The sequence below is a fragment of the Lemur catta genome, chromosome 9 (genome assembly GCF_020740605.2).
Source record: "Lemur catta isolate mLemCat1 chromosome 9, mLemCat1.pri, whole genome shotgun sequence".
NCBI lineage: Eukaryota > Metazoa > Chordata > Mammalia > Primates > Lemuridae > Lemur > Lemur catta.
The window spans coordinates 17,834,883-18,123,240 of NC_059136.1; the positions used below are offsets into that span (position 1 = coordinate 17,834,883).

The 288,358-nt window shown below is 42.8% G+C and overlaps 5 protein-coding genes, 4 long non-coding RNA genes and 1 pseudogene across 18 annotated transcripts; 3 read left to right on the top strand and 7 right to left on the bottom strand.

Annotated features, from left to right (window-relative positions):
* Positions 1–3,228: 3,228 nt before the first annotated feature.
* Positions 3,229–16,624, bottom strand: MCEE (methylmalonyl-CoA epimerase). Of its 2 annotated transcripts, none has more exons than XM_045560645.1 (3): positions 16,311–16,624; positions 11,858–12,033; positions 3,229–3,562 (listed from the first exon to the last, which is right to left on the bottom strand). In XM_045560645.1, the coding sequence occupies exons 1-3, from the start codon at positions 16,348–16,350 to the stop codon at positions 3,410–3,412; spliced, it is 369 nt and encodes a 122-aa protein (XP_045416601.1). In that variant the 5' UTR covers positions 16,351–16,624; the 3' UTR covers positions 3,229–3,409. The 2 variants fall into 2 exon arrangements, with proteins under 2 accessions (XP_045416601.1, XP_045416600.1); XM_045560644.1 differs by having other exon boundaries at positions 11,696–12,033; positions 16,311–16,614.
* Positions 16,522–32,802, top strand: MPHOSPH10 (M-phase phosphoprotein 10). Its single transcript, XM_045560643.1, has 11 exons — positions 16,522–16,915; positions 18,545–19,220; positions 19,566–19,723; positions 20,343–20,514; positions 22,562–22,703; positions 23,575–23,642; positions 24,959–25,096; positions 28,150–28,260; positions 30,672–30,779; positions 31,898–32,128; positions 32,567–32,802. The coding sequence occupies exons 1-11, from the start codon at positions 16,827–16,829 to the stop codon at positions 32,714–32,716; spliced, it is 2,043 nt and encodes a 680-aa protein (XP_045416599.1). The 5' UTR covers positions 16,522–16,826; the 3' UTR covers positions 32,717–32,802.
* A 3,282-nt stretch (positions 32,803–36,084) lies between these two features.
* Positions 36,085–69,529, top strand: FAN1 (FANCD2 and FANCI associated nuclease 1). 3 transcript variants are annotated; one of them, XM_045561836.1, is made up of 14 exons: positions 36,085–38,024; positions 39,758–39,898; positions 42,046–42,247; positions 43,233–43,466; positions 47,681–47,812; positions 49,085–49,193; positions 50,351–50,470; positions 53,343–53,507; positions 53,966–54,116; positions 56,662–56,765; positions 57,444–57,638; positions 58,245–58,373; positions 65,513–65,687; positions 69,415–69,529. In XM_045561836.1, exons 1-13 carry the CDS (start codon positions 36,773–36,775, stop codon positions 65,648–65,650), a joined length of 3,072 nt encoding a protein of 1,023 aa, XP_045417792.1. In that variant the 5' UTR covers positions 36,085–36,772; the 3' UTR covers positions 65,651–65,687; positions 69,415–69,529. The 3 variants fall into 3 exon arrangements, with proteins under 3 accessions (XP_045417792.1, XP_045417793.1, XP_045417794.1); XM_045561837.1 differs by lacking the exon at positions 39,758–39,898; XM_045561838.1 differs by lacking the exons at positions 56,662–56,765; positions 57,444–57,638; positions 58,245–58,373; positions 65,513–65,687; positions 69,415–69,529 and adding an exon at positions 54,828–54,902.
* MTMR10 (myotubularin related protein 10) lies at positions 66,713–113,385 on the bottom strand. 2 transcript variants are annotated; one of them, XM_045561839.1, is made up of 16 exons: positions 113,152–113,385; positions 112,510–112,570; positions 99,501–99,637; positions 97,829–97,901; positions 97,202–97,344; positions 90,855–90,945; positions 83,856–84,036; positions 82,045–82,132; positions 81,874–81,962; positions 79,590–79,720; positions 78,370–78,439; positions 77,133–77,203; positions 73,540–73,709; positions 72,380–72,550; positions 70,495–70,677; positions 66,713–69,915 (listed from the first exon to the last, which is right to left on the bottom strand). In XM_045561839.1, exons 1-16 carry the CDS (start codon positions 113,209–113,211, stop codon positions 69,319–69,321), a joined length of 2,316 nt encoding a protein of 771 aa, XP_045417795.1. In that variant the 5' UTR covers positions 113,212–113,385; the 3' UTR covers positions 66,713–69,318. The 2 variants fall into 2 exon arrangements, with proteins under 2 accessions (XP_045417795.1, XP_045417796.1); XM_045561840.1 differs by lacking the exon at positions 112,510–112,570 and having other exon boundaries at positions 113,152–113,228.
* Positions 113,386–120,908: 7,523 nt separating this feature from the next.
* On the bottom strand, positions 120,909–185,379 carry TRPM1 (transient receptor potential cation channel subfamily M member 1). Its single transcript, XM_045560842.1, has 27 exons — positions 185,291–185,379; positions 180,886–180,965; positions 174,863–175,058; positions 173,031–173,244; positions 172,235–172,359; positions 171,281–171,452; positions 168,691–168,865; positions 168,126–168,249; positions 167,305–167,377; positions 166,291–166,391; positions 164,563–164,736; positions 163,331–163,465; positions 162,452–162,502; positions 160,001–160,141; positions 159,082–159,111; positions 154,964–155,256; positions 152,582–152,810; positions 150,244–150,366; positions 149,910–150,041; positions 147,749–147,877; positions 145,025–145,276; positions 143,376–143,550; positions 141,451–141,471; positions 140,546–140,690; positions 139,145–139,347; positions 138,359–138,491; positions 120,909–122,731 (listed from the first exon to the last, which is right to left on the bottom strand). The coding sequence occupies exons 1-27, from the start codon at positions 185,291–185,293 to the stop codon at positions 121,483–121,485; spliced, it is 4,878 nt and encodes a 1,625-aa protein (XP_045416798.1). The 5' UTR covers positions 185,294–185,379; the 3' UTR covers positions 120,909–121,482.
* Positions 128,625–129,077, bottom strand: LOC123645027 (annotated as a pseudogene).
* On the top strand, positions 153,645–168,036 carry LOC123644629. Its single transcript, XR_006737192.1, has 3 exons — positions 153,645–153,892; positions 161,788–161,949; positions 167,840–168,036. It is a non-coding gene; the product is annotated as an uncharacterized LOC123644629 (long non-coding RNA).
* A 2,609-nt stretch (positions 185,380–187,988) lies between the features above and the next one.
* On the bottom strand, positions 187,989–189,423 carry LOC123645023. Its single transcript, XR_006737369.1, has 3 exons — positions 189,365–189,423; positions 188,789–188,849; positions 187,989–188,086 (listed from the first exon to the last, which is right to left on the bottom strand). It is a non-coding gene; the product is annotated as an uncharacterized LOC123645023 (long non-coding RNA).
* Positions 189,424–271,954: 82,531 nt separating this feature from the next.
* Positions 271,955–274,839, bottom strand: LOC123644982. 2 transcript variants are annotated; one of them, XR_006737349.1, is made up of 4 exons: positions 274,805–274,839; positions 274,287–274,514; positions 274,103–274,178; positions 271,955–272,068 (listed from the first exon to the last, which is right to left on the bottom strand). It is a non-coding gene; the product is annotated as an uncharacterized LOC123644982 (long non-coding RNA). The 2 variants fall into 2 exon arrangements; XR_006737348.1 differs by lacking the exon at positions 274,805–274,839 and having other exon boundaries at positions 274,287–274,638.
* A 25-nt stretch (positions 274,840–274,864) lies between these two features.
* Positions 274,865–277,841, bottom strand: LOC123644983. Of its 5 annotated transcripts, XR_006737351.1 has the most exons (5): positions 277,335–277,841; positions 276,995–277,065; positions 276,469–276,758; positions 276,215–276,350; positions 274,865–275,214 (listed from the first exon to the last, which is right to left on the bottom strand). It is a non-coding gene; the product is annotated as an uncharacterized LOC123644983 (long non-coding RNA). The 5 variants fall into 5 exon arrangements; XR_006737354.1 differs by lacking the exon at positions 276,215–276,350; XR_006737350.1 differs by lacking the exon at positions 276,215–276,350 and having other exon boundaries at positions 274,865–275,228.
* Between the last annotated feature and the right edge of the window lie 10,517 nt (positions 277,842–288,358).

The following is a 288,358-nucleotide window of genomic DNA, read 5'->3' on the forward strand; positions in this document are numbered from 1 at the left end:
AAAATGAAGTACTTATGAATCTAACAAAATATTACACAATCTATATGATGAAAACTAAAAAGCTCTGATGAAAACAGTAAGAACTAAATAAATGGAGAGATAGTCCATGCTCATGGATAAGAAGACTCAATATTGTCAAGATGTCAATTCTTCCCAACTTGATCTACAGATTCAATGTAATCTCAATCAAAATCCCAGCATGTTATTTTGCGGATATCGACAAACTAATTCTAAAGTTTATATGGAAAGGCAAAAGATCCAGAACAGCCAACTCAATATTGAAGGGGAACAAAGTGAGATGACTGACGTCACCCAACTTCACAATTCCTATAAAGCTACAGTAATCAAGGCTGTGGGCTGGGTGTGGTGGCTCACTCCTGTAATCCTAGCACTCTTGGAGGCCAAGGTGGGAGGATTGCTTGAGCTCAGGAGTTCGTCACCAGTCTAAGGAAGAGCAAGAACTCGTCTCTACTAAAAATGGGAAAAAACAGCTGGGCATCGTGGCTCGTGCCTGTAGTCCCAGCTATTTAGGAGTTTGAGGCAGAAGGATCACTTGAGCCCAGGAGTTTGAAGTTGCAGTGAGCTATGATGACGCCACTGCACTGCACTCTAGCTTGGGTGACAGAGTGAGACCCTGTCTCAAAAAAAAAAAAAAAAAAAAACAAATCCCCAAAAAAACACCAAAATATGTAAGTGTACTGGATAATTGTTATTTTTATTTTTTAGAAATTTTATTAGTGAAAATAGTTTCTTAGTTTTAAAAAGCCCACCAACGTAAGAAAATCAACCAGTTATTCAATAATAAATGTATTTTTAAACAATCTCATTGAAAACAGTGTTTTCTATCTATTCTGCCAACCAGGATCATTATCCTAAGGGTGAGTTTGTTTGTTTTTTCATAGTCATTGGATAGTTGCTAGTAGCAACCAGACCTATTTCCTTGTTCTACTCTGGTGGGTGAGGCTGACTTCTCATACACCTAGAAGCAAGAAAGAACATTTCTAGAAAGCTCTATGAAACATTTCTTTATGCTCTTTTTCCAGATATGAATTACATAACCTTGAACCCATTTTTGGCAAGAGTGATGGAATTTAAGTCTAACGGAGCTTTTCCTGAGGTTTTATCTGTGTGGGAGAGGTAAGTTTGGAGACCTAACGAAGTCAGAATTCTATTACGGAAGAAATAGTGGATGGTTGCTAGGAGGCTAACTCCACTACCCACTACACGTACTATTTTGCATGTATTGCTACCAAATTTCATTGTCATGAAAGCAAAATTTTATTAAATTATCAATTTATGGATTAATTTATGAATTTTATAAAAAATGATTGTTGTATTCCCATTTTCAGTCAGCTCAATATGTACTTTACTTCCCTTGAGACGTCCTCTTTGATAATTTACAAGTTTGGACAATTTTCCTATTATGTTATGGATTTCTAGTTTGATTCAGTTATGATCACAGAGCATATTTTATATGGCTTCACTTACTTCAATGTGTTAAGGTTTGTTTTATAACCCAAGATATGGTCTTTTTTGGTGAATGTCCCATATATTTTCAAAGAGAATGTGCATTTTGTATTGGCTATTACTGTTCAGTTTTTATATAGTTGTTAATTTTTTGTCTAGTGGGTGTATCCATTACTAAAAGAGCGGTGTTGAAGTCCTCAACTATAACTGTGAATGTCTTTTTTTTTTTTATTTTAGTTGTATAAAACAACAGCTGTATTGTTTGGAGCAGATACAGCTATTGTCTTCTTGTGATCTGACCCTTTCATTATGATATTCATTATGTAATGCACTTCTTTGTCCCTGGCAATTTTCTTTTGTGTTGAAGTCTACTTTGTCTGATATTAACACAGCCACTCCAGCTTTCTTTGGACTAGTGTTTGCAAAGTATATCTTCTTCTATCCTTTTAGTGTTAACCTATCAATACCATTATATTTTAAGGGAGTTTCTTGTAGATAGCATTTGGTCGGGTCATGTTTTTTAATCCATTCTCCCAATTTTTACTTGATGTGTTTAGACCATTCAAATTGAATGTAATTATTGATATGTTAAGATGTAGGTCTGTCACTTTATTGTCTTCTGGTTTGTTCTTCCCATTTTCTCTTAGCTGTCTTCAAGTGGGTTATTTGGGCATTCTTTAGTATTCCATTTTGATTTATCTATGTTTTTGAGTGTATCTCTTTATACAATTTTTCAGTGGTTACCGTAGGTATTGCAATACACATATGCAGTCTACTGTAGTCTACTAGTATCAACACTTACCCCTTCAAGTGGAATGTGGATATTTAACCACCATTTAAGTCCCTTTTACTGCTCCCCCCATGATACTGCTGTCTTTAATATGACCTCTACATACACTGAGTAACACATCAGACAATGCTGTAATTTTTGCTTTTAACTTTCAAATAACTTTTAAATTAACTTTTAAAATCCAATTTTAAAATTGGATACTATACTTGCCTTCCATAATAATAAACTCACTGTCTACACATCTACTCATTTACTCAACATCCAATCATCCATGAACTTAAGTTTACCACTTTCCCATCCATTATGCATTCCATGCATCTATCCAACTGTGATCCTTGAAATTTACCTGATACTTGTTTCTAATGTATTTGAGAGTCTGACCAAAAATCTGATATATCTCTAAGCTCATCCTCTGAGACCTATATTCTCTTTCCTTTCCTTTTTAATTTATTCATATGTCATTTTGTAAGTATTTACATTTGTTTCACGTAGTACTTTTCCCAACTGACCCATAAGCTTCTTGACAGTGGGTTTTTATTCATTTTGTATATTTCCCTAGGACTTGTTGTGTTCTAGCATTTAAGTGATACATAACTCTACAAATTACTACTGATTAAAAAAATTCATCTATCTATGCACCCAATAGATCATGCACAAAGATTTCCACAAAACTTCTTATTTATATATCTAGCACTAGAATCCAAGACACCTCACCCCTAAGGAACTTGTGACCATGAGTTATTCCTGAAGACAAAAATTTGAGACCAAACTCCCTGACCTTAAACAGTTTACCCTAAAAAGCTTGTTCCGAAATATCTTTAAAAAGTTTTGTCCTAAATATGTAGGCATGCAAGTGTCGAGTGTATTTTCATAACTCCTTTGTGTCTGCATCCCACCTCACACACACACATACAAACATGCACACAGACACCCCCTTTTACACAGCTAACATATTGTACTCAATCACCCCATTTTAGAATAGAACAATTTATTTCTATGAATATGATTTTAATAATGTTCCTTAAGTATTTCATAATCAAGGTTTTCTCCAAATCACTTTTAAGTGATGAAAGCAGTGAAGGCTTTCGTACATTTTGACAGTGTTTGATAGGCTTTTTCAGGTCAATTAACTTAGTTTCTTGCAGATACAAATCAAGCTTGTTCCAGTTCCACAAGGACTCCCCCACAGTCTTTAGGATGGAGAAAAATCACTGGTTTTCCATGTGCTCCTATTTTGGCCTCTTTGCTTAGGCTACGGATGTTCTTTTTTTTCAAATCCATCCCAGCTGCATTTATATTATCCACCTTAAGAAAAGGACATAAACAAGAACACATTTGAGATCATAAAAATGCCAAATTACAGTGCTTTAAGACCTAGAAAAAACTTTGAGAACTCATGCAGGACCATGTACCTGTGCCTTTAGGCTGGACCATTCTTAAACCATCATAAAAAAAGTCTAAAATTTCCAGAAAAGTTAAAGAAGTTGCTAAATCTTTCAAGGTGACCAATCTTAATGCTTAAGAATTTTCACCATTAGTAAATGTTTCATAAATCATGTGTTACACTTTATTAGTTTCTTCTGGCAGTACTGTTGGTGGTATTGAGCAAATTGTTTTTTCCTAAGACCCTTGGGTTCCTCATCTGTAACAGGGAAATAAGGCCTACTATATAAATTGACTACAGATTAAAATGAGATAACAGATAAAAGCTCTTAGTACAGTTTATGGCACATAGTCGGTACTTAGCAAACATGAGTGTTTCCTTTATCCCCAAACCTCCCCCTGCCAAACCTCCTAGTTATTACCATTGAGATTAAAACTTGATACACATGAAAATCACATTAAACTGCCATCAAAATGTATTCTCCATTCAAAAAAATTCAAACTTTTATAATTTTGCAACTCTCTAATTTCTTCATACTTATGGGCAGTCTAGGAAAGGAGCATATTTGATGGAGGAATGATCCTCTTCTATCTTGGAAAGTCAGCCTCTTATACTGGGAGCCTTGTGAATGGATAAAGAGGTATGAGTGCCCATATTCCTAGGCAGTCATATCACCCTAGAGTTTAATGATCTACTAGCATTCCAAACATAAAGCACAGAGAATAGTACAACACCCATGTTCCCACCATACAGATCTAACTAAACTTAATATTTATACAATCTTATTTCAACAGAGCCAAGAGTTATATATTTGATTCTAAAACTTGTCAAACAACTGATCAGGATACTAAATGTTACCATAAATAAACTATGATTTCTTCCTATGGTATATATTCTACTTGTATTCCTGATAATATTTCTTTTTAAACCTCATGGATATATCAAAGTCACGCCCAGTTCATTTCATGCTATCTTGTACCATAGCTGGTCTATTCTCATCTTTTTCAGAAGAGAAAATGCACCACAAGCTCGAGTGGCCCTGCCCACCGAATCATCCTTAGTGAGGTAAATTAGTCCTCACTAATGTCAGACATTGTCAGTTTTATTTTTTCCCTACCAATATTCTTGAGCTTTGTTCTGCTTTGTGAGGTGGTACTGGAACACTAATTTTCCTCACTACTAAGGCAAGGCCCTCCTGGGTCCTCTATCCAATGTCCCATGAATTACAAGGTTTTCCCACTATGACTGGTAAGAACTATTCCCATTTCTGTGTGAGGACTGTTCCCTCTAATTCTTTCAAGATGTTCCACTCCAGCCTCAGGGAGCTTCCCACCATGAATGCACTACTCAATACCCAGATGGAGACACGAGAGCTACTGCAGGTCTCTGGAGCATACTCTGCGCAGCTCTCCCCTTTCCAGGACTTCAGTGAACTCTCACCACGGCCTCCTCAGACTCCCCACTCCTATCTCAGCTCAGGGAGACTGCTAAGCCCCACATGGATTCCCCCACCTTCACTTCTGCCTGGTAACTGTTCAGCTGTAAACTGGGAAATTGTAGGGCTCATCTTTGTTTATTTCCCCTCTCTCAGCAACAATGTCCAGGGCTGCCTGATGTACAATGCCAGAAAACTACTGTTTCAAAATTTTGTCTAGATTGTTTGCTTCAGGCAGGAGGATAAATTGGTCTCTGTTATACCATCTTGCCTGGAATTAGAATTCTAAATTTGCAGGGTGGTTTTTTTGTTTTTTGGTCAGCACCTAAAAAAGAGTCATTACATTGTCATTCTGTAATTACCATGCCTTTTTTTCTCTGATTGCCTTTAAGATTTTCTCTTCATCTTTGGTTTTCCACTTGTCTATGGTGTGCTGAGGTGTGGTTTTACTTCTCTTTGCTCTAGTTGGCATTGCTGAGCGTCTTAAATCTATATATTGATATCTTATACCAGATTGGTAATGTCCTTGTCAACTATTTTTTCAATTATTGACTGTGTTCTATTTTGTGTCTCTTCCCTTTCTGGGACTCCAGCTATATACTCTGCTAGAACTTTTGATCATGTCTTACAGCTCTCTTATGCTCTGCTCTGTTTTCTTCTTCTCTCATATTTTTTATCTCTTGATTTTTGGACTTCTAGCCTCTAGAACTGTGAGAAGGTATATTTCTGTTGCTTTAAGCCAGGAAGTTTGTGGTAATTTATTAAAGCAGCCCTATGAAACTAATACAACCGCTACACTGACATACTGAGATTGAAAAATTAAGTAAATGGATGGTTGGAGCAAAGTTTCTCACTGTTGAAATGAGGAGGTGTATGGACAAGCAAGGGAGAAGGCTAGAGTGGTCCATGTGGTAATGAATTAGAGTTGGAGACATCAGTATGAACTCATGCATTTATGAGTATGACATCTCATTAACTCTACGTGGTGACATATGGAAATATTTATAGATGTATGTATACACAGTTAGTAAACACACACATATCTCTATGCTGTATGAGCTCAGTGGGCCTAGAACCAATGACATCCCAGTAGCAATAAGCACACCGAGAGCCCAGATCTTGGTTTCTAATACCATTCTCTAATAACTGGAACCAGGATCATTGAAGAAATGACTAGTTCCATGGCTGGGACAAGGACTATAGCAGATGAGCCTGGAGCAACTTGCAGAGCCAGAAAGTAAGGAAGTGGTCAAAAAAAAAAAATTATGGGGGAATGTCAAAGGGACATATTAACAACTGAACAAGTTCCTAATGGCCAAAGCTAGAACAATCTGTGTAACAAAATAAAGTAGTATTTAGCTTATAGGCCAAGGTATAAAATAAATATCCACAAGTCCATACTACTATAACTTGCTATTCCCTAAGTGTGGGCCTCAAATAATGACTTTCTTCCAAAGAGTACAGTATGGAGAAGGAGGAAAAAACAGTAACTTTATAGTGAAGAAACCTGACAACACCTCCTCAGCTAGGGGATCAAGGTTAATATCAACAATAATAAGTCATGTTGATAGTATGTATTTTTGATAAGAGCTTTGTGGTCTTCCTCCCCAAAATCAATAGCCCTAGTCTAATGATGAGAAAAATATCAGATAAATCTCTATTTTCAGTTTACAAAATAACTAGTAATTCTCAAAAGTGTCAAGGTCATCTAAAACAAGGAAAGTCTGAGAAACAAGCCAGAGGAGCCTAAGGAGCTATGATGACTACATGTAATGTGAAATCCTGGATGTGGGATACTGGAACAGAAAAAGGACATTGGATAAAAACAAAGGAAATCTGAATTAAGTATAGACTTTAGCTAATAACAATGAATCAATAATGGTTCATTAATTGTGATAAATGTACTGTACGCTACTAATGTTAATGATTTTTTAAAAAAGAGTCTTAAGAGATTAACCACAATTTGCAATGAATGGACCTTATTTGGGTCCTGATTAGAACAAATCAACTATAAAAAGATATCTGTAAATCAATCTGGGAAATCTTGTTTATGAACTGTGCATAGATGGTACCAAAAAATTTACCTTTAATTTTGGTTGATATGATAATATAATTGTGATTATTTATTTCATAGAGACATAAACTGAATAGAGTAAAATCACATGTTGTGAATTACTTTAAAATAGTTTAACAAAGGGGAAAAAAGAAGAAAGAAAAATGAAGCAAGGGTGTCAAGATCTTAAAAACTGTTGAACCTGGGTGATGGGAGTTTATGAAATGATTTTTTCCTACTTCTCATATGTTTTAACATTTTCATAATATGACCTTTTTCATATTACCCTTTTGATAACTCCCTATTCTCCATATGATCACGAATATTTTCATTTACGGAACATTCTATCCCAGTACAAATATCTACAATTCTGATGTTGCATCCCAATATTTAGTATCCCTTAATCCAAGAAATACTTCTAAGCCAAGAAACACTTGCAAAATTTAATAGATCAGACTTTGAAAAATGCCTAATTGACATTGTACTAGCATCTATTTCTGTTACTATTTCTATCACTTAACTTTGATTTTAATGATCTTGTACCATGTTCATCCTTCTGTTAGTGTTGCTATAAAATTTACAATTCTTTAGGAGTACTCCTAATGTTTTGTTTGGCAGTAATAAAAAGAATGAAATAAAAATGTCCAAATTTTCTGAATTGAAAGTAGATGAAATAGTTGTAAGAAATGCAAAGCAATTTGATTTGGGAAATTAAGCCTGTCCTTCTAAGTAACAGAAATAACACAGTTGATAATAACCAATCTAAAAAAATGGGTTTTTATGGTCTTTCAAAACTGCTTTTATAGTCTTTCAAACAACTATAGTCATGCATGATATAGCTCTGTAAGACGTTGAATACCATTAGTGAAAATATGGGCTGTTCACTTTCCACTTCAACTTTTTACTAGCTTTTTATTTTTTGATGTGTATCTGTGTCTGAGAGTTTATGTTCATTTCTCTCTGTCATTTGTAAATTAAGAGTGACAGTGATCCAAATAAATGTTTTGATTGTCACAATCAGAATCCAGAATCTTCAGGTAAATCTTATGTCCTCTTTGGTCCTCAGCTGCCTCATCTGAAATGGCAATGCCATCTTGTTTGTTTGAAGGCAAAGAGTTGGGCTAAATAACATCTTTTAATTTTAAGGTGTGTAATTGTCAGTGAGCAGATTTTATGAAGACGCAATATAGTACTCCTTTTAATGGTGCCTGGCATTTTGGATGATGTAACAAACATAGGCTTTTATGTTATATAAAATTGTAATGATGTTGATATCAATAATAAATGAATTCAATCCTTAAATTGTTGTAAATGAAAGTAAAAATGAAACGTCTGAATTAAATATTCAAATGCTAATTTGAGTGTGATGTCATGATTCTCAAAGTCAGTGAAACTTTCATTGTATTCTCCAATTAGTACATCTATAACAGCTGTGTATTCTTCAAATGATTCCCACATATCATCCTGCTCATCAATGACCTTTGCTAACTAGGTAAAATGTTCATCTGAAATTTCCTTTTGCTTGGATTTTTTTTTTGCCACATATCATATATAGACTTAGTTTTACCTTGCAAAGAAATATTCAAGTCGTTTTGATTTGACATATCACACAGAAATACTGTATTCCTATAGAAATCTTTCAATAATTCACATTTCTGAGTCTGTTCTTCATAAAATTTAACTATCTGTTCTTACAGAAATAAAATTTTTGCTAACACCTGTCCCTGTGATAGCCAACACACTTTAGAATGATACAGCAAATTCACACTGAATACCTTATTGTTCAACTTTAGCATTTTACAAAATTGATGATGCTGTGTTGCATTTGCAGGAATATAGTTAACAATACTTATAACTTGTTGCAAAGTGTCACTTAAAATAGTGACACTTTGACACAGAGATTTTGCTGATGCAAGATACAATGAAAAAGAAATGAGACCATCCGGATCTGTTAATACATTTTTTTAGCTGTGCAATAAACTCTTTATGTTTTCCTGTCATGGAAGGTGCACTGTCTGTACATAAACTCACTAAATTTATCAAATTCAGTCCAACTTCACAACATTTATCTTGAAAGTTGTTGAAGATATCTATTCCCGGTGTTTTGTTCGCAACAGTGACCAGAGCAAGTAATTCTTTGTTGCAAAGAAAATCTTCTGTTATGACCCAAATTAAGTATAAAACTTGTGCCGAGTCAGTAGTATCAGTTGATTATCCAAAGCTGATAACAGACTGGCATACTGGACCCCCATAAACTCACGCCAACCAGCCTCATGTGGTAGTGGCAACAGTCAGGCAGGGGAAGTTAGAACTAAATCATGAGCGTAGCAGCTGTCAAATTAGCCCTTACGGCTTACTAAAGTTCTTATTGTGCCAGTCAACCTGGGAGGATTATTTCATTGAAACTTATTTTATTCTTTGATATTTTAAACACATTCATTTTAAAAATAATATGAAAATATAAAAGACAAACACAAATGTATTAATAAAAATTTGTTCTGTAAAATGTGGATTCAGTCAAAAGGCCACACTTAAGGACCTAGAAGGCCACATGTGGCCTTAGGGCCACAGGTTCTCCACCCCTGGTCTAGATCATCTCCTTAAAGGCACTTGCCCTGTATTCTCTCTCCACCTTCCCTTCCCTCTGGCCAGTAAATGGTGATGCCTGGAGCTACCCTTTAAGTCGTGTTATGGGTGGCAGAGCTGCCACAACAGCCTGGGACAGAAAACCAAAATCTTGCTATTAAGCCACTTGATTTTTTGTGAGTGCAGGAAATAATGATTGGGGGTGTCATACTAAATACTAAAATAGCAACTAACTAACTAACCTTTATTCATAATTTCTCTTGTTACCTACCTTCATTTTATACTCACATACATTGCATTTCCCCCTTTTAATCTCTACCTTTGAATTAGCCATTGTATTACTGAACTTCCACTATTCATTACTTAACTGAACTTCTAACTCACATAGCTGGCTTCCTTTGAAGGCATGGGCTCTCTTGATGTAGAATAGACAGTGCAGGGTGGGAGAGAAAAGAGTAGATTCAAAGGGCCTCATTCTGGGGGGGGGTGGGTGGCTGTTAGACAAACCGTCAGTTCCACTGATAAAGACCTGCAGCTAAGTAACCTCCTAAACATGGAATAAAGGCTAATAGTAGGCCTTGTTTATGTCCCTGCTTAATTTCTTGTAGCTCTCCCACCTCAAATTTTAAACTCACTTAATATAATCAAGGCAATTAGTGTCATGACTAAGAGTGCAGACCCCAGAATCAGAACAAATCTGGGTTTCAATCCCAGCCTTGCCACCTATTACTATATCAATGTGGCTGTGCACAAGTTAACTACTATGTCTTAGTTTCCTTATCTGTCAAATGGGATTAACAGCACCCTCAGAAGATAGCTATGGGAATTAAAGAAAATAATGTGTGTTGAGTACTTTGTATAACAACTGCTGGAGGACTAAATAAGTGTTAGTTATTATGGTAACTCTATGCCTTTCCACATGCTATTATATTTCTTCTGTCTGGAATACCTTTCTTCTCTTGTTCACCTGGGGCATTCCTTCACATTCATTGTAGCTCATGCTCTGTGAGGCCATCCCAGCAACTCGACTTGCCAGAAGCCATCAATCTCTCCCTCATTTGTGCTGAGAAGACACATATATCAATTCCACTTATTACAGTATACTCTACTTGCCTATATCTGCCCCTCCTCCTCACTGTGGACATGGTCCATGTCTTATTCATTGCTGAATTCCAAGTACTTAGTAGAGTACACATTGTGGGTTAGGAGACATATTTGCAAAAACAAACTAAATAGGTTCTTGAATTCACTCTAGAATCAACTCACTTCTCTTTTGGATTAGGAATTTGGCCTAACAATTATGTCATTCCTAATATCAAAAGAACTGTCTTATCAAATTAATTTAAATTGAAGCTTAATTGTCATTGCTGATAATCTAAAAGTCAGTTATCTGAACATGAACATCTATAGATAAATGCTCTCAAAAGAGAATGTTCCTGTCTAACATTTCTTCATGTTTTGGGGTAATTATTAGCAGATGTAATACAGAAGATCTTAAAAACCACAGCTAGTAACTGAAAATGTATTGCTTTTGTAATAAGGAACAAGTTATTAGAATTTTAAGGAGAAAAATAATTATAAGAATACTTAGCATACATATGGAAATTCTTACTTTATAAAGTCTTTTCACTTGTTTCTACTAATTGCTTGTGATAGTGAAAGCAATTGTACTCCTATTACATGTGAGGTCACATATGATCAATAAATCCTAGAACAAAGCTCTCAATTATGTTTTGGCTAACTTTGGTGGCCTTTATAGTGGCTGTTATATCCAGACTTCAGTAAAATATATTATTTTTTACAGTTTTCTAGAAGGAAAGATAATATATCTATGGATCCAACTTTCAGCAGGACTAAATATCATTCCCCTTAAAAAACTTAAAAGTTTCTGATGACAGTGACCATATGTAGTCTTAAAAAGTACAAGACATTTTGTAAAAGAGAGATATAAAATACCAAGCATTAAAATAATTAAAATACCTCAATGCAGATATGATGCATTCCTCCAGTCTTGTTTTTCTGCAGAAAACCTGCAATTGGACTGTCAATTCCCAATGGATGAAGCAGTTCGATCTTGGTGTTTCCCAGGTTGACAAAAACAACAGATACTCCATGTTCGGGAAGAGGGACCGCCTCACTTACCTGGGCCCCCAGTACATTCTTATAAAATGTTGCAGCCTTTTCCAAATCTGGCACTGCTATGGCTACATGATTGAGTCTACCCAAGTTCCACACAGGATCTGCCACTTGATGCAAGGGTTGAGATGTGAAAAAAGCTCTTAGTGTTGGAACTGAACTTTGGAGTCCGGAAAAAAGCCCTGAAAAATTGAACAGCCATTAATATCCTTCTTTCAAGAATTAATGCACTTCTAAATTGAATTTTAAAAATGAAACAAATAATACACACAAAAATTCATTATTTATATACCTATCCTTTTTAATTATTGAAATTAAATTGGGAGATAAATAGCAAAACTTGTCACAATTACTCACTCTACTCTGCCCATTTAAATAACTGTCTGAAATTAAACAGATAATTCTGAGCTTCAACTAGATTTAGAAGAATGACATTTTCATAGTAATTTATATTTACAAGTAACACTTACAGGATAGCTGCATATCATGAATTACTTGCTATTCTCTGCATTTCACAGGGGAAAGTTTGAATGTGATAGTGAAACAACAAACATTTAATGATAGGAGCAAGCAATTTTCTTCCCTCCCTATACTTAATTTTTATCTTATATTCTGTAGTAAGTTCATTAAAGGCATAACCATACAGTACTTTTTAACTCATATTTTGTTTGAATGATTATGAACTATGGAAAACATCTAATTGTTGGGAGAAAAACAAGCAAAGATCAAGAGGTATTTAACTTAGGAGGATTTCCGGAGACCAGATTTTTTTGTTTCTTTTTATAGTTTTGAAGCCTTAGAGACAGAACTGCTTCTGAATGTGAAGAAATCCCCTTTCATTCAGCAACTGAAGGTTGCAAGGTCTTCTCTCCATGTATTACTCTGTTCCCCCATTCCCCAAAACACTGTACTTGAAGAGCCAGATTCCTCCCAGAAGGAAAATTATATACATGGATGAGGCATAAACATAATCTTATAAAACCACATCATTTAATAAAAAGGTAAGAAATAGCAAAATGAAGAGCACATATTTTATTTTCAGAGACAGGGTCTTTGTCACCCAGGCTGGAGTCCAGTGGTGCAATCATAGTTCACTGCAGCCTTGAACTCCTGGGCTCAATCAATCCTCTACCTCAGCCTTCCAAGTAGCCAGGACTACAGGAGTATGTTTCCATGCCTGCTAATTTTTTAAATTTTTTGTAGAGATGGGGCCTCTCCATGTTGCCCAGGCCGGTCCTGAACTCCTGGCCTCAAGCAATCTTTCCACTTCAGTCTCCTAAAGTGCTGGGATTACAGGCATGAGCCACTGTGACCAGCCCAAGAACATATATTTTAAACAGTAAGCTGTTAGTTAGCTCTGAATGAAAAACACTTCAAACAGTATTTAGAATTACAGACCTTCAGCTAACAAAAAAATAATTCCTCTAACTGAAATTTTTAATAACAAGGAAATAAAAGTAACACTATTTTAAGGCCATAAACCTGATGTTCAGAAGGAAAAATTCAGCATAAGATAGTCTTCTGCTCTGCCCCAGTCCATATCATTGATTACTGAAATACCCAAAGGTTCTTATTACTAGTAGATTAATATAGCCCAATTCTATGGATTCATCATATTATGAAATCTAAGTGTATTCCAACCCAGTACACATGTACATAAATGTAAAACTGAAACTAAATTTCATAATACTTAATCCTTACTAGATGTAATATGCTCTGATATTTTCTATTCTATTTCAATTTTTTAAAAATACTGTTACTACTCACTAAATATCTAACTTGATATTTTGTTGTAAAGATTATATAGTTGGTGTAAAAAACATAAAACAATGCCAGACATAAATAGTAGGTGCACAATAAATTCAATCATTCTTATTGTTGATGACATACGATTGCTTGCTAGATAAATGGCATGCAGGGTTATCTGTGGTGACCAAGAAACTATCTCATGAGGATATGGTGATAGCGAATTATAAAAACGCTAACAAACAACAAAATCATTGATTAAGCTGCTCTTTCCTTCTTTCTTTGCCTGTCTATTGCAAGTACTATTTGCAATGAAAGTTCAATACAGAATGTATTTATATCAAAGAATAATATAAATAGGGTCATTGAATGCTAGGGTAATATGTACATGAAGAAGCTGTTTTGTCAGTGAAATTTTAAGAGTATGTCAAATATTAAGTTCAGGTGTTTCTGAATTCTTTCTGCCAGGGTTACTTCTACAAGAGATGGGACAGGTAGAGGTGCCCTGACAGGTGTCCTGGTAACAGCAAAGGGACATATAGAAATTGTCAAAAAGCAAATTACAGGATATCTAAGTGAAGATGAAGTTTTATATCTCATGTCAGTTTTAGGGATATTTCAAAACCTCTATCACTTAAAAGAAAGGCCAAGAAACTCATGTTATAGGAAGCTTCACTGTAGTCTATCTCTCTCCATAATATACTTATCATTTGGTTCTAAGTGTGAGAAGAGGAAACAGGTTACTAGAATGAATGGTTCTTTTTCCTTTTAATAGAAAACAAAATCTCTTTCATATGTTAAAAAGATAGATAACAGCATTTTTTATATATTGTAAAAATTAAGACTTTGAGGTTATACATGTTTATCTTATCTCTTGAGATGTGAACTGTCTTGAGAAAGGAAATGTCACTTTTATTGGATTTATTTGGTCCCTGAAGCATACATTCTAGGAATAGGGTACAAAAAAATACAGTGATAGCAGTGAGAATTCAATAATTCTGCTTCTTTAAAATGAAGGGATAAGGACATAAAAATGGCCAACAACCACATATTATAAGATACTCAACATCTTACAACAATCATTAGAAAAAAGCAAATCAAAACCACAGTGAGATACTTCGCACCCACCAAGATGGCCATAACTGTGAAAATAAAAACTAGCAAGAGTTGATGAGGATGTGGAGAAACTGGAACACTTGTACATTGCTGCTGAGAATGTAAAATGGTGCAGCTACCATGGAGCAATTCAGCAGTTTCTCAAAAAGTTAAACACAGAATTATAATTTAACCCAGCAATTCCCCTCCTAAGGACCCAAATAATCGAAAATAGAATTCCAACAAAAACTTATACACTAATGTTCATAGCAGCAGTATTTCTAATAGCCAAACAATGAAATATTATTCACATCTATACAACAGAATATTATCTGGATAAGAAGTACTGATATGCTACAACATGGATGAACACTGAAAACATTATGCTAAGTGACAGAAACCAGATATAACAAGTCATACATTGTATGATGCCATTTATATAAAATATCTAGAATAGGTAAATCCATAGAGACAGAAAGCAGAATAATGGTTGCCAGGAGATAGAGGGAATAGAGGTTGCCAGGAATTAGAGGTTTTCTTTTGGGGTGAAGAAAATGTTTTGAACTAGATAAAGGAGATGGTTGCAAAATACAATGTAATAAATGCTGCTAAATCATACATTTTTAAAGGGTTATTTTGTTATGTGAATTTTACCTCAAAAAATAAATAAAGGGATGATCCTAGCAGTAAAAATCAGTGGGTAATATTCTGCAGACCAAGCAAATTGGGTGGGGAACATGAAATAAAGGGGTTAAAATGAGACAGATATTTACACTTAATAAAAATATGTGTTTCTGAAAAGTTGGCTGTGAATTGAACTCTTATATTTTATCCCTTGACTTTTAGCAACTTTTAAGAGATATTTTTCCAGCTTTGAGATATGATGACAAATAGAAATCGTATATATTTAAGGTGTACAATGTGATGTGTTGATATACATATAAATTATGAAATGATTACCACAATCAAGCTAACTTTTTAAAGACTTTTTATTTCCGATTGTCCTCTAATTGGCAGGAACTCACAACTCCAGTTTTAGGATTCTCTGCCTCTCATTTCAGAAAGATGCAGCAGAATTGAATTACTCTGAACCCTGTAATGTGTAATTTGTGATTATTCCAGTAAAGGTTGCAGGTTTTGGCATTCTTTAAACCATTGACCTTCAGGCGTTCTCAACAGGATACTGGACATGCTTGGAGATCAGCTTAAGTCTCTTTTACAGCACTTGCTCTCCTTTCTAGTTTCTCCCCAGTCTCTCTCAAGGTGCGAGGTAAAATAACGTTACTTCATTTACTTCTGTCCCTGCCCCCTGCCTTGCTTGACACGCTGGGCAAGTTCCCTCGCCTCTGGCACACATTAAAAGGTAGCAACGTCACCCACGCACAGCGCCTGGGGTAGCAGCGAGACTGGCGAACAATCGGGCAATCCCGGCGCTGAGCGGAGGCGTTCGTGGAAGGTACCTTCTGCCCAGTTGCTGACCGCGGCTGCGGAACGCGACTTCGGGGACAGAACTCATTAGATCTAGGTGCTCTGGCCACCCCAAGGCCTCCTCCGCCCCCTGGCTTCCAGTCCCAGGCGCCCCGCCCCACGACGACCTTCGACGGCGCAAGGTATTCACCTGCGACTCCCGCAGCCGCCGCCTTCAGCACGTGCGCCATCTTGGGAAGCAACCGGCTAAATCCCGACCGGCCGCAGGAGCCGCTAGGAGAGCGGCCCAGGGGCGGGGCGTCCTGGCCAGGGGGCGGGGCCAGAAGCGGCTAGGGGCCGTGGCGAATGTAGCGACGTTCCTGTTACAGTACGACGTTGTGGAAGCCATTTACTTTAAAGCAGAAACTTAAAGCCAGGACGCGTCACTCTTTATGGGCCCCGCAAGCATACAAAACAGAAAGTTTGGAGAACGTTCAAAAGCGCTTAGGGTGACCGGCGGCGCTTTTCAGTTTCCCGCCCCGCCCCTCTGCGCAAGCCCAGTGAAAGCTCTCGCGTTGCCATTGGCTCCGGCTGGGGTGGGTCCGGAACCTGTGTGCAGCGGAACTTTGGCTCCGACCTCCGAGTTGCGCGAGTCGCGTCTTTATTGCGCGGTTTCCGGGCGACTCGTCTCTTACATGCGGCGCTGCGTCCGGAGTTGCTGGCAGCCATGGCCCCGCGGGTCTGGCGTCCACGGACCCTGGAGCGGTGTCTGAAGGAGGTCGGTAAAGCCACCGGCCGGCCCGAGTGCTTCCTCACGTAAGTGCACAGATCCCGGGCTCGGGGTGCGGCCTGGGTCTCGGGTGGGCTCGAGTTACCATCTGCATTCGGGGGGGCGGGAGGAGGGGAGATAAGGGGAAGTGTAGGTCGCTTTTCCCCAAATGTGAGTTTACCCTCCGCTAGAATTTTAAAAATTATTAAAATATGTACGGTGTGGATCTCCCAGTTGTGTGGTTTTGAAATCGAACTAAGCTCAGTTATTAACGTTCAGAGGCCTCCCTTGAAGTTTGTGCATCCCCCATTCCTCTACACTTTGCAAACTATGTTGGTTGCTGTTTCTTCCTATGTGCCCCTAAAGCACCCTGTGCTTACCTGTCATCACACTTTATTGAAAGTATGAACTTGTCGCTTGTCTGGCCACCCCCACGACTAAGCTTCTTGAGAATTACAACTGCTTTTCATCTCTCTTCCCAGCACAAGCGATTCATACGTATTTTGTTGAAGAACTTCAAATATGATAAAATTACGACTGAGATTTATATTTCAAACTTCGATCTCACCCTTGAGCTCCAGGCTCACAGCAACTACTACTGAGTTTACTTTGGTTTCAATAGTGTGCAACTGGGAGATCCACAATATGCAGCTTTTAACAATTTGAAAAATCTCGATACTCTCAGCATCTCAAATTCACTGTGTCCAAAATAGAATTGTTTCTACTTACCCACCTGTACTCTCCGCCCTCGCTGAAGTCGTTTCCTATGCTCCACCACCGAAGCCTTCCTCAGTAAATGGCACTTCTGTCTTTCCAGTTGCATAGACATCCAGCTAGGCTGCTTACTTGATGTCTTCATTTTTTTGCTTAGCAACCTTGTCAGGTGTATCTCCAGGTCTCTCTATATTTTGAATCCCTTGCTACTCACCATATTCACTGCTCTTCATAAATCACCATCATCCTTTGCCTGGAATGCTGCATCAGTTTCCTAATCATCCCACCTTCAATCTTCTTCTATAGGCCGTATTTCCAAAGTGTAAATCATCATTTCATTGTTTCTCATTACTCTTAAAATGACAAACTCTTTCCCCTGAGCCCTGCATGATTTGGCTCCCAGCAGCCTCTCCAGTCTCCCCTTCTGCCTCCTCCACACTCGAGCCATGCTGACTTTTCTGTTCTTCAATTTCACCAATCTCTTTTTCGTTTTCGAGAATTTGTTCTTCTGCCAGGAACACATGTTTCCACATCTTTGTAAGACTGTCCCCTTATCTGGAGATCTTATCTCAGACGTCAATTCTAAGAGAGGTTTTCCTTGACCACTCTAGCCAAAGCAAATATTGACCATTGACTGACTGAATGAAAGGAGTGGTATATAATGTTAGCAGAGTTGAGAATTTAAGGCTGATTCACTATATAGCTCTAAGCAAATAGATCTGTAATGGTTTTCCTACCTAAAATCTGTACAGTAGATTCAGATACTTAGCTGACAGTTTCATGTATCAATGTGGCTCATCAGCAAAATAATACATTGTTGGGGGCCAGAATCTGTACTTGAAATTGGCACTTCTTTCAAATTTGATTTTACACAAGAATTGGGCTTTTTATTTTTCTTTTAATTCAGAGTACTATAAAATTATTACCCATAATTCTAAATCTCATTTAATTCCCCCCAATAGGATTCAAGATGGATTAGCATCAAAATTTACTTCTTTAACAAAAGTACTTTATGACTTTAATAAAATACTAGAGAAAGGTAGGATCCATGGGAGTCCTTTACAGAAACTTATGATAGACAATTTTGATGATGAGCAAATCTGGCAACAACTGGAATTGCAAAATGAACCGATTTTACAGTACTTCCAGAATGCAGTTAGTGAAGCAATTAAAGACAAAGACATAAGTCTTCTCCCAGAGAGTGAAGAACAAGAGTGTGAAGAGGATGGTTCAGAGATGGAGGCTGATGGCCAGGAGGACCTAGAACAATTTTTGGAGCAGGAAGAAGTGTCAGACATGGATGCTGATGGTCCTAAATTGGATGAGAGAGCTAAAAACTCAAGTAAATTTGATCTGAGGAAAAGCCCAGTTTTCAGTGATGAGGATTCTGACCTTGACTTTGATATCAGCAAATTAGAACAGCAGAGCAAAGTACAAAGCAAAATGCCTAAGAAACCAAGAGAAAAATCCATAGTAGATGATAAATTTTTCAAACTATCTGAAATGGAGGCCTTTTTAGAAAACATAGAAAAAGAAGAGGAACAAAAAAATGAGGAGGAGGACGAAGATATTGATTTTTTTGAAGATGTTGATTCTGATGAAGATGAAGGAGGACTATTTGGAAGTCAAAAACCTAAGGTAAAGTTTTGAGGGAGGAGAAAGTATACTTTCTTGCTTCTCAAATTAGATTTTGTTCTGTTGTTCTAGGAGAGATTTAATTGTAGTTAGAAGATTCAGAGATTTGGAATATTGTGCTCTATTTTATCAGTTATAAATGAATCTATACTTAAATTCGGTTTATGTTCCAGTTGTTATAATTTTATGGTAGTGTTATTGGTTGCCAATTTTCCATAATAATGGTTTTTGGTTTGTAGTGTTGAAGTTGGAAAATAATGTATATATACAATACACATAAAAATAGGTGCATGTTTTAATGTATTTTTCTATCTTTAATTAAAATTTAAAAAAACATTTTTATTTTAGTCAAATAAAAGTTCCAGAAACCTGAAATACAAAGATTTCTTTGATCCAGTTGAAAGTGATGAAGACATAGCTAGTGCTCATGATGAAGAGCTGGGTTCAGACAAAGATGAGGAAGAAATTGCTGACGAAGAAGCAGAAGAACTAAGCATTTCTGAAACGTGAGTATCTTGCATCGTCCTTTACATTGTAAGCTGGAATTGCGCATTGACAAGTGTGTGCTGATATTTGTCAATGTGTTTGTCTTAAGAAATTAGGTTCTCTAAGATCAAAAAGTAGATTTTTCTTTCTTTCTTTCTTTTTTTTTTGAAACAGGATTTTGCTCTGTCACCCAAGTTGAAGAGCAGTGGCGCAACCATAGTTCATTGTAACCTCGAACTCCTGGGCTCAAGTGATCCTCCTGCCTTAGCCTCCTGAGTAGCTGGGACTATACGTGCATGCCACCATGCCTAATTTTTTTTTCTTTTTTATAGAGAGGATCTTGCTGTGTTGCCCAGGCTGGTCTCAAACTCCTGGACTCAAATAATTCTCCTGCCTTGGCCTCCCAAAGTGCTAAGATTATAGGCATGAGCCACTTTGGCTGGCCTACTCTATTACTTACATAGCATTTCACCTAAATAATTCCTTCTGTTGTTCCTTAACTGAGTGACTTTGGAAGTTCTGAATATTTGGTTGCATTAGGTATACAAAAGAAGAACTTTGTTAATGGAAAATTTGTTTCCTTTTGTTTTTCTAATGAAAATTAGTATATTTCCTTTTATAAGTATTTTAATATTGTAGGGATGAAGATAATGACCTTGAAGAAAATGAAGATGGCAAACAACATAAAGAAAGTTTGAAAAGAGTGACCTTTGCTTTGCCAGATGATGAGGAAACTGAGGATACAAATGTTTTGAATGTAAAGAAAAATTCTGATGAAGTTAAATCCTCTTTTGAAAAAAGACAGGAAAAGGTAATTATTAGGAATTTAGGGATTTTTTTATATGCTTAACATGACTGTGGAACTCAGACTATTAACCAATCTACTCAGTTTTTCTTGTTGGAACTATTAACATTTTTTTCTCTCCCACCTGTTTTTTGTGAGAGGCTATTAACCGTCTTTTAAAAACAAAAATCTTGCTGCTACTTTCTGTAAAGCGCACTGTATAGAGATGCCTTGTGGAAAACATCTAATTTGCAAAAATCAGTGCCTGTATCTCCCAAGTATGGCTTTCAATTTGGGGCCTGTGTATAAAACAGTTGTTTCTTTTCTCTGTCCCTAATGTCTTCATATGTATGGCATGTGTCTCCTAGTAAGCTGTGAGCCTTCTTGTAACTGTTTCAGCTGCTCGGGAGTACACTGCGTATCTGTTTAAGGTGCTTCACAAATGATTTTTGTGAGTGCCACATAGCCTGAATTTTAATTAATACCATCTCAAACACATCTTCCAAAGTTGATAAAAATTATTTCTCTATGACGTGATTTGAGACAAATGAAATGCCACTTAATTTTAATAGATGTAGTCTGTCCCCAATCATTTGGCTCTGTCATTTATCCACCTTAAAATTGTATCACACAATTAGAAAAGAGAATAAGCAGATAACAAAAGATACCAAGTATATCAAAAGAATTATTTAAAAAATGAGAATCTATATTAAAGCCATGATTATCAGATTGTCCCCAGAAGATAAAGTCTAAAGAAATAAAGCACCATAAAAAAAAGTAAATTTGTCAGCAAGTGAGTGTCCTCTCATCTCATTCCTCCCACCCTCCTCACCCAAAAAAGAATGGTTTAATTTTACTGTGGGATTGTATCAAACCTTCAAGAAACAGATAATTGATTACAAACTTTTTTCTTGTGAAATTTTTATAACATGAAAACCGAAACCTGACAAAGGTAGCATTAAAATACACACACAGAGTCTCACATATGAATAGTGATGCAAAACTCCTAAATAACACAACGAAAAAATAATGCCACACACCCAGGTAGGCCTCATTCTCTTGATTCAGTAATAGAAAATTGACTAATACAATTCTTGGTTTTAAGAGCTTAAAGATAAAAACCATATGGTTACCTCTATATATGTCAGAAAGGCATTCGATTAAATGCAATATCCATTTCTAATTTTTTTTAACTCCTTGTATTAATAGAATATAAATACATGTAGCCAATAGCCACCATCATGCTTAATGGTGAAATTCTAGAAACATCTCTTTAAAATCCCAAATAAAACAAAATGTTCACTAGGATAATTACCACTGTTATTTAACATTCTATTAGAAGTGTTAGCCAGTGCAACTACAATAGAAAAAGATAAAAGGTAAGGAAAACTAAAACAAAAGCATTAACATTTGGGGAGAATACTGAAAAGCTATTAGGAAAATAAGAGAGTTCTGTAAGATAGCTGAAAAAGCTGGCATTTTATACACTGAGGTCATGATTGTTGTCTAGAAGTTAGAGATAATTAGGAGTAAAGGGTAGAGTAAAAAGGGTCAGGCTCCATCAGATACTAATATTCTAATCAAAAAATTTCTTAACTTTACGATGCTCTAATAATTAAAATTGATAGTAGCTTATGAATAGATAAATTATTTGAATAAAACTGGGTTTAGTGGCACACACCTGTGGTCCCAGCTACTTGGGAGGCTGAGGAAGGAGGATTGCTTGAGGCCAGGAGTTTGAGGTCTCAGTGAGCTATGATCACACCACTGCACTCCAGCATGGAGGAAAGTGGGAAACCACCCTGTCTCTTTAAATAAAAAAGAAAGAAAGAAAAAGAATAGAGCCCAGAAATAAACCCAAATGTTTCTGGGGGAATTTAGTGTATTATAAACATGGCAATTCAAATCAATGGGGAAAAGAGGTCATCTGCAGCTCACCCTGCCTCAGACAACAGGAATAGGAAGTCATTAGCATAATAAACAGATGGGAGGAACAAAACAATTATATTGAGGAACAATACATTTCTTGCTTTCCTACTTTTTAAAATATTTGCTTAACTCTTTTGTTTCTTAGATGAATGAAAAAATTGCATCTTTAGAAAAAGAGTTGTTGGAAAAAAAGCCTTGGCAGCTTCAAGGGGAAGTGACAGCACAGAAGCGACCAGAAAACAGCCTTCTAGAGGAGACCCTGCACTTTGACCATGCCGTCCGAATGGGTATGGTGCCTGCTGGGTTTCTGTGTAGTCTTCATTTCTGTGCTTTTTCTGTGGTTCCATTTCATAGAATGATTTAGTATGATGTTTCTTTTCCCCCAACCCTTTATTTTAAAAACCTGTAAACATACAGAGAAGTTGAAAAAATAGTATAGTGATCATCTATATGCCATTCAACTGGATTCACCAATTGTTAACATTTTGCCATGTTTGCTTTCTCTCCCCCATGTATGTATGATTGTGTATGTGCCCTTTTTTCCCCTAAATCATTTCAAAGTAAGCTGCCAATATCATGACACTTCATTTTTATGTACTTTTGCATGTATCGTCTAAGAATGATGACATTCTCCTATATAACCACAATAGCATTAATGCAGCTAGGAAGTTTAGCATGGATATACTAATGATACATGACGTATAGTCCATAATCAAATTTCTTGTAGTGATCTGTTTACAAGGCTTGCGTGCTGTCACTGTCCACTGATTAAATTGTGGACTGCAACCGACAACCCTGCTCATCTCATTGAACTCTTTCTTGTGCATTAAGTCAAAGTGAGTTTTCATTCTGTTTCCGTGGAAGAGAAAATGGAAAAGAGGGGAAGAGTCCCCAGGTACATGGGATAAGAATATTAGAACTTACTACCATATATATTCTAGTTTTGTGGTTCTCAAACTTGAGGGAGCATCAGAAGGCTTATTAAAACACAGATAGCTATCCACCTTCCCACTTTCTGATTCAGTAGGGTTGGTGCAAGAATTTGCATTTCTAACAAGTTCCCAGGTGTTGCTGATGCTGCAGTTCCAAGGACCACAGTTTGAGAATCAGCGGTCTAGTGTATATCCACCTAATGAATACATGTTGTATTTCCTTTAGCACCTGTGATTACAGAGGAAACCACCCTTCAACTAGAAGACATCATTAAACAGAGGATAAGAGATCAGGTCAGTAAGAATTAAATTTAACTTAATTTAAATGTCACTGAAATTTTTAGAAATAATATGAGATTGTTTTGGGAGTAGGACCACTGCTGTCTTTATTTTCACTTAGTGTTCTTCACTTAATAGCCTTAAGTCTAGGCTAAGAGTATCTTCATATTTTGTTGTGTGAGGTGCTTCTCTTCACTAATACCAGGAAAGATAGGCATTGTGCCCAAGGAGAGAGGGAGAGCCAGAAGCCATTGCCAGTATCCTCCCCCCTGTGTCTTGCCAACCTTTTGGGTGGTGTGATGAAGCTGGTGACTGACTTGCCACAGTCATACACGGAACCCTTGGTTTTAGGCACAGTATCTCCTGTGGCAAATCACATAGTATGTGTGTCTTAGTCTGTTTTCTGGTGCATGTAAGAGAATATCTGAAACTAGGTAATTTATAAAGAAAAGGAATACCATTGTGGAGGCTGAGAAGTCCAAGATCGACAGGCCATATTTGGTGAGGGCCTTCTTGATTGTGGAGACTCCCTGCAAAGTTCTGAGGTGGTACAAGATATCCCATGGAGGGGAGCTGAGTGTGCTAATATGCTAGCCCAGGTTTCTCTTTCTCTTCTTAAAAAGCTACCAGTTCCCCTCCCATGATAACATATTAATCCATAAATGGACTAATCCATTCATAGTGGCAGGCCCCATGATTTAATCACCTCTCAAAGGCCCCACCTTTCCATACTGCCATATTGGGGATTAAGTTTCAATATGAGTTTTGGAGGGGACATTGAAATCCTAGCAATGTGGTAGTAGTACAGTTTTAAAAACATTTCTCAAGGGTGTATCCTGTCAAATGTTGAAAACCTAGCAAAGAGTTTTGTTGAAGAATGGGTCTGATTTTGTATATGGCATGGATGGTAAGAGATGGCTTTATAACATGTGTATGTAATATTTGTCCACACTTCTGTGTCTCAGATAGAAAGGGTTTGAAGTTTGGGTACTATCTGCAGTGTATCTTACAATTTGGAATGAAACAAGGTAAACATAAGGCTTGACTTTTAAACAAACTGATGGGAAAATGTGGGATTAAAGTTGGTAACCGAAGAAAGACTCATTTAACACAAAAACAGAAAAGGATATCTGTGTAATGCCCTCTTTCTATTCATAGTGCTTATTGTTTGTGACTTGAATAGTCATTTCAGCGATTGAAATAATTACTTTCTTTTTGCTATAATTTGCCTACTCTGAAATAATAAATATTCCAGAGGAAGATTCTTAAGTGAACCTAGAAATAAAAGTAGATTTTGTTAACTTATATTCTACCTGCCCTTTATATTTCAGGCTTGGGACGATGTAGTACGTAAAGAAAAGCCTAAAGAGGATGCATATGAATATAAAAAGCGTTTAACATTAGACCACGAGAAGAGTAAATTGAGCCTTGCTGAAATTTATGAACAGGAATACATCAAACTCAACCAGGTAAGGAAACCTCTAAGACAAAACCATTATTACTAAAGAAATAGAAGTAGAGAACTAGGCTTTTCTTGACTATTGAAATCATGAAACAGAAATCTTGAGCTCTTTGGTCACTTCATTAACTATGAGACAGAGCATATTACAAGAGAGGGTTTATAATATACCCCTGAGTGTGAGGGGGTGAGGAGGTGTTACTTTGCAATTAGACATTGATCACCTGATACTTTTACAACTGGTTAATAACTTTCTAGCAATTATGGTAGTGTTATAATTTAAAAATCATTCCTCATTAATATTTTGAACTTCTTGATATATTTTATATGGTTATGGATTCATTCTGATTTTTAGGTCTGTTTTTTCTTCTACTTAAATTCTAACAGAAATCTCTGCTTAAATATCAGGACAAGGTCATATTCCCAAGAATATTATATTCCAGTATAATAACAGAATTGTTCCTTTGCATTTGATTTATTGGGAATGTGGTCAGGATGAGATGGCACTTTTATTTTGTAAAAGCCATTTAAGATTCCTGCCAGATCTTGTTAATGAATCTTACTGAGGCAGCAACAGCAAACAATGCCCTGAGGCCATGGTGATGCTGAAGAACTGAAAAGATCTGAAGTAAAATTTTTTTTCCTGGCTGCTTTAAACAACTTAAGGTGGTAGCTGAAGGTCGATGTGTCCAGCTTCGTTTGATGTCTGTTGAACATCTCCTGGCTACTTTGAGGGGATTTAGTAGATTTGCAAAATATTTAGCAACCATGAGAGTTAAAAATTATTAATAAATATATAAGGTGACAGCTTGTGCTAGCTCTGTAAACGTTAGTGTTGTTTCTCTCTCAGAAGTCAACAGCCAGTTCAGGAGTTTTTGCGTTTGGACTTGGAGTTCTAGTATATTAGTTAGCTAGGCTAATTCTGAAGTGAGATGATGGTAGACAGCCCGTGAAGGAGCATTTAGTCATAGTTGTGCATGTAATGTGGATCAGAGAAATACCGTGTATCAGATAGTTGATTTCATGGGTATAATTACCTAGAATGAAGTGAAAGGACATGTAAAAGAGTCCTTACAATCCAAGTGGATATTTGGATAATTTTGTGATGTCTATATTAACACTTTAGTTCTTTCTGTATTTTCTTTCTTATTGGTGTGAGATTTACATAACGTAAAATTAACCATTTTTAAATGAATAAATCAGAAATATTTATCTAGAACAGTGTTGTGCAACCACTACCTCTAGTTCCAAAACATTTTATCGCCCCACAATAAAACCCCATACCCGTTAAGCAGTTGCTCCCCAACATTCCCTTGCCCCAGCCCCTAACAATCAGCAATCTGCATTCTATCTCTATGCATTTGCCTATTCTGGATAATTCATATAAATGGAATCATACAATATATGTGACCTGTTTTTTTGTTTGTTTTGTTTTGAGACAGAGTCTCACTTTGTCACATGGGCATGAGGAGTAGGGGTCTGATTTTAACTCACTGCAACCTCAAACTCGTGAGCCTCGAGTGATCCTCCTGCCTCAGCCTTCTGAGTAGCTGGGACTATTGGCACGCACCACTATGACCTGCTAATTCTTAAATTTTTTGTAAAAACAGGGTCTAGCTATGTTGCTCAGGCTGGCCTGGAACTCCTGACCTTAAGCAGTCCTCCCAAAGTGCTTGGACTACAGGTGTGAGCCACTGTGTCCTGCCTAATATGTGACCTTTTGTGTCTTACTTCTTTCACTTAGCATAATGTTTTCAAGATTGTGACATGAGTCAGTATTTCATTTCCTTTTCATGGTTAAACTATATTTCATTGTATGTATATACCACATTTTGTTTATCCATCCGTCAGTGGGCATTTGGGCTGTTTCTGTCTTTTGGCTACTGCGAATATTGCTGCGTACATGTATTTGTTTGAGTACCTGTTTTTAATTCTCTTAGGTGTCTGCCTAGGACTAGAATTGCTGGGTCATATGTTAATTCTCTGTTTAACTGTTTGAGGAACTGCCAATAGCTGCCACTGTGGCTGCATCATTTTACATTCTTACCAACAATGCACAAGGGTTCCAGTTCCTCCACATCTGCTTTTTGTTTTTTGTTTTTTATTTTTATTTCAGCATATTACAGGGGTACAAATGTTTAGATTACGTATATTGCCTTTGCTCCACCTGAGTCAGAACTTCAAGCGTGTCCATCCCCCAGATGGTGTGCACTGTACCCATTAAGTGTGAATATACCCAACCCCGCCCACCTGCCCAACACCTGATGAATGTTACTACTATATGTGCACTTAAGTGTTGGTCATTTAAGTCAGTTAATACCAATTTGATGGTGAGTACATATGGTGCCTGTTTTTCCATTCTTGTGATACTTCACTTAGTAGAATGAACTCTAGCTCTATCCAGGATAATAAAGAGGTTCTAGATCTCCATTGTTTTTTGTGGTTGAGTAGAACTCCATGGTATACATATACCACATTTTATTAATCCACTCATGGATTGATGGGCACTTGGGTTGTTTGCACATCTTTGCAATTGTAAATTGTGCTGCTATAGATGCTAGTGCAGATGTCTTTTTTTATAGAATATCTTTTGTTCCTTTGAGTTGATGCCCAGTAATGGGATTGCTGGATCAAATGGTAGTTCTTCTTGTAGCTCTTTGAGGTATCTTCATATTACTTTCCACAGAGGTTGTACTAGTTCTCAGTCCTATGCACCAATGCGTTTTATCATTCACTATTTTCCTTTTTTTTTTTTTCTTATAGCCATCCTAATGGGGATGGCTTAGTTCTTGACAGAAGTAAATATCAAAGGAATTAAATTTTTAAGTTCTAAGTGTTAGAGATAATGATTGCTGTAGTTCCTAAAATGCACGTCACGTTTTTTCTTTGGCAGGTGCTGGTACCATTGTGGTACTGATACCATTGATTTTGCCTTTGCATTGTTTATTTATAGCTGAAGGCTTGGTGATGAGAAGTTGGGAATACCCTCATTGGCTTTTAGTGTTTTGTCCTGTGATATATATTAAGCTGTTTAGTTTGATGTTGTTGAACTTACTTCCTAAGCAAAAAACAGCAGAAGAAGAAAATCCAGAGCATGTAGAAATTCAGAAGATGATGGATTCCCTCTTCTTAAAATTGGATGCCCTCTCACACTTCCACTTCATCCCTAAACCGGTAAGTGTGTTGCCAGTTCAGTGTGTAGATAAGAACAGATGTGACCTTAATAATTCGTTGAGCTTTTGTGAGACTAGCTCTTTATTTGTTTTCAGGATACAAACCTGCAGAAATTCCTTGTAAATTACAGGCAGTGTCTCCGTGAGGAAGGCTCACTTCTGGTCCCCTGACAATTCTTGTTCTCCCCTGCTGATCCAACCTGATATCCACTGGGCCCCTGCTAGACCCTCAGCCACAGAGACTCCTTTCCTCTCCCTCTCAGTCTTCTGTTGCATTTCCATTGCGTCATGGGTTTGGAGACATGGGGGTGTCTATACCTGGCATTTACTGAGTACCTACTATGTGCCATATTAAGTCGTTTACGTACATTAACTCTTAATGCACAAAAACACTGGCAGATATTACTATTTACATTTTGCAGGTGAGGAAACTGAAGTTTAGGAGGTCAGAGATTAAGAACTAACTCTGGGCCATGCTCTCTCCATTGCATGATGTTCCGTTGGCCAGGCCCATGTTCTCAAATACTCTCCACCTCTGTCTGTTGGCCGTCAGCCAGAAATGGCTCAGTACCTGCCCACTCCTTGGAGCTTCATCTCCTACTCACCACCTTCTGTGAATGCATAAACCTTGCTTGCACCGTCTTTTAGTACTTGCTCACTTCTTGCCCTTTGGTGTCTGTGTTGTTGTCTAAAATAGAATTTCATGAATTAAGGACTAGTCTAAAAGTCAGAACCCGAATCTAATTCTGCTCCTAACTAGCTTTATGATGTAGGCAGATTGTTTTACATTTTATCTGTGCAGAAGGGATCTCCAAGGTACTTTCTGATTAGCTGATGGTTAGGTGATTTTTCCAATGTATTTGTTTTCTTAAACAGACAATAACCTTCTATCACCTGTTTCCTATTTTTCGGGGTTTGTTTGTTTGTTTTTTGAGATGGGGTCTCACCGTGTTGCCCAGGCTGGAGTGCAGTGGCTTTTTTTTTTAGAGACGGGAGTCTCATTATATTGCCTAGGCTGGTCTCGAACTGGTCTCAAGTGATCCTCTCACCTCAGCCCCCCAAAGTGCCGGGATTATAGGCGTGAGCCACTACACCTAGTCTGTGTTGTGTGTGTGTGTGTGTGTGTGTGTGTGTGTGTGTGTGTGTGTGTGTGTGTGTGTGTTAATCGAGTTGTAATTACATGAGAGTAAGTTTTGATGATAGAATCATCTTTACATTCCCAAAGTGCCTAATGTGGGCTGTGTAAAATAAACAGATGAAGAGATGCATGGAATTTCTCACCTCCTCTTGGCCAGCAGGTCTTGCTGTGAGAAAGTCTTACTCATGTGAAGGACACAAGCCCTGCCCAGGCCTTACCAGGCCCTGTGTGATCTGGCTTTTCTCTCCCTTTTGATCCCCCTGGCTTGCTCCTCCCAGCCACACCGATCTTCTGATTCCTTCAGTGGGCTAAGTCCCTTCCTCATACCTTGCTGTGTTCTTGCTCTGGCCCAAAAGGCTATACTTTGTTCATGGCTGGCTCCTTAGCACTCAGACTAGATACCTCCTCAATCCTCACAGACATTCCCTGGCCCTTCACCAAGGGTGGCCTGCCCCTTCCCTCCTCCCTGCATGTGTCACTGCTTGGCTCCTTTTCTTCATAGCAGCATAGCACATTTGCAGTTATTGGCTGGTTGTTCATTGCTCTCTAGTTGTCTTCAAGTGGCACAAAACGTGTGTGCTCTTCCACTCTGTTCCTCACACTAGCCTGGAGCCTGACATGGGGAAACCCTCAGACATTCCTTGGAATCTTGGGAAGTGAAGGAGTGAATGTGTTTGTTTCTACATTCCAAAATTTAAAAGCCTTTCTTTTTTCCTCTTAAGAAATGTAGAATTGCTAGCATAGGTTCCCGTTGCTATTACTTTTTTCATATTCGGGTTGGTATTTCACACACCATTTGTGTAGACTCTATTCCCTAATCATCAGCCATCCTTTTTTGTGTTTTGGACTGTCTCCATTTTCTCCATATTTCTCTTTAAATTGTAGAATGGAACACAATGTTCCTAATAAATAAACGGTAGATTGTTTGAGAATATCCACATACATGGCAAATATGAATAGTATAGGAAGAGATAAAAGAACTGGGGTTTGAATATGGCAGAAATGTTATGTAGAAGTGTAGAAATAAGTGCTTTTGGAATAGTTTTGAGACAAAAGACCCTAAAATATCCGGGTCTCATAGATTCCTGAGGCAGCCTGTGCTGCCCACCAACACTGCCATCATTCCAGTCAGCTGAAGACTGGCTGTCAACACATCTAGTGTTTTAATTAATCAACAAAGTATTTTATATATTATACGTTAATAGGCTCACAATTAACGTATTTTATGTTAGGACTTCTTCTGACTTCTATTAAATGTGTTGTCTCTTTTCTAGCCTGTACCAGAGATTAAGGTTGTGTCAAATCTGCCAGCCGTAACCATGGAGGAAGTGGCCCCAGTGAGTGTTAGCGATGCGACTCTCTTGGCCCCGGAGGAAATCAAGGTAAGAGGCCAGTGTTGAAACATTAGGTGTCTGTTTACAAGTTAGTTGATTATAGCCAGGTCCCTATTTATTTAATGTCATTTTCCTTGAGTTTGTAGTTTTTATTCTAATGTATCTCAGCAGTTTCTAAGTATAATCAAACTAATAATGTTATAATATTTGAACACCAGTCTCCTATAATCAGGTATAATTGTGAGGTATAGGTTTGAGAGTTATTATAAGAGCAGTTTTTAAATATCCAGTGTCAGTATCTTGTTATAATCCAGTCTGAATACTAGCAGTGATGTTAGGTTTAAAACAAATTGCTTCTATTACATATATACTAGCAATAACTTAATGTCAGCATTTCCCCCCCAATTTTATCCATGCAATGCTTATCAATAATGGAATCTGGGTCTAGAATAGAGCATTTGGATCTTGGAAGAAGTTGGATATATCCAATGTGGACAGTCCCCTGCCTCATGATTGAAGCTCATGCCTTGCACAGTGATGATGGTTTCTGCCAGGCTCCGGTCTCCTGCCTGGCTTAGCACCAGGGCCCTGTTTTTCCCTCCTCACTTGCTTTGCACTATATCTACACCCACCCCTTCCATCAGAGCCTCTGCCCTCTCCGTGCAGGTGACAGCCCTGGCAGGATAGGCTGGTAGCTGAGGAAAAAAGAGAAAATTGATTCTCACTGGAGAGATGTTTCCCTTCCCTCCCTGTGTTCGTTGGTCTCTGGGACCCCTGTCCTCAGCCCAGGGGCTGCCTCAGACATGTCCCTGAAGCCCATGCTGGTGTCTAAATGCTGTAGAGAGCTTGCTTCTCTGGTGCTGTTAGCTTGAGGACCCAGCTTTCCATGCTGCCATTATAAATTAGTTTGGGAATTGAATCATTGCTATAAGAGTCTGTGCTGTCAAAAACGCATTCCAGGTTGTGAAGAGCTGAGTTACCAAAGCTCTTTGGAACACAGGTGGGGATTGTTCTGCTTCTTCACACACTAGGCCGGAGACATACAGTCCATTGGCTGCCTGCGGTGCAATTTCTTCTGTTCCAGTTTCCTGAATTGAAGTTAAACTAGATTAACTATGTACTTAATCTAGTTAACACTAGTATCTTGGTGGTTATTTTTTTAATAGGAGAAAAATAAAGCTGGAGATATAAAAACAGCTGCTGAGAAAACAGCTACAGACAAGAAACGAGAACGGAGGAAAAAGAAATATCAAAAGCATATGAAAATAAAGGAAAAGGAGAAGCGGAGGAAACTGCTTGAGAAAAGCAACCCAGAACAAGCAGGGAAATACTCCAAAGCAGTAGCTTCGGAGAAGTTAAAACAGCTAACCAAAGCTGGCAAGGCTTCCTTAATGAAGGTAAGGACAAGGGAAAGAAAACTGCTGAAGGGGGGACCTTTGCGGAAGGGGATGGCAAGTTTGGGCACCGTCTTCTAAGCTGAAATGTCTGGGCCAGCTGACAGCCCACCTGCTGGATTTAGAGGCCCGCTGCGGACTGGCTGGAATTGCAGCCTTGAACCCCCTTAAGTTTTCCATGCAGGGTCCTCACAGTAACCTGGGTCCGGGCTGCAGTTTGTCTTCCACTTCCTTCTCCCTTAAATTACAAGAACATTGTAGCAGTATAGGATGTATAGAATACCTCTATGCTAACTGATTGAGTTTTCTGTAATTCTGATCCTTTTTCATAGTTCGGCCCCACTTTTATACATTGTTGTAATAATAACATACTATTATATTTTTGGCTTTTTACTTACAAGCAGATTTTATAGCATGAGCATGTTTTGTTTTTAATTGCAGGATGAAGGTAAAGACAAGGCCTTAAAGTCATCCCAAGCATTCTTTTCTAAATTACAAGATCAAGTAAAAATGCAAATCAATGATGCAAAGAAAACAGAAAAGAAAAAGAAGAAAAGACAAGATATTTCTGTTCATAAATTAAAGCTGTAATATATTTTGAAAGTAATGTAAATATTAATGTGTAAGCTTATGTTTTGTCATTGTTCTGTTTTATAATAAAAATTCTTGAGAGCCTTTCTTTGCATCGATGGCAGATATTTAAGAATTCCATGGTGTGAAAAGAAAAACTCCAGTCTGTTGAGAAAACCCATCTGATTTTCACTGGGCTCTCCAGGCCCTTCTTGTACAGACACTGCCTGAGCTGATTCTGCTGTGTTTTCACCTTGGCCAGGGCCTGTGGGAAGGCCAGGCCAGCTTATGCGAGTGGGCCTGTGAGCAAGTGCTGGGCTGAGGGCTGAGAAGGGCACAGAGCCAGCTGCACTGCTCACAACCGGCTGCACAGGAGAGGTCCTTGTTCTTTGGGGTCTTGATTGTCTTCTCCCACTGCCCTGTCATCATTTCATAGAACAGTAGCACTTTCATGCAAGTGCCTTACTTTTTTCCCCTTTGAGAATTGATCTCATGTTACGTGAGCAAAGGCTTAGTGTAGGTTATACAGTGCCATCTATAGTCAGCTGCAGAGAGGACAGGTATGATCTAGAAGTGAATCTAGAAGCAATAGAAGCTCAGTGCAGTCAGGGAGGTAGACTGGCATCTGCAGTCTTTTCTAACACCAGGTGCTCATTGTTTCAACCTCCCCATCTAGAGAAAATTGCCCTTTTTTGTCTGATAGGATCTCTGCTTTGAAGGAAATGCATTAAGCCTTATTCCAGATGGGTAGAGAATGAGGACTAAAAATCAGCCAAAGCAACAAGGGAAGCCCTGTTTTTTAATCTCCAGGGGCCAATCACAGTGGCCAAGAAGAGCCTAGGGATTTGCACTCTGCATTCCTGTTTGCTAGTGTAGAGGCTGGCTCTGTCTTCTAAATACATCCAGAATATGGCCATTTATTATCAATTGCAACACTAGCACCCTGATTCATGCCATTATTATCTCTCCCTGGATTCCTGCATCAGCCTTCTGTTTTCCCTCTTCCCTCTCTTGCTTCCATCCGTGTGCATTTTTTTTTTTTTTTTTTTTTTTTTTTTTGAGACAGAGTCTCGCTGTGTTGCCCGGGCTAGAGTGAGTGCCCCATGGCATCAGCCTAGCTCACAGCAACCTCAAACTCCTGGGCTTAAGCGATCCTACTGCCTCACCCTCCTGAGTAGCTGGGACTACAGGCATGCGCCACCATGCCCGGCTAATTTTTTCTATGTATATTTTTAGTTGGCCAGATAATTTCCTTCTATTTTTAGTAGAGATGGGGGGGGGGGTCTCGCTCTTGCTCAGGCTGGTCTCGAACTCCTGACCTCAAGCAATCTACCTGCCTCAGCCTCCCAGAGTGCTAGGATTACAGGCATGAGCCACCGCGCCCAGCCAATCTGTTCTTAATATGACACACAGAATGGCCCTTTTGGAGCTAGTGCTCAAAATCTTTGCATCCCCCCCTCTTCCCATCTCACTCAAAGTCAATGTTAAAATCCACACAGTGACCTGCAAGGCCCTATATCACATGCTGGCAAAGCACAAGCCATAGCTGGATGGCAAATCAGCCACTTGTTTTTGTAAATAAATTTTATTGGAGCAAAACTGTAGGGGCTGGGCCTGGAAAGAAAGGATGGATGGATGGAAAGAACGTGAGCAAGGTGAATGAAGGGTCAGGTGAAAACACCTGCCCAAAGTTGCTTGTTTGCTGTGTGCAAAGGTCAGCTGTTGACCTGTATGGAAGTTGTTGAATTAGCAAACAGGCCTGACCCTTTGCACGTGTCCTTGGAGATAAATACGGGAGGAACTTAACTGAAGAGGCCATTTTCTCCTTTAGATTTTGGTCTTTTCTCTTCTCTTTAAACACTATGTGTTTCGAGTAATTATTCATTCCTTCACTACCAAGCTCAGGAGCAAAAGAGCAGCGGCAACACACAACCACTCGTTTTTTACATACTGTCTATGGCTGCTTTCACACTGCATCAGTAGTGTTGCTTAGTTTTGCCAGAGACCACAGGGTCTGCATAAGCCTCAAATATTTACTACCTGGCCCTTTACAGAATGCTGACCCTTATCCTATAGGATCTGGTCCTGTGCTAGCCCTCTCACTCCATTTCTGCCCATTTCTGCTCCAGTCTTCTGGCCTCCTTGAAGTTCTTAGACCCGCCCCCCCCCACGCAAGCTTCTACCTGAGGGCTTTTATTAAACATGGAATTTTGCAGTTTCCCTGCCTGCAAGTGTCTTCTCTCAACATCCACACCCTTACCTCCCTCATGCCTGCTCAAATGTCACCTTTTCAGTGAGACCTTTCCTTACCACTCTTTCAAGTTGTAATTCCTTCCCTCTGCCCATCCTGCAAGATGTTTCTGGCTTTATTTCTCTTCTACTTCACTAGATACTTATTTTTTGTATTTTCTTTATCTCCCTCTGCTAGAATGCATCCTTCATGGAAACAGGGATTTCCTCCACCACCAATTGCTCATTCTGTTCTTTTCCATGGATCTTCAGCATCTAGAACAGTACCCAGAATGAGGTAGGCACTCAATATATACTTGTTGTTGAATTTCCTATGCATGTCTTTGCTCTCTTTGGTTTGTTCATTTATTAATATTTGTTCATTGACATGCATCCATTCAATGCATATTTATGAATAATTACACAGTGCTAGCCACTGCTGCAGGCAACAGTGATATTACGGTAAAAGATAATAAACACAGAGTGCCTGATCTCAAGAAGGTTACTTTCTAGGTCATCCATGGGTAGGCCAGAACCAGCTGGTATCAGTGCTCCAGAGCTGATTGCTAATTTCCCATTATTAAAAGTTAAATTATATAACCTGACAAATAAGATATATTAAAAACAAAAGTAATAAATACTCAAGACCCATCACACCCTAATTACTACATATTATTATTTGCTCTTGATGTCATTTACATGGATGTATCAGATAACCGGTGATCAATCAGTACAGTCTTTTGGAAAGCGCAGCACAACACTGAGCCGTCCCTCTTGCTGATTCGCAAGACTTTGCTTAAATAGAGTCCACGTTATCCTCTTGTTGGTTATAGAAGTTGCCTATGTCTTCTCCCAGGAGGCGGTTTTGCTCCTCCACCAAACAGGTTTAGATTGCTCAGCCTTGCCACCGACTGGGAAAGGGGTCCCGTGGGAGTACACAGCCGCAGAGAAGGCGTGCAGGGGCGCGCAGGGCTGCCCGCCGCTCCAGGTGTGAAAAGATGGAGGTCCTCGGGTGTCCTCGGGGCTCAGCCCACTTAGCCACCAGCATGGAAGCCTTTAACGTGAAAAGGCACGGAGATCGATTACTCGAATCTCTAGTTGCCAAGCCTGTGGAATCGAGACGCGAGGATCGGCTGCGAATGCCTGGAGGCGCCGGCGCGCGGAGCCAGGTGGGAGGCGCGGGCTGCCGGGTTGGGATCGCGGCGGCCGGGCACCGAGGGAGGGAGCGGGGAGGCCCGGGCTTGGCCGCGTGCTCGCCCGGGCCTCTGGGGTTCGGAGCGGAAGCCGCGGTGGTGGCAGCCAGGCTTGTGCACAGATTCACGTGGCTTGGGCCTTTCGTCTGTGCAGGCCTGTGGGGCAAGAATCACCTTGGGATACGCGCGGATAGTCATCATCTCACGCGGAAAAAGTTACCGATGCAGTGGTCTGGAATAGTCAAATTGTCTCTTTTTAAAAACGGATAGTTTTAGCTCTTAAAGATATCTTAGAAATCACTCTTACAAGTCCAGCTTCTTCATTTTGTGATAAGGGACACGCTAAGATTTCGTGCAGAGCTGATCGTGCAGCCTTGGTCTCCTGTCTCAAGCCCAGGGTTGTCTCTTCATCCCGGGAGATACTGCCTTTCTGTGTTTTAGAATTTTTTCTCCCTTCTTGAATTTATAAAATGTTTTTAATCCACATGTGTTTCATGTTGTAGAAAGAAGAAGCTGTCTAAACGAATAACATGAGGCCAAATAGAATCTCACTTTTGGTTATTGCAAGTCAAGGAAATAGAAGTAAACCATTGCTATCTTTGACTTGAGGTATCCTGTGTTTTATTATTTGGAACACCCAGTTTTTCTTATACTCATGATGTCGGAAGGGAAATCTCCTGACAAAAAAAGGCCTCGTAGAAGCTTATCCATCAGCAAGACTAAAAAAAAATCATCTAATTCTATAATTTCATTTTTTAACAATGCACCACCTGCTAAACTTGCATGCCCCATTTGTAGTAAAATGGTGCCAAGATATGAGTTAAACCGACACCTTGATGAAATGTGTGCTAACAACGATGACGTTCAAGTTGATCCAGTGCAGGTTGGCTTAAAGAATTCAAATATGTCTACAGTAGATTTAACCAATATTGTTTTAGAAGATGTAACACCAAAGAAGTCATCACCACGAAAGACAGATTTAATCCCTGGCCAAAGGGATTCAGTAAAAATGGGCATAAAACAGCAGACCAGTCCCTACTTTAAAAGTACTTGTGGCCTGGTGTGCAAGAATCAAGATGAGCTGAGAAATCACAGTGTGAAAATCATTTCTTTGGGAAGCCTGTCATCCAAATTGTCCAGAAAATACACAAAGGCCAGAAAATCAATAGATAAGAATGAGGAATTTGCCAGTCCTAGTCCACAGAGTTATGACTCCACAGTTGTTAAGAGCCTGGTTGATAACTGTTCAGAAACTGAGGACAACGATCAAATTTTGGAAAACAGTTCTCAGAAGGAAAACATGTTTACATGTGATTCTCCAAAGGAAGAGAGTGTTCCCGAACACATAGTAAGAGGCAGTAAAATAAAGGAAGCTGAAAGCCAAAAGGAATGTGGGAAATCAGCCCTCACCCCTGGCTTCTCAGATAATGCTCCCATGTTATTTGCACCAGATTTAACTCTTGGGAATAAATTAAAGTGTACTTCAGAAGACAGTCTTGTAAGGCAAGAGAGTATCAAAGGTGTGGATGGTAAAGGTGTTGAAAAACATGAGGCATGTAGTTGTGAAGAAGTAAAAATGACTGTTGCTTCAGAAGCTGAAACACGGTTGCCCCATTCAGAGGTGAACTCTCATAGTTCTACAAATGATGCTTCTAAATGGAGTAACATCCAAGAGCTTCCTCTGAAAGGTGACAGTAATTTAAAGAATGAAATCACTTGCAGTATTCCTCTGTTGCAAGAGTCAAGCTGTGATGGTCCTGGTCAAACAACTCAAATGCCACCGAGTCATCCCTACTATCTTCGGAGCTTCCTTGTGGTGCTGAAAGCTGTACTTGAGAATGAAGATGATCTGATGCTCTTTGATGAACAGGAGAAGGGAATTGTAACTAAATTTTATCAGTTGTCAGGTATTGTAAGCCTATTTGCTTTTGAGTTTTTGTTTCTCCTTTGCTGTCCTGATTTGGGTGTGATGTGATGGGCCATAATCTGATGACCACCAGGAGTCACTGTGGTTTTGCGAGTCCTCTGTGGGAGTGCTCAGGGGAATCTGAGCTACTACAAGGTTTGTGTTGAGAAGAATATGCACAGAAAAAAGATGAGATTTTGTTTCTGGTGATGTCTGCTGCTGCGTGCTGTACTTTGGTTAAAATGGAAGCAGCTGTTTTTCCTTTATAGCTATATTTGATGATTATAAAACAACCTTTTCCAGATTAAAAAAATACAGTGTGACTTAGAAAAGTATACTTTGGATTTTGAGAACATAATTAAGCTTACTGTTAGGTTGTTTTGTTATTTTCACACACCATTTCCTCAAAAAAAAAAAAAAAAGTAAAATAAAATGCAAGAAAAAACAAACCAACCTGAGGCATATTTTCTTTACTCGAACATTTTCAATTCATGGACTGTGCCTTTTAAGGACAGGGTGTGGAGGAAATGGAAACTTTCAAGTAAATTGGTTCATTTAAAAGTGTTAGTCTATGCCTCAAGTCCTTGGCAGCCAGTGGTGGCTCTAAGCCAGTAGTGCAGGTTTGGAGCAAAAGCCACCCTTGTGTCACTGTACTGTTAATCCAGAGGGCCATGGTGGCTCTGTGGAACTGACTCTGTGCAAGGTAGGAAAAGCTTACTTGGTGGTCACACTGTCCTCTAGTAAAATGTAACCTTGCATGACCCCTCAGTAGATTACAAAAAAAGAAAAGTCTTGAATATTACTACTGATGTTTAAGATAAGGATTTTTGTTTGATAGTCATAGAGTGGAATTACCGTATTTCCTGGATTACTTTTTAACATGTGAGCGATATTTCTCTGGGTGCAGTTATGTAAAGTATCTGCATAGCTTCTATCTCTACTTGTGCTGTTCTCACCAGAAGATGGACATAATGCTATCACATTGGCTTTTCTATTCAGAGTAGTCACAGATCTCTACTGATGGCATTCATACAAGTATTTGTTTGAGTGCTTGGTGGCTCTATGCTTCCATATAATTGAGAAATAGGAACAGTTTCCCTAGTGCAGGTTCTGTATATTCTTGTGTCTTACTCTCTCCACAGAGAATCAGGTACACTATGTCTGTGTGGAAAAATAACTATTGCTTATTGGTTTTGCCTTTTTAAAGAAAAATAATTTCAAATAAATGTTAAACATTTTAAAAATACAATTACACCATTTTAGATTTGGCTGAAATTTAAAGATAATATGAGTAATAGGGAAACTGAGACCAAATAGGTTAATGAAGAAGCTTGGCCAAGATCACTGTCCTACCAAAGCTAGATTTTTTTTTTTTTTTTGAAAATTCTTTTCAGATTATTTTTGACCAAAAATAGAATAATACATATTAAACTAAAGAAGCAGAGAACAAAATAACTAGAATTCTGGATAGGGCTTTTCTGAGGGAGTAGAAAGGTTGGTGGCTAGAAAATGGGGGAACTTGATTTTAGGAGTTTTAAAATGAGCAATAATCATTACCAAATTAGAACTTTTTTAATGGTCTATACCATAAAATGACACCATTATACTTATGTTAAACACATATATTTCTAATAGAGTGTTTATTAACCTCAAGTTTAAAAAGTAAATGATATTTGTATGTTCTTTTTAGAAAGAAGGTAGTGTTTTTCACCGTTTTTCTTAACTTTATTGCAGCTAATGGTCAGAAGTTATATGTAAGGCTCTTCCAACGTAAATTAAGCTGGATTAAGATGAATAAAATAGAATATGAAGAGATTGCCCCAGACTTAACACCTGTAATTGAAGAATTGAAACATACAGGCTTTCTACAGACAGGTATGATTAGTAGAAGGAAATGTGAAACGAAAATATGATCTGAAGAATTAAGTTTCTGCAGAATGGCAGTAATATTGTATGGTGCCCTCTCCTGGTTGGTGCCTGGTACATAGTAATTAGTTTTTTTTAATTGAATTTTAATTTTAGGACAACAGATTATTCATGAGTTGCTAAAGCCATTCTTAGCCTGAATTAAGAATCTTAGCATAATGAAAGATTGTCTCCTGTTGCTTTCTTGACTGTTGCAGGTTTACGACCAAAGTCTCTCTCCTAGGGATAGACATGTGGGTGTGTGCCACAGATGAAATACAAAGCTCTTTAGCACTCTCCTTCCAGCGAGAACTTGACTAATCTCATTCAGAGTCCTCATCTTTTTGATAGAATAAAGCTGGTTTGTTTGAAACCAGTATTGCCTCCAAAACTTCATCTGCTCCCACATGCATGCACGTACAGCTCTTATTATAAGTTGATTGCCTGAAGAACTGTGGAAGTGCTTTATGCCTATGTGAACACTGAAGGAGAGTCTATCTTCTTTTGCAGTGATACCCTTGGTTGTCTTGTCAGTAGCATTCATTAAGTACCTACCCATGTTGAATACAATATTGAGTACAGTATTTCCTGAGGTATAAAGAAAATGAAAGATGTGAGCCTTCAGTTCAAGTTCCTGACATTTGAGACCAAAATAAGCAAGTCAAGCCAGATGGCTTCTTTGGGGCAGAGTTTATAGTGGGGAGCAGTGAGTAAGGATGAAGTTAGGGTGATGGTTAGGGTGTGAGTGCGGCTGGGTGGGATGAGATGGGGAAAGTTGGGGGAGAGGCATGAAAGCTCAGTGAAGGAGCTTGGATGTGCATGGTTAGGTGGTGGGACGTGGGGCCAGTGCCAATAGGGTCACCTGGGAGATTGAGTCTCAGTCCCTACCTGACTCAGAAGAGCTGGTACAGAGTCCATAAACTGACAGGTCTGACAGGCATGCCAGTGAGTGCTGCAGGTGAGCCTTGACTTACCTTTAAATGACCTTAAGCAACCAAACCATAACCCTGGGGTTACCGTGGCACTTAGTCAAGTTTAAGTCCTACCTAGGCTTCACACAGCTCCATGGAGCCTGGCTCTGGCTGTTCCTCTGACCTCATCTTCTGTCCCATCCCTCTTGCTCCCTCTGCTGAGGCCACATAGCGCTCAGTGTTCTTCACCAGGCAGAGTGCACGCTTGCTACGGAGTTGAGGGCTGGGGAACCTGCGGCCTCAAGGCCACCTGTAGCCCTCCAGATCCCCAAGTATGGCCCCTCGAACAAATCCAAACTTCACTTTATTTAAAGGATTTGTTCGGTAAAATCTGGATTCAGTCAAAAGGCTGCACTCAAGGATCTAGTGGCCACATAGCTTATCTGTCATTTCATTCACCTCTGCTCTGTGTCACCTCTGCAGGGTTGCCTGACCACCATGTGTCAAAATACAGCCAGCCTGCCTGTCATGTTCAGTTTGAACCAGTTTTGTTTTTCTTTATAGCATTTATTACCACCTGACTTATATACCTGTTTGTTTAGTTGTGATGTTAGGAGGTAAGCTCCTGTGGACAAAGACTTTGCTAATTGCAGCACACACAAGGCCTTAGAATGTTACCGGGCATGCAGGGCGCACTCAGTAAGTATTTGTTGAATGGAGGAAGAAGGTGCTGTCCTAAACTGAATGCCTTAAAGGCAGAGACCAGCTAGGTCTGATTCAGGTGAACCCCTAGGCCTGGAATGGTGTTTGGGGCCCACAGTAGCAGGATGTGTTCATGGATGCTGAGAGGCCCATGGGATGAGGAGGACTGATGATGAGGTCACTCTGTGACCTGGTGTGAGCAGTGCCACTGGAGACTTTGATGAGAAAGTGAATATGTATTCCAGAAGCTTTTAAGTGCAATGCCCAAACCATGTCGCTATCCGTCTTTATTTTAGTAACATTTTCCTTTACTTATTAGTGAGAAATTCTATTATTTGGTAACTTTTAAGAGACATATATTTTCCACATTCTTTAGTAATTAGTTTGGCAAACTAAAGTTTCTACAGTAGAATTTCATTTAATTGTATCTGACTAAAATAAATAAAGCTAGAAAATGTTAAAATTCTTTAAAACGATATAAAAAAATTTTTTTAATCATTTCAGAATCTGAGTTGCAAGAACTCTCTGAAGTGCTTGAGCTCCTTTCTGCTCCTGAACTAAAATCCCTGGCCAAGACCTTCCACCTGGTGAATCCCACTGGGCAGAAACAGCAGCTGATGGACGCCTTTCTCAAATTGGCCAAACAGCGTTCAGTCTTCACGTGGGGCAAGAATCAGCCTGGAATTGGTGCAGTGATTTTAAAAAGGTTTTGTTGGCTACTGTTACAGTAAAAACATTTAAAATGTTGACAGCATATATTAACTTATTATAATAGATTGTATACTTTTACTTTTTTGAATTGTAATTGCTTATTTCAGTTGCAATTAGACTGTGAAGGCTTGGAGAACCTTATTTATAATAGTCTGAATTCTTTCTTGGCTTATTATTCAGAATTCTTGTAATACTGTCCTGACTTCCAGGACCAAGAAAAATTGGTAGGCAGTAGGCCTTTGGTGAATTCTAGTATTTTATTATTCAAGAAAAATAGTTTTAACTGTGATTCTTATAGGATTTTAGGATAAACTATTCAGTCAGATTTTTATTTTAGTAAATTTTTGGTTTACTAAAAATAGTGTAATCAGGCAATCTTAATCTGCAACTTTTCTTGAGTGTAAACATAGCAATTTACCACAGACTGCACATGGTTTCTTTATCCTTGGGAAGCCTTTGAACTCTTTGAGGGCTTCAAAGAGCCCATCTCCATTGTGGGGAGATGCCCCTGGACCACGTTGTACCTTAGGGAACAGCACCAAACCTTGTACCTACATGTACTACTTCCTGGTACACAAAATCTTTACCAAGAGCCTTTGATAGTGACGTTTTAAATAAATACCTCTTGTTTAATCTATTAATATATCATTACTTGAATCAAAAATCAAGAATTGCTAATGTCAAATAAGGCATACTTTCATGAACGTTTTCCTGGCATTTGAAGTGTTGCTCACTAGGGTAAACTCCATCCTACTCTGCGTCTGGATAAGGAAGCACTTTTATTGAGCCAAACCATGTGGAGATGTAGGTTCATTTATCCTCTGTATCCCTCGGAGGGCTCTGAGCCCCAGAGAGGTCGAGGAACACTCCAGTGTTTAGAATAGTGAATGCCATTTCTCTTTATTTTAGATGAAAATAATTTGTAAAATCTGGTATCGAAATACTTAAAAAATCAAAAGACTATATTTTACATTTTTCAGAGCTAAAGACATGGCTGGACAGTCACTAAGACTCTGTAAAGGCCCGAGGGCTGTGTTTTCCCGGATCTTGCTGCTGTTTTCACTGACTGACTCGACAGAAGATGAAGACGCTGCCTGTGGGGGTCAGGGACAGCTTTCCACGGTGCTGTTGGTCAACCTCGGCCGAGTGGCATTTCCTAGTTACACCATCAGTCGGAAAACCCAGATCTTCCAAGACAGAGAAGATCTTATCAGGTAAGATCATGTTAGCGCACTATCATGTCTGTCTGCATATTTCAAAATTTAGTAAAACATTATTTTTTCACCAGCCAAACTAGAAACATTAAGTCCATAGCCAAAACAGTTTTGAAGTTTATTTTTTGTATCTTTTTTGCCTCACTTGTGTACACTTCTAAGACATAGGGAGAATACAGAAATGTGCTTAGATTAAGGTTTCCAAAAACTAAGGAATTTTGAGTTAGAGCTATAAAAATTTTCCCTGGCGTATGTTCCCAGAGTGCTTTGGCAGGGAGTATTTTTTTAATACAGACATTTTAACAAGCCTGCCTTATGAATATGTTGTTGTCCTGAGCAAGGCTGAAGATGAATGTTTTTCTAGTCATAACACTTCGGATAAGGTTGCTTGTGTACTGTATATTAGAATCATATACATCAGAAATTTTCACTAATTTATATTGGTATACGGATTAAGTGAAAATTTAGTGGGACCAGCAAAAGTAGGTTTTCAACTAAAAATAAAACTACCATATGATCAAGCAATCCCACTACTGGTATATATCCAAAACAAAGGAAATCAGTATATTGAAGAGATATCTATACTCTCATGTTTATTACAGCACTATTCACAATAGCTAAAATATGGAATTGACCTAAGCGTCCCTCAACAGATGAATGGATAAAGAAAATGTGCAGCTGGGCTCAGTGGCTCATGCCTGTAATCCCAGCACTTTGGGAGGCTGAGGTGCAAGGATGGCTTAAGGTGAGGATTTGAAGACCAGCCTGGACAACATAGTGAGACCCCACATCTAAAAAAAAATTTAAAAATTAGCTGAGCATGGTGGTACATGCCTGTAGTTCCAGTTACTTGGGAGGCTGAGGCAGGAGGATTGCTTGAGGCCAGGAGCTTGGGTCTGCAGTGAGCTATGAATGTGCCACTGTGCTCCAGCCTGGGTGACAGAGTGAGACCTTGTCCCTATAAAAACAAAGAGAAACAAAATGTGGTGTGTGCACGTGTATATATATAGTATATAGTAAAGTGTAGTATGTATATGCACAATAGAATACTATTTAACCATAAAAAAGAACAAAATTCTGTTGTTCATGACAATATGGATGAGCTCACAGGACATTATGTTAAGTGAAATAAGCCAGGCACAGAAAGATAAATACCGCATGTTCTCACTCCTGTGGAAGCTAAAAAAAAGCTGGTCTCATAGAAGTAGAGAGTGTGAGGCTGGGAAGGTTGGGGGCCGGTGGGTAACCAAAGTTTGGTTAACGAATATAAAAGTGCAGCTAGATACGAAAAAGTTCTAGTGTTCTATAGCATCATAGGGTGATTATAATTAACAATTTATTGTATATTTTCAAATAGCTACAAAAGTGGATTTTGAATGTTCCCAACACAAAGAAATGATAAAAGTTTGAGATGATGATATGCTAATTGCCTGATTTGGTTATTACACATTGTATACATATAAATATCATACTGCTTGTACTGTACCCCATAAATATAAGTATGTGGCAATTAAAAATAATAATAGAAGCACAACAAATAAGCAAAAAATAGGATTACTGATTTAAAAAATAGATTTTGATAAGAAAGAATAGTGTAGGTCTCACAGGAAAAAATAATTGAATTTCCTAAAAAAGAAAAACACTTTCTATAAGAAAAATTAATTTGGATTTCCTAAAATGTCACTTTTGATTCTTGCTCTAAGACTTCAGACTCAAATTTAACTGAAATAAATTCTGATATTTGCTTTTTGGGAAGTCCTTTAAGTGTTTCTAGAAAAGTCATGTGCTTTAAAAAGTAAGTTATTGAAATTATATAATTAACTGAGTTTTAGCCCATTTTGCCTTAGCTATCAGGAAGGTCAGTATCTCACTAATGTTTAACTGGAATAACTTTTTTAGTCAGATCTTCTAATCGGACTATTTCCTCTTACCTTGTTTTTAGTTGTCTCATGTCTTTTTACCTTTTTTGTTTTTAATGGCTTTATGTTTTTCTAGTTTGTGAGCATGTGTACCCTGAAGCCAAGTTGCAGTCTCTTTATACTAATGATTTGTGAAGCCACATTATGCCTCAGTTTCCTCATCTATAAAATGGGGAGAATAATAGTATATTCTTATACATATGTGTTAGTGCATGTGAAATGCTTATAGCCTGGCCTGGGGGGCAGTGCCTAGATTAGGTTAATTACTATTATAATTGTCATTATTACTGTTATATCTAAGGGGGATTACTTCCTAGTTCTATGACAAAACCATGGTTGACAAGTTATTATAAAAAGTGGGGAGGGGAGGCTAGGGAGAAAAAATAAACCATCTTTCTAGAAAGTAAGTATGCTGTAAGTAGTAAAAATAATTAAAACCCCCTTTGTTATGCAAAGGGCCTTAACATGTAAATGAAATTGGATTTAATTGACTTCCAGAAGGGTAATATTATGTAATATCTGATAATATGATACCTGGCCTGTCTACCTCTGTACTTGAGATAATTTGTCCCTTTCTTTTCTTTTTTCTCATTTATTCAAGAAAAATGAGTGTTGAGTACCTATTATGTGGCAGGGTAGTGGGGCAGCAGCGAGCAAGATAGGGCTTTGGCCAGTGTGGGGTTATGTTTCACTGGAGAGGTAGAAAATAAAGAGAGTAATTAGAGTCTGTGAAAAGTGCTGTGGTAATCGAGGGGCAGGAAGGAGAAGTTCTGCTTGAAAGAGTGTCAGGGAGAGTGGCCCTGGAGAAGTAGGACTTGAGAGTGAGAAGGAGGTAGCCACCTCAGGGTCTGGGTGCCTGCGTCCAGGCAACGGGGTGAGTGTGTACATAGGCCCTGCGGCAGGAAAGAGCTTGCTGAGTTGGAGAAGTTGAGGAGACCTCTGTGGCTAAAGCTCCATGGGGCAGTAGGGCAAGGGCAAGTTAGCCAGGAACATGGGGATCGGAGGCTGCTCAGCCTCAGAGCCCTGGTGAGCAGACCAAAGCTGTTCTCTTAGGAATGGGAAGCCATTAAAAAGATTTAGGCAAGTGAGTGATCCATTTCATGTTTTTACAAAAGCATCTCGTGGACAGGGGTTAGAGGGGAACAAGAGAAGCTGTAGGAAGGTTGGTGTGATCTTAGTGGTGGTCTGATTGGAGACCCTGGAGGTGGTGTGGACTGGGCTGGTGGTGGAGGCAGTGGAGAGAAGTGAATACACATATGATAGTTTGGAAGCAGAAGAGACTTGGTCCTGATTAGATGTAGGGGAGGAGGAAGGAGTGGAGCAAGGGCGGCTCTGGTGCTTCACCTTGGGTGGTGGTACTGTCCAGTGAGGGGTGGGCAGAGGAGCAGCGGGGGTGTTGGTTCTGTGGGGGTCAGTGTGTGGGCTGCCCTTGAGCCGCCCACTCTGAGCTGTCCTGTGTGGCATTGGAAATGCTGTCAGGGGCACAGGGAATGGGTCTAGCCTGGAGAGAGAGAAAATTTTGAGAGTCACTGGCACATGGATGGTGTTTGAAGCCATGGAGTTGAACGAACAGCATATTATAAAAGAATTAGATTTAAGAGTTTGTAAGGAAATTTTTACATTTGGAGGCAATTTATTTTAGTCTTATTTTACAGTGTTTATACATACTGATACTGTATGCTTTTAGATGTGAGTCCAAAATACAATGAATGTGCACTCCAAATGTCACAGAATCTGTTGGTCAAATGTCTTTGGTTCTAATATTTAAAAAAGCAATGAGAAGTCTTTCTTCAGCTAAGTGATGATATTTCAAAGCATTGCCATCTCTGAAAGGGTGTCTCTTGAAGTATTTTTGAAATATCCTAAGTAATTCTTTTAGCTTGGTCAGTATCCCTCTGGCTATAAATGATTAAATTATCAGATCTGCACCTTACTACAGTTCTGAAGTCAGTTATGTGTTTACATGGTTGCTGCCATATTGTTGAATGAATGAGTGAATGAGTGCTTAAAATCAGGAATGTTGAGCTGACCATTATCACATTTAGATAATGAAACATGTTGTATAATAGTACAGTTTTTTATCTTTTTAGTTGGGCAGCCTGTATCAGTTCTTCTAGGCCACTCCAGTAGGGTATTTATGTTAAATTATTACTGAATAAAGTTTAAACGACCCTCATATTTTCAAAGCCACACTTTTACCCTTCAGAATTAGATCTAGTGGCTAGGATGTGGTAATTTTATGGAAAAACTCATTCATATTTAAAAAGTTGGATGACATCTCCCCCTGACCCCCAGATATGCAGCAGCTGTGCACATGCTGAATGACATTTCTACCGCAATGGCCAATGGGAACTGGGAAGAGGCTAAGGAGCTCTCTCAATGTGCAAAAAAAGATTGGAACAAACTGAAAAACCACCCTTCTCTGAGGTGAGATCTTTTTTTAGGTACCTACCAAAATTTACACATTGACCAAGTTGTTCCAGCTACTGAAGGTAACTTTCTTCATGAAGAATATACTCCTTTTGCTCTGTGGTTAAACCAGCTGTGGAACTGAATTTTTTACTGGCTTTGCATAGAGTCAAAGTGGTGTGTGAAATAGAAGGAAATGTTTGAAAGTTTAAAGTGAATTTTATAATATGTAACTCAGATCCCTGTGCAACAGACATTCACGTGAACAAATACTGTATTCAGCTTGCCATCTTTTGGTGTGCTGGCTTCTCTAGGCACTGCTGAGCTGAATTCAGATGCGAGGGAAACCAGCAGCAGGACAGATGTGGGCGGTGCACTAGGTGTGTTCTTCCAGTGGAACCTCAAGAAGATGTTATTCAGTTACAGACAGCTCAGCCAAACGAGCTTTTTACTCTAAACGTTCCAAGAACACAGCACAAGATCTTTCATTGTTTTGATTGAAAAATGTTAAACATCTTTGGTATTTTGTTGAGAAATTTTTTGCTTTGTTGTTAAATTGTGATGAGAAAAATTAGCATTATCAAGTGCCTCTTTCAAAAAAATATTCAGGATGGACATCTTATAAAGAAATAACATCAACTTAAAAATCATAGCCAGGAAATTAGAGTCCTATAGAACAGAGGTTGATAAAAATTCTCTGTAAAAGGCCAGATTGTCAATATTTTTGGCTTTGCAGGCCATGTGGTCTCTGTGGCAGTGACCTCACTCTGTTTTGTTGGGCAAAAGCAGCCACAGGCGGTACATAAATAAATGAGCATGGCTGTGTTCCAACAAACTTTGTTTACGGACACCAGAATTTGAGTTCCATGTAATTTTTTTGTTTACGGACACCAAGATTTGAGTTCCATGTAATTTTCACATGCCACAGAGTATTTTTGTCCTTTTGATTTATTTTAACTATTTAAAAAGGTAAAAACCATTCTTAGTTTGCAGGACTTAGAAAATAAGGGCCCTGGGTTTGGCCTGTGGGCTGGAGTTTGCTGACCCTGGTTTAGAGTATTTGTAGAGTATTTAGAATAGTTGTTCTCATTTTACTCCACTGAGTGAATGTCCTAGGACTTGACAGCTTGCTGTGGAAATGTAGGTTTATGGTGTAGAAAACTGTGCACAACCAAAAGTATTTAACATATATCTTAAAAGATAGGACTTCATTCTGCTTTGTTACTTCTTATAATGTCTTACAACAAATAAACCAAATCACTAAACTACTGGTGTAAATCTTCATTTTAGATACCATGAGGACTTACCACTCTTTCTGCGGTGTTTTACTGTTGGGTGGATTTACACGAGGATTTTGTCTCGAACTGTTGAAATACTGCAGAGAATTCACATGTACGAGGTTAGAGCGCAAATCCCTGCCCCACCTTTTACAGAGGTGACAGCAGTAAACTGTGGAGGAAAACCTACCGGGCTGGCAGCATTTCCCACATACTTGGTCAGGACACAGTAATAGGATGAAGGCATATTTAATGTAGGCAGCCTGCTGTCTCTGGTGTTAGTAGAGAGAGGACAACTGGAGACAAACAACTGCTTTGTTTGCTTGTGAGTTGCTGAGTCCGTGTTCCAGGATGGCTGCGGGTGGTGGGTGGAGGCTGTAGGAGCCCCGCACAGGTCTCTGCAGCCTGAGCCTGTGTCTCTCTGAGACCTCGGTGTGAGGCTTGGGAGCACCCCACAGTCTCTCGGGTGCAAATCTCCCATCTCATTATGCTTCCCTCTCAGCTGTCACGGATTGTCTGGAGAAAATTTATAATCACAAATCAGAAATTTGGTCATATCCTGATATTAAACATTGTGAAGTTGCTAGAGTTCACTTTTGTTGTGTTTGAAATTTCTGCATTGAAAAGTGGTATCTTACAAAGAATATATATGCTCAGCTGGTTCTTGACCTGGGGCTGTGAATCCCAAGAGGACTCATGGATGGGCTTCAGGGAAGTCTGCAGACCCTAAAATTGTATGTGTATGGGGGTTTAGGCATTTTTCTGGGGTAAATCATTACATGTTTCGAAGAGATCCATAAACCATTTAACACACAGAATGACCAGTCTGTACATAAATCTAGACCAGAGGGTTTTCCTGTTGCGATGGGGTGCTTGGATGAGGACACTCTTCTTTACTGTCCTGCCTACTCCAAATCCTTCTGGCTGTTGGTCCCGTGACCGGCTGGGTTCCCAGAAGCATGTGGGAACCCAGCCCTGTCCGTCGCTCAGTTGCCTGGAGTTTGATTCTTGTGGCTCTGGCCTGGTTGACTTGGTTTGCAGAGAACATTGTGTGTGGTGCTCACAGACCTCCATAAGCTCAGTGCCAGCCGGCCAGGGACCTGGGTGAACTCAAATGCATCTCAAAGTCCCTGACCTGTCAGTCCAGGGTCCTTGGCCTTATTACAGAATGGAAAAATATGCATCATAAATATACTTTAGCAATCCTATGGGCTTATAAATATAATTACAGCTGACTTTTTGTGAGTCTAATAAGCTTTCTTTGTTATTGTTGCAATAGGAAGCTGTCAAGGAACTTGAAAGCCTTTTGTCTCAGAGAATTTATTGTCCTGACAGCAGAGGCCGATGGTGGGATCGACTCGCGCTTAACTTACACCAGCACCTGAAGCGCCTGGAGCCGGTACTCAGTAGCAAATCATTCCTGAAGCTCTTTTTACTTCTGAGTGAATTTTTCAAATATGGCAGACATTTAAATACTTTAAAATCTAAGTGTAATTAGAACATGTATTTCTTTTGTTAACATTCTTCTTTTGTCTGTGTACTTCAAACCCCAAAAGAGGTATGAAGGCAGCATGAAAATGAAGACTGCCGACTTGTCCTCTCTCTGCTGATTTGGGAGATGGGTTGGCTGTGGACTCTGTGTTGGGATTTAGGAATCAGGATCTGGGAATTAAGGGTGAGGGAGAGTCAGACATCTCAGCCCTCAGCAGGTGCCTTTAAGAAAGGTGTTTTTATTATTTTGGAGATGGTGATTTTATTCATGTGTTGCACATGGTCTCTAGGTAGAAGGATTGATGAAAAATGTTCCTTTCCTTACCTTACTGCAGGTGCTTTGTGAGTAACTCTTTGTGCTTCTGCGAGGTATTTTGCTCTGCCGTCGGGAGGTGTGTGGTCTGGCTAATGCTGAGCAGGCTGGCTTTTCTGGGCACCGATGCTCCCTGTGGTGGGGATCCTGGGGACTTGGAAGTAGGAGGATACTGTGGCCACCTTGGCCCAGGAGGGTGGGGCTGGCGGCAACAGTGGCTCTTTGTGTGGCTGCCTGCAGGTGCCCCTCCCAAGTCTCCGTTCCAGCCTCACATTCGAGTTGAATGGAAGGGACTGTGCCTCTGTGGGCTTTTGTTTTTTCCAAATGGCATATTAAATGAATCGGGGTGATGTATGGATGGAAAAAATTGACCATGGAATATGGAAATATGACATCCTGTTTTTACTGCCTTAAACTGAAAAAGTGCTTGTTACCTAAAGTGCCAGGGAAAAAGCCAGTGAAAGCTATTTTCTCTCCTGGAGGTGGGCGTGGTGCTTCCTTACCTCTCAGTGTTTATTGAGGCTAAACTAGCAAGAGAAAGCATCTGTTAGCCCAGAACCAAATTTAGAATGAAGAGAGCTTGTGTTTATGTTGACTCTTTCAGTGAAATAGAGGTTCAGAAGATTTTACAGGTTTCCCCTTCGTTCACAGTTCTGCTAAAAGCATTCACTCATTTTCACTGGGGTGGACAAACCACTGAGCTTATTTTTGAGATTGATGCTAAGAAAATCCTAGTTCCTTTTAACCTTTTCCCAAAGATCTTACCAGCCACACTCATGACCTTCATTATTTTGTAACTGTTCTTTTCTTGCTTTACCTCAGTTTCCTGGGAAGGAATCTACTGGCTGAGTGATTCCTGCAAAGTGCTCTGTAGCTGGCCCAGGCCTGGCCAGGTGGAGGCAGAGGTGGCCTAGCCCTCCCTCCCTGTGGCCAGGCTGCCACCTGGCACTGCCTTCTGCCAGTTCACAGAGTGCACCTCAATGTCTTATTCTCCCCTCTTGATTCCTGTTGGCCACTCAACTCCTGATGGCCTGAGCCTTCATTGATTTTCAGTTTTGTAGTTTTTTTTTCTTTTTCTATTATGCTAAAATAAATATACCATTAGATAGAATTTGCCATTTTAGCAATTTTTAGGTATACAATTCTGTGGCATTAATTATACTCACGATGTTGTGTAACCATCTCTATTATCACTCCAAACAGAACCTCTGTAACCATTAAGCAACTGCTCCCGTTTTCCCCTTCCCCCAGGTCCTGGTAACCTCTAATCTACTTTCTATCTTTATGAATGTGCCTATTTTAGATATGTCATATGAGTGGAATCATACAATATTTGTCCATTTATGTCTAGCTTATTTTGCTTAGCATGGTGTCTCCAAGCTTCATCCACATGTCAGGACTTCTTTCATTTTTAAGCCTGAATAATCTCCCATCATGGTTTTTACCACATTTTGTTTATCCATTCATCCACAGGTGGACACGTGGGTTGCTTCCACCTTTTGGCTATTTTGGATAGTGCTGCACTGCATGTCTGTTTGATTCCCTGTTTTCAATTCTTTTGGTATATGCCCAGGAGTGGAATTGCTGGGTCATATGGTAATTCTGTGTTTAGCTTTTTGAGGAACTGCTGACTTGTTCTTCACAGTGTTTGCACCATTTTTACATTCTCGCCAGCAGTGCACAAGTATTCTGATTTTTCCACATCTTCGCCAACACTTGTTATTTTCCATTTTTCAGATTATAGCCATCCTAGTAGGTGTGAAGTGGTATCTTATTGTGGTTTTTTTTTTTTTTTTTGTATTTCTGTTTATTTGTCTGACTCTGAATAGCCTTAGGAATGCATTTAACTCCTCCAAGCTGTAGGTTCCTGTCCCTATAAATAAGGAATGTGGACTGGCTCTGTGGTTTCTGACTGCACGTGAGATTCACCTGGGAGTGTTGACATGGCCACGTGCCTGGGCTCCCGCTCTGGACAGTTTCATCCTGTGGATCAGGGCTGGGACACGTGTTTTCTTCCAGAGCTGCCCAGGTGATGGATGTCCTGAGGACCACCGTGGTGGGGATCTTGGGGACTTGGAAGTAGGAGGATACTGTGGCCACCTTGGCCCAGGAGGGTAGGGCTCAGAACCACTGAGCCAAGTTTTCCTCTAAAGTCTCCTCCACCCATGGTGCAGGGGTGGCCCCAAGGCTCAGGCATCGTGAAGGGCAGCCTCTAGGATCCGCTGTTGACTCGGATGCCAGGCTGGTTGTGCTCCAGCACATCTGCAGTGAAGAGTATGGTTGCTCTGTGTATTAAAAACATCAGCATAAGATTAAGGAAATAGCCTGTATCTCTAGAAGTGCAGTTTGCTCATTTGCTAATTAGCAAAATTGAATAATTAACAGTGGGCTTTCCTATCAGACTGAATGAATGGAAGCTGCTGTGGGGTCTTTCACAATCCTGACTTGTGGCCCTGTTATTTGCTAGGCTATCAAGTGCATCCTAGAAGGGCTGGCAGATCCGGAAGTCAGAACAGGACACCGTCTTTCACTTTACCAGAGAGCCGTGCGCCTGCGGGAGTCTCCAAGCTGTAAAAAGTACAAGCACCTTTTCCATCAGCTACCAGAAATAACTGTGGAAGATGTTAGGCATGTAAGTAAATATGCTCTGGGCGCTTGGGACTTAAACACATTTGTCTGCTTTTTTCTGGCTGGAAGCAAACTAAGAACAGTTTTTAATGTGTATTTTCTTTTAGACTTAGAATAGTCTAATGCTCATTTTGGATGGTGATGTGGCCATTGCTCCCATTTTCACTCTAATGTCCACCTTCCTGATGAGACCAGGCTGGCTGGTTTGGTCACACCCTGGGTTGAGTGACAAAACTCCTGGGTGGGAACTAGCATCTGCCAGTCTCGCCTGCTAGTCAGGGGGCCTGAGGGGCAGTTCCAGTGGTCAAGGCTCTCCCAGGCTGGGCCAGCCCCCTGTGGCATCCCCGCAGGCCTGCGAGTGTGGGTCAGATGCCACGTGTTCTGCTGAGTGCATGGCTGCAGGGGCAGGAAGGGACCTTCGCTGACACGAGGCTAATGGTCGTTCTTCTGTTGCCATCTCAGGTGACCATCACGGGCAGGCTGTGCCCGCAGCGTGGGATGGGAAAGTCTGTGTTTGTGATGGAGGCCGGGGCTGCTGCTGCCCCCGCCACAGTCCTGTGCTCCGTGGAGGAGCTGGCGCTGGCCTATTACAGACGCTGTGGCTTTGACCAGGGTAACTGAGCAACATTCCTCCTGTCCCACCTAGTTACCGTGGGGGTGAACAGCTTGATGGTTTGTCACTGGTGGTTCGCGGTCGTCCCTCTGTCCTCCACCCGCAGTAGAAGATGCTGCTGACCGGGGGGTGTGGAAAAGAATTTTACTAACTATAGTTTTTAAAGGCAGTCTCTTCTCCTTCTGCCGCTTATCAAAGATAGGTAGTAGGGCAGGCCAGCTGCCCTGAAGGCACCCACACGGCCTGGCTCTCCTCTTTTTTCTTGGTAAAAGACTTTTTGTTATGAAAGATACTGCACGTGCCTTTGTGCAGAAGGGGAGAGGACAGAATGTAAACCCCATGCACCTCCTCAGTTCCGTTCAGTCTCCTTCTGTCCTCTCCCCTTGCTTCCCCTGGATTTTGGAAGCAGATTCCAGACATCATCTCTGGGTCCGTGCTGTGCGGCTCACGTGGGTCACTCCTGGGGGATGCCCACCAAGTCCTTCTGTCCTCACATCTAGGCAGGACTCTCCCTGTGCCTGGGCTGTAGGGTTACTAGAGTTAAAAAACACTCTGATATCTTCAAACATGTGAAAATCAAGACATCATTTCAGTATCACCTGAGCGTTCAAAAGATTCGTGAGCACGATAGAAAGACAACTGTGAGATAGGATTTTTCAAAACATGGATGAGTGTTAAGATTCATCTGTGCAATATCTTTATTACTTACAGGGAAGGGTGATGCCACTGGGGAAGAAGTGCAGACACCAGTGAAGACAGAGACACAGTAGACCTGGAAAGGTTAGAAGGAAAAGAAAAGACTGAGCAGCCGAGGCCCCAGATGTGTGGCAGGAGCTGTGGAGGCCGGGCCGTGGCTGGAGGAGGGACAGGCCTCAGGCCGTGTGCTGGGCAGTGGGGCTGCCACCTGAGCACCTGGTGTGCTGCTTCTAGTTGAGCTGTGAGCCTGAAAATCAGATGGGCCATTCCTTTTCCAGAATAGAAAATATTTTTTATATGAAATATTTTTCATTTGTTAAAATTGATACCGTGAAATTAAGCTGAACCTGTGCTGCCTGGCTTTATCCAAGGGGGGATTTTGTGTGAGGGCATCTCAAACAGCCTTCAGGGAAGGTTATTTCTGAATTACCCAGAAGGACCTCACCAAAAATGACTTCGCTTACAACACAAATGCAGAGCGTAGGCTGCTCAGTTGTTCAGGGATGATCTGACCTCCACGTTCCAGACTGAACAGTGTACACACCAGGATGAAAGCTGACCGGTAATCAAGTCCCAGCTTTGTTTCTGGCTGGGCAAGAGAGATGGGAGGACTTGGCTTCAGCCGGGAGGCCTGAGTGAGTCCTGCTGTTCCTGGGGCTCTTCTTTGGAATTCTGGGACAGACTGCAGGGATGAGGGGCTAGAACTGAGAGGGGACAGAACGGAGGGCTCAGCATGGGCTCAGGAACGCAGGGTGGAGGGAACCTGGCCACATGCCACTCCTGACGGAGGCTCAGGCCACTGTCCCAAGTGTGCCTGTGTGTGGGCACATGGTGAGCCAGAAGCCCAGCGTGCCGGGCTCCCAAGCAGACAGGCTGGGGCTGCCTGGTCTGTTTTTGCTCCCTCTTCTCACTGTGGCCTCATCTGGATGGGCGAGGGCCCATACTTGTCAGGGTCGGACTGGCCAGAGGAGCTTTCTGCAGTGTGGCATGTGGGGACAGGGGTCTGGTGATAGCACCTCTTCTGACCAAGACAGTCACGTGGGGAGAAGCGTCCATGCAGCTGCCTTCCCTGCTCACATGTGCTGGTGTGCAGACAAGCACCGGCTTGGGGATGGCTGGGCCAGCTGGGACTTGCTTGGGGACACAGGTCTGGATGCTGTGCCAAGGCCAAGCTCTTCATTCTGCACCAGACCCCGCCTGTGACTCTCTGTGTGACCTTGACACCTGATTTCTCTCTGAGGATGTCTGCTGTTTAGTAAAATACGTGTGTGACGTGAGGCAGGGAGTCTGAACTAGATGGTCTTTTAGCCAAAGGTTTCTGTAAACGCCTTGAGTATTGGAAATGCCGGGCCCAGTGTAGCTTAATGCTTGCAGGGGTGAGGTGAATCGAAACAGCACCTGCTAAGTCCAAGACACACGGGTGCATCCGCTACCAGGGAAGAGCCTCTCCAGGGCTGGCCCAGGGACCACCTGCACCAGGGCCACTGCAGATTCTGCCCCCACCCTGCCCTGCTAAATCAGAACCTCCAAAGCCTGAGGCCAGCATCGGCTTTTTTTTTTCTTTTTCAAACGTGTTTACTCACTAAAGTGTGAGAACCAGTGCTTTGTGGCTTTGAAATGTTCATTTGAATTTTTCTATGATTACTAAGATTTTTGCCCTTAAACGGGGCTTGTATATATAAAAAATATAGTGTAAAAAGTGAGCTAGGAATGGCATGAAAACAGCATTTGCTTCTGAATCTAAAATATTTCTATTACTTCCTTGAAATTGAGTATGCAGACGTTATGGTGGTGTGCTTGAAAAAACAGATAAAAGTGATTTTTCCTCTGTGTGTGTTTAATTTTTCAGGGATTCATGGGGAAGGGTCCACCTTCTGCACCCTGTATGGCCTCCTCCTGTGGGACATAATCTTCATGGATGGGATACCAGATGTCTTCAGAAATGCCTGCCAGGTAACCCAGTAACCTTGTCCCAGGAGGAGACTCTGCTGCACACATTTGTGACTCAGGCCCACCTGTGCACGGCCTGTCTGCAGCCATCAGAAACCTGTCTCTTTGATAGGGTTTTTTGGATCATCCGTATATCATTGTGGTAATTCTACTGAAAGAATAACTTATTTTTAAAATATGAATAATAGAATTTAAAATTTAAGTATATTAAGTTTTAAACTTTAAGTCTACCTTACCTATAACATTGTATTTTAAACTTTAGCTTCATTCTTTCCTGAGCACCTGTCACAGGCCAGGCACTGTGCCAGTGGCTCTCACATCATTGTCACACATGCCTGCTAAGAGGGCTACCAAAATACACCAGCCAAACAACCAGCCCCCACCCAAAACAGTAATTAAAAAAAAAATACCAGCTTGTTGAAGTGGGAAAATAAAAGAGAAAAAAAAAAAGTTCTACCAATTTAAGCTAAAAGCTCTTTTTGCAAATTATTACTCTAAAAAACCATTGTAATAAATTACTTTTATATCAGATTACATATATCAGAGAGTTTTTGCACGTCTTTTGAGAGAAAGAATGAATCGACCAGTTGGCCAGTTTCCAAATTTTGTAGGTACTGAGTAGTCCCCGATCAACGCGGCTCTCCGGGCACGGTGTGAGAGCTTGCTTTCCCCGCGTCACAGGCATTCCCGCTGGACTTGTGCACAGACAGCTTCTTCACAAGCAGGGGGCCGGCCCTCGAGGCCAGGTTGCAGCTGATTCATGATGCTTCTGCGGAGAGCCTGCGAGCCTGGGTGGCAGCTGCGTGGCAGGCCCAAGAGGGCAGAATGGCTTCCCTTGTCAGCTGGGATCGCTTCGCTTCTCTTGAGCAAGCTCAGGTAATAGTTCACCTGCACAGCAGGATTTAGTCAGAAAGTAATGCCTCTCCAGTGCTGGGTGTCTTTCTGGCACCTGTGTCAAAATACACACATACACACACCCAGATGTGTGTGTGTACATATTTATATTTATATATAGATATGTTTGTGTGTGTATGATAATACCCTGTGCCCCCAGCCCAGATGCCACTGTTAGAGATGGAAACCTGTTAGGGTGTTAACAAAGCCCCAGTTATGCCTTTTCCACCCCCAAGTTGGCAGCTTCTTTTTGCTTGACCAGTGGCAGGAAGGATAACTTCTCTGTCGCTACAACTCTTGGCCTCTGCGAGGCTTTACTGACATATTCCTGGGTGCTTATTCCAATCTCCTCTTCCTTAGCAGCCTCCCAGGGTGTCCATCAGTCTGATAACTGACCAGAGGAGACCCGATTTCCCAGAGCTGGCCAGTGGAGCCCTGGTACAAGCAGCAAAGTAGCATGTGGTACACCTGGAATCCATTTGTGTTGAATTACACACCGAAGTTTGTCTCTATCTCATAAACCCTGGAGCCTATTTCAGGGTGTCTGTCACGGGGAAGTGGCTAACTGTCCACACATTTTTCATTCAGGATCTTGTCTCCTGCTTGGGGGGCCCTGTCCTCAGTGGCGTGTGCAGGCGCCTGGCTGCTGACTTTCGACACTGCCGAGGGGGCCTCCCCGACCTGGTGGTGTGGAACTCCCAGAGCCATCGCTTTAAGGTCAGTTGAGCCAGCATGGAAAGTCATATATGCATTAATTTTATTAGTAACTGAACAGAGGCCATGATGGGGGCCTTTTCTGTGTGGTTTTTGGCCAGATTGAATTCCTTGAGAGCTTTTGGGCTGAGGGCTGTGGGCCTTTCCAGGGGGCAGCTCAGCATGAGGCAGCTCAGTTCTCCGGAGCTGGAGAGTGAGAAGAGCCAGAGTGTGAGCAAGAGGGAAGTCACTGTCACTTATCATGTGATGGTGGAAGTGATGTTCCTTCACTTCTGTATCCTGTTGTTAGAAACAAGTCACCAGCCCAGCTGACACTCAAAAGGAGGAGGTCACAGAGTGTGGACACCAAAAGCTATTTTAGAAGCTCCCAAGAGTGAGCGCCTCCTTAAAACATTGTCTGCTAGGCCTGGCCCTGCTGTCACTCACTAGTGCTTTTTTCTGAGTATTGAGTTTTGAAATTAAAAAAGAAAATTATATATTTTGGATATTTCGTATCTGAGAGTTATATTTTATCCCAGTCTGTGGCTTGTCTCTTTTTTTTAATGGCATTTACTTTTATTTTTTACTTTTTTATTTTTAATTGTTATGGGTACATAATAGTTACATATCTTCGTAGGGTACACATGATGTTTTGATACTGGCATTCAATGTGAGTTAGTCAAATCAGGGTAATTGGGGTGTCTGTCACCTTAGACATTTAACATTTCTTTATGTTAGGAACATTCTAATTCCACTCTTTTAGTTATTTTAAAGTATACCCTAATATAGTTAGATAGTTAGATAGATAGATAGATAGAATGAAGAATATTTGACAGCACAACAAAGTGAATGGTATTTACTTTTAAATTTCCCTAATGCCTATCCTTAAATTCATCCCTCTCCAGTATGTGAATCAATGTACTTATTGAGTATCCATTCACCAGACGTATATTCAGCACTAACAATGTACCAGGGGCCATATTAGACTGTTGGGTTACCAAGATGTATAAAACATCATTTGTAACTGCAGTTAATTAAAAGAGGCAGATATAATAGGATGCAATGTTATGGATCACTAGCTCTGTGCTGATTTGTCTCTTAATAGTATCTTTTGAAGAGCAGAAGTTTTGCATTTTGACAAAGTCCAACTTATCTGTTCTTTAATGGTTCATGCTTTTGGTGTCAGAAATACTTGCCTAATCCAAGGTCACAAAGAGTTTCTCCTCTTTGTTTTGTCCGAGAAGTTTTGTAGTTTTAGGTTCTACATTTAGTTCTATGATTCAATTTGAAATACTTTTTGTATATAGTGTGGGGCATGGACTGAAGTTCTTTTTTTTGGTGTATGGATATCTACTTGTTTCAGCACCATTTGTTAAAAGGACTGTGCTTCTTCCACTGAATTGCCTTTGCATCTTGGCCAAAAATCAGCAATCCATATATTTGTGGGTTCATTTATGGACTGTCTTCAGTTCCATTGATCGTTTTATCTGTTTTACTTGATTATTTGTAGCTTTACTTAAGTCTTGCAGGCAGGTAGTATAAGTCCTCTAACTTTGTTTTTTTTCAGAGTTGTTTTGGATCTTCTTTTTTTTCATTTTTTCCATTTTGACTTTAGAAGGCTGTCTTTTGCATTTTTATTTGAATTATAAAGCCACCCTCTCAATTTCTGCTGGGATTTTAATTGGGATTGCTTTGAATCTGTAGACCAATATGAAAAGAATTGATATCTTAACAGTATTAAGTCTTTTGATCAATGAGCATGGTATTAATATATATTTCCTTTATATTTTTCTTTAATTTCCCTTAGCAATACTTTTAGTGTACAGGCCTTGCATATCTTTTGTCATATTGATCCCTAAGTATTTCATATTTTTGATGCTATTTAAATGGTATTGTTTTTTTAAATTTCAATTTCCAGTTGTTGCTGCCACTATATAGAAATACAGTTGATTATTGCACATTGATCTTGTATTCTGCAAACTTGGTACACTCACTTATTAGTTCTAGGACCTTTTTTGTACATTTCGTTGGATTTTCTACATTGACAATCAGATTATCTGCTAATAATGACATACTTCTTCCCTTCCGGTCTTGAAGCCTTTCTTTTCTCTTTCTGGCCTGATTGCACCTTGCGGAAAATGCACGTTATAAATGGACTGGACATCCTTGCCTTGTGTCTGATCTTGGGGGAAAGCACTTAGTCTTTCATTATCGATGATCGTGTTAAGTGCAGGTGTTTTGCAAGTACCTTTAATCAGATTAAGGAATTTCCCTTTACATCCAAGTTTTCTGAGAGTTTTTTAAAATCAGGCATTGATGTTAGATTTTGTTAAATTCTTTTTAAAAAAATCTGTTGACATTATTATGCAGTTTTTCTCTTTAGTATGTTTACAATGTGATTTGCATTGGTTTTTGAATCTTAAACCTACCTTTCACTTCTCAGATAAACCTCACTTCATCGAGATGTATTATCCTTTTTATATAATGTTGGAGTTGACTTTGTAAAATGTTAAGAGTTTTTGCATATGTGTGCATGAAAGATATTGAGCTGTGGTTTTCTTGTCATGTTAATATCTTTGTTGGGTTTTGGTTCCAGAGTAATATTGGCCTTATAGAATGGGATGGGAAGTATCCTTTTCAGCTTTCTGGAATAGTTTGTGTGCAATCAGTATTAGTCCACGAATCTCTGGTAGAATTTACCAGTGAAGCCATATGGGCTTGGAGTTTTCTTTTTTGGGAGAGTTTAAAACTATAAATTAAATTTCTTTGTTTTTGGGACAGAGTCTTGCTTCGTCACCCCAGGTAGAGTGGTAGAGTGCAGTGGTGTCATCGTTGCTCACTGCAACCTCAGACTCCTGGGCTCAAGTGATCCTCTTGCCTCAGCTTTCCCAGTAGCTGGGACTATAGGCACGCACCACGACACCTGGGTAATTTTTCTATTTTTTGTAGAGACGGGGTCTCACTCTCGCTCAGGTTGGTCTTGAACTCCTGAGCTGAAGCAGTCCTCCAGCCTTGGCCTGCCAGAGTGCTAGGATAAAAGGTGTGAGCCACTGCGCCTGGCCTGAATTTCTTCTTAATCAACATAGAGCTTATTCATGTTATCTGTTTCTTCTTGATTGAGCTTTGGTAGTTTGTGTCTTTCAAGGAATTTTCCCATTTCATGTAAGTTGCTGAATTTATTTGTAAATATTCATATTTTTTCCTTATTGTCATTTTAATATCTGTAGAATCTTTATTTCTATGATACTTTTATTCCTGATAATGGTAATTTGTATCTTTTCTCTTTTTTTCTCTGATCATTCTGGCTGGAGATTTATCAATTTTATTGATTTTCTTGAAGAACCAGCTTTTGGTTTCATTGATTTTTGTGCTCTGTTCTTTGTTATTTCCTTTCTTCTGCTTACTTTTGATCTAATTTGTTCTTTTTTTTTCTAGTTTCTTAAGGTGGAAGCTGTGGTCATTGCTTTGAGACCATCTTTTCTAAAGGTGTTTAGTGCTATAAATTTCCTTCTAAGTGTTGCTTTATCTGAATCTCACAAATTTGATGTTTCCATTTTCATTCAGTTCAAAATACTTTCTTATTTGACTTTTGATTTCTTTCTTGATCCTTGACTTAATTTGAATTGAGTCATTTAGTTTCCAATACTTAGATATTTTCCAGTTGTTTTTTTGCTATTGATTTGTAATTTAATTCCATTTTAGTCAGTGGACATATTTTGTATGATTTGAATCCTATTAAATTTATTGAGACTTGTTTTATAGCCTAGAATATGGTTTGCCTTAGTGAATATTCTGTTTGTACTTAGAAAGAATGTGTTCAGCTTTTGTTGGGGGGAGTACTTAAAAATGTAAGGTCAAGTTGGTTGATAGTGCTTATGTCCTCACTGATTTTTATTTACTTGTTTGATAGATCGAGAGAAAAATATTGACATCTTTAACTAAAATTGGGGATTTGTGTAGTCTCTGTGCATTTCTATTAATATTTGCTTCCTGTATTTTAAAGCTCTAGTTTTGGGTGCTTACACTTTTAAGATTATCAGGTCCTCTTGAAACCATCCTTTTGTCATTATGAAATGACCATCCTTTATTCCTGGTAATGTTCTCTGCTCTGAAACCAACTTTGTCTGATATTATTAATATGTAGCCTCTCCAGCTTTCTTTTGGTTGGTGTTAACATGATACATGTTTCTCTGTTCTCTTACTTTTAACCTATTTTATCTTTATATTTAATGTGGGTTTCTTGTAGGCATCATATAGTTGAGTACTTTTGACTCTACTCCACCTTAACAACCTCTACCTTTTATTATAATTGAGGTGTTTGAAACATTTACATTTACTTGATTATTGATAGACTTGGCTTTAAATCTTGATACTTATTTTCTATTTGTCTTAGCTCTCTTTTGTTCCCCTTTTTCCTCTTTTTCTGCCTTTTTTTTTAAAGATTGCATTTTATACCTTCATTGGCTTATTAGCTGTAACTCTTCATTGTGCTTTTTTAAGTAGTTGTATGAGGGCATACAGTGTATATCTTAAACTTGTCTACCTTCAAGTGATACATACTTTCAATTTCATGTATAGTATAAAGAATCGTACAACAGTATATTTTTATATCTTTCCCCTAGCTTTTGTTTTCATACATTTTACTTCAACATGTTACAGATTCTATGACACATTATTTTTGCTTTCTACAGTTGATTAATGAGAGCCTTTATATCTACTCATGTAGATACCAATTCCCATGTATTCCTTTGTATAGGTTCAGACTCCCCTGGGTTCCATTGTCCTTCTGCTTGAAGAATTTCCTGTAACATTTCTTGAAGTGCAGGTCTGCTAGTGATGAGTTACAGTCAGCCCTCCGTATCCACGGGTTCTGCATCCGTGGATTCAACCAACCATGGGTTGAATATTTGAAATAAAAACAATAGAAAATAACCACAAGAATTAAAAAATACAAATAAGATATACAATATAACTATATAGTATTTACATTGTATTTGGTATTATAAGGAATCTAGAGATGATTTAAAGTATACAAGAAGATGTGCATAGGTTATTTGCAAATACTGTGTCTTTTTATATAAGGGACTTGGGGATCTGTGGATTTTGGTATCTGTATGGGTCCTGGAACCAATCCCCCTGGGATATTGAGGAATGACTATTTAGGTTCTGTGTGTCTTAAAAAGTCTTTACTTCACCTTTGTTTTTAAAAGATATTTTCTCTGGGCAAAGAATTCTATGTTGACAGATTTTTTTTCTTTCAATACTTTAAAAATATTAGTCCATTATTTTCTAGGTAGCATTGTTTCCAATGAGAAATCTGTGGGATTTTTTATTTTCTTTATTTTTTAATTTTTTTAATTTTTCATTTTTTTGAGACAGAGCCTCGCTCTGTTGCCTGGGCTGGAGTGCCGTGGCATCAGCCTAGCTCACAGCAACCTCAAACTCCTGGGCATAGGCCATCCTCCTGCCTCAGCCTCCGAAGTAGCTGGGACTACAGGCACATGCCACCATGCCTGGCTAATTTTTTATTTTTTTAGTAGACATGGGGTCTCAATCTTGCTCATATTGGTCTTGAGAGTTCCTGAGCCCAAATGATCCTCCCGCCTTGGCCTCCCAGAGTGCTAGGATTACAGGTGTGAGCCACTGCACTTGGCCTTGTATTTTTTTTAAAGGCAGGGTCTTGCCATGTTGCTTAGGCTGGCCTTGAACTCCTGGCTTAAATGATCCTTCTGCCTTAGCCTCAGCTGGGACTATAGGCTGGTGCCACAGCGTCCAGCTACAATCTGTTTTCTCCTCTGGCTTTTTAAAATTCTGGCTGCTTTTAAGAGATTCCCTTTATTGCTGATTACACAATTTAATTATATTTCTTAGTGTGGTAGTAAGTTTCTGTGCTTGGGGTTCATTGAATTTGGTTCATTGGGTTTATAGTTTTCATAAAATTTGGAAAAATTTTGGCCATTATTTATTCAAATATTTTTCTTTCCTCTTTGGGGATGCTGACTAAACATCTGTTAGGCTGCTGAATGTTGTTTATTAAAAAAATTATTTTACACTTCATGTAGGATAGTTTTTATTACTGTATCTTCAAGTTCAGTGATGTGTAGTGAACAAAGCTGACACAATTCATGCCTTCATGGCAATGACAGTAATAAACGTTATCTTGTAATAAATGCCATGAAAGAGGTGTATAGGAAGGATTCTACTGATTGTTACGGTGGACCTCTCTGAGAGGAGTGTAAGCTGAATGTTGAAAGGTAAGAAGTCAGGCATGTGAAGAACAAGGAGAAAGTCCTAGGTAGAAGGAACAAGTGTGAAGTGAGCGCCCTTGGGTGGGGAAGTGGCTGGTCTCTTCCAGGAAGCTGAAAAGGGGGCCTTTGGAACGGTTGGCAGGGGCCAGACCCTACAGTTTTGTTGATCATGCATGGCAAGAAGTTTAGATTTAATTGCAAATATAGCAGTAATTGGAGGGTTTAACAATCCATTGTATGCTTTAAAACAACTTTCCCATTGCTATGCTAAATCAATTTGCTAATTCTCTGTGAAGAACTATCTAGTTTCTATAGAATAGAAACATTTCTCAAGGAATTTCGTAGCTACATACAGATGTTCCTCGACTTCTGTTGGGGTTATGTCCTGATAAACCCATCGTAAGTTGAAAATATTTTAAGTTGCAAATGCATTTAATACACCTAATCTACCAAACATCACAGCTTAACCTTGTCTACCTTAAACCTGCTCAGAACACTTACATTAGCCTCCAGTTGGGTGCAATCACGTGGCAACTCAGTATACCGTAGAGTATCAGTTGTTTACCCTTGTGATCATGTGGCTAATTCGGAGCTGCAGCTTGCTGCGTGTGCCACCGCCCAGCATCGTGAGCGTATGGTACCACCGCTCACTAGCCTGGGGAAACATCAAAATTCAAAATTCGAAGTACAGTTTCTATTGAATACATATAGCTTTCCTACCATCTTAAACTTGAAAAATCTTAAGTTGAACCATTGTAAGTCAAGGACTGTTTGTATACATATTTGTTCTATATATAAAGACAGTGGTATAGAAGAAGCCATTTAAATGTTTGTTAGTGAAAACTACTATAACTTATTTGGATGGTTATTCAGTTTCAGTAAGATACTAATAATTTTTAAAAATTTATCTTCCAGCTGGTGGAAGTTAAAGGCCCCAATGATCGTCTTTCGCATAAGCAAATGATCTGGTTGGATGAACTGCAGAAGTTGGGGGCTGAAGTAGAAGTCTGCCATGTGGTTGCAGTTGGAGCTAAGAGCAAAGGCCTTAGCTAAATGCTAAGGAATTGGGGATAGCTGGTCATACAATGACGTAAGATTTTCAAAAGCATAAAGCATTATTACATTTAATTTTGATTTTTTTATTGTCTGTTATAAACCTGATAGTTTAATGACTCATCATCGTACTGTGCTTTTATATATCACAATGCTTGGTGTTTGCCTGAACCATTCATTCATTGATGCCACACAGTAGAAATGAACTTTTTAAAAGGGCAAAACCTTGGTGGTTTTAGGAGCTGAATGCATGTTATTAGACATGCAGAAAAGGTGGAAAAAAACAAATGATGAGTCACATCTTTAAGACTTTTATAAAAGTAGCATAAACAATATTTCCTTCTAATAGGTATATTGGAACTGAGATTCTTGAATTTATGTTTACTGCTTTATATATTTAACTGTTGAGCATTCTCATTTTATGATTATATAAGAAGGGCAAAACCAGTTGAAATTCCAATTTCTTTAGGAATCAAAAAAGCAAATTTTTATGAAGTTATTTAACTTATGACATCTGAAATGCTTGCTTTTACCAATTGGGCCTGGATCACTAGAAGAATGAACAGTCTTTATAAGAGGCAGTTGTCCCTTCTTGTCCTTCTCCTTAGGAACATCCCTAGTAAATAGATTAGGGATGTTTTCTCTGTTGACAGTACAATTAAAACAGGGCTGCTCACCACCACTGGAAGGGCCTCAGGCTGAGGAAGGGTATGGTAGAAAGGTGACTAACCCAAACACAAGGCCCAGGAGTCAGGGACCAGGAACCCAGTCTCTCATTGACTTGTTCTGAGACCTTCTTGGGGGAAATGTTACTCCCTAGTTTTTGTAGTTATTGAATGGAAGGACCAGTTTGGGCATGATCCATTGACACTCACATGGCCTTAATTACACAGCCAGTTCTTCATAGGTGTTAAAAAAAATGTTACTGATAACTACCTGGTTTTAGAAGGTGAGCAAAAAAGTCACATGGATGACACAGAAATATGAGTGGGAGAAGATGCCTTCTTGTCTTCTATCACTCTGTTCTTGTAAGTGATTTCATTGATAACTACAACAAACAACTGCTGTGAAAATTTTATTTAGCAGTCAAAATTTCCTTCACATTCATTACTGTTGAACAACAAGATCTCATATCTTCCTGCTCATACCACTTGAACTCAAGTCATCAGTTTTAGGCACAAAGGTTTTAGTTTTCTCTCAAAATCAAGTTTTAACTACTTGAGGTTACTGCTACAGCAAGCAGATTTTGTTGAAGGATATGAACAGTTTTCACCCTCTGTTAGTACAAATTAATATCCTTTCCTTAAATAAAGTTAGACATTTTTGGCTTTAAACTTGGCTTCCATCATAAAATAACAGTAAGACACTGTACATCTTTATGTTCAATGCTAGAAAGTCCAGCGCTGTCGGGCATTGGCACGGCGTTCTGTGAGCACAGGCTCCACGCGCAGGGCGGTGGGAACGGTGAGTGCTGAGCTGTCTTTGGTGCAACGCGCACAACCACACCGCTTCTGCCACCAGGGTCCCTTCTGCTAGCAGAGGTGCCAAGCAGCTTGGCAATGGCCTGACTTAAGGCTGTTAAAGTTGTTTTTCATATTATGCACGATAAACATATAACATATGCACAATAATCATATAACAACTGTCCAGCAAAGAAACCACAAAAAACATTTTACTACATTTGATTATCATACAAAAATATGCATTTTTCTATTTTAAAATAGTATTAATAGTACCTAATCCTTTTTAAACTTGTAAATTAACAAAAAATTACTAAAGGAAGTTGAAATAAATGTTTGAGGGAAGAAAATTATATAGGGAAAAATGCTCAATCCAAAAAAACAACAATTTGTGATGATAAAAAGCAGCTTAATGAAAAAGGGAGAATTATTAAACTTTCACTGGCAGGATATGCTGTGGTGTTTTAAGGGGAGCAGGGCTAGTTTCCAATCAAGACTATAAAATGTTAATGTAATAGTTCTCTTTATATAAACTGAAAATAGCCCTTATTTTCTAGGCAACAAGTTGGCAAAAACATTGGATTTATCCACAAGATGAATTTCTGTTATATCCAGAGATATAATTTTTAAAAGGCAAATAATTCAAATAGGAACAGCTATTTAGTACCTGTAAAGGTAAAAGATATTATCTTGAAAAAACTTGTTTTAGAAAAAGAAATACGCTAACTAGACCCTTTACTATAAAAAATTTCAAAACCTTAAGATGGTAGTTTAAGAAACTCCTAACAAATTTGAAAACATCCATGTTTTAAACAGGGAATGGGGTGTGTGTTGGGGGTGCTAAATGTCACTGCCATAAGAAACTTAAGCTTTGACGCCTACAGCTTGGCTAGGCTCTTGTCACACAGATTGGAAATCAGGGAGTTTCAGCTCAAGAAAACACCTTTGTCTGCCTCTCAGTCCCCTCTTAACGTTGCTGTCAAAAGCCGGGGGCAGGAGGAGCACTTCTGTCCCTATTTATTAAAATGGCAGTATTTTGAGAGAAGTCCAGTTTTATTTCTCCTATTCTATTCCTAAGCGTTAAGAACTTTGAGAGCAGAAGGACTTCTGTGCTGGTGCCCAACTTATGACCTCATTAATTATTTCCAAGGGGGAAGCACTAACAGTAGTTTACCACACTGGAAATGCGGACAGGAAAGCCCACGATGCCTCCTAGCAAGCCCTGTCTCTGAGGGTGGGTTTTGGTGTAGACGGCTCTCTCCTGTCTACAGCACTGACCTGCCAGAGCTGGGGCTGCACCTCTGCTGCAAGGGTGGCCTGAGGAGTACCCCATCTAGGCCCCTGTGTCCTCAGTGGCTTTCAGAGGAACAGGAATGTGGCTTTGGGGACTCCTGGCTATGAAGCTTAGTATGAAAAACTTATTTCCAATATGCAGTGGAATTTTAACACCCTAATTTTAAAAAGTGAAATTATATTTTCCTCTGTGATATTCATACCTTAATATTAATATGAAAGGCACTTCTAAGTTTAATTATATTATCTACAGCAAATGCTTTAAAGTTAATAGTGCATATCATTTTAAAGTTAGTCCCATGAAGTTAAAAGCAAACTCAGGATTTCAAAACACAGTGATCTAAGGTCCCAAACAAGGTGATCTAAAATAATAAATTCTGGCCTCAGAACACTGAACCTTCATCAGGTGAGTTCAATTAGAGATGACAGAAAGTGACCAGAAAAATACATAAATATCTACCTACTAAAGCCTGTTGAGGGTTTTAGCAGATGTTTCTAGAAATATACTAAACACTAATTTCTTAACTTTCCTGTTGTCTGCTCCTTTGGGTTGCTAATCTGGCCAAGCATCAGGTAACCTTTAGAAGTAGGAAAAATGGATGCAGACAAAATAAATGTAGCAGACAAAACCTGATTAGTTTGATCACAGTTATAAGAATGGGGGAATGTTTGCCTGCAAATCACCTAAAAATGAGCCAGATCTAGAATAAAAGAAAGGGACATATAAAAAATTTACATCTTTCTCCTAAAATAAGTGTGAAGGAAGCATGATTCAACAAGTTTTTAAATATTAGTGCAAATTTCAACTATTGTTACATATAAAGTTATTAGAGCTTCAAATGCCTATGTTAACAGTTTTCATTCCAAAGAAAAAAATTTACAGCTTCCCTCAAAATGTTCAGAAAATACTACATTTTAGTCTTCGTTTGCTAGTGTCTCAGTAGATAACCATATTTTGGCCCCACTTAAAAATTTGCTTAATGGTGTTCCTAAAATGCTTCGTCTGCATAGATTCCCTACAGGAGAAAACGGAAATGAGGAGGAGAGAAAGTCTGGTGTCCCCGAGGTGTCGTGTGGGCCGCTGGCTCTGAAGTACATCCTGCTCTGGCCCAGCTCCGCGTAGCAGGCTTCCAGAGGGCCGCTCCACTGCTGCCGCAGCATCCTGCTAAGCACGTCGACCTCGTCAGCCAGGAGGGACAGCTTGTGAAAGGCAGTGATGAAGCCACCCAGATTGATCTGAGCCTCGGGAACCCAGCGGAAATAGCACAGTTTCCACAGTTTTATGTGTGTTCCAGAGAGACGTGGCAGAATAACCCCATGCAGGTCGACTGGTTTGGAAAACCACTCTCGAAAATATTGCTCCATGTCACTGTTCTGGCTGTCAGTTTGCTGAAGAGGCTCTGGCTTCAGTTTTAATATTAGTGAATTTCTCCTAGGAAGTAATTCTTGGTCACTGATGATTCCATTCTTTAAGGAAGATGGCATTCCTCTTAGTGTGGAGCTGTAGCTTTTCTGTACAATAGAGAGATTTCAGCATTACTTTCCTGGAGCATCCCTTTTTAGAAAGACTAAAGGTATAATGGCAAATATAAACTCAGTATCATGAAAAACTGATGGCATTTCATCCTCAAAGAACATTTTCATCCTTTCCCTCGTAGTACTTATTCTAATCCTCCTCCCCTGGAATGCCACTTTTTTAGGTGTTGACTCTACAGTAGGCCCGAGTTGGGGTAGGGAGGTAAGTACATCCCATCCATTAATTTGCTTAAGGGAAAATTTCTAAGACTACTGGGTTAGGAAAAAAAGCTCTAGGCCTGGCTGATTCTAGAAAGAAAAATGAGCACATTAGATGGGCTTCAGGAAATGGGGCGTGTTCACAGGCTCAGAGCTACAACCTGCCAACTCTCAGGTACTTGATCAGGGCTTTGTGGTCCTCAGATACCATGAAGAAAAGTGAAAATACAGTCCCTCAAAAATCTGCATTAGCAGTGTTATTGTGGGAAGTGACTCTCCTTTTAATGCCCTGTGTTCTGAAAACGATGTGTTTGGTTCTGTGTGAGCCAACATCAGGTTTTGTTAGTTGTAATTTACCTTTGTTCGTTTAAAAGACTTCACAGAGCCGTTCTGTACACAAGGCGAGCTCTTTCCAATGTAGAAGGGGTTATGGAAAAGCGTGCGGTCCTTTGCTGTAAATTGCAGAGACCAGTCCCAAACCGAGGGGAATTTTAAGCCCTTCTCATCACCCAATTGGATATTTTTACTTATAGCAAATTCCTGCAAAAGAAAATATGTGAACATTGGTGAAAAGATGCAAAACTAAAAAGTTCCTTTCTCATGAGTTCCTTTTTTTAGATAAGCCATTCACCATGATACAGGTTAAATGTTCTGAACTAGAGCACTCAAAACCCACGAGAGTGGTACTTCCACTTCAAGAGAGGAGAGACGCTCCTGGCCTCTGTGCTCACAGAGCACTTGCTGTTCTGCATGAACAGGGCGTGTGCGGCTCAGTGCGCTCTCCGCCTCAGGGCCCCAAGGAAGCTTCACCCTCTGGGCAATGAAAATGCTATTAAGAGAAGTAAAATTTCACTAACATGATAGCATAAAGTCTTAAACGTGTTGAAGTTATTTCTATACTTGTAGCACTTTACCTTTTACATATATTTAAGCACTTACCTGCTGGTAAGTGGATTAATAGACTCTTTGGATGGCGATCACTACTATAGATTATATACCCTGTCTTCTAAATGGAGAGCCACACTTCACTTAACCAGTGGACTCAAATATATGGAGCACAGCCTTGGAGCAGGGAGGAAGGAATCAACTCCCCTGCGGTCCTAGCATGCAGCTCAGGTCACAGAGCCCATGTACCAAGCCTGGGCCCCTTATTCACAGGGGTTCACCACTGGCCCTCACTCTGGGCTGGTGCAGACTGGTGATTTGGCCTCTCACCACAGCAAGCTGAGGCAACACATGGCTATGGGATGACAGCCCACCACCTCACTGGGGAGGAGGACACACTGCTATCCTGGAAGGCAGCCCAGACCATCTCTATGTAGTCACATTTTGCAAGATGGAGAAAGGGCCCTCATCTTAGCTGGATGACAACAGAAGGCTACCACAGCAGTTTATACAGAACAGCTCCCTGGAATAGTTCCTAGAAATATCCCCAAATACTGAGTCTCTGGATGGTGGGAAATGATTCTTATTTCCATTCTGCACCTTTCAGTATTTTCCAAATTTTTGATAATAAAAGCAAGAATTTCTTTGGAAACTAGGAAAAAGGCAAAGGATGAATGTTATTAGGAAAAAAAGTATAGCAGTCAGGAGGCCACCACTATGTCATAGCCAGGTGTTATTCCCCACCACGAGGGTAGCTTGGAGTCATCAAGAAATAGATAAGGTGTGTAATAGCACTGGACACTTTTAAAAGTTTCACAAAAGTTTCTATTTCAAATAAGTAAAAATTCATTAAGTACCAAATACAGGTATACTTAAAACATTTTTTAATTATCTGAAATTTCAGCATATATAAAAAAATAACTCTTTTGCTTTAGAAAATGGTATCGTTAATAAGTGAAATATAATAAACTATAAACCCAACCTGTTTTAATGGCCATCAAAAAGTCATCTTTTTAAAATGTGGTAACTAAAAATATTTATCTCTAAGAAAGATCAGATTTTCCACAAACAGTACCCGACCACCAGTACCTAACAAAAGTACAACAATTAAGGTGGTTAATTTACATCTTTAAACTGGTTTATTATGAATGATTTACATCAGAGAAAAACACATAAAATGTTTAATTATAAAAATGAAATAATTTTCTAGATTTGTGTCCAAATTACAGCTGACAGTGGAAGATGGTTTTAAATTATATATTTAAAATATGCAGTTATTTATACTTCAATTATATCTCAATAAAGTTGTTTAAAAAAAAAAAAAGGCAAAAAGTAGCCCAGCCCCAGTGTTGCCTACCGTGCTTTGCTTCACCCGCTGGTGAGGAGAGTTGAACAGGAAGGTGCCAAACAGCGAGACGCGGGTACTGTCGTATAGCACCGCTAAGTAGGTCTCCGAGAACTCGAAAGCTGCTGGGTACTGTTCTAACAGCTGCCAGGTGGCATCCAAGAATAGCAAAAATAAGGGAGACTGGAAATACAGACAGACAGTGGGATTATCTAATGTTATCCTTCAGCTGTTCACATTTATTTTCAAATTTATTGCTGATTTAAGGAAGAGATTAATAAGAAAACATCTGAACCTAAAACACTTGGCTCCTACACTGAGCGAAGGAGATGTGAATAGATTAAACACATCATGCCAAACCTAAGACGTATGTTTGACCGTGATTAACATTACTGCCCTTATTTGCCCAATAAGTGTACCAAATTGAAATGGCAAAGCAAACAGACGAACAGGTTGCCACCGTATGAATGGGGAAGAACAAAATGTATGCTTGAGCATGTCCTAGAAACAATTCTTTAGAATATAAAACAAAACAAAAAACTCAACCAACTTCTATAATTAACTTTTGGTTGATCCTATAGGCTCACAGCATCCAGAAAACTTCTCCAAATTTCAGAAAACAGTTTGGTATGTAGGTAGGTCACCTGATATATCCCTGAGGGCAGCAGCTGATGACAGCTACTTTATATGAAAGGTGCTCTCTGAAACAACTCCCTAAACACTGAGCTGACCCGCCTGTAAAATATTTGCAAGGCCTCTTGCAGCCTAACTACAGGTCCACGGCAGCCACTAACCCCACAGCTGTTACAAAGATGGCCCTCTCCAACTTTTCCACCTTAACCCATGTGCCCCATTTTCAGAAAATGTGATATTCCAAAATATCTAATGTGCTTGCCGTCTGCTTTGCAGCAGTTAATGCAGAATTCCTTCAGGTAGTTTTCAACTTATGCAAATTCAATAGATAACTTTAAAAATTTTCATCTATATAGTTATAATAATCTTTATACTAAGTACCTCAATTTTAATTCCAATCCATTAGTTAGCCTTGGACTGAGGAAGCTAAATTGTACTAAATGCAGTATTTTTAAAAAGCCCCCTCATCTCTTTATATGTGACACATTTTATCTTGTGCACCCTTCAAGACAGATAATAAGGCATGAAGACTTTGTTACCTCTTTCTCCGATCTCTTTAAATGGTTGCATCTGTCGAGGAACTGATACCCTGCCATGACCCACTCCTTCTGAATGAGACTCTGAAACCCGGTAATTGTCCTAAAGTAGGGATCCAGCATCACTTGAACAACAGAGGCTACAAAACAGCTCAAGTCTCTTCCCTCCTCCTCTGTCAATAAAATCGAAAGAAAAGGATTACTACACAGAAAAATGCTGAGAGAGAAAGAGAAAGAGAGGCAAAGTAGATAATTTAGTGTTCTACACCTAGGCTGCCTTCAAAATAACCTGTATGAGGAAATTTTGCCAGATTCCAGCACCTCTAAAATATTACAGATTTTTTTGTAAACTAAATTAGTGTTTAAATGTAATATTTCTGCTAACAACTAACTCCACATGGCAATGACTCAGAGGTGAATGGAGGGAATGGGATTGTCCCCGATCACCTGAAAAGATGGCAAACATTTCCCTTCTGTCTTTTATATTTGTCCTTTTCAATAAGGTAAGAATTACCACAATATCAAAGCCAACCAAAGAAATCAGAAGAAAACTATTGACCAATATCCCTTATGATTACAGATGTAAAAATCATTAATAAAAATATGAGGAAACCAAATTATTCTAGTAATAAAAGATTGATTTAACATTTGACAATCAAAGTAATGCACCATATCAATAAAATAAAGAACAAAACCAACATGGTTGTTTCATCAGGTGCAGAAAAAGCATCTGACACAATTCTACATTCATTCCTGATAAAAACTCTCAGTAAATTAGGAATAGAAAGGAACTTCTTTAAACTGATCAAAGGCTTCTACAAAAAACCTACAACTAAGATTATTCTCAGTGGTGTAAGACTGGATGCTTTCCCAAGATCAGGTACAAAACAAGTCTGTCTGCTCTTGACACTTCTGTATCACATTGTACTGGAGGCTCTAGCCAGAGCAATTTGGCAAGAAAAACAAAGGCCGGGTGCAGTGGCTCATGACTGCAATCCCAGCACTTTAGGAGGCCAAAGACAGGGGATTGCTAGAGGCCAGAAGTGAGACCAGCCTGGGCAACATAGTGAGACCCTGTCTCTACAAAAATAAAATTAGCCAGACATGGTGACATGTACCTGTAGTCCCAGCTGTTAGGAAGGGTGAGGTGGGAGCATCTCTTGAGCCCAGGAACTCAAGGTTGTAGTGAGCTAAAATTGTGCCACTATGCTCCAGCCTGGGTGACAGAGTGGGACCCTGTCTCTAAAAAAGGCATCCATATCAGAAAGAAAAAGGTAATGATCCTGTATGTAAAAAATCCTACAGAATCTATAAAATAAATACTAGAATTAAATGAGTTCAGTGAGGTCACAGGAATGCTATACACAATATGATCTGAGTACACAATAAACCTGAAAATGAAATTAAGAAAATAATTGTATTCACAGTAATATAAAAAATAAAACACTTAAGAGATTTAACAAAATAAATAAAAGACTTGTACAATAAAAACTATAAAACATTGCTGATAAAACAGAAGATCTAAATAAATGGAGAGACATTCATTTCATGGATTGGCAGATTCAATAAAGAAAGCATTCTTTCCAAATTGATCTACGGTTTCACATATTCCTATCAAAAATCTCAGTAGACTTTTTTTGATGATCCTGAAAGTTCTGGAAAAAAGTCTTCATGACCTCAAATTAGGTAGTTGAGATATAACACTCAAAACATGATCCATAAAAGAAAAAAGGGATAAAGTAAATTCCACCAAAATTTAAAAAGTTTTAAAAAGACATCAAGAAAATTAAAAGCCACAGAGTAGGAGAAAATATTGGCAAATCACATAAAGATATAAAGAACCTATATCTAGAAAATATAGAATTCTTACAACTCAGTAAGATGAAATGTTTGAGAGAAATGCAAATGAAAACTATCATGAGCTACCACTTTGCACCTACTAGAGTGATGCTAAGGGCAGAACCACCGGTGAGGATGTGGAGAAACGGAATCCTCATACACTGCTGAGGGGAAGGAACATGCGGTATAGCTGCTTTAGAAAACAGTTTGGCAGCTGCTTTAGAAAACAGTTTGGCAGTTTCTTAAAAATTTGGACATAAATTTACCATACAACTCAGGAATTCCACTTTTATGTATCTACTCAAGAGAAATAAAAACATACGTCCTGCAAAAGACTGCAGGAATGAACAACAACAAAAAAGTCAAATGAAGGCTTAGTAGTACTTCTGAGGCCTTTTATGTTATAAATACACGGAGAAATCAGGATTAGTAGGGTTTTCCAGTAAGATGAGAAGCCACCTCTTAAGACAGAAATTATGTGATTATTGGGCTTTGCATCCATTTGTAAATTAAACATATTGTGATTGAATCAATTAAGGATTACTTTATATGGTACATTACTATTCTCTTTTTTTCCCTAAGCGTTTTAAATACTTGTGCCTCATTAAAGTCAGTTAAGTTTGACAGTTGTTAAAAATACTTATGCAAGCTTAGGTAGCATCCTGTATTCATAAACTGTGCAAAGTGAATATACAGTTGTCCCCAGTCATCCCTGAGGGACTGATTCCAGAACCTCCCTTGGATATCAAGATATACGGAGCCTTGAGTCCCTAATATAAAATAGTGTAGCATTTCCATATAACCTAGGCAAATCCTCATGTATACTTTAAATCATCTCTGCATTACTTACAATACCTAATACAATTTAAATGCTATGTAAATAGTTGTACTGTATTATTTTGGGAATAATGACAAAAAAAAAGTCTGTATATGTTCCCTACAGACAAATTTTTTTTTTCCTGCATATTTTCAATTCTTAGTTGATTGAATCCATGATGCAAAAGGTCCACTGTATCATAAAAAGGTTGGTCATGGTATATTAAACTTTATCTGGAAACTCAGAAATTGTATTAGCTGTAAAGTTATTTAATATAATCTTTTGTTTAACTGAAAGATTTTTACACTGCAGTTTACTCATACCAAATATTACACAAAATTCACATTATTGGCTATTCAGTTCAATTTCTTGATATCAAACTATTTCCTTAGAGTCATAATCTAGTGTGAGCCGGAAGGTATTTAAACTAAAACAATTTGCATGAATTAGACAGCAAGATTGGGGGAGGTGGGGATGGGTAAATTCACACCTAACAGGTACAATGCACACTATCTCGGTGATGGACACACTCATAACTTCAACTGAAACTGCACAAAGGCACATTTTTAATATGTAACCAAAATGTTTGTACTCCCGTAATATTCTGAAATTCAAAAAAAAAGAAAGATAGCAAGATTAGATAGAGAGGATGCCTTGCAAAATTAATACTATAAGTATTAATCTAATGAGGGATATGACCTTCCCTTCCCATAAAAGAGGAGAAAGTTAAAAGATAAAAGATAAAAATTGGATTCCTTTCTATTCTTCTATTTGCAGTTTTTCCACCACTGTTTTACTTAAATGACGTGCTAAATCTGTTAAGAGTACTGCAGTAAATAAGAGATAACTAAGATTGATATAATTTACTCGAATGTGGATAAGCAGTTACGGAGGGTGGCTGGCATGGTGGTCACAGTGTTTTTAGGAATTACTTAATTACCTTGTAGGACTACAGAGAGATGTTTGCTTTCTAGCACATACACAAGTTCTGCTGAATGTCTGAGGAACACCCTGAAAAGAGAAAAAAAAAAGTACTGTTAAAACTCAAATTTCTACTACAAATATATTTTAAGGGTACTTGAAATCAAGCAAACCTAATCTTTCACTATTCAGATGTTTCTCAACTAATGCAGGAGGGAAGTCCTGATAAACCCAGTGTAAGCTGAAAATACTGTAAGTTGAAATAAGGCTGATTGAGAGCTGCAGCTCCCTATTGCTGCCCAGCCTCGCAAGCGAGTATCACGTATCACCTTGCTTTCTACTGAATGCACAGTGCCTTCACACCATTGTAAAGTCAAAGAATCACAAGCCAAACCATCCTAAGCTGGGGACCATCTGTACACATTTGTATACTCAATCTTTATGAATTTCTGTGGTATTTATATGGTTCTTCAACAGAATACATCTTATAATTTTTTTTTGAGCCAGGGTCTCACTCTGTCACACAGGCTGGAGTGCAGTGGCGAGATCACAGCTCACTGCAACCTCAAACGCCTGGGCTAAAGCGATCCTCCTGCCTAAGCCTCCTGAGTAGCTGGGACTACAGGTGTGGGCCATTATACTCAGCTAATTTTCCTACTTTTTGTGGAGACCAAGTCTTGCTATGTGGTCCAGGCTGGTCTCGAGCTCCTGGCCTCAAGTAATCCTCCTGCCTCAGCCTCCCAAAGTGCTGGGATTACAGGTATGAGCCACCATGCCCAACCAATTTTATAATTTTTATATCAGGGAAATTAATTAACCCTTTATCAAAGGGGTTGACTTATACAACATTCATGAAATGACAAAAGTACAGAGATTGAAAAGAGGTTAGTGGCGCCAGTGGATGGGATAGGGGTTGGCGGGCAGCATGAGGGAGGCTTGTGGTGACAGAACAGTTCTGTATCTTGACTGTGGTGGTGGTCATGTGAATCCATGTGTGTGATAAAACTGCACAGCTCCATTCGTGCGCACACGCACAAAAGCAAGTATAAACTGGTGAAATCTGAGAAAGAGCTATCAATTGCACCAACACCAGTTTCCTGGTTTTGATGCTGTACTCTAGTTATGTCAGATGTAACCACTGGGGGAAGCTGGGTGACGAATACACGGCTTTCTGTTCTATTTTTGTACCTCCTGTGAGCCTGTAATTGTTTCAAAATAAAAAGTTATAGGAAAAAAAGGAAAGAACTTATACAAACCTTACATATTCTAACCATCGAGTATTTTCCAATGAAGATAACCATTTCTCTTCAGTTTCTTCAAAAGGCTCTGTAATAAATATGGTAATTATACACACATACATTTTTAGGCTTTTTAAGTTTAATTTTATATGATCAATATGAGAGTTAAGAGCTACATCACAGTTATTAGTATTTACAAGTTGGCTTTAAGTGTCATGCATTTTTACAATAATAATACAGTGTTAACATCTAACAAGATGTGTTATAATTTTGTAACAAAGTATCCCCTAGGCCTCTACTTTCTTCTCTCTGGCTCCTTCAGGGAAATCTCAGAGAGTCAAACAACTCTGCCTCTTAAGAGCTAGCAGTTCCTGGCCTTCCCTGCCCAGCCCATGCCTTGATTCTGGCCCTCCCCACCTGCGTGGACACCTGTCCAGGCCCCAGCCCTTGGCTTCCTGACTGTGAGCCTTGCTTGCTCTGCTTCTCCTCCCTTCCCTTGTAGCCAATGCTACCTCTGTGCATGGCTTGCGTGGTCCTGGTGGCTGATCACTACACGAATAAAAGATACCTTCACTGCCCTGCCCAGAGTGCCAATAATCATTCAAGGCACTGTTTTTTTTTCAACACCCTGCCCCTGCCCCACCCCTGCAAAGTTCTCCTCCAGGCAAGTGCCCACTCATTGCTGAAGACCTGCCGCAAGGCTGCCTCTCCTGACTCCCGGGTGATTTAGAGGATCCCTCAAGAAGAAGCCACTTTATGCCAAAGATGCTTTCATGTTACTCATCCCCCAGAGCACACTGAAGCCACCTGATATGAGTTTGCTCAAACAGATACATTAGAACTCTGAAGGTACGGATACAACACAGCTGTCTCATATCCATGTAAAGTCATCTATCTCAAAATATAATTTTGTGTATGAAAGTCTTAATAAGTTTGTCTCTAAGGCAATACAGTGTTCTACTGAGCAAATGGTTTTATAAAAGTATTCTATACCTTTCATGATTTGAAGGAAATTTAATTGGTTCATTTTTTTTCACCTCCAATACAAAAAGTAGTTTAAACTTCATATCCTAGGAAGTTCTGAAATTCTCATACAATATATAATTCATACAAGTATTTCAATAAAACTCCTTAAATATACCTATTTCTAAGTTTTTAAGGAAAATCACTTTTCCTGACATGTCTCATACAATTCCGTATCCCCCTCTTCATTATATATAGAAAAAAAACAAAATTACCATTAACGCATAGTTGCTTCAGTTTTACAAATGCTGCCTGTATTTCCTGAATATTAGGCAAAGTCTTGTCCAAATCTGATTTGTAAACATCACTTCTCTGTGGATGACTTTTAGTAATTGCATTACAAATCCTAATAAAGACAAAATTCTTTAATCACTATTCATTTACTTCTTCAACATATTTATTGAGCAGGGACTATAAGCCAAGGCGCTACTCTAACAGCTAGAGATAGAGAGATGAACAAAACAGGCCAGGCCTTTGTCCTCATGGATTTTGCATTCCTGGTGGTGGTGGGGTAAATAATGAGAAAATCTTGGGCTATGGTGGATGCCATGATGACGCAATCAAGGGACCGCAGACTACTTTAGGTCACACAGTCAAAAAAGCCTCCCCTGTGATGATGATACTGAAGCTGAAACCCAAATGACGAGGAGCAATGCAAAGATCTGGGGGAGCGTGTTCTAGGCAGAGGGGCAGTTGGTACAAAGGCCTGTGGGGGAAAACAAGCTTGGCTGCTGGAGAAACCTAGAGAAGGCTGGTGGGCCTAGATGACATGCCCAAGGGAAAAAGGTGTGGAAAAGAGGTTGGACAACAAAGAGAATCTGTCCTATTTATGAAGAATAGAATAGCCGGGGGGGGGGGGGGGAGGAATTGAAATAATTCTTAGCTTAATAAATTAAATAATTGAAACTGCCACTGGTTATAAGGTTTTGTAACTAACTCTCACCAGTAGTGCTGCAATCTTCCCTTTAATGGCAAAATTCCTAACTGAGCACTTAATCACCATGCATGGTAGCGAAAACAAGGCTTGGAACATGACACAGCAGACAGATAATTTCTAAAGTAATTAAGGTAAAATTAAAATCCACAGAGATTGTGGACTTCTGTGAACTGTAGTCACCTCCTTTTTAGAGAACTGAAAAGTCATTTGAGGGCCACTGACAGTTACTTGCTGCAGCAAGGGTAGCTTTGTAAGTTATAGTACTGTGGAAAAAACCTAAGATCTGGTATCAATAATGGACTGTGATATATAATTCCTGAAGCTCTCTGAGCCTATTTTCTAAGATCTGTTCATTTGTTCCTCATTTATTCAACAAGCATTCAATAAATACCATAAGTGCTTCCTCGGTGCTAAAATATACAACAGTGTGCAAAACAAACATAATTCCTCACCACATGGAGCTTCCAGTCTAGTGAAAAAGGCAGTAATCAAACTATAACACATATATATCATTAAAAACTAAAATAAATGTTATGAAGAAAAATTCGGGAGCTCTAGAAAATAGAGCCATGTAACTGTTCTCGTTATATTAACAATGGCTGGATACTTTCCAGACAGCCCTTGTATACCTGTGAGGCCTGATCTAATTTCTGAGGTGAGGGAAGGCTTATCTTGAGGAAATATATTTGAGTAGAGATACAAAGAATGAGTGAGTACCAAGTGGGTGGCGGTGGACACCCAAGTGGGAGGCTGGGAGACATGGTGGCCATACCTTTGAGTTTGGTTTTGGACATAATGAGTTTAAAGGGCCTTTGAGACCTATGTGGAGGATGTCGAATTAGACTGGAGATATAAACATGCTGGTCACTAAAGTCACAGCCCTGGGGGAACTCCTCAGGAAGGGAATACCAAGCATGAAGAGGACCTGGCCTTAGAGAGACCCTATGTAATGTGTGGAGAGAAGGGGACAGGTGTGCAGAGGCACAGAGCATCAGCAAGAAGGAGGAGCTCAGGAGCAGAGTGGAGAGGAGCAGAGGCCAAGGGCCTAGACCGTGTTAACTGATGGTGCTGCCCGCTGCTGTGAGCACGACTGAGAAAGGCCTCCTACTCTAATGACATGGAGGTTACCGATGGCTTTAGCACCTGATGCCAAACTTGTCTGTGGTGGCTAATTAAAACCACTGTTTTAGCTATTGTGATATTGTAGACCTGAATAAGACACACTGAACTATAAGAAAAGTTTGATTTATCCTGAAGTGTCTCAACTGGAAATCACTCTACTCTGAAAGTATGCGAAAGGAAACGTTATAGCAAGATGTCAGCAATGTAAGATCCTCAAGTGTCTTATAAACCAAAGAATTAAATTATAATTAATATAATTTAAATGTTATAATTTTAATATATTCACACTCTTTTCAAAATGGCAATTCTTGCATAGAATTTATGGTGCTGATTAATAAGACTATGTCTTTTGCTAGCTATTTTCAATTAGTAGGGAACTTACTGTACTTATTTATGTTTAATACAACAGTCTAAAGTGACAATGACCATTTCTTAGTTACCTCTGGTCAATTTTCCTCTGCTGTAGCACGTCTTTGATGAGGGCCATTCGCACAAGAGCACTGCCATTAGAGTGGCTCCAGCACCAGAGCTAGGAGAGAGGCAGAATCCTTACTTAACTGTGTAGAAACAATGGACATCAGCACTCATGAAATCCAACAGAAATCACTTACGGGCATTCTTCTCCCAACAAAAGAATGGGAAAAGATCTTTAGATCTTGGTCTGCTAAAGAACTTGGCACAACAAAGTACTCTGGAAGGCTGTAGGGAAAAAAACAGATGGTACATGTGAGTCCTGTGCTAAAGACTCCTCAGACCCACAGATAATTAAATACATTTATCCCCACTTCATGTGCAGCCCACTCAGTGGCCACACGTGAGCATCATAGGGGCACTGACCATCCTAGACATTTCAGTCTAAACCATTTGTGATGTGGTCAATTCTCAAAAAATTTAAATTTACAGTATGAGAAAAATCCAAAGAAGATTTTGGAAATATTTCCAGAAATATTCTGAAATATTTTCCAGAATGACTACTAATCAAACATGTATGCAATTGCTAAAAAGCATATCCACCTTTGTTCTCTTGACAGACTATGGGTAACGATGCAAACAAAACAAAACAAAGCTCACAAATCTTCCAAAAGGCTTTAGCTTCCTTCTTCTTATCTTCCTCGTCTACCTTTCCCCATCCCTAAAAGGCACAGTCTCTAGGACACTGATCAGACAAGTACTAGCAGGTAAGCTCAATGTACCTTAAGACAGCCTCCTACTCTCATCTTTCTTCCCTTGGCTCGGCAGGCTGTGTCATGTGCTTCTAGCCCACATACCAGAGCGTACTGACCATGAAAGGTAAACAAGTTCAGGGGAAACAGAAGACACAAGCTAAGTGCTCCAAAGCACCTTCCCCAGAACTGTACTCCTAGAAGTTCCTGGTACTGGATCAACCAGTAATAAAAGGGTAGTTTTTTCCTTAAAAAACTGTTTATTTGTATGAACAAATGAGGATTTCCATGATCTTAAAACAAAGCACTTTAGAAAATTCACAATAAATGACATTAAACAAATTTGAAAAATAAATTCCTAGTCGTTTTTGGAGAATTCTAGGGACCCATTCACTATTCAGAAAACTGTTAGGGAGAAAAACTAAATATTTATACTGCTTTTCTTGTATGAACTGTGTTAGAGGGTTGTAAAGAGTTGGTGAGAGAAGTTTGACAGAAAGCAGAAAGATGACACAATGAGAAGATGAACAATCTTCCATGGGCAATGATCTTCGCTCCCAATGAAAAACTATTTTTGGCATCTAAAACTGTGATGTAAAAGGGGAACTTTACACTGGATGGATCAGGCTGACAGCCCCTGAGCCCACTGGCCAGGCAGCATCACAATGAGAGAGAGAAAGTGAGCCAGCCGGAGAGCCACGTGACCCAGGAGGCACAAAGCACCACCCAGTGAAACATTCTTGCCAACAACACTGACCCTGAGTCCAATTAAGCCTCTAGAGCTAACTAAAATTTAGAAAATATGGGAGACAGAGAAACATGTTAAAGGACATGGGGATAAAACCAACAATACAGAACAAAGGACCTGGTTTTGTCAACAAATAAACAGTAAGTAAAAAGAGCTGGGAGGAATCGCTGTAGATTAAAAGGCCTAAGAGACATATTAAGCAAATTCAACGTGAAGGCTTTGTTTGGATCCTGATCTGAACAAACCAATTGTAAAAGATGGTAAGAGGACAAAATGCACATAAACACTGACTAGATTATTGACGAAAGTTAGGAATTATTATCAACTTCTTTCAATGGGTATTAATACTTTATGTTAAAAAGCCTTGATCTTTAAAAGAAAATATTCATTAAAACATTATTAAAAATAAATATTCCATTAACCGTAACTTAAAGTTAACAACAGCAGTTTGATTATACTTCATAGGGAAGTCATTTCCAGCTATATATAACATCACTAAAATTGGCCTTACCAAGTGGATATCATGTAACCCTCGTTAATAGAACAAACTCTCCACCCGGAAGCACCTGTCCTCTTGATTTCTCTGTCCCAATCTGAGTAAGTTTCAAACAGTGGAGTTTTGGGGCTGCCACCACCAGCTCCACTATCTCCTCCTCCTCCATCTCCTGAGGGTATTCCATTAATTTTGTTGGCTGTAGGAGAAAGCAATATTATTGATTTTAACAGTCACACTTCACCCAGCACTACCTCTCCTCCCTCGGTGCCTCCTGTCACACACATACTCTGATGGGGCATCTCCTCCCCACTTCATCTTTCAAGTCTCTCTGAGCACTGTCTTGCCCGGTCCATCTACAAATAACTCACTTAGTCTTGTCTTTATCCAGCTCTTTCCCAGCTCCTTAAATAGCTCCAATTTTTCTGTCCTACTGGCTCTCTTTCCTCTGCCTTCAAACATAAACGGGTCAGTCTTTTTTTTTTTTTTTTTTGAGACAGAGTGTCACTTTGTTGCCCTGGCTAGAGTGAGTGCCGTGGCATCAGCCTAGCTCACAGCAACCTCAAACTCCTGGGCTTAAGCAATCCTTCTGCCTCAGCCTCCCGAGTAGCTGGGAATACAGGCATGCGCCACCATGCCCGGCTAATTTTTTCTATATATTTTTAGTTGTCCAGATAATTTCTTTCTATTTTTAGTAGAGACGGGGTCTCGCTGTTGCTCAGGCTGGTCTCGAACTCCTGACCTCGAGCGATCCACCCGCCTCGGCCTCCCAGAGTGCTGGGATTACAGGCGTGAGCCACCGCGCCCAGCCGGGTCAGTCTTCCTGATTTCAAAAAGACTTTTGTTTGATCTTGTTGGACCACTCTGGCTACTGTGCTACACATTTTTCTTCCTTCCTATTACTGACCACCTCCCCAAATAATGAAGAATGCCTGCTGCCCATGTTTCCTCTCCATTTATTTTCTCCTTAATTTTCAAATGTCTTCCATATCCACCATTCTAACAGAGAGAATTCCTGACCCTCCCTCAGCTCCCTGTCCCAAATTGTGGGGTAAATCCAAGTCATTAGCTTATTTTCTCCATACATTTTGCCTGGAAAAATGAATGCACCCAACAATTATCTCTGTTCTTAAACCCTCCAAATCTTTCACTTTTCTATTACCAACTTTCCACCTATCTGCTCATTAGAAAATTCTTCATTTCCTACATCTACTCAATTTTCTTTTGAAAAGCTCACCAGGTTCCCTGTACTTTGCTAAGAGAGCTGGTGCCACAGAGAGTTCAGCAGGGCAAGCCTAGACTTTAATTTCCTTTATGGAGTCTTCTCTTGAGAGAAGTGCTGCTACCTTCTGGGAGCATGCCCACAGCCTCTGGAGTGCCTGCACAGTGACTAGAAGTTGTTGCAACAGCCAGCCAGATCTACCCTGGCGATCTGGAGTGACAGATGGCACAACCCATCCTGGTCCAATGTCTTCCTGCTGCAGGCTGCAAATGTGGCAAGTCTCCCGGTTCTGCTGTGCTTGAGCCAGGCAGAGCTGACCATGAGACACACTTCGCGGAAGGATGCTTTCACGATGCTAGTCCTTTAACCCAAGCTTTCAATCATGCCCATTTTCCAAATGAATCAAGCAAACCTAAATGGTTTCTCTTGGCCTTATTGATCCCTGACATGACTTACCTGACTTTTATTTCCCATTATTCTCAATTCCCATTCTCCCCTGATGCCATGCAAAACCCTTCATTGTCCCATGAACACACCGTGCCCATTCCTACTGATTACTTATTAACTGCTGGTACAAGACAGGTATTTTCTGAGAATCCACCATGTGCTAAGGCCTGAGAGCAGAAAGATGAGTGAGAGTTTATCTCTATCTTGAAAGTGCTAACAGGACAGTAGGGAGTAAGTACAATCATCACAGTGTATTGAATGAGTGCAACGAAGATGCAGAAGAGGAGGCCCCTAACTCTCAGTGGGGAGGAAGGCCAGGGCAGGAAAGGCTTCATGACTTGACCACATCTGAACAGAGTCCTAAGGAATGAGTCAAAAGTTGCCAGGTGGCTGGTGAGGAGATAGGCATGTTGGGCAGAAAAGAACATAAAAAACATGGTATAATTGTATATCATCATGTAATTAAATACAGCTAGAGCATTAGGGATTCAAGAGGGGGTCGAAGAGTGGCTGGAAATGAGGTGGGGCCTAGACTCTAGATCTATGCTGCTCAAAAGAGTAACCACTAGACACATGTGTCCATTTAAATTTAAGCTGAAATGAAAATGAAATAAAATTAAAAATTCAGTCCCTCAGTTACACTGGCCACATTTCAAGTGCTTAATAGCCACAAATGGCTAGTGGCTGCTCTACTGAATGGCACAGATGAGAGAACAATTCCATCACTGAGCACCACTACTCTAGATTAGGAAGGGTCTTATGTACCACGTTAGGAATTTTGAATCCTTTAAGTGGCATCAGAATTAGCCAGTGAATCTGATGTTAAAAGAGCTCATTAAAAATTAAAATGCCCATTCTAAGCCCATATCCTGGGGCCCATTCCATCTCAGTGCTTTCTCTGGGGTAACACAACTAGACAGTGTGGGGTAAGGGACACCTCGGGAGTTGTGATCTCTCAAGAATGCAAAACCTGCATAAAATCTTCAGGCAATTCCCAATCTAAACAGTGTTCACAGCACCAAAACACAGAAAGCTATTCAGTATCAGAAAATCAAAGTAATTCATCACATGACTGAGTATGACATATGCTATATGATTAAAAAACTAGCAAATTTGGAATAAAAGGGAATTTCCTTAACTTAATAAAGGATATTTATCAAAAACACAGAACAAACAGTACCCTCATTAAAAGCAGGAACAGAAACGATGCCTGCTAATTTTATTAAACATTGAACCAGAGGTCCTAGCCACATAATAAAGACAACCACTACCAAAAAAAGAAGTATAAACAACACACACAAAAAATTTTAAGAGGCATGTAAATAATTTGGTAGCATACCCCTGGCTGACAGTCTAGAAATGAAGACTTTTTGGGTTTTGAGTTGCAGGCTTTAATAAGCTAGGCTAAGAAAGTGCTACTGTTTATGAAATTGTTTCTCTGGTCAAATTTAGTCTCAAGATCTAACTTAGGCAATTTTCTGAATATAAAATAAGAGCATCTATAGAATCCAGTATTGTTTGCTATTTTATAGGTTTCTCTTGTTCAAATCCTGTACATTTCTCAACAACTGGGACTAGGTCTTTTATGTGTTCTGTATCTTCTTCAATGAGAGCTTATTACAGAATGTGTAACAGATACTCAATCTGGCTTTATAGTGTAGAAATTCTAATGCTTTCCCCAAAGTCCCAAGGGCCTGACACCAATGGCTTGCTCTGTAAGTGGATCAACTATGAGGGGTTGCAGCACCAGACTGACAAAGTGGGTCATCTTAGGGAGAGCTGGCTCCCTTGACAGCCACCTGACTGAGGTTTTATGGTATAGCTCCTCAGTCGACTAAAGTGAAACCAGATACTAAATGCTCCTGACTGCGGCTAACTTCCACGATAAAGTTCAGAAGTCTAATCCTAGACTGTTGAGGTTGTTTTAGAGTTTCCATTCAGTTGGCCCCACTGATATTTAGAATGGCCTCAAGCAACAGAAAAGATAATGAAAGTAGTCAATATATAAAAATAAAGCCCATTACTTTGATGATACTGTAGAAATTAGAAGTCATAAAGAATAAAGAAGTTAAAAAGAGAACTGTGATCATTAATAAGTTCAAAAGAGGTGAGCCAACAAAGTGGTTCTTAACCGGGAGATTCTAACTTTCTGGGCCTGTGGTAGAGCCAACATGGCTGGATTTCTAAAGGCTTCTAACATGATTCTGATGTCCGTGGCATATTCAAGAGACAAGTGGATCGATCAAAGTCATTTATAGCTACATTGAAAATCTTGAAAGAATTGACAAGCAACAAACTTTAAAAATTCCTACACTGTTTCAAATGGATTGTGTACCTCGTGTTTTTCAAATAAGTATTTAAAGGAAAATCTAATACCAAGATCTCTGTTCATAAAAAGGATAAAATTAAAAAACAAATGTCACTGAAAACAAACAATTTCTGATGTGAAATTTCCTTACAACTCCACATTACATCACAGCATTTGGAAGCATGCTGTCTGTCATGAAGTAGAGTTGCTGACACTGAGGCTGCAGGTAACTTCATGAAGTTTTCAATGCTTTAGTCCAGAAGCATAATCTGACATCTTATTAATTTTATAACAAAAATGAATCTGTACTTTTTTGACATTATTTGCCCAATAACAATCTGACTGATGAAAACAGAGCCCTCATGGTTTCTTTCCAGTTAAAAGAGAGAAAACAGAATCATTGTTCTTGTTTGAGCCAGTGCCTCTTGTGCTGTTTGTGTATAGCCTGGGGTGCTACACATCTTACTGTAGTTCAGAATCCTCACAGAAGGATTTGGATGACAGCAGAACTTTTCAGAGATGGCTTTTACTCATGTGATGCTGGATATGAATGAAAACCTGAGAATGCCTACGGCCTGCTAAAAGATTCTTTTCCTAGATAATTGCAGGGGAGCTCCTCCAACTTTAGATCTTAGTTGTGGAAACAGCTTTGTCACCTACCTGCCTGCAAAAAGGACTTCTTTAATCCAGCCAATGAATCAAGGTGTCATCCAGAAGTTCAAGAGTGGATTATTGGGCATCTTTCACTCACAAATTAATGAATTCTGACTGCAGTGTATGGAAATTTCAGGCTTCTTTTGATCTTAAGGATGCAGTTTATGCTTCTGTAACAGCATGGAAGGATGTTAAAGGATGTCACCCTACGAGGAATCTTAACAAAACTATGGCCAGTGCTATATTTATGAAGTACTTATCAAAGGAGGAGTCTGAAGGATGTAATATAAAAAAGTATTCTTGAATATTTTAAGTATTAATCATCAAATTTTATCAACAAGTTATATAAGAATAGAGGAAGTAAATGGTATAAATAAAAAAACCTAGTAGTAGAAGACCTAGAGTTGATAAACTATTAAAAATATTATAAACCAGAGATGTCAGCAAAGAATGAATGAAGAAAAATATGAAAAGTAACTTAAGCAGGCAATGGGTTATCAATTTTATAGGAAGTTTATTTTATTTGCTGAGCCCAAGTCATTATATTAGTGCCGAAGTTATGGATCTGTAAACTGGACTGAATAATTTCTATCAGAAACAATGTAGCTGGTTTGTATTATAAACAAACTTAGCAGGAATTGAAGACTCCCTCCTCCAACTTTTATGCCTTTTGAAATATTCATTTCAGTGACTCTCTTGCAATTCTGGGTGAGGATCTTATTGAAGATAACCTAGTGCTGACTGTTGTGTAGCCTGATGATGATCCAAAGGAGTACTTTCCTGATTAACAATGCAGGATCTATAGTACTTTATTAAAAAAATATATATGTAATACTTTATTTTTAGACAATAAGTAAATTTACTTTATATTAAGAAATAAATTTTTAAAAATAACTGTATTCCTCAAGCTTAAGTTATAATTATGTACATTATGATAAGAAAAATTAAGTTACAAATACTGAGGCTAGGCACAGTGGCTCACACCTATAATCCTAGCACTCTGGGAGGCTGAGGTGGATCACTTGAGCTCAGGAGTTCAAGACCAGGCTGAGCAAGAGCCAGACCCCACCTCTGTTAAAAATAGAAAAATTAGCCAGGTGCGGTGGTGCACACCTATAGTCCTAGCTACTCAGGAGGCTGAAGCAGGAGGATCACTTGAACCCAGGACTTTGAGGTTGCAGTGAGCTACAATGACACCACTGCACTCTACCTGGGGCTACAGAGTGAGACTGTCTCAAAAACAAAAAAAAAAAGAAAAAGAAAAATTAAGTTACAAATACTTTTGTTATCCAATTTCTATAAGCATAGTACTTTAAGATAAGAACTACTCTGCAAGGCAGTATTTTCATATATCATCTTTATAGTGTTGATAGATACTTTTTCAAGTAATGAAAGTGTATTTATACTATATGCATCTGAAGTTACTGTGTATTGATACTACATTTTAATGTATTTACAATATAGTACTGCTGTAATATACAGGTTATTTAAATTACTACCATATGTTTTACAGTAACAAAATATAAAAGTCCAGGATGATTAATAATTTGTAAAATCCAGACCATGCTGGGGTGAATGGATTTTTCATTATAAATACACAACGGATTTATTTTCCTTGCTTAAACAGTGAGAGAACACGTGTTTCAGCCAGCTAGTTAGTCGATGTGCAGTCACTAACCCAGAGGGGGCTAAAATGAGACACAGCCTCTTTGTTTTTCTCTATCCTTTTAAGAGATTTTTAAAAATGGTTTATTCAAATTATATTTGCATATAAACAGAAAGTACAGGAATTACATGATCATCTGTAGTTTTCCTTGGTGATGTCATGGCTGTCATAGATATGTAGAAAAAACTATTTTACTTTCACAAAAATTGCCCAGAATATACCTGTCCTTTGGACAAAAGCTCATATTCCTTTCATCAATGTTATTCAGAAAGTCGATTATTTTGAGAATCTTAATGAAGTCCACAAAAAGTTTTAACCACTTTAGCTTTTTCATGAAAATCATACCTTGCCAGAAAAGATTATGCTTTTTAACTAGTTTTTAGTTTTCTGCCAATTTTCTTAAAAGATAAGATTACTCCCTAACTCAAGCTACCAATTAAAAAGGGTAGGGGATATATTCCTCACATAAAATATAAGCCAATGACTGGAGGTAAAACACCTGACATGACTATATGCCTATAGGTTCTTCCTGATTATTTTTCAAGAAATAATCTGACAAATTATTGGTTCTTTTAGTATATAGTGCTTACTTCTCCAATAGGTATGAAGTTAATAATTCTATAATCATCAAAGCTCACATATTTGGAGGCTTCTGATAAACATAAGAGTAAAATTTACACATGTAAAATTAGTCACAATATTTAATATTTTCATATTTACCTGAATTGTGGTATTTTTTCCCAACATATTCAAATGCAAAGAGTAGCTGGAGGTCTGTTGGCTGGGAATAATGAGCTATTGCAAGGCATACCTAGGAAAAATTCTACATTTAGAATTTGATTTTAACACACTTAGTTAAAAATGAAATGTACAACAAGGCCTTGGTCATTGGGAGCATCATCTTGGGGCAGTAATTATAGATACTATTTACATGTTTTTCTGTTGACCTAGAATATAAAAGCTCTCTAAGGCCAGGTATCTCATTTGCTGTTGTGCCCCCAAGACACTGTTTAATCTTTAGTTAGTACATGGCAAGTAAGTATTTGCTGAGCTGAATTTTAACTGGAAAGTACTTTTATTCCAATAAATATACCTGAAAGCTAAAGAAGCATTCTCCAAAAAGGCAGTGACAACAAATCCACTCAAAAAAGAAGAAAAAAAGTTTCATTTTGGGTGGACTATAAAGGCTTGATATAAGGCATGAAATTTTAATGTTTACACCTCATAGATTAAAAATATAAACTTAATAGACAAGCCATAATCACAAACTCAAAAATGCATGGGTGGCTCAAAGAGGTACATCAAAAAACTGTGTTTAAGTTAAATGATTTCAGACTATGTCCTGTAGTGGAAAAAGTGTGGGCTTTCAAATCAAACAGATCAGGGCTTGATCCTAGCCCTATCAAGTACTTGCTACATAACTTGTGTGAAGTCAATTCCTCTCTCCCAGCCTCAGTTTGCTCATCTGTAAAATGAAGGTAACATTAATACCTAGCCTGTGGTAAAGATTAACAATCCTAATGCATGCTTGGCCTTCGGAGGAGTTCCATATGTGGAAATATGGCTGTTATTCTCAATTACTGTTGAATGGAGTAAAGGATGGTGCTCTTTGCTTACAAACCCTATACCAGAGAATAAAACACTCTTCAAATGAGCAAAGAAGAAAGAAGAAATTTAAGACATATGCAAGGAGAGAATAGCAGAAGATCTTATTTAAAAAGATTAGATGTCATTTAGAAGGTAAAGCATTAAGTCAGAATGATATACTTTTGAAAGTGAGCAAGCAAGAAAAGTTTAGCTGTTAGTTCACGTCAAATTAGTGATGTTTGGAATGGGCTGATGCAAATTCCATTAACTAGTAAGTATGTGTCAGGTTGTTGCTTAAACAATATTTTAAAAGTCTTTTATATAATAAATGTTTCCTGTCTTATTCTGTTAAAATATACAACCAAGCGGACAGAATTTATCACTAGTTTTGACCAAAAAAAAAAAAAACAAAAAAAAGAGCTTCCTGAAACTTATGTAATATCTCAATTTCTCAATGCCTATAGGAGAGCTTTCTATGATGGTCCCACTTACAAAATTTCAGAACAGGTTATCTATATTCCCATTCCTAATCTATTCAACAGTCTTCCTTAAAGCACTTCTAGCATCACAACTACTGAAATCTGTATCTTGGAAAACTCCTCAGCACTTCCTATTCCTTTGGTCACCATATATAGTTTATAAGCTCTATTGTACTATTCTCTAGAAATTTTTCATTTGTCCATTTCATTACACTGCCACAGCCACATCCCTAAGCTATAGTCACCTCTGTGGGCTTCTCTACAGTTTAGAAATCCACAACGCTTAGGAATTCTCTTCTAAAGATGCAATTTTGACGAATAACTTGGCTCTCTTGATAATCTGCTGTGGTTCCCAGATACTTGCTTAATAAATGAAATCTCTTCATTCTTAAATTTTCAAAAACCTGACTCTCCTCACCAGATATCCCTGAGCTTCCCAATATTCCCTCAGCAATCTCTGGTCAGAGAAAAATATGTTTGCACACATTCTGTCTGACTTAGCCCCAGCCATCTCCTCTGCCACACTCTTTGCTTGGGAAATCCTTCTATTCCTCTTAGCCAACCATGCTTTCCTGGAAATTGTCCTGTCTGTTCCACAGTACTGTCTTCATAAATCTTCCTAGACAGAATCAATTTCAGAGTATTAATTCCAGAAACTCTACTGTTCTCTCCAAATAATGACAGTTCCAATATAAAATGTCTCTTTAGTTACTTGTGCTGATATAGCTATACTTTCAAGGTATTCTCATAATAGTTATGATGTGGATGAAAAGTAGGACATAGGTAGTTCTTTCTTATACTTCTACCATTAAGGTCGATTCATTATGGGCAGATGCCACGTTTCTCATTCATTCAACAAATATTTACTGAGCACCTACAATGTCCTAAGCCCTGGGGATGCAGTGAACAAAACAGACACCAATCCCTGCCCTCATTAAGCTTACATTCTAGTGAAGAAGACAGACACTAAAGATAAACAAAAATACAGTAAGTTACATAATTATAAGTGCTAAAGGAGAAAACAATAGAGCAGGGAAGGGGAATATGAAGTGTTATACTGAGAGAAGAGGGAAGCAGGCTAAAAATTTAGAGAAGGAGACCAAGAAAGACTTCTCTGCGCAGACTTTAGTAAAGATCTGAAGATTTTTCCATTTTGTAGCATCACTTCAGTAGCTTTTTGAAGGTGTTTTGTGTCCAATAGTGGCTACACTAAAATACTAGTTGACAAAATTAGCTACTAACATATTAAGGAAAATACTCAAAGCCAGTAATACTAGTATATCACATTCTCTAAGACAATTAGAAAGTAGTCACAGTTTATACAAAATAAATTCACAGATCATTGGTTACAGAATATTTTTTTGTGGCCACAAAGCAAAAAAGAAACAAGGCCTATCTGCAAGTCAAAAGGCACCACAGACTATTTTTTAAAAGCCCCTTAAAAATAGCACAATATCACATTAGGTTAGGAAACAAATGAGTATGTCTATTAGTATTTACATTAAGGTTAGGAAACAAATGAGTATGTCTAATAGCGTCTACATTCAAAGAAGTCTATAAAAAATACTATGAAACTGAAAGTCAATTTAGTTACTTCCACAATGGTTGATTTTTTGGGTGAGGAAGCACAGCTTAAACTAAATTTATTGTTTCACAGTAATGTAATTACAACTGTGTATAACTTATTTTTGTATAAACTAAGTAGTGGTATCTTTGGGTACATACACAAAGACACACAGAAACTTATATACCTGGATTACACTCATGCCACTGAGAAAAGAAAGCCAGGTGCCCTGTTCTTTGCACTTTTTCATACACACTATTTAAAAGCCTAAGTCCAAATTCCTACCTTCTATCCTTAGTTTTTGAAAGACTTAAAAAAAGGTCTCAAAAAAATACTCATTTTCATGTTAAATTATTCTGATTTTGCAATTACTCTCTAAGCATAAAAAATTCTTTGGAAACTATATCTTTAAAAATTACCTTTGAAATAGTTCATTTGTCCTGGCTGTCAAAGGAAATAAAGAAAATATTGGTATTAAAGACATTAAATTATGGTAAATATTTTATTGGAGAAAAAAAGTAAAGTACTTTTGAAGCAATTTTTGGACCAAGGCTGATATTCTTCTCTGGACAGAAGCCAGAAGTACCACAGTAGATAGTTTCTTCTTTAAGATCAGCTGGGGGAGTAGCACTAGAGAAGCTCAAATCCAGGAGACAGTTAAACCTCATCATGTCCTATCGCATCTGCAAACAAAACTGGTTTCCTAAATTTCTGTAGTCTGAAAGCCACCAAGGAGTAAGTATAAGATTCGAGGCAAAAATGACAGTTCAGAAAAAGGCCAATTTGTTCTTTAGGTGAAGTGAATTCACTTCTAGAAAGTATGCCTAAACAAGTGGTTCACCAACTAATTTGAAAATAAAGTGATAAATCATTAAAAACAACCTTTTTCTTTTCTTTTTTTTATCCCTCAGTTTTGAGCAAAGGTTCTTCAAAAAAAAAAAAAGAGGTGGCTCAAAGTTGCTATCAGGTTAGATGTCCAATTCTGTATCATCAAATTCCTAGACCTTTCCCAAGTATCATTATTTTCCTGTGACAGCCCAAGGATAATGAGGATGAATGTTAATGGATACAGGCACACAAATTAATCTAATTTTGTCATAATACTATTGAGATAACACCAACTAGACAAATCAGAAGATTTCAGAGCAACATTTAACAAAATGTGAACAATTTAGTATTTGGAGATTTCATTTTTCAAACAAAAATATAAATGCCTCAGGTATTTTAAAACTAATCAATGGTTTACCCACCAGAGAACTCCAAACACGCATCTGGTCATTTTAAAACAATTTAGAAAATCAAAGCATTTTCCAGAGAAAATTTAGCATTCAAAGCTTCCAGGAGGTAAAAATGAGCCATAAATTCCCAACTGCTACCTGATTTTAGATGAAAACTATCACTTGAAATAAAAGGGTATGCCAGAATTTTTGTTTTTAACTCATGAAGTCATTATGCTTTGGCAGCCACATGACTTAACCTCTGCGTTTGAAACATGTGAATCAAGGGAAAAATTCTCCCCCATGACTATACAAAAGACAAAGAGTATTTCTTTTGAGCCTGAGGTAACACGTTTTTTTATATTTTAACACTGGGGAGAGGAACTTTGTCAGAAACTTGGTCTTGGAAAAGGGCATAACATGGACTAGCTTGTTTTACGTGGACAGTTCAATGAGGCCCTCTTCATCACTCACCACTAGCACAACAAACAAAGGATACCCTGAATTTGCAGAGCATTATGTTTTGTTAATTTGGCAACTAATCATTTGTGTGGAAACATCTTTTGTGCTGCTACTTTGTACTGCTACTTAATTTTCATTTGTTCAGGCTTTATCTTCTCAACTAGACTTCAGCTCTTCAGGGCAAGAAACTGCATCTTATCCTTATTTCTATCTTGCAAAATTTAGCACACTGCCTCATGCATCAAAAATTACCAATAAGTATAATAGATGGCTCAAGAACTAGACCAAATAATTATGTTTCTACATTTAAAATGGTGTCATCTAGAAGATACTGTAAGAGAGTGGGAGAGAATTAAACTTTCAGAAAGAATATCAGGCCAACTGTATAAATTTCTGCCTTAAAAATATGCTGTCCTAACTCAGTCTCACAAGTTCTGTGGCGTCCCTATTCTTTAGATGCTATACATATTGAAGTTACAGTTTTCACAAGCAGGTTCTTGATGCTTTGATTAAATTACAAGTGTATATTTAAGCTCAGAAAAGTGACTTGGTTCAAAATATTTTATGTACAGTCAATTCTAAGGTCTCTAAGAATAGGCATCTCAAATTGGTAAAATGCCAAAATCACAAACAGCAGAATCGAACAGGTGAAAGGGGCCTAAAGAGTTATCTAGTTGAATTTTCAATAATGCAAAATGCCAGGAGATGGCTGTAGAGACTCTGTTTGAAAACTTTCACCCATAGTCCATCGTCATTCTACTCTGCTTGACAGTCATTCATTTTCAAGGATTCATTCCATGCTTTCTTTCCCGTAGGAGAATCTGTTGGTTACAGGTCTAAAAACAAATCTTCCACCTCCTTATCAAAATATATGAAGACAGCTGCCTGATCTTTCTGACAGCCTCATTTTGATATCCACAGAAAGTTTATGGCAATCAGTCTACTGACCATGGAAAACAAATGCACCCACTGCTTGGTGGTGCAAAGGCTGCCTCAGTTCTGAGAGAAAGCAACTTCCTATTTCACTAAGACACAGTTGCTCAATTCCCAATATACAGGAACAGGCTTTTTTCTGGAAATTCTATTCCTCTGCATTTGTTACAACATAGACTGGAACTGAGGGGCATTAGGTCTACAAGTTTCACACCTCTGGTAAAGCGAAACATGAAATCAAAGAAGTGGAGATTTTTGCCCTTGAATCTTACTCTATGAATAGGTGAACATTCCCTGGAAGGTAGGGAAAAATAAAGCAATCAAAATTACTAGCTTTGAGTTGCCCCTGCCAAGTAAATTCATAAGATTTTTTTAAACCACTAATAATTACTAGGCCCCTCATAACTATACATTTACCTAAACTTTATGAAACCTAAGTTTAGCTTTCAATTTATTGGTAAAGTTCTATAGTTCTGAATTAAAAGCCTTACCAAACCTTAATTGCAGTACATCACCAACTTTTCAACCTTTTTAACCAAGAAAGAAACCAACAGACAATGGTCTTAATGTAAAATATACGTTAATTTCCACATGAGAGTCTTTAACATTTTAGGAGCTTTATATAGAATACTTTAAAACAGCCATAAACTAATCCAAGAAAATCATTCTATTAATATTCTTGGCTTTGACTTTACTTAAGGAGATATCTAATGATAATGTCCCCTAAAAAAAATCTGAGCAACTGAAAATGAAAACTTCCATACAGAACTGAAATCAGCAAATATAGTGCAGAACCCAGAACTTGATAAAACTTAATAGTATTACCTTTTTGGCACTTTCAGGACCTGACTCATCAAAGCGAAATCTGACAATTCTGAAATCTTTGCAATAAATAATTAACTCTGTTGGATTAAACTTCAGTTTCTGGTTGGGGCCTAGGACTTTCTGCTTCCTCTTGTGGTCATTAACTAAAAAAGAAAAAAGTAAAAGAAAAACAAGTATAAAAATTCTTTCCTCTTACTCACCCTGTAGTACAAATTGTAATGAAAATAATAGGAAGGTCACCCATTACTTGAGCACTTCTTCTCTGGAATCTTTCATATTTGTCTATAATTCCTAGAACTTGAGGGACTGATTTTAACTTTGCTTCAAAAGATATTTTAAATGATTCTTTGCATAAAATCACCACCATCTAGATACATTTAATAATTAAAATTTTAATTAAAAAGAGGACAAAAGCTTCGAAACCATAAAAAGCTATATATTCTGCATCTCTGTTTTAAAATAATTTCTTGACTTATCTCTCTTTCAGTAATGTTCCTGGGACTCAAAAAAATGGTAAAAGTAAACCTACAGCAATAAAACTATAACCTAAGTGTTTGAGAAGTATGGCTTTTAAAGCAATACTTCCAGAATGGAATCAACTTTTAGAAAGTACAGAATGCTACATACCTGTGACAATTTGCTCAATACACGTTAAAGGGACATCATGTTCACCAAGAAGAAGGTTTCTATAATGGAATTTCTGAAATAAAAAATTATGTTCACATTAATTCTTTTCCCAATAACTTGACAATGGTACAAGTCTTACTTTTAAGTGTAATGAGAAACTGTGATTACTATTTCTAAAAAGTCAAAAAGCTTTTGTCTGTGTAGCTAGGACCACTCTAAGGATACAGTATCTTAGAACACACTTTAGTGGTAAAGCAAGGGTAGAGAGAAAGAAATATATGTTGTGTTCATGTTCCCTCTACCTTTCTCCCCATGCTTTTTTTTTGACAGATGGAAATTAGGTTAAAATGTACATAATCCCATAATATCCAAAATATGGAATATTATCAATCACCTCATATGTAAACATTTACATGTCTAGATCTGGATAAGCTGGCTACAAAATAAAGAAAAACGGGCTCCTAGGCCATCAGATTTTAATGGGTAAAATCATGCTTGATTTTTACAATGGAGATTTCAGAGTGGAAAATAACTATCTTTTTAGAGCAGAAAACCTACTAGAAATAAAAATCTTTAGAGAAAGGTTTTGGCAAACCATAGATCATTTTTTTCACTTGTTAACAAACACTTTATGCCCATTTTCAAACTAAGGAACTAGTTGACACTATCAGTCTGCTGTCACTAGGGCATTGGTTTATTTTTCCTATTGGCAGTACTGGATTTAAAATATGTCAGGTATTTGCTTCTCATTTACAGTGAAGTCTGGGGCCAGGGATCATAATAAAGCTAAAAATAAAGGGAAAAACCCAAGCCTAAATCCAAATAAACTAGTGTCCCTACATATTAAGTATCTGTCAATGCCTTAAAGTTAGTCTAAATATACCTAGAGAAAATTGCATACAGAAGAGTAAATACTATGGTAAATTAACGAATGACTATATGAAATATACCTTGTTAGACCCTTCAATAAAAAGTTTACAGTTCATTTGTAAATATTTCATTAAAGAACAATTACTGTTATAAATAAAGATCCACAGGGCAGGTGTATGTAACACTTTATAAATCAAAATAGAAGATAGCTGAGAGAAAAGTCCAGGATTTTTAAGTTAATCAAATGAATGCCTAAACTTTTAAAAACCAAAATAATGCAGAACTATTGCCTTCCAGTAAGAACATAAAATAGCAAGAAGGCTATCAGAAAATTTTTATCAATATTTTTCTTCATTCTTCCTAGAACTACAATTTGGCTTTTTGGGAAAAGAACTAATTAGTGTAAAAAAACCATGAAATCAGAAAAATGTGTAGCAATAATAAGATTTACTAAATAATAAAGTTTTTCTCTTTATGACTAGTGAAAAAAGGATATCTTTATTTTTATAAGCAGGTTAAAAGATCTGAATGAGAGGGAATAACTTCCTTATTGAAAAATATATATACCCAGTGATCACAGAGGATAAATGAAGCAAAGTGACTTAAAATCATCTCACTAATTATATTCCTCAAGCAAGTCCCAATATTCTTCTTAAACTTTATTTTTAATTTTAATATAATTCATTTCCAACATTATATTAACCACTTATTAATAATTTTATCATCATTTTTCCATATGTGGTTTATGTAACAATAAGTTAAAAGCCTTGATACAATGAAACAGTGTACAAATAAAACACACCTGTAATGGCATTGGGTCCTCTGTAATAAAGGAGATTTTGAAGTTAGTGCATATCAGCTTTCCCCACAAATCGTACTGGCTTGTGTCTGTTGCAATGCATTTTCTCACAAAATTGACTTCATTTACGACAATTTCTCCTTATTAAAAAAAGAGAAAAAATATCATTGTGTGAGCTACAACTATGCCATAAAATGTCAAAAATCACTGTATGACCTAGAAGGCATATTTCATGATGACGATGATGAAGATACTAAGAAGGAACATTCACTGATTGTTCACAAGTTGCCAGGCACTGGACACACTTTACGTCCTCACAATAGGAACAGTAACAAGGTGTTTTCCATTTGTAGGGTATAAAAGCTGAAGCAAAAAGAGCTTAGGGGTCTGAGCTGGCTGAACTAGAAAGGCTGGCCAGCACCACTCTCATTATTTACTTGTTGAAAGACCTTCTGGAGAGGAAGTAAACTACACCCTCTCCCCTTCAGAGTATTACTTGATGGAATATTTGTTTTATTAACAAGTGACTTCATCTCTCAAACCAATGTCTTTGATTCCTTTTGTAAGAGATGCGAAACAGAGTTTAGCTTTATCTATTTTAAAATATATTCCATGAAGCTAAATCAAGTTTCCCTGTGCACTCAAATTATAACTTAGAGGGCAATAAATCTTTAAAATATAGTTTGAATTAAAAGGAAAGATCAAATAAATAAATATAAGGAGCTAATACAAGCCAGGTGCAGTGGCTCAAGCTTGTTATCCTAGCACTTTGGCAGGTTGAGCTGGGAGGACTGCTTGAGGTGAGGAGTTCAAGACCAGCCCGGGCAACATTGCAAGACCTGTCTCTATAAAAAATAGAAAAATTAGCTGGGTGTGGTGGTGTGTGCCTGTAGTCCTAGCCACTCGGGAGGCTGAGGCAGGAGGATCACTTGAACCCAGGAGTTTGAGGTTGCAGTGAGCTCAGATGACACCACTGTACTCTAGCCTGGACAAAAGAGATCCTGTCTCAAAAACAAGGAAAGGGAAAAAAAAAAGAAACCAGCAAAAAAGTTATAATGTGCTTTTGAAAGAATAGTTTTCTATAATTTATTTAAAGCTTGGTCATCCTTAAGCCTTAATTTTTAAGATCTAAAAGTTAACTAGACCCAGAAACATTTTTAAGCCATCAGTTTCTGGGATAAATGGCAGAAAAGTTAGGGTACTGATCTACTTTGCCTATTTTTATCATTGTAAAAAATTTTAGCAGTGACAGCATCTCTTTGTTGATAATCCTCGAACACTTACCAATTCATGAAGGATGAAATTACAGCCTCAAACAATCCTCTCTTTAACAAAAATATAATAAATTGAGTTGCAATAACAACTGTTATTCAAAGTTCTTAAAAATGCACAACGCTAGTTTCAGGAACAGTCCCTTCACATTTATTAGAGGATTTAATTAAAATCTGCTCATGTCAAATTCTCAGCACAAATCACTTGAATTAATTTGCATTCTGAAGACGAGGCTCCTTCAAACGCCCTAGAAGCCCTGCATGCCTAGCCAGCCACCACTGTCTTTCTCGCCTTCACTGCTCTGCCCAGTGCTGCCTGTGAATCCCTCATGTGGACCATGCTGCTCGCATGCTTCCATCTATGCAGTCTGTGAACAGGTTCCCATTACTGGGAATATTTTTTCCTTCTCCCTTAGCCCAACCACTGTCTCAGGAATGTCTCTTTTTTTTTAATTTTAAATCTTCCTGCCTAGATTAAATCTCCCTATCATAGCATTATATATTAATACTTATAATTCTGGCACTTACCACAGCTATGATTTCTTTTATTCATTCATTCATTTAATTCATGCCTTACTCTCAGGATTATATGCTCCAAAGGGTAGAAGATGGACAATTTTTAGTAATACTAAATGCTGAAACTTTAGAGCCTAGAACAATGCCTAGCACACAGTGAGGGCTGAATGCATGCATGAATAAAATCACTTCACAACACATGGTTCACCAGACAACCACCACCAGAAGCTGTTCTAGATAGAAGGAAAACCAGTAATTCAATATGGCCAAGTAGCCAAGCCAGTTGGAAGATAAGGGTTGTTCAGGTAAATTTATATAAAGTTTAAAAAAAGTCACAGAACTGCTACCCACTGATTGCCTATACATGCACAAAGAGCTGTTAAAATCTACCAATGGAAGTTCCTCAACATTTGTTCTGTCTGATTCTTCCAACAACCTGTAAGTTAGGGAAGGCAGATGTTTTCCTTAATACACAGATAAAGGACTTAGACCCCAAGAGGTTAAATCACTTTCCTAAGATCTTAAAAATAGTAAGAAGGAAACTTGGAACTTACAACCAAGTGTTCTGACTTCAAATCCAATAGTTGTTTCCTATATTTACATAAAATTAAATGTTCTGGAATCTAAAATTGCATTAAAGATTCAAAATACTGGTCTTACTAGATGCTAATAAGAAAAAAAATTTAAATGACAAAAATATACATGAAAAATCATTGAATAATTCAAATACATAAAATTTAAATCTTCTAGAGCTCTGGTCCCCAACCTCCGGACCAAGGACTAATATTGGTCTGTGGCCTGTTAGGAACCAGGCTGCATAGCAGGAGGCGAGTAGATGAGTGAGTGAGCAAAGCTTCATCTGTATTTACAGCCGCTCTCCATGGCTCACATCACTGCCTCCCCCTGCCCCATCCATGGAAAAATTGTCTTCCATGAAACTGGTGCTTGGTGCCAAAAAGGTTGGGGACTGCTGTCTAGAGCTCTTTGAACAGGAAGCTTACTCACACCCATATCAGAATTTGGGCTACTGAATACTCCACCCTCTCTCCCCTCCAGTAAATCTTAGCTACCAATTATAAAACTTAACTAAACTAACCACTGCCCGTGGAGATAGAGGACATACTCCTGTAACACTGACCTCCTCACACCAAAACTACTGGCTCACATAGTATAACCTTCATCACCACATACCGTGCCACCTTTCTTACCTAACCAACTCATTCAAAAATAGACCTTTCAAACGATGCTACAAAAATTCATTCAGCTCTAACACTTATGACCCATATGTATTTCTTATTATGTTATTATACTCAAGCCTTCTTCTCTAGAAACCTGATTCTTTTACTGATGCATAAATGTAAAACGTCAAGCCTGTGAATGCAGAGAGAATGAGACAAAGAAAAGGAGGAGAATGCATTTAATAGGTCCAGGGGATGGTAAACCATGGCCCATGGGCCAAATACAAAACTCTGTTTTTGTAAATAAAATTTTAGTAAAACACAGCCATGCTCAATTGTTTGTGTACTATCTATGGCTGCTTTCAGAGGACAAATGCAGAGCTCTGTACTTGAGACCTTATGGCCCACAAAACCTAAAATATTTACCATTTGGTACTTTATAGAAAAGGTTTGTTGATCCCTGTGTTAGAGATGTTTACTTAAGTGACAACTCTTAAAATCATGTGAAACAGGGCTTAGAAGATGCAATTAGGCACTTCCTGTCTAAAAGGTGAGAAGTGAAGCACCTTTCAAACTGAAGTGCTTTGAAACTGCAATGTCGGAGCCATCTCAGGGAGCTTTGGAGGACCACTCAGAGGAGTGATGAGGACAAACTTCCTGCTGGAATGTGTCTACTAGAGTCAAGTCAAAAGAGTCCGTTCTCACCAATGAGCTACAGCACTCAGCAGAAAGTAAATATGGAAACCAGAGCAAACTGCTGTACCACCCATACTCCATCATCAAAAGCAAAAGCACAAATCTGTGAACGAACCTTGTGAGGCTAGATTAGAGTCTGAGATAGTAGTATGAAGTCATGTTTGCCTTCTATCTACAGAGAAAGATATAGCTACAAAGAGATGTATATACAAATGGGTTTGTATACATGTGTGTATTTTCTAGCTCTGCCCCCCAAAAGGCCTAAAAGCAGTGACATTCCAGCAACAATATGTTCACTCACACCCAGATCTAGGTTTTTAAATACCATTCTCCAATAAAAGGAACCAAGATTCCCTAGAGCAATGGCTAATTCGAAGGCTGGGGCAAGGGAAACAGGATAAGTAGGGAGCCTCTGGTACTGCCAGAATGCCAGAAAATAAGGAAGTGGAAATAGACGGGGAGAGCATTTCAAAAGGACAGATGATGGGAGGCCAAGGCGGGAGGATCGTTCGAAGAGTTCGAGACCAGCCTGAGCAAGAGTGAGACCCCATCTCTACTAAAAACAGAAAGAAATGATTTGGACAGCTAAAAATCTATATAGAAAATATTAGCCGGGCATGGTGGCACCTGCCTGTAGTCCCAGCTACTTGGGAGGCTGAGGCAGAAGGATTGCTTGAGCCCAGGAGTTTGAGGTTGTTGTGAGCTAGGCTGACTCCATGGCACTCTAGCCCGGGCAACAGAGCGAGACTCTGTCTCAAAAAAACAAACAAACAAACAAACAAAACACAAAAGGACAGATGAAAGAACCCCCAATGGCCAAAGCTGGAACAATCTGTACAACACAACAAAAGAAGAAACAATAATGCTGGATTATAATGTAAAGAACAAAATGAATACCTGTGAATCCACACTAATATAAACTGACAACTGAATAAATACATAAAAAAATAAATGGGGGAGAAGAGACAAATCTTCCTTACAGAGGAATTCCAACCATTAACCGTATAAGGAATAAGGGAATAGAAATCACTATTAGAATACCACAGTAAAGATAGAGAAACTGCCATGGACTACATATCCATGCCTGACTGAATAACTATTGCGAGTGATACACACTGATGAATGCTAAAATTTGTGAGCAAACCTTTAGGGAGAAACAGGTTATTTTATAGGCAAAAAGCTATCTTTCCCAAAGTATTTACTAATTACTGTGCTAGTTTTAACATATGTCCACAAATTCTTGATTCTCCTCCCTCTAGGAGGTGGAGTTTAATTGCCAATCCCTTGAATGTGGGTGTGGACTTAGTGATTGCTTCCAACAGAGAGTATGGAAAAGGAAAAACAGTAACTTTTCAGAGGAGAAACCTGACAGACACCACTTTAACCTGGAGCAACTGAGGTTAACATCACCAGTAACCAATCATGTTGACGTGCTGTGCCTTCTCATACGCTGCAAGGACAAGGCTTCCCACCTCTGTGGTGGCTCCCCCCAATCCATAACCTCTGCCTAATCAAAAGAAAACACCAAACACACCCAAATTGAGGGACATACTACAAAATACTACCTGGATAATACTCTTTAAAAGTATCACCGTTTTGTTTGGAAATCTGAGTAAAGAGTATACACAGATTCTTCCCAATATTATTTGCAACTTTTCTCTAAGCCTGAAATTATGTCTAAATTTTAAAAAGTCAATTTGATGAAATTTCTAGAGGGTGCTTTATCAAAACAGAGAATCTAATGATAAAATTATTCCTATTTTATTAGATATATTTCTATGTTTAAAGAGCTTTTATAGGTATTATTTGAGGAGAAATGAAAATCTAATTCAAAAGGAAGAAAGTATCAAGGTCTTGAAAGACAAGAAGAGATGGAGAAACCATCACAGACTAAGGAGATATGATGACTAACTGCCATGTGGTATACTGAATGGGATCCTGAAACAGATAAAAGACACTAGTGGAAAAACTAGGGAAGTGTGAATAAAACCTACAAATCAGTTAACAGTATTGTTAATTTCTTAGTTTAGCTAAATTTACCAAGGTTATATATTATAATAATATTAGAGAAGCTGAGTGAAGAGTTCACATTAACTCTCTACTCTTTTACATATTAATAACCCTATAAATCCAAATTTATTTCAAAATAAAACTACTAAAGAAAAAAATGGACAAAATCCCCACAAAATTGACAACAAAAAAGTAAAATAGGTACTCTCTGGGCTAGGGTCTTTTCAGGAAAATTAAGTGTCACACAGCTTTTTCTTAGAGAATGGAAATGAGCCTCTGGCAGAGAGCAAAGAATAGCTGTAAGGAAGGATAGAGGGGAGAAGAAAAGGAGGGCACTTCTGGGGATACGCTACAACTCGGTCTTCCTATTATATTAGTCATATAATTAAATAGTGTCAAGTTAACCTTGCTTGAGTTTTACTTAATAACACTAAATTTTGTGCACATAGAACTAGTCTTTAAAATAAGTGGATCACATATAGCTGTCTGCTCACATGACAGTTACCTGCTCAAAACTTTAAAAAAAGGAATGCTGGAGAGGAGCTGTCATAAACTACTGTCATGTACTGATGTACTGTACAACACAGTGGGCCGGAAAATTAGCTTACAGACAACAGAGAAGCAAAAGAAGATACAAAGTGGCCACTTCCTAGACAGGATATATAAAAACAAGAGTACTGAGACTGTTCTTGTTTACGATTTAAATTAGTGACCCTGAAGAGAAAACTCACAATCAAAGCTCCAAAACTCCAGGGGACAGGAAGTTTTCACTGAGACTGTACTCCAGCACTTTTCCTGCAGTGAAGGGATCATATGCTAAAGGACGCTGGCCTGCCTGTGAGAACCCACCAGGATCCTTCCTGCCAGCTCTGTGCTCAGCACCATCAGCTGTGGTGGGACGATTTGCACCACCAGGCACTCCCCGGCACACCACTGGTGGGCAGCCATGGGAAGACTCATGGAAGATAAAGCAAGTAGGCAATTAATCTCAGTGTGGGGTAAGCAAAAAGCATCACAGAAAAACCCTCTAAATTAGATGATGGGCCCAGAGTCTCTACGACAACGTGGGAAGGAAATCAAGAAATTATCAAAGTTTATTTTCATCTGTACAGATAAACGAGAAAGCAAATATAATTAAAGTTAATAAATCTCAAAATGGTATAGCCAGGGAAGTTTTTAACTCCCAGAGTACCAAAAAACCATGTTGTATTATCTCTCCCAACTCCTTACACATTTAGAAAGTCAATACATGTTTGATGAATAATCTTTCCCATAAATTTTAGCTTGGAAAATAGATGAAGACAAAGTGTCACTGTGCATGGTGGCTAATTTAACCTATGGAATGTGTATAGCCCCAAAGCATCATTTAACTCATGACTTTAAATAGGGTGACCGACTGTCCCAGTTTGCCCAGGATGGAGGGGTTTCCCTGGGATGTGGGGCTTTTAACACTAAAACTAGGATACTCTCAGGCAAACTGGGACAAGTTGGTCACTCTAGTTTTAGATAAATTTAGGAATTAAAGTGGCCTAAAAGTCATGGAAAGTTGAAACTATGTAGAAAATAAACACAAAATGTCTGATGCTGTCACTGGTACTAACAGGGTCTGATTCTATAGGTCACACACAATACAAACAAGCATGTAATCAAGTACTGTATCCAGTAAGTACCACCCACAATGGAGGGTGGGGAAAAGGTCACAGTGCAGATATCAGGAAGAGACTAGAATGAAATCTTGAAGGAACAAGAGAGTTGAGATAGTAAAGAACATGTGATAACAAATAACAAAGGCCTAACTAAATAAGGAATAAGACATCTGGGGAAGACCAAGGAATCAGCCTGACCGAAGCAAATACCGATATTGGGAAATAGTGAAAAACGAAGTTAAGGAGGTAGAATGTTAGCAAATTACAGAGGTTAAGGAATTTGAATTTTATCATATTTAAGTAGGATTTTATTTATGGAGGTTCACTAAGAGCTTTGAGCAGGAGTGGCAAGGTAAAGATAGCGATGGTGAGGAGTTAGGAGGTAAGTAACAAAATGCTAGCCTGAGGTACTGCAGCAGTAGCCTAAGGAACCAACAGCTCCAAACATCCTTCAGGTTCTACAGGAAAAGTATAAACCTAATGCTAAGGTTTATACTTTACATGTAGATACTACAGTTGGTTACATTGTTCACAGTTCCAAGGGCATGCTACAAGTCCTTCGGTCTTTCAAAAGCAATGTATTCATGAATTAAAATACCACAAAATCAGTCTACAACCATCTATAAAACCTAGCTACAAAAAGGGATTACATAAAACACCTAAAAGAAAAAGTCTTTGTCTTTAAGGAATTCACAATCCAACTGAGGAAATAAGACTTATGGTGAGGCACAAAAAAAAAGAACAGTACATAAACAGGCCAAACAGTGAATATGTAATAAATAAACAAGACATCTATACAACAATGGCTATTTTCATTTTCCAGATGGCCCATGGTGGTATGCTTTTCTGATTTGATTACAAAAGACTCTGACAATCAGTGCATTCATTATCAATCTAATAGTTAATCTCAATAATGAAAGTGCTGTTAGCATTGTAGATGGAAGAGGGAAAGAACTGAGCTGAAAGCCTTAGCACAGTGGTCCAGGCTCAGCAGGCACTCAAGATTCAGAGCACAAGCATTTCCCGAGATGATCTTTCCTGGCACTCCTGTCCTACCCCAAATCTAGCTTAGGTGACCTTCCTCTAAGCTCTCACAACCTCTACTTTCCTTTACTGAAGTATTTCCTCAATGAACTGACATTGTCTAAGAGCAGGACCTCATCTCTTCAGCTTTTTATCCTTTTGCCAAGTTGCACTGACCAGGCATTCAATACCTGCTGAACAAAGTAATTCATTATTTGTTAGCGTTGGCATTTCAACTCTTCTCCTGCCCACCTCACTGATCCTTAAAAAGACCATGCCCTGGGGATAGAAGAGAGCAAAGACCATCAAGCCCCACTCACTGCAGATCTCACATCCTCATAACAAAGCCACTGGCATTATACCAGCCTCTGCTTCAGCACGGCCAGTGACAGGAAGTCCAATGCCTCCCAAGACATTCCATTTTCTGGCAGCTGAAATTCTTTAAAGTTCCTCCTCAAGCTGCTATGAAAAGGGCAAAGACAAGGACAGAGCTCTTTTTACCTCACTAGAGAAATCCCTCTAAGCTGACATCCAATCTGCTCCCCAACATTTCCAAAGTATAAATCTGTACCCTAATGTCACCAGTGGAGCCAGATGGGCTATGCTGCTCAGTGGTTAAAGGCATAGCTTGGGAGCCGGACACAGAATCTAGCTCTACCCTTTCCAGCTGTGCAACATTCTGCAAACTATAGTTTTCACATTTGTCAAACGGAGATGAACTGGTACCCTACCAGACAGGGCTGTTATGAGGATTAACCTATAAACTCTGTTACGGATCTTACTTCCAAGTGTCAGAAACACGTCAGAACTAGCTTAGCAAAAAGGACAATTCTGTAGCTTCTGTGTTAGCTGGACTACAAGGAAAATGAACCCCTGGGGTTTGAACCCATTGGTGTTCTTCACTCTTTTGGACAGGTTTTCTGGTACTGTGGCCACTGGCATTACTAAAAACGATCTCTTTCCTTAGTACTAACCTAAAAATATCCAGAGGCAGGCCTGTGCTCACGCTTGCAGTCTAGGGTGAGTTATTATCCTTGCTGGCCACACTAGAACCCAAGGCTGGGTGGAACTGGGATAGAACAATTTGCCAAAAGAGGGAGGATACATTTTTCACATGGTAGAAAGACTCTTAGGCAGACGAAATAATTGATGTTCTCTGCGTGAGTGCTCATTAAATTGTATCTATAATATTATAATAATATTATCTAGTGGTTTCCAGTTTAGATTTCAAACTAAATATACTACCAAAAATAATTTAAGGAACCAATAAGAGTTTTTAACCTTTTATTTTGCTAACTTAAAAATGTTTTTTAAAGCCACAGCTACTATTATCATCATTTAACAAAAGAACAAATCTACACCAAAGAAATTAGAAGAACATAATCTCAGAATAAAGGACAATCCTTTAAATAAAATAAATTTAGCTTTATGAAAGAAAGCTGCATGCTTCTTAACTTGCCCATTTTGACCAATGGCTGGTAAAAACTCCATCTAGGTCTGATGCCAGGCCTTGGCTGGAATTTGGAAACCACTGATCCAGATCACAATCTTCTACCTGGTCAACAGGCAGTTGACCCCTGGGCACACTACACTTCCAAGACTTTCCCCACCTAGCATAGACCCTGGCACCTAGGAAATGCTCACTGAACCAATCCATCAGTCCAGCAGCTATCAAAAAAAGACACATGCTCTTAATGGATATATGCTGGAACATAAACATGTACGCACAGACATTTTAAAATTCATACATGATCTTCAAAAAGTATTGGAGTGATTTTACACATATACAATCATTAAAAGAATGAGATTCACCTAATGATGGGGAGACGAAGAGAAAGCCTACGCAAAAGCTAACTCCTTTGACAGAGTACTGTATTTCAATACCAGGCATGAATATAACTCTCTTGAGATATTTGGCATAAAATAACACAGTCCTTCCTCTTACTCTTAAATCTGGGATTTGGTCTGTCTGCATGTGTGCGTGGCTAAAGTAACAGTTTAAGTAGGTGGTCTGAGGGGTTCATTCAGTAAACATCCCAGTGCCTATCGCATTCCAGGCACTATGCTAGACATCAGGACCACAAAGTTGAATTAGGTAAAATCTCCATCTTCAAGGAGTTTCATGAACCAGGAAAGTTGAAAATTACTAACATAAACCACAATCTAAATTAAATTACTAGTCATTTTCTTCTATTTTCTTTATTTAATAAAAGATGAGGATCATTTTAAATTTAGCCTTGTTAAGTTCCAACAGAGCACGTGGTTGACTACACACAAATAAACAATTGATTTTGTGTTCTAATTTTCATCTGCTTATTGAATTAAAAGTTCAAACTTCGGGCAACTGAAGTAGGATATCCTTGGACCCAAGGCACTATGCCAAAACATAGCATGCAGTATTATGTCTCTGAACAATTACTTCTGTGTGCCTGTATAAAGCCACAGGTGATTTGGCCATGTTTTCTATTGATTTCTAATGGCAACGAAGGCCAGAACTATACTATTCAATCCCTCTTAGTAAAAGCCCTATCCTAGTCTAGGTCTTTACATCACCAATACTTTAGTTATTTTCCATTTGTCTTCCAGATTTCGTAGTAGAGTAGTAGGCTGCAGGCCAAAGAAGAGCAACAGAGGTTCTAGTGGTAGTCAGAGATGGACACAGAGACCATAATTGGGCAGCCACAGACACAACCAGGAAGAGTGTGGGAAGGCCAGAGTGAAAGGGTAAGAACAGAAGAGGTAAAGAAAGAGGGCAGAAGGCATGGTAATTCAGGATTGGTTAAATGTTCTGTAAGAGAAGGCAGGTGCAACAGAATACTGGGTGACAGAGCCACCATGTATGCATGCAGATTTTGGCTGTGACTTGGGAGTCAATGCAAGAAAAATTAAGAAGTCAGAGAAGTCCTTAACGGGCAACCAAAAGATTCAGACTTAGCTGCTATTTCTGGGACAAGTAAACCACTCACAGTCAGGAAATGGGTTTAAAATCTCCCCAGAAAACTGACTATTCAGTAGAAAGGTAAGTTTGTAGTAATTTTATAAAAAACCCTACAATAAGAAAAAGCTTATCAATATTTAGTAACACTTTTTATAGGCATATCTTAAACCTAAGAGCTAATTTAAAAAAATCAAGTACTAGCATTTGTAGCTAAGACCATGTTGTTTATTACTGTCAAATCACTGTATGGGAAGAGGGAATCAAAGCCTAAGAACCATGCTTATTCAAGTAAAGGAAGCCAAAGTTCAACAGCTCACAGGCATTCATTCAAGATGAGTACTGACTGTTTCCCATTGCTGCCTTTTAAATGCCTGGAGTGACTAAGACTAAAACAGAGCACACAGGGAGCAAGGGTTACTTAGTAATTCTATTGTTCACTCTGAGGAAAAGTACAAAGGATTAATTAGTACACACTGTTTGCCTGAACACTAACAAAATCAAAGGAAAATATTTATAACTAATTCCCATAATAAATTTTAAAAAGACTTTTAAAAGTCTTTTTAAAAAAGACTACCATATGGAACCAAAGGTTGATGTTTTTAATATATTTGTCCCTACTTAATATTTAAAATTTTAAAGTTTCCAAATTTGTTCAGTTACAACGTACAAAGTTCTAATTATTTTATTAGATTTGGCTTTAAGTAAGGTCTCTAACATTTTTAAACATGATAGTAGCTATACAAACTGATATTAGATTATATTTCAAGTTTAAAACAGGCTTTCTTAAGTATCTGGCTATATGGCCCCCAAAATTATATTACACAACTGACTATTCCTAATTATTATACAATTGTTATACAATTCAAAATACCAATCAAATAATATTTCGTATGTTCTAAAACTAAACTCCTGTCTACCACCAATCCCTACCTCTGTCTCTAACTAAGGGCTGCTAAGGAAAATTTTGTTCTAAAGCAATGATTCTCAATCAGGAGGAAATTTTGTCCCCCAGAGGTATGAAAAAACAAAAGATTTGGTAATGCCTGGAGGCATTTTCGTTGTGGCAAGTAGGCTGCATCTAGGTGGTAGGGGATAGGGGGTCTATTGGCATCTTGTGGCTAGAGGCCAGGGAGCTGCTACAGCCCCCTACAACAAAGAATTATCCTGCCCAAAATGTCAATAGTGCCTCTTTCTGTTGGAAAACTCTATTCTAAACTGAAACAAGCAAATCTGCAAATACAGCTGACAACTTCAAAAAACAACTGCCAAGTAAGTAATTCAAAGTTCACTAAGCTTTGTTATTGGTATAGAGACACTGACATAATAAAAGTCACTTTTCATACTATCAAAATGCATTAAGATGATTTGACTATTAATCAATGCATTACATTGCAGACAGACATGAAGGGCACAGAATACTTTTGCTACCCAAGCAATTAAAGATTTACTTCCATTCAAAAAGAACATTTCAGGACATACACACACAAAATTAGGTAGTGCTATTCTTGATTGTTTTCTATGATGCTTTAAACTGTCAAGGATAAACACCAATTAATCATTATTTTTGGCTGCTGCTGTAGTTCTCTAGCCAACTCTTTTCTCTCTTCTCAGTCATTAGATTTTTAAGTGGAGAAAGTTTAAAAAGAAACAGAAAGTTAAACATATAGTCGGTAGAATAATCTTAGACCAAATTACGTTACTACAGTATCTGTTAGAATGCTAACTAATGTTTACCTGGCAAAAGGACTGGCTCCAGTTTTTTAATCTTCGGTTCCGAACTGATCTTATCGTCAGTCTGAAATACATTAGCAGAATAAATCAAAACCCAACCCCCCCAATGAGATACCAAGACAACTTTTCTAAGCGATGACACATGCGACAGACATATTCCCCACGTAAACTGTTTCACATTTTAAACAAGCTCTTTTAAGATCCGCTCATTATCAACTTGGGAGCCTGACAATAAAAATATTAAAACTGCCTGTACCGCTTCCAGGTGTTCACATTTATGTCAGATCGGTAACCTCTACCAAGCGCCCACAAGCGCTGCAATCATGCTGGCGGTCACAGTGGGGACCGTCACCGGGCCACGAACGACATAAATCCAGTTCCAAACGCTCCCTTGGATCTCATCACACGGCAAAACTGCGGGACGACAGGACTTCGGGCAGAGAATGGCTGCGGCAGAGTTGTACAAGTTTCCACCAAGCCAGAGGTGGCTCCCGAGAAGACGCGCTCCGAGCGCCGGAGACCGAGCAACTGCACGACTAGGGGCACAGACGGCTGCAGCCTCCCGCGGTCCTGTTCCCGGGTGCCGGCCTGGCGGCTCCCCGGAAGCGCCAAGGAGAGGGTGCGCGCGAGGAGGGGGTTGTTTACCTGAGGCGGCGGCAAGAGGTAGGACCTGAAGGTGGGTCTGGGCGGCTTAAGGGAGAACATGGTGCCACTGCTTTTTCGCCCCGGCCGCGTCGCGGGCCAGCGGCAGCGCTAACGCTTCCAGACTCCTCCGGACTTAGAGGTATCCGTGCGGCCGCCCAGACCCCGTCTGCGGCCGGCCGGGCCCGGCGGACTGACGGGCGGGGACACGGCAAAGCGCCCGCCCGAGCGGGGAGGAGCCGGGGCTGAGCCGGGCCGACGCGGGCGCCCGGGCCCATCCCCGGAAGGGGCTCGGTGCCCCGCCCCGAGAGACGGCGCGCGCAGGGCCAGCGGCTCGCCGCTCCCGGCCAGTAGTCCGCGCTGACACCGGAACACAAGAGTTGCGCCGAGCGCCCGCTGCCGGGCTCAGCTGGGGCGCCGGGGTAAGCGGAGCCGAGCAGCCATCTTGAGAGAGCGGCTCTGGGACGGCGCTCCTACGGCGGCCCGCAGGGCTCACGGCGGCCCGCGGGAACCTACGGCGGCCCGCAGGGGCCTGGGGGCGCAGTCGCAGGCGGCCGAGACCGAGGCGCAGGGTATCTCTGTACCGACTGCCCCGCGACTGCCCCTTGACTTAAACATGCACAGGTTTAGTCGTCCGGCCTGGGCGAGCATTGTTTTGAAGTTCTCGGAGAGGAGCCCGGGGCGGGCGGGAAAGTGACTTAGGGGTCGCGGAGTCTGGCAGTGACACTGTCCGCGCCTAGCGTGTGAGGAACCGGCACTGGAAGCCAACAGTGACCAGATTCAAAAGTTCAGCGCGGTCCGTATCGCTTGTCATACCCCACCCCCCTCCGAAGTTCCCACACCTGGGGAGAATTTTCTTCCATCAGCCGGTCAGTTGTCTTTGCGCAAATGTTTGAGACAGGGGTGTCCTCCTACCAGTTGAGCCGACCGCTGATTTCCAAAGGATGCTGAGACACATGTGTGTTGTGGGGACGGGACAGATGACATTGACAGGCAACCCAGACTCCTCAGTTTAGTTCAGTAATTTCTGCTCTCCTTATTAAACTTTAATGTGGAAAAAGATTTTAAGCAAGTTGCCTTCCTTTCTTGCTCATTCTCACAGGTAAAGATGCTAATGAACAGATAAAGAATCAAAAGCCCATCAAGAGTAAGACCCTAGCGGTGTGGGGAGCTTCAATAGGCTATGGAACCGAAAATCTGCCCATTAATTGCAAAGAACAGACAAATTCCAGCATATCAAGCTCAGGGCATTTCTGAACTCTCACATTTTTCTGAAACTGGAGCAGCCTTTGGTGGAGGGGAGCTGGTGGTGTTACATTTTGGCGAATCTGTTAGTTCAGACTAGGTCCTTCTTGCACTTGGGGAATAAAACCCCAATCCAGCATTTACGATTAATGTCACTGGGAAGCTCCAATTTGGCCATACCAATCACAGCCATACAACTGTTGTTCATGGGAACATTTAACAATTTAAAGACATTCAAAAAGTTGCTCTTTTTCTGAAAATAATTTATCCTGGATTCAGAACCCTACTGATCTTTCAGGTTAACCTTTTTGAGTAACACATGATTCCATTTTGCCCAGGAACCATAATTGTACTTTAAAATGTTAATTCTATTGGATTATAGGTGTTAAAAATAGTTGTGCACACATTTTTTATTTTTATGTATGTTCTGTTGTTCTACATTCAATGGATTTTTGCTACAAATACTCTTAAAGCAATAATTGGCCTTTTTTTTTTTTATATTTGAATGACTTACTCTGTGATTTGGGTTTTCCTGTACAGGTTTTCTTAGGATCTACAACTCTTAACATGTTACCATACAACTGAAAAGTGGAAAAACTCTGATTTCCAGATTCGTTATTGGCTTAACACTAAATTTTATGACGTTTTTCACATATCTAGCTGTATTAGTCTGCTCAGGCTGCCATAACAAAATACCACAGAATGGTGGCTTAACCAAAAGAAATTTATTTTTCACCATTCTGGAGGCTGGGAAGTCCAAGATAAAGGGGGGCTAGCAAGATAGGGTTCTGGTGAGAGCTGTCTGCCTGGCTTGCAGATGGCTGCCTTCTCACTGTCCTCACATGGTGGTAGTGGAGGGTATATAATGAGCTCTCTGGTATCTCTTGTAAGGACACTAATCCTGTTGGTTTAGGGCCACCCTTATGGCCTCATTTAACCTTAATTACCTCCTAACATCCCTATCTCCAGATATCACACCAGGGGGTTAGGGTTTCAACATAAGCATTAGGGGGGGATATAATTGAGTCCATAACACTAGTCTTATTGCCTCTTCTCAGATCCTGATTTCCTTGACTACTCTGTATGTTTGGTGTGGTTGATCATTCCCTTCCTTTGGCTCTAACGTCAGTATTTTGACCTGCTTCACCTATTTTTCTGACTACACCTCTGTTTCCATTATTGGTTCTTGTAGCATTGGGAATGATGGAATTCCCTACAGATCACTTCCTTTTCCCTATCCAGAAAAGAAAAGAGCTAACATTTCTTGAATACTTATTAGGTGCTAGGTATTTTATATATTCATTCAGGCACTCATTCAGTGAGCTAATGAATTTGCAGTATTAACTTTGTGCCAAGCACTATTCAAGACACTAAGAAGACAAAGTTTCCACTTTCCTGGCATTTTTATGCTTGGTAGAAAGATATAAAAATCAATATATAACATATCAGGTGGTAACAAGTGCTGTGAAGAAAAATAAAACATGGGAAGAGAATGAGCGTTCTGTTTTTCAATGGGAAGTTGGATGTGGTCAGGGAAGACCTTTCTGATTAGATGACGTTTCAGCAGAGACAAAAAGAAGTGAGGAAGCAAGCCAGGTGGAAATCAGTAGGAAGAGCATTTCTGGCAGAGGGCATAGTGGTGCAAATGTCCTAAATGAGACCCTGTGTGAGGCATTTGAGGCCTGAAGTAGCCTAATCCAGTGGGAGAGGAGGTCAGAGGGGAACAATAGGCCAGATCACATAGGCCCCAAAAGTTGAGACACTTTTGCAATGTTTTGAGCTGACTGTAATATGATCTGACTTACATTTTAAAACAATCACTCCAACTGTAATGGTGCAGCATGGTGGAAGTTGGGAGACTAGTTGGGGGGGCTATTATAATAGTCCAGGTAAAATAAGATCATGGTGGTATCAGTGGAAGAGGTCAGAAGTGGTTATATATAATGTCTACAAAGCTATGCCATTGACTGAGTATATGGTCTCTTAAGATGACTATTAAGTAATTTAAAAAATCTGTTTCTTGAGGGAGAAACAGTCTGCTTAGGCTGCCATAGCAAAATACCACTGACTGGTGGATTAAAGAAATTTATTTCTCGCAGTTCTGGAGGCTGGGAAATACAAGGTCAAGGTGCTGGCAAGGCAAGATAGAGTTCTGTTGAGGGCTCTCTGCGTGGCTTGAGGATAGCTGCCTCTGTCCTTTGGAGAATGATAAAGAACTAATTCATTATTTTGAAAACTGGCAAATGAGAAAAATCAATCAGTCATTATTCCTGCTATATAGTATGAACTGTACCACCATGCACTAACTAGTAGATGAAAGGAGTCATCTCTTTATGAAGTATTCCAACTAAGAAATGAAAAAAGAATAGTAGAATTTGAGTATTACAATTTTCAGCCTCCTATGAATGAAGGGATATAGGCATTGAGCATCAACAGCTGCTGACATCAAGAAAAGAAAAACAAGTAGACAGATGTGCCTCATAGTGAAAGGACCAACACCACCTAAATAGCTTTGCCAAAGGATTGAACCTAAGCCTGAGTAAGCCTCTGACTCTCCCTGCCAACCTGCAGATATAGTAGAACATGTTAAACTGCCTTTGAGTATTCAATAAGTAAAAGTTAGACTGTGGGAAACTTTGCAAGACAAATGACCCGTGTTCTTGAACAGAGTAATTGTAAGGAAGAGAAAGGTGAGGGAGGGGCTAATTGACAGATTAAAAGGAGTTTAAAGACCTTCAGATGGAAAAAACAGGTGGGAGGGGTAAGGCTAAAGTATAGTGCTAAGGAACACTCAGGTGATAAAACTATAAGGAAATGCAAGCATAGTGATTTAAAACACGTCTAAAAAATTTTTTAAAATTCCCCTATATATGACCCCTACTCTTGAATCTCAGCTGGCCTCAGTGACTCACTTGTAACCAACAGAATGCAGTAGGAGTGAATGACTCTGCAAGATTTCTGGGCCTAGACCATAAAAAAAAAAAAAAATGGCATTTCTTCCTTGCTCACTGGGATATCTACTTTTGGAGCCCTGAACCACTGTGTGAGAAGTCCAGTTACTGTGAGGCTGCCGTGCTGTGAGGAAGCCCTGACCAAGTGGAGAGGCCATGCGTGCATGTCCTGTACTGAGACGGAGGTCCCAGCTGAGAGCCAGCATCAATTTTCAGACATGTGAGTAAAGATGTCTCTAGATGGTTCTAGCCTCCAGCTGTTGAGTCACCTTCAGACACCGAGTCTTTCCAGCTGGGGCCGCAGACACAGTGGAGCAGAGACAGTGGTGTGCCGTAGCCAGCCTGTACCAGCTTGCAAGAGCCCATTGTTAGCATGTCTTCCCACCTCCACATGCAGTGAGGCCACACTGGTAGCTCGAAATTGGCTGTGGTTGGAGTTTTTACACCATGGAAATCAGCAGACACTACAAATCAGGAACGTTACTGCTGTGCTTGTCTGAACTCCTGACCCACAGAATCCATGAGAATAATCAAATGGGTGTTTTAACCCATTTGTAATATAGTGATAGTAGCTGGAATAGAAAGGAAGTGATTACTGTGAAAAGATAGTTACTTTGCAGGGGACAGAGAGACTTCCGGGGTAACTGGCAAATTCTATTAATTGGAGCCGTGGTTACAAGGATATTTGTCTTACAATAGTTATTTAAGTCATATAAGTGTTTTGTGTGGTTTTCTGTATCTTTTATGACAGGAAAATTTATTTAAAAAGTAGGAGACAGTAGGATGATTTCATTTATCTATTTCATATATATATAGCAGAAATGCATTTTTGATGTGGAATAATTATATGACAACATTAGCAGTCTAATTTTTAGATTTTGAAACCTGAATTATGAAAGACTATAGGAACATCATGGTGATGCAGGATATTAATATATATTCAGAATTTAAGCAGTCATACAGTCTTAAAGGAGAGAGCCCCTCATAATGAGGTCCTTTGATAGTTCCAGTCTTAATTCCCACTGCTCAAAGTCCAAAACTAGCTTACTTTATAACAATTACCATATTATAACTCATTTATGAGTATGTCAGAATTTGAGGGATATAATAATAGAAGGCTTCTTATTATATTTTACCTGGGACAGAAATATAATTCTTATTTATTTACTAAGACAGTTCTATATTAAATGATTTAAACCTATGCAGTTTTCTCATTTTAATGTATTAGATAATTTTAGATTTGGTTAGATTGGATATTAGTTTCTAATATTATTAATAATGTAATAACAAGCAGTCTGGCACAGTGCTCTATATAAAAGACCCTCAATATTTGAGTTGTACTAAATTGTAAAAGTACTAAACAGCTATGTGGTATGATGTAAGGTGTGTGAGAAAGGTTTCAAGAATAGTTGGCCCAATGACAGGTTCCTAAATTCTACCATTAGAATTTATTCATTTGGATATGTAAGACAAAAATCCTTAGAGAATATTGCATCAGGCTGGGCAAGGTGGCTCACATGTGTAATCCTAGCATTTTGGGAGGCCAAGGCAGGAGGATTGCTTGAGGCCAGGAGTTTGAGCAGAGTCTTGTTATATTGCCCAGGCTGGGCCAGGAGTATGTTACCAGCCTGGGCAACATAGCAAGACTCTGTCTCTATCAAAAATCTTAGGCCGGGCGCGGTGGCTCACGCCTGTAATCCTAGCTCTGGGAGGCCGAGGCAGGTGGATCGCTCGAGGTCAGGAGTTCGAGACCAGCCTGAGCAAGAGTGAGACCCCGTCTCTACTAAAAATAGAAAGAAATTATCTGGCCAACTAAAAATATATATACAAAAAAATTAGCCGGGCATGGTGGCTCATGCCTGTAGTCCCAGCTACTCGGGAGGCTGAGGCAGTAGGATCGCTTAAGCCCAGGAGTCTGAGGTTGCTGTGAGCTAGGCTGATGCCACGGCACTCACTCTAGCCCGGGCAACAAAGTGAGACTCTGTCTCAAAAAAAAAAAAAAATAAATAAATAAATAAATAACAAAAATCTTTAAAAACTTAGCCAGGCATGGTGGTGCATGCCTGTAGTCCCAGCTACTTGGGAAACTGAAGCGGAGGATGACCTCAGCCCAGGAGTTTGAGGTTGCAATGAGCCACGGTGACGCCACTCACTGTACTCTAGCCTGGGCAACAGCGCCATATCCTGTATCCAAAAAAAAGTGCATATTGCATCAAAAATCCCTTTCAGCCAACACCTTGACAGGAGATAGCTGTCACAAATCTTAGTGAGACTTAAGGAAATGGGATGTGGGTTCCACATCTGGGGCAAGGTGGAGAGAACAGAAAAGGGGGACTGTGTAATGAACAGAGAGGTGGAGAATTCCAAAGATAAGCTTTGTCTTTTTCAGACCAGCTTTGTTGAGTTGTCATAGGTTCCCTGGCTTATTCTGAGAAAACTTTTTGCTAGGATATGGCAAAAGGCTGAAAGGTTTTTGACACTCAAAGGAAAGATACAGGAATGAGGTAAAACTGTAATGGATAAAGTGTTGGGTCAAATAAACACACTTAGCAGGATCAATTAAATAGTCTCAATGTAATGATATACAAATAATAGCTTAATTTATTAAATAATTGTTATCATTTTTAAATTTCAAACCCTCCCTCCCCCCAGGAATGGTATATGAGTCCTTTTTGATAAATTCAGCCCAGTTCAGGGATTCTAATATGCCTGTTAAAATCTTAGTCTTATTTTGAGGAAAAAGATTCAACACATTTAGGTATTACCATCTCTGATCACTACCTTTAGCATAACTGCGGCGAGCTACTATTGTGGAACAGGCTACAGTCTTTCTCTCTCCCTCTCTCTGTTTCTCTGTCTCTGCCTCTCTTTCTGTGTCTGTGTCTCTGTCCTGTCTCTCTCCTCCCTTGCCAGTTTCTGGCAGCAGGGCAGGTCTGCAGCCCAGATGAGAATGGGAGTGCTGGTCGCCTTTTTTGTGATCATCTCCCATTTCTGTCTGACACGTCCCCTGACCCTACCACCACCAATTCCTGGATACTTTACCTAATGGTTTTCTGGGTATGAGGCATTAGCAGAAGTGACAGCTGTCAGTAACTCCAGGTGGGAGACTGGCGTGCTCTGTGTGTGCCTGAGACACACTTAGACCCTGAGCTACTCTTGGGGGATGGTGAGGGCCCAGGGTCTAAGTCCAACCTCTGCTCTGCCCAGAGGAGGCCCCTTTCTGCCCCCTCTGCTCCTTTTGGTATAGTCAAGAGTGTTGGTGGTGGGTGGCCTTAAGAGTTCCTAGACAGTGGCCCCTTTGGACCCCCTGCATGGGGTCCTAGTACTATGGTGGGTGTTTGAACTTCAAGTTGAAGCAAAACACTTGGTGTTCTCAGCCATGAGTGGTCTCTGTGGTTCTTGAACATATATATCCTTTAGGTTTTAGCTACATCTTTGCACAAACCATTACATACAGATATAATTATTTGTGTTTGCTGTGGAGGACTATAGGACAACAAGAAAATGTATATTGAATACTTTATTTTTAGACATTAACAAAACTCATGGTCATCCTAAATTTTTAAAGTGTGATGTTTGATATAATCGTGTACTTTTTTCCCATTGTGTAATTTAAAATAAAACATTAAAACATAAAACAAACAAGAAAGACCTCATAAAAAACATATGATGTTTATGGCTCCTTCCCCCTTCTCACATTTCATCATTTTATTTTCCTTCCTCCTGCCCCTCCCTTTCTTCATGTTTGCTTTCTCTTTAACTTCTCTTTCTTACTGTAGTTGCTTACTTCTTAAGCAACATAATGGTGACTTAAATGCCCAAAGGCATTTCTTAGGCTATTTGGTGGCCCTCAGGAATAAAGAGATTGTATAATCTTGCACACTGATTGACCAGTGTAACTCGATTAGAGTATTGTCACCTTCATTTGCTCCTACTCCAGCTAAAAAATCCTAAGCCTACAAACATATGCTAACAAAACATACTCTAAGTTTAGTGTATTAAATTTAAATTAAGCCTAAATTTCCAATTTTTTTTTTTAAGGAAAACGTTTTCAGAAACTGATGATGTTTAGGTGGCCAAGCTGGCACCCAGTTGTGGTTCTGATTGTTAAAAAAAAAAGTCAAAGAAACAAAACAGCTCAGCATTCAGTCTCTGTGGATGTTTTCTCTTGCTTAACCATTTTTTCTCCTGTTGTAGTTCCAGACACCACCACCAAGTTGCTTACACTACTGGCATGCCCTGGTCTGTCTAATTTGCCCTGCATGGATTTGACATTCCTAGGACGGCCATGTAAACTTTTTGACCTTAGAGATGGGAACCCCAAAGTTTGATCTGTTTTCACAGACAGCAAGTTTTCCTTTCCAGTTCTGTCAATAAAAGCTAGGGATAAACGAGGGATTTGAGGGACTGTTGCAGGAACCCAGTTTTCATCTTCCGTATCTGTAAACTCTTTGTGCTCGGCTTGCATTGCAGCTTCTGACACAACGTAAGGGATATCTGTGCTGCGAGAGCGTGTGATCTTTTGAACTTGATAGTTCCATTCTGTCGTCCATTGCTGGTCCATGATGGAACTGTACTCTGCATTCCAGTTGTTACCCTCCCTGACCAGCTTTCTTCCCTGGGAATATACAAAGCTTCTGGACTTCATTGTTTTACAGGCATTGAATGTTTTATCAGGGTAATAGCGTGTGATTTTGGTTTCTTCCAGTGGATAGGAAATAGTGCCTTCTACATTCGTTGTTTCCACTGTTAGCTGAGTGTTTTGAAAGTCTGATTTGTCTTGCACATGCATCACATCTGTCTGATTTAGACTTGGGGAGGCAGTTTCTTCTCTTTTAGAGTCTGCCTGTCTTTCATCATCTTCAGTGGAAATTCCGACATCGGGACCTACCTTTGGCTCTGAAGTGTTCTTTAAGTCATCAACTGCAAGGTGACTGCCATTTGTTGTTGCTGGTGTGCTCGCGCTTGGTGAAAGGTGAAGGCCGTTCTGAGGTTCTGGAACTAGATGCATTTTCACATCCTTCTCCTCCTTCACACGGAAGGAACAGGTTCTTTTCCTGAATCCTGTCCCTGGGGACATGGAGAGAGAAGTATCCTCAAACAATAATTCTTCTCCATTAAAATGATATCGATACAAACTGTAGCCGTCAGAACTGTTGATACTGCTTTGCCTCAGAAGGTAGGTTGCATCACATTCGGAAGAAGCTCGGGACCGTGTCTGTATCAGGTCAGACCTGTCGATTCCTGCAAGATTTTCAAGAGCGTTCACCATTCTGTTAGATAATTCTTCCAGTTGAGAAAGTCGAAGGTCAACAGTCTGAAGGGAAGTTTTCATAAAATTTTCTCTTTCATTGATTTCCTCCAGCCTCATTGACATATTTTCAACTCTGTTGAATACAAAGGGATAGTTCCATTAAACTGAGATGAACTGAATGTTACAAAAGGAGATAATGTCATTGCTATGTGATTTTTCAGTCTTTTGAGAATATGGAAATTGTTGGGCATATTTACCAGCTTCACATACCCCTAACATGACTACTAAAATTATCATGAAGAGCATCAGAAAATAATGGAAATAACAGTTAATGTATATAGTGCTTAGTATTAATATTTATCAAATTACCCAGGATTGTGCTAATTGCCTTCTATATTCACTAACAAGTACTTACGGAGGTTCTGTTCTAGGTTTCTTTAATCCTCATGGCAGCCCTATGCGGTAGGTCCAGTTATTATCATCCCCGTTTTAGAGATGAGGAAATTAAGTCCTGGAGAGCGTAAGTAATTTGCCCGAAGGCGCATATCTAGTAAGCAGTGGAGCTGGGTTTGGGCACACACCACCTAGCACTTGCTCCAGCCTGTGTCTCTTAGCTGGTCCATCACACGGCCTCTAATAATAATGGAAGATCCTGCCAATTATTAATAGTTTGTAGAGTTTAGACTATGGCTGTCAGTGATGAATGGTTATAACAAAACAAATTAAAATCGTTATTTGAAGTTCAGGAAATTCAGATATTAAATTGTTAGTAATTATGTTCAGATTATCAGATGGTTTACTTAAAGGACAACGGGTTATTTAATTGCCTAAAGAATACCAGTAACTTTAAATTGTTCTTCATATTTAATAATTAGTATTCCCTTATTGAGGTTTCACCAAAAAAAAAAAAAAAAGAGCATGGCAGATAAGAAGTATCTGCTGTTAGATATTTTTTTTAAAAAACTCCTAGAAGATCAAGCAACAGCCTATGAAACCATAATGTTGCCTAGACTAAAATCTGCTAGTATAGACCTTGTTTCATATTTCAATATGTTCAGCATAAATCATTTCAATAGTTCATAAAATGTAACTCTAAGAGGCTTCGAGGTATGCCCAGGACTTAGGACTGCCTTCTAACAGTTGCATTTGTCCTGGGGATGGGCCTGGGAGTCCTGGCTCCCAGTTGGGCAGCATGGTGGTCTGTTCCTACAGGTTCGTGCCTGTGTGAAGGCAAACACTTTGGTCTGATTTAGTTATGCTTTGATTTTTCTCCCGTTTCTTAAGAACGTACAGACTCAACTTGCATTACAGTCTGTTTCTATTAATAGTAGGTCTTTGCTACCCTCTCTGCAGAGCCTTATAAATCCCCTGATGTCTGCAGCTCTCCTTTTCTTCATTCTCTTCATGATGGTCTGCCACCCCCTTTCTTGTCTTCTGGACAGTTTGCCTGCTGCTCTTTGCATGCTAAGTCCCTGCGCTGTGCCTGACTCCATCTCCTAACCCCACCCCTGCCCCATCCAGCTGCTTCTGTGGCCGCTGTGCCCCACATTCTCCCAGAGTCACCTTTGCTAATGCCGTTCTGTCGGCAACATTGACAGCTGCACTCCGATGTGTGTGCACATGGGGCTCCTTGGCTTCCATTCTTAACTCTTTTCTTGGGGACAGAACTATTTATATGTCACTTAGGAAACCACAGCGTTTGAACAGGAAGGGTCTGGCTTCCTGGAAGTTTGCCACCAGGAACAACCAAGTTCATCATATCTGAGAAGTCCCGGCTTCCTTTTTTTCAAAAGCCTCTCTATCATAGGCATTGTGGGTTCGAAGGGTTCTCTCTCCTCCTGCATTTCAGGGACCAGCAGGAGGACTTTTCACTATTAACTTTACAGTGTTCTCTGTTAAATATAATGGCTCCTTGCTCCCTTCATATCTATTATTCCTGGCTGGGGCGGTGGCTCATGCCTGTAATGCCAGCACTCTGGGAGGCCGAGGCAGGAGGATCACTTGAGCTCAGGAGTTCAAGGCCAGCCTGAGCAAGAGCGAGACCCCGTCTTTACAGAAAATAGAAAAATTAGCCAGGCATGGTGGTGCCCGCCTGTTGTCCCAGCTACTTGGGAGGCTGAGGTAGGAGGATTGCTTGAACCCAGAAGCTTGAGGCTGCAGTGAGCTATGGTGACGTCACCGCACTCTAGCCTGGGTGACAGAGCAAGACCTTGCCTAAAACAACAACAAAAAATCTATTACCCCTGATGATTCCTTTTGAATTAAAAACCACATTGCCTCTGTAACTGTCAAACTTGAGATCCTCTAACAAACTCTACAGTAAGAGATCTTGCAGCTGTGCAAACTTTTAAAAATAAATACACTGGTAAAATACAGATAAGTATCTTTCCCCTCAAATATTTCATACTTCTCTGTCTATATTTTTTCCTTTATTATCTAATTAAGATAACAGTGTTGCCAGCCACTCATACATTAAAAAAAGAACCTCAAAGTCATTGGATTCTTTGGTTTCCCTTCTACTTGTTCTCTCCCCTCCCCTCCCCACTGCACTGAATCAGTGACCAAGCTGGGCCGTAGGACTCTCATCCCTATCCCATTCCCTTCTTTGAAGCTGTGAAAGAAACAATTTTTAATGATGTGGTTTAAGTTTAAAAAAAAGTGTCAGATGCTTGTTTCGAGCTTGTTAACTGTTGCAGTGTGGAGAAAGCAAATTTTGAATGGCTATGCCAAATCAAGGGAAGTTATATTGAGTTTTTTATAGCATGTGTGAAAGGCAAAAGAAGAAAAATGAGTTTAAGTTCACTTATATCTGAAAATGATTAACAAAAAGGACAAATGATGAATTCTCTCCTTTGCTAGCCATGTTTTGTGACTTCACACAATTACTTAGAACATGTTTCGCAAACCTTGACATCCACACAAAGAGTGATTTCCATTTCAGATGGGGAAAGCCAGGCTATCTAGGAATCAATTTGACAAGAGCCTCCATCTGTTTATACAAAATGGCAGGAAAACACAAGAGAAATCCATTGTGTATGGTAGAGCTCATAGTGAGATATGATTAATCAGCAAACGAGTTATTTGTTTAGCTTTCTAAGTCTTAACTCAGCTTTCCTTTCAGCACACAGTGAAATGTTTTTTGGCTAATCACAGAATACAAGGGCATCTGCTTGACCCTCCCTTTAATTAAAGTTGATTATTTCTTAAAGGTATATTTCAAATATGGATGTACCACAATACCTGTTGAAGGACATTTGGGTTGTTTCCATTCTTTTGGCAAGTATGAGAAGCTGCTATAAACATTCATGTTCTAGTTTTGTGTGAACATAAGTTTTCATTTCTCTAGGGTAAATATCTAGGAGTTAAATACCTGGAATTACTGGTTCATAGGGTAAATGTATGTTTAAATTTAAGAAACTGTCAAACCGTTTTTCAGAATGGCTGTACCATTTTGTTTGTATTCCCACCAGCTGTGTATATGAATTCCAGTTGCTCAGCATCCTTCTCAGCTATTGGTATTGTCAGTATTTTTTTACTTTTGGCCATTATAATAGGTGTGTAGATGTATCTCATCCTGGTTTTAATTTGCATTTCACTAATTTAGCTAATGATGTTGAGCATCTTTTTATGTGCTTATTTGACAATCTTATGTCCCTTCTAGTGCATCTTATCTTTAGCTCATTTTTTATTGGGCTAGTTTTTCCTCATTATTGAGCATTCAGAGTTCTTCAAATATTTTGTACACAAATATTTTGTCAGATATGTGATTGGCATGATTATGCTTTTGGTGTCATATTTAAGAATTCTTTGTCTATTCCCAGGTCATGAAGATTTTCTCTGATGTTTTCTGCCTAAAGTTTAATTTTTTATTTTATATTTAGATCTATGATCCATTTTTTAGTTAATTTTTATATGTGTTGAGATCCATTTTTTTGCGTAAAAATGTCCAAGTATTCTAACACCACTAGTTGAAAAGACTGTCTATTCTACATGGAATACTTTTGCACCTTTTGGGGAAAAATCAATTGGCTCTATTTGAGTAGATCTACCTCTGGACTCTACTCTGTTCCACTTACACATGTGTTAGAGCCTTCACCAATATCACACTGTTTTCATTACTCTAACTTTACAGTATGAGGGGTCCCCAACCTATAGTGAGTTGCATAATTATTTCATTATATATTACAGTGTAATAAGAATAGAAATAAAGTGCACAATAAATGTAATGCACTTGAATCATCCCGAAACCATCCTCCCACCTCCCTGATCTGTGAAAAAATTGTCTTCCATGAAAACGGTCCCTGGTGCCAAAAAGGTTGGGGACCACTGCAAACTGGATAGTGTGATTTCTCTAATGTTATTTTTCTTTTTCAAAATTGTTTTAGATAGTCTAGTTCCTGTGCCTTTCCATTTACCTTTTAAAATCAGTTGACCTATATCTACCAAATATCCTTCTGGGATTTTTGAGGCCATATTTTTTTAATTGATAACTCAGTCTCTGCATACATAAAATATTACACAAATTATAAATGAATCAATTATATTAATGATTCAAACTCATGAGCATTTATGTAAAACTCTCTAGGTTTTAATGCATTTTGTGCAAAGTACTTTAGTAAATAAGACAAACATAAAGGAACCCAACTACTTGAATTCATCAGAATCAGCTTTTGCAAAAAGCATATATATCATCTCATATAATACTTAATATGTCAAACTCAGGAAAGTCATTAACTAAGTGATATAAGGAATGCTTTGAAAGAAAACTTGGTGATAAAAATGGTAGTTTAAAATATTGTTTAAATAATTTAGCAGTTGTGAACAATTGTAGTAACAATTAGAAAAAAAAGTTAGCAATTGGACTTAGGAACCAGAGAGTATATGCATATTGGGAATTTTAAGAAAAGACCCCTATGTTCTCCTTCACAATTAGAACTACATTCCTAATAGAGTAATTCTGGGTTGCCATAACGTTTTCTCTGCTAGTATAAACCATTGTTTCAAAGTTTAAGAAACAAGATGGTATAATAGTTCACATAAAAGAGTTTTAAAATAAGATTCACTTAAAGTGAAATCCCACCAAATTACAAAGAAATTCTATCAAAACGTTGACCAAAGAAGTCAGATCACCATTTCCTTTCACTGATTGGCTCAGAGCACATGTGTCACCTACAAGGAAGAAGTGGGAGGGGTAGAGTCCCTGCTCTCTCCCAGCTTGTGGAATGAAGGTGAATGGACAAAAGTCCTTTGGCCTCCCTGAGATTTTACTTCCTCATATACAGAATTGAGTTGGGTGGGCTAGATGGCTTTTAAGAGACTTTTCAACTAAAAGAATCAAAGTCAGCTTGAGATCCCATCTTTGAGCAAACATTTAAGGTGGCAAAAGAAATGGATTAAAAAACCAGTGGATGAAGTATTTCTCACCTTTGATACCATCACTCAGAACGATCCTGCATTATAGTTCAAGGAAATCTTTCCCTGGTACTGTTAAGGGGTACACAAATGAGGCATCTGGAAATGAAATTTTTGATGAAAGTGCAAAAAGGCTATGCCAAATTTGGGTGGAAAATAATGCACCCTTATGTTACTACCAGCAGTCAGGATTTCCTGCCTCTGAATTTTCAGAGTCACCAATCTGGTTGGGAAAAATGCAGAGGGAGATACACATTCGAGCCATTCACTAAAGATCCAATCTGTTTCCTGAATGGATTAATGGCTGCCCAGCAAAGCAACTTTAATGAAACGGTTCTAACAGAAAGGGTGCAAGAGAGTTAAGCACAGGGCAGGATTTTTTTCTTTATAGAAAAGAAAAATGATCCAGAGAGAGAGATTTTCTGTCCCCTACAGAGAATACAAATGTCACTTCTTCTGGAATCTAACACTGGCTTCATTTTCAAAATGCATCACGTTATTTTCATCACAAGGCAGCCACACATTAAGCATGTGACAGTCACATGATTCCTTCAGTAAGCCCTAAGGCTTCTGCTAGCATTCCTGGAGCTTATAGCCAGAGGAGTCCTGAGGTTTCAAATATTAAAGCTTTCTCCACAGCCACAAGTTTCTTCGATGTTTGGGTTATTGAACACAAACTCACTGGGTAATTTGTCTTCAACATAGTCCATTTCTGTCCCTAAAAGGATTAGCTGTGCTTTCTTTTCAATGAACACTCTGAGTCCATCTTGAATAACTTCATCAGAATGCCCTTCTGTCTTCATGTATATTCTGGAGTATAAGAAAGGCCATTACAGCTCCTGGTTCATGCCTACGTGGTCAGGCTTATCTTTAAGATATTGTTTTATCTTGTTTATTGCTGAGGGTGTCAGGGTGAGGGCAGCATGGGTGGACTGCAGCTTCCTCTTGCTCTCAGCACAGACAATGGCCCAAACTAGGGAAGCTGACAGCTTTGTCGTCCTGCTGCCCTCGTGCTCAGGTTGGAGCTCACAAACCTCAGTCTCTCTCCATGGACAGGGCAGGTGCATTTTTGCTGGGATTTTGATTGGTATTGCTTTAAATTCTATAGCTTAATTTGGAGAGAACTGACATCTGTACTGTATTGAGTCTTCCAATACATGAATATGATATATATTCCCACTTATTTAAGTCATCTTTGATTTCTTTCATCAGCATTTTGTAGTTTTGTACATATAGAGCCCATACAAGTTTATTAGATTTATACCTAAGTATTTCATTTTTGTTGGAGTTCTTATAGAATGATATTGTTTAAAAAATTTCAATGTCCAATTATACATTGCTAGTATATAGAAATAAGATTTATTTTTGTTTGTTGATGTGATATTCTGTAGCCTCGCTAAATTCACTTATTACCTTTAGGGGTTTTTGTTCCCTTTTGTTTTTTGAAGATTTTATGTGATTTTTTACTTAGATAATCATGTCATCTATAAATACAAAGGGTTTTATTTCTTCCTTTCTAAGATATATGTCTTATATTTTTTTTTTCTTGCCTTATTGCACTGTCGAAGGCTTCCAGTACACTGTTGAATAGCAGTGGTGAGAGTGGCCATCCTTCCCTGTTCCCAATCGTAGGGAGAAAGCATTTAGTCTTTTGCCATGTTAGCTGTTGGTTTTTTGTAAATGCCATTCATCAGATTGAGAAAATTCCTTTCTGTTCCTAATTTGCTGAGAAGGTTTTTTTGTAATTTTTTATTTTTATTATCATGAATGGATGTTGAATTTTGTCAAATGCTTTTTCTGAGGCAATTAATATGATCATATGGGATTTTTTCTTTAAATCATTAATATGGTGAATTATATTGATTGTTTTCAAATATTAACCTAAACTTTCATTCCTAGGATAAACTACTTGATCATGGCTAGACTCAATTTGGTAGTATTTTGCTATGAATTTTTGTGTCTATGTTCATGAGGAATATTAATCTGAGGTTTGTTTTTTCAAATCTCTTTGTCTGGTTTGGGGAAGGAAGAGGAAAAAGGCACTCTTGGAATAAACAGATGGGGTCAAAGAATCATTTCATTTAATATTAAAAGATATATGACCTCATTTTGTACCCCAAGCTGATAAGCAAAAAATGTTATTAATAGTTACAAGGAATAGCCTTTTTGCCTACAATGTCTTCTCACTCTAATCCGAAAAGATAACACAGACACACAATCATGTTACTCCTTGCTTAAAAACAGTAGCAGCTTCCCATCACACTTGAGATAAAAACCAAATTTCATGCAGTATTAGGTATCAAAGAGTGTGTTAATCTTCATTGGTAACTCTATTCTATGATATGGACATTGACACTTTCTCCTATTATGTAAAGTGCAATGCAAATGCAGTTTTAAGTCTTCCCTTCCAATGCCAGCAGCCCTAACCTCCTACAAAGATTTCTGTCTCTTATACATGTTGTGAGCTCTTCACGACCTGCCCCATCCTCCCTTCCTGCCTTGTCCTGTTCTCCATCCCCACATTTGCTCAAGCACCCTTCGCAAGCACGCTGTCATCATCAAAATGAAAAAGTAAAATTCTCTCAGGACTTGAGAACCCCGAATGCCAAGGCATTTGATGACCCCAGTTTGAGAACACCTGTTCTAGAACTTGCGGCTGCCTCTAATGTTTGTGGAAGAGTCAGATACATGAAAGCTGTCTTGGTGATGTCAGGGACCTCAGCCATGGTATGTAAAAGTATGTTCCTATCCTGGCTTTAGGTATTATTTAATTGGATTAACATGGCTGTGTTGTTTATTATAGGGTTTTCAAAATAATATTCATTTAACAATATATGCCAATACTCTCTTTCAAATATTTCAAATCATGTGGTCAAATCATTTTCAACTATTTTTCTAATATGACAAGTATTCAGCTCAAAGGGACTATTTCTTTGGACAATGAATACTTTTGTGATGCAAAGTGTACTTTCCTACAGAAGGGGACACTGATTTCTGGTCAGATCTACTTCTCTTCTTTTCCCTCCAATTGAAGTTCATGGCTTCTGTAACTACTTCTGTGTTTGGATTGACTTGTAGGTCATACAAGTCGCTTCACTAGGTTTTTATTTTACACGTTATGGTCACATTCATTCACAGCAAAAATTTTCCCATTTAAGAGTACTTTTGAAAAGGGCACTGAACCCCTTTTCTAACCACCAAACACATGATTTGTCGACTGACAGTTCCTGAGGGCCACCCTTCACCATTCTTTTGTATCAAAGGAAACTATAAACAAGTGATATCTTATGAGCTGTCTGGGCTCCAATTAATCATTCTCCTGACTTTGAATAGAATTTTAAACTGCACTTGCTTTATGACAGTATTTGCCCTGCCCTTAACTGCAGCATGTGTGCTACTGTTACAGTCACTGAGGAGCCCAGAGCCTAATTTGCTTAATCAGTCTTGATTAATAATAGCCATGTTCCCTGCCCCCACCATATTTCTCTCTGTTTGATTCAGAGATTAGTATTAATTGGTCTTTGGGCTTTTCTGTTAAAAGGACACACCTTAATGTCCTAACCAGTCTCAAAATCTGGAGCATATAGATAGTTAGATAGATGTGTATACATGTGCACACTTGTTTTTTAAATTAAGAAAATGAAAGATCTGCTTTAGCTGCTAAAAACCCCAAGAAACTAGAAAGAAAAACTAAGTGGAAGATAATGGTAGCAGATTAACAACTGACATTACATATTATGACTCTTTTTGTCTGTTTAGTTTGTTTTTGAGAAAAACAAAGGCTATTTCTGATTCCCATGTTGTCACCTTAAGCATTTCCTTTGAGCTATGCCCGTGTTCACATTAGGGATGAAGGTACCCCACCAGCTCCTCTGTAAAGCTGGTGAGTGATTTATAAAACAGTAATAATAATAGTTGTAACTATTAGTAACTAATAGTGATAGTGTTGTGAGCTTAAATGTAATTGTGTAAATGAAAGTGCTCCATGAATCTTAACTACTGCACAAGTGTCAAAGGACATGAATGTCTGAAATAAGGTATCATTGCAAATCTTCTCTATATCTTGGTGTCTATCCAGGGATATTTGATTTTGAACATGATGCCATTAGACCTTAAAATAGTTTAACAAAAGTACATTTTTTATAAAGGAATTGTAGATAATGTTTTCCATTTCATCCAAATAATAAGTACAACAATATATAAATTCATGGAACTTTTCTAGTAACTTCCAAGAGAATACCTATGTATGGCATAATTTTATCAGACTTTGCATTGACTCTTGAGAATTAAATGTAAAGTCCAGGTCGGGCGCGGTGGTTCACGCCTATAATCTTAACATTCTGGGAGGCCGAGGTGGGAGGATTGCTTGAGGTCAGGAGTTTCAGACCAGCCTGAGCATGAGTGAGTCCCTGTCTCTACCAAAAATAGCAAAAATTAGCTGGGTGTGGTGGTATGCACTTATAGTCACAGCTACTTGGGAGGCTGAGTCGGGAGGATTGCTTGAGCCTAGGAGTTTGAGGTTGCAGTGAGCTATGATGACACCACTGCACTTTGCCAGGGGTGACAGAGCAAGACCCTGTCTAAAAAAAAAATGTAAAGTCCAAATTCATGTTCTTGTGGTAGGAGTCCTAGTGTGTCTCTCCTAAGGACAGGACTGATGCATTTGGAGTTCTACAGTAAGCCAGTTATTAAAACTTGTTTTATGTGTAGTCATCTTTTCATGGGAAACATCACCTTCCACCTGCAAGGCATAAATTATATGGGAGCATTTCCTTAATGATAGAGTTAAATGTTAACATAAAAAAATGTGATGTTAGTGGAGCTAGGTCTTGTTCATACTTGAAGAAATTGTGTTTCAAGATCTCCTGGTATGCTATGCTTGAGTTCTGAGACTATTCCTACCCTATATTTTTATTCCAGATCTATAGATCATAAAGTTGTCTAATCCACACTAAATTTTACATCCAGCTATTTAAATTTCCATCTACTTCCTCATAGGGCTGCCTCTTAAATTTAGTAATTATAGGGCAAACACCCAAAGTAGAAAATTTTTGTGTTTACTTACAGAATTTTTATATGTGAAACACTAAACAAAGACTAGTAATAAAAGAACAAGACTCAAGTCTTAAATCTTCTGGCTTTCTCATTCTTTATAATGAACAGTGTACTGAATAGTTACTAAAAGAATATTAAGCTCTCTGGGATTCCAGCTCTATGCTGCCTCATTTATATACACCCACATGGCTATCCCTCAGACCACCTAGGATTCTAGAATTCAAGTCATCTAAATCATTAGCCTTTTCTGGCTACGTTCCGTTTTCTATTCAGGCCAGATTCTGTGGCTGGCCACTAAGTGAAGCCCTTATTAATATCCTAGGTTCTGTCTTCCTTACTTCCAACACAGTAGGGCCAATCTGTAGCCCTTCCTCTATGGCTACCAAGACTCCAAGGCTGGGCCAGGATAAATGTGGTGCCTGGCGGCAATGTGATACGTGTATGCTGCCATTTGCAAACTCCAGCAACTTTGTGGTATCCCCACTGACTGGTTCTTGGGGGCACAGGCTCCCTGCAGTGCCCGTGCCCCAAGTATGGTTTAGTTTCTGCATCCTTGCCTGTGGGCTGTAGAGTGTCATTGATGAACGTCATGGGAGCCACATTGACATGGCCCAATACAAAGTCATGTCATCTAATTTCAGCTGAGTCTTCATTGTTCCTGCCAAGCAACCCTGTGCTTATCTCCTGTCCTGGCACTTCTCTCCTAAGAAAGGATTCACTTGACTTGAATCCTCCCTACTGGCTTCAAGTCTCTGTGTTGATGGCGGGGGAGGGGTGGGGCTGGGGTTACGCTTTCCCCACTCCTATTCTTTCTCTGTGCCAGTACTTTCCATTAGTGTAATGCTCCTGGCCTCGCTCCAGCCCTTTATTTATTCTTGAGGAGGACTGCTTTTCTGGTTGCAGTTTGGGGAGGAGGACACTGGCATGCTTCTCTGTCTCTGTCTCTGTCTCTTTCTCTCTCTGTCTCGGTCATCTGGTAAGCGTAGCGGGCAGGCTGACTCTACCTGTGGGAAGGGAGGCCTGTAGTGGCTACCCCTGCCTGGGACTGAGTGGATATTCCTAATTCTGGGTATGTATTTGGCAAGAACTGAGCCTCACCTTCCAGTATAACTTTCATTACTAATAAAGCTGATATTTTTTATCTCTATTTGCCTGATGTCTGCATCTATCTCTGAATTGGCTCTCAAAGTCAGGTGAGGAGCAGGTGTGTCATTTACTGAGCACATTAAAACTCCAACATTTAATCCTATCCCTCTCCCACCATCCAAGCAACCTTGACTCCTACTGATTTATAAGACAAAAGCCTTCGGATAGCATCTGCCCCAGTCGTTTTCCCCATCACTGCATGTTTCTCATTCTATGACCTTCTCTACACCCAGGGAATCCTCCACCTCCTTCCCAAGCCTGATCTCTTTTTCAGTTCCTCTTCTAGTTTCTATCTTCTCTCCTTCTTGGTAGGATCTCTATTACCAGCATCTTACCTTCCTGGTCAGATCAAGTGGGAAGAGGATGTCAAATAAAAAGATCTCAAAGCCATGAATTGCTGATTTCTCATCAAACCTACAGGAAATCCGAGACCTTAAACCAGATCCACAAATCTGACAATAAACCACTTAACCCAACAATCAGAATCTGCCATTATAAGTTTGGCTGGTCTAAGACCCATAGCTTCTTAAGTACAAGGCCAACTGCATTTACAGCATATAATTTATGAGATATATCCAGCATATTTTGAAATAGCAGACACAGATAAAACTTATGCAAATGGAAGTAGAAGATATAAAAAAGTAAAGAGGAGGCAACGTACACCACATGTTCCAAAAACCTGTACTAATATACTTTTATAATTAAATATTACATTTGGTGCTGAGCTTCCTTGAAACCATGGGGGAAAAAAAAGGAAAACACGCTGGGTGACATAATTTTCATTGTTTGAGAAAAGGAAGTTGAATCTGACAAAATTTTGTCAGGAAAGATTCTTTCCAACCCAATTGCTCCTGAACCTGTGAAGCTGAGTTAATGCATGCCAAACCGCAAAAAGAATGATGTGTTCAGCAGTGGATTTGCAGGAGATGCCGAGATGGCCTTGAAGCTCCAAATGACAAGGATTTATGTTACCAGTTATTCTCCTGGTAGGATGCGAATAGAATATTTAGGTCGACAAGTTCTACTTTGCATGTGCTGGCAAAAGTTATCTATAAAACATTCTCATCCCACCAGCCCTCTTGGCCCTCACATACTGTCCCTTCAAGCAGGGACAATGCCAACACCAACACTTGTCATTCTTCCCTATAATTATGGGTGGGCAATCCTCTGCATCTTGAGTCTGCTCCTAGTTCCTAATAGTAAAAGCAAAGTTTTGAACCCAGAGGGAGCATAGTTGATTTCCTTATTGATGTTATAGGAGGGAACTCATTGGGGATAGGAGAGAAATTTGTATTCAAATCAAGAAACAAATTTTTAAGTCATTCATTCATGCAAAAATCTCACTCCTGCTATGTGGAGATATGCAGACACTGGGAATGTCATGGCAGACAAAACCCAGACATGGCTCTGCCTTCATGGAGCTTAGGGTTGGAGGATCCTGACCTAGTCTGTGGTGAAAGGTGGTCAGGGAAGTTTTCCATAATGAATTGGCATTTGAGCAGAGATCCAAAGGATGAGCAGGGAAGGAGGGAGAGGTGCATCAGGCGGGAGGAACAGCACATGCAAAGCCCTTGTGGCAGGGAGGAAGTGGTGCTTTGAGGAAATGAAAGAAGGCCAAGAAATGGAGTATGAAGTCTGGGAGAGAGGATGGCCCAGGACAAGGCTGAACCTTGAAGGTCTGAGAGCAGTGGGGGCCACTGAAGGGCTTTTAAGGAGAACTGGTGGGGCAGGAGTACAGGACCCGATTTGAGTCAACAGAGTGCAGCATGGACTGGAAGAGCAGAAACAAATCTGGTGTGCTCAGTGTGGGGCAGCTGCAGGAATGGAGGTCTCCTACTTATGCACTGGTGGAGACTGAAAGCAGTGGGCAGGCCAGGATTTATTCACAAGGGCAAGTAAACAGAACTTGATCTTTAGTGAAGAAGAGAGAGGTTCCATAATGATTTGCCAGTTTCAGTTTTTTGGACTGAGCTGAGTTGTGGGCCCGCATAGAAGCACTGCAAGTGCCCTGCATGGGTGAGCATGACTACTGTGTCAACGTCCTGTGTGCACACATTTGTAAGACTGAGTCACAAGAGTTGCTGGCTCAGGTCCTAAAAGCTACTCAGACCACAGGGAGACAAGGAAGGGACGGATGCCCTCCTACCCAGACCCTACAGTCTGAATGGTGCTGGGGAAGGGCAGGAAAATCATCAGATGGCAAATGGTGATGCAGAAAATAAAACTAATTCAATACATAAAGAAGATTGAAGAAATGGCAGAAATGTCTGAGTGCTCAAACGTTTGACTTTAAAAGTAATCACAGGTGCTCCCAGTTAGGTACAAATAACTACTGTTCTTTCCATCCTCCCACCTATCCCTTGCTCCTCAGCCGGCCTGGTTATGAGGGAAGGAAAGCACCCTTCTCCCCAAACGTCCTTCTCTTTCTGCCTTGGGTATTCACCTGTGAGTCAGCCTAGCCAGGGCCAATAAAGGGAAACAGAGGGGCAGGAATGTGCTCCCATCGTTCTTGGGATGCTAGCCAAGGGAAACAGGAAGTGGCATGTTTTTACTGCCCCGCACACTTTCGTTCCTATTGCGTGTGCACAAAGCCCCCAGGGAAAAATGCAATTTGGTAGTGACCTGATAACCACATTCTTGAAGCCTTGGTCCAAGAATGGCAAACATCCAAAGAATGCTGGGGAAGGGAGAGGGAAAACAAACACAATTCCCATTGTAAATGACTGGCTATGATTAAATTCAAGTTAATGTCTAACTATAATAAAAAGTGGAAATTTTAGATTATCTACATAGGGTACTTTATCTCTCTCATGGAAATAATTTCTATGTCTTGGAAGTGTAGCAATTACTGTTAAAATGTCAAGAAGTATTTCAAAGTTTTATTAAAAATGTATTTTAGTAAGGACAAAAGGTAGTGCAGGTGATCCTTGAGTTTGGCTGGTTGGATTTGGTTGGATTACAAGGTGACTAGGTCTAGGAGGGAGGAGGGGAGAGGGGCCAGGGACCTGCAGCTGCCAGGGACAACTCCTCTCCTGTGGGCTGGAGCAGGGTCACTGGCCTGGAGATTCACAGGTGTATCTGTGAATTCTGTTGTCATTGTGTGGGCCCTTGATTGGGAATTGTTGGCTGAAATATCTTTTTGAAGTTCTACATTCTTTGTATGTTTCTCAATGTACACATGTACCTGTATCAGGAAACTTGAGTTCCAAGGACTCAAGGATGGAATGAGGGCTAGAATCCCTGCAGGCATGTCTCCTTCTCTGTGATCATGCCTCTATCGCATTGTTAGTTATACCCTTTGGAACCACATATTACATCAATCATCAAGATCTTCAACAAGTTTAAATACTTTTGGTAAGTGATAGAGGTTCTCAAAAATTGTATGATAAAAAATGCAGGTAGTGAAGGTTTATTGCTGCTGTCAACCCTTTGCGGGTTACTCTTTCACAGCCTAAGGTAGAGCAATACTATAAGGTTTGGAAAATGTCACCCTTTCTGTCCCTCTGGGACCCACCTTCATTTATGCACTCCTGTATTCATTCATTCTGCATGTATTAAGCATTTCCATGTGGATTATGCTGATTTTGTTGCGTACTGAGGGTGTAAAAGTATCTGAAAGACAGAGCCTGCCCTAGTTTAGAGACTTCCACCCTCATGGGGGACAGACAGACCCCCTATTCCCTGCCCTGCCCTCCCTGTTCCCTCTCTCCGGGGAGTCCCCAGGAGGGAGCCTTTCCCTCTGTCCTGCTCCCGGCAATCCCTAAGGAAAGATCATGCTTGGCAAAGGGAGCTACACGTGCAAAAGCTCAGAAAAAGGTGGCTCTCTGTAGCTTCCATTAATGCAGGACACTGTGGTCAACGCCTCCAATTTGGGGGGCGGTGAGGGGTGGGCAAGAACTGTCTGGTGTTTTGGGGAGCTGGAGTAGTTGCAATGAATGTTGTCATTCACTTCTGTATACAATATAGGATTATCGCCTAGGAACTTTCTCACTATTTGAGGGGCAAACTCATTAAAACCCAAAGTTGAAATGAACACGAGAACTCAGAGTGAACGTTTAAATGCGCTTTGGCATCCCCGGTAGAGTGGGACGCCAGAGTCCGCAAACCCGTGACACGCCAGCTGGCCGTGGGGACGCGCTGGGCGCACCTCTCGCTAGTGACGCGGATGCGCTCGTCGCTGGACGACTGCTGCTCGTCCTCCTTCTCTCGGAAGTGCTCCTGCACGCACTGCTCCTCGAACTCGTGCAGCCTCTTCAGCTCCTCGTCGCTAAGGAACAGCTCTGTGCAAAGGGAGAAGTGTTGGCCACGTGAAAACCAAGTGAGATCCATGGAGAATCAATTTAGTTGTGTCACTGCGAATTTCACAGCCTGACTCTAATTAAACTCCCTTCCCCACCACTCGTGGGCAGTTCTCTGACTACTCCAATCAGTTATTATCCAAAAAGAAGTTATCATAAGCGGCAGTGGCCTTTCTGCTGGAGCCAAACGGCCCGCTTTTTAACACAAAACCCAAAATTACATCTACTGGGAAATTGAAGCCAAGTCATGTATTCTGGAAAACCTCTTGCATGTATTTTATTAATAGAGTCAAGCATATAGCACGGGTTTCTCAGCCTCTTTAGATGCAAGAAATTAAAACATTTTGAAAGACACGTTGAATTTACATAGGAATTTATATCTAAGAGTTATTTCTGAAAATTCTTTTAACTTCTGATCCCCATGAATTGGCTTTCAGTAATATTACTTACTAATACATTAACAAAACTGGAATAAAATGGACACAAAATGAGAAGCATTCTGAAAAGAACAGTTGGTCTAGGGTGTTGTGTTTTTTCACACATATGAGTAGTTTAGTGAGAATTCTATGATGATGTCCAATTGGAACATAATTTTGAAATTAGCCCAAGGTAGAAACGAAGAGTCCTGCACATACTCAGTCCACGATCCCGCTCCTCTTGGTCTCCTTCTCTTTTTTTCCTACAGCGACCACTGAGACGCATCATGATTATATAGATATGGCTTAGAATGATCATTGGTGGGGGCAGGACTGGCCTGTCGTGGAATGTCATAATCAGCTGATAGCGCTGGAACTTCCACACCTGGTTGGATATTGACTTGACTTCAAAGAAGGTATTGCTTTAAAAAGAAGACATCATTATAGTTAGTTATGTCACTGTTTATTGTGATTTCCTAGAACCATCAGAATTATTCATATTTACACAACAAAATGGCCTATTAGTGCCAGTTCGTATGGATTCTCCACTCACACAATCTTTTGGTTTATCTATCAGTGTAGATTATCTATGCTGAAGGACATTGCACTCAGAAATAATTAAGAATTAAGTATATTAACTTGCTGTCTACTGCTTTCTTGAAAAACCATACCCCAGTCTACTGATTCATATACTCAGGAAATTTAATTTCCTACATGTAAAAGTATGAGCCATTCAACTAAGCATTTTGAAGTGTTTAACCTTTCAATTCAGTCAAACAACAAGATGATTTTTTTTTGGTAACTGGATTGATTAATTATTGAACTTATTTGATTGAAGGCAAATCAGTTTGGATATGGGGTAGGTACAATCTTTCATTTTAACTTCCAACAGGAGGCAGTAAGTGAACGGTTGCTTTGTCTACCAAATTGGGACTTTCGGAAAGTCACCTTCCCTGAACGGAGTTTTCTCATCTCGTGCCTGGAGTTTGAACCAGGTTCTATCCCATGCCCTGTTAAGTTCTAAGATTGTATATTTCTGTGAAGGATTTTTCTCTCATATTTTTCATCTTAGAAGCTAAAATCATTTTTTCAACATTTATTAAGCATGATCATCATACTCAACAATCATGTCAAATGTGCAAGTTTTATAAGAAATGTGATTTAATAATTTAAGCCATATTTTTCCTAGGCCATTTAATCTTCTATTCTGTAACTGATAAGAAAAAATATTTTATATAATATCACAATAATTGTAACAGCTTATGAAATTACTATTGCCTTCTGTGCCCCTGCTAATGAATGGAAAACATAACTTGATCAAATCTTCTCGACGCCAGGAGACTTTCATCTAAGAAAATATTTTCATTAGATTAAAATGCACACTAAATGTTGAAATACTAACCGAGGTTCAATTTAAATGTATTTAAGTGTCAACTCTTGATTTATGAATACATTACGACTGATTAAAGCTGAACAAAAAGACTGCAAAAGTGCTATCTATTTAAAAGCCCTAGTGAAATGCTCTGCAGATATATGGTCTCATGGGAGATTTCCAAGATTAAACTGAAAATCTGTAAAGCAATAAATAATAAGCACACGGTCCTCAGCCATGACACGTACTTGAAAACAGCGATCAGCAGGTTCACCAGCAGGATGTTGGCGACCAGTAGGTAGCACGCCATGAGGGCGGGCGTGAGCCAGGCCCCCGGGATGCAGGGAGGGAGCCGCTTACCCTCCTCGTCATACAGGTTTTCACCACACGGAGCTGAAAGAAAAGTTTGTGTTTCTGTGCTTGCCTTTTAGTGTAATGAAAAGAATAAACATCTGTTGCATACGTTATCAAATGACCTATTTCTTTTTTAATATGCTTTTTTCTTATTTCATAAGCAGTAAATTTCCACGTGCAAAAATATCAACTCACACAAAGAAGGTAAGAGACTCCTGTCTGCACTCAAAGATAGTCATTCTTAGTTTGTCATATTAGTAAACATTTTTCTATTTCTTTATTGAGTTTTTCATGCACAGTTCTTGATTTTTAAGCAGACAAATCAATCTTTATGTTTTCTTTCTTTATGATTGTTAATATCTGTTTGAAAGTTATTGTGTCTTCTAGTTATTTAACATTAGCTTATGTTTGTCTTCTGGTTGTTCTCGTGGTTTCATTTATACGTTAAATTTGAAAATAATTTTGTTACGTGCATGATATGGGAAAGGGGTCCCTCTACTTGCAAAACTGGTTAATCAACTGTTCTAGTGCTATGTTTGAAAAATAATCTTTTCTCTCTCTGCTTATTTGAAATGCCACTTTTATCATAGGGGACCTAATCCCCCCCAAAAAAGATAGGATAATCCCAACAGTGAATTTATACTCTGTTTACTTTTTACCTACAATGTAACAAGTATTGGCAACCAGAAAACAAGAGAAATATTTGGAAACAATGTAAGGCTATTAGTAATCAGCTAAGGATCAGCTAATTAATAAACACATTTCATGGAACAGAATCATCAATTCCATGTAAACTTACGATTAATTTCCATGGCATAGACTATGCAGTGATCGGAGAGCAGGATTATTATTTTTTTTTTTTTTGGTTTTGATGGGAGGAAAGGAAAGAAAATAAAATGACGGTTGAGAGAAAAGTAAAACAGATGCTGTAACAACACAAGAAATGTTTTGCTTTGAAGAAATGCAAAGATTTCAAGCTTGGGTCTTATAGAGTCATGCTTGAAACAATGATCCATTTAGAAGAATTGCACACATTATCAATTCTAGAAAATATATTTCATAATTATTTATTTTACCATATGTCATAAGCAAAAGTAGAAGCTCACTAGTTAAAAATACTGTGAAAAAGACATGATGTTACTGGCAGATGATCATTTTAACTCACAGGTTAACCAATCAGGCATTCCCTTTATTCCAAAACAAACACTTCATAAACACAAATAGATACAAAATTATTATATTATGGTGAGATCAAGAATTGAAAACCTATATTTAATGGTGCTACTGAAAATAGCATAGCCACAAGTTTACTTCTTCATCTTCTCTCATTACCCAAATTAATTAAAAATAACCAATAATAAAAATATTACAGCTTATGTCTGGAGTCCAGGGACTTTTAACATGTATGCATGTTTACCTAAACTAATATGCTTTTTGAAACCAAATTAAATTTAGTTGTTTGTTTTTGAGACAGAGTCTTGCTCTGTTGCCTGGGCTAGAGTGTAGTGGCGTCATCATAGCTCACTGCAACCTTAAACTCCTGGGCTCAAGCGATCCTCCTCAGCCTCCCAAGTGGTTTGGATTATAGGTGCATGCTGCTACACCTGGATCATTTTTCTATTTTTTGTAGAGGTGGGGTCTTGCTCTTGCTCAAGCTGTTCTCCAACTACTGACCTCAAGTAATCCTCCTGCCTCGGCCTCTCAAAGTGCTAGGATTATAGGCATGAGCCACCGTGCCTGGCCAGATTTTTATGTTCTGGTTTACCAAGCTACAAACACATCCAATAGTTGACTTTGTGATACTTGTAATAATGATATGTCCAGATTCATTTCATAAAAGCTATTATAGAAAGAAGGTACTGTGTGAGCTTGTTATTAGTCTAACCTAGAGGCAGAAGACTGACAACTCTGTGTTTCATATGAGGGGAGGATGTTCAACACCTTCTGTTCCCAAATAACAGAATTTTGGAAGGGGAAGACATGCTGTTACACCTGATGCTTTGTGATAAAGTACAACATGAAAATGAAAATATTGGTACTGACATGAAAATGGGACTGAAGCACCTTGTTCACTGGTGGAGCATTAACTGACTTGGGGAAATAGGTACAAGAAAAGTTGAGCTGCACATACCAACAACACAGGGGACACCAGCCCCGCCTGCTGAGGAGCTGGGGCCTACCTTCCTTAGTAATCCGTTCAGGACTGCAATCATTTCCTCTGCTAACATCCAGATTAATTTTGACAATAAAAGATAGCACTCTGGGAGTGAAGAGGGAATGGGTAGCTATGTGGAAAATGGGCTTTGATGGCTTGAAGAAGAAGAGGATATGAGGTACCAGTTACCCTGCCATGCTGGATAGTTCATTCTACTGGAATAACACTACCGGCTTTATCCTGGGGTGGAAAGATATTGGGGTTGAGGAAGAACTAGGATATTGGCATTAGAACTACATTCATGTGATAGGACATCCACTGGGCCCAGCTCAAGGGAAGTGAGACTCGTTCAAAATTCTAGTGAAGGGCTTTTAGGATAAAAGAAATGACTGATGTCTGAAAATCTACATCCCATGATCTATACTTTTTTCTTCATGAAAGAATTTGATGCCTGTGGCAGAATGAAAAATGCTTTGTTTCCAAATTAATCCATGATCTTCCATTAATTTGGAGCTGATCATCTGCCTCAGAAGCAGGGAAGAGAATCTTACTATGAATTCTATTCTTACGGTCTATCTGGTCTGCAAACACCTCTCCGTAGATCATCCAGTAGGGCATGTAGAAGATGTTTCGGGCCAGTTTCCACGAAGGCTTCTCCTCTGGGTGCAAAATGGCTTGACGGGCTACTCCAAAACTCATGAGCACGACCAGCATGATGACCACAAAATACAGCATGTCGATCATCTGAGTGGAGAGAACATGTGTCTCTTATCGTCTTGACTCATGGGCCAAGTTCATCCTGGTTCATTACATTGCTCTTTCCAAAGACTTCACGAATGCTTAACTGGGATGAAGAAAGCCCCTTTCCCTTCTTTCCTTTCCATCCATGGGCTGCTAGTCTTTTCTACTCCATGCAATGCCTTATGGGTAGAATGTCTTATTTTAGAACATTGCTATCCTTATCTGCTCTCAGTCCTTCTTTCTTCTCTATTTTGCCCGTGAACACATGTTCCTCTAGTAACTGCAACTGCCAATGGAGAAAGGGAAGAATGATGGGAAAAGATGGGACTTTGTAAGGGAAACTAAGGGGTAAGAGAAGGAGATACCTAAGGAGGTAAAGGGATAATGAATTGAGAGTATACATCAGTATTTACTCATTCATTACACGAATGCTGAGTGGTTTCTCTGGTTACTGTGGATACTAAACTGGTACCATTCCTAATTTTGAATGTCCCTGAAGATGAGGGTCCTTGCTGGTATTAACTAAACCATATACCCTTTGACTCAAAGCCACTTGCCCTATAAAGAGTTATTCCTGAACTTAGGAGGCTTCCTTTCTTTTGGGACTAGTCCTAAGAAGGGCTGTTTTAGGTAATGTAAAGATTAGCTGCTATTTCATTTTTAGTTTCATTTTCTGTAGCCTGTTCTGGAGTAAATATCACTATGGATTTGTCTTGGCCCAATCACATGAACTGCCTGTGTCCACACCAGGCCAGGGCACATGAGCTGAAGACTGTCTGGAGTACAGGCAGGGGAATGGCCCTGGGCCTCCTTTTTCTCTAGCTTCTACCACATGCTGGAGGTTATCAATCAGGTTTTTGCCACATAAAAATTCTGAAGTGGATGTAACCTCATAGAACATCAAATCCAGGTCCCTGTACTAAAGAATGTTGAAAATATGTTTCCAGCCATCAAGATGTATAGTAAATGTTTTGAGGTACCTATTTTGCTCCTAAATTTTTATTGCATCAAAATTTGTTCTCTTATGTGTTGAGAAGGTGAAGAAAGCTCTTATAAAATGGGAGGATATTTTTTTATCTGTCAATATATACTCATTAATGATAAATCAGAAGGAATAAAAAATGAAAGTAATTTGTTATCCTACAGTTTAAACATGGTATAGAAGAAAGTATGAAAGAAGGAAACTAGTATGTATTGAATGCTTAATATATATTGAGATATATACACACACAGTATATGTATATGTGTGTATGTGTATATACACAGTAGGCCCTCAACTCATGTTTTTCTATTGGATTTTATTAAGTTATCAACACATAGGAGAACTGTGTATCTTAAAGCAAAGAACATATCCTGTAAGAAACCAACTGCTAAGGAAAGACCAAATGAAATCTAAGGAAGCTACACCCAAGGCCTTGTCTCATGTCCTAACCGTAGCCAAAGTATGTGTGATTGGTCATGGGGTGTAATTACTAACCATCTTTCCAATCATCATCACATAGGGCCCCAGATACTTGTTGACACCAAAGATGTCCAGGACTCGGATGTACCAGAAGATAATATCCACACAGTAGATCACTCGGCCATAGCCCATGTACGGCTGGTTCTGTAGGCGAAGGATTGCTCCGATCATGAATGTGGAAATGGCCACGAGATCCGTGATATTCCAATACTCCTGAAGCCAAACTTTTATTTTCTGGCTGAGTTTTCCTGGTTCTGACATGAGGATCTGAAAACAAACCCCAAAGAACAATAAACTGAGAATGCTGTATTGGAAGTCTTGTCTTCTTAGGATCTTGGAATGATAAGACTGGTGGAACATTCCAGGGCATCTGGTGCCTTTCCTGCTGAAGACCTCTAAACACTAATCTTCTCAGGCAGAGAGTGATATCTAGAAAGGGAAATTCCATGGAATCCTCCCTATTCTTAGAGGCAGGGTTTCATAAACTCTCAGGAAATGCCTTCTAAATTATGTCCTTCTGGCTGTAATTAAAGCAGCTGACTTTTGATTTCTTTTCTAATTATCTGGACACGTGCCTGTTAGTTCACATTCCAGACTCACAGAGAAGGAAAACTCTAGAGCAGGGATGAACCCCACATGGTCCCACAGAAGGGCAGTCCACCCCATAGAGATGGCAGAATTGGGCTAGAAAATGCCAATTTGTCAAGATTCCTTTGTAACTTAAACATGAGAAGTCAGGGGTAAGTTGGCCCAAGTTTTCCCCTACTTGAGATATTATACTTTCAAGATCACTGCTGATTAAAAGGAGACTTCCACAGAATGAGATGGAAAATATTTAGCAAGCTGAATGCACAGTCATGCACAAAGAAGTCCCAACGGGCACAGCTATGGTGCTGCAGCGGGGGGGGGGGGGGCTGCTGTACTGGGTGGTACCCCTTTAGTTGTGGCGATCCTGGGAGGTCCTGGGGATCCCTGGGAGGGGGATGGATGCTGACTATCTCTCTAACAACCCTGGCACACTAGCTGATGGCCACTGTCTTTCCTGTAGCTGGGGGGCGGCAGATGAGCAGTGTCTTAGTGTACGGTTGACATTCAGCAAGGTCACGATGGCACTAGAGATGGTAAGGCAGGCCACTTGGGAAATCCCAGTTGTAGCACCTGCAGAGTCGATTGAAGCCCAGCTAGAAAAGAAAGAGTAGTAGTAGAAGAAGATGGAGATGGGCTGTATTAATACAATTTTAGATTCAGTGCTCTTTTGGTTTCTCAGGCTCTCATTAGACCGATGGCATCAACTCCCTCTAGCTGGACTAGGTTACTAAACCTAGTCAGTGAAAAGAGTCAATAGTAATAGCAAAATAATAGCATTGGTTCTCTATCAGTTGGAGAAAGGATGTGAAATTATGCTGTGTGCTTTTTCAGTTCAAGTTTGTTTTTTGCTTAGATACAAGCTTTCTCTTTATAAGCAAATATGTGAATTAAAACTTGTGGATGACATTGGAAAGAAAAGAGGCTGGTGCATATGTCCTCTGCTGCCTGCTGAGATTGCCTTCTTGGAGTCTCATTGTCATTTTAAGCCCTCTGTGATAATAAGAGTCATGTGTGAGATGCTGTCTATTCTTTTTCAACACTGAGTTGAAAATCTTGTTCCCTCTGTTTGCAGCAGATGCTCTGGGCCAGGCCCACACCCCCTGGATCCTTTCTCCAGGTGGGTGCAGGTCCTGTTGTTGGGCTCACACCTGCCCCCTTCTGGGAGGCTGTCCCTTGGGCAATTGGAGGCTTGTCTGTGGTGGGTGCCAATGACTGACTGATGTGGGGTATAAAACTCTGCTCCCTTAGCTCAAAGTGGGACAGACTCTGCGGTGTCCAGTCCAGTGAGTCTTCTGCAGGATTGGGCAAAGGACAGGTTCCACCTGAAACCACACCTCACTCAGCTCCTTTCCCTCCCCTGGCTGCCTCCCTACTCCTGGCTCCCTCTTACTGAGAGCCTTCCTTTCATAAATCTCTTGCACAGAAGTCCAGGTGTGCACTGTGCAAGTGCACAGTGTGGTCTAAAGTTCCAAGTTATGGGAAAAATGTTATCTCTTGTATCTCTCTGTTTATAGTTTCAGGTCCCAGACAACTGAGCCAAAATTAGTACCCAGTTGTAGTAATTTGTTTATCTCAGGTAGCTGGCAGCACTAACTAGTGCTTTTTTTTTTCCAGACAGAGTCCTGAGCTGGAGTGCAGTGCTGTCATCATAGCTCACTGCAACCTCAAACTCCTAAACTCAAGTGATCCTCATGCCTCAGCCTCCCGAGTAGCTGGGACTACAGGTGCCTGCCACCACATCTGGCTAATTGTTTTCCTATTTTTTGTAGAGATGAGGTCTTGCTCTTGCTCAGGCTGGTCTCCAACTCCTGGCCTCAAGCCATCCTCCCGCCTCGGCCTCCCAAAGTGCTAGGATTACAGGCTTGAGCCACTGTGCCTGGCCTGCTGTTGCTTTTATATGTACTCAAACCTGTTTTTATTATTAAATATCATTTATTTGGCCTTGTGTTTTGATTTGTGAGTTCAAATTCAGTTGGAAGGAGAAAACGTATACATCTTAAGTGAGTGGAACAAACTTGGGATTGGGACACTTCAAAAGAAAAGTCCCACAGCACATATAATGTGTCCATGAAATGTTTTTGCAAGAAGGAGCACTATCTGAATTTGAAGTCGGTGGTTAGTGGGGCTGGGACGGGCCTTTGGAGTAATCACCTCTCGTATTTTCTCTAACGCCAGGCTCACGATGTAGGAGATGACAACCCACTCCTGCAGAGAGGGCCAGCCGTCCATCCGCACCAGGATGACGTAGTTAAACAGCAGGAGGTAGCCCAAGTATGATATCTGGAAGAAAGAAAAGTTGCCAGCCGTGTTGGAGGGGATAATGTTGGAATCAAGTTTGGAAATTCTATTTTCTTTCAGGTTGACACATCTTCTAAAATTAATTTCCATTTCCAACTGTACTGACTCATTGAGAGAAAACCCTCCCTGCACGTGCCCAGTGCTGCTAGAGACCTTTGAGGCAGGTGGGGAGGCATTTTATTCTTTGGCGCCCTCCAGGCACTGACGTTTCATTTTCCGCATGGAGATATATTTATCTGTCGGTGCTGCCATCCTCATGGGGAAATTATGAAGTTGCAAAAATTATGATAGATAGGGAAGTTCTAATAGTTTGCTGATGTGTCTTCTAGAATCCTGGAAATTGGAAAATGTTACTTACTCCTCCCTGTCTTACAGATTTCCCCCTGGAACCTTTCCATGGCTGATGGGCAATGTGGGGAGTTAGAAGAGGGGATGTGTGGAGGAGGGGGATGAGTGGTCTGCCCAGACACGGGAGCTCACCCCACAGCTCCCTCCGTTAGTAGTGACAAGTGTAGGGTTTGCTGTGGCCACAACAGGGTCCCTACCTTTGTGTCAAGGAAAGAGGTAGAGTTGGAGGTGGGGTGGGGTGAGCATACAGGGGTGAGGTATGGGGGAGGGAGGTTGTCTGAAGTTGACGGTCCGTGGTTCATTCGCCACGAAGCTGAGGGAACATCAGCTCGAGGTCCCTCACTGGCACAGGTCCCTTCTGAAGTCCCGAGGGAGGGGCGCTAGCAGTTATGTGTTTGTGACTTGGCAGGTTTCTTTTTTTTTAAATAGACCTTCCCTTCCCCATTGTACAGGCTTTATGAGGATACAGGTAGAATCGCCTGTATCCACTGTCTACTCCTTACAGGAGGATTAGAGCCAGAGTTCTCAGACTTTAGGCTGTGTCATAATCCCTGGGAAGCTATAAAATGTGACATGTCCTCCCATGCCCTCATCCAGAAAGAGCAACCAGAGGGTCTGGGTGAGGCCCAAGGTTGAGAAGCCTGGCCTGAGGCCTCCCTCCCTGTGGCTGGGCTCACGCCAGGCCCTCAAAATAGGTTCTGAGCAGAACAGGTGGGTGGTGGTGGCTTCCACTGCATCATCAAGTGTGGCTGCTAAAAGGTTTGGTGTCCAAGCCTGTGGCTGACCCTCAAGCTTGCCCCCCACCAGAGCTCTGCTCTCTCCCACCCCCACCCTCATCCATTGCGTGGTCCATGGCCCCGGACAGCTCCTCATGTCCATCATCTGCTCCTGCCTGGTCCCCAGTGGAACCACGGTGCCAGGGCCTGCCTGGCGTGGGCTGTGGCTTGGTGCTTGGGATTTCGTGAGAAGTCTTAGCCCTCTGCCAGCCTGACACGGTTGCACAAGCCACTGCATGTCTGGCCACCCCTGCTGGGACCATTTCCCAGTGCAGATAGGACATTTCCCTCCAGAGGTGGGCGCTCACATCTGCTCCTGTTTCCTCTCCTGCTCATGTCACCAGGGAGCTGTCTGGGCCTGGGCACCGAGGGGGCTGGAAGATGGCATGAGGGCCCAGTGGTCAGTTTGGGGGCACTATAGAGTGGAGAGGGCTTAATTGCTGCTCTGTTCTAGAAGTTTATCATCTGGGCTCTGCCAAGCCCTTTTTAGTAACCCCACCAATTTAATGAAAAATGGAATCTGTGAATTTGCTCTTTAAATCACTAAACATCTCTGTTCTTTTAAAAATTATATTTCCCTACATTTGCATCACTAAAGTCGTTTAAAAAATCCTTCATCTTAAGCACATAGACTGTGACCATATTGTTTTATGAAACGGCGTATTTGAGGGCTAGAAAGGCCGTATTTTTACATATATATAAATCAGTAATGAGAGATCCAGATCCAATTTTAGTTAAAGATCTCAATTAGTCTCAGTTTTGTTTTCATCATTCATGTTAATTCAGTGAATTTTTAGATACTTTTTTAGGCCCTTGAAATTTTTCTTGATTCCAACATATCGAAGTACTCAAAACGTGCTCGATGGCAGATGTTCGGGAGGAGGCCTTACCGTGTAAAACCAGAACTTGACGATGGGCGCGTTGTAGAATTCACAGATCTTTGTTCCGATGGGGATGCTTCTCTGCTTTTTGTGCTCATTCTCCTCGTCCCCCTTTCTGGAGCTGGCGTCTGCGTTTGCATCCTGGGAAACAGAGCACAGCACATGCAGGCAGGTTGCTGAGTGGGGAAGGCAACATACCCGGCGCACAGGCGCCTTTCAAAATAAACAATTATAAAAATACCCTCAGCTAATGAGGTTTCTAAATCCATGGTAAGAGAAATCTCAACAATTTCGACAATGAGAGCAACTTGATGATCCTCTTGGGATCAAGGGCTTCACTGACCATGTTTTCCTCTTCTTTCTCTTTGCCGTCTTCATTTTCCTTGGATGTTTGATATGACAAATCATCGTATGTGCGAAATTCCAGAAACAAGATGGTGGGGGGGAGAAGAATCCCCATGATCACCTGTGAATGATGAGACATAAATCAGTTTTTTAAGCTATGGCAAGTCTAGAAGAATTTCCTAGCATAGTTTAAATTTTAAAATGATAACCTTCAATATTAATCAATAACCTAGGGGCCCTGGAACATGTTTATTCCTGCTCCGATGTTTTGTGGCTTGTTGTGCTTGGTACAGTGGTAGAATTGCAGACAGTGAAAAATTCAAGAACACTGGCTGATTTTTAAGTGGATCGCAGGAAGCATTGTGGGTAATCCTGACGTTAACAAGCAAAGTGTTTACATTAAGTTTCAAAGCAGGTAAACCTTTAAATTAGCATATCATAATATAAATAAATAAAATGCAACACTACCTCTAGTGAAATAGACCAAAAATATTTTATGTAGAAATAACTGATGTAAATAAGAATACGTGAACTAAGAGTCAAAAGGCTAATGTGATTCACAAAAGGACTTAATTGGGCTCAGCCTACACGACAAAAGAATGCCCAGAGCTGGTAGATGGAAAGCATGTTGCCCTTTTATAAGTGATTTTTCTACATTCTACCAGTTGCTCAAGATCATTTCAAATTTTAGTTTGAATCATCACTGAACTTTATCTTTTGTGTGCAGTTTTTTGTTCTTTTTTTTCTGAAATTTATGATTCTCCTTATATTTTCTTCTTAAGAATTATAAACTATTTGTGTCTCCCTAACCCATATTCCTGACACTTTGTTGCTTTTTAGCCATTCAGTCTGTTTATTGGAGTCATTTCTGTTCTCTTCAAGTACTTTCTTCTTGGATTCCAGCAATTCCTTGGACTGATTTAATCTGACTGCCTTTCGCTCTGCTGCACAGCTTTTGTACGGGGTTTTGTGAAACTTGGGACTTGTTTCTTGCATTCCACATCACCTTTTTTCTTGCAATTTTTACCCTTTCCCACACCCCACTATCCTCTGCCGGAATATCCACTGAAGTAACCTTCTGAATCGGTATATAGAAAGTGTGTAGTTTGACTCTTTGCCTGTCTTAAATAGACATTCAGTGTTTTTAAATAGCTGACCTAGGTAAAAAAATTTCAGGTTCCAAATGTTTTTCCCTCAGAACTGTGAGGGCCTCGTTCCACTGCCACCCTCAGTATTGTTGACGAAAAGTCTGATGCCAAGACTATGTTCATCCCTTTGTAAGTGACCTCTTTTAGTTTCTTTAAAACCTTAAGGGTCTCTTTATTCTTGGTATCCTGCAAACGATTTGGGTATTATAATAATATCCAAAGTTATGTATACTATCAGCTTAGTGTATTACATCAAATTAGTCAGTTAGGCATAATATTTGTATTTCTAGAAAACAAAGTACCTTCTGTTTGCCAGAACCATGCTACACAGTATAACATATATTCTCTTTTCTTTACTCTCATAGTGATCCTAAAAATAGGTATAATAGTGCCATTAGATAACTAGGTTATCTGCAGATTAGAATCTCTTTTCAGGATAACCTAATAGTTAACAGTAGTAAACAACAGAGCTAGGGTTTAATTGAAATATAGTTTTCTCTCTACAACAGCCTTTCAAACCCTTTTATAGCTTTATATTCTTTCATAAACCCCACATCATGAGGACATCACTAATGAAAATCACATTACATAACTTCAGAGTTATAAAGGAATCTATAGAAATAGAGTTGAGGTCCCTGCTTTAATGGCAGGTAGGTGACCCAACCAGAGTGTGTGAGTAGTTACAGTTTCACAAAACCCTGTACAAAAGCTGTGCAGCAGAGCGAAAGGCAGTCAGATTAAATCAGTCCAAGGAATTGCTGGAATCCAAGAAGAAAGTACTTGAAGAGAACAGAAATGACTCCAATAAACAGACTGAATGGCTAAAAAGCAACAAAGTGTCAGGAATATGGGTTAGGGAGACACAAATAGTTTATAATTCTTAAGAAGAAAATAGTAGTTACAGTGTCTATTTGAAGACATCGAATGTGACAGGGGTTTGTGTAAGCCAGGCATGCTGGTCCAGTGGGGGTCTGGCATGAGACCACCTGGGTTTAGGTCCTGGTCCCATGCTCACCAGCTAAGATCTGAGGCAAGTTAATCTCAAAGCTTCAGGTTCCTCATTTGTAAGACAAGGATTGTCAACAGTATCTCGCTTACAGAGTGGCTCAGAGGAAGAAGTAACATAACCCACAGGAAGTTCTTAGTTTAGCCTGGCAGTCACCAGTCTAATAGCCACATGACACATACCTTCAGGCCAGGGTTCTTCCTCATTCGCAGCCTCCCCATCCACATGTCAGTCAACAGCATCTGGCTGCAGGTGTGAGCGATAAAGTCCCGGTGTTTGGCTGCTACAGCCAGCTTGAGGCAGGTCGAGTTGCTCCAGTTTTTCAGCTCATAGGTCAGAAGTTTCATGGCGATCTGTTCATCGTGCTTATAGGACTGGTCCAACAACTCCAAAGCAAGCTGGCCAAAGTCTCTGGAGGGAAAGAGAAGGAATCGGAGTGAAGCTGCAAGGGCTGCAAGCTCTTTCTTAGACAGCCGTGTCCACAGGGACATATGGAGCCACAGGACACAGAATCCTTGATTGCAATGGGGCTTTGAGGTCCTCTGTGAGCAAGAAGCTCAACGGATGCATCCCTGGAGGAGGGGGGCCAGGGAGAGGGATGCCGTGCTCAGGATGGGGACTGACGGCTCTTGCTGCAAATGGAGCTTTAGGTTGACCCCAGATCTGCCCCCCAGGCCCTAAGGACACAGAGACAGAAGACAAAGCCCCTTCCCTCCAGTCATGCACAGATCAGAGAGACAAACAGAAGAGAGCAAAGACACATTCAGAACAGCACCTGCGGGGTCAGAGGCCAGGACAGTAGGGCTGCCCTCGATGGTGGTAACGGGGGAGGTGGATATTGAAAGTGGTCAGGGGGTGGGGGGCTTGTGGGTGTCAATTAGCTTCTCTTTCTTGATCTGGGTGCTGGTCATCCCCACGTGTTCTGTTTGTGAACAGTCATCAAGCTGTACACTTAGGATTTATGCCTTTCTCTCTGTGTGTGTAATACTTAATGACACATCAATTATAGGAGAATTCCATGTTCTTTGTGCCATGATAGAAATGAGGAATAGTTGTCACAGGGCCAAGAGCAGGGGGGACCTAACTGTAGTTGGAGGAGTGGGGGCAGGAGTTGGGGGGAATGGAGAAGGTGACAAGCTGAAATTTGAACATAAAATTTATTTCTTTCACTACATGATCCAGATTCAAATATTTGATGGTAACCATAAACATTCTCAGTTCCTCCAACTTTTTGTTAGGGAATGTGGTTAAGATATGGTCCCATAGTGATCACCCTCCTTTGTTTTGTTTCTCCGTTCTATAGAAGATTTTATTCCAGTTATGAGCTGAAGGAAGAAGGCAGAATTAAGTGTGGGAGAACGGCCTTCTGCATCCCCTGAAGGGAAATGCCATGTGCAGGACCTTCTGGCCCAGGCCCTGGAGGCTGTGGGCTGACACTTCACCATGTGTGCTCTCTAGAAAGCAAGGGACGATGGCATCTACGAACCCACAAGGTATGTGGACACATCCTCATTTTCAGAGAGCCTTGAGTTCCTATGTTTAGAAATCAGCTAGTAAGTTTAGAAATCATCCAGTCCAAAGTAAAAGCAGCATACTTCAGAAAACAAAGCTATTAGATGTTGGCAGAGCTGCCTGAATCTGCCCTGAGTTTATGTACCTATAAAGTTGTGCCGGGATCTCCAGTTTCCGGTCTGGTGTGGAAGGAACTTGGAAGTCACCAGTCTGTCGTAACAAGTAAAAACCTGAACAAGCTGAAAATCGACAACTCTTCTTAGATCTGGCAGAGAAGTGAGGTCACAGGGCAAACTGCTGTCCCCAGAATTGGAGAGACAGACAAGTGGACTCAGGGAACCACCATTTACTGGAGCAGAAACCTTTGTGGGAACCAGTGCAGGGTGAGAACACGTGAACTGCAGTTGACAAATCTCTGGAGGCTCAGTGTGGACAAGTCTGTGAATTATAAACTCCAGGGGGACTCAGACATAGGAGGGCCCCCACACTTTTGAGACTTTTATCTCCAGGAGCTTGACCAGGTTCTCACAGTGAATAGAGGAGAAAAATCCGTTTGTGCTTCCAGCTGGGGCAGGGGAAAAGAAACCATTTTGAACTAGGCCACTCTTAACGAGGGCTGCCCTCAGGAAAACCGATTTTATCAGAGCCTCACCTGCTTGAGTTTTGTTAGAGCCTAACTCACCTGAGGGAGGCATTCCCAACTCCCTTGTTAGCCATCCTGTCCCACCTGAGGGGGAAGAAAAAACTGAGAAACACTTGTGAAGTTCACAGTCCAAGGCAGGGGCTCACTAAAGTTGTCCTCCTTATGGAAATTAATCTCATTGTCTTTGCGTTAAAATTCAATAGCAGGCAGTAAACAAAAACAATGACAACCCAGAAACACCCCAGAGAGACAAAAGGAAAAGCACTGATGTGAAGGACAAAGTGATTTAAAACAAGCTCTAAGCATCGTTGTCCTTAAGTGAGAAGGACATTGGCAACCCTCCCCAGAAAGGGACAGGTACTCAGGACGGCAGTCTCTCCTGGCCCTTAAATCCCCTCTAGACACTAACTTGGAATTGTTGTCCAAGTCCTGGGAGATGTCATCCACCAGCTCGCTCTCGGAGGACTCATGGGCCATGGCCTTGTAGAGCTTGCAGGCCACCAGGGCCTTGGCCATGCTCTCCTCACCACGCTGCCACAGGAAGACCGCCATCTTCTGGCGCTTCATCAGCACGGCCCACACCATCAGCTCATGGAAGGGGTATTGGAACCGGCTCACGGCGGGGTCGTCCACATCGATGTCGATCTCTTCCTCCTTTTTCTTCTTTTTCTTTTTCTTCCCTTTGGTCGGAGGCTCATCATCCTGAGGGGAGAAAAGCTCATTTTTCATGGTCCTGCCATAAACGTGTGCAATGAAGGGTTCCAGACTGCTGGAGGGACAAAACCCTTCCGTCAGAGGTGATACTGAGACCTTTAAAGTACCTCTTAAGTTTCCACTCCATATATGAATTCTTCTGAAAAGATGCACACAATAAGTAAACCACCTAAAGCCAAACAAGCTGCCAAAGCATACTACTGTGAGTAACTCACACCCTGGGTGAGCAGTTTTACTCAGAAGCCTTTAACCTAGGAGATGCTGCCAGACTAAAACAAAACCTCCCCCCAAACTAAATACAGATAGCACTGCGGGCGAGGTAAGGTCCACAGTTTATTTCCTCAGGGAAGTCTTCCAAGGTAGCATAGTATCAACACTCGTTTGCCAGCTATAACTGAACCAGAAATTAACAGGAAAACTGTAAAGGGGATAGAGAAAAATGTTTTTTAAGTTTCCCTCCGATGTTTTAAGAAAGCAAACATTCCATTTTGAATGAGCACTGTTCTTTCCCTCACATGGTGCAAACGGGAGGCCAAGATTTCCCATTTCCTAAAGGAATCATGAGAACTGTTCTGAAAACCGAGCAGGATTCTCAAGAACGGCAGACGATGATCGGGAGAACTGGCGTGGACATATGTGGGTCTTAGACTATTCCAGGCTAATACTTTAGTACTCAATGGAACAACAGAAACAGATGTTTCCTCTTTTGCAAAGAGCATTCCCATCAATTATCTACTTTTATTCTTACGATGATTCTGAGAGGTTGTGAATTCCTTCCATTCCCTTGGATGAGGACAAAGTCTGAATAACTCGCCTACATCCACGTGGTTCAGTGGGCTAGAGCCCGGGAGCTCTGGGGGAAATCTGGCTCTGCAACTCCTATTACGAGTTGTTCATGACTGACTCAGGTTTTATAATGTCATGAGTTGTGATAACATTTTAATTGAAACTATTGTGTCTTGCTTCAGATGTAAATGTTTTTGTTCTAATTTTCTAATTTTGTCACAGTAAAGCTACCGTAACAGTAATTAAGGAAGGTTGGTGTATATAGGTGAAAAATGTACATTATAGAAATTTAAAAAAATAAACACAACTTTATTTTCAAGAATATAGAAAATAAAATAAAAATCAACTAATGGCTAATGAAATGTTATAAAACACAAGTCCTTTTAAACCTACCTTTCAATAACATGTAATATTATTAAAATATTAATTATATGCAAATTCTTTTAAAATAATTGCCGGAGAAAGAATATAAGAAAGAAGATGTTAATTTTCCTAACATGCCTTTGCCTGCCAAAAATCAATAAGAAAAAAAGAAACAACCCAATAAAATAACAAAGGATATGAACTGGAAGTATAAGGAGAAACTGACACATCCATAGTCATAGAAGAGTCTGTAAGCACACCTCACTTAACAATGAATTTGAAAAAAAAATTAATAAGTATAGAAGCAAATTGAATAGCAGAATGATTGTGATCTCATGAGTAAATATAAGAATTGTACCCAACAGAGAATTCATGTTTTTTCCAACATACATGGATTATTAACAAAAATCAACCATGCATAATACTCCAATTCTTTTGAGATTTTCTATTTAAACAAATTACAAGTATCAAAAAGCATGTACTATACATATGGGGAATAAAAGTAGAAATCAATAGCAGTAGTATAACAACAACAACAAAAGTCTGCATCTGGAAAATTTAAAATACACTTCTATGTAACTCTTGGATTAAAGAGGAAATTATAAACTCTTAGAAATAAATAGCAATGAACATTCTACTTACCCAAACCTGTGGGATACCATAAAACAATGCTCAGAAAAATTTATAACTTTAATGTATTTATTGGAACATAGCGGAAGATTGAAAATGAGTGAACTTTATTTTCAAATTGAGTCAATAAAAACAATATAGTAACTCTAGGGAAAGTATATGGAAAGAATGAATAAAAGTAAAAGCAGACATTAATAAAATAGAAGCAGAAAAAAGAAAGTTGCTTGATAAGGCAAAAGCCCCAATAAAATATGTAGGCAAAAGTGGTTAAGAAAAAAAAGAGGAGGCCAGCCTAGGTGGCTCACATCTGTAGTCCCAGCACGTAGGGAGGCTGAGGCAGGAGGATAGCTTGAAGCCAGGAGTTCAAGACCAGCCTGGGCAACATCGCAAGGCCTCATTTCTACAAAAAATTTTTAAACATGATTAGCCAGGTATGGCGGCAAGCACCTGTAGTCCTAGCTACTCAGGAGGCTGAGGCAGGAGTATTGCTTGAGCCCAGTAGTTTGAGGCTGCAGTGAGCTATGATTGTGCCATTGCATTCTAGCCTGGGTGACAGAGCAAGACTCCGTCTCTTAATTTAAAAAAAAAAAGAGGAGATACAAATTTTTAAAAAATTGGCACAAGAAATGGCATGCAACTAAAGATATTGAGACAAAAACTAGAATACTATTTAAAAGTTTATTCCAACGAACTTGAAAGTCTAGATGACATAAATAATTTTTAGGAAAATATAAATTACCAAAGCTGAGTCTATAAAATATAAAGCCTGAATAGACTCGTATTTATAATAGCTATTATGAAGTGGTGAGAGATAAACTCCTAAGAAGCAGGACTGGAACCAGGCTATTTTAGAGATGAGTCCCCCACACCATCCTGGAACAGACAAACCCTACCTGACATAGAGAGTTGAGGGAATAGGGAATCACGGACAGCTCATAACCTTCCCAGGAATACAAGTCCAACAACATGATGAAACAATGCTAGAAGTCAGTTTGAATTGGGAACACAGAATTAGTGCCTTCTCCACTGAATCCATGCAGAATTAAGGATGCTGTTTAGCTCATGAATTTATTTCAGAACAATCTTTCCAATAGTCAGCCTTAGTAGTCTGTGTTATGGCACTTCTCCCATTCATTGAAATATTTTTATGTCTAGTACTTTGTTATTAAGGTTTCTTGTTAAGGTTATTTCTGGTACTTTTGTCCTATTGTGAGGGAATTTTAGTTGATTTTCATGGTTTTTCTAGATACACGATATTTTTTGTAGATAATCATTTTCTCCCCTTTTTGAGTATTCTTTCTTTAGCATTTATTTTTTCATGTGGTATAATTTCCAGAACATTTTTGAAGACTAGTGAGGATAATGATGATGTCTTGTTCTTGATTTTCATAGAAATGACGTCAGGGCTTTGCTGCTCAGTGATAACTTTCCCTTGATCCAGGATATACATGTATGTTAATCATATCAAGAGAGTATTTTATTTTCCTATTTATTTTGTCATTCTCTTCCTAGTGAACTAACTTTTTTATTAAAAAATTAAGAAATATGCTTTACATCTTTCCAAATTCTTCATTAGCACCTACTGAGAAATGATCATTGTATTTTTTCCTTCTTTGACTCAATACGATGCAATATATTAAAGACTAAGATTGCATTATATTTGCATTCTTGGAAGTCTTTACTTGTTTAGAATTTTTAAAACATTCTATTAAATTCCTTTTGGTATTACTTATGATTTTTAAATATATAAGTAGAATTATTCTCTAGGGTTTTTTTTGTTTAATCTTTGCTTTTGAAATGGTGGTTTTTCTAACTCTATAAAATGAATTGGGAGGAGGATTTTATGCTTTTAAAAATGTATTGATCCTTTTATATAATTTGACTGTGACATCTAAATAAATTTTGGTGAGTAGTATGGTGAATTTGTTCATGGAAAACAAACTTGTTCTATTTGATGTTAAACAAATACAGAACTAAAAGGGCTACATATATTTGGACCAAGATATAAAACTATTGAAAATAAATTCTACTTACTTCCATTCCCAGCAGTTTAAGAGCTTTAGGCTGCATAATGAAAGGGGAGGAAAAAAAATCAATTTACTCAGATAGCTAATATTAGTAGTAGTACTGTTAGTAGTACATTAATAGTATTGTTAGTAGTAGACATAATAATCGATTAAAAAGTACTTTGTATCATTAACTAATGACCATATCCAAGGAAAAGAAATGCTTTAATATGGAAACTCTTCTTCTGCCAGCAGAATTTAATTGAGGAGAAAGAGCTGCCCACACACAACTCTTATTCCAGGTGGCACCAGAGAAGTTCCCTAACAAAAATCCAGACACAGAGCTCTGAGTGGGGGATGAGGAGAGGGCATCCCCAGCCATCTGACATTTGAGCTGGGCTTTTGGTAAGAGTGCAATTTGGAAAGGCAGCGATAGGGGAAAAGATGTGGTAGGCACAGTAATACAATTTGATTTTGGAGGAGGTACATGGTCTACCGTGGTGGGGTGGGGACAGCCGGCAGAGAGCCTTGGATGCTGTGATAGTGAGTTAGGCCACGATTCTGCAGGCAATGAGGAGCCCTGGGAGGCTCTGAGCAGGTAGTGTGCTGGCTTGTCCCTTGCTTTGGAAGTTACAGCAGCTACGGTGGTGGGATGGTAGGTGGTTTGGAGAGGGCAGAGACAGTAGCCGTGGAGGAAGGCTGCTGTGGACAAAGAAGGAGGGCAGATTCGATGGATGGCCTGGGCCACCCACCTGCTCAGGGGTGCTGGGGAATGGCTCTGTGTGGAATGGGAGCCCACACCTGATGCACTGCGGGAGGCAGGGCAGGTGTGCTTGGGGATGGAGGAAAAAGCTTGGTTTTGAACCAGCCGAGTTATTGAAAAGCAGAGCAAGGAACCACATGTCACTCGGGAAACCACAGAACACTGCACAGTCAATGAGTTCTACCCTCTTTGGTCCAAACAAGTTGTTGTAGAGGGTCCGAAAACTTTTCCGAGTGTAGTTGCAGCGGTAGGCGCCTCCCATCAGGTACTCCAGCACGAGCCCTATGTCTATGAGGCTGATGTGGTAATCGGGCGGGAGGTTGCTCTGTAAGAAAAGAAGTTTTGACTCAGGTCCTGTAAGAATGCGTTCATGAACTTGGGAGTTTAGGTAACAGACGGGGGATTAAACAATATTCAGGCTATTACCGTATGATTGAGGGAGGTGATGGGTTAAGCCATGTTCCAGAAAATGGGTTAAACTTTTCCAATGAGAAATGGGATTAGAAACCCTTGTGGTTGTAGGGTTGATGGCTGGCATGTTCGCTGGTCTGTAGTCCCCATGTGTAATGTAAGGGAAGTGGTGTGGTGCGGCTGGTGTGATGTGAGAACAGATTAGTTTGATGAGAGGATGCTTTGATAGCTGCTTGCAGGGGAGAAGCAGCTTCAGGAGGCTGGAGGCCGGGTTTCGTGCAGGATGAGAAGGGCTTCGTGGGAGGCATTAGCGAGACAGATCATCTCCAGGGCTGGGGCTTTTCTAATGAAAGCTCTGCGTGGTGCCCTGTGACTTTCTGGGGGACACCCCTATATCTTCAGTGAGAATGCAAACACCCAGACTATGTGGTGTGGCTGGGGGTCTGTGAAGGGCAGAGTCTTGCGTTGAAAGGGAAGCGGGTGTGTTGAGACAGCATGTCGGAGGGGAGGAACAGCCGGAAGAGAGACAACCCAAGTCAGCCATTCATGTCCCAGCTGGTCCACTGATCCAGGAGGCAGAGCTGACCAGCCGTTTTTAAGGATTTTTTCTGTGTGCCATTTGTCGCTTGGTTAGTTTCATATGGCTGAAATGATGGTGTTATCCTGGGACTCATGGCACGGAGGTTACCTGTTCCAAACATTCTCCCTTTACAGTAAGACTGGCCACATGGGCTAAATCTTTCATGCACGCATTGCATGTTTTTCAACCCCTATTGTGATCCTTGACCGAGTCGGGGATTCCATACTCAAAGATAAGGAGATACAGCTCTGCTCTGAGGAGCTCACTGTTGGGGGCAGAGGGGTAAAGCCGTCAACAGCCCTGATGCAGTGGCACAGTGCACCACTGGAAGAGTGAGAAAGGGCTTCCTGCAGAAAGCGATGCCCGAAGTATCTGGGAGCAGGTGGACCAGAAGGAAGAGGGCTGCAGATGCGAGCAAGGCATGGCCCAGGACAGAGCGCAGACTCCCCAGGCACCAGAGTGTCAGGCGGGGTTAGTACACGGTGCAGTGGGACGTGGTGGGAAAGAGTAGCAGGCGTGGCATGGACCAGGCACTGAGCAGTGCATGTTTCTTGGAATGAGCTTGGATTCCATACTGAGGCCCGTAGGGAGATTCTGGAGGATTTCAAGCAGGGGAGTAGAGTGGGGGGGAGCATGGACTGGAGGATAGAGGATGATAATTAAAACCGGTCAGGTGATAAATGGTTGGGCCCGAACTAGGGTAGCTGTGACTTTTGAATGTCTGCGCCTCCTAGCCTGACTTCCAGCTGGGTCCTGTGGGGAAGTCAGATTCCTTATTTGGAAAACAAGGGCACTGGGCCAAAGGGCCTTGGAGGTCCCCATGGGTTCCCAGATCCACTGATTCTGTGTTCTGATCTATGACCGTAGAAGCCACATTCTCATATTATTAGAATTAAACATTGGTATGAAATGTGACCAGGCTACCTAGGACTCTGACTGAAAACTCTGTTCTCTCATCTGGGTTCTTCTCTCTTGCTCAGAATACAAGCACACGGTATGTACTCTGCATGCCCAGGGCTGCGTTCTGGCAAAATGAGTCACTCTTGGGTGAACCCAGTCCAGTCCTCTAACCTGTGGCGACAAGACATAAGAAACAGCAGGACAGAACCCTGAGAGAGCGAGACCCTACAAGAACAGAGACGGTAAGTAGTCTGTGGCAGTGGAAAGGGGACAAACATGTATCACCTAATAATGAGGGAACAGAAAGGGCCAACCACAACTGCCGCAATCAACAGGGCACGCAGGACAGATTGCGGAACCTCCTGCTGGTACTTCTGGAAAGAGGCCCAGAGCACAGGCGAGGGATCTTAAAGTAGATACAGAACATGAGGCTGCAGGGACAGATGGCAGGGCTCAGGCCAGCAGAAGGCAGGGCTGCCCCTGGCCTTGGCAATGGCATCAGCCTATAATCAAGCAGTCACTGAATGTGTTCCACTCATGTACGGGCATGACCATGCAATTGGAAAGAGATTATCCTTTTCTTTTTTAGTTTTAAGTGAACTCTTTCTATGAAGGGAGGAATTCATTATCCCCTATGCCTCAAAGAATAAGAAGACAAGACATTTTGGAAATTTAAAAATTGTTTTTAAGAAATGTTTTCGTGAAAGATACCAGTGGGTAAGGATCATAAAACAGTAGACCAACCTTCTTTACGTCCCTCACCAGCAGATGAAGTGTGTTTGGTGGACCAAGTCTCTGAAAGGGAAGCATTCAGCCGTGTTAAATATGTTTTTCTCTTCCACGCCTGGAGCAAAATCCTACCCTACCATGTAGAATTAATGCATTGTGAGAGCCAGAGTCTACCTGACTGTCAGCCTGTTTCTTTTATGGAACAGAACTGGTTGTGGTTAAGAAGTATCCAACACATTAAAATATATGTGAAATACTTTTTATTGAATTATTTTAAAGAGTATCTTAAGGTATACAATAAGACGGTTAAAAAAAAGTCACCAAGTTTTAGTGAGTGACTTCTGAGGGCAATATCTGCTACTTAAAATCTTAGAATGGGGAAGGAAATGTAAATTCTCAAAACTTAGACTGTAATAATATAAACCAAGGGGATTTCATCCAAGCACTTCCATGCTAATACAAAGGAGCTCCTTGCTGTGAAAACTTAGTTCTACGTTTTTAACCAAAGCCTCCTAAAAATGTGAGGGTCCCAAGGAGCAACTGACTGCCCACCCCTGGTGACTTTTCACTCTGCTAATGTCTTAGAAAGCTAGATTTTCTCTTTGTATAAACAAGTACTCATACACCACACCCACATGTGGAACAAGAGTTAATGCCACCCCAAAAGGGAGAGACCGGCTGGGCGTGGTGGCAGTTGGTGCGAATGTGAACATGGCTGTGGCCAGCAGCAAGCAGGTGGGACATCACTGCCTGCTGTTGAATGTGACTTCCCAGCTGAAACTGTGTCCCAGTGAGACTATGCTCCTCTGACCACATTTAGGCACCGCATGCACCTGTGATAAATGTGTTCAGATGGCGGGATCCCCATGTCCTCCCTCCTTCTAGAACACTCACTGTGTTATAAAGCTCCTCCAGCCTCGGGATGGTCAGAAAGTGCTGCATGTTCACTCCGTTTTCAATCAGGAGCTTCACAAAGTCGACGCGATCTAAGACTAAAGCATCCAGCATGGCTTGCTCCAAAGCATTCACCTGCATGAACCAAGGGATGGAAGCCCGTGAGTGGTGTCTCAGAGGGACACCAGGCAGAAGGCCGATTAGAAACATGGAGGAAATGGTCGTCTGGCCCCCCAGATCCCAGAGTATTCGGAACATCGTCATCTTTGCTCTTCGTCTTGAGTGAGCACGCCCCATTTCCCCTCTCCTTTCTTCTCATTTGGCCTCTACATATTCTATCAAAGTTTGTAAATAATTTTCTCCTTTTAAAAATAAATCGGAGAGGATTCAAAATCTCAGCCATACTGGTGTTACTCTGTCCAGTTTTTACCATTTGTTTCCTTGACTGAGAAGTGTCCACCTGGCAGTGGTGGAATTCCACGAGGAATCACCTGGGCACACGGCATGCCACCAGGGCACTGTGTGAGTGAGTGGCCGTCAGACATGCAGGTACATACACACACTGCTGCCCTATCTTGCCTGTATCCTGGCAGCCGAGAGACTGAGAACAACCACGTGATGTGTGGCTCCAGGCTCCCAGCCCAGACAACTGCCCTCACCCCCACACACCCAGTCATGGGCTCCGTCTTTCAAAAGGTTTTGTTGCACAAATTGCATTTATTTGATGGTAATTGGTTTGTTTCCCATATTTTCATGCATCAAGCATCTGCCTGTCTGCTGGGCAGCGAGAGCCACTGTTGAGCAAGATGACCAGGACATCCTCACTGGGTGGCATCGTTACCCCCAAAGCAGGAACATATGGTGTTTTTTAATTTTAAACTTTTTTATAGAGCTGGGGTCTCACTATGTTGCCCAGGCTGGTCTTGAACTCCTGGCCTCAAGTGACCTTCTACCTCAGCCTTCCAAAGTGCTGGGATTACAGTTGTGAGCCACTGCGCCTGGCCATATTTGGCATTTTTGACAACTGACAGCCACAGCTCAGTGAACATACTGTTGCCATTTGAGATATTGACTATTCTGTCAATCCTTTACCCCTCCTTCTTGGGATCAGGGCCCTGGGCAGGGCTGAAGCAAAGGCAACAAAAACTGCTCCTTCCCCCAAAGAAAGAGGGTGATACCAACCTTGTGGTCTCCACTATCCTGAGAAACAGGAGCAAAGACTTTCCACATACCCAGTTCAGCAGCTCTATCTTCCGGGGGTCAGTTTCTTCCTCCACTTCTTCTTTCACTTTCCCTTTCTTCTTGCCTTTTCCTTTTCCTCTGCCCCCCTTGGTGGTGGCTGTGGGTGGCTTCTTCTCCTTCTCTGTGGCTTTGCTATCTGTTGGGGGGGCCAGGCTTCCCAGGGGCTGTAGTCCACAGAAAGCAGAGTTGAGAAAAGTTATTAAGGCTGTCCCTTGTTCCAAGACAAGTGGACCAATCCCCCACCTCTGTTCATGCACACAGACACACTACATATGCACACATGTGCACATGCACAAATGCACACACACAACGTATAATACATGCACATACATACACACACAAACAGTACTCACACATGCACCCAATGTGCATGTGCACACCCACACAGTGAACACACATGCCCTCCCACACATGCACACACACACATGTACACATACACAGTCTGCACACACACACACACACACACACACACACACACACACACATACTCAGTCATCACAGGCCTGGCTGTCTGGTGGAGAAAGCCCTGATACCATGAACCACTGTTACTCATGTGCACAAATGCACACTGGGCTTGCTGCAGTGGCTTTGCATACTTAAAGTAGCTGATATTTTGACTTTCCTGTGTGCTTTTGCACAAAGGAAAGGGTGCCGAGGGGAAAGTTCAAAGGCACCAAAGAGATGTGCCCATAATTGTCTAATGATAGGAGAAAGTGATTGTGAAGAAGTCAGAGACAATTGCAGATACAACTGCAGACACCTGCCAGAATATAAACGTGAACTAGAGCTTATGGGTGGGTGATGAGGCTGTCCAGGTATCACTGAGATCTGTGCTGTGTGGGGACAGACTGGATTCATCGAGGGGAGAATGTGCTCTTCTCCAGAGAACAGGAGGGAGAGCGGAAGTGAGCCTGTGCCCTGGGCCTTGTGTCCTGGTGCAGTGGAGAGCGCAGGGGTGTGTCCTGGTGCACACACAGAGCCGGCACTTACACAACCCACCCCTCCGGCTGGTGTCCTCTCTGCCTGCTCCTCTGGCCAGCTCTCCTGGGGAGTCGTCTGCCCGTGGCGTCTCCATTCCCTCCCGTCCCATCCCCGCTCTGTGAACTCTGCTTCTCCCCTGCCTGTCCTGGGCTCTGGCTTTGGTCACTGATGACTGTGCCATGCCTGCCTCGTGGGCATTTCTCAATGCCCCTCGCGCTGGGTTCTCAGCGCATCTGATTCCACAGCCTGCTTCCTCCTAGAGCCTCTTTCCTCGGCTTCTCAGGCAGCACAGGCTCCCAGCTTTCGTCCTCTCTGTCTGGCCTCTGCTTCTCAGTGCAGCTTTAAGCGTCAAGGCTCTTCTGGGCTCTGTCCTCGGCCTCCTTCCCTTCCATGCTACTCACCGATGCCTACACCACTGGTCACCATGGATTTGTACACCACCTCTCCTTTCTAGCTTCAGTCCTCCTCTCTCCCCTGAGTTCCAGCTGCCTGCTCAGTATCTCCACTTGCATGTCCAAGAGATTCAGCTCGTTGTGTCCAAAACCACACTCAGGACCTCCCCTCCAACCTAGTCCTCTTCCAGTGTCCCTTGTCTCAGTGAAGTGGATTACACATCGGATCATCAGAAATTCCAGATATTAAATAATTTCCTGAGGTTCATGTCACAAGGGAGAACATACTAATATATCATCTGTACAAAGTCATGATAAATGACATGAGTTGAAAAAAAGTTTCACCGGCCAGTGGGGCCCAAAGACAAAGATCTGGCTTCGTGCTATGTCAACGCGATTCCAAGCCAGTGCCAAGCTCAGCTGATCTGGAGCCGATACATTTGTTCCTGGAAAGGCAAGAAACAAGAGTGATTTTTCACTCCATGCCTGGACTGCTCGGGTTTGGCAGGTGCTGGATGATAAACACAGGTTTCCCCCGGGGCTGGTTCAATGTCAGCCTGGAACTAAACATCACTGCCTTTTCTCTCACCCCTGAATAATGCCTCAAAGCTAAGAATTCCATCATCTCAAAGAGCTTCCTCGGAGAAAGGTGGAGGCAATCTCTTCCCATGTCAGCTCTGCATGGTCTCCTTGGGAGGGACAGAAGAGGAATCCAGTGACTTGGGACCCTCATCTGCAAAAGGGCAGGAACCATGGGACTGCATAGCCCTGGGACTGCCCAGATACCTGCCAGGCCAAGCCAAGGGGAGCTACCCTCCAGCCTCAAGAGCACCAGTCCGCTGACCCACAGAGAGGCCAGCACAGCATTGCCTGCAGCCAGCCTGGTGATGCCTCCTACTCTCTCCTCTCTCTTTCCTGTCCCCTCATGGCTAGCCAAGAGGCAAGGAGGAAGTATGTATCCCAGAGCAGTCCCCACCTCCACGAATGCCAGGGCAAAGCCTGTCATTAGAGGCAGGATGGGGAAATTGGACAGAGCACTGAAGAATGCAGCAATTGCAAATGCAAAATCATTTTATGTTTACACTCTGTGAGTTGAAACCCTCAGTGAACAAGTTACAAATGGAAATGGTTCTGACTTTAGCCTGTTATGATCCATGGGCACCCACAGACCCCACCCCACAGAAACCCATACTGAGCCTGTCATTCTACCATGGCTTTGTGCTGAGACCACTCCAGGCAGCCTGGTTGGCCCAGGGTTCTAGCACCAGCAGACATAGTCCCCGGGAGGCGAGGAGGCAGAAGGACTGCTGTCCAGGCCAGCATCAAAGGGAGAGGAGTCACCATTTCCCGAGAGCTCACCTTTCAGCAAGGCAGTTAAAATTGCCATCTCGATGTCCTGCTGACTCTCAGAACCCATTCTAAATACAGTGACCTGAAAACATAAAACGGCTGAGTTAAAGCAAAGTTGAAAACAAGAGAGAGAATTGAGGTGTTTTTACAAAACGACCACAGAGACTGACACGTAATAAAATGATCCTGAGTGCTAGACAATTTTAAACCAAGTGCTTTTGATTCCCAGAAGTTGCAGCATTGCACTTGCTGATGGTGAATCTTTGCCCGAGATCTGTTCCAATACCCTTGAGAGGAGGGAGCCCATTCAGGATCTACACTCCAATATCTAATTTGCCATCAGCGATGATAAAGGAGATATTTGTAGGAAATATGTAAATTTAGAATTTTGAAAAGGCTATCTTGTATGCACAATAAGAGTGCTTATTCTTTATAAACACAATTAAGGAAGGAAGGAGTGGGAAATAATTACTGCATTTGGAAAATGAAATGATAGAACTTTGGAAGCATATCTAACAGGGTGATATATATCCTTCTTCCCCAGGTCTTTAAATCTGATTCATATTATGAACCTCAGAGTTGTGCAATGTGGTGTGATGTCATCTCCCATTTGCTAAGGTTTGAAAGCACCTGGGCCCTCTTCTGTGTGGGCTTGTTCTACCTCCATCACGTGGACACAACTGCCAATTTGGTATGGATTTTTAAACTGCCTCTTGGAAAAGGCCGAACTAAAATATGAACAACTCCATCATGCACACATGGGCAGAATTAGAAAAGGAAACATAATTCTCTCCATGGAGCTTGTTTGGAAATAAATTCAAGACACTTACGAGTTCTTTCTTCTTCATGCACTCCATTATAATTGCAAACAGCTGATGTGATTGTGTCTTGTTGTAATTAAATGTTTTCTGAATGGTAACTAGAAGCTGATCCCTGAGGGACTCATTTATTATCCTGCTCAAAGGAAACACAAAAGAGAACAAAACAAGGCAAGTTAAATCTGTACATGAATAAGTCAGACATCTCTATGTCCATCTGGTATCTTTGATTTGAGACTTTGCTGTTGGAGGGCTTCCCAGCATGGGAGACAAAAAGTGACCATAGTCAAACACGGCATGCACACTTGTCCTAAACTCTATCTAGCCTTGTTGCAAACCTTCTAAGGGAAAATGAAGATGGCAGGGAGGGTATTGCATCAGAGAGAGAATTCCTCAGAACATCCTGCTCCTGACCGTTTCCCCATGTGCTGGCCTTGGGAAACGGGAGAGGGGATCTAGCAAATCTTGATGATTTAGACATGCTTGGAACGTCTAAGCAGACCACTCCAGGTTTTCTCCTTGGCCCTGCAGGGAGGCCATTCCGTACCCACCCTTCCCCACACATCAGAAATCCTACCCGCCTTCTTCACAGTACTTGTGTGCAAAGGACAGGATGTCTGAGGCTCGTCCACTGCCATCACAAATCACCACAGGGACCGGAGGGTCTTCTCGAAGGTATTCCAAGACGATGGAAACCACATTAGGGCCCCCTTCCACCACGAGGCCCACGAGGGGCACACCCTGCCCCAGTCCTGCAACACAAACCACATTCGAGGTTGCACCAGTGTACTGCAACAGCACACCGCACCCTCCACTGGCCTATTTTAATTCCTGAAATGCCATGAAGAGTAATAACGTTACGGATGCTCCAAGTGGCAGTAGTATTTACCGAGGCTGGAAGGAATTCAAGCACGTGATGATGGTTTTCATTCTTGTATTCAAACCCCATATTATGGCCTCAATGGGAAAACCAAGACCTCAAAATCCTGAAAGTTCTCGCTACCATGTGGTTAAACTCCATGTAACTCACCTGGCCTATGGGCTGCCTCAAGGTGAGCTGTGAGAACCATTAGAAAATGCTTCTTGCTGAAAATATACCTCCCTCATTGCCCAAACCCAGGGTCTGAAATTCTTCCTTGATAGCTGTCCCCTAAAGAATCATGCAGTGAAAGGGGAACAGCCACCAGGAAGCTCGGTTCAATTTCTGGCCTCTCCCATATTTGCCTTCTGACATTGGGCCAATCACCAAACCGTCATGAGCCTTAGGCGACCATCTGTAAAAGGTGAATAATCACAGTGCCTCCCTTACCTCCTGAAGGAGCAATATATAAAATACAAGAACACATTTTGTATATGCTGTTGTTGCTGTTGCTTCTGCCTCCAATGCCTGGAATAAGGCAGGGTGTGATCTTGGAGGCAAATACGTGGACCACTGTTATCCTGCCAGTTAGCGACTTGTTCCCAGACTCCTCCCTCTGACTCTATCAGATAATAGGACTGTTCTAGAACACAGTAGGTGCAGAACCAGCAGGATGGGCTGGGAAGCAGGAGGTGGCAGGAGGATTCTGGAAAGGGAAGGAAGGGGGAGTGGAGACAAATTCGCCTACTTCATGATTCTGCCCCAAATTGGCCATGACACAGTATATGCTCTGAGCCTGTTTCACCAGGTGTCTGTTAGTTGTGATGGAAATTAGCTGATTAACATTAACAAATGGCAAGTAAGAGAAGTGTCCCAGGTTTCACAGTTCTGAAGGGCTTCACATAAAACCTGCTGGCACAGGTTATGAGAAGATTCAAGAATTTCAAGTGGGAGGATTCAGAGTGTCTGGTTTTCTTCCACGAGACATTTCTGTACTCTTAAATATTTGGAATTACTCTGCTGTCTCCGAGCAGAATAATTACAGTTAAGTTCATTTCGGCAAACGTGCACTGAAGGTCTCTGTCGTGCCAAGCCCTGGCTGAGAGATCCTCGACAAATGGACCAAGATGACCCAGACTCTGCCCTTGAGATTCCCACCCAAGCGAGGCTTGATATTTTAGATTTTCAGGAGTATGGTGGCCAATTCACCTTCTTTTCTAGAAACAAAATAGAAGTGGTTCTTCTTGGCTTAGGCTGGACTCCCTGAAGCTCCATGCTGTGGGAGGTGACGACTGAGCACCCCTTTGCTGTCCCTGCCCCACTCAGAGCCCTAGGCAAAGGATGACAAAGGGAAGCCCACACGTCACACGGCCAGGTGAAGGGAGGCAGTGTGAAAACTCACAAGTCCAGAAAATTTCAAGATGTGAGAACAAAAAAAACTCAGTCATCAATCAGCTTATCCATCAAGACCTGGTTCTTGGAAATCCACAAGTTTTCATGATGGGCCACTCCCATTCCGCACACTTGTGCAGCATCACAGTCCCTTACATTGTGCTTTACAATGACCATTTTCCAGACCTACATTGTCTTCCAGAAAAACCTCACCAGCAATGGTAAAAACAAAACACCCTTCAAGATCATTTAACAATTGTTTGACAGTAAGAACTGTTGAAGTATGAACATGTTCCAAGAGATTATACCAGTTATTTTAATTCAAACCAATTGTTATCATTATTTCCTCTGGGTGAGGTTCGTTCCTTTCTCGTTCAACCTCAGCATTCTTCTGACGACATCAGCGTCCCCTGAGGGCTGGGCCACCCAGACCGGCAAGGATGATGCCCCATCAGGAGCACGTGGCTCCTGCAGCCCTCTCCAGAGATGTCCCCACCTGGCCATCTTAGTCTGGGTGAGAGACCCAGAGCTACAGAAACATTTAATGGTCACCTAACACTTATCAGCTGATAGAAGGAATCATCCTAAGTCTTTTGAGAAACTAAAAAAAGATAACAACGGTAATCACAGGGAATGTGAACTACTAGGCAACATGGTGGGCAATGCTATCACCATGGCAACCACTGCAGGGTTGTTTCTTGTGCCAACTTGTGAACTTGGGGCAAAGCATCACCACATGCTTAATGGATGCGGTTTGGGAGGTGGCTGAGATAAAGGGTCTAGGTAAGTCATTTTCTGTTGATCTAACGTGAATCAAGGGTAAAGCTGTCAACGCCCTTGGGCAGCCTCCTCAGCCCGGCCTCCGTGGTGGTGGCCTCACCCAGCGGTAGTGCCGGGGGCCCTCGCCAGCACTTACTCGTGTTGATCTTCTGCAGGGAGATGTGCTTCTCCAGCAGCCTCCGCAGCCTCACCTCCGCGCCGTACTTGCCCAGGGTGCCGTTGTCGGCCAGGATGAAGTGAGTGTGGGAATTGTTGAGCACAGAGAGCTTACTCAGAGGGTTGGACATGGTCTGGTACACTCTTGTTACCTGACAAAGTGCACAACACACATCAGAGCTGCAGAACTTAGACCAACAGGGGAAGCGAGCGGAGTACATATGTCTGTAATGACTGCACTTAAACCTACCTTCACTTCTCTACCCTACCTTTTGAAGGTTTTCTTTGTGCCAATTGTTATATTAAAATTTAAAAAATAATTATTTTAGATAATGACAACCTAGTGCTTGCCCTCCTGGGCATTTATTGCAGAGAAATGAAAACTTATGTTAACACAACTTCCTGTACACAAATGTTTATAGTGCTTTATTTGCAACAGCCAAACTAAACAACCCAGATGTCCTTCAACAGATAAATGGTAAACAAACTGTGGCATATCCATACCATGGAATACCACTCAGCAATGAAAAGGAATGACTATTGATACACATGACAACCTGGGCAAATGTCCAGCCAACTATGTAAAATTTTTTTTAAAAAGTCAATTCCCAAAGGTTACATACTTTATGATCCCATTTATAAAACATTCTTGGAATAGGGGGCAGATTAGTGGTTTCTAGGGGTTAAGGAGGAAGCAGAGGAGGGAGGGAATTAGGTATAGGTATTAAAGGGGCAGGAGGGATCCTTGTGTTGATGGAGATGTCCTGTACCTTGACTGCATCGATGTGAGTATACCAGTTGTAATATTGGTTGTAAAGCACGATATCACTGGGGGAAATTATTGTTTCTTACAACTGCATCTGAATATACAATTATACCAACATAAAGACTTTAATTTCAACAGCTTGCCAATGTCTACAGAGAAAGCACTTACATCCTTTCCAATCAGGTCTTCCTTATTCTCCACGATGCCCCACGGAGCAATCCCTATAGCGCAAACCCGGCCTCTGGACTTGGAAGAGTGGTCTTTCAAGGCATCCCCAACGTGGCTGATGACACCTGTGAGCAGCCACAAGAAGTCATATTTTAGGCCCCTCTTCTCCCCATCATAGCACCCTTCGTGAACTTTAGGGACACCTGATCTGAGCCCCTACATTCCCCATAGAACAGGGCTGAGACACACTCATCTTCATTATTGAAACAAAGTACACTGAAAGTCTGAGCTCATAACAACTAGCAATCCTGCATAGAAAAGGGAAAAACCAGAAACCAAAGCAACTGTGCCAGGATTTCCTGTACAAGGTTCCCAGACCTAACAATGGAAGTGACGGGGTCTCTTTGGCTGTCCTTGTCTACCTTCAGCTAAAGTTGAGAGCCAGACTGCCTGGACTGTTTCTTAACCTCTCTATTCCTCGGTTTCCTCTCCCATAAAAACAACAAAAGGATTGTTGAGAGGTTAAATGAAGATGGTGCTTGTATGTGGCTCAGTTCAAGGAATAGCACAGAGTGGGTGACCCAGAAATGTTGACTATTATCAGTATCATTATTATACTTCCTGAGTTTTTTTTTTAAAAAATAATAACAAAATAAAAGCTACTTTCACTTTTGTCATAAATATGACCAGGTGGCAATATGTCTTGTTTTTCACCTTTAATTATTAGGAAGCTCTTTGGGGACCACAGTGAGTTCTGGGTGGTACATTTGCTGTGAGGGAAAAGGTCCTCTCTTACCCGTGCTGACACCCCCGGTGAAGATCCAGGCCCCAGTGGTCATGGCAGCCTTGATCAGGCCTTTCCCAAAGACCTGCTTCAGCTTGGGCTGCATCTCAAAGTTCTGGAGGCCTCCATGCACAGATATTAAGAGCTTGGGGAGTTCCAGCTGCCAGTCTTTCACCATGAGATGGAGCAGTGAATCAGGCTTGGTGTCATAGGATACACGGATATACTGCAAAAGAGTGTATGACACTCAGCACCTGTTCTTGGTTTTGCTTCTTGTGTCAAAGAGGAGCAGGCCTGTCAATCACATCCAAGCAAGAACTATCTGGCTCATCTCTCCTTCAGCGAGTCTGTGGCCAAGTGACTTAAAGGAGCTTTGGAGAGGATTGTCAGCTTTAGCAAATAAAAATACAGGATGCCCAGTGCTACGGTCTGAATGTTTGTGTTCCCTCAAAATTGACATGTTGAAACCTAATTCCAAATGTAATACCATTAAGAGATGGGTCTTTAGGAGGTTATTAGGTCATGAGGGCAGAGCCCTCACGTATGGGATTAATGGCCTTATAAGAGAGGCCTGAGGGAGCTTGTTCATCCCTTCCACCATGTGAAGATGGAGCAAGAATTCGCCATCTATGAAGCAGAGGATGAGCCCTCACCAGATACCAAATCTGATGGCGCCTTGATCTTGGACTTCCCAGCCTCTGGAACTGTGAGCAATAAATTTCTGTTGTTTATACATTATCTAGTCTAACGAACACATTTTGTTATAGCAGTTGAACAGACTAAGACACTCAGTTAAATTTAAATTTTAGATAAACAATGAAAATATTTTAGCATATTTTATTAAATGCAATAAATCATACAATATTTGTGACATGCTTGTACTAAAAAATTATCCATTGTTTGGAATTCAAATATAACTCGGTGTTCTGTATTTTATCTGGCAACCCTAACCTTGGAGGAATCAGTTCTGAAGCTGGCTCAGCTAGAACAATGGCCCAAGAAGTAGGAGAAGGACGTTGTTGAGTGAGTGGGAAAGGGGGTCATAGGCTCACATCTGGACTTGACCTTCTCCTCAAAGTGAAGGAGAGGTTAATAATCCCCAAATGCCTTGGTCCCTGTGAATTGCTTCTTTGTGTCCATGCCAATATGTAGGGTGCAATTCCGGAAGACTGTATATTGTGGTATGTGGAACACAACTGAATTTTATTTGAACAATGATGGTGGGCCAGTGAAATAAAATGAAATTGCAAAAAGTTTCTGACTGGGCACGTGGGAGTATTATTCAGAATTAGCTGGAAGGGATCATAGTGCTGAAGCCCCCTTTCTCTGGCAGGGCTCACCGGAAAGGCAGAGGGCACTCCCTGTTTGTATGCAAGTGTGAGGGACCTTGGTCTTTCTCAGGCCAGCTGAGTGCACGCCGGGGGAGCTGTGAACAGACTCCCACACACATGTAAGGGGGAAAGTATTTCCAGAGACTCCCAACACATCTAAGGGGGTTTGCAGGTCCACAGTAATTTTTTTAAAAAAGAAATTTCTCTCTCAATACTGGAGATGGAACAATGGGATATGGTTGCAAAGTTGGGCCGGAGCCTGGCTTGTGGATTCAGAGCTTTGGTATGGATTCACAGGATACTACCTGCTCTTTATAACAGTGTCCAGCTTCTAAGTCTCATGGCTAAAAAACCATGTGCACCAATATAAGTCTTGGTATTGCAATGAAATATCTGGAAAGGTTGAGCCGCAACCCTGAAGAAGACCCAGGTATCTGCGGTCTGGGGTCTGGGCGACCGGCCTCTGATGCAGGCTGTGGTCCCAGTGGCACCATGTCTGAATGCCCCTCTTACCATGGCTTTATTGGAGTATCCGCCTCCCTGGAATTCAAGAATCCCGTAGGAATCTGTCGGGTAGCTCTGGGTGTGTTTGGTGACAGACCATTTCTCTGGCTGAGCATCCACCTGTTTGTTTTCCTCTTCATTTTTGCTGGGTGTCAGACTTGGCAGAGGGGGAATGTGCTGACTGGTGAACTGGCCACAGCAACACCTGAAAGCAAAGGAAAAGCAGGCTCTTTCTACAACATTCTTCTCCTTTCCTCTTCATTACCAAAGATAAGTTAACCTGAACAGTGAGTTGGGCCCAAACAGGGGCATATTAACCCCTTAGTTATCCAGCTTGATTAGGGACCACAGATGCCCCTTAGGATGGCCTTTTTCAGATAATCAATGCATATCTACTTATGTACCAGTCTATTTTAAACACATTTGATGGTTGCCCTTCTTTACTGGACATATTTTAACTCTATCTTGACAATGTCAGTATGGCCATTGCAAACTGAAAAGTGTGACCAAGTACAAGTCATGCCCTCCAAACACAGAGTTGACTTTCTGGGATTTTTCAATATTGTTGAACTCTTCTGTTGCTTACAAAAACATTTCTCTCCCCAAGTAAGAGCTGGGGATGGCATCAGCTTTTGGACTAGAGAGGATGTTTTTCCTGGGTGTATGTGTGATGTGGGCATGTGTGTGATGCACGTGTGCAGGGGCCCTTCTGGGACATTTCTCCCTGCTTCTCTGGCTACTTTATTGGTGGTGTGGGCCACCATTCCAGGTTCTCCTTCACTTCCTCCCTCCCTCTCTTTCTCTTTTTCTTCCTTTCCTCCCTTCCTCCCTCCATCACCCCTCCTTTCTTTCATTTAATTAAGATAGAATTTTATTGAGATAATTCACATGCCACACAATTGACCCGTGTATATGATTCAATGGGTTTTAGCATGGACAGATATGTGTAGTCATCACTAAGCCAATTTTAGAACATTATCCTCCCCTCACAAAGAAACTTGGCACAGTTTAGCTATCGCCTTTTTGTCCCCATCACACAGACACAAGCAACCACAAATCTACTTTCTGTCTCTGTCCATTTCCCTGTTACAGACATTTCACATAGGAATGGAATCATACACTAGGTGGCCTTTTGTGACTGTTTTTTTTCACCTAGCATGTTTTTAAGGTTCATCCATGTTGTAGCATGTGTCAGTACTTCATTCCCTTTTATGGCTGAATAATATTCCAATGTATGAATGGACAAACATTTTGTTTACCTATTTATCATTTAATGAACATTTGGGTTGTTGTACTTTTTGGCTGTTATGAATAATGCTGCTATGAATATTTGTGCACAAGTTTTTGAGTGGACATGTGTTTTCATTTCTCTTGGGTGTGTACCAGGAGTAGAATTGCTGGGTCATATGATTACTCTATGTTTAATCATCTGAAGAATCACCAAACTGTTTTCCAAAGCAGCTGCATCATTGTCCATCCCCACCGGCAGCGTAGGAGGGTTCTGATTTCTCCACATCTTCTCCAACACTGGTTATTATCTGATACACTGATCCTAACAATCCTACTGAGTGTGAAGTGGTATCTCATCCTGGTTTTGATTTGCATTTCCCTGATGAATAATGTCAAGCACATTTTCATGTGCTTATTGACTATTTGCATATCTTCTTTGGAGAAATGTCTGTTCAGATCCTTTGCCCATTTAAAAGCTTGGGTTATTTATCTTTTTAATAATTGAAATGTAAGAGTTCTTTATATGTCCTGGATACAAGTCCCTTATCTTATATATAACTTGCAAATATTTTCTCCCATTCTGTGGGTTGTCTTTTCACTTTCTTGGTAGTGTCCCTTGAAGCACGAAAGTGTTTAGTTTTGATAAAGTCCAATATATTTTTTCTTTTGTTGTTCATGCTTTTGGTGTCATATCTCAGAATCATTTGCCAAATCCCAGGTCCTAAAGATTTACCCCTATGTTTTCTCCTAAGAGTTTTATAGTTTTAACTCTTACATTTAGGTATTTGGTCCACTGTGAGTTAATTTTTATAGTTATTATGAGAGAAGGGTCCAAATCCATTCTTTTGCATGTGGCTATCCAGTTGTTCCAGCACCATTTGTTGAAGAGACTGTCCTTTACCCATTGAAAGGTCTTTTCATCCCTGCCAAAATCAATTTGCCATAGGTGTATGGGTTTATTCCTGGACTGTCGATTCTATTCCATTTCTCTATATGTCTATCATATGCCAGTACCATTGTACTTTTATTACTGTAGCCTTCTATTAAGTTTTGAAATCGGGAAGTGTGAGTCCTCCTACTTTGCTCTTTTTTTGTATATATAAAGTTGTTTTGGCTATTCTGCTTCCCTTGAAAATTCCATATGAATTTTAGAATCATCTCTTCAATTTCTACAAAGAAGTCAGCTGAGGTTCTGATAGGGATTAAATAAATTGCCTTGGCTTGAACCTCCAACGCAATGTTGAATAGAAGTAGCGAGAGTGGACATCCTTGTCTTATTCCTGGTCTTAGGGGGAAAGCATCCAATTTTCCTCATTAAGTATGATGTTAACTGTGGGTTTTTCACAGATGTTCTTTACGAGGTTGAGGAAGCTCTCTTCTGTTTTTAGTTTTCTGGGTTTTTTTTTAATCATAAAGGGTGTTTGGTTTTACCAAATGCTTTTCCTATGTCTGTTGAGACAATTGTGTGATTTTTGTTTTATTCTCTTGATGTGATGTATTACATTAATGATTTTTCTGAAGTAAATCAATTTTGCATTTCTGGGATAAATCCCACTTGGTCATGGTGTATAATTCTTTTTATATATTGCTGGATTTGGCTTGATAGTATTTTGTTTAGGTTTTCTGCACCCATATTCATAAGAGATATTGATCTATAATTTTCTTTTTTGGAATGTCTTTGCCTGCTTTTGGTACCCATGTAGTACTGATCTCATAAAATGAGTTGGGATGTATTCCCTTCTCTGCTATTTTCTGGAAGAGTTTGTGAAGAATTGGTCTTTTAGAATTCGGCAGAGAAGCTCTCTGGGCCTGGGCTTTTCTTTGTGGGTAGGTTTTTTTTATTATTATTATTACTAATCCTATCTGTTAATTTCTTATAGGTCTATTCAGATTGTGTATTTCTTCTTGAGTCAGTTTTTGCAGTTTGTGTCTTTCTATGAATTTGCCCGTTTCATCTAAGTTATCTAATTTGTTGGCATACAAATCATAATATTCCTTTATACCCATTTCTATTTCTGTAAGGTTGGTAGTGATATCCCACCTTCATTTCTGATTCTAGTCATTTGAGTCTTCTCTCTTTTTTTCATCAGTCTACCTAAATATTTGTTAATTTTGTTGATCTTTTCCAGTAACAGCTTTTAATTTCAATGAATTTCTCTATATTTTTCTATTCTCTTTTCTATTAATTTTCCATTTAGTCATAATTTCCTTCCTTCTAATTGCTTTAGGTTTAGTTTGCTCTTCTTTTTCCAGTATCTTGTGATGGAAAGTCAGTTTATTCATTCAAGATATTCTTCTTTCTTACTATAAGCATTTACAGGTATAAATTTCCCTCTCAACACTGCTTTTACTGCATCCCCTAAGTTTTTTTTTGACAGAGTCTCGCTCTGTTGCCTGGGCTACAGTGCCGTGGAATCAGCCTAGCTCACAGCAACCTCAAACTCCTGGACTCAAGTAATACTTCTGCCTCAGCCTCCCGAGCAGCTGGGACTACAGGCATGCGCCACCATGCCTGGCTAATTTTTTCTATATATTTCTAGTTGTCTAGCTAATTTCTTTCTATTTTTTTTAGTAGACATGGGGTCTCACTCTTGCTTAGGCTGGTCTTGAACTCCTGAGCTCAAACAATCTGCCCGCCTCAGCCTCCCAAAGTGTTAGGATTACAGGTGTGAGCTACTGCACCCGGCCCTGCATCCCCTAAGTTTTGGTGTGCTGTGTCTTCATTTTCATTTATCTTAAAGTATTTTTTGATTTCTCTCTTTTACTTTTTCTTTAATCCATTGGTTATTTAGGAATATGTTATTTAATTTCCACATATTTATGAGTTTCCAATTTTTTTTCCTGCTATTGATTTCTCATTTCTAATTTCATTTCATTGTGGATGGAGAACATATTTTGTATTATTTCTATCCTTTTATATTTATTGAGACTTCTTTCATGGCCTAACATATGGTCTATCCTGGAGAATGTTCCACACGCACTTGAGAAGAATGTGTATTCTATTGTAATTGCATAATGTGCACTACAGATATCTGTAAAGTCTAGTTGGTTTATGGTGTTATTCAAGTTTTCTATTCCCTTGTTGATCTTCTGTTAAGGTCTTGTAGCCATTATTAAAAGTGGGGTATTGAAGTCTCCAACTATTATTGCTGAATTGTCTATTCCTCCTTTTATTTATGTCAGTTTTGCTTCATGCTTTTTGGTGCTCTGTTATAAGGTACATATATGTTTATATTTGTTATAACTTCCTGATTCATTGATCCTTTTATCATTATAAAATGTCCCTCTATATCTCTAGTAACATTTTTTGTTTTAAAGTCTATTTTGTCTGAAATCAGTATAGCTACTCTTGATTTCTGTGGTTGCTTCTTGTGTGAGTGAGGCCTGGGTGGAGGAAGGAAGCTTCTACATCTCAACTGCACTTAGGACTTAGCCTCAGCAACAGGTAGTGGGAGACAGGAGGAGAAATCCTGAAGTCCTGCCCCTCCCTGGAAGAAAGCCCTCTGACTGGGAGCCAGGGGAAGAAGGAGCCCTGTGTTCTTGGCTGCAGAAGTCTGGAGTGGAGTCTCCATTTTGCTGAACTGGGAGAGGGGAGGGAGAAAACTCTCTTGGTTCAAATACAACAGACTATAGTCTTTCTTACTGAATTTTTGTTGGCTTTCTCAAGTACACATCTCTTTACTTGCTGTTTGCCTTTGGGACCGTTTCCAGAGGCCTTTAAATGGTTGTGTTTTTTGTTTTTATTTTCATTCCAGACTTTTTTGGTCCATGCTGGAGAATGCATGGAGCTCACAGAGGAGGCGTATGTGTGAGTCCTGAAGCACCTTCTGCCCTCTCTGTTGCCTGGCTATCTGGCCACATGGACGACTGCAGTGCTGGCAGGTATTCCAAAGGGCTGGTGCAGATAGTTCCCAGGATGGCCTAGTGCCATTGATATAAGGAGGGACATTTTGGGAAAACAAAGGGAAGGCTTTTGTGACCATTGACATTGTCCTATGATGGCATTTCTTACCTTGGGGGGTAATCACTGGGGTTCAAGCAGGGAGACAAACCAGGGGGGCGGTGTGTGGGAGTGGGCAGCTTGGAGATATGGGGGGACTGTGACTGTATGTGTCAAACAAATTTGAACCAGGTGATCTCTAAGAGTCTTTGTACCTCTGTGTCAGTGATCCTATGTGCATGAATTTTATATTGGATGAATGTATGTATAAATTATGTACCCCACCTTCCCCAAACTCAGCCTCATAGCTTTGGCCCTCAGATATGAGGCGTTGTAGCTACATTCATCTCTGATTGCCTGCATAGAAGGCCTCTCTTTAGCTTGTAACATGCATTTTCATGTAGGTGAATGAAATGGTTTAACTTTTTGTTTACAAGTTAAACCCTTTAATAATATATCTAGCTCTCTTAACCACTCAGATATTTCCTGTGATAAAAATTACTTTTCATCTAAATACACTATGAAACTCGATTGATGAGGCCCCCAAAATATCCTGGAAACCTGTTTAAAACCCTCAGCTCCTTGATTTTGCTAATACTAAGAGAAATGCTATAGTCTCATGTGGTTATAAGAGTTCACATTAGGTTGAGTGGTGGATAGGAACTCTTTTCTGAGCTATTTTCATACTAACAGAGGAGCTTCTTAGCCCAAGTGAGTCTTTGGTTAATGACTTCCATGGGGAACAGATTCTGGCCACCCTTCGTAACTCTTCTCCCCCCTCCCCCACACACTAGAAGAACAGTTGCTGGCAACTGGTGGACAAGCACTGGTTTGGATGTCTTAATTACGGCTTCCAATTTACCTGTTAGGGTCTTTTGTGCTGGGAATTACAAAGATACATTCCCGTTTGCAAAAGGTTCTCTCTATCCAAGCTTTCTGACCCTGGAAGAGAGAGAAGTGGAAATTAGACCGATATATTCCCAAACCATCACCCAAATGTATTCTTACACCTTTGTAAAGTAATATGCCATGAACAGGAGTCTGCCCATAACATCAGAATAGTCACCTCCAAAAATGGTGGATGTAAATCTTTAAGGATCTCAGCTCTGGTGCCTCTTAAGAGAAATGGCTTGAAAGTATGTATTTATGGTTCCCATTTGCAAATTTTATTTTACTTTAATTTTTTAAAGGTCATCTTGGCTTCAGATATGGTTTCCATTCTGAGCCCTATTTCATCCACATCCATCTGTCAAAGATCTGTTTTGTGCAAGGTGCGGTGCTGGGTACTGTGGGGACTTCTGAGCAGATAAACTACAAAGCAAATGTCGTTCACCACCTGGAAATGGCGGGGGAGGGGTGGAGATAGCACACGCTGAAGTGGGCAGGCAACTTGGGAGGGAAACTCCCCGCAGAGGCCCCTGCTGTGCCGGATGTGCCACCAGCCCTGCTGGCTTTACCCTACATGGCCCTCTGGTCCTTGGTCCCCAGGAACACCTCACATGGAGGAGCCTCAGCGGGAAGTGATCTGTCCTGCCTTGGAAGGGCCCAGTTGGGCTTGTCTCCCAGGATACAGTCAGCAGGTGGCAGAGTGGGGAGAGTCTTCCCACGGGTGGTGGTGGCAGGAAGGGAGCAGGGCGGGTGCCTCGAGGTTCCCTGGTGCTGTGCGTCAGGAGGCAGGTGGAGAGCCAGCATCCTTCCCTGCATCTCCCTGAGGCCCGGCTCAGGGTGTGTTTGTGGTGTTTGTACATGAGTGATGTGTGCATGTGTGTGCTATATGTGTGTGTGCTATAGCATGTGTGGTCTGATGTGTGTGTGCGTGTGTATGTGAGTGGGTGTGTATGTGTGTGGTGTGCATTTATGTGTGTGGTGCATGTGTGGTGTGTCTGTGGGGACATACGTATGGTGTGTGTCACATGTGTGGTATGTGTGTGGGGTGTGTGTGTCTCTGGGCATGGTAGCAGGGTGGTTGGCAGGCGCAGGGAAATGGAGTGGCTTAGCATTCCAAGCCCAAACAACACCGAGTGATCTTAGGGAAACCATGGAGGGCTGAGCCTCATGGCCTCGGCCACTTTTTCCACAGCTGCCGTGAGGAACGCCACAGTGTGACCTGCAACCAGGGCAAGGACCTGAGGTATCCAGTGGGACAAGGCTTGATGCTGCCCTTCTGGCCATCCCCACCCACCCAGGCAGCAGTGCTGATCTGGGGACTCCCTTGTCTCTGCAGAGGTCACCTCCTTGGAGGACCATAGTGACAGCTCAGTGTCATGAAGGCCCTCTTCATCAAGGTCACATCAAGGGGCCAATGCCTGATTTGTTGCTCTACGAGAGTCCTGGCCCCAGGCCTGGCTATGCCTAGACAGGACCCAAGAATCCCACCCAAACCTGGCCTTTCTGGGGAGATCCCTGAGTTGGTTGGTCACTTGGTTCTTTTTGGATAACAGGAATGATTATATTAATTCAACACTGTACACTTTTTTCCTCCAAATAATTTAATGACTGCTTGAGGATGACATTGCTGGCTCAGAGGTTGGTGCTTTTGTGCTAAAGAGAGGAAAGCAGGCAGGATTGGCTTAGGGGAGAAAGCAGGGGGCGGCAAGCCTCTGAAGGCCCCTGCCCAGCCTTCTTACGTGGGATGTTAGAGCAAACAACAAAATAGCGAAGTACGAAATATCGAGGCGGAGCATTTGCTGCCTGGAAAGAAAATGTGCTTTTCTTTTTGCATTTCATGCCTCACTTCTCAGAGAAGCTGGGAGAGCTTTTTTTGGTGTTGTTTTTTTTTTTTTTCCTTTAAGGGTCACAGTATTTAGATTACATGCCAACTAAAGACAACAAAACTCTAAACAAATATTGAACTCCCATGAATAGGTTACTTTTTCAGAGACATAAGACACCAATCTTGAAACTGCTTTCTGTGTATTCCAGGACTGAACAAATAAATCAATATATTGTGGTCACTGGAGCTGAGTTTCTCACTGTACAATCATGAAAAGTGGGGAATGAACCCTGTAGCACTGGACTACGACTGAAGTTATCAGTGTAAACTCATGGTTTGTAATATATAGAGACAGATATAAAAACAGATACAAATGTATATGTGTACTCTCTCTCTCTCTCCACACATGCACCCCCCACACACACACAGATATAACCTATTGTGTTAGGTATCTATTGCTTAACACAACAAATTGCCCCAAAACCCAGTGGCTTAACACAAAAAACATTTATTATGTCACAGTTTCTATGGACCAGGAATTGAATGAGGCTCACCTTAGCTGAGTGCTTCTGACTCTGGGTCTCTCGCAAGGATTTGATCGAGTTATGGGTGGGGACTGTGCTAAATGAGACTGAGAGGGATTCATTTCTCAGCCCCCACGTGGTTTTGGCCCCAGACTCCCTCAATTCGTTGCCACCTGAGCCTCTCTACAGGGCAGCTCACAACACGGTGGATGATCTCATCGGAGTGAGCAAGCAGAAGAGGAATGCAAGACAGAAGTCGTGGTCTCTATAATCTAGTGTCTGAAGTTATAGCCCTCCCTTTTGCCATATTCTATCATTAAGAATGAGTCACTCAGTTCCTCTCACACTCAAGGGGAGGGGATTACAAAAAGCATGAATATCAGGAGGGCCCCGTGGGGCCACATGCCTACTGCACGTACTCGTGTATGTCTGTTTACACACACAGTTGTGTGTCTCCTAGCTCTATCCACTGCAAGGGCTTAGCAGCAATAACACCCTGATAGCAATGACACACCTGGAGCTCAAATGTTGGTTTCTAAATATCATTCTCTACTAAAAAGGAATCGGGGCTGTTTGGAGAAATGACAGAATCCAGGGCTGGGACAGGGAAGTATAAGAAGGACCTGGAACATCTTGTGCCAGAAAGTAAGGACTTGTTTACTTTTGACATGGGAGCATGTCAAAAGAACACAGGATCCACTTGAAGAGGTTTCCACCAGCTTTATCTGGGATTATTTGAGATTGAAAATAAATGATTGCAATAAAGAATTATAATCCTTTGACTTAAATAATAACCCATGAGTCCACACTGATACAAATACATACATAAATAAATACACAGGGGACAGGGAAAGATCTTTCTTCCAGTGGAATGTCACCTAATAAATGTAGAAGGAATGACGGAAGCAGAAAATCACCATTTGGCAACCATCAAGAATCTTTGATGAATGCTATAAAAGTAGTGGGTAAAAGTTCGAAGAGTAACAGTATGTTACATAACCTCCAAGTATCTCCCATAGATATTTATTAATCACAAAGGGGAAATTAGTAACTTGACAGTGGGGAAATCTGGGGAAGACCACCTAAAACAAAATGCATATCACCAGTAATAGAACAAATATTCATCACAAGGCTCCTGATGAAATGCACAGAGAAGAACAAAAGTGCCAAAAACGCATAACCTGAATCTAGTCAGGAGGAAACACCAGATAACCCAAACTGAGAGGCATGCTACAAAATAACCAACCTATACTTCATGTCCAGGCAATGAAAGACAAAGACAGACTGAGGAAAGGTTCCAGAAGCTAAAAAGACATGACCTTGAAATATCCTTCCTCCCCTTTCCCGCCCTGCCCCTTCAATCCCACCCCTCCTTCTCTAAGCCCCACCCCTCCCTGTCTAAGCTCCTCCCCTGGCTCCCTAGGCCCCGCCCCCTCAGCCCGGCAGCCTCCTCCTGCCCTATAGACCTTTCCCTCCTGCTCCCTGTCAATCCTGCTAGGATGAGAAACAAGCGAAGGGGCAGGGCCCAGGAAAACTGGCGCCAACATGTCGTGGGAAATGAGAAAACTGGAATGCCTTGAGCTCCTAGGCTCAGGCCTCACATCATCAACAGGGGAAAGTGCCACCTGCCCTGCAGGATGTGATATGAATACTCCCAGGTGGATGAAGAAACTGGGAAAGCAATAACATGCCCCATGCTCTTGTGAGTAGGTCTGTTCGGTCACAGAGTGTTTAAACGCCTCCATCAAGGGAGCGTCCCATCTCCTCCTTGCTGCAGGGCATCTGTGACTCCTCTTTGGTTATCCACCATGCATTTTGTCCCCAAGCTCCGCAAAGGAGGGCTTTTCAGCTGCCAAGAGCCAGCCCTTGCTGGTGGCTCTGGGCAAGTGCAGCTGGCATCCACAGCCCACACCATGCTGAACTCACTTCCTTCTGCTTCACTGAAAAACTGTTTTTTTCCTAGTAAAAATGCTAGCATGTGACTAACTACTTTCCCTGGGGGGAGAAAAATGCTTTGCTTTAGTGTTAACCATTAGTTTTTGTAAAAGTTTATGTAAGGGAGTAGCCTCAGTTCAACATGGGAAATTACTACTGAGTCCCCAGAAATGTTCTAGAACCTACTGAGGATAAACAAGAGGAATAGGAGCCACTCTGCCTGTGGTCTCTATTTTGGGAAGGAAAACATACAAATTGTGCCCTCCCTCTGCTCCAGTCTCTGCTCAAATGTCACCTCTTTAGGCAGGCGCCCTGACTCCCCAACCCCTGTGTCCCTGCTGTCCCCACAGCTCATCCCCTGCTTGCCCCTCCCTCTCCCCTCCTCAGGAAGCCACAGAAGCCGTAGCCCTCCGTGTATGCTATATCCCTGTGCTATTCCCTGCATGCCTGCAGGAGTGCCTGGCAAAGGCAATGTCTCAATGTCTCTTAATGACTCAATGAATGACTAAATCGCCTGATGGGATGGCGCAGTGCCCCGCTCCTCGGCCCTTGCCAGCGTGCCTACAGCAGCCAATGCCTAGACCCTGCATTTGCCCAGCACGGCCACACGCACAGAAGGAAGCCACCAGGCTGCCCAAGGAGAGTCACTGCGCACCGTGGGGAGCAGCTGGGCATCCTGGATGTTGCTCAGAGGCAATGGGGCGGATGAAAGGCAATGGGTGGAGGGCCCCTGGGTCATGCTCCCGGAGCTGAGTCGTGCCAAGGTTATAACAAAGGGCCACGGCATTGTCGAGCTGAGACTGCCCTGACTCCTTACAAATTAGTCACACAAGTTCCAGAGCCACAGTGACTCCACTGCGGGTGAGACCCCACAGGTGCCACCCAGTGTGTTCCCCTAAACCATGTCTTTGTGAAATGAAAGGAGGGCAGGGCCTCCTGTGGTTCATTTGTAAACCCTTCAGTGTCCCCTAGTTAGGTTAGATATTACCCACTCATGCAAAATATTCCTATCCATCAGAAATGGTTACTTTGAAAGCCTTCATGTGGGATGATAGAATCGCTGACATTTGGGGATTAAAATCCGACCCACAAGAGCACTCGTCCTGGCCGGGAAGCCCATCCACCCAATCTGAGTGCAGGGACAGTGAGGTCATGCTGGAGGCCGACCGCTGGCACCACCACCGTGCCCCCCAAGCCCTCTGAGCTGTGATTTTCTCATCTCTGAAATGGAAATGGCTTTGAGTGGTTTTGAGCCTCAGCTGAGATAACATTTGCAACAGTGTGTAGGAGGCACTAGATTTAGATGGAATCCTGGTCATTCTCAAATGACCTGTCTTCTAAAGACCCGGTGATTTTTTTCATCTGTGCTGGGGACCGTGTGTCCATGATGGGCCCTTGGGAGGTTATGGGAAGGAAGTCCAGGAAGAATGGGCTGAAGAGCACGGGAACGGGTCTGCCATCTCTGTGTGTCCATTTTTTTAAAGAAAGAAATATCTGCTGCAAACATGGCCTAGGAACCCTTTGTACCCTCTGGGTGGTGGCCGCCCAGGTGTGCACTGTCATATTGCTCCCTGGACTTTCATGTAGATTTAGAGTGAGGGGCTGAGGCAGTGGAGACAGTGAGTGTCAGGCCCTAGGGGAAGTTTTGCCCTGACGGGGAGCCGAGAACTGCCGGGAGCCGGAGGGACACGCAGAGTAATGGCAGGAGCTTTAACAATCTGACCTTCTAGAATGTGTTACACACAGATGGGGATGACTCGAACAGGATGAGTGCAGGAGGGTACGGGGAACATCCTGGAGAAGGCTGGGGAGGGGACAAGGATGGGTCTTTAGGGGCAGGCTGCAAAGATAGGCTGTAGCTTTGGTCTGGGAAGACATGGGGGAGGGAAGTGGCTTTCAAACATAAGAGCTGGTTTACTGCTAGGCGAGTCTCTGTTTACTCAATGCCTTGTTTCTTGGGCCAAAATTAACAGCAAACCCCACAGTGAAATGACTGATGTGTGGACCAGTTTAGCCAGGAGAAACTGCTTGTTTCGTGTGTATATTTAGAGCAGACGACTCAAACTCTCATCCCACAGCTGCTTGTGGCCCACACATGGGCTTGGTTTGACCTTTGCAGAAAAGGTACAGTTAGCTGCCATTGTAAATCAAGAGGGAGATTACGACTTCTGTCTCCTATTGAAAGCCCTCGGGGCATGGGAACGCTGGCTGGCGTCCCTGCACAGCTGCAGGTGGCTGTGGGTCCTCACGTCCACACTGACAGCCTTCTGGGACCTGCCCTTGCCTGGCTCCTGAGAACACCTGTGGGTACCTGTGGGCCCCACCTGGGGCAACACCTGTGTGCCTGAAACTCCCCATTCCAGAGAATCAAACAAGCTTCCAGCCACAGCACTGGCACGAACCACCCATGCGTGTGTGCACAAAAGATTAAAACCCACAATCATTCCTTCCTGCTCCACCCTCCCACTCACTCATTGGCTTTTTGGCTACAGTGAACAATGCTGTTATGAAGACATTTTTCTTTTTTAAGGAAATACCGAATAAGGCTAGGAAAAAAGGAAGGAAATTCATTAACTTGTTAATTTTGTGGTTGTGGTGGGGGATGCAGAATTTTTCTTTAATTTCTTCATGATCCATGTTGTGTTTTTAATTTTCTAAATAAAAAGATAGTTATTTAATAAGAAAAACTTATTTTAGAGGAGAGGAAAAGGAGAATGTATCCAGGGCCACCCAGCTGATACCAGGAGCCTGTGAGTCCAGAGTCTGTCCTGGCTCCTGGAGTCCAGTGTCACAGTCACATCCTTGGTATTTCTGCAGTGTCACCAACATTTACATTTTCCAATAATACTGCTAGTTGCCATTCCATCATCTTGGATTTACGCATATTTAAGCTGCAATTGCAAATAATGGAATCATAGCGCATGTCTTTAAGGTTAACAAGTAGTTTTCATTAAGAGCAACAAAAAGATCACAGAAAGAAAGCAAGCCTATGAGAATTCAAACAGTGGATTCTGTCCAAGAGTTTTACTGTTAGAGTGCGAGTACGTGCCCATTTGTTTCTGGTGTTATCACTGCAGTTGTCATTATGGGATTTACAGGCCAATCGCGTAAGATAACACCTTAATTCAGGGTGGTGCTGGCCAGACAGCAGGAGCCCTCGCCTCCTGCCAGGCTGCCCTCACTGCAGGTAACGGGGTGCTGACTCTTGGGGAGAAATCAGGGTGTTACTAGTTAGCTCTGATGTAGGGCCAATAGTCAAATCGGAGAAACAAAACAGAACAAAAAGATGAAAAAGGAGGGCCGCAGTCCAGACACTTAATTATACAGGCCGGCTACACGGATAGCCGCTGGGGTTATGCTTCCAAGTCTTTGATATTTGCTCCTCATTTCTTACTACTGACAGAAAAGATCCTGCCTCCCCCCCAGGTCCCACAGACAAAGAGAAAGACTCTAGACCCAAAGTGACAGGCTTGTGATATCCTGCAATAAAAACCTGTGGGATTAACTCACATAGCTACTTCCCTCTGACCATTCACAGGAGGACAAAGTGGGCTGTGTACAGTAATATCTAAGTCCCCACCCTCGAGAGCTACCTTTACACTGGTCACAGACAAGGAACACAGGTGGTTCATCTGCTCAGGGCACCTGCTGAGCCTGGGGGAAAGAAGCGACTGTCACAGAACACCTGGGGGGGCCGTGGGGACAACTCAGTCCAGGCTGCTGGTTGGAGGGTGGGAGGAAGGGAGGGAAGGGAAGGCAGCGAGGTTGGCTTCCAGCCCCAGCTCCGGCAGAGCCAGAGAGCTCCTGCAAGTCACATGCCTCCTTGGGTGTCAGACTTCTCTGTGCCCCATTCGCAGGATCACATAAAGGTAAGCCAGGCAGGCACTTGTGAACACAAGCTGCGCTTTGCATATGTGTATGGCCCCTCTTCCCTGGCACAGGATGGGACCCTGGCATGGCCCCTGCTCTTTGGGATAACGTTGTTGGAGGGGGAGGTGACCAAGGACATGCCTTACTCCAGAACCTGCATCACCCTTCAGGCATCTTCTTCTTCCAATGCCAGAGACCTACACCAGGTCAGGGTTGCCACCTCTCCCAGCATGCCCCCCAGGTGCTGAACGGAGCTAGCATTCCTCCCTCTCTCCTCCCCGTGGACCCATGATGGATACCTTGAAAACGACAGGAAATAAGTCCTGGCAAGGACGCAGAGAAGTTGGAAAACTCGTCCATTGCTGGGGACGTAAAATAGTACAGCCACTGTGGAAACTGGTTTGGCAGTTCCTCAAAATTAAATATAGAATCACATGATCCAGCAATTCCACTGAGTATAATTCCCAAAAGAATTGGAAGCAGGTTTCAAGAGGTATTTGTGCACCTGTGTTCAAAGCAGCATTATTCACAACAACCAAGAGGTGGAAGCCAACCGAGTGTCCACCCACAAGTGAATGGATCAATACAATGTGGTCCGTACATGTAATAAAATATTATTCTGCCTTAAAAAGGAAGGAGATTCTGACACATTACAACATGGGTGAACCTTGAAGACATTATGCTAAGTGAAATAAGCCAGTCACAAAAGGGCAAGTACTGTATTATTCTATTTATGCGAGGTACCTAGAGTAGTCAAACTCATAGGCACGGGGAATAGAGTGGTGGCTGCTAGGGCCTGGGGGGAGGCAGAGGCAGGAGTCGTTTAATGGGTACAGAGTTCAGTTTTGCAAGATGAAAAGAGTTCTGGAGATGGGTCGCACCACAATATAAAAATACTTCACATAAACTGTACACTTAAAAATGGTTAAGATGGTAAATTTTATGTTGTGTATATTTTACCAAAATTGAATTTTTAAAAAAACTCCTGCTGTTCCAAGAGACAATTTCTATAATAGTGAAAATGTAGCTGTTGGGCTCCACTCCAGACCCTGACTCAGAATCAGGACCTAGGAACGAGCATTTTCACAAGCCTCCTCGTGATTCAGGGGCACAGTTTGAGATCCATTGCACAGGCCTCATGCAGCTTCCTGCCGCCGGCCAGGCCTCCCAAGCCAGACCTCCCGAGGAGCTGTGAGTTCGCTGTGTTGGGGAGATGAGTCAGAGGAAAGGCCTGTGATGGCAGTGCTGGCACCTGGTCCCCAGGGCAGGAGGTCGGCGTCTGCTGACCAAAGCCTGATGGTAGAAGTGCTTGGAGGCTGCTGAGCTGGCTGATACAGGGGATCCCTGTGCTATGGGGGGGGGGGGCGGGGGGACAGGCAGGCCAGAGTTAGGATGAGGCAAGCGAAGCACTCACCTCTCAGTGCCAAAAGTTCAGTGATCAGGATAAGTAACAATGCCACATTTAAAAAAAATTAATACCAAAAATCCATGATGAACACAATATCAAGATTTTAAAGACAGGCTGTTGTTTGTCCGACAGCCTTGCATTATTGGGCAACAGGCGCAGTCATTTCCAATCAGCTCACAGTTCCTGGGTCACGCGGCCAGTGTGTCCCCCACTGGGTGGGTGTCTGAGGGTTGACGGGGGCATGCCAACATGTTGGGCAATGCTCGGCTTTATATATAGTCATGTTTTATGATTGTGGGGCTCTAATTAACTTTTCCTGCTCAGTTAAAAATATGGGAGGGTGTTTTGGTCAGTGTATGTAGGGTGCACATTGTTCCTTCTCCCACAGAATCCTACAGGGTTTGGCCTGATGCCTATGACAGGTCATTGGTGACCGTGGCCGACTGACCCTCCTGCTGGCCCAGACGGCTGCTGGAGAACAGTGCAGTGGCCCCTGTGGGACAGCACATTCCAGGGGCAGCGGTGGATGGGGCTGGAACGGGCCTGAGAGTCACCCTGGGCTTCATAACACGAGGAGGCATGGGGGCCACTGGCTTGGGATGTGTGTGAGGGATGCCAGGGCCCAGGCCCAGCTGCCCCTGGGGACGAGTCACCGCGGGCCGAGGAAGCTTCAGCTCCAGGGCTGCACTTGCACAGACCTCTCCAAGGCCTGGCACCTGATCTGGACTTGTAATCTATCGTTTTCCTTAACACAGAGGCCCCGTAGGACCACTGGATGCACCCCTGTCTGGCCCTGTGAGTGAGGAGACATCTGTGCCGTGTGGCCCACAGGGAGCTGACGTGACTCAGGGCAGAGGACCCTGGGTTGGCCAAGAGCACCACGTGGGGGTGGGGGGTGCAGTGGGCATGGTGTGTGTGTGTTTTTCATCTTTGCTTGAAATTAAAAACAAACAAACAAACAAAAAACCCTAAAACTAACATGTGCTCAATGGAACAAATTAGAAAAACACAGAAATATCCAAACTAAAAGGCGATTCCCTCTCCTTTCCCCTATAACCCCAGCCTCAGCAGTAACCGCCAGTAACAGTTCGGTGTGAGCCCTTCAGATATTTCCTCTTACCCCCACACACACTCCTGTGAAGAACTTCTTAAAAATGGAACTTCAGCAATATTTGTGGGTATCTTTTTGAGCCAGTGCACGGAGTGCTCCCTTACCCGTTACCCAGCGGCAGGGACTCCCTGGTGTGGCTGTGCCAGGCGCTATTGCTGTCTGGGCACGATGCCAAGTGGTGGTTTCCAAATGCAACTGCACCCTGGAAGGAATCTTCTCAATGGGCCTGGCTGGGGCCTGCAAGTTTTACTACTGAAGTCATTTCTTTGGGTTAAAGCTTTGAAGGTGGCCCTTAAAGTAAAAATACGGCAAATAGTGTAGAAGAAAGAGAAGGACTTTGGATTTGGACGTACCTGAGTACGACGTCCCAGAGTCACCATTTCTTATCTTTATGACCTTGGCTAAGTTATTTAACTTTTCTGGGCCTCAATTAGCTTGTCTGTGACATGGGATAATGAGGCTGATTTTCCATAGTTTTCACAAGGATTAAATATGATTGAAGGTGTGAAACCTTGAGCCCAATGTCTGGCAGAGATTGGCATTCCGTTAACAGTTTTTAAATTTCTTAAGCATTAACTGGTAAAAGTGTAAAGAGAGCAAGATTTTAGCTTCCATTTCAACGCCTGGGGTCTGTCGGGTAGGTTGGGAAGACTCTGATCATATTGTTTCCAATTCCCTGGTTCATGGCAGAGGAAGTAAGAGGCAGGTGGGATGGCAGAGCTGAGAGTGAAGCCCAGGCCTGGCCTGCTGTCCCCAAGAACGGGGACACCTCAGTGGAGACGCTTCCCTCCAGAACTCACAGTTCAGTCATCAGCCCTAACAATGCCAGGTGTAAATCTTGTTTTGTGTTTTTCCAAGCCTTGTGCAAGTATTTGCCCACTCTGTCCTGTGCAAACAGTGCCATCATCCATGTGAAGTGGGTCCGTGGGCTGCGGGGGACAGTGTGCAGGTGTTAAGTCAGTAAGTGCCTCTCGGATCTCAGCAGCACTTGTTTAGCAGACCGGGCAGTTTACAGTGTCAGTCACTGAGGGACGGAGCAGGATGGGGCAGGTCCGAGGACGCGGAGAAGCGGCACTGACGGGCCCTCCCTAAGGGGGCCAGTCTCCGCGGCATGGGGACAGCCACTGGCAGACAGGCCCGGTGGGAGTGGCCAGGCAAGGAAGGGTGGGTGGAGCCATCACACACGCTGTGTTCCTCGGGGCTGTCCTGACCCATATGGTCTGTAGCGACCCGTGACTCATGGTCAGTGTCTGGACTGCTCATGTATTTATAGATAAATGTTCCCACACATAACTCGGCCTTTACAATTTGGGAAACTTATGTAAAAAAAAAGGGGGGGGAGTATTTTTGAAAGTTCAGTGGGGACTGGGTGGCCCTGGCTGCTTTGTGTGCTGCGAAGCCAGCCCAGCATGCGTGTGCTTTGCACTGTTAGCTTACAAAGCCCCCTTAGGTGGTGGGCTCTGCTGCATCCAGGTGTGTTGAGTGGGCTCAGCCCTTGGCAGCTCCCAGGTAGGCCCAGGTGAACACAGTGTGCTGGGAGCGGGCAGAGGGAGGAGAAAGCTTTTCTCTCTGGAAGATGAGGGAGATCCTCGAGGGGTAGGGTGGGCAGGGAGGGGACATCTGGCTTAACCCTGAGGGATGAGGACAAATGGCTGGGCAGGAGCAATGGGGGAAAGGTGCTGTTGGAAGTGGGAACAGCAGAAACAAGGCAGAGTGTGGGATCCCATTTCTTTGCTGTGTTGGCCACTGTGACCGTCCCGCAGAATCGAGATATGGGGTCGGGGAGGGGACTGGTGGTCTGCGGAAACCATGAGCTCCCCTGGATATATGAATGAGGAAACTGAGGCTGTGGAGGGGTTAGGGTGTTGGTCAGGGCTCCGGGAAGTGAGCAGCACAAGAGAGGAGACAGAGCACTGTGGTGGGGCCACCAGCCCCACCAGTCACACGGCCAAGCAGCTGGGCCTGACCCCATCCACAGCCCTGTCCCTCATTACACAGCTGTCTCCTGTAGCAGCTTCAAAAGGTTTTCTTCAAAACGGGCATTGGCTCTTTGAATTTCACCCTTTAAGGACAGAAAGCCATTTGGCATTGCCTCAGAAAAATGGAACAGGCACCTTCTCCACAGCCCAGCAGTTTCACACTGAGGTTTACCCCAAATATGCCTGAGCACATATATTTGTACCAGAAGACTGCACCATTCACAGGGGCCCCAATGGAGAGCGACCTAGATACCCAGCGGCAATAGGGTCTATAAGTACAGTGCTGTATAGTCGCACAGAGAACACAGTACAGCAATGGAGACACAAAACCACAGCTGCCATAGGGATGACTCAAAACACAACACAGAGCAAAGATATGTACAATGTGATTCCATTAATAATGACATAAAAAATAATTAAAATATCTGGAAATAAATTTAACCAAGGAAGGGAAAGACTTGTATACAAAGGTGCCCAGACAGACCATTCAGTGGGAGAAAGGACAGTCTTTTCAATAAACGGTGCTGGGAAAACTGAATACCCACGTGCAAAAGAATGGATTTGGACCCGTACCTCACATCATCTATAAAAATTAAATCAAGATGGATCAGACCAAAATGTAAGAGCTACAACCATAAGCCTCTTAGAAGAAAATACTGGGGTAAATCTTCATGACCTTGGATTTGTCAATAGATTCATAGATATGATACCAAATGCATGAATAACAAAAGAAAAAATAGATAAATTGAACTTTACTAAAATAAAAAAACTGTCCGTCAAAATGCATCAAAGGACACTATAAAGAAGATGAACAAACAACATACAGAATAAGAGTAAATATTTACAAAGCAAATATCAGACAAGGATTTGGTATCCAGAATATATAAAGAACTCTTCCAACTCAACAACAAAGGACAATTCAATTAAAAAATGGGCAAAGGACTTGAATACACAATTCTCCAAGGAAGATATACAAATGGCCAACAAGCACGGCACATAAAAAGATGTTCAACATCATTAGGCATTAGGAAAATGCAAATCAAAACCACAATGAGGTACCATTTCACCCCTACTAGAATGACTATTTAAAAAAACCTCAAAAAGTAAAAAACAAAAACCAGCAACAAGTGTTTGTAAGACTGTGGAGCAATTGGAACCCTCATTACATTGCTGGAAGAAACATAAATGGTCTAGCCACTTTGGGAAACCATTTGGCAGTTCCTCAAAAAGTTAAATGTAGAATTACCATATGATCCAGCTATTCCACTCCTAGGTATATACCCAAAATAAATGAAAACAAGGACTCAAACAAGTGTATGTTCATAGTAATGACTCAAATGTCCATCAATGGATGAACGGATAAACAAATTGTAATATATATCACACAAACAACAGAATATTATTCAGCCATAAAAATGAATGAAATTCTGAAACATGCCACACCTTGGAGGAACCTTGGAAACATTATGGTCACTGAAAGAAGGCAGACACAAAAGGTCACATATTGTACCACTCCATTTAGATGAAACATCCACAGTAGATAAATCCATAGGGACAAAGCAGAAAACAATAGTTTCCAGGGCTGGGGGAGGGAAGTGGGGAGGAACTGCTGAATGGGTCTGGGGTTTTACTCTGTAGTGACAGAAGGAAGTAAGGACAGAGGTAGCTGTTCAACATCAGGAACGTGCTAAATACCACTGAATTGTTCATTTTAGAGTGGTTAATTTTATGCTACGTGCATTTCATCTCAATAAGTTATTAAAAAATAAAATTAAAAAACCTGGAAGCCTCAGAACGACACAAAACAAAACATACAGAACAGCCAGGGGACGAGCATCACGGGAGTGATGGGATCGCCGGGAGGGAAGGAGTGCAGCTGGAGAGGGGCCCGTGGTAACTCACAGGGTCTGCTTTGTTATTATGCTTTAACTGTGTGCAGATCTTTTATGCACTATTTTTACACACTTTATTTCACACTAAAATATTTTAAAAGAATAAACAAAAGGAAGGGAGAGAATCAGAATCACGCAGCCTGGGATCGATGAGTGTCCCAGTCGCCCTTCTCCCCTGTCACCAGCTTTGCTGTAGTGATTCCAACAAGGATCTTGGGGCCCCTCAACAGCTCCCCTTCCTGGTTTGGCCAACATGGACCAGCCGGCTGGCTCAGAAGGCAAGGTTGTCGGCAAGGCACTGTGTAAAGGGCCTCCCCTCCTTGCCCAGGTACCTAGCCTGGTTCGCAGGTGCCAGGAGGGTGCAGCCCGGTGCCCGCAGGGGTGAGGAGCAGAGCCTGAGCCAGCCTCCTGCTCCTGCCTGGCTCCCATGGACAGCGCCCTCTCCTTTTCGGGTGCTCCCTGTCCTTCACCACCCCTCCAGGTCCCCGCCTTCAGGCTTCCTCTCTCAGGGGAACATCAATCATGACATACCAAATCATGGAATATGAAACTCTGAAAAAGACTACATAGAACTCTTGAGTTCTAAAATATAAAGATCTCTATTATGAATTGAAAAGAAGGCTATAGTAAGATCTTTCTGGTGTGATCACAGGAACAAATTTCCTGATATGAAGACGTCTAGAGCTGAGCTGTCCAGCACAGCAGGCCCTGGCTACATGTGGCTATTGAGCAAAGAAATGTGGCCAGCGCGAACAGAGCTACGCTGTGTGGGTCAGTGTGAGCGCACTCCCGTCTGCTCTGTCTACCGCGAGAGCTGGAAAAAGAGGTGTCCGGCTGGATTTCAAAGACTTAGTACAAAAAAAGGACATGCAATACTTCATTAAGTTTTTGATCTTGATTATATGTTGAAATTATAATATTTTGGATATATTGAGTTAAAAACATTATAGTATCAAACTTAATTTCACTTACTTGTTTTTACTTTTTTTAAATGTGGCTACTATACAATTTGAAATGTGTGTGGCACATGTGCTATTGCTATTGGGCGGCAAGGGTGTAGAACAATACACATCAGACGCTAAGCATGGTCCGCGGTGGGGGGAGTCGGGATTGGGAGAAGTATGTAAGCAGGACTTGCGCTTGGCTCTTCCGCATGGCTTTATAACCATATTTCCAATCATTAACAAACACAACAGGACCCTGTCGCTGTGATCTCTGACCAGCACGCTCTCCACCTCACCATGCCAGAGGAACGTGCCTGAGGGCCCTGGAGAGAGGCCACCTGGCAAGAGCATCACTTCTGCCTTGAGGTACATTAAGCATTACCAACCTTGGGGGACCAGACACAGGACAGACATGTTGTGTTGAGGGAAGAGGACACCTGTGCTTGCCACGTTCATGGAGGAGGCAGACCAGGTGGAGTAGGATCCAGGAGCCATGGGGGAGGGGATGGCGTGCACACAACAGGAAGGCCCCGCCAGCTGGGGAAGGGAGTGCTGTGGGCTGACGTTAGCTTGTTTTCTTAAAGTCATCACCACCAGTATAAATGCATTCCCCCCTTGCCCCACTTAGACACTAACTGAAGACACAGTTTCTGGAAAGCAGTAAGATAAATACTAACAGGTGCTTTCTACAGGAGCCTGGGAAAATTGCTCCTGGAGGGGTAGGGACTAATCTGTTTCCTGGACCCTGGCTGCTCCCAACAGGTGCTGTGATTCCTCCACACATTGTCCAGCCTAACATTAGGGACAGAAAAAGAGGAGCATGGCAGGTACCAACTGGCCAGATCCCTTTGCATATCACCACGGCAACCTGTCTCTGGCTACTGTCTTGTTAATGCAAGTTTTAAGATGTTAAATCCCATTAACCTCTAGGTCATGGAAGGCTTTGAGGGATTGGGTCCCATTATTCCTCTGGCTGAGGGCTTCCATTTTCCCAGGTCCAGAATTTACACACACACACACACATTACAGGACATCTTGCAAACGTTTTCAACCAAAGCAAAAGAGAATTTTCTAAAGACATCTAATGCCCCAAGTAAGAGGATTTTAGGTTGATAGAAAATCTGTTTTGTTTTCACTTAGTTCAGAATGAAAATGACTAGCAATTTAAAATGCCTGAGCATCATTTCACTTCTTGTACTTATCAAATTTACAAAGCAAATAAATGAGGTTGCAAAGAGCCAAACCAAACAAAATTCCAAACTTCTTCTAGAAAATAACCAATAAAATATAAACAGTTATAGCAAACACATTCAACACTGGTTGATGTTTCCAATTACATTTTCTGGGGCCTAAAATACACTGCAGAGAAGTGGCCAATGTATGCTACAAATATAATTGCAAATGCAATGAATTAAAACTGCTGCTAGATAGTTCCATAAATGGTATTGGGGGAACATTACCAAAGCCAATCCTTCCCAAAATCAAATTTGTATTTGTCAAGTCCACTTACAGAAAGGTTGGGCTCCCCTCTTGGTTTGTCCCTAAATATTTAGTTCAGACAGGGAAGATTTTTCTCATCTTCCTTCCTTCCACCTTCATTCTCAGTTCCTATCCCTTGTCAACCCAAGTACATTTCCTGTAAATAGTTTTTCTCCCCCATCACCCTCACTATTTTTGCTAAGATTTTAAAAGAAAGATACACATTGCACACATGTACCAAAAATTACATGTACCCCAAAAATATGTGTAACTATGATATATAAATTAAAAAATACAAAAAAAGATATACTTTCAGCTGAAAAAGGAAAACATATTTGTTACAGAAAATTATTAAAGATAAGAGAAGTAGAAATGCACAGAGGAATAAATAAACATCACCCATGAGGCTTCCATTTAAAAATAACTAATAACATTTCTAGGCTTTTTTTTCTATGACTAGATTAGACATGTGCATGTGTGTATAATAAAAAAATCATCATTCTACATATAGTCATTACACCTTTTTCTCTGTCATTTTAAAAGTGCATTATATTTCTCTGTCATTTTAAAAGTGCATTATATTTCATCCTGTGGATAGACATGATTTATGTGTCCAGTCCTCTATTTGGGGACATTTGGATTGTTCACTGAGTTTCCCTGTAGTAAACAACGCCATGTAAATTTTGGCAGCCCTTCAAAATTAGGGTGGGTTCCTAGATACGGAATTTGTAGACTTCCTGGGCACATACTGCTGAACTGCCTTCCAGAAACCAATTCACACTCCTACTGGCAGTGAGAGGGAATATTAACCTCCTTTCACAACCCTGTGTGGTATAACCAGCCTCTTCTCTAAGGCTGTAAATAACAGTTAAAACCTCAGCTGATAAAGGCTTACAGGTATAAACCCCCTTCTCCCCTAAGAACTTCAGTGTTTTCTGGGGTTCCTAGGAAGATGTGGGCTTTCCCTGAAGCAAAGATGCTAAGGAGGCCAAGCCCTGGAGTTAGAGCTTCTGAGAAAATCCTTGTTGGAACCTGCTTCGAGAACCTGGCCCTGGGGAGGCCCAGAGCTTTTGAGACTCTCTGTGACCTGCTGACAGAGTGTTTGTCTCCTCTGCAAATCAGCCTGGTGGGCCCGTTCTGCTGAGAGGGGCTCTTGGAACCCAGGCTGAATGCAGATCCACGGGCTGTTCTCTAGGGCCCTGCCCAGCAAGCCTCAGCAGCAGAGGAGAAATAGGTACAAGGATGCACACCTGAGCTGCCCCACACCGGTGGTTACCTGTACCTGAGCCTACCTGGACTTGAGGTTACCAGCACCTGAGGTTAACAGTGCCTGAGCCTACCTGCACTTGAGGTTACCAGCACCTGAGCCTACCTGTACCTGAGGTTAACAGCACTTGAGCCTACCAGCACCTGAGCTTACTTATACCTGCGTCTACCTGCATCTGAGGTTACCTGCACTTGAGCTTGCCTGCACCTGAGCTTATGCGAACCTGTGCTTACCTGCAGCAGCGGGACAGCGAAGGCACAGCCCAGCCTCCTCCAGCCTCTTCCAGTCTCCTCCCTGGACCGGGCAGGATGCTGGGGGAGGAGGGCCCACCCTTTAAGAGGAGTATGTGAGCGCCTGGGCCCTCATGATCCCCGCGAGGCGATGGTCCCGTGACCTGGCTCCCAGGCCAGAAAAGGAAGCCCAGCCCCAAGCTTCCAGGCTGCTCCATGTGAGAGTACATGACAGCCTTGGGATCTGGGGGAGGTGGGGGGCTAGAGCTTTCCCTTTGAAGTGGCCCCCCAGGTCCCCCTCCCACCCAGCCGGCCCTTCCCCTGCTTGAAATGTCAGCATGGTTTGCATAATCGAGACAATTGGACATAATCGTTCTTTCAGAAGCCCCTCATCATGCGGGCAGTGCCTGGGCTCTGGGGAGCCGGGAGAGGGCAGCACATGGCATTAATTATTGCTAATCCTTTTTCAAATCATCTGAGGTTGGGCCAGAGGTCGAGGTGAACCAGCTGCAAATGCAGCGTGAGCCCCACATGACTCTCACCCCTGACTGGGTGCCTCTAATTCCCTGCTATCCTGCTCTTCCAGCACCTCCTGGCTGGCACCCACAGTCACCCCAAAACTGCCATGGTGGGAGGTTTTTTGGATTTGCTGTCACAGTGTGCATGGTTTTATGCCGGCTTTCAACACACTTTCTTAGCATGGCAGGAAAGAAAAACCCCAAACCCTGAAATATCCCTGTACCTCATCATTTCTTCCCCCTGCATCTGTGAGTCTCCTGGCATGGGCCATCCCCCGCCTCACAGAGAAGCCGACAGAGATGCAGACAGGTTGGGCACAAGGGCAGCTAGGGTGTTCTCATATTGCAGATGAGGACACTGAAGCTGATGAGTGAACGGCGCGCCCAGACAGCACGTGAGGTGGAGCAGGACTGGCCCAGGTTGTCATATCCACCCCATAAGCAGAGCCCTGGCTGGGGAGCACAGCCTGAGCCTGGGGTCACTCCCCCAGCCCCTACCTGGCGGACACCCTGGGGGCTCAGGAAGTGTCCTAACTCCTGGGGTGAGTGAACATGGGCTAGGCCATTTTCTGGGGACAGTGTTTGTCTTTTGTTTTCATTAGATTTTCTCAGGTCTGCCCCAACAGAGTAGGCGCACGGGGGAGGGGGCGAGCACGACTCCTATGTGCTTTGCTGCAGTGCATACAGCTGGGGGTGGGCAGCGCCCCCACAGCGACAGCCCTGGCCCCGGCGCCCTAGTCTTCTTTCTTGTCAACTGGTGGTTGACTCCTGAGGCCTGAAAAATTCACCGCTTTGGCAGGGGTCCTTCTGGGGCCAGCAGGACAATGCTAAGTGCCCGTAGTTCTAACAGCACAGGTCCAGGCAGAATTTTGGAGGCAGGGTGTTCTGGAGGCATCAGGAATCAGCCAAGAGCAGCCCTGGAAGGCCCCATGGGGCAGGTGAGCCGGTGGCCAGCACTGCCAGGGCTGAGACGTGTGGATACTTGGTGGTCAATGCCAGTGACCAGCCCAGCCCAGCTGGCTGCCAGCCAGTGCTCTGCAGGCAGTGGGCCCCTCACCAGACAACAGGCCCTTTCTCAGGGTCAGATAATACGGAAAGGAGGGGAGCCCCAGGTTTCCCAAGAGAACACCCCTTCTCCTTGGGGGCCAGCTTAACAGGGTCCACACCTGTGACTCCTGAGCACTTAGAACACAGCCAGAACTAATTGAGATGTGCTCTGAGCACAAAACATGCACGGGATTGCCAAGACTTGTGATAATAACTGATTGCATATTGAAATATTTTGGATGTATTGAGTTGAATAAAGTGTTACTAAATTTTTTTCACCTGCTTCTATTTATTTACTTTGTTTTGATTTCAGAGTATTATGGGGGTACAAACGCTTTGGTTACATAAATTGCCTTTGCACCCCCCGGGTCAGAGCTACATGCATGCCCATCCCCCAGACAGTGACTTTTTAAATTGACTGCTAGAAAATTGAAAATTACATTTGCTCTGTGGCTCCCAGCTGTGGCTGACATCATATTTCTGTTGGATGGCACTGAGCTGGAGCCGTAGGGGTTGGGGGGCGGTGAGGGGAGCAGGTCCTGAACAGAATGCCCCATGCTCGGGAGGCACTGTGCCCCTCTGCGAGTATCACCTGGGTGACCCAGTGCACGGAAATGATGCACAAGAACTGTAGAGAGGACGCGGAGGCTCAGAGGGTATAAATGACCTGCTGGCTGTCACCTGTGTGCTCCCCTGTGCAGGGCCCTGAGAAGGTCTTGGAAGTCAGGCTGTGGGCAAGGAGTGCCCCGGGTGGAGGCACAAGGGTCTTAGTTTGGGTCTCCTCAGAGCAGACTCTGAAATGAGTCAGTGATGTTGTTTCTCATGCTCCTCCAAGCCCCGCACTTCCAGACCAATAGTTAAATCTTGAAACCCGTTCGGATTCAAGGTCGACTTTTGCGACAAGACTCTCACTGGTGGTGGTGTGTCCTTCTGTTGGGAGACACATAATGTCCAGTTGTCTCTTTTTTGTGACGTCAGTGGACTTTGATGATGATTGTCTAGAGCCATTATGTCTCTAGGACTTGCCAAATGGTGATCTTCTAATTCAGTCAACTCCTCTTCATTTATTAGTTGGAATTCATTTATAAAGAGAAACTTGTCCTGGTCAGGCCTGGTTACCCTGAGGCACAGTTTGCATAGGAGAAGCCGAAAAAGGTTTCAGTTTCCAGAGGAAAAAGTTGGTTCCCTGGCATCATCCCAAGGTGACTAATGTGTTTCTTTTTTTCAGAGAGTCAGTATAAATTCATGGATTTTAATGTATTTGATGCATTTCAATCCACAGCAGTTATGTTCCTTATTGTTGCTCAAGTTGTCCCAATTTCACACAGGCTCTTGAATCCTTGTGACAGCACCCCAGGAGTCTCTGAGAGCCTCTTTGCTATCTGGGATGAAAAGATGTTTCAGGCCCATCTTGTCCATTTCTTGCCCCAGATCTGGACTCAGCCATTCTGCGAGGAGCCCTGGTTCCTTTTGGTGGGAAATAGTGTTCAGAAACCAGTATCTGCTTCTGAACTGAACTGCTTCTAGGCCTTTTCAGGGGGCAGAATCACGAAGTTGTGTGTGAATGTGTGTATGTGCACGTATATACTTTTAAAGAAAATGAATCATGAGTTCTTACTGCTAATTTCCAATTTAAATTTAGAAACACAGGGATTTCACTTAACTTCCTTGATTTTATATTTGTGTCTCTTTTTGCTCATGCTGAAAGTCTTATTCCTAATGACACTAACACAATTTCAATTTTGCTTTATCCTGAGTGTAGTTCAGAGGAACGTACCAATATTGCTGCTAGCAATATGAGGACTGAAAGCAGTTTAAGACGTTGTTTTGCTATTCATTTTTGCCTTGTATATTTCCTATTAGGGTTTTTCAAAAACTTAAAAAAAGTCCTCTGTGTGGTTATTATGCAAACTTGATACACAGCAAGATTCATGGGACACAACACATGAGAAGCATGGAGAGATGCTATTAATGTCTCAGAATTAGTATGTGTGCAGTGAGCTTGGCAGGGTTCCTATGAGGTTCACTTATTTAATTTTCCTTTGGATTTCTGTGCATTATTTTAGGAATTGGTTTTTAAATTTAATTTTGTTGTATAATTATGTAAAACATTTACATTTTTGCAAAGTCAAATCTGCAAACAAGATTCATTCAATAAGAGTCTGGCTACTGTATCTGTCCTTCTCCCCAGTCCTTCCCTCCCCACGAGTAAGCTTTTTTTAAAACAAATTTTTGTTCTATTCTTTCCATTTCTAAATATACGTATATGTGTATTCATTTTCCTCCTCCTCTTTCTCACATACCTGGTAGAGGCTTTTACACACTTTCCCCCACCTTGCTCTTTGCACTTTACTTCTCCACTTTTCTTGGCAATTACACAGCTACCCCTCACTTTTTTAAATGGCTGTGCAGCCCTAATCTTTGGGTGAGTGCATGAGAGTCGACCCAACCAGGCCCACATCAATGGACACTTGGGTGATTCTCAGTCTTTACAAATACCACAGCAACAAAAAATTTTGCCGTACGTCCTTTTGCATTTGCCAGTAATCTTTAGGTCAGACTCCTAGAAATAAGATTGCTGAGATTAAGGATAAGTACGTAATTTGCTAATATTGCAAAATTTCCCTTTATAGAAGTTGCACTATTTTGCATTTCTATCAGCATTTTATGAGTTCTTGTTTTACCATAGCCTAAACTTTCTTGTTAAACTTTGTTGCTGAACTTTTAGATCTTTGCCAGTCTTCATATGAAACAGTGTCTCAATATAGTTTTGGCCTATAGTTTTCCTTTTTTATAATGCTGCTATCTTGCTTTGGTATCAGTGTAACACTGACCTCATAAAACGAGTTAGGAAATGTCCACCTAGCTTCTATTTTCTATGAGAGTTTGTGAAGGATTGGTCTTAATTGTTCCTTACAAGTTTGGTAGAATTCCCCATTGAAGCAATTTGGGCCTGAAGTTTTCTTTGTGGGAAGTTTAAAAATTAATAGTTCAATCTTTTTACTTTTTATAGGTCTGTTCAAATTTTTCTATTTCTTCTTGAGTCTGTTTCAACAATTTGTGTCTTTTCAGGAATTCATCCATTTTGTCTAGGTTTTCAAATTTGTCAGGATACAGTTGTTCACGATATTCTCTCATAATCCTTCGTATTTCTAGAAGGTCAGTAATATGTCCCTTTCTGATTCCTGATTTTAGTAACTTGAGTCTTCTCTCTTTTTTATATGGTCAGTCTGACTAAAGGTTTGTCAATGTTGTTGACTTTTCAGGGAACCAACTTACGGTCATTGATTTCTTCTATTGTTTTTCTATTCCTTATTTTATTTATTTTTGCTCTAGTCTTATTTCCTTCCTTCTGCTTGATTTGGGTTTAGTTTGCTCTTCTCTTTCTAGTATTCTAAAGTTGAAGGTTAGCTTATTGATTTGAGATCTTTCATTCTCAATATAGATGTTCACAGCTATAAATTTTTCCCTGAGCACTGCTTTAGCTGTGTCCCATAAGTTTTAATAAGTTTCATATTTGTTCATCTTAAAGTATTTTCTAATTTTTCCTGTGACTTCTTTAACCCACTGATCACTTAGGGGTATGTAGTTTCATTGTCCACTTATTTGTGAATTTCTCAAATTTTTTCTATTCTTGATTTCTGATTTAATTCCACTATGGTTGGAGAGCATATTACTACTTTGTATGACTTCAATCCTTTTACATTTATTGAGACTTGTTTTATAGCCTAGCATATGATCTTTCCTGGAGAATGTTCCATGTGCCCAGGAGAAGAATGTGTATTCTGTTGTTAGGTAAAGTGTTCTCTTAGATGTCTGTTAGGTCAATGTTGTTTTAAATTGCGTTTATCTTACTATGAGTAAGTTTGAGCCTTTTTTCATGTTTAAGGTCCATCTGCATTTCTGTTTCTGTGAACTTTCCACATTTCTTGCTACTTTGTCTATACGGTCTTTTTCCTTATTTTTAAAGCTTGTTCATATATATTAAAGATGGTAAACTTTTGACTGTGATAAAGTGGCAAATATCTTCCTGCAGTTTATCATTCGTCTTTTACTTTCACTTAGTTGCCCTGGCTTCTTACTTTCTTGCTCTCCATAGTCCATTCAATTCAATTCTCCATGGACGTCATCTCTTGGCCTTAAGGCGCTGCTCTGCGGAGATGAGGGAATGACTCAGAAACAACTGCCAAGGGTCCGCAGGCTAGTGGGGGAAGTAGTGCCCACAGGAGCACGTTGGAAATGCAGGGCAGACTATAGGAAGCATTGCAGTCAGACTTGCCAAGCAATAGGGAAGTATAAAGGGAGAGAGGGCATCTCAGAGGAAAGAGGGTGAAGGGGCTTCAAACTGGGCAGGGGTTTGGGGGGAATCTGGGTGTGAGGAAAGGAGGCAGTTTAAGCAAAAGAGCTGGAGGCAGGAGGCACCAGAACAGCAGGGCAGCCAGCAGACCCCGTGAGCTGGGGCACAGTCCCCAAGCAGAGGTGGGCGATGAGCAGAGAAAGGGGAAGACAAGGCTGGGAACAGAGGGCTGGTGGAGGAGACTCGGGGAGTGCCAGGCTCAGGCTTGCACTGGCCGAGCAAAAGCTCTGTGAACCCTGACCTGGAAGCCCTGATCAAAGTACCTTCCTTTTCAAAGTCTTATTTGACATAAGACTTATATCAGTACAAAAAATTATATCGCTCGTGGGATTGGCTGCAGAGGTGGGCATCCACTTTCCTTATTTCTGAATTATTTACGTATGTTTAAAACAAGATAATACTATTGAGTTAACAAAAGATTCAATTAGCAGGATCTCAGAAAAATGAAGTAGAAGTAGATTATTAAAAATATATCTGCTTTGTAAATTAAACTCATATTTCATCAAACAATCTCTCTATGAATGAAGGCGGCCAGAGGGTAATTTAAAATCTTTGGTGTTGTTATAAAAGATAATGATAAAGATAAGCGGACCGATAACGAGATTACACAAAGACATAGAGGTTTATCAATGCTCTTGATTACCAGAAACTCTGCCTCTGTTTCTCCACTGACTAAAAAAAAATAAAGTGGGTTTTGCCACTTGGGGGAAAATAAGGTCCTTGGACATTTGGAATGTGGGCCTGGGAAACGCCCCTCTTTGTCTGAAAGGCAGTGGGTCTTCCTGGAGACCCAAGGGCTCAGTTGGCCGAAACATGCCGGCCACTCTCCAAAGGACCCCTGACCTTGCCAGCCAGTTAATATTGGCAGCAGACTTCACACCAGCCTCTCCACTGCACGTGGCTCCAGGCTAGGGGAGCTGGAGTTCCTGGGGGACCTCTGCTGGTCCTCATTCTCCAGTGGAGGACACAGGTGGGGAGAACCCACCATGGAGGGATCACGGGGAGGAGCTAAACCACACAATGACTTTCTGTCTGATGATAAGAGCTTTCTTTTCATTTTTTCTCCTTTCTCTTTTTTCTTTCTTTATTTTTTCGCTCCTCAGTGGGCTGTGTTGCAATGTTGGCAGATGATGTGTGCTAGAATAACAAACACATGGGTCAAAAAAAAAACCTGCCAAGCATGTAATATTTTTTAGTTTTCAGAATAATCTCAACCATGAAAATAAAACCAGTGAGTCTGTGGTGGAGATGATCCATTCTCTCAAAGCTTTGTCGCCGTCTCACTGCGGCATGAGCACCGAGAACCTGGCGTGGCCACGTAGGTTGGTCCTGGGCTCTGCTGTGAAGAAGGGTTGCAGCTGGAGCTTCCGGAAGTTTCCAGGAGAGACCATTATCTTAGCTAGTTTTCTCTCTCACCAAATTCCTGACATCTCATTAATCTGCAACTCCACCGACTACGTGTAAGGAGCCCTAGTGCGTCGCCGGGCTGGAACCCCTGCGAGTCTGGATGTAACACTCTGCCCTCTGCTGGGACCTGAAGGAGAACTTTCAAATTCCAACTGCTGCTTAAATCGCCACTCTGGAGTGATGGCAAAACTCCCAAAATGTGGGTCCAATTATATGGAAGTCAATTTGACCTTTTCTTCCTTCAAGATGTCTGTGTTCCTGAGAAGAAATCTGGGCAGGAACCATGGCAAGAGATTATTTTGCCTCCATCTGACTTCAAACTTCTTTTGTTTATAGCAGCTGACTGCATAAAAAGAACAGAATCACTGGGGGACACAATGATGGGTGTGAGCCCCACGGAGCCAGCTGGACCTTCTCACAGTCCACACTGAAGGATGTCCCAGGGTGTCTGTGAAGGTTCAACACCTTCACCCCACCATCACCCGGCACATAAGTTATTATTTCTGTCTCATGTGTCACAACCCCTTGGGATGGAAGAGTTCATACTAGTCTTCAAGATAATTTCCTACCAGTCTCATCTTATTTATGTAATGCTTCATAGCTACTAAAATTTGAATTTTACTTAATTTGGTCACAATAACCTATCAAGCAAAAAAAAAAAAAAAAACGCATCTCAAAGAAAAATTTGGGTGTATCCAGTAAATCTTAGCGAAACTTTAAGCAAAAAGTTCTGGGACTAGAGTATTCTTGTTACCTGAATCTTTCATTTAAATTGATAGAAAGATTTTGAATTTTAATATTTTGATGAAAATCTTTTGGAAAAATCTGAAACACAGGCCAAGGCAAGGCTGCTAAGAAGAATCGTAACAAGACTGAGCATATGGAGCTTAGAGGAGGTAGGGCAAATTCTGGAAAGTGTGGGAATAGCAGAAGGGATTCTGGCATTCTACTTTTTAAGGCTCATTCTTTCTTCCCCAGCTGATTCAGAAAGCAAGCAAACAACAAACACTCTAGATAAAGGTGGTTAGCAATTAGTCCTCAATTCTCCCCAGTTCTGAGAAACTTTTGCTTAGCAGAGGTCTCTCCTTCCCATCATGCCCAGCTCCTTCTACCCAAGGGGCCAGTTAAGCTTTTTTTTTTTAAAGTGGCTGAGATGAAGAGAAGTGTCTACTTTGAGGGGGTCCCCTAACTCAGAGAAGGGATCTCTTCTAGTATTATGTCTACCCAGGAGCAACATTCTCTAAATTGGGTTCCTCAGAGCTTAGGCATTCTCAGAAAAATGATTCCACATGAGCTAAATTTGGGCAACTCTGCATATTATATTTTCCTCTTGGAGATTCACACTGCACATGAGGATGCTAAAGGCTCTGAGAAGTCCTGCAATGAAGAAACCTCTTTACTTTTATGTAACCTGGCATTTCCAAAAATCATTTGTTCATGGAATCATCCTTTTCTTCTAAAATACTTCTTAGTATTTTTCATATCCAAAGTGCCACAAGGAAGGATTTGGGAAGAGTCAGGTGACTATGAGTTTAACCGTTTGAGGTGCTGGTGACTGGTGACTGTTCTGTGTTGGAGCAAACTGCTTCCCTGAACTCCCATTCAAAGATCTGGAGAAAGTTTCTGACAGTCCCTATTGAGAGCTCCCTTGGCTTTGGTGAGATGGGATCATCTCCTAACGTGGGTTCTATCTGAATTGTTTCCATTGTGCCTCACTGTCATCTGCTCCAGGTGGGGAATGGTATCTGATAGAAGTGAGTCTCCCAGCTGAATCAGCCATATCCCCTAACTCTACCTTCTATCTTAAATTAATTAATTCTTATTCTTAAAAAAAATTTTAGTTATAAAATATACATAACATAAAATTTGCCATTTTACCCATTTTTAAGTGTCCAGTTCAGTGCTGTTAAGTACATTCACATTGTTGTGCAACCATCACAACCATCCTTCTCCAGAACTTTCTTCATCTTGCAAAACAGAAACTAAATACCCAGGAAACATGAACTCCAACCCCTGTCAACCACCATTTGCCATCTTTCTCTGTAACTTGACTACTTTAGGTACTTCATGTAAGTGGAATCATACAGTATTTGTCCTTTCATGACTGACATTTCACTCAGCATAATGTCTCCAAGCCTCATCCATGGACCATGTGTCAGAATTTCCTTCCTTTTCAGAGGATTTCTATGGTTTGAGTGTTTTTATTCCCTTGAAAACTCATGTTGCAACTTAATCCCCAACGTGATAGTGTCAGAAGGTGGGGCCTATGGGAGGTATTTAGGTCATGAGGGCTTCATGAATGGATTAATGCCCCATAAAAAGGGCTTGTGGGAGTGGGTTCATTCTGTTCCACTCTTGTGCCCTGTGGGGAACAGCATTCCTCCCCTCTAGAGGATGCAGCAGTCAAGGCACCATTTTGGAAGCTGCGACCAGGCCCTCACCAGACACCAAACCTGCTGGTGCCTGGATCTTGGAATTCCCAGCCTCTAGAACCATGAGAAAAAAAAATTCTGTTCTTTATAAATTAGTCTGTAGTATTCTGATATAGCAGCACAAAATGGACTAGGAAGGCTGAATGATATTCCACTGTACACATATACCACATTTTGTTTATCCATCCACCTGTTAATGAATGTTTTGGCTGTTTCCACCTAGCTATTGTGAATAATACTGCCATGAACATTGGAGTAAAAATGTCTGTTTAAGTCCCTGCTTTCAATTTTTTGTGTACATACTCCAAAGTGGAATTGCTAGATTGTATGGTAATCCTATTTAATTTTTTGAGGAATTGACATAGTTTGTCTTAGTCTGTTCTGTGCTGCTATCACAGAATACCCAAGACTGTAATTTATAAAAAACAGAAAATGTATAGGCTCACAGTTCTGGAGTCTGGGAAGCCAAAGATTGAGGGCCACACCTGGTGAGGGCTTTCTTGCTGTGTCATAATGTGACCAAAGGCATCACATGGTGAGAGAATGCATGGGCGAGAGCAAGAGGGGGCCAAACTGGCTTTCATAACCAACCCACTCTTGCAATAATGAATCCAATCCTATGATATTAGCAATAATCCTTTCCTTTTTATAATGACTCTGCCCTCATGACCTAATCATCTCTCTCATCTTTCAACACTGCTGCAGCGAACTCTCTGGCCTTTTCGTATAAGGGCGCTAATATCATTCATGAGGGTTCCATCTTCATGACCTAATTATTAATACCTCCCAAAGGCCTCACCTCTAAATACTAACACAGTGGGTTAGGATTTCAACACATGAATTTGGCAGGGAGGAGACGCAAATATTCAGTCTATTGCATGAGAGAATAAAATAAAAACCTTACCTATAGAGGAACAAGGCTAAAATTTATATCAGCATTCTTGTCAGAAACCATGAAGGCAAGAAGAAAGTGGAGTGAAATGTTGAAAGTATTGAAAGAAACAAACCAACAACTCAGATTCCGCATCCAGAAAAATTATCCTTCAGATGTGAAGGAGAAATAAAGATTTTGTCAGACAAACAGAATTGAGGGAATTTGTCACCAGTACATCTACCTTGCAAAAAATGTTAAAAGTTCTTCAAGAGAAGGAAAAGATATGAGTCAGAAACTCAGATCTACATAAAGGAAAGAAGAGTGTTAAAGAAGAAATAAAGGTAAAATAAAACCTTTTATTTTTCTTTTTAGATGATCTAATAGATAACTGTTCAAGATGATAATAGCAGCGATGTGTTGGGTGAAATGGATGACAGCAATGTTATAAGGGACGGGAGGAAGAAAGTGGAAATACTCTGTTATAAGGTGCTTGCACGACCCATGAAGTGGGATAGTGTTAATTGAAAATGGATTTAGATTACAAATGTATACTGCAAACTCCAGAGCAACTACTAAAAAGATAATTCAGTTGCTAAGAGAAGAGAGAACATTGAATCATATAAAATGCTCAATTAAAACTAGAGAAGGCATAAAAAGAGGGGAAGATAAAAAAGAAACATAAGACAAATTTAATAAATAGAAAATGGTTATAAATATGGTTTACACTAATCCAACTATATTAATAATAACTCTAAATGTGAATGGTCTAAGTACACCAGTTAAAAGACAGAGACTGTCATAGTGGATAATGAAAACAAGACCTAATATATGTTGTCCACTTTAAATATAAAGATAGAGACAGATTAAAAGTAAAAATATGGAGAAAGATATAGCATGCTAACACTAGTCAAAAGAAAGCAGGAGTAGCTACATTAATTCCAGAAAAAGGAGACTTTAGAGAAAGTAAACTTATTGAGATAAAGAGGATATTAAATAATGACAAATGGGTCAATTCTTCAAGAAGATACAACAATTTTTTATGTGTATGTGCCTAACAACAGTGTCACTCTGCATGAGACAAAAACGTAAAGAACTGCGAGGAGAAATACACATGTCTACTATGTAGTTGGAGACTCCAGACCATCTATATCAGTAATTTACAGATCAAACAGACAGAAAATTAGTAAGGATACAGTTAAGTTGAACAGTACCATCAATAAACTGGATCTGACAGGCATGGTGGCTCATGCCTGTAATCTTAGCACTTTGAGAGGCCACGGTGGGAAGATTTCTTGAGGTCAGGAGTTCAGACCAGCCTGGGCAACATAGCGAGCCCCCATCTCTACAAAAAATTTAAAAATTAGCCAGGTGTGGTGACATACCCCTGTAATCCCAGCTGCTCAGGAGGCTGAGCCAGGAGGATTGCTTGAGCCCAGGAATTTGAGGTTACAGTGAGCTATGATCATGTCACTGCACTCCAGTCTAGGTGACAAAATGAGACCTTGTCTCTTTAAAATAATAAATAAATAATCTGGATCTAATTGACATTTATGGACTATTTCACCCAACTACAGCAGAATACACATTCTTCTCAAGCTCACATGGAACACTCACCAAGAAAGACCACATTCTGAGACATAAAACACATCCCAACAAATTTAAAAGAACAGAAGTAATAAAAATATGCTCTCAGACCACAATGGAATTAAACTAGAAAACAGTAGCAGGAAGATAGCTGGAAAATCCCCAAATACTTAGAGGTTAAACAACACACTTCTAAATAACACATGGGTCAAAGAAGAAATTTCAAAAAAAATTAAAAAATATGTTGAACTAAATGAAAATTAAAGCACAACTTATCAAAATGTGTGGGATGCAATGAAAGCAGTATTTCAAAAGAAATATATAGTTCTCAATGCATTTATTAGAAAAGAATAAAGATCTAAAGCCAATAATCTAAGTGTTCACCTTAGGAAACTAAAGAATAACAAATTACATCTAGTATAAGGAGAAAAGAAACAAGAAAAATTAATGCACATGTCGATTATATTAAAAACAGGAAATAGAGAAAATAAATGAAACCAAAAGCTAGTTTTTTGAAAATATCAATAGATGTGATAAATCTCTAGCCAGGCTAACCAAGAAAAAAAGAGAGAAGACACAGTTACTAACAACAGAAATCAAAGAAAGGCCATCACCATTGATCCCGTGGATTTTAAAAGGATAATAAAGCAATATTATGAACACCTCTGTGTCCACAGATTTGATAACTTAGGTGAAATGAACCAAGTACCTGAAAGACACAATATATCAAAGCTCACAAGAGGAGAAACAGATAATCTGCATAGGTGACATCTATTAAAAATTAAGCCACTGCAGGAAGCACCAGGCCTCAATGGTTTTACTAGTGAATTATACCATACATTTAAGGAGAAAAATATGCCAATTGTCTAGAATCTCTTCTAAACAATAGGAGAATAAGGAACACGTCTTAGCTCCTTCTATGAGGCCAGCATTGCCCTAATATCAAAACCAGACAAAAGAGATATTATAAGAAAATTACAGACCAATATCTTTTATGAACATATTAATAGATGCAAAAATTATGCAATAAAATATTAGTAAATCAACTCCAACAATATATAAAAAGAGTTATACACCATGACCAAGTTAGATTTATCTCAGATATGCAAGGCTGATTCCAGCACCTTAGTGGGTGGTGCACTACACCACCTCTGAGCCTGGGGAGCTTGCTGCATTCTTATTTCAGGTGCTACAGCTTCTTCCCACTCACACCTAGGGGAGGGTGGTGCTGGCAGCCAAGTGCCAGGGCCTCTCTGCTTCCAGAGCTATGGAGCCACCGCCTCACCTACGGGCACAGGCAGGTGTGCGGAAGGCAGCCGCACCCCACCCAAACCCCGCTCCAGACAGGCTCCAGGCTCAACATAAAGACAGGGCTGGTTTCACAGGCATGAGGCCTGTGCAGGCACCTGGGGCCCTGCCCTCAGAAACCTGCATTTGGTTTTATACTCTGCCATTGCTGTTTTGAAATTCTTAACTTTTTTTTTTTTTTTTAAAAAGGGGCCAGCTTTTTTATTTTGCAAAGGACCCAGCAAACTTTGTAGCCAGTCCTGACAAAAGCCTCCCACCTCCCAGCTTTAAATTGGAGGTGTCGCATCCAATGCCGCTGGCCGCATGCCGCCTGGGTGGTGGCCTCCAGGGTCACAGAGAACGGGTGTCTGGGTCAGCCTTTGGGCCTCCATGTGGCCCTGTTTTTGGCCGAGTGCTGTGTCTTCTCTGCACTGTGGACTGTGGTAAGAGGGAGCCCGGGAGCTGCTGGCTCGGGTCCCCTGTCCTGGAGGCTCCACCTTGAGCCAGGCTAGACTGGGCCGGAGACCCCAGCCCAAGAACTGATGGATGCTGCGAGTGTTCTAGCAACAGTGCCCAGCCTTGTGGTTACTGCTCATCCTTGTCCAGCTAAGGAGCCCGACCTCTCCTCCTCGGATCATCTGGTGGAGCCCTGAAGGGCCACTTCTCTGTTGCCATCCTGGCCTGCAAGCCCAGGTTCTGCCAGCTCAGCTCTCTGCTGCCCCCACCTGGCCACCTCCAGAACCGACCTGATTCCCCTGCTGTGGTTTGCCAACTTCCTTAGAAATATTAATAAATGAAATTGCTGCTATCTGACTATTTTTGACCTATAAAAATGGCCATTTTAAATGGTTCATAATAATACTATTGGTTAGAACAGTCTTATAAAAGGGAGCAGAGGAACAAAAGGGAGTAAAGGATGTGTGTGTAAAGGACAATCCCAACATACAACTTTAGTACATGCTAAAGATAGCCCAGATGTTTGTGTCAGCTGCTGTGGTTGCTCTGGGGACATCTGACACCTGTGTGTGGTTACTCTCCTGGCCCAGAGATTAAGGGACACTGGAGGGTGAGAGTCTGCTGTGGGGCGATGGCCACAGGTTCTGGCAGGCCACCTTGTTAGAAAAGAAAGCACTTGTGAAATTCAACCAACGGCCAGCCCTGTCAGGGCTGTTCTTCAGGCTCTAAAAGGTCGCTGAGCCTTGGTTTTCTTACTGTGATTTGGGAACCAAAACACCCACCTTCTCCATGGCACGGGCAGGGTCGGTCTTCAGCAGGGATGCACTTCCAGGTGGTAATGTACAGGGTGCTTCTGCACAGGAAGTAGCCACTGTCCAGAGTTGCCTGGGAGCCTCGGCTCCTCTGGAACCCCTGGACACATCTTCAGGACCCAGTAACTGAAGGGTTAATTCTGGGCACATCTGGGACTTCCAGGGCCTGCTCCAGTGCCCTGCCTGGCATCTGACCTTTCTGCATCCACCCCGCTGTTTACAGGGTCAAGGTAAGAAGAAAATGAAATCAGGCACAGAAAAAGATGTGCAGACTGCTGGTCTCCTCTTAATCTCTTCTGGTCCCCTGGTTTCACTTTCCAGGGTTTCAGTGACCCATGGTTAACTTTGGTCCATGTTGGGAGCGGTCTCTGATTACGGGTGAGCACATAGCCAATAGAATCATTGCTGGGAGCCTTGTCAGGGCCCTCTACCAATCACTTCCCGCCACGACTACCTGCAATGGTATATAAGCCCACGGTCCTTCCTGTTCGGGGTCTCTCGCCATGTAACTAGACTAGATGCCTCATTAAACTGCTGTTGGAAGAACTCCAGTTTGTTGCGTCGTCCTTGCAGGCGAGTGCGGCGCGACAAGTGGTGCCGAAACCCGGGAACTTCTCGCACCGGCGGAGACGACCTCTTTGGAGGTGAGTTCAGAACCACAGCAGCTGGGGCGGTTTTATTTTGGACCCCTGCCCTCTTCTGACGCCGGCACCGGGTGCTTGTGACCTACCCCATGGGGAACTCTCCTAGTTGTCACCTGTTGCGGGCCCTGCGGGGTCTTCTGGCCGCCCGGGAGCTTCGTATCCCTGACCGTGTCCTGCGCCATTTTGTGCAGGACGTGGACCGGGTGGCCCCATGGTTTCTCCACTCGGGGTCTTTAACGATTCCGAGTTGGGATAAGCTAGAGCAGGACCTTCGCCATGCCTGAGAGTCTGGTCCCCTTTGGGAGTGTGTTCTCCCTGTGTGGGCACTGGTGCGCTCCTGTTTAGAGGACGACCGTTGCAGCGGTCCGGTCCGGGAAGGTCAGCAAGTACTCAGTGATTATCAAGATAGTATGTCTGAGAGAGGCAAAGTGGGTCTGGCTCGGCCAGGGCGGCCGAGGAAAAGGCCGGAAAGGAAACGTAAGTCCGCGGGTAAACAGGAACGGTGGGGACGCCCGCCGCCTGAAAGGGACATGGAGGAGGTGGCTCTCAAAATGGCCTCCCTCCACATGTCGGCTTCCTCTTCTTCCTCTTCTTCCTCTCGTCCTTCTTCTTCCTGTTCTTCTTCATCGTCTCGCTCTTCTTCCCGTTCGCGTTCTCGCGAGGCGGAGGAGGGGCTGTCTCCGCAGGAGAAGGCGGAGCTGGAGGAGGCGGCGGCTAGATATGAGGCGGAGCGTAATCGCCCGCCCCCGTACGCTACTGCCCCTCCTTTTCCCGTTGCGGGATCCGCCCCTCTATGGAGGGCGGAACCTCGTTTGTGCCTCCCCGAGCTAGAAAGAAGATACAGAGGGAGTTTGCTTTCCCCGTCTTTGAGGACGCTAATCAACATCGCTTTCACGAACACCTAGATTACAAGCAACTAAAAGCTTTGGTTGAAGCTGTCAAGGCTTATGGGTGCAATGCCGCTTACACCCGTGGGCTACTGGAACGGCTAAGTGCGCATGCCATGACCCCCAGTGATTGGGCTGGTACCGCGCGGGCCTGTCTATCCATGGGGCAATATTTAGATTGGAAATCCATATATCAAGAAGCCTGTATTAATCAAGCTCGGCAGAACGCGCAGCAGGGCCAGCCTGCCTGGGATGCCGATATGCTCTTAGGACAGGGTCGCTGGCAGAATAATCAGCTTAATTTTCCCATTCAGGTCTATGGCCAGATTAATCAATTGGCTATAAGAGCCTGGCAACAACTGCCTAATCGCGGGGAAGTTGCAGGTAATTTAACCAAGGTTATCCAAGGCCCTGCAGAACCGTTTTCTGACTTTGTGGCTCGGATGGTGGAATGCGCTGCAAGGATTTTCGGCGATGCCGACTCGGCTATGCCATTAGTGGAACAGTTGGTTTTCGAGCAGTGCACGAGAGAGTGTCGTCATGCTACTGCCCCTTGGAAGGGAAAGGGCCTCAGTGCATGGTTAAAAGCTTGCAGAGAAATTGGAGGCCCTCCCACCAATGCGGGCTTGGCGGCTGCCATCCTCGCCGCTAAGGACACTTCCGAAGTGACTTGTTTTAAGTGTGGCCAACAAGGACACATTCGGAGACAGTGCAAAAGCCAAAATATCTGCCATCGGTGTGGTAAGGGCCGTCATCGAGCCTCCGAGTGTCGGTCAGTCAAGGACCTTCACGGACGCTGGCTGCAGCCTTTAACCTCCACACCTGGTGCTCGTTCTAAAACATTTAACCAGCCAAAAAACGGGAGGAGGGGCCCTCGACCCCAGGGCCCACAAATGTATGGGGTCTTCCAGCAGCCACGGGTCCAACAGCCACTGGTGCCCCCGCAGATGCAGCTGCCGTCCCTGGTGCCCCCAGGGTCCGGAGAGCCACTGCGGGTTCCGCAGGACTGGACCTCTGTGCCACCACCCACTCAGTATTAACCCCCGGGATGGGATGTCAGCCCATCCCTTCTGATTTTCGCGGTCCTCTCCCGTCGGGATCGGTGGGGTTAGTGCTAGGTCGTTCCTCCTCTACACTGCGAGGCTTAGTTATTTACCCAGGAGTTATAGATTCAGATTTCACAGGCACTGTTCAGATTTTAGCCTCGGCCCACAGAGGTGTAGTATCTATCTGCCCTGGTGACAGGATTGCTCAGCTGTTAGTATTACCCAGTCTTCATTCTCATTTTCCCAGTGCTCCCTGTTCTCGGGGGGAGGGGAGCTTTGGTTCCTCGGGGGGTGTAGGGGCATATGTAACCCTTGAGTTGGGAGAGAGACCAACACTTACATTACAAGTTCAGGGCAAGTCCTTTTTAGGTATCTTGGATACCGGGGCAGATTCCAGTGTTATGTCCAGTCGATGGTGGCCTTCCTCCTGGCCCACTGTTCCCTCTACACATAGTCTGCAAGGCCTCGGATATGCCTCTGCCCCGGCCATGAGTGCATTCCGTCTCAAATGGCGGGACTCCGAGGGTAATGAGGGTTCATTTCAGCCATATGTTATGCCTATACCTGTCAACCTATGGGGACGGGAAGTGTTAAAGCAAATGTCTTTTCGGTTGACTAATGAGTTCTCTCCACAGAGTCAACAGATGATGCGTGCTATGGGCTGCATTCCTGGAAAAGGACTGGGCCCCCGGCTACAGGGCCGAGCGGAGCCCACTATACCTGAGCCGCGACCTCCACGACAAGGGCTGGGTTTTTCTTAGGGGTCACTGAGGAGCAAGCTATACCCATACCGTGGCTAACAGCGGAGCCGGTCTGGGTGCCTCAGTGGCCCCTGCCTTCAGTCAAACTTACTGCCGCTCGAGAGTTAGTCTCTGAGCAGCTCCGCATGGGCCATTTGGAGCCATCTCGCTCTCCCTGGAATACACCAATCTTTGTTATCAAAAAGAAATCTGGCAAGTGGCGGCTCTTACACGATCTCCGCGCAATCAATCGCCAGATGCAGCTGATGGGGTCAGTGCAGCGCGGCCTCCCGCTTCTGTCCGCTTTGCCTAAGCATTGGCAACTTCTTATTGTTGATATTAAGGACTGTTTCTTTTCCATTCCGCTACACCCCAATGATCGGGAGCGTTTCGCTTTTACGCTTCCATCCCTTAATCATCAGGAGCCTGATCAGCGATACCAGTGGAGGGTCCTGCCTCAGGGGATGGCTAACAGTCCTACCATGTGTCAGCTGTATGTGGCAGCAGCAGTTTTCCCTGTGAGGCAGGCCTTTCCCTGTGTCCTGATTCTCCATTATATGGATGATCTTTTGCTTTGCCACTCTGACACCTCAGTGATGCACAAAGCCTATGCCGCCTTGTGTGACAGCTTATCTTCTTTTGGCCTAACTTTTGCCCCAGAAAAGGTCCAGGAAGGCGATGTAGGCACCTTCTTGGGGGCTCGTATCGGTCCCTCTTCTATTCGACCCCAAAAGATTGAAATTCGAAAAGATTCTCTGCACACTCTAAATGATTTTCAAAAATTACTTGGCGACATCAATTGGATTCGCCCCTTCTTACATCTCCCAACCTCTGAGCTGCGCCCTCTGTTTCAAACATTGGAGGGTGACCCTGATATACTGTCCCCCCGTTCGTTCACCTTTGAGGCTCGGCAGGCTCTCGCTAAGGTCGAGGAAGCTCTTCAGCAAGCTCAGTTGGTCCGCATCCAACCGGACCGCCCCTTTTCCTTGTGCCTCTTGCCCTCTCCCGTGGCGCCCACGGCAGTACTCTGGCAGGACGGGCCTTTGCTGTGGATTCATTCACATGCTTCTCCGCGGTGTGCTATAGAACATTATCCTACGCAGGTTGCGGATTTGGCCTTATCTGGGCTTTCGTTGTCCCTTTCCCACTTCGGTATTTACCCTACAGTTATTCATTGCCCATACACCAAGTCCCAGACTCAAGTCCTTTGCTCTTCCTTAGATTCTTGGGCAGTACTCTGTTGTATCTTCCCAGGAGACATAGATAACCATTACCCTAAACATCCCCTTCTTCAGTTTGCACTTCGCAATCAGCTTATCTTTCCTCATCTGACTTCCCCTGAGCCTCTAATTGGGGCTACCATTGTTTATACTGACGGGTCATCCACAGGCACCGGTAGCTATGTAATCAATGATCAGGTGTTTACGGCCCGCTTCGCTTACTCTTCTCCCCAGCACGTTGAATGTGCTATCGTTGAATTGGTTCTCCGAACCGTGCCAGAGCCCCTTAATATAATCTCTGATTCTGCTTATGTTGTTCAGGCTGTCCGTCACTTGGAAACAGCCCATTCTCTTAACTCTCGCAGCACGGTGTTCTCCTTATTCTGTGCTATCCGTGCTGCCATCCATTCGCGCCGGTCCCCATTTTTTATAACGCACATTCGGGCCCATTCCCTTTTGCCGGGCCCCATGGCACGCGGCAATGCCCTGGCGGATCATGCCACTCACGCTTATTGGGTTGGCTCTCCGTTGGAGGCAGCTCGCCAGTTTCATTCTCTATACCATACTCCTTCACTGACGTTACGTCTCAAATTTGGCCTCTCGCGGGCAGCCGCACGCGATATTGTGCTGCAGTGCGCGGCCTGTGCACCTTTTCGTCCAGCACCTCATGTAGGTGTCAATCCTCGTGGTCTTCGGCCACTCCACTTGTGGCAAATGGACGTCACTCATTACTCCTCCTTTGGCACTCTTTCTTATGTCCATGTTTCTGTTGATACCTGCTCTGGCATAATTCATGCCACTCCCTTGACAGGTGAAAAGGTAAGTCATGTCATCACCCACTGCTTAGAGGCTTGGGCTGCCTGGGGTAAACCTCAGGTTATCAAAACTGACAATGGCCCTGCCTATACCTCACAAGCTTTTCGTCAATTCTGCACACGCCTAGGCGTGGAGCACCGCACGGGCCTTCCCTACAACCCCCAGGCCCAGGGTATCATAGAGCGTGCCCATGGCACCTTAAAGGCCTATCTCAAAAAACAAAAGGGGGAGACGGGGACGAGCCCTTTGGGCTTACGTACCCCTAAGCCTGTGCTCTCTCTCACCTTGTTCACTTTAAATTTTCTTTTGCTGGATGATCAGGGGCGCTCTGCTGCGGACCGCCACGCCAACCCCGGTTCCCCTTTATCAGAGCAGGTCTTGTGGAAGGATGTCCTGCTTAACAAATGGAAAGGCCCGGATCCGGTTGTGAGCCGGTCCAGGGGAGCTGTCTGTGTTTTCCCGCAGGACACTCCTGATCCAGTGTGGGTCCCGGCACGCTTAACGCGGCGAGTGCAGCGGTTGGCGGATGTGGAGGATGCAGATGATGGGGCGTCCGCTGCCGGGGATGCTGCTGCTCCTGACCTTTCTGCTGCTGGCCGCATCGGTGACGACGGACCGGCGCTGGGCCATCCTGTCGGTGTTCCCGAGACCGATGCCGGTGACCCATGATGCCCAGATCTTCCCCCGGCTGTTCGCTACTAATGCCTCTTTGGGCCTTGCCAATCTTACATGGAACTCCTCCTCAACATTTGAGACGTCGGTCCACGCTATTCAGCAGCGTAATCTGTCTTTCCCCTCCACACCTGTTTGCCTCTGGCCCCCTTTTATCTGGATCACTGCTACTTCCTCTGGTCCTGGTGTTCTCAATTGCTCCACGGCAAACTGCTCCTATGCCCGTTGCTGGAATGCCTCCAGCCAGTCCATGGCAATTGTTGCCCGTATGCCTCGGCATATTCCTTGGCCGGTGGAGGCTCCTAGCTTCTTGACCCTTTTCTGACAGCGAAGAGATTTTGGCGTTACTGCAGCTGTAATTTCCACATTGGCAGTGACTGCCGCACTGGCAGCCGCTACGGCTGCAGCGGTAGGCTCTGTTCAGACAGCACAGACGCTGAACAACCTATCGGCATCTGTGGCTACAGCTCTGGACACACAATCCGCCGTCAACGCGCATCTGAAGGGTGGTATCATGATACTGAACCAACGTGTGGACTTGGTCCAGGAGCAAATAGATGCCTTATGACAGCTGGGCTGCGAATGGCGTTTCACAGGACTATGCATTACCGCAGTACCGTTTGATAATGCTTCCGCCGCGGCCAACAAGTCTCGTCAATTATCTGTTATGTTGACAGGACACTGGTCTAGTCAATTTACCGCCTTGACCCGGCAGTTGCAATTGGAGATCACCCACATTAACTCCACACGCCTGGACTTGACAGTGACCAATGGTCTCTTTCCTACATTTCAGTCAATAGTCTGAGGACTTCGGGACTGGGCTGGCCTGGGGTCCCTAGGGTTCATGGGGATCCTGGGAGCAGGTTTCGTGATCTGGGGGTTCCTGCGCGTTCGTGCACAGCGCCGCAGGGACCGAGTGGTGGTTACCCAAGCCCTAGCCACCCTCGAGTGTGGTCAATCCCCTGGCATCTGGCTACAAATGTTACGCTCCGAAGGTCAAGACCGCCTCCCCTCTCGCACAGCGTGACATGGCCCATGCACTCTGAGGGGTTTCCCCATTGCACCAGATTGTGGCGTGTCACCCCCTTACCAGCCGTTGCACCTCCCAGAGTCTCTGCTCATTGCACGGGAGACGGTGGCCTTTGCACCTGCTTCAGGGACTCCACCCCCTGGATCCGGACCTTGAGGTTGGAGTCCCCAAAGCTTATGTTGCAAAACAAAAGGGGGAGCTGTTGGGAGCGGTCTCTGATTACGGGTGAGCACATAGCCAATAGAATCATTGCTGGGAGCCTTGTCAGGGCCCTCTACCAATCACTTCCCGCCACGACTACCTGCAATGGTATATAAGCCCACGGTCCTTCCTGTTCGGGGTCTCTCGCCATGTAACTAGACTAGATGCCTCATTAAACTGCTGTTGGAAGAACTCCAGTTTGTTGCGTCGTCCTTGCAGGCGAGTGCGGCGCGACAGGTCCAAAAATACTAAATGGAAAACTCCAGAAATAAACAATTCCTAAACCGTAAATTGTACCCAGTCTGAGTGGCGTGCTGAAATCCCTAGCAGTCCTGCTCTGTCCTTGGGACCTGAATCCTCCCTTTGTCCAGTGTCCATGCTGTCTATGCCGCCCTTGGTCACTTAGCAGCTGTCTTGGTGTCAGACCCACTGTAGCGAGCGCAGAGCTTGTGTTCAAGTAGCTCCTATTTTACTCAATCCTGGCCCCAAGGTGCAAGAGTAGTAATGCTGGCAATTCGGATATGCCGAAGAGAAAAGTGATTCTGATAAGTGAAAAGGTCAAAGTTCTCGACTTAAGGAAAGAAAAGAAGTGTACGCTCAGGTTGCTAAGATCTATGGCAAGAACAAGTCTTCTATCTATGAAATTGTGAAGAAGGAGAAAGAAATTGTGCTAGTTTTGCTGTCCCTCCTCAAACTGCAAACGTTCTGGCCACAGCATGTGGTAAGTGCTCAGTTAGGGCGGAAAAAGCTCACAGTTGTGGACAGAAGACATGGACAGAATCCAGTGCCAACTGGGGGCAATTCCTTACTAGCTACGGTTTCACGTGCCCCCTGAGGATCTTGGAACGCGACCCCTGTGGACAAGGGGGAACTAGCATAGTGGCAGAAACCCCATCCTGTGATTACTGGGGCGTCTCCAGTGGTCAAGGAGGGGTCCGGGCAGATGGTGGGAACTCAAGGCAGGTAGGAATGGGGGAGCTGTGAGGCGGTGGCCTGGGGGGCGGTGAGGGCACTTGGGCCCCAGCTGTTTTCCCACCTCCAACATCAGGCTCGCCCCATCCCCTCCTGCCCCCTCTCTGGGCTCTCCGTGAGTTTAGTTCCTACCGCTTTTATTATTTTCCTTACATCCTAAAAGGATGGCTTGGTTAAAATGTAAATCGCTGAAACGACTCCCGTCTCCCAGCATCACCAAAGTGATGCTCTTGCCTGGGCTTAGCAGCCGGGCCCGCTTTCCCGGGATCAAGGTTTTATCCACAGCCGTTAATCACATGAAAGCAGATATTAAGGAGCATTAGCCCCGGCCAGCTGCCGCTCGCTTCCTGGGCCATTACACGGATTACCCTGCGCGGTGCCGCCGCCCGGGATCGCGCGCCAGTTCGCAGCCTGGCCCGTCCCGCGGCGGGGCAGGCTCTGCGCCACGACCCCCCCCCCCCCCCCGGCCCCTCTGTGGCCCCAGAAGCGGCTCCTCTTCCTTTGACCTCCCGGCTGAGGGGCCTCTGTCTCCCGGAGGAGGTCCAGGGCCCCTTCCCTATGGCCCGCACCCCAGGAGCGCATTCTCAGGAGGGGTTCGTGGGCGCAGAGTCACTTTCGGGCCACGGGGCAAGCAGGGGACCCTCCCTTGGCCCGAGTATCAGGGCATGTTGGTCATCTCTCAGTATCTCTGGGAGGACGGTAGGTGGGGTTGGAGAGGGCCATGGTGCTTACTCAGTGTGGACCTGGGCTCTACCAAGTCTCCAAAGGAGCCGGAGGTGCGCAGAGGCCGCGACGTCGGCTCCATGATTCAGGTGTCTGCCCCTCCCCACACCAGCCCCCGCCACGTTTACCATCTGAACACTGGGACTGTCGTGCACCACCACAAAATATATGTCACAGCACCATTTAAAACTAAGGCATTTGTAGCACTTTATTGTTCAATCAAACATTTCTTCCAAGCATGTGGAATGCCTTGTACAGTAAATCAGTCTTCACCGTGTACCAGGTAACTGATCTGCCACCATCACAGGTGGGGTCGGGCTGCTTCTGAAGCAGACAACATTGCCGTGGTGGCGATGAGCTCAACTACCTTAAAAAACAATCCCAAGTCTTGGTTTCTCCCGACAAGCCCCCTTTTGCTCTTGAACCAATAAACTTCATCATAGGTTAAAGCCAATTGCAGTAAAACTCTGGACAGTGGCCGCAGAGCTGACAGGGCCTGCGATAACCTTCTCCCTTCCCTGCATACTCCTTGCCCCCCAGCTCTGTTCTCCACTTCCCCACTCTCAACTCTCCCCAAACTCACCAGACCCACTCCTGCTCCCAGGCCTTCGTGCTGGCCGTTCCCTCTGCCCAAATGCTCTTCCTGCACGTGTCTGTGTGGCCCCCTTCCCCCTGCCTTGGGGCCTCTGCTCAATGCAACCCCTCCCCTGACATTCTGGCCTCTTCTGCTGCTCTTTCCCCTTAACAGTTGCTCATGGTCTGGCTGACTTTACTGCGATGTCTGCCCCTTGAGGGCAGTGTTGTTTTCAGATTCCTCATGTTATATAAGAATTATAGGAGACCATTCTTTTGGCCTAAGCTTCTACACTAGGTCCCAAGAGACTAGACTAAAAATCAAAATGGAGTCACCTGTGCCAAAGTCCCATATCACCGAACTGAAACTAAGTCATTCTAAGAAATGAAGAGAGAGAGAGATAACAGCCTACTTTACCAAATGGGCCTCTTTCAATCTTTAATCAACACGATAATGAAGTTCCCTCTGTTTTAATCCCTAACCTGAAGTAACTTGATGTTAACCAATCAGTTAGTGTTCTATTTTTCTGTCTCCTGTCCCCTCCTAACAAGGAAGGTAACTTCGGAATGACTGGTCCATTTTTGTTTGTTTCTGCTTTCTGCGGTCTTGTTTCTGTCTGTAAAGCCAAACTCCTCTGCTCGATTCATTGGAACACTTATTCTTTTTTATGGAACGAAGTACCGCTTGATTCTAGAATTGCAAATAAAGCCAGTTGAGATCTTTAAACTGAATGTGTTGTAATTTTGTCTTTTAGCAGTCATCACTAGGTCCCCAGCTCCAAGAACACTGCCCAGCACACAACAATGCTTGTGCTTGTTAAGTGAACCATGGCACACATATATCTTTATTAAAACACCATGGTGGGTTTGCAGAGAAAAATAGCGAAGAACCATGCTGAATTTCCATAAACACCTTACTAGCTGATAATGGGATTTTGTTTGCTTTTCAAACTGTGTTTTAAAAATTAAAGCTGTGACCAAGGGTATCTTTTTTTAACCTGGAGCCACACCCAAGAAGCCTTGAGCAAGTGGACTCCAGGGGTATTTTTTAATGGCATAAAATATAGAGAAAGCAAGGAATTTTCCAGTGACAAGGCACATGCAAAGCCATCTCCTTTTACTGATTAGGAATCTGAGGCCCATAGAGGTCGAATGGCTGTCCTGCAGCCACACAGCTGAACTGGAATTTGGACTGAGGGTTCCCTGAAGCTCTTTTCCATCATTCCAGTTTGCTCCTAGATTAGCTGCTCATGTATTCCCCAGGCTGAGGACTGAGGGTGTGAGTGAGCCCCCATGCACTGTGATGTGTGGCCCACTGTCACACCAGATGGTACCACCCAGGGTAACTCAGACATTGACCTGCATTCGTTCGGGGAATTGTCTCCAAGGATGGAAATGAACTGATATGGAAAAAAACTATGACTTTTCTTAGCAGTGGTGATACTCCTGCGGAGGGAGCTGCTTTGAAAGGGGCCAAGGGAGAGGGGCCTGACACCCCAGGGACCGGGAGGCTGCTGAATGGCCTTCCAGTGATGGTGGCCTGGTTAATGGCTTCTGATATACTGAGCACTGAAACCTCGGCTGGGGCTGGTGTGCCAGTGGAATTGCTGGGACCAGTAAAAGACACATCAGTGGTGACTGGCAAGACAGAGGCCAAGGAAGGACAGGGAGGGATGGAGATTCTAAGTCTGTCTACTGTGTCCTCAGTCTTCTCCCAAGATCTTCACAACTAAGTGTCCCTTGGGAAAGAGGGACAGCCCAGGCTCACCCCAACAGTCTAACAAAGGAACAAAGCCACAAAACAACTTTTCTGATTCAAAGATCCTCGAACGAAGTGGATCTGAATGGCAGGTACAAGGACAGCAGGGCCCTGGCTCTCTTTAATGAGCCAGGGGTGAGCAGTGAGGTCACACCTGCACCCTCCAGCTCCAGCAGGGTGCTGGGGGCCTTTGGATGGCCCGGCTCTGACACAGCTGCATGCTGCGTGGTGTAGGAGAGAACACTCCATCCTGGTTATGTAAATCAAAGCCCAACCGTCAACAGTACACACTGGAAACGAATTAGTCAGCTGTGAGGGTGTGAATTTCAATGGAGCTTCAAGTCCTCCCTCTGTGGAGGAGTGGCTTTGTTCCCTGAAAGGAGGGAAGGTAAACTCTTCCTCAGAAAGCTCCCACGCGTCACCAGGGAGAATGAAGAGACAAAAGAGCAGCGAGTGGGTGCTGTGCACGGTTTCAGAAGGCTGTCACCCTCCCAGAGTAGAACGCTCAGGGCCGGGTGCTGTAAGGGATGCTAATCACTCTACCTCCCTGAGCAAATGTATTTAATCCTCTCCTGAAGCCTGTGAGGAGGGGAGGTGGCTGTCTGGCTTTCACCAGAACACAGACACTGCCCCAGGTTGGTTTCAGTTCTGTCACCATCTGTAAGATGGCTGAGTGGTCTGACAGTCCCCAAGGCTTGCTGGGAGCCAGGCAGCCGGGGCCAGTGCCAGGAATCTCCTGCCTCCACTCTCTGCAGTCCCAAGCAGTCCCCAGACTCCCTGCACAACACACCCGGCAACAGCGCACCTCCCACATCCCCCTACGGTGTGTCCCCTGAGTGGAAGGGTGATCCCTCAGGTCTGAGAGTGGCGGGACCCTTGACATGAAAATGGTACATTTGCCACAGCAAACCTGGACAGACCAAGGCGGAAAACACTATGTTAGCCTGACAGCCAATGTCACGGTTGTGCCGGGGTGGGGAGCTCAGGGTATGAGGGGCCGGGACCGGGGAGAGGATTGAATGGGCTGTGTGGAGTCTCTCAGACCCTCGTGCTTAAAATGTGCTCCCAGCACAGGGCTGCAAACTGTTAGCTGCCGGCCATGACCAGAGGGTGCAGAAAGGGAGAGTTGTGTTCAGACATGATTTCAGCAATTTGAAGGAATCAATGAATGTTTGTTGAAATTAATAACTAAAAAAAGAACCCTAGGGCTTAGCTTTCGTATGTCATTTTTAAATTTCATTTTTTAGCAATTCATTTTTATTGCATTGTACGAAAGTATTGTTCTTCAGTGGACTGAAACTTTAGCAAGACCCTTCATCACAGATTTTAGATTTTATTCCACCTGTGATGTGAAGACAGAGAGAGATGGGTGAGGGCATGAGGGGTCTGATCCTTTAAGACTTTTGTTGAGTAGGGAACAAAGGGGGATGCCTGGGTCCCCTCCTTCTCTGGGACTGGAATTGTTTTGGATTTACACACAGAATTCTGCATTCAAGTAGATTCCAAACACAGGCTATGCGAGTGTGCATAAAACTTCCCTAGTTTCCAGCAACACCCTCTGAGAAGTGGGGGTAGTGTGATCTCAAGGGGAGCCAGGCGTAGTCTTAGCACTCAGGGGGAGGTGACAGCCCCCATCCCTGGAGCCGGCACCTGCCTGCTGCTGCAGCTGCTCCAAGGGGTGGTGGGGCTGCAGGGGGGAGCTTGGCGGATGAGACCCCTGCCTGCATCTCCGGGGGCGAGCAAAGCACACATCGAGACAGAGAAAACTCAGATCACGGGGCGGGGGGGGGTGTTGCAGAAGCCCTTCCCAGCACCTCTAATGTGTCTGCACCGTGGCAGGACTCAGGAGAAAGGCCGCGCTGCCGCAGGTGGGGCAGCCCGTGACTTGGACCCGTGGGTTTACCGTTTGTCACTCTCCCTAAGGTTCGCTTTAAAAGTATCAAAACATTTTTGAATTGTGAAAACATTCCTTTGATTTCAAAATCACAGACAAGACTAATATAACAGACATCTAAGACCCACAATCTTGTTTTTATAGATATTATGACTTTCTATATGTACTTATATTTTTTCTCTCTTAAAAAGAAGGAAGGAAGAAGGGAGAGAGAGAGAATATGAGCATTACAGATACAACTAATTGCCTCTACCCTGAAGTAATATATGTATTTATTTAAGATTTCCTTGTGTGTTTTAGATTTTCTATAAATAGAGTGTTTTGGGGCTTGTTGTTTTTATTCAACAGTATGTCCTGAGATTTATCCATGTTGATACAGGTGGCCTGCTTCATCTGTTTTAAGTGCTGAAGAGTAAGTATCCATTGTTTGAATAAACAGAAGCTTACCCATGCCCTTATAGATGGACTGTTTGTTGTTTCTGGCTTTCTATAGCATGCAATGGGAACATGAGCAGTTTTGCACATTGCCTTGTGGACAAGTGCTAGAATTTTTCTCAGGCAGACTCTAGGGCATAACTGCTGGGCTGTGCTATTATTTAATTTTATGTAGGACCTTGACCTTGAACTCCAAACTTTATCAGTATGTTTTAGCAAAATAAAATGAGGACAGGGATGAAAGTGCCCGACAAGAGCCATATTTTCCATCTCCCAAGTGAAAACTCGGAGGCTTTTCCTGGAAAAGGGACTGTTTTTGCCCACGGGGATTCCCAGGAGCAGGCTGTTGAGGGATGGAGCTCCAGGGTCCCTGATTCCTGGGACTTGTTCGTCACCTCTGTACCCCACGCTGTGCATCCCTGCTGGCCTAAGACTGAAAGAAGAGCTTCGAATAGGGAAGAGCCGACCAGCAGAGGACAAAAGCTCAAATCTACCTTTTGCAAATAGACAGCCAGATGAGATGACACTTGGGAGACTTGTACATAGTGTAGTTTGTGTTTGTTTTTCCCACGGGGCAGCTGGTGTGTTTCAGGAAACATTGGGAAGAGGGGTGAGATTTTGGTTAGGAAACAGGGAACTGGCACCAAGCTACTGATGTCAAACAAATGCCAAGTACGCAAGAAAACAGAATGAAAACAGTCCACTTTATGCCCCTGTGATTTTGTGGATGTTTCCTTAAAGAATGGCTTCCTTAAAGTCATAAGTATTGTCTTTCATTCTTCCATCAGTAATTTTACTTCTACCTTGGGGGCTGTTATGAATAGGTCTCAGGGCAAACTGTGCCATTAAGACTTTTAACTGCTATCAGGTTTTGTAGGAGTTTGGCGAGCACCACCTCTGGAAGTCGAGGAGGAGGGGCTCCTCTTTGTTCTTAGGCTTGGAGTAATTTATAGTGTGTAGTCCTGTAGGAATGGTTGTGAGTGTGTATAAATGAGGTGCTGTTTTTCGATCTTGACCAAAGTCTACGTGCTTCTCCCCTCCTCCCGTTCTGTCGAGTTCCCTGCTCCCGTGGCAATTCTGGGGCACTGTGCAAACGCCAGTGTACCAGGCCCAGGTCAATAGGAGACATTAGATTCAAGAATGACAAAAGCTGGATCCTTGGCAGAGCTTATCGGCAGGAGCAGCGCGGGACAGCTTGTGTTCGGGGAGGAGGGGTCACGTGGAACCACGTGGTGTGGCCGCGGGCTGCACAGTGAGCATCATGTGAGTCTCTGGTTCCTGCCAAATGCAGCGGTGCATTTGTGAATGTTAATTTACACAAGAAGACGGGTGCTCGCTATCTCTAAAAATAATGCTGACTCTCACATATGCACACAAAAGCGGATAGATGTGCCTCCTCCCCAAAGGATGGATTTTTCCTATTCTTGAAGTGGAGGCGAGCTTTAACTCTTTATTAAAAAAGACAGTCTTATATTTCCATTTGCATTTTCAGGCTCATGGGATGTTAGACTTGCAAACACCTGGGCTGACATCTGCCCCACCCCGTGTTATGGACAGGAGACTGTGGCTTGGAGAGCTGTGTGCCAATGGGAAGCTTCTCACGTGGAGACCCTGTTTCTAGCCCAGGCAGATCATCTTTCCTAGGATGCTCACCTGGCTCATGCTGCTACACCGGCTCTGTCCCCAGCTCTGGAGCCCTGGCTGGCAGGTCATGGGTGCTCAGTGAGTGCTCACTGGAGGGATGTGTCCTCTCTGGCCCACACAGGGCCTGCACCTGCTCCCCATAGTCTGCGCCCGGTGGGCAGTGCCCTGGAGGGGGCACAGATCCCCACTAGGCCCTCAGGGCTCAGCAAGGGGTGTCCAGAGGCTCTGGAATGCCCCCTCCACCTGACAGGCAGTCAGGGACGCAGGACGAGGTGGTGTCCTGTCCCAGGCACCAGGGCTCAAATGGTCATTTAAGGCAGCTGTGAGTGCTCGGAGCCACCGTTTCAAGGGCTGGCTTATAGTCATCAGGGAAAAGCATACCTAAGATGCAAATCAGCAGGTGCCGTTGCCCGGCGCCATAAGGGGGCCGTGGAAGAAGCCGCTCCCCACAGCCTGCCCTGAGTCCTGGGAGCCACTTGCCTTCCCAGGTACTCACTTAGTGTCACCCTGGCCCTCCCTCTCGTTAGAGGCTTGGGGCTGTCTCCTTTCTTCTGCCAGACTCCATGCCGTGAGGGCAAGGCCCCCCTGAGTTGTCCCTGCCTCCCCCAGAGCCCACAGAGTGCTCCCACAAACATCTGACGCAGAACGAAGGGTGAACTCAGGTCCAGCCGCAGAGAGCCCAGGCACCATCCTCGTGGGGAAAGTGAGGATTGCAAAACCCCACGGCTGCTGACTCAGGAGTGGTGTTTGGCATTGCCCTGCGGTGTGCCAAAGGATTTGCAGCCACTGGACACCTCCCGTGTGTGCCATGGGCCACTTGAAGAGGGGAGCAACCAGACGACAGGCATGAGACACAGTGGCAGGAAACGCGCAGCCACCTCCTGAGAAGGGGGCCCGACACGGGAGCTCTGAAGGCCCCATCCCCACACCCACCCTGACACAGCCCGGAGGACAGGGGCTCCGGGCTCCAGCTCTCTAACAGCGCTGGAAACCAGCATCCCTCTGTCCTTCCGTCCAGCTGCTCACAGGCAGCCAGCAAAGCTCACTCACCTTCTGGGACCCCGATGTGGCGCTCTTGAGTGAGCCCCGCTTGAAGGAGCTCATCTTTCTCAGGGAGCCCATGAGCCACCCTCTTGCATCCCTCGAGTGGCCAGGCCTGCTGCATGGGGGCTGCCCTGTCCCTGGGGGGCAGAAGCGGAGCCACTCACACAAAAGCAGGTCCACCGAGCTGGGCCAGGGGGCCCAGAGCCCAGGGTGAGGCCGTCCCTTGGGTCAGCCCAGGAGGAGCCTGTGCCGGTTGCCCCCGGCCTTGCCAGCCCAAGTCCCGACTCCCACCCCCGGGTGCTTCCCGACTTTCCTATAACATCTGTAATCAGGCTTAATCCCTCCATCCCCGAAGGTTTATAGGGGGCAGATTTAGCAAATGGCGATTGACAGCAAATCCACTTTGAGAAAGTGGTGCCTGCAAAGGGTGGCCAAATGAGAAGGATTTCAGTGTCCAGAAAGGCACAACGCGGGTGGGAGCAGACAGCCCCCCACCGCTGGTGTCAGAGCCCCCCTGGCCACAGTGTCCAGACTCCCAGAGGCCTGACACCCACCTGGGCAGCTGCCCAGGTCTCAGAGCAGGGTCAGCAGCCAGGCCTAAGCCCCGTGGGTCTTGGCTGTCTCTAGGCCACCAGCGTGCGTTTTCTCCCCTGTCAGTCTGGCTGTGAGACAGTGTGCCTTATTATGCATAACCTGTGTCTGGTGGCCCATCCTATCTGTGCTGCTCTGTGTGTGGGGCTCTCTCTGTCATTTCTGGTTTCAGAGGTGCCTGCCATGCCCCTCTTGTAGGCAGGTGGAGTCATGGGTCTTTGAGGCCTGAAGCCGTCCTCGGTGCCACCTCCCCTCTCTCTCCTGCGGGCACATCTGCGTCACCTCCAAGGTGCAGGGGAGCAGACTGAGGCTCAGAGAGGAAAGGCCATGTATTCCCATCGTCACTGATGAATTGTTTAAGGGCGGACAGACTGAAAATAAAGCAAAAGAAACCTACGGGGCCCCCATAGCTGTGGGGCCAGGACCTTCCACTTCAGTGTCTGGCTTCCTGCCCCAGGAGGACCGCGTGGCCGTGGAGGCTCGGAGGGTGGAGGCACAACCCCTACCTTTTGGGGTCTGGCTTAGGAGCTTGGGGAGTCCCACCTCTCCAACACATCCCGTCAGGCTGTGGGGCAGGCTTTCTGCTCCCCAACCCCCACCTCTTAGCAGCCTTGAAATTGTTCAACTGAAATTTTTTGAGCTTCTACTATGGGCTGTGGAATGCATATGTCAGGTGCTGGGGACACAGCGTGAGAATCCCTGCCCTCCTGGGGCTGACCTGATCGTGGGGGCACCAGATGCCTTAAGCCATAAAACATACAGCATGCTGGAGGGTGTACGTGCAAGGACAGGCAGAAAGCAGGGAGAAGGGGCCAGCCAGGGGCAGCAGCAATGTTAAATAGGAAAGGTTGCCCAGAGGATGACCTTTGAACAAAGATCAGGGCCGGTGGGTGGTGGAGGAGCACGCTGGACAGGGATTGGGAGGAGGATTTCCAGGCAAGGGAACAGCCAGGGCAAGGGCCTTGACCTGGGGGCGTGCCGGGCATGTTCCAGGAAGGCCAGAAGGTGCACGTGGCTGGAGGGGAGGGCCTGTGGGGATGAGGGCAGCTGTGTAGGCCCTGGGAGCCATTCTAAGGGCCTTGGGTTTTGTTTCCAATTCATGATCTGATTTGCAGTTTAAAAGGACTGCTGTAGTTACTGGGGTGGACTAGACAGAGGGGCCAGGGCAGAAGCAGGGAGCCCAGTGGTGGGATAGTGACAGCTTGGAGGTGGATGGGCAGTGGGGTGGTGGATGGTGGGTGGTCTGACCCAGGAGAGAGTTTGAGGATGGAGCCAAGAGGATATGCTGAAAGGATGGGACGTGGTATGTGAGGGGAAGACAGAAGTCAGGAAACCCGCAAGGCTTTGGGCAGGGGCTGCTGGGAGGAGGGGGTCACCTCAAGGGAGATGGACAAGGCTATGGGCGGGTGGGCGTGGTGGGGAGGGTCCATGCCTTCTGTGTTGCTGAACCTAATAGCATTTTCTGCCCTAATTTTCGGAGGCCTTGCACAGGACTGGACGCCGATGATGCCTTGTCATCCTGCTGCCCCGGTTTGCATCCTTGTCCTCAGGCAAATATTCAGCACCCTGCATGCTCTGGACTCTTGCCCCCCAACTGGAGCTGCTCCATTCCCTGAGGCTCTGTGCAAGTCCTCTGCATTCCTCACTGAGAGCCTGGGCCACCTCACCCTGGCCTTCAGCTCCGTGGCCATCTAATAATTCCCCCATGGCACCCTCCAGGCCCGACCAGCTCCGTGCCTTGTACCTGAGCCCTGTGCCTGACTTCCAAGCTGACTCCCCCTCTGCGTGGCTCAGAGATACGTGCCTCAATCTCAGCATTTCCCCCCGACTCTCTGTTTCCCAGGCCAGGTTTCCCACCAGGTTTCCTGCCGCAGTGATGGGTACTCCATCAGCAAGATAGGAAGCAGGAGGCTTGGGAGTCCCCAAGATGCCTTCGTGCCCTGGGACCCCTATCCCTAGGGAACCCCCAACCAGGTTCAGTGCCCACTGCTCAAGAGGAAGCCAATACACTGAGACAGCAGGGTTTACAGCAGAGAAAGAGTTCAATTCCGCATAGCACTAAGCGGGGAGACAAGAGAAATTTCTCAAATCCATTTCCCTGAAAATTTGGAAGACAGTTTTTAAGGATAGTGTGGCAGGGCAAAGGATTAGGCAGTTGGGTTTGCTACTTGGCTGAGTTGCAGCAGCCTGGGTGGGCCAGGCAATCCGCTGGAATGCAGGAGATGGAAGACATATCTCGAAAACTACCTTTAGGTTCTGAAAGGGTGATGTTATCTGTGGAGAAAGCTAAGAATCTTTATGACCACCAGCTAGGGGACTCCAGATGGCAATTATAGAGAAACAAACAAGGGAATGGTGGGTAATTATTATCATCATTTTTAGCTAGGCCTTTGCCTCAGTTCTTGCCTTGCACCCCTTTATTTGTAAAGGGCGGTTTCATAGCCACCTCTGTACTGTGGTCTCCCAGATAAGAAGTCACTCCCATCGGCACCCCTGCGAAAAAGAGTAATCTCTTAAAAATGCAGATCTGGTCATGTAATGCTCCTGCTTAAAGCCCCTCAGGGCCCACGACTGACCCGAATCCTTGCCTGTCCTCTCCGCAGGGTCAAGGCCTTGCTGGCTTGCTCCACGCCCCACCTGCCGGGCTCCCGGGCAGCGCCGTGTTCCTCGCCTGTGTACATCACTGAGTTAACCTGTGCCTCCCTGGGGCCTGCCCTGAGTCTGTTTGGCTCAGTTCTATCTTTTCTTCATGTTTTAGAACATAGAAAACGTGTAGACATGTTCCCAATTTTTATGAAGCTAGCACAATCCTAACACCAAAACCAGACCAGGAGAAGCACCTTAGGCCAGTTCACTGGTAAAAACAGACATAAAACTCATAAATAAAACAGTAACAAATTGAATCTAGTGCAGTTCTAAAAGAACAATACCCCATGATTCAGCACAGGCACACGCTATCCTCAGGAATGCAAGGATGACTCAACACTAGAAAATCCATTCATGTAATTAAGCATATTAACAGATTAACAAAGAAATGTCCTGTGATCATCTCAGTAGCTGCCCAAACCATATGGCCCATCTGAGTAGGGCCAAAAAAGAAGAAAAAATTCCCCCCAAAACATTTGACAATATTTAGCAACCATTCCTTATTAAAACAGAAACAAACAAACACACACTCATAGCAACTTAAGAAGACACATCCTGTGGACATCATGCTGATTGGTGAGATATTAGAAAGATGCTTATAAATATCAAGGACGGGACAAAGATGCCCACTATCCTCATAATTATTCAACATTAGTCTGGAGGTTCTAATCAAGGCAGAAATATAGTAAGACAAGAAAAAGAGAGAAGTAGTATAAATATTGGAAAGGAATAGAAAAAAACCATCTGTCCATAAACACCCAGGAAAACTAGCAAGCAAGCTATTAGAATCAACAAGATGGTTCCGCAAGATTGCCAGATACTAGGGTAACACAGAATAAAATAATAGGTTTCCTATTCTCAAGCATATTCAATTAGAAAATAATTTCCCTCAAATTGCAAAAGAAACAATAAAACACCTATAATAAGTCTAGCAAGAAGCGTGTATGATCTATGTGATGAAAATGACAAAATTGTACTGAAAAGTGTAAAAGAAGACCATGATGAAATATATATCCTCATTCATTGCTAGAATACTTTTTGGAAATCAATCTAGCAATAGCTATTAAAATAAAGTACACATACTCTTTGACTAGCAATCCATCTCTTGGGAATCTGTCCCATAGAAATTAAAGCTGTACCATGTAAAAATATATATTCAAAGATGTTAACTGCAGCATGATTGTAGTGGCAAAAAACTAGAAACAAGGCCAGTGGTCTCCAAAGGAGAAATAGTTGAATAAATTGTGGTACATGCAAACCATGGAATAATAGATGACCATTTTTGAAAGGTTGGTTCCATACCAGTTGACTTGGAAGGATTTCTATAATATAGTGTTATAGAAAGCAAAATGCAGATAGGCATAGAGAAGTGTATATAGTATGATGTAATTTTTTGTAAAACAAAACATATGTAGATATAGACACTTATCCATATCTTTATCTATATATATTTTGTTTCACAAAAAAATTTCGTGTATGTATCAACCATCTATCTGTGGTATCAATGTTTATTGGAACACTGAGGAAAGTATGTATAGATAAATATTTAGTAAATCTATGTTTTAGTTCTAGTTTTATATGTTAAACAAAATGGTACAAATGTACCAAACAGTTATGAGACCCACAATGAAAAATTGTAGGTCCTGCCCCGCTTTTTCCCCTTTCATTTCCTGCTTAATGAGATACTCAGTTTCGGTTCACTCATCTGCTTCTTTGATATTTACCTACACATTCTGAATAACATGCACTTAATATTATTTCTTAACTTTTCAATTTTAGATATTATTTATTGACTTTTTATAAAGGAAGATACAGATATTGTACTTTGACCCTCACTACCCACTCCAACCATACTCCCCTGCATGGAGTGATATATCACAGTTGTGGAGTAAATCAATATTTGTGTTTTCATTACTTTACCAGGGAATTATTTATTTATGATTCATGTAGTGTTATTATAATTCATATAGTATTACTATAATTTCCTTTCAGCTTTTTGTTTAGCCTGAAGTTGATACTCACTGGATTTTCCTTCATTTAATTAGTTTTATGTTTTTTTTATTAATTTGTCTCTAAACTCTATGACAGATCTGTAAAATTACTCTCAATATTGGCAAATTGGGACAATATGCCTTCCACTTTATTTTCACTTTCTTCTTGGAAACAATCCTGATTCTGCCTGGTTGCTCTCTAGGTTTGCTACACAGCGGTAGTGCTAGGACTCATCTTGACCATCTCTCTGGGATTCCCCTTCACCTCACTCCTGTGTAAGAGCCCCTTTTCCATGGATCTCAGGTCTTCATTTGCATCCTCACTTGGTACTCAACAGCTTTTTGATAAAGAATGTATGAAAAGTAAATTTGAGATATTGCATATCTGAAAATGCTTTTATTTTACCTTCATATCTGATGGATAGTTGGGTTGGATATAAAATGTCGGGCTGCAAATAATTTTTCTCAAAATGTCAAAGGCAGTGCTCCATTAAATTTAGCTCTCAATGTTGTGTTGAGCAGTGCGATGCCATTTTGATTCATGGTATTTTAAATATAATTATTTTTGTTCTTTCTGGAGATTATCATTCTATCCTTTACATACTAAAATTTCAATATTAGGCACCTGGTGTTTTTAAAAATCTATTGTGGTGGGTGCTTGATGTATCCTGTCAACCTGGAAAATCATATTATTCAGTTCTAGGAAACACTATTATGTTATTTCTTAAATTTCCCCCCTTATTTTCCAATTTTCTCTGCTTTCTCTTTCTGGAACTCCTATTCTTCAGATGTTGGGCCTCCTAGATTGATATTCTGAATATTAAAAAATCTTTTATCTTTTAACTTCCTTCACTTTGTCTATTGATCATATCTTCTGGGAAAATACCTTAACTTTTCCTGCTATCCCTTAAATTGAATTTGGCTAATAAGTTATTAATTTCCAAGAGTTATTGTTTGCTCTCTAAATATTCTTTTTTAGTAATATCTAGTAATGTATCATAGAGACAATCTCTCTCTTATCTCTCCAAAGACATTAATTATATTTCCTAAAAATATTTTCTTCTGTTCCCTGCCTTGTTTCTGTTTCTTCTGAGTGCTTTTTCACTTGATTTGTTTTGGTCTCTGTTTTTCCTGTTAGAGGCTCTTCTCAAATATTCTTTTTAAGAATAAGAGCTCTCAGAGTGTGCCTGACTGGTGAGTTCAGCAGAGAAGGTTCTGGCATGAACCTGGTATTTGGGGGGGCTGCCAGTGTCTGTATATCTTGTCTGTAAATCAGTTCCTGCAGAGAGGACTCCTCCTGCCTCTTCCTTGGGAGAAGGAGTCTGGCTGCCAAGCTTCCCAGAGCTGTGTGAGGAGCCAGGTCTACGCATCTCATATCGATTGTGCCTGTGTTCAGAATGGTAATGCATTCCCTTGGCTGTGCATGGTGTTCCCACATCCATAGGCCTATGATCAACCTCTCTACACAGAAAAATTTGTTTTCTACCAGGATAGGGAAGAGAAGTCACTTGGAGGGTGGTGAAGGGGATCTGGAGGCTTCATTGTTTATTAGGCTGACTTGGAACCACTCCTGTTTTCACATTTTCTCAAGGGATGTATCAGATACCCCCAAATATTGAACTTTTCTGGGGTCATCAGGTGTGAGTCAGCCTGTGTGTTATTAGCTTCTCTCTAAAGGCAGTTAGGTTTCAGCTCTTCCCACTCTGCCAGATCAATGACCACTGGTCGATCCATCTGCTTTCCAGCTTCCTAAATGTTGTGGGCATTTCTTGAGTGCTGTCCAGTATTCTGCTGATCGCTTTGTCTTTTAGGGATAATGCCTTTGTTATCCATTTGCTGTCATTTTAGTCTGGTTTGGGGAGGGAGCAGAGGTTAATGCATATTTTCAATCCACTATGTTTAACCAGAAATCCATAATAGATTAAAAAGATTAGTGCTTGAGGGAGGTGGGGGGTTGAAGGGAAAGGGAGAAGTTCAAAAGAAAAATGTCTATATTAAAAAAGGTATGTAAATTTTTTATAATGCATGTAAGACATGACCCCATTACTGTAAATGTGTGTATGTATGTATGTATATTATGAAATATGAAAAAATGTCACAAAAATGGTGATGTTCGTTATCTCAGAGTGGTGAGATTTGAGGTGCTATTTATTTTCATTTTCAAAATTTTCTGAAGAAGAAAATTAAATCGATAAAGACTATACGCTCACTGGTACAGAGGGCAGGTGGCTGCATCTATGAAAAGTCAAAATGCACTTCCTCATCACATACCTCTGAGAGCTAGTTGCACGTGCAAAGAGATGTGAAGAAGATTCTCATTATATTATGGCTTACAGAGCAAACAAACTGCAAACAACTCCAGTGTCTATCAGTAGGGGAAGGATATGTAAACCATGGTGAATCCATATTCTGGAATAGTAGGCGGCTGTTGCAAAGACAGGTGGGTCTGGGCCAGGCACGTAAGACCTCCTAGATATACTGTTAAGTGGATACCGCAAGCTGCATACAGTACATGTGTTATGAAGCCATTTATATAAAGCAGAAGGAAAAGAGTGTGAATCCTCACCAAACAAACCACATCCTCCCGTGGGTTTACACACTCATCTGTGGATCCTCTTTTACAAATGTGTGGCAAAAATCAGAAGGGCACGTGGCAGCTGTGAGAGGGCGGTGGTGCGGGAGGACCTAGCCTTGGAGCAGGAAATTTGCAAACCACATATCTGACGAAAGGCTTGTATTTAGACTATATAAAGAAGTCTCAAACTCAAACTCAAAAAAACAAAATAAGACAAAAACCCAATTAGATAATGGGCAAAAGACTTGCTTTTTTATAACGTATGTTTGATTTTATACAAATAGAGTATATTAGGGTAGTATTTATGGGATAAAAAAATTATACGTATATGTGAATCACAGTAATACCCTCCTTATCTGTGGGTTTGCTTTCAGTTTCCCATGGTATAGTCCCATGGGATGTTTTGAGAGAGAGAGAGAGAGAGAGAGAGAGAGAGAGAGAGAGAGAGAAGCCACTTTAACATAACTTTTATTGCATACATTGTTGTAATTGTTCTATTTCATTATTAGTTATTGTTAATCTCTAGTGTTGCATTTTATACATTAGACTTTGTCGTAGGTACGTATGCGTAGGAAAAAACATAGCACATATAGGGTTCAGTACTATCGGCAGTTTCACACATCCATGGGGGGCCTTGGAACATATCCCCCACGAATGAGGGGGCACTTGCTGTGTGTATTTTTCTTTTATTTACTTATTTTTCTTTTTTCAGAGAAGGGGTCAGGATTTTAGTTCCATTTTTTCCCAGGTCTTTCTCAGCCCTCGTCCAATGTGCTTGTACACCTTCCCAGATGCCCTTGACCGCTGCACGTTGAGGGGACTCTGGCAGGCACAGCTTTTGTCCAGCTTCTTCCTGAGGAAGCTACTGAAGAGCATCTGGGAGGAACAAAGAAAATCTATCTGCTTCAAGATGCCGGGCTGCCTCCGCCCTGCAGAGAAGGAGCTGGTTTCTTTTGCTTAAGAGGCAGCTTCTCTTCCTTTAAAAACAAAGAGGAAGTTCTGCTTAGCCAGACAGTGAGGGACACTGTGTATTTGTCACATTACCTCTGCTTGAAGTCAGAGGTGCTCACCCCAAGGGACCCGGGCCTTGGGGACAAGTGGAGCCTCAGCACTTGCCTGGGCAGGCTTCTCCCCGTCTCTGCCCCTCGCCTCCTCCCAGGCCTCTGAGACGGGTGTTCCGGTGTGGACGGAGGGGCTGCTGCCCAGGAAAGGGCTCTGCCTGACCCGACTCAGGTCTTCTGCTCGCCTCTGGGCCCAGGGCAGGCCCCACGACTGGCGCTCCGCAGGGCCACATGTTGGGGAATTGTCCCTCAAAATCTGCTAGTCACGAGACCCATGCTTTGGGCACACCAGGCTGAGGAGCACCGTGAAGAAGGAAAGAAAATTGTGTTCAGGACAGTCAGTCTTATAGGTCACAGCCAGAGAAGCTTGTCCCAAAGCCTTGTGAAAACCCAGAAGTGAGCCAGGCTGGGCAGAGCCCGGAGAAGGGACGAGGGGGTGGGGTCAGCCGTCAGCGTGGGAGGGTCAGGGGCCCCAGTGACAGTCTTGTCTGGGCCTCTACAAAGATCTGGTTATTTGGATCCTTCCAAGAGCTGGACTGGGACAGACAGACAGCTGGGGCAAGGCTGCAGGCACGTCCCAGGTCCGCGGGATCTCTGGGGTGGGCAGGGCCGTGCTCAGACCAGAGCAGGCACCCAGAGCGGCATTGAGGACATGCAGCTCAGGGAGGCATCTGAGTTCTTGGGTGTCCAAGTTACGTTTCCAACCCACTGACAGCATTAGCAGCAGAAGAAATGTTATAATGTGGATATGAAAAGAAATGTGATTTCACTGAAATATTTATGGCTAAGATGATGTGAGATATGGAATTTGCTTAAAAGTAATACTGGAGCTGGGTGGAGAGATCCCTGCCACCAAGGAGGTGACCTTCTGGGAAATGCATGTGAATATTTACCAGGCAGAATAAAATCACTCCCCTGATAATGATGAATCCTAGCAATGAACTCGACCTTTGCAAGTATCAGACGCTCAGCCAGTACATGGCAAAAACGTTATTTTCCATGCCAAATATATGGTGTGGTTGCCTGGTGCTCTGTGTTGGGAAGACACTGGAAACTACCTGGGATGGAGACAGAGAACTCTGCAATGGATCTGCTCTGTCTGCCATGGGGCAGGCTAGGTGACCTGGGCTATGTATTCATCACGCCCAGTGTAGTAGCAGGAGCCACTGATTTTCACTGAGGACATCATTTTTGCCAACTGGTGTGTGTGCCTTGATCTCTTCGTGTCTGTGTCTTTCTCTCTCCTCTTCGCTCCCTCTTTATGTTGCCTGGAGCCTGTCAAGACATGGAAAGGCTTTGCTGGTTTGGGGACAATGAAAACTCTCATAGTAGCAGCACCCAAAGAGAGGCCAAGGCTGGGTGAGTTTGGCAGGAGGGCTCTTCCTTGGGGTGGAAGCATGCTGCTTCTAAGAGCGGGTGGCCTGGGAACCTGCTGCAGACACAGAGACCGCGGGAGCTCATGCCATTAAATGTGCCATTAGCAATCTCCAGACCCCGAATGGTGGAAAGAATTAACTTCACACTAAGCCCGAACGGTATTACTCTCGCTCCATTCCCCAAGCTTAAGCTTCCTGTATTATGGAGCATCCTAAATCAGGATTAAAGGTGAGCGGGCAGGGCCAGGCTGAAGCTGAGCCCCTAAACGGAGCGGGGAGCACCTGTATGGGGACAGTGGCAAGGCTGCCTGCGGGGCAGAGGAGGGGGTGACTGCTCATCTCTGTGGCCCATCTGGCTGCCCACCTGCCCCTGTGTCATGGGATAGAGACAGGTGGCCCTGCTTGATCTTGGCTAGGAGGGGACCTGGGCTCAGTGTGGACCCTGCTATGCAGAGCTGTGGGGCTTTGGGCACGTTTACTTCCCCATAGCTCTAAAGGCCCCCCATACCCTCTGTTTGGGCAGAAGTTCCTTAAACTGTAGAGCGCTCCATAATTTAAGGCCTAAGGTATCACTGCTATAATCAAGGCTTGAGACTAGCAGACTGGCCATTTTATTGTGACAAATGTGGGCACAGTCGTTCGTAGAGGCAGGCTGCTTTGCTCTAATGTTTTCAACATTTATTGTTTGAGTACCTGATGTTTGCAGAGGACAGAGTTCGTTGCTAGGATTCATGGTGAGCCAGTCCCTCAAGCTGCACAGGGCAGACAGAGTCTCATCAGTGTGTGCCCCATGTCATGCCAGCTGAGGGACCCCAAATCACTCCTTCCTGGGTTCTGTGCCCTGGGGGTAGCTGGCATTGCTGAGCTCAAGCACTGGAGGGTCATCCAGTCCTAGGAGGGACAAAAGCGTTGCCCAGGCTGTCCCGGGTGGCTCCTCCTTATCTCAGGATGCCGTGTTCTCAGTACGTTCTACAGCCACTCTGAGGTCTGCAAGCAGGTGGGGGAAGAGCTGGGCCAGCCAAGTCCCTTTGGCTCCACATGTCCTGAGATCCATTCCCACCCCCACCCCCTGGCTCCTCATGCTGCCCATTAGAGTCTCTGCCAATGTGAACTCCTGGGGGGACTCGCGGTGGCCCTGTGCAGTGTCAGCTCTGGGTGTCTGTTGGCCGAGTCCAGGGCACGAGGGGTGCTCAGAACCAATGTCGGCCAGAGAGTGAGCAGGCGAGTGAGTCCACGGGTGGGAAGTTGGTGCTTAGAACCTTGGTTTTCCTGAAGTGCAAGCAGGGCTGGCAGCGGTGGAGGAGCACCCTCTGCAGTGTGGGCCTCAGCCCTCCCTGACCTGCTCTCCCATCTCTGCAGAGGAGAGGGGTCCGCAGGCAAGACTTTCCCCTGCAGGCCTCACTGCCAGCCGCTGGCTCTGTGCTCAGACTGGCCTCCACCTGGGGTCACTGCAAGCGCCAGCCAAGCCTCTTCCCAGTCAGGGGAGGCCGGGCCTATGAGTCACCCTAGCTTTGGCAGAACTACCTCCTTTGTGCACAAAGTATTTGTATGCATGCCATTGGATACTGTAGTTAAGCTTTTAAAATGCAAGGAAGAACATGGATAAGAAGATTCTGTTTTATACTTGGAACTTGCACAGGGACAGAGCCACCCCATTCAGCCCTGAAAGCGGCGAATGTTTAGTCTAGTGTTGACGTGAAGTCCTTTTCCTGAAAAAGGAGAGCAGCGAGATGAAAGGACGTGTTCAAAATGCAGGGCAGACGCTGCCCAAGTTGGTCTCCAGCGGGCCAAGCATAATCAGGGACTCGTCATTCTTCCATCCCGGCAGGCCTCGTCGGACACCAGGCACAAAATCAGTGCCCACCTGTGTGGCAGAGGCTCTGTGGGGGGAAAGCCGGTGGCTCAGCCCTGCGGGCTCCCCATCAGGGAGCTCAGCCTCTCCACATGGTCCCGCCCCTACTCCCTTCTCAGCGTCCACAGGGACAGGACACTGTCCTCTCTCCTTGTCCCCAAGAAGGGACAGAACTTGCACCTGCAACTTCCAACCAACCGAGGGCTGGGGCCACGGGCAGAGTTCAACAAATGCTGGGACAAAAGAAGGTGCTTTCAGGTGCTCTAGAGACTGCACCCGGGCAGGTGCTGGAGTGGGTGGGTGGAGATGTGACTTCGGCAAGGTGGGAGGCGGTGCTGGCATTGGCCCCGGACACGGAGTGGCCCTCACCTGAGACAATGGGCCTGGTGCCCTGGTGCACTTTGTTCCTCTTTGAGGGATTTTCCTGGGGCTGCTATAACAAAGCACCCCACACCAGGTGGCTTCAGCAGCGGAAATTTACTCTCCCACAGTTCCAGAGTCCGGAAGTCTGAGATCAGGGAGTCGGCAGGGCCGGTGCCTTCCGAGGGCTGTAGGGACAATCTGTCAGGCCTCCCTGCTGCTGCTGGTGTTTGCTGGGAGTCTTCGGTGCTCCTAGGCTTATAGATCCCTGCTGCATCTTCATGTGCTGCTCTCCTTGTGTCTCTGGGCCAAATTTCCTCTTCTTACGCGGACACCTGTCATATTGGGTGAGCGTCCATCCTACTGACCTCATTTTAATTTGAATACCTCTGTGAAGACCCTGTTTCCAAAGAAGGTCACATTCTGAGATAATAGGGGTTAGGACTTCAAAAAGGAATTTTGGAGGGGACACAATTCAGCCCTAACCCCATTTGACAGAAGACCCAGGCGCTCGGTGGGGAGGGCAGGCACGCGCTGTGTCACTCCGGAGTCAGGTCTGTCTGTGCGGTCGGCTGGCACCCGAGGTGAATCGCTCGAGAAGGGGCCTCATGGGGCTGACTTTGCCATCACCCAACACTCTGTGTTCAAGAATTTCATATCATATCATATCATATCAATTTTCCTCCTCATAACAGCTCTCGAGGCTGCCGTTTCCTTTACTGTCCATCGCCACAGAGCGTGGAAAGGGCTGTGAGAGGAAAGGATTGGGACTAAGCTCCTTCTTCTCTTGTAGGGACCAAGGAATGAGGCCGGCTGCCATCGAGGTCGTCCTCCCAGGACCCTGCCAGGACTCTGGGTGCTGCAGGTAGGTCCCGGGCAGGGGGCTTTGGGGTCTGGTTGACTGCTGCCAGCCACTCTCATCCTTTCCCTCCCTGTCTCCTTTCTCACCCACGGCAGGAAGTGCTGCAAGCATCATTTGTCACAGTGCCTGGCCAGTGGGCCCATCCTCACCTTCCTGCCCACACTGAGGCAGAAAGCCAGGGCGAGTGGGGTCCAGGGCCACTTTCAATGGCACCTGGGTCTGTAAATGATTGCCTCCCTGAAGGGACTGTGTCTCACACCCACCCCACTCCCTGCTCCTCTGGGCCCTCTAGGTGCGGATGTAAGGGCAGGTCCGGGTTTAGGCAGGCATGCAGCTTGTACAATTGGGGGACCCTCTTGAAGAAAATGAACATAAACGTACAAATGCATAATTAGGTGAAAAGCCTAGGCAGGGGCCGTACATGTGAGGAATCAAATTTGAGCTTTGCCAGACATAGCCACTCACACCTGTAATCCCTGCACTTTGGGAGACTGAGGCAGGAGGATCACTTGAGGCCAGGAGTTCGAAACCAATCTGGGCAACAGAGTGAGACCCCTTTTCTAAAAAAAATGAAATAAAATTAGCCAGATGTGGTGGTGTGCCCGTAGTCCCAGCTACTCGGGAGGCTGAGGCAGGAGGATCACTGGAGCCCAGGTATTGGAGGATGCAGTGAGCTATGATTGCACCGCTGCACTCCAGCCTGGGTGACAAAGTGAGACACTTTTTATTATACACATATATATATACATATATATATAACAGTCTGAGATTCATTTGCTTCAGAGAAAACTCACCTCTGTGTGTACATAGAGGCCGGGGGCTCCAGTGGCCCCCGCGTGGGGTGGATCTGATACCATGCACACATACCCCCAATATTGTTCGGACAAATGGTAACCAAGCCTCACATTCCTCTCTACCATCATGGGAGCCTGTCATATGCCGACACACCGTTAGTGCTGTGAAAAGGACAGAGAGTCAGAGACATGGTCCCTGTCCCCAAAGGGCCTCTCTGCAAGCCAGTGTAGGAGGAGGGAGCGGAAGGTCTCACTGAGTCAGGAAGAATAGGGTCATCTTGCTGCTTGGTGACACTTGCAGTGACTAAGGGTGGCTCAGTCATCTCTCCTTGTTTCTGCTCCTTCCTGAGTCTTAGATAGTTAAAAATAAATAAAACTGCACTTTTTGTATGTATGCTCCATCCACAAAAACACCCGCCTTAAACTTTGACAGACTCTAGTAATTGTGTTCTCTCCATTAAAAAGAGAGCAGAAGAGCTCATTTTAAAGACACTGCATCATTTGAGTGAACTCCTTAAAAAATCTATTTGTTGAAACATTGCTGATTGTTCTCCCTCAGATGTGAAAATAAAATCCCAGAAGGTTCTCAAGGTGAGCATTTTAGAGAAGAAACAACCCTGACAGACTCGCTCTGTTGAATGGCTGTGAATACTGTAAAATTCCCAAACTCAGAACTTTAGAAATGTCATCAAATTTTTGCAAGCATCAAAACCCTAAGAGGAAGAGTGAAGAGAAACTCAGCGTAGGTGTGTTGAGAACAGAGCTGCAGCCTTGGCGTCCCAAGGAGTGACCGAGGGGTGGTCACCTTCTGCTGGGTAACTGGAGGGCCCCCTAATCTCCCCTCCACAGCAAAAGCGAGTCCGCCTTGAATTGGAGGCGAGATCCATCCTGCTCGCCAGCCAGGAGCCCTGCCTCCCTCATCCGACTGGCACCGCCAGGCCTGGGGGAGCCCATGGAGCACCTCAGTGAGGCGACTGTAGGTCTTGGCACCAGGGTTTAATTGGCACCGATGCTCCGGGCAGGGCTGGCTCACACCCGCCCTGGGCTCTTCTACTCACCAGTATGAGGGCTGGTGAGTTCCAGTGTCTGAGCTGGACCCCTCACTCAGGGCATTAGGGCACACGTGGGGGTGGCTTTGAGGAGCAAGATCTGGGTTTGGAATCTTTACATTCATTAATAAGACCCACAGATCTTACCAGCTGGCATTGGTACTATCACAGGAAGCAGCGTTTGGTTACGGTCTTAGCCAATATTACCCTGGACAACGCCCCTGCTATGCAATGTGCTATACCATAGGTTACGTAAGAGGGGAAGAAGGCAAATATAAGAGATGCAGAGAAGCTTGAGTCATTTTTTAATTGAATTATTAATAATTTTGTTTATAATCATGGATTTAAAATGTAATGAGAGTAAAATAGCCCAGAATTGGCACCCTATCTGTGTTCTCAGCATTCACCCCACTCCCACTGGCATCCACAGGGACACCCACAGTGACACCCTGTTGTCTATATCCTACTCTCTACACCTACTGCCCATACCCCACCGTCTACACCCTACTGTTTGATTAACTGCCTCTACCCTAATGTCTACGCCCTACTGCTTCAACAAAGCAGATTCAGGTGAAGAGAAGAGTCACAACAGTGGGGACTCCAGGAGACTGGGGAGGTCAGAGCAGGGCACTTTCAATCTGCAATCCACATGGACCCTGGCACCGCATGGCCTCCCCGCAGCACCCTCTGGATGAGATAAAGATGAGGTGGCTGGTGCACCTTCACCTGTAATGTGCGTGTGAGTCTCCTGGGGTCTTGTTAACACTTAGTTTCTAATAAACGTCTGGGGATGTCAATGCTGTTGGTCCTCGGACCACACTGTGAGTGGCAAGGATCTAGATGATTCTCCGTACAGGAGGATTCAGGACTGAGTCATTATGCCCTGCAGGAGCCCAAGGTCAGCTACAAAAACACTGCTCACTACGTCCCCAGCATTTCTCTCCCTACCTCCACCCTGGGAGCTTCTGTTTGGGGAAGCCTGTGCCCATTTCCCTCGCAGGGCAGTGTGGGAGAACACGTCCTTCTGCTCTATGACAAGTAAAGGGACTCTTTGTGGGGGGGACTCTCCTGCATTCCTGGTAGGGTGCCCTTCATCCTCTGTTTCTTCCTTCCTCATCTTCCTCCTTTCCCTTTCCGTCTGAATGCAGCACAGACTCAATCCAGTACTGCAGGGGTAGGCTGATTTTCAAGCATGAGAACAAAAGCCATTTTCTAGACATGGGGGATGAGCAGCCAGTGGGAGCCCGACCCCGACAGTCCCGCAGAGCCCTGTTGTGCCCTGGACTCTGCGCCTCCAGGCATCTAGTTACCTGAGAAAATACCTCACTTGTTACATCACCATTTTGCAGTTTTCTCTTTTATGCTGTCAAGCCAGATTCTACCCAGTAATCCTCGTTTGGGATTTGCTTGACCAAATATGAGGAAAACAAAACAAAAGAGACCCCCTCAGGAGCATATCAAGTACACTCGAGGCACACAACGCAGGCGTTATGTGACGTTGATCCTTCACACTCAGTGATACTGGTCTCAGCCTCATTTGGGACTTAATGAAAATAGGGAATTACTTGCAAGTAGCAAAAATGTACTCCACATACATAAAATACCTAATTACAGATGTAACTGAGAGACTTAAAAACTGCACAGAGTGAAAGAGAGAGTAATAAATGCACAGAGAGAGGGCAGTAACTTGCCAAGCACCACCTGTGCGCCAGGTGTTTCCTGTACATTGCCTCTGAGTCTCCGCAGGGCCCTGGGAAGAAAGGCTCTCTGCTGCTACCCACAGATGAGCCTCAGATGGTGCTAGTCCACCAGGAAGCTGACGGGACCCTCACTTGCCCAGGACCCTCCCAAGGCTCTGGGAAGGGCTCTACAACCTACTCACGTGGTTTTGTTTACTAAATTTAAAAAAATGAGATATTTTGATTTTTGTTTCTTAAAAAATGTTCCAGTTACCCTGGCTATGTAACAAATTGCCTCCAAGTTTAGTGGCTTTAAACAGTGATAATCAGACCTTAACTTCCTGTCTAGACAAGATGGTTTAGCCTTGTCTCTCCCTGCTCATCCCTACTATAGCTTATAGTTGGTTTATAGTCCAGCTATAAACCCTGGAAATAACACAAGAGACAACTGAAGGAGAACTCTGAAAGGCTGTAAGATGAAGGCAACTAGCTGGGGTCACAGGACTGGCATTCACCATAGAGGTGGGGCATCTCATGACTCCTCTCCCAGTAGAGAAAGATGACCTAGGCCCAGTGTTTCCTGCTAGCAACATAAGGCAGCCAAGGTAGGCTCATTGCTCCCCCAGTTTGAGCTGGAGTCCCACGGACAACACCAGGCAAGCCACACAGAACTAGTGAGGGAGATCCATCAGAAGCCCTGCTGACAATTGGTGGCCAGGGAAAGTGCTCTCCCTCTCTGCTGGGTCTGAGACTTCCCTTCCATGGCTGGAGTGACCAGGCAGCCTGGAGATGGAGCAAAGAGGATCCCACCATAACAAGCACCCAGCCCAGGAAGCTTCTCTTTCCCTGCAAGACTGTGACTCCCTCCCCTCCCTTGAGACTGAGGCTGAGACAAATATACCAGGCAGCAGGCGGCACTATCCAGGAGGGATCTCACCTGAAGGGAAGTGCTCTTCCACCATGGGTGCCTAGCTGTGGGCTGGAGACTCCCTTCACTCACCTAGGAGGCACCAGGTGATTTGGTTTGAGGAAGTTCCTCCTGCTCCCTGAAGCGGCACCTGCAGGGGCCAGTGGGACCCTCCATCACATGAGAAAAATCAAGCAGGCTAAAAAAGCACAGAAAAGGCTCTGAAAATTAGCCCACAAAAGTAGGTCACACCTGCATTGCTAAACCTAAACAGGGTGGCTGCCTACTAAAATAAAAAGTTTAAATAGGACCTGGAGTTTCCTAACATAAGAGCCAAAATTCTAGGCTATAATAGAAAATCATCTGTCATACCAAGAACCAGAAAAATTGCAACTTAAATGAGAAAAACAATCTACTGATGCTCACAGTGAGATGAATCAAATGTTGGAATCATTTGACAAAAATTTTAAAATAACTGTGGTAAAAATGATTCAATAATTAATTACAAATTCTCTTGAAACAAATGAAAAAATAGTAAACCTCAGCAAAGAAATAGAAGTTATGTAAATGTAAAAAAAAGAACTAATTATAGAACTGAAAAATACAATAAAAGAAATAAAAATTCATTGGATGGACTAAATAGTAGAGTGGAGATAACAGAAAATAGAATCAGTGAACTTGAGGACAGGTCAATAGAATTTACCCAATCTGGCCAACAGAGAGAAAATATTTTAAAAAAATTGAATAGAGCCTCAGGAACCCGTGGGACTATAAAAAAAGGACCCAACATTCTTATCTTGGAGTTAAAGAGAAGAGAAAGAGTAGAGCTGAAGAATATTAGAGAAAATAATGGCCAAAACCTTCCCAAATTTGGCAAAAAACATTAACCTGCAGATTCAAGAAGCTAAATTCGTGTAGGATAAACCCAAGGAATCCACACCAAGAAACGTTATAACTTAACTTTTGAAAACTAAAGGCAAAGAAAAAAATATTAAAAGCATCCAAAGAGAAACAACACATTGTCTATAGGGGAACACCAATTTGAATGACAGTGGCTATCTCACCTGAAACCATGCAGACCAGAAAGATGTGACATGACATTTTTAAATGTTGAAAGGAAAGAACTATCAACTGTAAATTCTTTGTCTGGTAAAATTATCTTTTAATAAAGGGGAAATATAGACATTCTCAGATCAAAAAAACTAAAAGAATTTGTTATTAGCAGACCTACCTTTAGAAATTGGCTAAAGGAAGTTCTTCACACAGAAAGAAAATGATGAAATAAGGCATTTTGAACATAAGGAAAAAAGAAAGAACAACATAAAGAGCACAAACAGGATAAATACAATGGATTATCCTTCTCCTCATGAGTTTTCTAAATCATATATGATTGAACAAAAATTATAATACCATCTGATACTCAAGATGATGGAACTTAAAAGTGAGGGAGATAAAGGGACCTAAATAAATAAAGCAAGCTTTTCACACTTTATTGGAAGTAGAAAAATGTTGATATCAGGACTGCAGTTTTCTGTGTATATTACCCAGAGCAAAACACTATAAATAAATCAAAATAGAATTTCAAAAATAAATTTTCAAGTAATCCACAGGAAAGCAACAAAAGGAAAATAGAGGAACAATAAATAGAGAAAACAAACAAAAAACCAGTAATGAAATGACAGACTTAAGCATTAACATATCAGTAATTACCTTGATTGTAAATGATATAAATACACTCATTAAAAAAACAGAGGTTGGCAAAGTGAACAACAAAAAACCCAACCCAAACCCAAACCCTATTATATGTTGTTTAGAAGAAACTGACTTCAAATTTAGGGACATAGGTAGGTTGAAAATAAAAGGATGAAAAAAGATATACCATGCAAACATTAATTTTTAAAAATCAGGAATTGCTATATCAATATCAGATAAAGTAGACTTCAGAGCAAAGAAAATTACTAGAGACAAAGTGAGCCATTAGCTAATGATGGAAGAATCAATTCACTAGGAAGACAATTCTAAATGTGTACTCACCAAATAGCAGAGCCTCAAAATACATGAAGCAAAAACTGCTAGAATTGAAAAGAGAAATAGGCAAATCTATAGTTACAGCTAGAGACTTCAATGCTTGCCTGTCAGCAACTAAAAGAACTGCTAGACAGAAAACAGCAAGGTTATAGAAGACCTAAACAAAATGATCTACCAACAGGATCTAATTGACATATGTAAAACACTACACCCAACAACAATAGGTTATAATTTTTTTCTAAGCACCCATGGAACATTCAACATGAGTCACCATATCCTGGACCGTAAAACACACCTCAACAAATTTAAAGAAATTGAAATAAGACAAAATATATTCTCTGTCCATAATTAAAATAGTCATAACCTATGGGTCAAAGGAAATGAGAAGTGCCTAGAACTTGAAGAAAATAAATATACAACATATCCAATTTATGGCATGCAGCTGAAGCAATGTTGAAAAGAAAATTTAAAGCACTGAATGCTTATAGTAGAAAATAAGAAAGGCCTTAAAGCAATACTCTGAGATCCTGCCTCAAAAAACTAGAGATAGAAGAGCAAAATGAAATCAAAGCAAGCAGAAGAAAAAAACTAAGACAAGTGCAGAAATCAATGAATTTAAAACAGAAAACAATAAAGAAAATCAATAAAACAAAAAGCCTGTTCTTTAAAAAAAATCAACAAAATCAACAAACCTCTAGGAAAACCAACAAAAATAAAAAGAATGAAAGCACAAATTACCAATATCAGGAATGAAACAGGAAATATCACTACATATCCTGAGGCCATTAAAACAACAATAACGGAATATTATGAACAACTTTATGCTCATAAATTCAACAACTCAGAAAAGATAGACCAATCCCTTGAAAACCACAAACTACCAAACGCAATAAGATGAAATAGATTATCTGAATAGTCCTATATCCATTAAATAAATTCAATTTGTAGTTTAAAAACTCTCAAAAAAGAAATCTCTAGGACCAATGGTTTATTGAAGAATCCTACCAAGCATTTAAAGAGAATTAAAAGTAAACTTACACAATTTCTTCCAGAAAATAGGAGGGAAAGGGAACACTTTCCAACTCATTTTATGAGACCAATGTTACCTTGATCCCAAAGCCAGACAAAGACAACATGAAGAAAGAAAACTATTATGTAAGCCAATATCTCTCATAAAGTTAGATGTAAAAATCCTCAAGAAAATGTAGAAAACTGAATCCAACAAAGTATAAAAAGAATTATATACTATGACCAAGTGGAAGTTATTCCAAAGATGCAAGCCTGATTCACCATTTGAAAATCAATCAATGTAATCTACAAAAAAATCTGTAGCTAACATCATACTTAATAGTCAAAGGCTGAATGCCTTCCCTCTAAGATTGGGATGAAGGTATGGAGGCTGCTCTACACTCTTATTCAACATGGCACTGATGGTTCTAGCCATTTCAATAAGGCAAGAGGCAAAAAAATGAAATAAAAAACATACAGATTGAAAGGAAAAAAATTAAAGCCACCTCTATTTGACATGATTGTGTATGTAGAAAAATCACAAGTATTAAAAAAAACTTCTAGAATTAATAAGTGAGTTCAGCAAGTTGCAGGATACAAGATCAACACACAAAAAACAGTCACATTTCTATATATTATTAAATAACAATAAACATGTAGAAACCAAAATTAAAAGCACAATAAAATTTACAACAAAAATGAAATACATAGATGTAAATTTGACAAAATACATAAATGATCGTAGGTTGAAATTTACAAAATGCTGATGAAATAAATTGAGGAAGACTTAAATCAATGAAGAGACACCATGTATATTAACTGAAAAACTCAAAATGGTAAAGATGTCAATTCTCCTCAAATTGATCTGAAAGATTAATATAATTTCTATAAAAATCCCAGCAATGTTTTTTGTAGACATAGACACAATTATTCTAAAACGTATATGGAGAGGCATAAAACAGCTAAAACGATTCTGAAAAAGAAGAATTAAGTGAGAGGAATCCCTCTATCTAATATAATAAGGAATGGCATACAGCTAAAGTAATCAAGACTATGTAGTATTGGTGGAGGGAGAGAATATAGATCAACGGAAGAGAATAGAGATCCCAAAAGTAGACCTACAAAATATGCCCAGCTAATTTTTGACAAAGATGCAAAAATCATTAATGGAGGAAGGATAGACTTTTCAACTAATAGTATTGGAGCAATTGGATTATCCATGGGCCGAAAAACAAAAACAAAATAAACACCTTAACCTAAACTTCACACTTTATAAAATAATAATTCAAAATGGATAATGGACTAAGGCTAGGCAGAGAGTCAGATTTGACACCAAAAACACAGTTGACAAAGGGAAAAACTGATAAATTGGACTTCATTAAAATAAAGAACTTCTTTTGGGCAGAAGACCCTGTTAGGATAAAAAGACAATCTATAGGCTGAGAGAAAATTTGCAAACCACATATCTGACAAAAGGCTTGTATCTAGACTATATAAAGAAGTCTCAAACTCAACAAAACTCAAACTCAAAAAAACAAAATAAGACAAAAACCCAATTAGATAATGGACAAAAGACATAGACAATTCACTGAAGAGGGCAAAGGCATAGCAAATGAGCACATAAAAACATTATTCAATATCACTAGCCACTTGGGAAATGCAAGTTAAAACCACAGTGAGATACTGCTACACACCTATCAGAATATCTAAAATTTAAAAATGGTGGCATGCAACATGGCAATCTAGGAAGCTCCAGCCCTTCACTCCCCCAAGGAAACATCGAATAAACAACACATGCACCAAAATAGCTTTGTGAGAACTCAAGAAACCATTTAAGAAACTGTATAACCAAGCAAACTCCTAACCAAGAAAAAGCCATTGTCAAACTGGTAGGAAATTTCATGGTATTTTTGCTTGCTCTTGCCCACCCCCTCCTGGTGCAGCATGGCACAGTCAGGAGAAAGCCACCCGATTCCTGGCTCTTTCCTCACGAAGAGCATCCTTTGGATACCAGGATGGAGGCTGCTGAAAACAGTGGCAGATGCTGCAGCCCAGGAGAGAACTGCAAGGGGATTGCAGATCTGCTGGCACTAGGGGGGAAGAGGTTACAAGCAGAGGAACACAGTAGAAATCCAAGGTCCTGGGAAGAATGAGGAACAAAACTCTAAGAGAAAATAAGACATTTAGAGGCAGCCATATTTATGGGGAAACAAGAAAAAAGTACATACACACATGCCGGGGGAAGATACAGCTCCAGAAAAGGTCTAAGATGACTTTGAGACTTTACCTGAAGCTGATTAGTGAAGGTCTCCTCCTGAACAAAACCAGTCTGCAAAGACTGGAAGTGGCTATTTTTAAAATGCCCAGATATCAACAAAATATCCCAAGGCATACAAAGAAACAGAGAAACATGTCCCATTCAGAGAAATGAGATAAATCTCCAGAAACTAACCCTGAAGAAACACAGGTTTCTGGCTTACTTGGCAATGATTTTAAAACAACTCTCTTAAATATGCTCGATGAACTAAAGGAGATCATGGAAAGAAAACTAAATAAACTCAGAAAAACTATATATGAACAAGACGAGAAGATCAACAAAGAATTAGAAATTATTTTTTTAAAAAACGCAAATGGAGCCGGGGCGGTGGCTCACGCCTGTAATCCTAGCTGTCTGGGAGGCTGAGGCTGGAGGATTGTTTGAGCTCAGGAGTTCGAGAGCAGCCTGAGCAAGAGCGAGACCCTGTCTCTACTATAAATAGAAAGAAATTAGCCAAACAACTAAAAACAGAAAAAATTAGCCAGGCATGGTGGCGCATGCCTGTAGTCCCAGCTACTCTGGAGGCTGAGGCAGAAGGATTGGTTGAGCCCAGGAGTTTGAGGTTGCTGTGAGCTAGGCTGACGCCACGGCACTCTAGCCCAGGCAAGAGAGTGAGACTCTGTCTCAAAAAAAAAAAAAAAAAAAAAAAAAAACACAAACAGATTCTGGAGCTGAAATATACAATAACCAAATCGAAAGGTTCAAAAGCAGACGTGAATAGGCAGGGAGGAAAATCCATGACCTTGAAGACAAGTCATTTGAAATTACTGTGTGAGGCATAAGAACAAAAAAGAATAAAGAAAAATGAGCAGGACCCAAAGGACTTATGGAACATCATCGAACAATTTGGGATTCTCAAGGGAAGATAGAAAGTGGAAGAAAGCTTATTTGAACAAATAATGTCTGAAAACGTCCCAAATTTGAGGAAAGATATGGATATATAAATATAAGAACCTCCAAAAACCACAAGTAGAATAAATTCAATGCAATCTACAATAAGAAACATTATAATCAAATGTTGAAAGTCAAAGACAAAGAGAGAATTTTAAAAGCAGCAAAAGAGAAGTGACTCATCATATACAAGGCAGCCTCTCTAAGATTATCAGTGGATTTCTCAGTAGAAATCTTCCAGGGCAGAAGGCAGTGGGATGATATATTTAAAGTGCTGAAAGAAAAAATACTGTCAAATATGAAGACTTTATCTGGAAAAACTATCCTTTAAAAATGAGGGAGAAATTAAGTCATTCCCAGATAAACAGAAGCCGAGGGAGTTTATTATCACTAGACCTGCCCTATAAGAAATGCTAAAGGTAGTTCTTGTAGTTGAAATGAAAAAAAAAAAAAAAATGCTAGATAGTAACTTGAAGCCATATGAGAATATAAAGTTCTTGGCCAGGTGTGGTGGCTCATGCCTGTAATCCCACCACTTTGGGAGGCTAAGGTGGGAGGATCGCTGAGGTGGGAGGAGGCTGAATTTGAGAGTTTGAGACCAGCCTGGATAACATAGCAAGACTCCTTCTCTACAAAGAAAAACAAACAAACAAACAAACAAACAAAAATTAGCTGGCCTTGGTGGTGTGTGTCTATAGTCCCAGCTACTGGGGAGGCTGAAGTGGGAGGATTGCTTGAACTCTGGAGTTCAAGGTTGCAGTGAGCTATGATCACACCATTCCCTGTACTCCAACCAGAGAAAGAGCAAGATCTCATCTCTTAAAAGAAAAAAAAAATGGTATACTATATATATATATAGATACACACACACGGTAAAGATAAGCATATGAACAAATGTAAAAGTCTGTATTATTGTAATTTTGATTCCATTATAACTCCATTTATAATTTTTATAAGATTTGAAAGATGAAAGTGCAAAAAGTAACTATGTATCTATGTTAATGGACACACAATATATAAAGGTGTAACTTGTGATATCAATAATATAAATTAGGCTGAGCTATAAAGGAAGAGAGTTTTTGTATAAACTTGAAGTTAAATTGTTATTAGTTTAAAGGAGATTTTTATAACTGTAGGATGTTTTATGTAATTCCCATGGTAAAGAAAATATCTATAGAATCTATGCAAGAGGAAATGAGAAGGGAATCAAAATGTGTCACTATAAAAAACCAACTAAACACAAAGGAAGGCATTAAGGGAGAAAATGAGGAACAAAAAAGCTATAAGACATACATAAAACAATTAACAAATGACAATGGTAAGTCCTTCCCTATCAGTAATTACTTTAAATGTTAATGGATTAAACTCCCCAATCAAAAGTCATGGATAGGCAAAATGGATGAAAAAGACAGGATCCAACAATATACTGTCTGAAAGAGACTCCCACGTTCGATCTAAGGACACCCACAGGTTGAAAGGGAAGAATGAGAAAAGATGTTCTTTTACATCAACATAGTAACAGCCATATATGTAAAACCCATAGGAACTGTAATACTCTATGGTGAAAGACTGAATCTTTTTCTATAAGATCAGGAATAAGACAAAGTTGCATGTTTTTGCCACTTCTGTTGAGCATACTCCTGGAAGTCCTAGCCAGAGTAAGTCTGTTCACAGACTTATATGTAGAAAACATATCTTATACGTAGAAAACCCTAAAGATTCCACAAAAGAACTGTTAGAACTAATAAACGAATTCAGCAAAGTTGCAGGGTACAAAATCAACAGAGCAAAAATCAGTTGTATTTCCATATAACAACAACGAACATTTCAAAAAGGAAATTAAGCAAATAATTTAATTTACAATAGCATCAAAAAGAGTAAAATACAAAAGACTTTGGAACTACAATATGTTGCCAAAATAAATTAAAGATGACACAAATAAATGGAAAGATATCCCATGTTTATGAGTTGGAAGACAATATTTGTTAGGACGTCAATACTATGCAAAATAATCAATAGATTTACTGCAATCCTAATAAAAATCCCAACTGTGTTTTTTTGCAGAAATAGAAAAATCCATCCTAAAATTTATGTCTTTTACATATTTAGACATAATGTCAAAGAGCCCTGAATGCTGTCACTCAAAGAGGGTGGCTGGGGAGAGAAGGCGAACCTGGAACCTGGGGAGCACAACAGAGGGCATCCCTGGTGCAAACGGGTCTAAGGGAGTGGGACCACCCCCACCCAGGGCCACACTGCCCCAGCAACGGTGGCCGGTGGCAGCTGGAATGGCCACAAATTGCCGGATTATGTTGGACCTGGCCTCGATGGCGCTGCCATGTGGCAGAGCGTAGCAATGGCAGGAGCCAGCCCTCCCACGCCAAGGTAACTACCACAAAGTCCCCAGGGATTTTTTTTTTTTTTTTTTGCGAATTCAAGGGGAGAGGAAACTGCCAGGGGAAGATACGGGGCTTTCTATTTTTAAGTCAGGTGAATACCAGAGTGATTGATTTTTAAAAAAGTTTGCATTCTGAGTTTGTGGAGTTACACACCAAAAAATAGATTGTTTTGTGCATTTCTCAGCAGGGAGCAGGTGGTATACAGGTTAATGCATAGATTCTAGACCAGACCTGGGCTCAAGGGCTGGCTCCCTTCCTGGCTGGCCGTGCCACCTCAGGCAAGTTTTGTGGTCTCTCCAAGGCTGTTTCCTCACCTGTCAGTGGGAGTCATGGGTAGCTTGGGTGTCCCAGGGATGCTGCAGCCCGAGAGATGCTGCTCTAAGACCTTTGTGTGGCTCCTGCACTCAGTAAGGACTTTCCACCCACCTCCTCCTCCTCTTCCCTTGCACAAGGCAACCCTGGAGTGTTTGTGCGGGGAGTTAATGCGTTTAGGTACAAATCACCAAAGCTGGTAGAATCAACCCTTTTCTCCAGGCGTCCTCACATTGTCTAGACTCCTGCTGTGCTCACCCCGACCACCCCGTGGTACACTCATCTTCCCCTCCTTAGTCCTTCTTTTGGGTATCCAGCACCCTGTTCAGCCAGTGCTGGCCTCCATCCCAGTTTGCAGAGAAAACAAAGAAATCAGGCACCTGCCTCCCCCCACCTGTCCTGCTGTCAGCCAGCCTCCCTTCTCTGCTACCGTGGGGCCAGCCCTCCCTTGCCTCTCTGTGTCCCTTCCCCTCACCTTCCTCCCGCAGGCATCCAGGCTCCTTGCTGCTGGAGGCCGGGCCATCCTCATAGCACATTTCTCTGCCCCCTCCCCGCACGCTTCCCTGCCCTCCTTTCCTCCACCTGAGTAGGGTGAGCCTCTGAATTCTCCTCTCCCCAGAAACAGCCTTTTGTCAAGGCCACGAACAATCTCACCCTGCCTCATGGGGTAGAGCCCCCGCCCCCTGGCCAGCCACTTGCCACTGTCACCAAGCTCTCTGAGCGGGTTGTCACCCTAGCATGACCTCCCCTCCTGATGGACGTGGCCCTCGGGACCCTTCGGGCTCCCTCCAGCAGAGGCACACACGGCTGCGCAGCTCTCCTTGCCCCAGGGCTGCCAAGCGTGTCTCTGCATTAACTCACCTCTCTTCACCCTGGAAAGGCGCCCCTGCTTCTGGCATTCAAGCGGCCACAGCTTCTTGGCATTTTCTAACACAATCTGGACAGGAGGCCCCTTGGGCCGCCCACCCGCCCACGTGGTCGCCGGCAGGTGGGGACTGTCAGCCGCTTTCTGACAAGTCTCTCAGCAAGTTAGCGCTGCAGGTTGAAAGACAGCAGCGTTTCTCCCAGAGAGACCACCGTGCAGCGCCCGTGCCTGTCAGGGGAAGGAGCCTGGGAACGGGAATGGACATTCCCCGGCAGAGGAGAGGACTGGGACACGCCTGGCTCAGGGCCGCAGGCAGGCTCCCGGGGGCCATTCCGTTCCGGGAGCTGCCACTGTGCCTCTTGGCCCTCTCAGAGGGGCTCGGCCCCTGCTGTGCTGTCCTGGCTACGGCAGGCCCCTTCTCCTTCAAGGACCCGTGCTGTTGCGCCTGAGGCTCTGAGAAATGGGTGTGGTGAGCCTAGGGGGCCCTGACTACTGAGGGGACTCCGTGTCTCAAGGCGGTGGAGGGATGGCATCCCCATGCCCACTCCCACGCCTCAGGGTTGCGTCCCTGCTCTGTCCCTGCTCCAGCCTGGGCCCCCACCTCCTGGGGTCCTCCTATTGGTCACTGTCCTCCCACTCCCTCCTCTTTCCCCAGACCCTCCTTCACATGCATAGGTTCTGGGCTGGGGGCTGGCTGGACTGTCCCCCACTGAGCCCCTGGAGCCCCTAGACAGCCAAGTTATCTGTTCAAGAACAAAATCTGCCCAGCAGTGAGCTGTGTGCACTCTCTGCTTGTTCACCGGATGCTACAGTACAGTCTCCCAGCCACTCCTCCTGGCACACGGCAGAACCTTCTAGAAAGTTGGCTGGGAGAAGTGCCTGCCTCCTCTCTCGGTCTCTCCTGCTGCCCCCAAGACCCTACAGCCTCTGGGGCTTGTCCTTCGGTCAGAACTGAACCCTGAATTTGAGTATCAGACCTGTCAGTCTGGGAGCAGATGTTTTCTCCCCACCCATCCGTCCGTCCAAGTTGCTCCAGGCCCACAGCCATGAGCCGTGTGCCAGGGCCCTCTGCTGTCTGCAAGAAATGTGCAGCTTCTGTCTGGGAGTTGTCTCTTCTCTCTCAGTTATTAACTCTAGCACTGACATTGTGCTTACCAAGTGCTGGGCAACACTTAAGCACTTCACATAGATCAATTCATTCAGACCTTGCAATAATGCTATGAAGTAGATGCTATTATTATTCCCATTCTACAAGTGAGAAAACAAAGGTTCAGTGCAACTAACTTGCCAGCATTACCTCTCCAGAGAGTGGCAGGCCCCGGCTGCCCTGACCATGTGGCTTTCGTTAGAACCTGGAAAGGGACTTGTCTGCCTGTTCCTTGTGGGCATGAGCAGCACCCCCCAACCCCGGAGACTGCCTGGCTCTCCAATCTGCTGCATGCCCAGCGCCCACTGGAAATCCTTACGCCTGGGCTCTGGCGAGGGCCTTGCCTGACTTCCCTTAGGAAGAGGAGAAAGGAGGTGGCCTGGAGGACCTGCTGCTGCCCAGGCTGGGATGGCAATGCCACTGGACTCACTGATTATGGGGACCCCAGGAGAAGCTTATTACCTAAGTACCATGGGTTACAGGGCTTATGTTTTTCTTCTCAACTTCACGTAAAATTATGTAGGGGTTTGATTCTAGACATGCTCACAGTGGAAATGGCCTTGTTGTAATTAAATATGTGAACTTAACCTAGTCTTATGCAACAGATTCTATCATGTGTTTAAAATAAAGTGGAGTCAGTCAACAAATGCTTCCTGAAGGCCCACTGGGCACTGGAGAAACAAAGGTGAGCAAGAGAGACGAAAACCCTGCTCTCAGGTGAGTGGGGTCTAGTGAGGGCTTTTCGCTGATCACCACCAGGGCCTCCAGTGATGTTGCAGAGCACACCCTGGACATTACTAATAAATGGTTTGGTTGATTATTGAATGCAAGTGGGAATTGCCATACTCCCCTGCCTCCCTTGATGGCTGCCAGTGCAGTGAACAGGTGGGCTGCCGCGGCCAGGCCTCCTTTCCAACAATCGAGCCAGAGCTGCAATGAACTACGCTCCGCCTGCCCCCCCAGCAAGGCTCCATGAGGATGTCCTCTCCATCCCGGTGCAGCTGGCAGGACGGAGGGAGAGAGAGAAAGCAGCCGTGCTCCGGTTCTCCCACAGCCTTCTATGAGGCAGAAAGCAGCCCTCTGCGCGGCTCCCGGCTGCACAGACAGAAAGTGCCTCAGTGGATTTGGATTTCTGTTGGAGGCTCGGAAGTCCTTGCAAGGATGCAGGAGACTTGGGTCCAGGGAGCAGGGGACACAGACGCCACTGCTAAGATGCTATGCAAACCTGATCCAATGCCCAAGGGGGATCATGGGCTTCTCTTTCTGTTGTCTTAGCTTCACCCTAACATCACAAATGGGGCACTCACTGTTTCTCTCCAGAGAACCAAACCCCCGAGAGGTCAAGTGGCCCATCCGAGGTCTGTGGCCTGATTGCATATTCATGGTCCTGTCTGAATTAGGGTTCTCCAGAGAGACAGAACCAACAGGACATAGAGGTAGAGACAGAGAGATAGAGACAGAGATAGAGAGAAGAGATAGAGTAGGGACATATGAGAGGGAATTTATTAAGGGACTTGGCTCAAGCCACTATGGAGGCTGAGAAGTCCCACGACAGGCTCTCTGCAAGCTGGAGACCCTGGGATGCTGGGAGCATGGCTCAGTCCGAGTCTGAAGGTCTGAGAACGCCGGGGGCTGCAAGTGCAAATCCTGGAGTTCAAAGGCTAGAGATCTGAAGTTCTTACTTTCAAGGGAAGGAGAAAAAGAGTGTATTCCAGCTCCAGGAGAGACAGAGAGACCAACTTGCTCTTCCTTTGCATTCGATCTCTCTGGGGCCCCGTCCATTTGATGGTGCCCGCCCACGTCCAGGGCAGGTATTCCCCACTTTGTCCACTCAGACTCACATGCCAGTCTCCTCTGGAAACACCCTCACAGACACACCCCCAAATAAGGCTTTACCAGTTCTCTATGTATTGTTTAATCCAGTCACGCTGACACCTAAAATTAAGCATCACAGTGTTCTCTATGTAAGTCCTCCAAGGAGGATAAATCACCCTAAAGTGTGATCAGAAAGGTGTTTGCAGCAAAACTGGGCTTGTTCCAGGCTTTGCTGTCAAGCCTGCGTGGTAAGAGACTTGTGCTCTCCAGCTGGGCTGTGGGGCTCACTGTACTCCCTCTCACTGCTGCTAACCTGGGCTCCCCCAGCGCTCAACAATGATGCCACCCAGAGGTCCACTGGGCCACTCTGTCCTGTGACATTCACAAGTGAGGACTGAACCCCTGACTGGAGGTTTGTGGGGGCTCACTGCTGTTGGGTCCGTCCAACACCCCTCTGAGTGGATAAGAAGAAGGAGGACAAGGAGCTGGCACTGTGGCCTTGGTGGCTCCTTCCAGGTAAGCAGAGCCTCAGGACCACTGCACTGGGTCCGGCGCCAAGGCTGCGGAGCGCTGGGCAGGTGTGGTGAGTCTTCCTCCCATGCCCTCAGGCCAGATGGAGTAAGCAGGCACATGCTCATAGTGGCACTGGGCAGTGTCCACAGTGACCCCTGCCTCCTCCTAGCTGCCCTCCCTCCAAGCCTGGTCTGTTGCTAGGAATTGAAAGAAGTAGGATTTGTCAGAATTTCTATGCTGTAGGGCATAAACTTGTAACGTTACTAAAAACAGTGAAAACATTTGTGTGTGAAGTTGCATTCCATATACATTGCATCTTATCAGATTACGCTTTAGCGTCTCAGATATATCTTGTCCTGGCAATGCCTGATGGTTCCAGTTGAAAGCTCACAGAATTGCCACCAAAGCAGTGAAATGCAGGTAACAGTGATAAGCTGATTAATAGGCCTTATCACTTCAAAGAGTGTTTAATTAAGATGAATCTCTGCACAAGAAAACTTGAAATGCTTGGAAATATTATAGTTTATATACAGAAGAAGCCTATTCGAAGAGGCCCTAACTTTGAGTCTTAAAAATGTGCATAATATTACTAATAATGGATCGCACAGGTGAAAGTTTTCTAAACTTTTAATTAAAGTTATTATTTTGATGCTAGACTGTTTAGCAAAGTATGGCCTGCAGGCTGTTACCTGATTTTGTAAATGAAGTTTTGTTGGAACATGGCCATGCTCATTCATTTATATATCATCTACGGCTGCTTTCCTGCTACAATAGCTGAGTTGAGTAGTTGTTTCACAGACTGTTTGGTCCCCAAGGCCTGAAATATTTATTATTTGTTCCTTTACAGAAAAAGTTTGCTGACCCTTGTGCCAAATAAAAGATTGAATTATCTTTTATATGCATTTATAGAAATTATGACAAAAGAACTTTCATGTAAAGACATGACTGAAGTGTCTGTAGCCAAAAATGTAAGAAAATCGGTATCATATAATTATACCAGGCAGTTAACTAACAAAAGATTTTATGCTATATTTCTGGATTTTATGATATTTGTGATGTTTTTCAGCTCTTTAAAATTTGTAATGATTTATTTTCTCATTCTAAATATTTGCTCTTATACCTAATTTTGTATTAGAAATTTTGAATTCTTAAAGGAGTCTCACAATTGTATAATCTTCACACCTCACAAAAGTTGAATCTACCCTGGCTAAATGGCCATTGAGACCTAAGATAGTACAGTTACATTTTAGAGAATAATTCCTATACTGCATATAGGAAAATGATATATTTCAACTGAACTTGCTTACAAGAACTTCAGAGTCTTATTACTGCACAAATGACAGCACCCAAGAGAATAAAAGTTGGTGAAGCGTTAAAAGAGTTGATCAGGTGACAGCGTGAATGACAATAAAATCACAACTGAGTGTGGCTGCTCAGACCAAAGCAAGGGGGTCCTCTGAACTGTTAAGACTGCCCTGGTTTCTGAAGGGCCCCTTCCCCCTTACTAATCACAAAATGAGCAGGTCGCCATGTCCTCTGATCTTCCCATTGTGATGGGCATGGCAGTGCTGATGGGTTGTCCTTCCTCCACATCTGCGCAGGGCAGGGACCAAATGCCCCCATCCTTGGAGCTCCAGAACTGGGAATAGCACGGGGCCTACAGGATGCCTCCAACATGGTCCCATCCTGTGGCCTGTGAAGCAAGAGCAGAATCCTCCCGGCAAGATGCAGTGGATCGCAAGCCACAGAATGTCTGGTTTGCTGAGGCACAGTGATGCCACCCAGGGCAGGCCCTGTCATCGTCTGCCAGGTGGCTCAGAATGTCTGGGGGGGGGATGTCACTCTTACTTTGCCCTTAGCACTTCACACTGCACAGGGCCTCAGCAGGAGGGAAGCAGCATGACCTTTACTCATCACCAGGAAAACCTTTCCCTGAAACATTCCTCTTTGGCTTGCTGGGTCACGTGCTGCCCCTAAACCAATCACAGGAAAGCCCCACAGCCAAGCCCATCCTGATTCCTACGGGGTCCTGGGTTCCCCATCTGTCATTTAGGAGAAAGGCAATGGTTTAGGGACAGGCAACTCTCAGTGTTGTGTTTTGCAAGCTCCACGTGCAAATCATTTTTATGAAGGACTAAGCCTCCGTAAAAGGTTCAGCCAGTATCACCCTGGAGAATCTTGGAAATTCTTCAAATCAGTCAGTAGGACACTGTAGCCCCTGTCCCAGCTCTGGTGGGTTCTGAGGGTGGATCTGGCTGGCCGACATCCCCTCTCTAGGGATGTTCAAATAGTAGCTCCAGCAGCATCTGGGAGTCAGCAGAAGGCAAGGGAGCTTCTGGAAAGAGATGGACCCAGATGCTAAGATAAAAACCCTGACCAGAGAATACCTGCCATATCAGAGAGTGGCACTTGTGAGATCTCGTCCCCTTTACCATCACCTGCCTTAGAATGCCAGGGAAAGTGAGCTGCTGGAGCCTGAGAACCTCACCATTCGGAAGGGTGGGCTTGTCTAAGAAGCCCAAAACACATTTCTTTAAACAGCAGGCAGAATTACAGAACTGCAGTGCCAAAGCAGCCTTTGGGATTAACTAATCCAGGGCTTGTCAAAGTTTTTTGATGATGAAGAAATATATTTTACGCTGTGCTATTGTTTGAATGTTCCCTACGAAACTCATTTTGAAATGTAAGTGCCACTGTAACAGTGTTAAGAGGTGGGACTGTTAAGAGGTGATTAGGCCATGAGGTTTCTGCCCTTATAAATGGATTAAATGCCATCATCACGGGACTAGATTCATTATAAAAGTGTGAGTTTGGCCCTCCCTCTTGCTCTGGCTCTGTTTTTGCCCTTCTGCCATGGGATGACACAGCAAGAATGCCCTTGACAGACGCCAGCCCTTCTATCTTGGACTTCCCAGCCTCCAGAACCATGAGCCAATAAATTTCTGTTCATTGTAAATTACCCAGTGTTTGAAATTCTACTACAGCAGCAGAAAACAGAGTAAGACACACTGTAGAAACGTATATGCACAGGTGTATAAAACTAAACTATGGTCACACGCAAACAATACTTACCCTTTTATCTTATTTCATTTACATTTTTTATGCCCCACTAAAGCAATTTCAAATCCATGATATATAGCAACCCATGGTGTGACCATTCCTAATCTCACTCTGGTGATCTGCATAACAGACCACCAGTGTCTGGAAGAAAGAAGAAGACTGAGCTCAACGCCTAAGGAAAGGAAACAATGTCTCGAGTGAGAAAAGAAAGGCATAGAACAGGGAGGCAGGGACAGGGTGGGGGAAATAGGGACAAAAGCCAGATTCCTCTTACTACACTTTGTGTTGTAGATTTGACTTTGGAATCACATAAGTGTTTTAAAGACTATAAAACAAAATCAAGCCAAAAGGAAAAAGGAAGCAATTTAAAAGTCAAAGCAACATGAAACAAATAAACCTATGTGTCAAGTTGGTAGCTTAACCCACTGAGAAATACTGTTTCAAGGACTTTTCAACACAGTAATTGGGTGCTATATCCCTAGCGAATGTAGCCTAAGGACAAAAAGAACTGCAAAGGAATAAAAATTCTTAAATTTTCCGTAGTTATCACATTGTTGGTACTAAGGTTTGTATTATTGTCCTGAAGTTATTGTTAGTTCCAAAACTATTATTGTCCAAGATGTATAAAGAATGACCGATTTACTAACAATGAACTCTCCCTCCGCCCACTACACAGTGGTCTCTAAATTGCATTTCCCACTGAAAGGAACCTTTACTCTCAGAGAAATGTCTAATTCCTGGGGTGGGATGGGAAATGGACATTGTGAGCCTTGGAAAGCAAGGGAGCTGTCACAGGCTCTCAGGAGTGTGTGAAAAGAACTCAGGGGCCAAGTCAAAGAGCCTCGTGGCGAAGACGGGAGAGTTTGTATGTCAAAATGAATAAAACCTGCAATGTTCTGAAACATTTCAAATACGAAAACAAAACAAAACAAAAACCAAACATAGGTTACCATGATGCCAAAACAAAACAAAATAAACCTAATTGACCACTTTTGGAGAGTGCTGGAAAGTCAAAATATTTTCTGAAAACTGGTACATACAGGAGAAGAATCAAGCCTTTTCCTGCCTTTTGTGTATGAACTGCACCCCAGGATCAGTTCATTAGTTGATGAACTAATACATGCAGAGGAATGGTAGAATTGGAACATCCCACATTGCAGGCTCTAATGAAATAACGGATGGAGGTCATGATCATCAATGGCTAAGACCATTGAATAAAAAGCTGATGAGTCAAGCTGAAAACGTCTGAACCCCATGGTATATCTTAACATCACTGAAAGAGATACAACTAGACATTGTGTGGCTGCTGGTAGAACTCCATAACATCACCTATGAAACATTTCCAGAAACCTATGTCAGAATCTGATGGGCCCTCCAGATCTAACTACCTAGATCCATCAGGAAATGCAGAGGAAGGAGGAACATGTTAAACAGCACCAGAGGATGCAAACAACACACTCCAGAATGTGGGAGATTCTTCAGGAAAAGCAATCCAGTTTCTTCAATAAAGTACCATAACAAGAGAGAAAGAAAAAGAATAAAGAAGCTACAGATTTAAAGAGACTTAAGGGACATATCTAAATGCAGTGTATGGGCTTATTTGGACCCTGATTCAAACAAACCAATTATAAAAAAATAACAACAAAAACAGGAATTCTTATGTGACAATTAGGAAAATTGAAATACCAAGTGGATATTGTCAAAATCTAAACATATGTAGTTAATTTTGTAGGCGTGGTAATGGAACAGTAGTTATGTTAAAAAAGAGGGGGCAGTCCTTATATTTTATAAATGTATTCTTGTGGTACATTGCTGCAGTGATGGCCCCAAGTGGACTACTCCCCATTTCCATGCCCTATGTATCCCCCTTCCACATTAATTCTGGCTTGGCTACAAGAGTTGTTTTGGCTAATGGGACACTAGCAAACATGATGCAAGCAGAGGCTTGAAAAGTGCTTTCACATTGGGGCTTGCCCTCTCTTGCTACTGGAAACTCTTGGAATGCTTCCACCATGGGAGCAAGCCCAAGCTAGCCTGCTGGAGAGGCCCCGTGGACAACTGAGGCACCTTGGCCAACTGCCAGACACGTGAGTGAGGCCACCAAAGACAGTTCAGCCCCAACCAAGTCACCAGCTGACTGCATCTGCATGACAGAGCCCAGACAAAACCAACAGAAGAACCGTCCGGCTGATCTAAGCCCCAATTGATGACCCACAGAATTATGACCCTAATAAATGACTGCTATTTCAAGCTACTAGACAACAGCAATAGATAAGTAATATAATTCTGTAATATGTACTGAAGAAATTACAGATATCTAGGGGTTTGCTTCAAATAAGGCTGAGGGTAGAGTGAGTGGAGGTATAGATGAAACAAGATTGGGTACATGCTGATAATTGTTGAAGCTGGTGAAGAATATGTAAGGGCTCATTTTATTATTGTCTTTGGTTATGTTTGAAATGGAAATTTTCCATAATAAAAAAAAAATAAAAGCAAAGAAAGAAGGAAGGAAGGAAGGAAGGGGAGGGGAAGCAAGGGGAGGGAAGGGGAATGGAAAGGTAGGGGAATTACTCTTCTATCTATTAACAGACAAAGCAATTGAGACCCAGAGAAGAAAAGTGAGTTCTGCAATGGAACACAGCCAGGTCACAGCAGAGTTCATTGCTGAACAGAGCCATCCTGACTCCTTAGCAGGGTCTTTCCATCCCCCCCACATGCTCAGAGGCAGGGAAGTTCTGTAGGAGAAGCTGTACACGTAGGAATAATTTCTTCTCTTGCTTGAGAAAAGTCTGGTAGCAGGTCTAAGACATTAGAATATGGTGAGACCTTTGATGACAAATGATTTTCATTTGTGGGATGTATTGTTTATCTAGGGTTTGAGGAAGAAATATTTGTTCTGACATGTATGTGCATTACATCACATAAAAGACAGGCAGGAGATCTCCCCCTTTCACACCTCACCCTGCTGTTTGGCACCACACGCTTGCTCTGTCTTCAAAGGTGCATCGTGGCTGGGGTGGAGATCGTTAACCAAGGCTGCCTTACAGTGTGTCAGGATGGCACTGCTAAAAAGTTGTTTTCAAGTTCAAATGCATTAAAGTTGCTTCTTTCCCACACATACAAAATGAGCAAAGCTTTCATTATTCATCAAATGAGAAAATTAAGCATGACAATTACCCGTCTATTGCCTCAGGATAGGTTGTGCATCGTTTAATCAGTCGTTGCTACTTGAAGCCGCAGACTGTGTCTGGCCATAAACAGACATTAAAGGAGGGTTACTTGATGAAAAAAAAAAGTCCAGGTCTTAATATCCAGTGTGGTTTTCCTGAGAACTTCTGAACCTTAGAACTCAGCTGGAGTTTACAGGGAGGAAGGAAGATTCTAGAAGGCGATAACTGGGCCTGTGACCAAAAAGTCAAGTACAACAAGGCTAAACTAAATTAAAAGCTTGCTTGCAACCAAATTGGCAGGCTCCCTCCTTGCTTTTCCCAAGAGTGGTGTTCACCGAGAGGATCTAGAGGGCTCTGGGCTTGTGTTTGACTACTTGTCTGAAATCCTAGAGGCTTAGAGCCGGCCAGCAAAGCTCAGTGAGGCCCGTGTGTTGCCAAGGGCAGGAAGTGGCAACCCTTGCCTTAGCTAAAATCCAGCCGTGCAGGTAAGTGTAACATGTCGGAGCATCCTTGTGGGGGATGGGGAGTCCCAGTTCTCCCTCCCTCCAGGGGCCTCCGTGACCCCTGCTCAACTCCGTGAGGGTCCTGTGTTTCTGAGGGTCACGCTCAAAAGTCATAGAGATTTTTTTTCCTATTTAATTTCCATTTATTTAGTATGTAAAAGTTTTTAAAACAAGGGGTCCCTGGGTGGGGATGGTGAGAAGGATGGGGGTCCTGGGCCCAATGGGTTTAAGGCTCCGTTCACCCTGGAGCACCCAGGCTTGTTGGCCTGGGTGACAACTGGCTGAGGGCCTGCCTGGAGTGGCCCAGTGGGGACACTTCCTCCCTGCCCCCAGTACCAGGGAGAGGTATGATGGGGAAATGATGGCCCCTCACCCAGGAGAGCAGTGCTTTGCTAGCTTTGCCAGAGCCCTGTTTTCTCCAGGTGCTGGATAAGGTCATTTTTCACCAATTTTGTCTCCCAATTCCCCCTTCTCCCCGACCCCAGCCCCATCCCCCCACTGTGAGAGGCTTGCAGGTGTCCCAGACCTGGAAGGCTGAGAATGTGGCAGCCTCTGAGCCCCTCCTGGATCGGAAGCTCGACTCAGCCCAGCCAGCGTGGAGGCTGGTGCCAGGCATGGTCACTGCAGGATGTAGATTGTGCAAGGGACCCAGAGGACAGAAAGGCATTCCAGTGAGGGACTTGGAAAGCTGCCAGGATAAGGTGAAACGTTCATCAGGTGACCAAGGGGAGAGGTTTTCTAAGAAGGAGGGCCAGCTCCAGCAGGAGCCACAAAGCGGGACAGCTGAGTGTACTAGGACGGATGGAGGCCAGGGGGTGCCACAGGATTAGGGAGGACAGTGCGATGATCCAGCCCAGGCACCCAGACCCCCAGGCCACTGCCCCTTTGCCGAAGTGCAGGACCCTGCTGAGCAGAGCTCAGGGGCTGATGCCTGGAAGGCTCTGTCCCCTCTGCTGCTCTTATGGCCAGTCCTTATACTAGGGCAATGACTTACGTCTGCAGCCAGACCTGGCCAACCTGCAGGGACAGGCATTCCAGGAGTGCAAGGGTGCAAGGTGAGCAGGAGGTGGATGGCGGGGCAGACCTCGGCAGAGCCACTGCCAGGGAGCAGCGACGCACGGGGCCATCCCGGCATCAGTCCCTTGGAGGCTTCCCTGAAACAGAGCCAACGCCCCCCATACGTGGGCAGACTAGCAGGAGCGTGGGGTCAGGGGACCAGGCCCAGGTGTCCGAGAAATGTTCCCGGAGGCCTCGAGGTTGCGGAGGCTCGCAGCTGACGCTAGGGGGCAGGGCGGGGTGGCGGGGACAGCACCCGGAGGAGGGAGCCGCCCAGGCCGAGCCCGGGGTCTGGCGAAGCTCGGGCGTGGTGGGCGCCTTCGGGGGCTCCAGCTCGGCGGTGCCGGGACGTGGAGATGTCACTCGGGGAAAGGAGAGCCCCGCGGCCCCGGCCGCCCCGCTCCGGCACCGGGGCTCGGGAAGGGAGGACCCAGCCTGCCCGTGCGTGTCCGCGGCCTCGCTCCGCGGGCCCGAGGCTCCCACTCAGGCGGCGGCCCGGCCGGCCTGGCTCCCGTGCGCCCGGCGTGTCACGCGTGGGCCGCCGCCTGCTGCCGCGCCCGGGAGAGGCCTGCGGTGCCCTGGGCCCCTTTCCAAGCACAACGGCAGCCCCGCCGCGGCCCCGCGCTGACCCACTTCCCCTGCCTCCTGCCGAGCCCGAGGCCGAGAATAAAGCGGCCGCCACCAAGCAGGTGCGAGCCGTCGGGCGGGGCGCGCGGCGCCGGAGCGGTCCCAGCCCCCAGACTGCCCGCCACCGCCGCGCCCACCCACCTCCGCCACCCGGGGCCGCGCGCCAGACTGCCGGGGCGGGGGCCGGGAGGTGGAGGAGGACACAGCCTGGGAGAACAGGAGGAAGGGGACGGTGGGGGGCGGAGCGAGGGGGAGGAAGGGGACGGTGGAGGAGATGAGGGATGGAGGAGGGGAGGGTGGAAGAAAGAGCAAAGGGGGAGAGAGAGGAGGGGAGATGAGGGTGAAAGAAAGGAGGAGAAAGAGGAGGGAGAGGAGAAGGGGAAGGAAGAGGAAGAGAGAAGGGAAGGGGGGTGGGGGGGGAAGCAGAGAAGGACTGAGGGGGAGGGGGCAGACCGCACCCCTGCCTCTTTCCTGGGCTGAGGCCAGCCTGGGAGGAAATGTTGCAATGGGTGAAGTGCACATCCGCCCCCAGGCATAAGGGGTCCAGGGCTCAGGGTGCCCCAACCCCACCCTCCGCCGGGCTCCATGCCGCGTCTGCCTTCTACTGGCAAGCCCCTTGCCTGGGAGGCTGTTCCCGCTGAGCTGGCTTAATGGAGCCTGGACCTTCCGGGAGGCCTGTGGGTTTTTAGATGAGACCACTTGTTCACTGAATGACCGTGTCTACTTGCGGGACTTTCTGGCCCCACTACCTTGAGGAGGAAGGGTGGCCAGGCACTGGGAAGCGCCCCTTCCCTTGGGGCGTTCTCACACTTCATGACATCAGACCTGGGAGAGTCCCCTGTGCCCGGGCAGGGGCTTTGCCTGCTTAGTCCTTGTGCACCTCTGTATATACCTACTATCTATTACCTACCTATATGTGTCAATACTTGTTACTGGAAGTTACAATAATTCATAAATAGATCTATCACGAAAGGACATCCATATTGACACTTTTCCTCCCTACTGACCCCCACCTCCAGGTAGCCATTGTTAATGGGGGTGTGTGCACAGTTCTGAGCACATACCAGCATTCATGGATGTATATTAACATGCTCTGTGCAGAAATGTGGTCAGGATATTATAAAAAGAGCTGGTGGGTAATGGGTATTCACCAAATGCCAAACCCTTGGTCTGAGCACTTTGCATCTATTAATTCATTTAATCCTCACAAACCTCTGCGAGGTTCATTACTATCATCCGTATTTTTCAGATGAGGAAGCTGACACACAGAGAGGTTAAGTAGCCTGCCCAGGATCACACAGCTACTAAGTAGCATTCAGGACTTAAGCCTGGCTCCAAAGCTCACAAGTTAACAACTGGGTTTCCCACTTTTCTATGCATGTTGTTTTATGAATTGCTTTTCCACTAAGAATATGTTCTTTTCTGCAACCAATGGAAGATTCTTAGAAGAGGAACTGTTGGCTATGTGCGTTTGAGATTCCTATAGATTTTAGCAGAACCCTCCAAAACAGTGGGGGCCTTGCACCCAGCCTACAGGTTCAATTTCTGCTCTTGACCTCACCTCTGCCACCCCCAGCAAAAATAAGCACTCTTAATCCCCCTCAGGTGAGGGGATGAGGAAGAGGCAGAGCCCCACACAGGCCCTGGCAATGGACATGGTGGCATTTGGGCAGAGAACCCCAGGGCCCTGAGTGTCCAGACCTAGAACTAGAAGAGGGTGCCCACTGGTGGTGCTAGTAGCATTGCATGGCTGTGGCCTTGTCCAGCTGTGGCATTGTGTCCCGTGGTGGTTGAAGTGTCCAAGCAAGCCCGCCTCTTCCATTGACCTATAGAAGCCTCTTTACTCCTGCTCGTGTAACAAGTCTGTCCCTCTAGCATCCGTAGGTTTCTCTGAGTGCCCTCCAAAATAAAATCCTTTTTTGTAGTTGTTGCTGTAGGTTAAGAATCCTCCTATCTGACACATAAAATTGATTATTCACAGACTTTTAACTTTTGCCAATCTGATAAGCAAAAAAAAAATATTTTCATGGGTTTAATTTGCATTCCTTTTTAATAGGGAGGTGGGGGTAGAGATTAATCGCTTCAAATAGCTGATCTGCAGCTGGGCAGAGGTGCGGCGCTGCGCTGCATTTCCCAGGCTGCCTTGCAGTTAGGCTTGTTCTCATCTACTGAGAATGAGGAGACCTGTGTGATAGGAGCCACTTCTGCACCTGGGACTGTAAAGAGTGGGTGTGTCCCCTCCAAGCTGCCTAGAATCTGGCCATGGCAACAGCCAACTGTGGTGGCACAGTGCCCTGCGGGAGGGCAAGCAGCTGCAGAGAAGGACCCCGGGGCTCTAGGTGACTGGGAGGAGCAGAGCCCTTACTCATCTCAGCTCTATAATCTGAGAAAGAAACAATCATGGTTAATTTTATGTGTCAACTTAAATATCTGGCTACGGTGCCCAGATATTTGGTTAGACATTATTCTAGATGTTTCTGTGAAGGTATTTTAAAGGTAAGATTAACATTTAAATCAGTAGGCTTTAATAAATCAGATCACCCTTCATAATGTGGGTAGACCTCATCCTGTCAGTTGAAGCCCTTAAGAGAAAACAGACCGGCCTTCCCTGGGCAAGAAGGAATTCTGCTAGCTGGCTGCCTTTGGACAGGACCTGCAACATGGGTCTCCAGCCTGCTGGCTTACTCTGCCTCTTTGGAGGCTTTGTATTTACCAAGCCTCCAAATCACAACAGCCAATTCCTTAAAATAAATCTCTTAAAATAATTCCTTAAAATAAATTCTTCAAAATTCCTCCAAATAAATGTGTGTATATATACATATATATCTCCTATGTAGAGATTACATAGGAGTTATAGATAGATAGATAGATAAATATAATTTTTCTTGTTGGTTCTGTTTCTCTGGAGAACCTGGCTAATAAAAAAAAACAGACCTGTTTATTCTTCTAGCCTCTGTATATTGGGTCTGTTTGTTACAGCGGTGGAGCCTTGCCCTAACTAATTGCGAAGTCCATTAGTTTCTGTGTGTGTAGCCACTGCTAGTTTGGTTTCTGTTTCCTGCCTGTGCTTCAAGCTTCTTCGTCCTCTTCATATGACTTTCCAGGAATTTCATATAATAGGTACATTAACCTTTTGACTACCATATGTGTTGCAGATACTTTCTGCAGTTAGTCTCTTGTCTCCTGGTGAATATATTAGTTACAACTCCTGATGCCTCTGATCAAAATGCAACTCAACCCAGTATGCTGCAGAGACTGATTACTGAGCAACTCGTGTAACTGCCGTTTTGATACTGTTGAAGCTTCCCACAGGAAACATCATACATCTCTCAATTTATGTCTTTTAAGACAACTTAAAATTTTTCTTCATGTAGGTCCTCCAGAGTTTTGGTTAGGCCTATGCCTAGATTATTTATGATTTTTATTGGCTTTGCAAATGCCGTCTCCTACTTGGTTATTAATGGTATATAAGAAAATTATTGATTTTTGTGTGTTTTCTCTGTGTCCACTTATCATCTGTCTGGTTCTTATATCTTATTGAACCTCTCAGAGCATATTAATTGTGTTGATTTTAATGTTTTTTTTCTGATTCCTGCATCATCCTGTTTTCTCCAGGGTTCTGTCTAGTTCTTCTGCAAGCTGCTGGTTTCCTTCGTATGTATGGGGATGCCTGGTTGTCTGATTCCACTTGTAAATGAGTGTTAGAGCAGTGGTTCTCAAAGTGGTGCCCATGGACATCTGGGGTTCCTGAGACTCTTTCAGGGGGTCTGCAAAGTCAAAACTATTTAATAGGAATACAAAGACTTTTTTTATTATGCATGTTCAATGGAGTTTTCCTGAGTCTATGTAATGTGTGATATCACAATAGCTTGAAAGTGGAGCATATATGAAAATCCAGCTGTCTATTAAGCCAGACATTGGAGAAATTTTCAACAATATAAAACAATGACACTCTTCTTACTAAATAAATTATTTTTTAGAAAAATATAGGTATTTATGTAAAGGTTATTTTTGTTAAGAGTCCATTATCATTATTTTAAAATAAATGAATATTTTAAAATCTTCTCCACTTGATCTTCTACTATAGTAAATATTATTAGATGTAGCCTATATAAGTAAACCTCTCTGGGACCCTCAGTCATCTTTAAGAGAGTAAAGCGTTCCTGAGTGCAGCATGTTTGGGACTTTGTTAGTCTTACCTGATCACTCTTGCTGTGTGAGTAGTTCTCCTCCATTCTGGCAGGGACTGTCCAGCAACCCCAGCACCACTAGACACTTGGGGTGAGGGAGACAGGCAAAGATGAACAAGGACATAGTGACTTCCTGGAGCTCTGATCTGGGGCACTCTGACTCCCATCTGGGCTGGCAGTACCTGGAAGTTACCTGGGTAGACCCCTGCTTCTGCCTCTGTCTTCAGTTTGAATGCTGACTTGGGATTGACATGCTATCCCTCCTGCGCACTGTGGGCTCCTTGGCTCCGTTGGGTTTCACCACTAATCTAAGCTCAGCTGCTTTATATCTTCCAGAAATTCTCCAAATGTTCCAGTCTGCTGGTGGCACATTGTCATAGTTTTCCAGGGCTTCTAAGTGTTTGTTTTAATATTTATTCTGCTATTTCAGAGAATAGGGGGGAAGGGAATAGGAGAAGTACAGTTGACCCTCGAACATAGGTTAGGGGCACTGACCGACACACAGAAGAAAATCCACATACAACTTTTGATTCCTCCCAAACTTAACTACTAATAGTCTACTGTGGACTGGAAGCCTTACCAATAACATAAACAGTCAATTTACGCAATTTCGTATGTTATGTGTATTATATACTGTATTTTTACAATAAAGTAAGCTAGAGAAAAGAAAACATTATTTGAAAAAAATCATAAGGAAGAGGAAACATTTACTGTTTGTTAAGTGGAAGTGGATCATCATAAAGGTCTTCATCCCTGTGGTCTTCACGTTGAGTAGGCTGGGTAGGAGGAGGAAGAGGATGAGGAGAGAGTGCTCTTGCTGTCTCAGGGGTAGCAGAGGCAGAAGAGGTAGAGGACGTGGCAGGACAGGCAGGCATACTCTGTGAAATGTTTATTGGCAAAAATTTCTATAGAAGTGGACCTGTACAATTCATATCTGTGTTGTTCAAGGGTCAACTGTAGGTGCATGTGTTTAATCAGCACTCGAACGAGATGTAAAACATAGTTGAGTGACAGAATGAGCAAGGGCTCTGATGGTGGAGCCTGAGGGTAGAGAGCTGCAGGTGTTGCTATAGACCCTCCTCCAAGACCTGGGTGTTGTGATTATAGACGTGAAGATCCACCTGTGTGAAAGCACCTGTAATTCAGGTGAGGTCAGGGTGAGGAGTGTCCCAGTTGTCATCCAGGACCTCAGGGATGGGTGGAAATCTGAGGGGGAACAACACTCAGAATGTTGTAGCAGTTATTCCCTCCCTTTGGGCTTAGTTTAGCCAATGGGGGGCATCGTTGCTGGAAGAAAAGAAAAGAACAGGAAGCCCACACCGCCTTCCACTCCCTGACTCTTCATGTCTGCTGGGCACTGGGCCAAACGGGAAAAGGGAGGGTGCTAGGAAGCCTCCCAAGGAAAGGGGACCTCGGGACAGCGTGGAGGCTGCTGCCACCAGGCGGGCTTTGAGTTTGGGGAATGCTGCCCTTCCTCCTGCCCCTGGCCTGTCCAGCCGATACCATTGAGTCCGTCACAGTCTCCTTCACATGAAAAACACACAGAACTCTTTAAATATGTCCCAACAGCACCAGGAGGCTGGGGGAGATCGCTAAGCAAATCAGGGGAAGGAAACGTAGGTCACCTCACATTTTATCTAAAAGAAAATGCTTCCCTCCCGAAGCAAGGGGCTGAGCCAGGCGCCTTGGCACATGCACAAAACCAGAGCAAACCCTCTGCAGCTTCTCTGGAAAGTCTGGCCACACCCTCCGGATATGGGAAAGGCTTTCTTCTCTATTTCAAATGACCCTGTTTCGCCTTTTTTAGATGCAAATGTTTATTTGGTCTTACTTTGAAATACCTCAGTGCAGCTGAAATAATTTAAGGCAGGCCTGTAAGAAGCGACCACTTCCTGACCTTCTAACATGTGAACCCTCTGCTGGGCCACTGAGGGACTCGCAGGACACCTGAGGGGCAGCACCAGCCCTTCTCTTGAGGCCTGCGCTGGCTGTGTGGACAGCTGGTCACTCTGCACAAGGCCCTCTGCGGTGGGCGCTTCTACAGGGAAGTGATGACAAGCCATTTGTCAGGGACCTGATATATGCCTGTCACCGGCACTGGGCGAGGGCCCTTGGGCTCACCTTTCAGGGGTTAGCTTGTGCAGTTTGACTTGTTACCTCAAATCCTAGAGGCACTGGATGTGCAGAAATCTACGATGGAGAAGTGACCTTCTACAAAGGGTGAACGTGAGGTTTAAATTGGTGAAATACCTAGAAACTACAATTTGGGAGGAATTTTGGGTGACTTGGTGGGTGGGCCCCGCTCACCACCCTTGACCCGCACCAACAGAGGGGTGCTATTGGCTTGAGAATTCTCGTGGGGGCATTCTCCTTACCAGTAGCAGGGACGGCCTTAATGTTACTCGATTTATAGTTGAGAAGACTGGGCATCAGAGGTGTTGAGTCAGAATTGGAGCCTGAGCCGGACAGGTGGCAGAGCCTGGCCACTGCGGGCATGCACATATGGCCAGATCTCTGCCTCCGGGTGTACAGCGGGGCCTTCTTGCCCCGGTGCCGTGATAAAGCACCTGTTGCTGGCCACCGGATGTGCAGGGGGCTTCTCTTCAGCTCAGCTTTGCCTGGGACCATCTGCCCTGCGTGCTGGGCCCTGGTCTCAGCAGTGGACCTGGTGGGAGCAGCCTGGGATTTTGTCCTCAGTTCCTGCAATACCTCTTGCCCCTTGCCTTGGGTCCTTTTGCACGTGCCATTCCCTCTGGTGGTCACCTTCCCTCCCCAGGTCCTGGCTACCTCCCACTCTCGGCCAGGGTCCAGGCCTTGCTGCCTCGGACTAAACAGGCCCTGTGTGATGTGCCATGATGCCAGCCCCCCCCCCAGGCACACATAGTGTGTCTGTTTGCTCACCAACATCTTCCCAGCCTGGCTTATCTGAGGTCCTGGCACAAAGTAGCTGCTCACCCATGAATGCTGGTGTCCTAGGGAAGGATGGAGAAGCTGGGCGGGAAAGGCCAGGAGGCGTGAGGCTGGAGTGGCTTCCACTTCCCATTTCACAGTGTGCCCTGGGCCTTTCCTGGGCCTTTGTGGGCATCTGGGAGCTGGCCTGGGCCCTGTCCCCTGCTCAGGGGGTGCTTATGATGGGAGTGGGTGGGGCTGTGTTTAGGGGACTGTTCCACTTAGGGGCCCAGCAGCCTGACCACAGAGTACAAAGCTATGGGCCAGACGTACTCCCAGGTGGTGACTTTACCATCTTGGGGATGTGGCTTTATGGAGATGCACTGGCCCACTCTGGTGCCTGAAACCGCCTTTCTAGGATTGGAGGCCCACCCTGCGGCTGGGAGCAGAAACATCTCGCTGGTCCACCTGGCTTGCTGTGAGGCCAGAGGTGATTAGGTGGACATTCAAAGCACAGGACCACCAGAGACGTGGAATTTACAAGGTGGTGAAGATGACATCTCAACCTGTAGGGAAAAGATGGGTCATTCAACACCTAGTGCTGGGACAACTGGCTAGCCATCTAGAAAACAATAAAAGTGAATGCCCGTCTCTTACTTTCACCAAAATAAATTCCAGAGGGAGCCTGTGGCTCAAAGGTGGAAGCCATAAAAATATTGAACAGGATGAAAAGATTTGTAATCTTGGAGAGGGGTGAACTTTTTGATTATGTTACAAAACACTGAGGCCATAAATAAAATAATGTAATTGATTTATTCTACCAGATGAGAAACAAATATTTCTGCATGGCAAAAAAGAAAAAATCCTGATTAAAGTAAAAAGACAAATTACAAACAGAAGAAAATTATGGCACATCCCTAAAATGGAATTACCATGCAGTCATTAAAAAAGAATAAAGTCTATTTATGTCTATGATACGAGAATAGTATCATATATACATAATATTATATGCAACTTATATCACAAGGAAAGGGCTGCTATAAATCAATAAGAAAGAAATCCAGTAATTGAATTAGAAAATGGGCAATGGGTGGAAATTGTTGCCAGGAAAGGAAAATGCTTCTAAACATTTGAAAATATGCTTACTCTCATTACAATCAGAGAAATGCAAACTAAAATGTCAGTGAGATCCTACTTTCCACCTACCAGATTTGCAAAATCTGAACTTGGACAACCACAGTACAAGTGAGCTGGAGGGACAAGCTCCCCAGGGGAATGCGGGCACATCCACTGGAATGCAGATGTGTGTGCTCTGGCACAGCAAGCCCATGTTAGAGTCCTGTCCTGGAGGTGTGCTCACGTGCCTGCACATGTAATAGGCACGTGTGATACCAGGCTCCTCCCAGCAGAGTAATCGGAAAAGGATGGAAGCAACTTAAACACTTTCAGCGGTAATATTAATAAAATAAATTATACCTACCTCTAGGACTGAATTACCATGCAGTCGTTAAAAGAATAAGGCATATTTAGGTCTATAGTATGAAGCAATTTTCATAGTATATTGTGTCATAAGAAAGAGGAAGCTAGAGGATATGCCTGCAGAATCCTCTGATTTGTGTGAATAAGTGTGTGTGTGTGTGTGTGTGTGTGTGTGTGTGTGTGTGTGTGTGTGTCTGTCTGTCTGTCTGTGTGAGCATGGAAATTCCTGGAAGGATTACATAAAACATGGAAATTAGCACCGTGGGTTTCCTCTGGTGTTATGGATTGAATGTTTATGCTCCCCCGCAATCCGTATGTTGAAATCCCACCCCAATGTGATGGCATTAATACTAGGAGGTGGGGCCTTTGGGAGGTGACTAGGTCATGAGGATGGAGAGCCCATGACGGGATCCGTGCCCTCATAAAAGGCACCCAGAGAGCTGTCTTGTCTGCCATGTGAGGACACGGTGAGGAGGCGGCTGTCTGCAGCCTGGAAGAGAGCCCTCAGCAGAACCCGACCACGCTGACACCTTGATCTGGGACCGCCAGCCTCTGGAACTGTGAGAAATAAATGCCTGTTATTTATAAGCCATCCAGTCTATGGCACTTTGTCATAGCAGCCCGAGCCGACTAAAACAGCCAGGGAGAGGGGCTGGGGCCTGGGGCAGGTGCCGAGAGGCTCATTTCCATCATCTCCTTCGCTGTGTTCGAATGTTTCACTCCAAGCATGAAGGGCACTTTCAGTTGTTTAAATGGTCAAAGCCATGCCTGTGGGAGGCTGCAGCCTGCCTGCTGCTGGCTGGCAGCGGGGCCAACCCAGCTGCTCCCTGGGTTGGGGTCGGCACATTCAGTACTGGAAAGGCAGATCCACAACACAGCCCGTGCCCTGCCGGAAAGAGCACTCTGCCCGGGCCAACTGAAGCAGGGCCTGCCACACCAGCAGATGCTTCTGCTGTCTACTTAGGTTCTTACTTGTCCCTAACATGGGCACTTACCCGGGCATCACTGATGCCCCCAGGGAGTTCCCCAAATCTGAGGGCTGGAGCAGTAGGGGATCCCCCATGGGCAGAGGCCAACAGGGCAGGCTCGGTGCCTTGGGCTGGCTGGTGCACCCACGCACCCACTGCCGGCCACTTCACAGGTGGAGTGCCCCTGTGTGTGGGTGGAGCTCGCTTGTCACCCACTGGCAGTGTGCCCCCTTGCCCCAGACAGTGCCTCAATGGCCTTAGGCCCTCCCTGTCTTAGAATTCCTCCCTCCTCCCCTTCAGCCTCGGCTCCCCACACCCGTCCGTGCCCCTGACCAGGAGCAAAGGGGCCTGCAGTACCAGACACTCTCCCCTCAGGACGAGGAGGGGATTCGAACTCACAATGCCTTTCTTCTACTGCATCATGTACATTAAGTGTGTGTTTTTCTAAATAAACACCTGACTGTGCCCGGGTCATCAAACAAAATGCCCCAATGCTTACCGGCTTCCCTGAAATTCAGCTGAATCTCATGTGCCCGCTGCTGCCGCCTGATCCGCTACATGTCCACGCATCCGGCTGTGCAGCCTGTGGTCCGGCCAGGCCTCTGGGGCTCCAGGCAAGCTCCATGCCCAGACAGCCCTGGGCAGGGGCAGGAGGTGGGCGAGCCCAGATCCCAGCAGCAGGCCTGGCACACTCGGCTTTTCATGTCATGGTCACCTGTGCCACCCTCTGCCAGGAGCCTGTGCCAGCAGAAGGGACACCCCTCTCCTTTCAAGGGGTAACCCCCCAATAGCACCAAGCAACTCACCTGCCCTTGCATGGTGAACACGCCCGTCTTTCTCATGCTGGTAATTATTCCTACTAAAGGCGGGCATAACTTTGAGGGTGGGTAAAAGTAACTTGAAAAGTCGGTGGGCAGATGGTAGAGAGCCTGCTCATCCTTCTTTCAAACTGCCATCAGCCGCACAGGTCTCAACTGCCATCTCATACTATTATTATTGCTACTTTGCATTTGTGCACATCTCCCTCTGAGGGTTCAGAGGGAGGGGGCTGAGCAAAGCCTCAGGGAGGCTGACTATGTTCACAGTGCCACGCTTGGCTTGGCTGGTGACTGGCTTGTGCACCAATTGGCAGGGGCCAAGGGCACATGGAGGGGACAGATTTCCCTGGCTCTGCACACTCAGCACGAGCATTTCACATCATCACTGGGCTCTGTTCCTCTCCCTGGGCCTGTGTGGGTGAAACAGAACACACACGGGGGGACAGAGCTTGCTCAAGGGGGCTGCCTGGGCAATTCCTGTCACGACAGTGATGGCACCACCCTGAGCTCATTTCTTCTTCACAACAACTGCAGGAGGTGGGAACCACCATTGTCCCCATTTCCCCAATGGCTAGACTGAGATGTGTGTGTTGGAGCAGAGAAGAGGAGCCAGGATCCAAGGACCAATGTTGTTAAGAATCAGGTCCATTCATTGGATCAGACCCAGAAGCCTGGGCAACTGGAGGCAGCTGGCGCTACAGAAGGCAGGACGAGGAAGGGTAGTGGAGGCAAAAACAGAGGGGTCGATCGGCCCTCTGCCTGGGAAGCCAGTGGACTCCCAGGTTCCCTCCACTGCACTCCCATACAAGCCTGGAGGTTTGTTCTTTGGAGAAATTGAAGAGGGGTAGCTCTAGGCACAGGGACCCCACAGCCATCAGAAAGTGAGTGTGGGGTTTGACTAAAAAGAGGTCGAGGTACAAGAAGAAATATTTTGCATACACTGAGGAGACCCCAAGACCCCCTCTCTAGTGTGCTCCCAGGAAGTTGGCAGCATGACCTAGATGCCCCAGGCAGGGCACACCTCCCCTAGAGAGGACACCTAAAAATGCTTACGTAGGAGGACCGCCCTGCAGAGAAATCTGCTTCACCCACCAGTCTAAAGCCGTCCCCCTGCCAACAAGTCTTCAAAGAGCTCTTTAGTGCTGCACTCTCAGAGATGAACAGATTGCCAGGGATCACTGAACATGGGAGGGAAGCTGCCAACATGGAGCAAAATAAACAACAAACAGAAAAAAGGCACTCGGGGGAATCAGAGGGAAGGGAGCAGAACACACACTTGGGATGACTCTCTCATCATGCATGTGCTCAGGGGGATGAAAGAGGGTACTGCAGCCGAGGAACAAGATCAGCATTCTGCAAGGAAGGGGTAATCCAAGCACAAGAAAGAGGATCGAATGTGGACGCAAGGAAATCTGTAGAAATAAGACAAAGAGAGTGACAACAAGAGATAAAAGACAAAACTAGAGGATCAATAGAAGATTAGGTGTTCTACTAATTAGAATTACGAAAAGAGAGAACAGAGAAAACAAAGAGGGAGACATTTTCAGACAAATAATACAAGAAAATTACCAACTAAAAGATGGGAACCTACAAGTGGAAACAGCCTGTTAAGGACCACTGCAATGAGTTTTTAAAATGTCACACTAAGGTGTATCACCACGCAATCTGAAGGCGTTCAGGGTAAGGAAAAAACCCTACACGCTGGACGTTGAGGAGAGGAGTACAAAGGAACACTGAAGATGATGGAATAATGCCTTTGAAATTTTGATGGAAAATGATTTTCAACCTAAATGTATATATCTGGCTGGATTATGTTTCAAGTATGAAATAGTATAAATGAACTTCTAGGCAGGCAACACTTTCAAGGTTTTGACCTCCTTTGTATCCTCTCTCAGGAGACACGGGAGGGTGTGCTCCTCCAAATGAGCAAGTAAACCAAGCAAGAGGAGGACCTGGGTGCAGGAAGCAGGGGGCGTGGCTCAATGGAGAGGCCAGGGGAAGCCCCAAGGTGACAGTTTGTAGCAACAGAACAGGAAGTCAGCTGGCCTTGTGGGGAGGGGCTCCAGGGAATGGGGAACTGCTCGAGTACCTGGTGTGTTAGCGTTTGAAACAGTTGTTGATAGGCATTCAACAGAAATATGGAAGCATTTGGGGAAACATTAGCCATCGGGACATTGACCACTAAGTGAATAGTAAAAGGAAACATTTCCTTTTGGTGCAGCGGGCAGGAGTAGATTCTGAGAAAGGAACATGTTCATCACACACTACTTGGCTCTGCAATGAGCATGATGTTATAGTCCTCATCATGTAAACACTGACCATTAACTTAACCAAAAATTAGGTTATAAAGATCTACTGGGGTGATAGGTGAGGGAGGAAAGTGGGCACACAGTGGACCACAAGTGTCAAACCCTCCACTATTAAAATAGAAAGTCAGCAAATAATATCAAAATATAGTAAATAAAAAAGTCATACAGATACCCCTAATTTTTTTCAAAAGCAAAACAACAACAACAAAAAGGAACGTGGTGGCCCCTGGGACGTGGGACTGTGGAATGAGAGGGACAGGCAGAGAATGGCTGCGTTGCATTGGGACTGTAAACCATTTGGACTGTGTATCGCAGGCGTGGATCGGTTTTCTAAAAATACAAATTAATTGCAAAAGGAAGCTCCCTCCACTTGCTCACGGTGGTTGCTAGTGTGTTGGAGGAGAGAGTGGGCACAGGAGTGGCAAGTGGTTGGCAGCAGGAGGCTCCCGGAGACTCCGGGGAATCTGGGAAGACACCTCGGACTAGGGTGCCTCAGAGGCAGACAACCAGGGTGTCGGGAGCCAGCCGGAGCCTTTCCCTTTTCTGCAGAAACTCTTACCCAATTGCCACAGTTGGATTTGTGGTGGGAAATGGCATCTAAAGGAATACCAGCCACTAGTGCTGAGGTTCATGGAAGAGATCACAGTCCTTGGGCAGCTTGGAGAAAGTAAGCTGTGGCCCAGCTCCTTTGTGGTGGGGTTGGAAGGACAGAGAAGAGAGGAGGCTGGGTGAGGGCCTCCCCCTCCCTTAGGAAATGAGGCAGAACCAATGTGGGGCAGGGGGCAAGGTCAAGTTTCCACCTCAGGCCAGGGGACAGAGCTCTGAGGTCCTGGTTTTTGTGGTCATCTGACACCCTGGTCCTCTGTCTTGGTCTGTGCTGGCCCCTGCTGGGCACCCTTGCTGAGTAAGAACCAGAGGGCTGGTCTGCAGGGGAGGGAGGAATTGAGGACGAGCGAAGTGGAAAGTAGAGAGGAGGTTACACTGCAGCTGCAGGGGAGGCTGAGCTGGAGGCAGAGATGTGGTTGGGTGGTGTATTAGTTATCTATTGCTGCGTAATGAACGACCCCAGAACTTAGCAGCTTGAAACAACAAACGTGTATATCTTACATAGTTTCTGAGGGTCAGAAACCTGGGAGCAGCTTAGCCAGGTGTCCTGAATCTCAAGGGCTCTCATGAGGCTGCAGCTGAGCTGTTGACCAGGGCAGAAGTCTCTGAAGACTTGATTGGGGCTGCAGGACCTGCTGTCAAGCTCCTTCATGTGGCTGTTGGCTGGAGGCCCCAGTTCCTCAGACACATGGGCTCCATATGCCTGGTCACAGTGTGGCATCTCCCGGAGCAGGTGATCACAGAGAGAGAGAGAGAATGCAACCAAGAAAGAAGCTGCAGTGCCTTCAGTAACCTACCCTTGGATGTGGCGCACCATCACTCCTGCGTATTCTGCTGGTCCTGGTGCAGTTGTAGGGTGTGAAGGCTGGGAGGTGGGATCATCGTGGGCTGTCTCGAGGCTGGCTTCCCCTGGGGGTAAAGGGCAACTCATCCCCTGGGTGTCTACCGTGTGAGCCTCTGTGCTCTGGGCTGTGGCTGGGATAGGTCGGGAAGACACACTTGCTCCCAAGGGCTCTCAGTGGAATTCCAGTTATCCGGTCTGCACCCCCCACCCTAAACCTAATTTTAATTATAGAATGTTGCTCCACCCTTTCCAGTCTTATCACATTCACGTCTTCCTTATTAAAGGCTCATGCTGTAAGTGGGGTGTGTTTTACTGATTCCATTTGTCAGATGAGAGACCCGAAGTCACAGAGATAGGCCCAGTATTGGCCAAAGGCTTGGCTGTGGCAATGAGGCCACAGGTGGGTGAACCAGGAAGAGAGCTGAAGGCTCCAGGTTCCCCAGATGCCTACGTCTGACAATGGCTTTCCTATTCATGCTTGCATGTCACCCATGTCCCCGTTCTATGCACTGGGGACATGCTGTGGACAGAAAAGCCCAGCCCCTTCCCTGTGGAGCTTACAGTCCAGGAGAAGGGACAGGCATTAGATAAGTACATGATCACACAGGAAAAGCACTGATATGAAAGCAAGTGTGGGAGGCGGACTTGGCTCCGGGCCCGGGAAGCACCTCCGAGGAGGAGGGCAGAGCAGCGGGTAATTCCTGCATGTCACTCGCATCAGGAAACAGAGAAGGCCCAAACCTCTCATTTGTCTTCAGGCTAATACTAGCATGAGAGACATGTGAATAATTTACTTTTTCTCAACACATGTTGTTAATACTTAAGGGTGAAGAGGAAAAGATTGAGCCCCAAATTAAAAAATAAAGACAACCTCAGTGATGTATTTCTGCACCAGGCAAGGTGTCTTCTTATAGGAACCACAGAATCACCCAGAAACAAGCGTCTAATTATAGCGGTGCCATCTGCAGCACTAAAATAAGGATGATTATCAACAGCATCTTTCAGGTTTTTCACTAAGTCAGAACAATTTGCTAAAAATAATCTGTGCTGTATCCGCAACGCCCCCAAACAATGTGTGTTTTCCCGTCAAAGCGGCTGCCAGATCCCCACGGGCAGGGAGGCTGAGGAGGGCCATGCGCCCTGCTGGCAGCCTTGTCCCTTCGCTGGCTGGTTTTCATCCTAAGCGTTGTCACTGGGGCAGTGGGAGACGGGTGGAGGGAAAGTGAAGACTGGATTCCAGCCAGCAATGGGGGCCACGCAGACACCTTCCGTCAGGAGGGCTTGACTGAAGAAAGCTGAGAGCATTTCCCAAGAGCTTTCTGGGGATTTGGGGCTGGCGGCGGGGTCCTCGGTTCTTAGAATCTTCCTGGGTCCAGAGGGGCTGAGTCATACTCCCCCACCCCCGGCGTAAGGCACTAAAGCACATAAGCCATACACCAATTTGCTTGTGTTCCATGGGGAGGTTGCCTTCTAGACCTGAATACTTACTAGTAGGTGCTCTACCATGACACTCCTTCCTGAGGTCAGAATTGCGGTGAAGTCTGCAGGGTCACGAAGAGGCCTACTGAGTGTGGGAAAGTGAGAAAGCTTGGTGGGGTGATTATGACATTTCATCCTGGTCATAGAGCCACTGTTGCCATCTATAGAACTTTTGTGTGAATTAGAACAAAAGAGGACCTAACCTAACCTAGTGCAGGGCATACATTAGACTTCAGAACCCACTTGCCTCCTGGGCTGGGAGTCTTTGAGTAGTGTGCAACCTGCACAACTGTTCACAGTGCCCTGCAGTTGCCATGGTCATGAGAATTCATTATGCTCCACTGCCTCCACTGCCTCCACTTCTGCAAGCCAGAGGGCCTCTTCAGCAAGCCAGAGGAACCCCTGCCTCAGGCTCAGGGACTCTTTTGCCAGAATGGACACAACACAGCCATTTGGATTTTCTTAGGGTATGGACATTGGAGAATTTATGTTAGTAAGTTTTCAGAGTAACAATTTTCAAACTGTGTCCTGGGGCTCCCTAGGGTTTCCAGGAGGACCTCAAGACTGATAGGGGTAGAAGAGGCAGGCCGAGCAGAGAACATTCTGGACCCCTACACCTGCTTCAACCAGGAGAGCTCTTTTTTTTTTTTCTGCCTTACTTGTTGAACTGCTATGTAGGAGTTATTTTGGGAAAAATATTCCACAGGAAAATTGCCCGTAATCCAAAATGTTTATCATGATATAGGGACTAAGATAGTGTTCAGAGAAATGTCATATGAAATACAAGGTGGCATCATCTGCACTTCTGAGAACAGGAACTACTAGGTTATTCAGATAAACCCTTCTGTTGGAAACAACTGGAAATGTTAGAACATGTTGAAAATATTACCTTAAAGGCTCCAAATAACTGGCACGATAATGGAGAAGGGCCAGACCACCTCTGGGGAAAGCATGTGTTAAGAGCGGTAAGAATACTGGGCTTTAAGGGACAGAGTTGGGGCTCAGGGGCCACCCAAACTGTGGAGCCAGGGCAGGGGCCCTTTCTGCCCTGAAGGCCGACACCCTGGGGGGGAGGGTGAAGCAGAGGGCCTGCCAGGCAGCCGCCGTGGGTGTCAGTCAGGACACCTGCAACAGGGACCTCAACCAATGGTGAATGAATACAGGGAAGTGGTTACACGGTTTTCAGAAGGCTAAAACATAACAGTCAATGTGGAATTTTCTACAGAGGGAAAAGATCTTTCAAGAATGAGGGCACAGTAGAGACTGAGGGAATTCATTACCAGCTGACTCATCCTGAAGGGAGTTCTGAAAAATGTATTTCAAGGAGAAGGAAAGTGATCTCAGAGAAAGGCTTGAGGTGGGAGAAGGAATGAAGAACACAGAAAGGACTTGTGAGGGTTATTAAAACAACCATGGAGTGTATAAAGCAGTGTCTCAGTCCTTTTTCTGTTGCTTATGACAGAATACCTGAAACTGGGTAATTTATAAAACAAAGGAATTTATTTCTCTCCAAGGTTGAAGGACCACATCTGGTGAGGGCCCTCTTGCTGGTGGGGACTCTCTGCAGAGCCCTGAGGTGGCACAGGGCATCACGTGGCAAGGGGGCTGAGTGTGCCAATGTGCTAGCTCAGGTCTCTCTTCCTCTTCCCAGACAGCCACCAGTCCCACTCCCATGATAACCCACTAATCCATTAATCTATTAATCCGTGAATGGATGCATCCATTTATGAGAGCAGAGCTCTCATGACCCAATCATCTCTTTTTTGTTTATTTGTTTTTAAGACAGGGTCTCAGTCTGTTACTAGGGCTAGAGTGCAGTGGTGTCATCATAGCTCACTGCAACCTCAAACTCCTGGGCTCAAGCAATCCTCCTGTGTCAGCCTCCCAAGTAGCTGAGATGACAGATGTACACCACCACACTCAGCTAATTTTTCTATTTTCTGTATAGATGACGTCCCTCTATGTTGCCCAGGCTGGTTTTGAACTCCTGACTTTAAGTGATCCTTCCACCTCAGCCTCCTAAAGTGCTAGGATTACAGGCATGAGCCACTGCACCTGGCCCGGAATCACCTCTTAAAAGCTCCACCTCTCAATACTGCCACACTGGGGATTAAAATTGAACATGAGTTTTGGAGGGGACAAATATTCAAACCATAGCAAGCAATATTAATAATGTCTAGTGGGATTAAGAAAACCAAAACAGAAGTAAAGTTCTAGACAAGAAAACATATATGCCAAGCACATGTTACATGGAGTTCAGGGTTTGAAGGTCCTTGCACCATCTGGGTAGAAAGTAAAAAGGTATTGAGTTCAGAGTTTTGCATAGTAAGAATTCATGGTATGTATTAATATATAATTGTAATTCTTAGCTATATACTAAGAATTCTAGGGTATTCACTAAAGGATTGGAGCAAGGATATGGAGAAGAAAAAATAAGCATTCTTAAGGAAGGGAGAGAAGATGGGGAGATAAAGCAGGTATAAAATTAGGAACTAGATTAAGACCCAAATATACTAATAATTGCTTTACCTATAGGGACTGAGTGTTCCAGCTAAAAAGACAAAGATTATCAAACTAGATTTGAAAAACATGCAGCTATATGCTTTTGTATGAGAGACTTCTCAAACACAAGGTTACAGACCAGTTGAAAGTGAATGGTTGAAAAAAATGTGATATGGAGTCAAAGAAAGGAGGTGTCATTACATTAATATCAGACAAAAGACTATTTTGGTAAAAGCAAAGCATCAACTAATAATGGTGAAAGTTCGTGTTAAAATCGAAGATCAGCCAGGCATGGCCCCCACCCCCCTCCACTGCACAAGCACTCAGCTGGCGAGGGTGGAGGACTGGCATCCACTGGCCAGGTTATCCTG

Bases quoted from the DNA above. Each gene is read 5' to 3' on its own strand.
- MCEE (XM_045560644.1), bottom strand. From the start codon at position 16,350: ATGGCGCACGTGCTGAAGGCGGCGGCTGCGGGAGTCGCAG. The intron at 12,034-16,310 runs GTGAATACCTTG...TCAATTTTTCAG, and splicing joins GGCGGCTGCGGGAGTCGCAG to GGCTTTTTTCCGGACTCCAA. The intron at 3,563-11,695 runs GTATTTTAATTA...CCTTTTCTTAAG, and splicing joins TGCATCATATCTGCATTGAG to GTGGATAATATAAATGCAGC.
- TRPM1 (XM_045560842.1), bottom strand. The intron at 155,257-159,081 runs GTAAGTAGAATT...TTCTCCCCTCAG, and splicing joins TTAAACTGCTGGGAATGGAA to GATGATGAGCCTCCGACCAA. The intron at 138,492-139,144 runs GTATGTGCAGGA...CCCTTTGCACAG, and splicing joins GGAGCGGGATCGTGGACTGA to AGCTGTTCCTTAGCGACGAG.
- FAN1 (XM_045561836.1), top strand. From the start codon at position 36,773: ATGATGTCGGAAGGGAAATCTCCTGACAAAAAAAGGCCTCGTAGAAGC. The intron at 54,117-56,661 runs GTAACTGAGCAA...TTAATTTTTCAG, and splicing joins ACGCTGTGGCTTTGACCAGG to GGATTCATGGGGAAGGGTCC. The intron at 58,374-65,512 runs GTCAGTTGAGCC...TTTATCTTCCAG, and splicing joins CCCAGAGCCATCGCTTTAAG to CTGGTGGAAGTTAAAGGCCC.
- MTMR10 (XM_045561839.1), bottom strand. From the start codon at position 113,211: ATGTTCTCCCTTAAGCCGCCCAGACCCACCTTCAGGTCCTACCTCTTG. The intron at 81,963-82,044 runs GTAAGTGATTTC...CCTCTCTCCTAG, and splicing joins TTGTTGGGAGAAGAATGCCC to CTCTGGTGCTGGAGCCACTC. The intron at 69,916-70,494 runs GTAAATTACAAC...TCTATTGTACAG, and splicing joins AGTCTTTTAAACGAACAAAG to AAAAGCTACAGCTCCACACT.
- MPHOSPH10 (XM_045560643.1), top strand. From the start codon at position 16,827: ATGGCCCCGCGGGTCTGGCGTCCACGGACCCTGGAGCGGTGTCTGAAG. The intron at 22,704-23,574 runs GTATGGTGCCTG...TATTTCCTTTAG, and splicing joins TGACCATGCCGTCCGAATGG to CACCTGTGATTACAGAGGAA. The intron at 30,780-31,897 runs GTAAGAGGCCAG...TTTTTTTAATAG, and splicing joins TGGCCCCGGAGGAAATCAAG to GAGAAAAATAAAGCTGGAGA.